This window comes from Rhipicephalus microplus, chromosome 2, assembly GCF_043290135.1.
Source record: "Rhipicephalus microplus isolate Deutch F79 chromosome 2, USDA_Rmic, whole genome shotgun sequence".
NCBI classification, from domain to species: domain Eukaryota; kingdom Metazoa; phylum Arthropoda; class Arachnida; order Ixodida; family Ixodidae; genus Rhipicephalus; species Rhipicephalus microplus.
Genome location: NC_134701.1, coordinates 154,922,876 through 155,178,469, shown reverse-complemented (window position 1 = coordinate 155,178,469; position 255,594 = coordinate 154,922,876). Strand labels below are relative to the sequence as shown.

The 255,594-nt window shown below is 46.5% G+C and overlaps 5 protein-coding genes and 1 non-coding gene across 8 annotated transcripts; 1 reads left to right on the top strand and 5 right to left on the bottom strand.

Annotated features, from left to right (window-relative positions):
• Positions 1-4,662: 4,662 nt before the first annotated feature.
• Positions 4,663-10,761, bottom strand: LOC119170669 (isatin hydrolase). Of its 2 annotated transcripts, none has more exons than XM_037421901.2 (4): positions 10,660-10,761; positions 9,758-9,992; positions 7,490-7,754; positions 4,663-5,153 (listed from the first exon to the last, which is right to left on the bottom strand). In XM_037421901.2, exons 2-4 carry the CDS (start codon positions 9,970-9,972, stop codon positions 4,839-4,841), a joined length of 795 nt encoding a protein of 264 aa, XP_037277798.2. In that variant the 5' UTR covers positions 9,973-9,992; positions 10,660-10,761; the 3' UTR covers positions 4,663-4,838. The 2 variants fall into 2 exon arrangements, with proteins under 2 accessions (XP_037277798.2, XP_075743036.1); XM_075886921.1 differs by having other exon boundaries at positions 10,631-10,714.
• Positions 10,762-19,052: 8,291 nt separating this feature from the next.
• LOC119169707 (isatin hydrolase-like) lies at positions 19,053-22,885 on the bottom strand. The gene is made up of 3 exons (XM_075886920.1): positions 22,569-22,885; positions 21,073-21,337; positions 19,053-19,463 (listed from the first exon to the last, which is right to left on the bottom strand). Exons 1-3 carry the CDS (start codon positions 22,808-22,810, stop codon positions 19,146-19,148), a joined length of 825 nt encoding a protein of 274 aa, XP_075743035.1. The 5' UTR covers positions 22,811-22,885; the 3' UTR covers positions 19,053-19,145.
• A 17,858-nt stretch (positions 22,886-40,743) lies between these two features.
• On the bottom strand, positions 40,744-110,559 carry LOC119170670 (isatin hydrolase). 2 transcript variants are annotated; one of them, XM_037421902.2, is made up of 5 exons: positions 110,478-110,559; positions 101,833-101,924; positions 60,487-60,725; positions 46,925-47,189; positions 40,744-44,702 (listed from the first exon to the last, which is right to left on the bottom strand). In XM_037421902.2, the coding sequence occupies exons 2-5, from the start codon at positions 101,893-101,895 to the stop codon at positions 44,388-44,390; spliced, it is 882 nt and encodes a 293-aa protein (XP_037277799.2). In that variant the 5' UTR covers positions 101,896-101,924; positions 110,478-110,559; the 3' UTR covers positions 40,744-44,387. The 2 variants fall into 2 exon arrangements, with proteins under 2 accessions (XP_037277799.2, XP_075743034.1); XM_075886919.1 differs by having other exon boundaries at positions 110,431-110,531.
• Positions 110,560-133,071: 22,512 nt separating this feature from the next.
• Positions 133,072-155,655, top strand: LOC119170671 (thiol S-methyltransferase TMT1B). Its single transcript, XM_037421903.2, has 3 exons — positions 133,072-134,000; positions 148,548-148,697; positions 155,223-155,655. The coding sequence occupies exons 1-3, from the start codon at positions 133,626-133,628 to the stop codon at positions 155,454-155,456; spliced, it is 759 nt and encodes a 252-aa protein (XP_037277800.2). The 5' UTR covers positions 133,072-133,625; the 3' UTR covers positions 155,457-155,655.
• Positions 155,656-200,238: 44,583 nt separating this feature from the next.
• LOC142796414 (isatin hydrolase-like) lies at positions 200,239-253,789 on the bottom strand. Its single transcript, XM_075886918.1, has 4 exons — positions 253,657-253,789; positions 251,027-251,240; positions 236,935-237,199; positions 200,239-201,245 (listed from the first exon to the last, which is right to left on the bottom strand). The coding sequence occupies exons 2-4, from the start codon at positions 251,236-251,238 to the stop codon at positions 200,931-200,933; spliced, it is 792 nt and encodes a 263-aa protein (XP_075743033.1). The 5' UTR covers positions 251,239-251,240; positions 253,657-253,789; the 3' UTR covers positions 200,239-200,930.
• TRNAT-UGU (transfer RNA threonine (anticodon UGU)) lies at positions 231,738-231,809 on the bottom strand. Its single transcript has one exon. It is a non-coding gene; the product is annotated as a tRNA-Thr (tRNA).
• Positions 253,790-255,594: the final 1,805 nt, after the last annotated feature.

Genomic DNA, 255,594 nt, shown 5'->3' with positions numbered 1-255,594 from the left:
CAGGGAGAGGTGAAAAGTTTCAGAAGGTGTCCTTGAAGAGGCAGGTAATGCATAGAGTGTCCTATATACCAAGAGGGGGCTCGGGGGCTAATGTCACCTAGAGCTGCAACGCACTGCGCTTCAGCCACATGTAATCTAAGGGTATGTGGACAGATTTGTCTACGCTTCGTTCTTTCGTTTCTATTTGGCTTCGTGATGCTGGACATCATTTTGCCGCAAGAAAATGTTCAGCAGAAGTTCAGCAGTTACGCTTGTGGGAACCGAGCGTGCCATCCCCGTTTCGCGCCTCCCTTCCCTGCTAGCGTGAGCGCTGGCCTTGTGCGGCTCGAGCGTTGAGAACATGGCCACGCTAATTAGGGATGAGCTGCTGGATAGTCGCCATACTTGACGGATCGTTGCTGGGACATGGACGAAGCAGAGCGGTGGGCGTGTTAAGAGTGCTGCACTCAGCTTCCTTTGCTCGCGTCTCGTCGGTGTTACCCGCGTGCCGTCTGCATTATCGAGTGCGATAGGACGCATGGACGCATGCACGGACGGGTGGACATACGGACAAAGGGACGGATGTATGCATGCACAGACAGACAGACAGACAGACAGACAGACAGACAGACAGACAGACAGACAGACAGACAGACAGACAGACAGACAGACAGACAGACAGACAGACAGACAGACAGACAGACAGAGAGACAGACAGGCAGACAGACAGACAGACAGACAGACAGACAGACAGACAGACAGACAGACAGACAGACAGACAGACAGATGGATGGATGGATGGACGCACGAACGAACGCATAGAAAGACGCATGGACGAACACGCGGACGGACGAATGTATTGGCGGATGGTCGGGCAGAAGCACGAATTGACGTACGAATGCTTCGCAATACTCATCATTCATTCCGTGGATATGCTGCGATTTCTTTTGTTTGGCGTGAGCCGCGCGGTACGTTTGCTGCACGGGGATGCGTGTCCGAACTTTTTCAGACAATGCTTCCCTTTTAAGCCATGCTAGCACGCATCACAGCGCTCCACCGAACCTCATTGGCCGCCCGTGAGAGTCCCTCTCAGGGTAGCTTGCCTTCGCACTGCGCTCACCCGCCACTGGGCCAAGTCGCATAGACCTGCTCGAGAGCAGATGCGCTGCTTCAGCAGGTGGCTTCCTGTACGCGCGCTCAACGGCTGCCCTTTTGATAGACCTAGTGCCTGCCGGCAAGCGTACACTCTGTCGGTCGTAAAGGGTCCCTGACACGGTATTTTCACACTCCGTTTTTCATCATAGTACTACTGGAGCAAAGCATTCACACCCGAGTTCAATCGAAACACGCATTATAAACGGAGCTACAAGTACTAAAAAAATGTGGCCCCGCATCTGCATGTTACACCGCCAATGTCGTTGAAAGACGACAGTCTTGCGTCTGGAGAGAGTGAACAAAACGTTTATTCGATGTTCTGCGCAAGAAAATTGGTGAATGGTATTCTGGAGGCGTTACGTTAGAGTGCCTCGAGCGTGCAGCGGAGGCGGATGAGCGCATCAAGTCACGTCACACGCCAGACATGAGCGCTATCTGACTGTTATCCTGGAAAACGGGCGCGCGCCCGTCTTTTAGGTGATAAGGTGGAGAACGCAAAGCGACGGGTAGGTGCCACCACCATGTCGTCTTTGCAAACCGTTTGAAACACTTGCCGTTTCGTGCAAGCTTTGCATGGCCAGTGCAGCGTTATAAAGGCTACGATCCTTAAAATTAGTTATGTATGCCTTTTTTAGTAAAAAATACACATATATAGGTATTGACGTGTTGTTGTGGTGCATTAGATATGCGCAATAGTTGCTTTTTAATTGACAATTGCACAAGTATGAACGCTAGATCTTGAGCATCATTGGTGGGCGCTGCGGATGGGTTTGGCTATTTGGAGAATCGTTTGGTGACTTTAGTGCCGTGTAGGGAACTATTAAGGGTGAATGCGCATTCACTTCCTGTATCAATCAGAATTTTTTAGCAAATTTCTGGGGTAGCTTTAAGCTCTACCATAGTAGAGTACCGAGCACTCTAAATCGTTACCCACTTTTTCTAAACACACATGCCGACAAAAATTTAAACGACGATCAGTGCAAGAAATGCCTCAAAAGTCGATGCTAGTTCGTGAAAACCACGGCCATACCCGCTTAATTCGGAGACTTCATTTGGTTGAGAGAATGGCAGGCGTTGCCGACGGCTGACCGCCTTGCGGCGTGGGGTGTGGCACCCTCCACCTCATGTCCGTAGTGCGGCCGGACGGAAACTCTAAATCATGTACTTCACGAATGTCCTAAGGCACGTACTTTCTGGCATTCGGTGACCAGCCTGTTTCAAGATAGCATGCAATGACAGTCGCCGCACAGAGACATTTTTGTTGAGATGACAATGTGTATTGGTGCTTTTGTATTGTGGAAGCGGAGGGGACTGGTGGGCCTGCGGGGACGCCCTCAGAGGGCTATGTTTCCTCTGCAACATCGCTTAAGAACCACGATGTTAACACATCTGAACGAACAGTTGTTCATTCTGGGGGAGGAAGCTTTCCCCCTGTGGTGGTCAACACAATTTATTCTTCTGAGAAAGAACAAAATGTCCATGCCTTGCCTTCATTACTGAGAAGGTAGGCTAGTGTTTGTGATTTCATTGAACCTGCATTTAGTATTGTATAGGTATTTATTTATTCTTATACGCATTTTTGAAAATGTTGTTCTTGTTCTTTTTCATGAATTATACGTATCAGTATAGTTTTCTTTATGCACGTTTGAACTTCTGTGACAAACAATTCCTGTTGCGCATTTGAATGTATATTAAGACACATTAGCAATACCTTGAGAACGAACAATGTAACACATAAATGTGTTCTGTGTACGTATGTTTTTTTCAGAAATAAAATTCTCTTAAACACATACAGACAAATGTACAGACAGACAGAACGAAATGTTTGCGTCGAAGGTCCCCAAGAAAGACTATCGTCTTTCTCCTCCTCCTTCGCTCTCTCCTCCCCCGCTCGACCTTTTACACTCAATTGTCCTCAACTCTTCCTTCGAGTGCTCGGGGCTAAGCTCCACCTTGACTTCGCCTGCGCCACGATGTGGCGTGAGACCGCACACGCGTAAATCCCGCCGCCGATCCGATACCGGTAGTCTGTGCTGCGCCTTCCACAGCCAATCAGATCAGCTGAAAACGATGACGTCAATGGGGCAGAGCTCGCCGCTTGGTGTATGGGCGGTTGAAAACGCGTTTGGCCGAGTCGCAGGGATCTGCAGCTATCTGGAGCAATTTGCAGATTTAAAGCGTTGTAATATAGTATACAGTTTACGCAGAGAGCTCGAATTGGTTTCTAAATTACTCTTGAGACTTGGTCTACTGGCTCAATGTGTTTGTAAAAAGTCGTCAAAGCAATTTCAGGGTCTTTTTAAGGAGTTTTCTGCCGGCCCGCAAGCTCAATGTTTTCACACTGTGCTGTACCTTGGGTAAATAAACCCGTGTTTTGACCAGCTGCCTTGAGTGCCATCTCTTCACCGTGTCAAAGAGTCCATTAACCCTGGCGTAGCGTATTTGTGCGCTACGGCAGTGGAAAGTGTCGCGTCCCTTCTCGGTCGCCTTTTGAAAACCTATCTCCACGCGCTTCACCACTTGTGACCTTTTTTAGGCTGACCAACTATAATCGACTCACGACGATCACAAAGGTTTTTTCTAATGAAACAAAACCAAAACACAACCATAAACAAAGACACACGTGCGTTCTAAGTCCGCTAGCACGAAGAACAGGCACATAAATGTACTAAGTAGCACTACATATTTCTGATGGGTGCTGAATTATTGCAGTGCCAGAGTCGCCTGTATTTACCTTTTGGAAACTTGCAATGTAACGGGTTGTCAACAAAGGAAAGAGAGATGCCCAGCGATGCAGCCAGCACCATTTTATAGAAGAGATGCACTCGAGACAATTCCTATAATTTGTGAACTCTATAGACACAATTGGTGAATATTCAATACTCTAAATGTTCGTAAATAGCTTTTAATGCATGATATAACAATTCTGGAGCGGTCTGTTTTTCGTCGTGCTTTCAAACGTCATCTACGTTATATTGGTAGTTGTATTGTTTTATATATCATCCGAATTTCCTCTGTTTTTCTCTCCTCCCGAAAGAGTGAGCAGGTGTTGTGCCCCTCCAGGTGGCTGTACCAGCTTGCTCTCTTGCTCTTTCTTCTGTGTCCATGTGTATATGCGTATGCAAATCAAATAATAATAATAATTTGCATGTTTGTGAAATACTTGTAGCTTCTAAACGGAGAGCATACTTTGTTTGTATTTTATTAAATAGTCAACTTCGCGCCGAGTGAACAACCGCTGTGAGAGAAAAAAAAACGCACATAGACACCACGGGCGCTCACTTACAACTGTATTATCGACTACGACTCGTGTCTTTAGCCCACAAGCAGCGTTCGCTGGCGCACTAATTAGTCTCTGTTATCGTGGTGCGTTTTGGGGGGCTAATACGTCAGCCCGTGTGGTCTGCACGGCGATTGCCTCGCATTAACGGCATCAGGGGCAAACAGAAACTTTAGCTCACTGTGGAAGCGTTATGACGTAAAAGTCCATGATGCAAAGGCACCCGATCATGCGAAATATTGAAACAGTTTTAATTGTAGACAATGATTCGATTTTATTCAGTCATCGGGAATTTTATGCGGTCCCGAGAAGTAGTATTTGTGCACCCCCTAGTTACTCTTATAAACTGCCACACTGAAATTCCCTCACGGGAGGTTCTTCGATTTTCGAGGGAGCCTCACGTGGAGCGAGTGTGCGGAATGGTTCACGGCAGGATGGCCACCACACGCACAGGGGAACCGCTGGCCATGCAGACTTTGACGGGCAGTGCGATGGCTGTGGCACCGAGGGCCGGGACGCGCGACAGGTCGGCCAGGTTTTCGAGCACGTACACGTTGTGGGAGGAGAGAATCCTGTGCGTCGCGGAGGCGTTGAACAGATCCACGGAAGGTGAGTCCAGTCCGAAGCCGTAGATGTGCCGCTGCTCGACCAGGAACCGCGCTGCCTCCGGTGAAACTGTCGGGAAACGCCTCCATCCCTGGTCGTCGATACCCAAGTAAGCATTGCGGTTCGGCCAGAGCTGCATGAGTGGATAATAATATACAATGATTGCTGGTGTTTTACGCACCAAGATCTTGATGGTATTATGAGGCCCGAAGTAGCGAATCACTCCGAATTCATTTCCGCCTCTTGAATTTCTTTCACGTGCACCTAAATATGGGTTGACGTACGTGTGTTTTTAGCATTTTCCTTCTGTCAAAATGCACGCGTCTTGGACGCGAACTGATTACGCACCCTCGAACTTAGCATTTCTAAAATGCCACGGTACGTTTATGAAGAGTCTTGAAGATAAGTTCTGGTAGCATTATACACTGTACATTTCTTTGTTTTCCTCGTTTGGAAAAGATGATGTGATTTTGAGTTTACGACAACACACCAAACACTTTCTGTGCGTCACATCAGACGCTCATTCACGCATTTGAATTTGTGCAGAAACTTGAAGCACGCTTCATCATGTCAAGCTACTTCTTTGGTAGTGGCGCTACATCCATGACAGAAGCACTTTTAACTCGACTGATCTCTGATTACATCACAATTGTTTCCATTGTAGTCATCAAAAGAGCACACAGTGCGTCGTTACTACCTGGCCTGCTGTAGGAGGAAGGCATACACTAAAGCCTGGAGTAGATGCCTCACTAGAGGTTACGCAACAGGAGGATTGCTCGATGATACTTCTACAGCTCACGTTAGTAGGCACCGTAAAATTTTGTGTAAATGCAGGCTGAGTGTCACCTTTGAACTCCCAAGCTATACTATTTCCTCCATTGTCGTCACCGACAAGCAGTTTGACGTTTGTGAGCTATCTACCTCTTCAACTGTCCACGCTACGCGTGTTGCTCAAAGCCTTCACCGAGGCTCAAGAGTGATCAGCAGCAGCACCGCAAACTCCGACTTCTACGTTTGGCAGTCGTCGTACGAACCCGTCAGCATGCTACTTCAGCATCTGTGAGACGAATTTCAATTATGCGAGTCTAAGCAAATTTTCGCATTAATTGCGTGGACTTGGCTCATCTGTCGTTCTCTAACAATACACGTGTGAAACCTTGGGCAGATTTTGAAACTGCTGGCGTAGACTTGTTCGGCCGGCCTTCGATGCAAAATCTACACGCCGAACTGTGCTTGCGGCCGCGAGCGCAACAGTCTTGACAGGAGTTCACGTGTGACACAGAGAACGTCAATGATTTCTGCAACTATCTCAACCCAACTATGATAGAATAAGAAAAAGTAGAGCAAATTTTCGTCATCAAAAATGGTATGCGTTTGCAATTCTCGTCTCCAGGAATTCCACTAACGTCACATCCATTGCCAATTTCGCCAAGTCATTGATTTACACAAAAAAAAAAAAACGGTCACTGACTTGTCATACAGTCCCTCAAGTCTAATGTTTTTAGGCCGTTGCGGTCTTTTCTGGTCGTAGTGATAAGCAGATGTTGACTACCCTGATTGCGAAGAGTTGATAAACTCTGAATATTTTTCAACAGAACTTCTGCTCTCCATTGTTTATGAAGCCATGCATGAGCAGAAAAGGGTTGTCGAGGTGCTTCACCCTGGTTATAAAAGCAAACTTGGCTGGAGCGTTGTTGACATGTAGGTTGCTGACATGCGATTTGCAAGATATGTTGCACAACTTCCCGGTGTTTAGCGTTTACCCAAAGTTATAAAACTACCGAACTATTCGCAAGTTTCCGCAGTGGATACGAATTACACTGAATAGGTGAACAAGTATTTCGTCACTCCTTTTTGGCCGGTGTGTCGGAACATGGAGTTAAGGTGTCTCAATGATCATACGGTAGGAGGTAGGAGCACGCGCAAGCAATGGCTCAACTCTCATTGAATCTTCTTAGGTTTGCTCAGCATTTTATCTACAAGGAACCTAAGTGGCTACTAAGTGCACTGAAATAAAATTTTAAAGTAACCAAGAAGTAGCCGTGCTGCTAACCTAAAATTTTTGTCCCCGAACGGTTTCGTGAAGCAGCCAGTTTCGCAATAATGTGGCCCTCAACGGCCCCCTGGCTGTTATCAGGGCTCGCCAACGAAGACTATTTTGAAATCTCAGCAGAGAACATGTTTTCACAAAGTATTGCTCTATTTACTTTGTTTTTACACACCCGCCTTTCCGAAACGCCTCGTGGGAATGAAGGCACATCATATCGAAGAAAAATGAATGAATAGGTTGAGAGAGATAATGTATTGACAGGAAAGTAGAGAGGTCAGCCTGAGCTACTGTTTGCTCTGGCCTGCTTTACTTATTCAGACATAAAAGCATTGCAATGCTGGCTACGTTAGCGGAGGCCGTCTGAACGTGACGGTATTGACGTGGAAAAAGTGAACAATAATCTGCTTTTGTCACCTCACCTTATAACGTCCAGTCCTCTCCACAAAAAGGGAGCCGTGAGGAACGTGCCCATGCTCCGCCTCCCAGCGCTCAATGTCCTCGACGGACAACTCGTACGCGGGATTCTCGCTCGACTGTGCCTCAACGTCCACGAGTGCGATGGGCAAGAACATGAGGCGTTCCAGTGGTATCTGGCTCACAGTCCACCTCTCGGGAGCGAAATGAATAGGCGCATCCAGATGGGTGCCACCGTGAGTAGCCAGCTCAACGACATCAGCCTGGTACCTGAAAAAGGAAAGAACAGGAGTAATCAATGTTTTTCATTACTCCTTTGCCACATGGCAAGTGTAGCAAATAAATTATAAAAGGCAGCAAGCCTGGAAGGCTTTTTGTGCGTTTCCACAGCTAAATGTTGGGGAAAATCAAAGTTCATTGTTACTTTTCTTGTGTTTTTAACACTCAGCGGGGATACTTTGTGATTAGCTTTATGAAACATGTTTTCTTCTGGTACAAGTGGAACAAAATAAACCAAGGAATTCAGTACTCATACATTGATGCATCTGTGTTTCTTGCTTGCTCCTTCCACTGTGCCATAAAAAAATGCTGCATATATTCTGTTTAGGTTGTCGTGGCTTAAAGGCATATGCGTATCAGCTGGGGGGAAGTGGCAAGGGGCACGCGAGACCCTTCCCCCCCACTGGGAAAAGTTGGGGGTGGGCTGAGCACTTTTAACAGTGGTAACTGTCGGTTGCACGCGTGGGAAACCAACAAGTATGGCGAAGACTTGCTTCACCACATCAATCACCCAATTATATTGTTACGAGGAAATGAAAATGTTACCAGGAAATGTTTTATTATAGTAAAACGTTTCCAAAACTTCTGCTGTGACGATTGTCCTTGAAGGCTCCTTGCAGTGCGATGCTGAAGCTACAACTGATGTTAACCGGACATGACGTGCACCATTATAGTAGGAGTATATACGGACTGTTTATCTCCTTGTTATCAATTTAGATAGCTAGCATAGTAACCGTAATCACTTGACACCGACTTGATATTTGCAAAGCACCTTTACCAAACAAATTTGATACCTTTCGTGGTTCAGTGGTAGAATACATGACTGACATTCGAAATGTCGAATTTTGATTCCTTTTCGGATCCTAATTTTTAATCTTTGCACTCATTGTATCAACGCTGCCACTGCCAGACTTTTGAAAGATTCTCGCGTTTAAATTGCCGGCATCTGTTATCGCTGCTTCTAAATAGATACAAACTGTGAGGCACAAACTAACATACCGGAGCCCGTGGTATACAGGTACTGGACGCATGACTGAGAGAAAGAGTGTCATGGCGTACACATGATTTTCACGTTATGTCGGCATCATGCTCATGTTCTCATACCGTAATGCCGCCCCCCCCCCCCTGCCGATTTCGGTCTGTACTAACTGATGAGGCAAATACGAGAGTTCCAAGACGTAGCCAACCAGATATGTAGACAAGTAGATAGAAACGCTCAGGACACCTTTGGTTCTGTAGGAATTGCCCTGCATTTGAAATTCAATTTTTATCCGCTGACTTTTGTCATTTAAAATTCATTTGATGATTCAAATAATTATATACTGTTGGGAAGGCCGCCATAAACATGAGTGTATTCATGCGGAAAGTTGCTAGAGGCAGTGCATCAAAAGTGTCTCATGCAGTATGCAATACTGTTATGTGTATATATGACACAAAAAACATGTGTTGTCCTAGACCATGCTGCTGAAATTTTACTAAATGTTCCTTTTTTACGCTAATGAACAAGTCCTGCGTGCATAAAAAATCACAACAAAGTGCAAACGCGTCGACGAAGTTCTTGATCTCTTTATATATATATATATATATATATATATATATATATATATATATATATATATATATATATTCTGGATGATGAGTGAGGTAGGTAGTTTGCCCCCCCCCCCCCCCTCACTCGCAAAAGAGATGGTATGCCACTGCCTAAAGGTATGGCTTTAATGACGTTTAATTAGATATGCTAGACAACATTGTGAACTTCTGCTACAAGATACTATCGCTCAGGTGAAGCTCTCTACCTTCTTATAAATAAAACTCTCTCTGTCTGTTCTGCTACAAGAAAAAGTAGACCATGAAAAAACTGGCTGTTAATACACGCAAATGTCACTGCTTAAGCCTGCTGTCTGACAATATTTTCAATGTGTCGGTATTTAGTAGCGATAACATGCCTGAAAAAGTGTGTGTTCACTATGAGCACACTGAGCCACTTCACGTACCAATCTTCAGGCGTGCTCCCGCGACGTGAGACGTTGAGACGAAATTCGGCGTCGTCAGCCCAGAAGATTGTTCGGTTGTTAAAACTGTATGACAGGTCGACAAGCTTCTCGGGTGGTACAGTGAGACCGCCGCAGCTTGATGGGTTTCGGGCCGTCCCACGACCCGCAGCGAAGGCGCACCAGAGCAAGATGACAGCTGAGCACTTTGACGTCATAATAATGCTTGTGGGAAGAGCTGGAAGAATAGAATTGGAATACCTGGACTATATCGTTTGTAGTATACAGAAAAGGTTCAGCACACAGTTGTTGAAATTAGAATGGCTGAGAGATCGAGAGTCGTATATTGGGCGTTTTCGTAGATGATTACGAAAATAACTCAACAATAACTCGAAGAAAGCGGACAGGACAATATATGCCTTTGGAGGTTTCATAAGTTACACAGAAGGTCATAATTTCGATGTATATTTGCCATGATCAATATGAAGCACTATTTTCTTATTCTGCTTAACACTTATTGGCTGTCCTGTTTTTTGTTTGACCTTGCAGTATAAAAGAAAAAAAATGGGACTCATGAAAGTGCCATGTTCAATAAACTTCGCCTTACAGGCATGTTTTTTGAAGAACATAGAGAAGGCTGGAAGCACGAAGTGAACGTTAGTCATGTCGACTTAATGACCAGATTGACTGAAACGCATTTACATTGTTTTTTCTCGGAGCAGGAGTGAAGAAAACATTTGCCATACGATGTTACCCTGCGTTTTCTTTTTCAGGCTCAATAAGAATTCCTTGTTGTTTAACCTTTTTACGAGTCCTTCTTCCAGCAGTACAACCTATTCAACACAGATAATGACGTACGTGGGCACACTAACATACCTCAAATGTTAAGCAATAAACAGGCTTACGGATTCGCGATGTTCCAACAGAAGGGAGCTGCTTGCGTGGTTCGCGCTATAGCCGAGTCTATATCTTGCGCCACACGAAGCCGAGCGGACGCTTTTAAGATATCTCGTGGACGTAGGGGATCAGATTACAAAGCAAGAAAATCAAAAGGGAATAAGAAGATGCTCTGTGTAAAAATTCGCGCCAGATAGGGGCGTTGTCATTTGAAACCGCGAACGTTGACTGTTTTGTTTATGAGTTCATTGCCATCTCCACCGCACCAGATTTTATCAGTTAGCGAGCATTCAAGTTCAGCTCGTAGCCGGAAGCGCACAAGCAAAGTACAAGCCTTGCCAAAACAACTCTTGTTTATTAGCTACCACTGGTCTGATTTAACGGATTTGAGAGAGAAGATTGTACGGCGAAGAACGAAGATGGCGAAGAACAAGAAACGCCGGACAGGCACTGATTCAAAACTAAAATTTATTGGGATAAACAAGAATACGTATAGGTGATGTGCAACATAAATAATCAACGTTTCCGGCAAAAAACAAATAATATAACAATTTTGCCCTACGACTTTGCCTGCCCTCCGTGTGCTTTGGGGTGGTCCCACTCCTAAATATTACCCGCCTAAAAGGAAGTTGCTTGAGCATATATCACAAAAACAAAGCCTGCCCTCCATGTGCGTTGGGGCGTTCCCACTGCTGCAGCTTGCCCACCTAGGAGAAAGTTGCTTGAACATATACCACAAAAACAAGGGAGCAAACTCTCGTCAGTTTGTTTTATTTCGTCGCAGATTCCGAAGGGGGCAAGACATTCAAAAGTTGACAACCGTATAAGTGTCATTTTTTCGGTGGATGACGGGTATTCTAGCAAGTTCCGTGGTACTCAACTTTGGTCAGAAGAGCAGGTGCTGTGTTGAAACAGTAGTACCTTTATATGCTTGTTAACGTTCACTAAAACCTCGAAACCACTGTGGAAGAGGCCTTGTTGAAGTAAAGTAAATGAGCTCTTCGCATGTCCTGTTAGGTTGACTCCTTGCTTCGTGATTGCATTGATCATAATCTCTCCGCTTCTTGAAATCTCGTTCGTATGCTGTAACGCCAAAATGGACCGAAGTTGATATATGGGCATTGATAGGTGACCGTGCCTTTTGCGTTAACCATGGTGGGGATGATGAAGAGAAGATTGCTCGCCTGTGGCGACAAACGTCCTGACGCCCTTTCTCTCCAATGCCTCCATTCTATTTCTTTTTTTTGCAACAACTTTCGGGTAGGTTGAGGATTAAGGTTCACTGTCAGGTGCAATGAACCAGCCCAATATCAAAGAAAACAGTAAACGGTATCAAGGGCTCTATGCGAGCTTAATTTTACCGGACGCCATATATATAATTTTTTCACATAATAGTGAAAATATGTGCGTTCACATAAAAGTATGGATGTATCTGCACTGTACTACAATGGCTGTTGCAAATCATTGTTTGCTTACGGGGATATTTAGGCGCTCCCATGAAAGTAAGTGTTTCTGTTTTTCTCTATTTCAAGCTTCCAATCGGTACCCACTCTTTCGGACCAATCAAAATCTGCAATGCTCTACAAAAGTACACTGATCTTGGTGATTACCACCGGCTGATGAACAGTTGCCAGGCAGTAGTGCTGAGACTTCTACGAGATCTAGAGATCCGCCCTGAATGACTTGTGACTATTCCAGAGGAACTGCGTAAAAGCTCGGTGGAAGTATCTAAAATGTAGCAATGTGTTGCCGGCGTGAACCGAAGACCATGTTTGTGCCACAGATTATCAATGTTCAAGACGTCACATAGCTGGCTTCGTCCACGCCTGTAGCGCCCGAATTTTCAAGACCAAGCCAAACTTTCACTATCCCGGTTTTGTCGGAGAGATGAAAATTGAAGGCAAATATTACGGGGAAATAGTTTTCGGAAACTTTGGCTTGAGCTGCCTGTATCACTGCCCTTTGGGGCGTCCGCGTAGATCACTGCAACACGGGTTTAGGCGATGACACACTTATTCCATAGCGGTATAAAGCCCGTTTAAAAAAAAAGTTTCCTTGTCAGCGTCAGCGGCAGCATCGTTGCTTGTGAGAAAAAAATTAATGTTGTCCGTGAGTAAAAAATCACAAAAAATCCAAACAAATAATTCAAGGATCCCAATGGAAACCAAACCAATTACGGCCAATAAGTGGTAAGCATTCTGAAAGTACCACTCAACAACGAAAAATTCACATAATTAGAAAAAAAAAACACACGTAGGTGGCTTGTGCAAGTTGTCTCAGAAACGTAAAATTATACGAAGTGTCGCACAATCTGAAATGCACGAGTTGACGCTTAAGCGCTTATTGATATGAACTAAACTATACTACGCTTTTTGACAAGCCCAAATATGTACAAGGATGTACACACGCTAAATATTGGTCTACTCACCGTGCAGAATAAATAACGTTGTCGCGAGCGCTGTGATTAGAACAAAGCACTATATATACTGTCTGTCACCTTCTTTCCAATGTGTAAGATTCTTATCTACGCTGTTCTCCGTCGCGCGTCGTCTGCATCCTTCGGGAATCGATATAGCGATACGTTGCTACCTTTCTACTGTCATGCTACGCACTGCGGCACACACTAATGGCAGAGAGAAATATGTAATAGCATCTAGAAGTGTTTCTCGATGGTAATGGTCTTTAGACATCGCTTTCTGCTTTTTCGGGCTTGCACGTGTGGCATGGCGAAAATAAAAAAACCACGCGGTGGCTCCTCAACGTGCGCAGCGTTACAGCATGTCTCATTTCAAGGTTGGTCCTCTAAGTGTTGTTTACAGGAGTGGCCGCTAGATGGCGAGTGCTCAGCTGGAATCACGAATATTACGAGTGTTTTCCGAGATGTTTTGACAGCGCGCGGGTATATATGTGCATTTAAAACTTGGAGATATTGTGAGCTGAAGTCGTAGAAACGATGGCGAATGTCAACACGATTCTTTTGCCCGCTGACGTCACGTAGCGCGTGGTTAGCTGACCAACAATCCATTTCATACTACCTGAATGCATGAAATCGGCATGTACGACAGTTTCGCAATCAGTGAATTAATGGGGAATCCAGTGCTCACTTTCTTTGTGAGACACGACATTATTGACAGAAAAACAGACAACAAAAGAAAGGGTACTGGCGAGAATGTTAGTTGTTGTAATTACTATGTGTATGGGATGAAAAAAAAACTGCCAGACCTGCACGCATCATGCTGCACAGTCACAACGATTGCTGGAAAAGCGGCCTTTCAGAGCAGTTTTTAAACACTCGGTAACTGCTACAGGCGAACTTGCAGGGTGCCACTACACCATAAATCATCATAATTGTGGTGTAGTGGGAAGGCATTCACTATACCATCCTTCGTCATTTTGCGGGAAAAGTTTGGTAAGAGCTACACAATCGCAATGAATTTTGAGCAATTTTTTTGTTGCTGTGACTGACGGTGATTACGAATGAGACCTGAAGTTTTGGTAATGGGTTGGAGCATTGGATAACCCCCTCGTTACGCAAAGCCTGTTTGTTTCTTGGTTGTTCTAAAACACTTTATTACTTCTACTAACACGATTCTTTTTCCGACATCAAGCCTGCCTGGGTTCAGTTTGCAACACAGTTTTAATCATCGGCGTGGCTCAGCGGTGGAACACTGGCATGGCATGCAGAGCACCCGGGTTCGAATCCGACCACGTTCTTGTCGGTTTGATTCACTTATATTATTTTCTTATTTGACGCAATAGTGGTTACAGACACCGGCAGCGGCGGACAACTATGGTGCACGTGACCCTTGCAGTGATCTCATAATAGCTCTCGCTGTAGTACAGTGCACTAAAACACTGCTTGCAGCCAGCAGACGCCAAAGCAGCAAGCTTTGAATAACGTGTCCCATGCTCTACTATGAGCTTCGATGGAGGTTATCCTCCTCTACAGTTTACCGGTATATGTGTGCATTCAAACTTGAGAGTGTTAGCACCACCCGTAGGAATGGCGGCGTGAATTGAGAACACTTCTTGGGCCTGCTGGCGTCCCCTAGTACTTGTTATTGTTACGAGCGGGAAGCCGACCAATGATCGTTCGCGCACTACCTAGCGTTGTGAAATCTGCGAGCAACGTTGAACTTAAGCTCGGAACTGACATACATTGCTGGCACCTCCATAAATATTTTTGCAGAAATGAAGTGGCTGTCAGGGAATGATTAAGTCGCTATTCGTAATGTCAATATGGTTTCTGTTAAAAGTAAATAAGTGAGGCATGAGCTTAGGGGAAGGCGCGACAGATGTAAAGGAAGAGAAAAAAGGAAGTAGGGAATGTGGAGCTGTTGCCCTGATGATGTATACATTTTCTTAAATAAGTTCCACGACCACGGGTCCTTGTTCTTAACACTGTCTATAGTAGTATTTATGTAGGTTGTGGTAATGTCTCTGATCTCTGAATTTAATGACCACGCACACCTACACAAAGATGGTATATATATTGGTTCTCGTGTCGCCCTGATCGTGCGTGGTACATGTTTGAGCTAGCTTGGCAGAGCTATTGAGAAAAAAACTAAATAGCATGGGTCAAAAGTTTTCCAGAAATTCATGTAGGAGCACGCTTGATACTGTTATTTGTGCCACATGCGCGTGTGGTTATGAGACCGTTTAAATAAACTAAATAAGGCCTTGAGTATAGCATTTAATTGCCACATAAACGTGCTTTGCAGCTTATGAAAAAGTAATTGGTTTTTTTTTTCACGCGTGATGTATGCACCACCCAAGTAGGGTACGCATTTAGGCTGGTTGGCCCAAGTTTACGAGTGAAAAACAGCACTGAAGAGACTGGACAAGAAATGAAACGGGAGCATGACACTGACTAACAACCAAATGTGTTTCTTATTCAACCATCAACGTTGTTTTTAATAAGTAGCTTTGACCATACGCGAACTACCGAAGTGTATCCTAGGTGCACATTTTGACAAGCATCATGACAGAACCATATATCGACTGGCTTTGACATCCCCAAGTACACCAAATCAGTGGACGATGGATCTGTACAGGACTGGTTCAACCTGTTTGAGCTCCACGTTAACACTGCGTCATGGTCAGAACGAGACACAGTCAATGAGTTGAACGAATACGCTGCCGGTATGGCACTCAAACTTTATCTCACCCATATATTACAAAACTATAAATCGGGGCCAAGGATCAACGAGAAAATTATTCTCTAATTTAAAGACTATAATCAACATAAGCTAAACTCAGCCATCGCAGTCTTACGCAGCCTTAAACTATTCGACCACAGAGCATAAATGTACAATTGCGGTCATGCGAAATTAGCCATCGGCTCACAGAAAGACACCCCAGTCATTTTCCTACAAGACCCAACCGTCCAGCTGGTTCACCCTCTGCGCAAATATTGCTAACGTTTACCACTTCACTGCAACACAAAGATCCAACCATTATTCAACAATCCAATGAACTCCAGTCTCCATCTTGCTTACGTGGGCCTCCATTTACTTTTGCCTGAAGAAACTCTTCTAGTACTAATTACTCTTACAGCAGGTCTCACGAGAACGCCACATTCATGGTAGGCCGGCTTAAATATCGGAAAGATACCCTGGCAAGCCACGCCTCTTCCATACGCGTTCATGCATCACCGTCTGTTCCCCACGCACACACGACGGTCGAGGACTCTTCGGGGTGAAAGACATATATGACGCTTCTGAACAGCTCTGAATCAACTCTGGAGCATTACTTCTACTGCTAGAAATGCACCACGACAGCCAACGCACTGACAGTTGCCAAGAAAATCAGTGCCAAGATAAAAAAAATGAGGCTACCTCAGCTTTTTTGGCAGCGACATCAGCAATGACAGCAAAAGCAATGACAGCAAAAGCAAGTCCAAAAACAAGAAAGACTCGAATAGCTACTCCAACAAGGACAACGACGAAGAGAAACTTCGCTGGAAAAAAACCTCTAAGATTAAAGAAAGGCGTTTACAAGTGAATCAACTGAAGTGACAACAAGTTCACGATGTTTCGCTCAAGATAAACAAGACACTAAATTCGAGGCATTTTTCCGAAGAGGAACATTGAGCAAGTTTTTTCTAGTAGACATCAAGACTCAATTTGCGATAAACGCTACTGAAATAGGGTACAAAAAGACATAAAAGGCGTAAACCACCCCCTGTTTTCCAAAAAGAAGCAGACATCGCCCCGTCAGCCAACTAATACGCAAACTGGTACTGTCCTATGTGTATCACTTCCGAGAAAGAACACGATGTCTGCGAAGCTTGACCTACCGGTGTTTCAAGGCATTACAGCCTCGTTTAATCCTCGCAGGAATTGATATGTCATCACCCGTTTCCACGTTCAAGGTTTGCTTGTGTTGTCAAGAATGCAACAGCCAGCCTCACCCCTAAAAGCTCTCGTTTATGTGACCGAACGGCCCACATAAAACATTTTTTTTGCGAGTTTGAACAATATTGAACATTTTTTCTACTAACTAAATTGGGACACGAAACCGTCTGTGCGTTTAGATAGGTGTCTTGTTCACTTGCTGTAATTCTTGTATTCTTTCGGGTTGTGGAGAAATCATGCGACGCATGCCTATAAGGTAGAAGCCAAGAAGGAAGAAGTGCATCGAATTAAATGTATGGCGTTTACACAAACATACTATATATATACCTGCAAGTACAATTTGCCGAAAAACTCGTTCTTGGTTACTTGATGTCTCTTCATTGTATACAAATATTCCTCACGATGATGGTATAGCTGCATTACAAAACATGCACACAGACCATAGACAATCTAACACCCCCGATTTCTCTGCCATCGCAACTTTGACGCGGATAAGTCTTCAAAATAAATTAGTTCAAATTTAACCAAGAGTATTTTTGACAAATCAGAGGGACCACTATGGGCACCAAAATGGCACCCAATTATGTCAACATATTTATGGGAAAGCTAGAATCGGAATTTATTGCACAAAGTTCTTTGAAACCATTGTTATACAGAAGATACATAGACATTTTTTTTATTTGGACCCATAGCGAGGATGAACTTCTCAGCTTGCTTCAGAAAACTTGTTTCAGCTTGGTGGTCATGAGACCTGTCAAGCGCTGCCTTCAAGCACGCTTTTGCAATGGCACGATTAAGAATCTTCGAGAGAAAAAAGGAAAAAGGGAGAAGGTACTTTTGTAACCTGGGCGCATTAGCCCCAACATACTGGCTGTTTGATAATGAAAGTCGCAAGCCTATGACGCGCATATTGTTTTCTGAAAGGTTTCTAGTGAACGATTCAAAACAGCCGATATTTGTCAGGGCACGTCAAAAATTCTAGCATTATCAGTTTGCGCCTCAGGATGGTTACTTCTCTAAAAGTTTTAAAAGTCATTTACGTGTCACATCATCTTTACCGTGCTCGTCTGACTTAGCTTGCTCTTGATATGTGGATTTTAACGTTCTCAATTCATCATATGGTTATTTGAGACGCCGTAGTGGAGGCCTCCGGAAATTTCGACCACCTGAGGTTTTTTAATGGGCACCCTTGCTTTTGATATTACGAATGCAGCTGGCTAATAAAATGCAATGAAGAACATGTAGGGTGATGCGAAAGCCTATGCCTACACATTGCTGCTGCATAAAACTCTCGTTACCTCATAACATTAATATGGATTGCATTTAGAACATTGAATATTCAAAATGTGTCGACAGCGTTCCCGCATGCGCTCAGAAACCTGGCTGAGGAAATAAGCCCATTTGGTTGTTATTAGTCAGCGCCGTGGTCCTGGTGTGCTTTTTCATGCCCGGTCTTTCTAGTACTCATTTTGACTCGTTACCATCGAACCTTGGCTAAACACTTGCGAAGTGTAAATTGGCACATACAAAGATAATAAAGAACGCAAAGTTTGGGCTGGCACGCGAAAAGTGCGTGCCAGCCCGTACTTTGTGACAAAGACATCATTTACAAGCACAGCAACGAACAAAGAATGTAATCGAGGCATTAAGAAAGGAGGAGACACGTGTGTCAGCCAAACGTTCATGCTGTTTTCGGACTCAGCTTGCATTTTTGTGTGTGACATGATTCAGTGCTGTTAATAATATTGAACAGTTTCACAAGCGCATTCTTCTTGTGATATGAAATTGCTAATTTTTTCTATCATTCGTTGGTTCATATTGGTTCTAGATAATAACGATAATTTGCGGTGACATACGCTGTTGTCATATGCATGTAGGACGCTCTTAAAAAAACAAAAAACGTTGTTAGTAAGTGCTCTGTGGCTTTCTCTTTAAGTCTTTGTTCAAGTAGCACTTCTTTTCAGTATGACACAGACGTTTCAGCGAAATCATTCTGCGTGGTGTAACACTGGAACTGATATAGAACAAAAATTTCAAAGCATATCTGAATGTTTAAAATACTTTATATCTGCAGCTGTAGTGGTTGGAGGCTTAGTAGAGTGAAGATCGATTCAGACCGCCAAGAACACAGTAGCACTTTACGGTGGGGTGAGTGCGACCACGCGTACAGGTGAACCGCTCGCCCCATCCATCTTTAGCGGCAGCACGATTGCGCGGGCTCCTTTCGGTGGCAACTTCTCCAAGCCCACAAGGTTCTCGAGGATGAAGATGTTCGCCGCTGAGACTGCCCGGTGTGCTGCATCGTCGTGCGCCGCGTCGATCGAAGGCGTGTCCACACCGACACCGTACACACTCCGATGCGCCGCCAGGAAAGAGGCCGCCTCTGGGTGTATGGCAGGGAAATGCTTCACCCCGTTCTCGTCGATGCCCATGTACGCGGTGCGGTTCGGCCAGTGCTGCACGAGATCAACCACATGCGTACGCAAGGGCTTTGCTTGTGTACTCTTTGTCACCGATAGATTTTATGGCACGTTTTCTCTTTTCGTCTCAGAGAGAGAGAGAGAGAAAAAGCAACAATTGACTGCAGGGAGCTTTTCTTAAATTAACTGCACAAGAAAAATGTTGTGCTCACGAATCGTTGTGCAGGTTTGACTTCTCTTAAGAAAGGGTCGTGCTTCTTGTTTTTTTAAGTGCAACTCTTGTCTTGCAGTTAGCTAATAGCAAGGCGACAGCTGGCTGAGTGGAGCTTTACAGTGGACTGCTCTGGCTTTTTATTTGGTCTTTAGAAGTGCTAGCTAAAATGGTGGCTGTTTGACTGACGCTGATTAACTGTCGGCTAGTGTTCTTTTATATTGGTTATGGTTGATCGTGTAGTCTTCGCCACGCGCGCTTATATTAACGCAATAAGTATGACATAATTATGTCTTCTACGGCACCACCGCCTACGTTCGAGCGCTTCTCGATCCGCTTGAGTGCGTCAACAAACGCAGCCTATATATGTGCTAGGTGCATGAGCTTGCCAAACAAAACCTCTTTTCTCGTCTTGGTGGACGTCTGCGTTATAAAATGAGAGCTCGCCATACGTGCGAGTAAAAAATATAGCTTAATAGAGTGAATTTAGTAGAGTTAGCGCTGTACGTACATCATTATGCAAAAGGTATACTTCAGGCGTCGCTGTGGTCGACGTGCTTGGTGCACCCTCGTATTACACACGACCCCTTCGGCTTGCAGTGCTCGGTTGACAACTCGAAAGTTGAGGATTTGATGTCATACGTGGTGGTCGCATTCTGGTGAATGCGAAAAACGATAGAGGCCCGTGTACTTCGATTAGGTTCACGTTATTGAACCGAAAATGGTCAAAATTTCCAAAGCCCTTCACTATGGCATAGCTCAGTCATCTCGGGGTTTTAGCAAGTAATGCCTATTACCTGCCGAAATGGAGTAATCATTGTTACTAGAATTATACAAGGAGTCAATGGACATCGTAACACTTGCTCGAAGTTAAACATATGCGGCATCGCAAATGCATTGCTGCGTGCTTTACATAGCAAGATTCACACAAGAGCTAAGCTTTCTATTTCATGAAAATAAGAGGGAGGGGACAAGAGGGAGAGAGGTAGGAAAGAGGCTGAAGTCAGGTAACACTAAGTGGTTTTACACCAACTATATATGTTATTGCACAATGTCGTATTTAGAAGTTTTCTTGCTAGGCTCATTTCAGCACATACAACATACCCGAAATAAAATTTTGCCAATTAGGCCAGTTAAGAGACGCCGCCTGGGAACTTTGTGCAAGCGGTTTTACTACCAAAGGGCTGTTTGGGGGGGGCTGGGCTCCCCTAAGTAATAATTTTTCCAACAAAAGAGTTGGTACAAGTTTGCTACACGAGCATTACTTGCAACCGTAAGGTCCTTTTGAGAATGCTGAAAAAGTTGCCGTTGCTTAGCACATGAAAAAAGAAACAGCCACTGGCAAAAATGAATGAAGGCAACCAAGAACTATTTGCTGTACGTTAACTACTTCACGCGAAATGTTTCACGTTAACATTATCTCAGTTACAATACCTTGGAAAGTCCTGTGTGAACCACGAAAAGGCAACCACTGGGAAGCGGTCCATTGCTGTCCTCCCAACGCAGTATATCGTCCACGGAGAGCAGGTAGTCGACATTTTGCAATACTTGGTCCCTCACATCCACAATTGCCATTGGCAGGAACAACAATCTATCCAGAGGAATCTGCGTGGCATCCCAGCCTCCCATATAGAAGTGCACAGGAGAATCAAGATGAGTTCCCCCATGTATAGCTTCTTCCATGACATCCTCTTGGAACCTGGACAATAAAAATGAACTATGTGAACTCGAACTATGTGAAACAGAAAAAAAGAATGCAGACTAGTTAACAAGGGTACCTTTTTTCTTTGTTTAAAGGGGCATGCGAACAAACATAGTAACAGTCCGATTCACTGATCGGCATTGGGGTAAGACCGAAAAAATTAGGAGAAAATAAATAAAGAAAGAAACTGCCCATCGTTACATCTTTTCCATAAGTTCTGTCAGACCCCCCTCCCCCCCCCCCCCAAAAAAAACAAAAAAAAAAAAACACGTCAGCGTTTTCAGCGCAGTTTGGACGTGCCGTGCATATGAACAGGGTCCAATAATTCCGACTTCCATGTGGAGATGGCTGTCAATATTGTAGAACGAGGTGTCAACGATGATAATCCATATACACAGTAGCATGTATGTTCGTAATGAAGGTCCGCATTCGTCGGCCTTGTGCCCCCTTCTCTTTCCCTTTGCCACAACAGAGAAAGCATGAATGGTGAAGTGATGCTCGATTGCACAACAAAATGTGTAGTGAAAGATAGGAAGTTCAGACTTTGGCCAAATGGAAAGTCTACTAAAAATTCCACTCTTCTGCATCGGCCTTTCGTCTCCATTCTTTTTCTGTATCAGGAAACAAAAATAATAAAAAAAGATTTGTGCAGGGAAACCAGTAAAAGACACACCGTGTGGGAGTTTTAAAGTTCCGAAAGAATCTAAAAGTTTTCACGATGAATAATTGACCTCCAGAGGCACGGATTGTCTGATACCGTCCACAGTGACCACACATTAAAAACTGCGAGGACTCATGTGGCACTGATTCCTAAAATGAAGAAAAGTATGGTGAATGGATGTGAAAAAATGAAGCAGCATATATGAATTTAAACAGACTGTTTAGGCAACTTAGTGATAACTAATAATAATACCATAAACAATTTATGTGAATAGCCGCAAACACAATAACTCGACCTCTTTCATACCTATAGTCTCCTACATATTCCTACAATAATGTCAATTAATCATTATAACAATATATTCTCATACATTCGAACACTTAGGTGTGTGTCAACACACATGACATGACCTTCCATTCTCTGTCCTCTTCTGTTAAACGCTCTAGTTTGCCAGTGACACATTCGCCCGAAAATAAAAAGCTCAGGCTATAGATCTCCTATTTTTTCGTTATTTTTCCTGCGTCGCTTGCGTTGCGCGTGGTGTAAGCGAAAATGCGTTTGGCCTACCATCCGGCTCTCGTGTCGTTGTAGATTGTCACGTTGAGCTTGTAATAGGCGTTGTCGTCCCAATATATCGTCCTGTTGTCGAAATTGTGCGACAGGTCCACCACGTTGTATCTCTCGCACAACGGTGCCGGCACGAGTCCACCAAGCACATCTCCGTGGCCTAGGTTCAACAGACCGCAGATAGTGAACAGAACCACCGCCACTTCACTTGCAAGAAACCTTAAAGGTACAGCCCGCGTCATAGCTAAAAAAATTAAAGTATTTAACCTGAGATGAACACGAAATGAAATCGCTTCATGAAACAACCCGCCGCTCACAACGTCGGCACTCCGCTTTTAACGGCTGGTTTCCTTATCGCCTGCTATCTGAGGCAGGTGTTCTTCGATGAGCAGATGCCGGTGCAAAAAATATTTCCAAAGGAAAGGAGAGATGCGGGTCAGGATAAGGAATGTGTGACAACTAAAAGTTCACGATGGGTCTTCAACACCCGCATTCACCTAATAGAATTAAAGAATAAAGTGCAGGGGGAGGGGGTTATAGGCAGTCAGGACATCTGACAGCTGACTGCACTCGCAAGCGATTGGCGAAGATGAAGAGCACCGGGTGTAAGTGATAAAGACTGGCGCGTTTCGAGACTTTTGCGGACGGCACTAATCTCAAGCGTAGTTGAAAACAACAAGCAGTCGTCTTTTGAGGTCAACGTACTCTCCCTGTGGGGTTCCTGCCAGTGAGAGAAGTATATGAAGAGAGTGGCGCATTCGTGAGACGGTCTACCTGAATGGATCAGCAATTTTCAACAACGGAACAACGGAGTTGAGAACAGTACAGTAACTCCATCTAGAAGCATTTTGATTTTACAAACTATAAACACCTTGAAGATGGAGAGTGTTTTAGTGTGGATTTGTTACGCACTGCTAAATTGAGCAGAAAGCTAGCTAGCAAAAAACGTGAAAAACCTATAACAAGAACTGGTTTGTTTGAAGTATGAGTGGATTGACATGTTGCGATTTTGTTAGCGTTTGTGTAAAAACATAAAAAAAACACAGCAAAGAGCTGTGTAAACACCGGTTTTTGGGTGTTTTCTCTAAGGAGAACCACGTCCAGCTTGTTAAAGACGACAAGAAAGCAGTAAAGAGAGTGTCAAAGTAACAGAAATCAGGGACTTCTTGTTGCCGAATAGATTTGCATCTGCTAGACAGGAAGCTTAGAGGTAGTTATGTTATCATGATTCACTGGTCTAGACTTTTAATTGTCTGAAATGTTCGCACTCTGTGTGTGATGGGTTTTGTTGTGGTGCGTCCTGAAGTATACTACTGTGACAGTTTCCAATTCTGCGTACGTAATGAACAATTCTGCGTACAAAACGAGTTCATGCCAAGATTTTTCGGATTTTTGTTTCCTTTTAATCAGGTGTTCTAACCTTGTGCTATCGATTGCTTTTCTTTGTGTCTTTTCAAACATACACGAATTTAGAGTCGGCGCCCGCCCTGTACACAATGCTTCTTCTTTCAAATATGAGCACTGAACGTAGTCTAGCATGAATGCAGGCGAGATGGCTCATTTAGCAAAGTGAAACGCACTGATACAAGTCCACGTTGGCAAAATACGGGCATCGATGTATTTTATTGTTATGTTGAGAATGCTTTCATATAAAATGTTTTATATGTTGTAAAGAGGTAGAAAGTTGAAACTCTTTTCTGAAATAGTAAAAAAAAATCAAGACCTAATATCATTCCTGAGGAAACGTTATTTTACTTCGTTCATACTGAAGTTGAGTCAAAATCTGAAGCACCCATTGCAGCCAGACGTAAACAGCCTGCATTGCACTTACTCTATAACGACTTGATAAAAGATGCACATTTGAATATTCGCATAATAAGTCGCAATTTAGATTGTAGCAAATTTTATGATGTTTGTTATTCACAGATCGAAATTTGAGACATCAGGACGCCTATGGTGTTGAAATAGAGATTCTGGCACCATGCTTGAGACCCGTGTGCCTAGCTTTAGATGCAGGTTTTAAGAATGCCAGATGATGAAACTTTCTGGAGCCCATCACTACGGCGTCTCTTCGTAATCATACTGCTGTTTTGAGTCATTGAAGTCAGGCAATTTTCATAATTAAGATTCCGGAATCGATATCTAACAATGGTAGCTCTAAGTAATTTGCCTATACATCGTAATAAAGGTATGCAAGTACCATGCCCTGTAGTCATCAGTAGCACGCATTTGCCAGCCTGCGTCCTTTGAAGTTCCGCACAATGTAACGTACGAACAAGTCACTTCATATAAGGCAATAAATTATATTTGTGGCACGAGCATAAAACACCTTTTACGTGAATACAACAGCAGTACATCGCACGTGCAAAACACGTACATTAGGGACGATTCGATGTTATCTACTGGCCGCGCATTAACTCTTCTGAAAACATAGCACCAGATCACGTCTCACAAGGATAGTGCCCGTGCATCAAACTGATAAGATGCGCTACCAGACATTTGGTTGCGCCGGACTGTCGTATCGCAGCTACAGTGTCGAAAGGTCGCAGTGCCGATGAACACTTACAAACGCAGCTTGCGGCTTTCCCAGCGCAGCAGCTGGTTCCTTCTAACATTTTCTGATTCAGTTTCCTATTTTTGAAGCTTCACGTGAGCAGACCAGGCCGCGTAAATCTTTCCTTGCCTGGTACATTGCCGCTATAAGTATGAGAGCGACTAGCTAGAAAATGCGATGCGACAGCACTGCATACGTGCAAAAGCGGCTTTTGACTGACGAAAGCAGCAAGGTGGGAATAATGACGAACCGGTAGCACAGCGCCAATGGGGCGACGAATAATACTTCGCTATCTGCCAAAATAACTTCCTGGTGCTGTGTTCGCCGTCAAAGAATAAACTTTACGCTAAGTTTGTTTCTCCTGCATGTTTTCATGCAGAGAAACTGACTTCATGTGAAATAAGGCAATCTAGAATGCTTGACGAAGGAAGCAATAGTGCTCAGAGGCATACATGCTCAGATTACGAACACGGTACATTTTTATTATATTTCAAAGATCCTCTCGAATTGGAAGTAAACGCAAGCTTCACACGCGAATTCGTCTGTAAGCAAATACACAGTGATTGGTGATCTGCTGAAATCATGGTTCATAACTCAGTCATGCAGTTAGCACGTGTGTATTTGGTAGCAACAAAAGCAAAATGTACTTAATATCGTGAAACGTATTAGATTTGATTGATTTGTGGGGTTTAACGTCCCAAAACCACCATATGATTATGAGAGACGCCGTAGAAACGTATTAGATTTCTCATTTTACTTACGAACCTGCAGGAACATCACGAAGTACTTATGTGTCTCTCTATTGTGTTTTGTTTTCAGCTCCACTCTACGATTTCGCGTTACCTATGAACAAACTAGTTAACTGGAACGATTCAGTATTTTATTGAGGTGCACAGGAGTTTATTTTTACGAATTAATTTTTTTTCAAATGATGTGCGAAATTGTTTCTGGATAGCAACAAGTAAACAAGATAAAGAAAGAGACACATGAACAGTAAGCTCAGTGCACATGTCGCACGCAAATTACTACTAAGCGTAAGTGTCCTATGTCCCAGTCTCCCTATTGTAGAGGTGGGTAGGGTACCTATGTTGTGTGTAGAGTGTCTTAAGTCCCATGGGGGGGGGGGGAAGTGGCAAAAAGAATTTAGCGTGTGAAATGGGAAACGAAAGCTATCTTTCTTTTTTAAAATTTTTCAAGTTTTGCCTCTAATCATTTCATGAATTTAGGAGTCCCTTAGGCTGCACTTAAAGATACACAATAAAAATGGAGATGTTCGTTCGCATTTCTGTTGCGAGTGTGCTCAAGTCGATTTCCTTCTTGTAGAGTGCTTCATCCTTAGGGCAGATTATCCGCAAACAGCATTGATTTTGTTCCCATTTACTCACGCTCTCGCACCCTTCTTGGAACTAATGTCTGTGTTGATGTTCAAGTTTAAGGGAACGCTACTCACTGAAAGGTTCGTATATTGTTAAAGTAACAAGTGAGAAAGTGTACCAGCCCTGCAAGACCTAATAAAGTTTCTTCCTTCAGTTACAACGTCAACTACGATAATTACCCGAGTGTAACGGAAGCTAGCGGTTACATTTTATCTTGATAGTATAACCAACTTCTATATTTATCACGCCCGTGTGAGAGTCGTTCATCGCTGGTGCACCATTAGAGACACTTACGTTTCCCTTTCATTCTCTGAGCACGCTTATCAAGTGGCACATACGTTGCACCTGCGAATCAGCTATATTCATTCGCCGACGACCGCACACGTACGGTGTTCGACTGCTTTCTTGGCTGCTGCATTTTGGCGTAGATTAGATGCACTCGTGCAGTCAAAAGAGAATTTTGCGGGCACGAGCATATGTTGCGCCCATTGAGATTGATTGATTGATATGTGGGGTTTAACGTCCTAAAACTACCATTTGATTATGAGAGACGCCGCAGTGAAGGGCTCCGGAGATTTCGACCACCTGGGGTTCTTTAACGTGCACCCAAATCTGAGCACACGGGCCTGCAACATTTTCGCCTCTCCCTGAAATGTAGCCGCCGCAGCCGGGATTTGATCCCGCGACCTGCGGGTCAGCAGCCGAGTACCTTAGCCACTAGACCACCGCGGTGGGGCTCCAATTGAGAGGTTGAGAAACAACCACATCGGTGCCGTCAAAATAAAATTAACATTTTTAGTCCACCTGCCTTACCACACTGCGAAAGTGATCACGTGGGCTGCATGCGTGCATACGTTAACGCACGCGCAAGCTCGTTCACTTTCATCGATGAAGAATCACCTTAAATTTCACGATCATCTCACTTTTCGCGAAGCACGACATCCTGGCCATTAGAAACTTCTGCGTTGTAAAGGCAAGAAAGAACTCTTACAAGGTAAGGGGGCCACATTTAGACATGCATAAGTTTTGGAGACCACAGGAAACTTCTCTGTGGCGTGCAGGTACTTCACTGGTGCAATTGAACATTATATTTTTGGTTCACAATCCATGCGTGCACTTTAGCTGAAATCATCACTGCTTTGGCAGCTATGCGTGGTTGACCCTCGTTGTCTTGCATTGGACCAGATACAGACCACTGGCCCATGCACTTCGGCGTATCTGTTTCGTTGTGTGGTACTAACATTGACTGATAACGTGTGGCTTGTTGATGACCATATCAGTAAGGCAATGACTGGTGTCAGGTGGTTCATGACGAAGTCTTGAGTATGTGCTTTTTTTTAAACAATATCGACAAAGAAGACGCAGAGACGGACACATTACTCATCTACTTTAGTTCGCCTCTTCGTCTTTTTCGTCGATTTGGTTTTTCCCTAAAACTGCGCTTTTTCAAGACTTCGATGAACTATATATAGTAAAAGAGCAGGGCACCTTCTTTCAAAAACTGTGGCAGTGTATTTAGCGTGCAAACAATGACTGGAACAGGGTTGTTCTCACGTGAGATGTCTTGAAATTTAAATTTTGTAAAAAATAATGCCTAAGACATAGAGGTATGGTAAGTGAGTGAGGGCGTGCACCCTGAAAAAATATTAGAAAGGGTTTTCACTTAAGCTTCTTTGTTTTAGAACTTTATCTTGCATTCTATTTCCCCGCCGTGATGCTCTAGGGGCTAAGTTACTCGGTTGCTGACCCACAGGTCGCACGATTGAATCCTAGTTGTGGCGACTGCATTTTCGAGAGAGATGAAAACGCTAGGTACTCGGCTGCTGACCTGCAGGTCGCACAAATGGATCCTAACTGTGACGGCTGCATTTTCGAGAGACGCGAAAACGCTTTAGGTCCATGTGCTCATATTTGGGTGCACGCTGAAGAACCTCAGGTGGTGGAAATTTCCAGATCCGTGCAATACGGTGTCTTTTATAATCATATGGTGGTTTTTGGACGTCCATTCCCACATAACACTCAAATCTTGCATTATAGAGGTGCTCTTTTCTGGACTTAGTCGGTTCTTGTTCATGTAGAAGCCACAAAAGTATCACTGTTTTTGCGCGACGAAATAAAAAGGGGACAAAGGGAGCACAAATTACGAATGTTTATTCATAATATACTACACAAAAATTCATAGTCAGAAATGCGCCGAAAGCTAGGCACACACCGAGCGCGTGCCGCGCTATATCGTTGTGGGCGAAACACCTACAAATAAAACAAGAGTGGCAGGTGCTGTGAGTCATTATTATAAGTCGGCGAACTCAATCATGAGTCAACTAACTCGGGCTCACTCACACTCAGATCGATCCGTGAGTCTGAGTGATTCTGGTTGAGTAACATCTTGGTGAGCTTGAGTCCGAGTGGGTCCAGTTGAAAAAAAATTTATGTGAGTGTGAATCCGAGTGAGCCCGCCACAGGAATATTTTGGTGAGTCCGAGTCCCAGTAAGTCCAAAACACAATATACATTTATTCAGTAAGTCTGGGTGAGTCCCACTTCTTTGTGTCGACTCATCACCATGTCTGCTCATCTTCAATTCACGTTCATACACACTTCTTCTGCCACGTGTTCCAATTCAGCATCGTTCGTTCGCCGTTTCAGTATTTATTGATCATAGGAGTCAATTAGGAATGTAATATCTAAACCCCCCTTCCCCCTACTCGTCTATGTGAGCTCTTGATATACTTTATGTTGTCAATTGCTTCAAGTAAAATTAATTTCTCATTCGCAATCGCTTATCACTAGTTTTTAAAGGTACTACATCAACAGGCGCCAAGAAAAGCAGCGATTACATGAGATATTGGTTTTCAAAAGCATTGACACCGTGGTCCAACAAACTACTTCTATGTCAATGGACTCGCGAGCTAACTCACTCGAACTAACTCAGGCTCAGATCGAGCCGTTAGTCTGAGTGAGTCCGCGTGAAAAATGTTTTGGTGAGTTTTACTCGAAGTGATTCCAGTTGAAGGAAATTGTCTTCAGAGTGAGTCCGAGTAAATGCGGCCCAGGACAATTTTGGTGACTCTGACTCCTAGCGAGTCCAAAGTGTAAAATATACGTCATGGGTGAGTCTGAGTGAGCTCCACAATTTTATCAATCTATGGCGCTGACACATGCTTTGTCTGCGTGTTTACGCCTCTTGCGCTTCTCTTACGTGTGACAATACAAGGTATTGGACATGGTAGTTCAGTGCCGTACAAAGTACAAAAAAGCAACATCGTTTGCTCGCTCCTAGGAAAGGAAAGTTATGGAAGCATAGAGAGAGAGAGCTGCTTTTAAATAGGTTAAAGTAGCATCAATGCTTCAACAACAGTAATGTTATTAAAGTTTTATAAATACGTGACATTTAATTCACAAGTTTCTGTATTTCTCTTACAAATGCAGTTTGATAGCTTTGTGCCGGTCTGCTTTTCACGGTGACAGCGCTGCTGGCCGAGCGGGATAAAAACTATCAACAGAGTGCTGTTTCTTATGAGCTTTGCAAGCATTACAACTTGGTCAACCTCTCGTATACTTTTAACAACGAAACACTGTACTGGAAGGCGGGTGAGATGTTAGGGTTGCGAGCCGCATCACACAGCGCCACGGAAGCAGGATGGTACGCAATCAAAGCTTCAATATTTCTGAAGTTCCATTCAATGCTTCACTGTGTATAGTTCGTTGTGTTAAAAGTGGAACGTTCATTCTGGGAAAAACAATTTGCGATATTGGTGCTTTAGGTGAACTAGAAAAATCAGCACGTTACAGTATGCATTTTATGTTAGCGCCTGAAAAAAGCAATAATAATTCCTGAGGTTTGCCGTCGTAAAACCACGATATGATCATGAGAGGCCGTACTGGAGGGCTCCAAAAATTCCGACCATCTGTATTTGATATTTAACGGGCGCCTAAATGGAAGTGCACAAGACTAAAGCATTTTCATCGCCTTCGAGAACACCGCCACTCTGCCCGAGATTCGATCTCGTGGCCTCTGGTCAACAGTCGAATACCATAACCACCAGACCGCCGTGGCAGCATGCTAGTAATACAAGTGGTAGGAACATTGACACTATACAGTGTGTATTAGTGCCTTGAACGACCGAATATTTTACGATATTCTGTCGATGAGCCTTTTAAAGAGTAGCTGAGCTGTTGTGCCGTCATAATTCTAAGCATGACGTGGCAGACTCGGCCATTAACCACAATTTATTCTGGTGCACAATGTGCACATGTCTTCGTAAGGATACTTTCGAGCCAATCAAAGTTTTTTACGATTCGTTGCGCGTGAAGCTTGTTCGTATGATGCATTCAATGTCACTCATGCACAGCATCCTTCACACACACACGCAGAGAGAGAGAGAAGAAAAATCTTCATAAAGGTAGAGAGGTTAACTAGGCTAACTCCAGTTTACTACCCTACATGAGGGAGAGAGGAATAGGGGAGAGAAAGGAGAAGATAGGCATTGCACATAACACACACACCGCGCACACAGTTCAGGTTTCGCAGGGGGCCACACAGTGATGTTGCCCTCAAGAATTGTAGAAGGGCTCGTGTGGCTTTCTGGGCTGAAGTACTTGAAGGCCACGCTCCCAAGATCTTCTCCAGAGTAAAGGGTCGATCATCCAGCCTCCTTAAGGTGTACTGGAGAGTTCGGCGATCTTCTTCAAAGTCTGGACAATGGCAAAGGACATCGTCGAGAGTTTCTACACAACGGAAGTTATCACAGCTGGGGGAGTCGAGTGAAGCGTCGAGTGAAGTTCAGCGGAAGTTAGTGACCAGGCAGCCATTGAAAGACTACGTCACGTCCTTTGTTAGTGGCGCGATGACAGAAAGACGATGCACTATGGTAAGCACTCTCACACCCCTAACATGAAATTCAGTAACATGTTTATTTTCGGCATCAGGAGTACCTGAGCCCGACCGCAGTCGTATCACTGCACGCGGGCTCCAAATAAGTAAGCTAACTACAAAGAGAAAAAAGAACAGAAAATAAAAGTTTGTTCTTTTCCTCAACAAACTTACGCTTGTAAGTGGGCGGCTTGCCCGGTTAATGTAGCCATGGGATTTAGTTATTAGGCTAACCTTGCCGATAAAAAAAGAAAAAAAAAGTCTTAGTGTGGTATCTGTAGTGAACGCACTTGTGACAGCAAATGTTGCAAGTCGTGTTGTTGATAAGATGGAAGAGTCTACTTGTGCACATGTCACTATACAGATGACAAAGTATCGTAAAGCTCGAAACCTGCAGCTTACTGGTATAAGTTTTTTGTGTAGATATTAAAACCACAGAAGAAACCAGAAAAAACAAGCAGACATACATTGGGATGTGCGTGTCTTTCTGGGCTTCATGCCACTTATGGGGCCCTTACTACATTTTATTGCTTTAAAGGGAAGACCGGTGTTGGGGTCAAGAAGCTTCGGTGCTCCATGGGCTCCTGACCTGACAGTAGTGGTTTTGATCGGCTTTCCTCGCAAATATACTTTGCTTATAGGACGTAAAATACTAGAGAGTAATGTTGAAGAGAAGCAGGCGCACAAAATTGTAGCAGTGAAGTGCTACAGTTTGATAGTACGAATGAATTGAGCCAAACGAAAAATGACGAGAACGCCTATCGTCGTGCGTTTGCATTAGACCAAGTATTGTACTACCAGAGCAGCCTGTTTGTTTTAATTGACGCGCATTTACTACGTTTTCGCGTTCAAGAGCAACTCTGGATTGACTGCCTGAATTATTGACTATATTTGTTATCGCCGACTATGTTGACATCAATGTTTTAAACTATATCGCACACTTGAGAGTTACGAGAACGCGTACTAGACACGACCACGAACGTTTAGCAGTTTGTCTACGCGTTTGTAAATCAAAGCACTATATCAGTATATCAAAGCACGCTCTTCTGAAACACTCTGCAGCTCTCCCTGTCGTTCACTTATTTTCTATGTGCCGAAGCCAACTGTGGTAGCTAAAGTAACATGAAACCTACAGCTTCCCGAATGAATATTTTTCAAGCAGAACTTTATGTAGGGCTAGTTGGCGCTACTTTTACGAAATGAATAATGCTCAAACGACAGAAGGCGTTCGTTCCTGTCTCTTCTTGTGTGCGTCTCGTTTGCCACTCATTCCTTCTATAATTCACGAACGAATACTTTGAATTCGAGAAATCATGGTTGGTGGCCATGTAGCGAAATCAAGCGCAAAAAGATGTCGGCGCGGTCCACGTGGTCACGCCAGAGTCATACGGCAGTGAATAAATGCAAATCAGTTGTACACGTGTGTTCGTCTTTAAGCAGCGCATCTAGTTGATTACGTTCGCAAAACGACGGCGCTGGCAGTGGGTGAGCTGAGTATTTACGTACCAAGTTTCTGGATACTCCTGAAAGATGCTTAACGCCATGAGCTTGACTAGAAAGTTCTAGATTCTACGGTCGTCCTTAAATGGGCTCTGAAGATGCCAACCTTACGTGTTGCTGACCCGTACGTTCATTGCATCGTTCTGATAACGACCGCCGTCTTAATAGGACCAATATATATATCTGTCCCACGAGTCCTTTCACTTTACTACCAAGTTTCTATTTCGTTATAGCATGAAGAAAATAACATTTTCCCGACTGCTCACTGAGGAATTAAAACCATGCTAACGAAGCCACATGCCTTTCCTGGCTGAAAGTGCTAATGCCCCTAGGCCAAAACGTTTTCACTCTTTTCTGTGGTACTTACTTTACGAAGGAAGGATGGATGATTGGAGAGATGGAAAAAAATTATTTGAAAAAAAAAATGGCAACATATCCATGGAGTGAATGATGGAGAGTGGGGCGAAGCATTCGTCCGTCCATTCGTTCTTGCTTTCGTCCGTCCATGCGTATGTCTGTGTGACCGTCCATTCGCCAGTCCCTGTGTGCGTCTGTTCGTGCGTCCGTCCCTGCGTTCGTCAATGCATCCGCCCCTGCGTCTGTTCATGCGTCCATCGATGCATCTGTCTGTGTGTCCGTTTGTCCATCTATTCAGAGTATTCCACCAACACTCCAAGTACTACCATCTCGCATCTTTTCATCATATATTCCCCATATAGAAGCACCGCCATCCAGCGGACATTCCAAGGACTAAACGAGAGGTGGCACACGCACACTTTCTTACAGCTTGCGCTTCGCATCTACTTCCCACCTTTAACCACCTCGAGTTCATGGTATATACTAGTTCATTGTATTCATGGCACTGCGGCTCCACGCTCGCTAAACCTTTTTAAAACTAAGGAGGTTACACCCCGCGAGTATAAAGTAGCGACGCTTTCTTGTCTGATAGTGCTCAATGTACATGCCAATGGCTTCCAATTGGGATCGCAGCGTGCGCCGAATGCTGCGTGGCCAAGGTGTTTATGACGATGGCGATAAAGTGGTAGAATGCATTGCATTGGAGCAACTGTACCACTGCATCGAGGAGGATGTCAAGCTTTGGCTGCAGGACAAACTTGGTGAAGTACAGCTAAACAAGGCAGCAGAGTTAGCTGAGTAGTATTATACTCACCGAAAGTTGCATAGCAGGGCAGTGCGCGTTGAAAAGGATGAAAAGAAAGAGGGTTTTTCAAAGAAACCTGAATATGGGAACCAATTCCGCACCATACTTTCAGGAGGGACCCGTCTATTACGAAGGGAACTGTAGGGGAAGGGCAAAAGGAAGCGGATAAGTTGAGTGAGGTTCCTAAACAACGCACTAATATCACATGGACGTTTGAATAACTGAAGCCGCTAATCTGCTACAACTGCAAAAAGGGAGGGCACATCGCAATAAACTGTAAGCAAAAGTTTGCTTTCGCAACAATACGAGAATCGGAAAAGAACATGCGGTTGTTAGAGCCGTATTTTCAAGAAATTAGTGTGAATGGGAAAACGTGTTGAGCACTTCGAGACTCAGCGGCAACCATGTACGTTGTCCATCCTTCATTAGTGTCTCTGGACAACTTTACAGGAGAATGCGCGTGGATCATACAAGTCGCCGAGGAGCAGAGCGCTTGCTTACCAATCGCTACGGTTGTCATTGAAGGCCCGTTCTGTAAGCTTCGCACCGAAACTGCTGTGTCTGCCGCGCTTCCCGATCATTTTCGTTGTCTTTTTTCTAATGACTTGGAGCAGCTTCTCAAAGAGCAGGGTAAATCGTTCTTCTTCAACTTAGCGTGCATGACCCTCAAGCGATCGCAAGCGTGGAAGCATTCGCAAGACTTGATCTTGTTCCATGTGGTGAAGCACCACCTGCAAAGCTGCTGATCTGTGTGACCTTGGCCGCGAGTCGACGGAACCTCAGACAGGAAATTCTCCTTGTGGGTCATTTGAGCAGTCACTCGAGCGGTCTGTCACCGAAACGACTGGCGCGGTCTCAGTCCAGCCGGTGCGCTACGTGAAAAGTGTAGAGGAAATGACATCTTGGCGGCCATATTGACTGGGCACAATGGCGGCATTGCTAAGGTTACGTGTTGCACAGTGGAGCTTGTCTAGCAGTGAGCGGCCGCGGCTAGCGGCGGCATGTGTGCCTCCGCCAGGTCTCGTGCTGAACCGTGGCGCACAATATTATCCGTACTCTGCCCCGCATTATTAGTTACGCAGTGTTCTTCTGGCAGCTATTGTACTCTTAGCAACGTTTACAAATCCTTTTGTCCATCACGGGGTTTCAATAGTGCGTTGAACGAGTGCATATCCATGCGTCTTGCAGCGGATGACGCGGATGAAGCAAATAGTGTTCAGCGAAATTTCGTTGGGCACCATGACAAAGCGGAACGACGACGAACGCCTTGCAGGTCAGTGACGGTTGTCCTGCTTGTGACAATGGACGACGCTGTTGAGCCCAGCAAGACGCAATGAGGATCCTGTGCACATACGTAAGTTCAGGTTCTGTGTGTACAGTAACAACTTGCATGTGCGTATTGAAACACGTTTTCTGTTTCGCTTCGTATACTCTCCCCCAGCATTGCATGCAATCTCAACGCAACAGCAACCGAGTTCAAGTGTCACTTGCACCGTACTCAAAGTAGTCACGTTCATAAAATGCTGACGCCGGTGAGTTTCACACGAACACAGACACACTGGCCGGAGGCTGCGGCCGCGTGGCGGAATGCAACCATAGAAGGCGCACGACCGATCGTGTTGTCTGTGCCGTCGCTGAATTAACGGTGTGAAAACACTCGCCGTTGTCAGTGCATCTAGCGCGCGTTCTCTTGTACTTGCTTCGTTGTCGGTGAGCTGTTACTCGCTGTCAATACTCGGATGAAATGTTTCCGCCGATGGTGTCGCGCAGGCTCATGGTGTTGAGCCCCGTTCCATAAGTTTCGAATCGTCACGGCACGTGCGCTGTGCAGCTCACGTGCTTTCGGAGCCGGAGAGAGAGTCGTGCCGTCTGCTTTACATTGGGATGTAAACAAAAAAAGGAGAATTTGCCCAATCAATATGGCTGACTTCTGGCTTCATCGCGGCTTCACAATGAGTGACGTCAGGGTCAATCTTACTTTTCCTTCCTCCATGCTGTCGGAGGAGGAGACGACATGGCACCATTGCGTCAGAGCAAGAGGAGTGCAACGCTCTCGCCTGCAGCGGAAAGTTAGAGTGAGCTGTCGAGGGTTTATCGAAAAACGCTCGTTCGAGAGCAGCGTGAGTACCTCTCGATTAAAGCGCTAATGGAAAGCGTAAGTTGGGAACCAAGAAAAAGAATGTTTCTTTTTATTAGAAGTCAGAACTCCTATATTGTAGTTGCACAGATGTGCCACGTCGCAAGTATGAGCAACTCTTGGTACCGCATAGCTATTGTCACCTAAAAGTGGCCGGCTACTGCGGTGGAGCATGATACTCCAACACCACAACTTTGACGTCCGTTACAAAAAGGGAAAGCTAAACGCTAATGCAGACGCATTGAGCCGTGCGTTTTAGCTAGTACTTTCTCCACCTTTCTGTCTTTCGCTGGCGAGTCGGGGCAAAATTTTGTCCTTATCACGGCCTTAGCTGAGCGCTCTCGTCCAGAACGATCCCAAGGGGCCAACGTCATGTTGCATTCTATTTCATTACGTTGTTGCAAGTGTAAAGCTGTTAGTTCTCATTTTAAGAGTCTTGTGTCCCACATGTGGCTCTCGATGTAGAGAGAACGAAATTTCGATAGACACGTACCTAGATATATGTTATACTCTACTTTGTCTGGTGTTCTGTCGGGTAACCGAAGGAACTTGCTTGTGTCATGTGTTGTCTGTTGTCGAATCGTTCATGACAACTTGCTGAACAATCGACAAGTGTTGAGACCACAAATCGTCAGAAGAGACGAACAAAACTGGTCGGCAAGTTGGGGCGACAAGCCAGTGGAGCTGGGATCTGTCCTCAAGAATGGGATGTGTTCACGGGACGGAGTCTAGAGCTGCTTTCACCCCATGGCCCTGGAGGTGAACCTGGAGGGACCTGGCGAACGAGCGCGCCCGACATCCGAGCGACGTGGAAGCAGCTCGTCTTTCCGGTGCATTGTCTGGCGGTGGGGTGCTGTTACGCCTGGGAGTCCAGACCGAGCGTCAATGCCTTTGCAAAAGCAATCTGCGTTCAGGCCAGTGATCGAGCCCACCTGACGCGATCAACTCAACGACGCCATCAAGTGACGGTGCCGGTCTGTGTTACGCAATGCACAGCAAGCTTCTTCAGCCCACGAACCCGATAAAGCAATCGGCGCTTTCCAGTCTGGCGAGTCTTACGCAATGCGTGACAACATCATTCGTCCTTGGGTGCAACCCCGCGCAGCGGCTCCAGATTTGATGATCATGACGCAGCCCAGTGGCGAATCCCCATTGGAGGATTCTGACATCATGGCCAGCGGCACTTCTGGTTGGACGTTGGTGACGCAAAAGACCCACCCGGTGCCTATAAAAAAAGCCAAGCGGCGCGTCGCCAGCAGTTGATCTATGCCTCAGAGAGAAACACACGTATGCGTGAGAAAAGAAAGACATCTCACCTTTTCGAAGCCATAAGCTGTCGGTCCCAGTACAGAATATGTAACGCCTCTATTTCGATGTTGTACATAAACATTACTTTAACTCACCGTCGTCTCGTCCACTCATCTATCAGCTCTGCGCAGAAGCAGTCGCGAGCTGAGTAACACCTTGATAAGAAAGACGGCGACGCCAATACGGTCCCGAAGGCGCCACTGCTCCGATCTCCGCCGACAGCCCCGCCGTGGTGGTCTAGTGGCTAAGGTACTCGGCTGCTGACCCGCAGGTCGCGGGTTCAAATCCCGGCTGCGGCGGCTGCATTTCCGATGGAGGTGGAAATGTTGTAGGCCCGTGTGCTCAGATTTGGGTGCACGTTAAAGAACCCCAGGTGGTCGAAATTTCCGGAGCCCTCCACTACGGCGTCTCTCATAATCATATAGTGGTTTTGGGACGTTAAACCCCAGATATCAATCAGTCTCCGCCGACATGGTCACCAGCCGTTTGGTAGCGTAGGTTTCTCAGCTCGCGACTGCTTCTGCGCAGAGCTAATAGACGAGCGCACGAGACGACGGTGAGTTAAAGGAATGTTTATGTACAGCATAGAAGTAGAGGCGTTACAAATTCGGCACTGGGGCCGACAGTTTAGAGACTCGAAGAGCCGAGCTCTCTTCTCTGGCACATAGGTATACTGCTGGCGACGTGCCGCACGGCTGTTTTTAAGCTACCGGGTGGATCCTTTGAGTAACCAAATGTCCAACCAGAAGCGCCGCTGGCTGTGAGGTCAGAATCCTCCAATGGGGCTCGCCGCTGGGCCGCGTTATTCTCATCTAATCCGGAGCCGCTGTGTGTGGTTGCAGCCAAGGACGAGTGACATCGCCAGCATTGCGTAAGACTCGCCAGACTGGAACGCGCCGATCGCTTCGACGGGCTCGTGGGCTGAGGGGGCTCACTGTGCGTTGCGCGACAGACCGGCGCCGCCACGTGATGACGCCGTTGTGTTGTTCGCGTCAGGCGGGCTCGCGTGCTGGCCTTGACACAGATTGCCTTTTTCAGAGGCATGGATGTTCGGTGTGGACTCACAGGCATAATAACACGCTACCAAACGACTGGTGGCCTTGGCGGCAGAGTTCAGAGCAGTGGCGCCTTCTGGACAATGTTGGAGTCGCGCCTTTGTAACAGGCCACAGGCAGTGGGGCCAATGTCCTGAGAATGTGTTCGTGCCCTACTTTGTCAAAAGCGTTTTGTATGTCTAATACGAGAATAGCTCTGGTTCGGGCTATCTGTCACTTGGTATGAAATAGTGGATCTTTTATATGCGAGAGGACATCCTGCACCGATAAATTGAGGCAGAAGCAAAACTGTGTTACGAACAGTGCCTGCGATGTGTCAAGTTATGGATGTGGATGAGGAAAAATGTGGCGTTCAAAGTAAAAGTGCTTTGCGATGTCATTGCACGTAATGGGTGCATCTCAATTGGTTTGTAACTCAGCGAGATTAGGTTGCCCTGTGGCGGTGCGATCGGTAAGTGCACGCGCTCCAACACGGGTGATTCCGTTGAGGGTAGACTGCATAAAAAATTGTACCAAATTTTTAACAAGTGTCTAGTGGATACCACGCTTCTCCAAAGAATAACAAATGATAGCATAGTAATTGCATAGGAAATGCTGGCCTACCACACAAAAGTTATGATTATTTATGGTAAAATGGGTACCCAACAGTGTGCTTGTAGCAGTTACCCAACGATAAAAGGTTCCGGAAGGCCGCTGTTCTAGGTTTCACTGTCACTGTACTGCGCTTTCCGTGCAGGCCTGGTTAGTTTTTTCCTTCCATACTCTCTTGGTTTACTGTTAATTAATAAGTAGCTTGCAGTCTGAAGTAAAAATTCTAGTTTTATAAGGAAATTTTTCACATTAGTGAAAAACCTCTGTATTTCGTACATCTGGACCCCGCAAAATTCTAAGACATCTTTTCTGCAGGCCACGAAGCGTCCAGTGATACTGTGGATTTGATCATTTTGATCATTGATCACTTCTAAATATATCAGCACATCTCAAGAGACATAGAGCATTTCTTCATTCATTGATATACTCTTGATTACCTTTTAGACATTGCCCTTTACATTGTCTCCCACACAAGCGTTTATAATGCTGCAAAAAAGCCAAGTGATCTATAACTAAAAATGAAAGATAACTTTTAAATTCGAGGGAAACTGTAGAAACGATGTATCAGGGGCATTTGACGCACATAAGACATACGACGCCATTTGGCGATCTGAAGACGTCTGGATCACTGCTAAGAATCGTCGTTGAACAGTCAAGCGAAAAATTGGCCTCGTATCTACATGTTAATCTGCAAATGTCGTCGAAAGACGATAGTCTTGCGTGTGGAGAGAGTGAACAAAACATTTATTTGATGTGCTGCGCAAGAAAATTGGTAAGTGGTATTCTGGAGACACTGCGTTAGAGTGCCTCAAGCGTGCAGCAGGGGTGAACAAGCGCATCAAGTCACGTCACACCAGAGACATGAGCGCCATCTGGATGTTTTATTTGAATACAAAGCGCGTGGCTCTGAGACGTGTGTGCGCACCCATCTCAGAGGTGATAAGTTTTTGAACGCAAGGCGACAGGTAGGGGCCACCACCGTCTCGTTTTAGCAAAGCGTTGGAAACACTCTCCTTTTCGTGCAAGCATTGTATGGTCAGCGAAGCGTGATAAGCGCTATGGTCCTTAAAATTACTTATGTATACCTTTTATAGTAAAAGTCGTACATGCAGAATATATATATATATATATATATATATATATATATATATATATATATATATATATATATATATATATATGTATATATATATTATATATATATATATATATATATATATATATATATATATATATATATATATATATATATGTTGTTATGGTGCCCTAGACAAGTGCATTATTTGCTGTTTAATTGACAATCGCACAAGTATGAACGCTGAATGTTGAGCAACATTGGTTGGCGCTTGAGATTGAGTGGGCCGTTTCAAGGATTCGGTGCTGTTAGGAGGGGACAAGCAGACAAATGTACAGACAGACAAACAGACCAAAATTTTTGCGTCGAAGGTTCCCAAGAAAGACTATCGTCTTTATAATGGTTATTGACAACGCGAGCCTACGGCCAAAACTGTCTTCACGATATTTGCTCCACAATAGCGGCAATCTACAGCAACGCTACGCCAAAGCCGCGTCCATCACCTAATTGATGGCCCGGCTACTTTCCCCTTGGGTGCAAATAAATACCATGTGTGACGATGTTTATTCGAGCAGAGAAGTCGCAACGAGGTTGCGACGGAAAATGGGCGTACGGCAAGTCTGGCAAAGGCGGCACAAACTCTCGCGCAAGCAGAGCACGGGGCTTTTTGTTATCTTCCGAAGACGCATACGTGTTAGTGCGTATGTTACACTACACATGTTTCAATTTATTAACCCAACGCGCACATAGACAACCATAGCTAGGTGTATCTATTTCGAGAGCAGTGAGCTAATCAGGATGAACAATGGAAGTGCCGCAGACTGGCTGGCCGGTGTTTCGATAAGTGGACCTATTTTTGTGGCGTGTTAGTTTTAAGAAGGTTTGTAGTGACGTCATCTCTTGAAGGTAGCGTGTGTCTCTGTTGGTAATCGCTGTTGGAAAAAAATATATATATGTAAACAGAAGAGTGCAGCCCTGGCTTCATTTACAAAGTGTTCCCTGCTCGGAGGTTTGAGGAAAAGACGCAAACAAAGGGCTGAGGGGGGGGGGGGGGTGTTGACCGAAAGCTGGAGCGGTGTGTTACAAAACGGTGGCCACTACAGACACGAACAAAGGAAAGAGCATAAAACACTTTGAAACCACCTGGAGATGACGTCACTACTGACCACTTCAAATCTAACACGCCAAGGATGACAAGGCACTTTCGCCAAAGATAGGTCCTCCTACCGAAATGTCGGCCAGCCTTTCTGAGCCACTTCCGCTGTTTATCCTGAATACCCCACTACGTGTTTCCATCAGTGGGCTCCCATATTGATTTTGTATTCCGATAACAGTCAGTCAGTAAAACTCTCAACTGTCGCTACCTTTCTCACAAAGTTATATTTACCCTACGGCACACGACTCAAAGCACACCGTGAGAGTTTTGATTATATTATCAAAGTATAAATGTGAAGGTCATACCACAGACAAGCACAGTGAGGAAAAATAAAGAATAGACAAAGCCTCGCGCGGATGTTGAGGATTTACACATCAGTGAACAACAATACAGGTATCTGATCCACAGCTCCGTCATTGGTAGATGGCGCCCCGGTGCGTAGCGCGGACATGCAGTTTGCCACCATTCGCGCTTTGCATGCACCTGCGCAGTTCTTATAGCTTTTTTGCTGAAGATAAAAAAATCACCTTTATTTCTTTTCGGAAAGCCGGAAACCATCAAAGGAGACGGGGAAGCTCCTCTATTGCGGCACACAGCCCCATCATATTGTGTACTTTAATAAAGAATTCATTTACTTGTTGAAAGTGGATATTTAAACATCGAACATGGACTTCGCAGTTTAGACCTATTTAACTGCGACCAAAATTTCTGCGCGCGTGGTTGCAAAAGTCCTAACATTAGGACCCCAAATTACAGAAGGACGCTCTCGAGACCTAATGGTCCTCAAATGTTGGTGTCGACTAACCGCAATGTTACACACGTAAAAAATAAATCTGACCAGTGCCAGCCCCATCAGATAACTAATATAAAACTTAAATGATATCCCGCTAAGAAGAATCATGTGTAGTTGCGAAGCAGCTGGCGCTAACGCTTACACTGGCGGCGACAATGACGCTGGCACTCATCGCGACGTGGCGCAGGAGAGAAACCTCCCGAAGCACGCAGTGATGGATCGGTTTTTCTACTTGAGCATGCCAATCGCTGCTAATAAAAAATGAGCGACAGAGGACTCGATTTGACTCAGGGACCAAAAGTCTACTTTTTTTTAGTTAACGCGCAGGCTTGGAATTTTTATTGTTCACATAAAAAAATCTCCCACCGGCCCTACATCGGAGGTCGAGATCCAGTGCCGATATATAAGGGGTGGCCAGCAAACCGTTGTGCAGGGCGAGCAGTTCGTCATCAAGACACTCGCTAATAAACGAGGCAGAGCGAGGTGAGAGAGGGAGAGCGTAGGAGAGAAAAAAATGGGCAGATCCCACGTAGAGTGGGAATCGATAATATGCGAAGCACAAATGAGGAAGGTAGACACGAGGCTTCGAAATCAGCCCAACGTTACGATACGGAGATAAATTATGCCGTACACGACATCGATGTCATAATTATCATGTTTGAGCGTGTCATTTACCTTCGTCGCCTGTTCACGTCAAGTGAAACCAAATTTGGTATATGTTCAGTTATCAAAGCAGGCGCGAGCGCGCTGTCAGCGTTGCATGTAGTGATGTTTTGCATGACACGAATATCATGATTATCATGTTTGGACGTGTTATTTACATTCGTCGTCCGTTCACGTCACGTAGTACCAAATTTCGTATATGTGAAGCTAGCGAAACGGCCGCGAGCACGTCATGAGCATGGTATGTTGTCATGTTGTTACATGACATGCCTGCCATGATTATCGTGTTTGCACCAGTTAAACACTTTCGTAATACATTCACGTCCTGTAATACCAAACTTGTTATGTAAGAAGGTAGTGAAATGGCCGCGTACGCATCATGCGTATGGCATGTAGTCATGTTGTTACATTGCATGGATATCATGATTATCGTGTTTGCACCAGCCACATGCCTTCGTCGTTCGTTCATGTACCGTAATACCAAATTTGGTATATGTGACGCTAGCAAAACGGCTACGAGCGCATCATGAGTGTGGAATGTAGTCATGTTGCTACATGACACACGTGTCATGACTTTCTTGTTAGGGTCTTCCGCTTGTGTTTGGCATGCAGTCATACCATACCATACCAGTCTTCGAACATGTCATGTGAACGAAACCACTGCAAGAGCAGCAAGACCATGAAATGTAAATCATGACATTCATGACATGCGTGTCATGATTTAATGTTATAACTAGTCATGCTCATCATACAGTCATGTTATGCCATACCCATTTTGTTATCAATACCATTATCGAAAGCTAAATGTCATAGGCGGCTAGATAGATAGATAGATAGATAAATAGATAGATAGATAGAAAAATAGATAGATACGCTTAAAGTCGCCATAGTTCGCTGAGAAATGAAAAAGAGAGGGAGAGGGGACGCGGATGTGAAATCGTGGTGTAAAAACAGCGGGGAGGAGTGCCTAGAGGAGAGGGAGGGGGAGCGAGCGTAGGTTAGCAGACGCTTCGTGCGATGGCGCTTTGAGGCGGTAAAGGGTGGAACGTAGGAGAGGAGAGAGAGGGGCGGCGATGTGGAAGCGCTGTTTGGTTCGTCACGCCGCACACCAGATTGAGCTCGACTCTTCGCTGTTTTGCATCTAGTAAGCCAAGTATGGGCCTTCTAAAGCAACGTCCAGCAGCGCCACTGCATTGTCGTAACCGGGAATACCAAGGACGCGCCTCCTTTCACCACCACATTGCCGCACCCGCTTAGGCGACCGCACAGATTGCATCTGCTGTAATTTACAATGTAACTACTTCTGACTAATAATGCTCGGGGCCTGATTAGGAGCGCGTGTGCACAAGTGTCATTGGCACCGGTACTGCCTAACTCTCCTACAAACCACTTTCGTCAAAAGCGCCTATCTCCACTTACGCATAACTTGGCCGCGGGAGCATCGCGCCCAAATTTTAGCTTGGGTTTCCTATATGTGAACTGTACATCTGTATAGGTCTTTTGGTATATTTAGTTTGGCATAGCAAAGGCTCGGCCACTGTGCTCTTCGCCAAGTGTAGAGGTGTCCCGTGGCAGCGTCAGGGTAAGGTAGCGACAACACGGACGGGAGCGCCACTGGCTCCTGGTATTTTCATGGGAAGGACAAATCCCGTTGCCCCCACTGCTGGCACACGTGAAAGGCAGGCCAAGTTCTCCGTGGTATACAAACTAGCAGCGGCGATGATATTGTGAACAGTTAGTTCTGGGTAGTGATCCAGCGATGGCCCGTCTAGACCAAAGCCGTACGGACGCCGCTCGCTCGTGAGAAATGTCGCCGCCTCAGGAGCCAGGGAGGGATAGTGCCGGTCTCCCTTTTCGTCCAGTCCCATGTAAGCCGTCCGATTGGGCCACAACTGTGCACCAGAAGATGGATAAACACGTGCTTAGGCACCCTCTTCCACAGCCACACAATATTAGTCGCATACAATGGAAGTGCGAGTTTTACCCCCGTATTCATAAACGCTCCTCGACTTGAGCTTGACCTTAAACCAACTTCAATGCAGCGCGTCGTTTGAAACGCGTTGGTGCGTTTGTGCTGCCTTGGCACCGCCTAAGGACAGCACGTTCGAAACGCATTTGTGCTGCATTGAAGTCGGCGGCAAGTTACGTTCAAGTCAAGCAGAATTTCTACATACGGGGGTAAGTATAATGAAAAACAGCAAACACAAGTATTTAGCGCCAACGTTCGTGTTATGTGCTCCCTATTGAGCGTGTGCAGAACGCTGACGGACGTAAGATATCTCGTTCTGGTAGCATGCTGCTGCCTGTTCAAGTGAGAGCCGTCCACTTCGAATCTTTCTTGTCGTAAGGCTGCAATATTAAACTCTACCCTTCTCAAATAATTCTCACTTTTGATGTATTTTTGAGTAATTAGGCTTCACCTGCCGTATACTGCCGATAAAATAGATCTGCTTTTGCGACTTGCAGTCGATTTTCAGAGCAGAAGGCTTTAAGACTTCTGCTCTGAAAACTATCTGAGCATGGTCAGAAAATGCGGCCGATTGGTAGAAGAGGCTCCCGAGAACACGAGAGCCGAACATTGTAGTGCAGCACGTGGCCTGGAATTCACATTAAAGTATCAAAGTAAGCTAAAAATATTTTTGCCTTCTCTTCTTTCGAAAATTGGCGGAATAAGCTGTAAAATGACTCGCAAAAAGTCAGACATCAGCCATCCCGTGTACTTGAGTGGCGCTATTAGAAGTAAAGACTCGCTAGTTTTCAAACCATGGCTACAAGAATTTCATGAGCAGTAAGCAGCCTGTAATTAAACGACATCCTTTAATTGTACACACCGAAAGTAACAGAAACTAAAACTATGTAGCTGAGCGAACTCGAATAAGAGCCTTTCAATATGCGCATTTTCCCAACAGGAGCCTGGCTGCCGTCTTCACCAATCAGTCAAACGACATTGCACTCCTGTCAGTCCAATCAGGCTTGCAGAGAACTGAGTTTACTCATATGTACTTATGCGAAATCAATACATGCTCAAATAATGAATCCTAATTTCTGCGGTCAGCCATTTCCTTTAGGAAACGCTGAAAAACCTTCGCGAAACTAGAAATCTCCAGGTTTGCACACCGCAGAGCCGTTCAAAACATGTGTTGCCCAATTAAGCCATTTTCGACGAATACACGGCTGATTTGTTCGGCGCATCTCACGGCGGTTTCCACTCTCTGCCCGCCACAACTTGCTGTCTTTATCTTTCGCGTAGTTGACACGCACACCAAGCGAGATAACTGAGCGTGGTCTCACTGCTGATATCGCTGAGCGAGGAGAGAGGGGGAGCGGAAGAAAGCACTACGAACGCAAGTGAATAACTTCTGGTGCTTTCGCTGATTTCAAATTCACAAAATAAGGAATAGGAAAAGACATAAATAAAAGAGAAGTTTGGTACAGGGTATCGAATTTTTTTATTTGTAAAAACTTGTGAAAGCCAACGAATGCTAACATTTACACCAACCTCACTCCATTTAACCGGACTTTAGGATGACTGGAAACCGCTAAGAGTACGCATGTCCCTCGAAGCCAAAACTAGCGATGAGCTTCGGGGCCCTGCTTCAGGATCCGCCGCTCGCTTCAAGCGTTTGCGTTCAGTGTCGCGTGCTCTTCGCTTTGCAGCTTTGTCTTGAGTGAAAGTAACGTTGTCATTTGTGTTCGAGCTGATGCTGACACGTGCTTGCGTCCGCCCACTCACTGACAGGACTGTTGTTTCAATCACACTTCATCAGAAGCATCAATGAAGTCAAGCGAAGCAAGCACTGCACTGAACGTGTGCATCTCTCTATTTGCATTATATTGCCAGTTGAAGGAAAAGGGACTAGAGGAGGAGAGCGGCTATGCACCGCGAGAGCAAAAGCGAGAACGCAGCAGCGCAAGTGATAGGAGTAAGTGGATAGAGTAAAGCGCAGCTGTTGGAGAGAGGGAAGGAGGAGAGTTGCACATGCGTAGAGTGAGTGCGGACGACGCCGCGGGACATAGACCCGAGAGACAGATGCTTCGCATCTTAAAATGACTAACAACTGAAACTGATGTTTCGTTGAACGAAGCACGTAATCGCCCAATCGTAGGCACTTACCCGGCACCGTCCTGTGTCGACCAGAAAAAGGCAGCCATCGGGAACTCTTCCGTATCGGGTTTCCCAGTCGTGAATGTCAGACAACGTGATGATGTACTCGGGGTCCGCTTGAACCTTCGAGCGGATGTCCAGCTTCACTATCGGTACGTACATAAGTCGTTCAATGGGGATATCCGCCACAGACCATCCACCCTTGGCACAGTGCAACGGCGCATCTAAATGTGTACCACCGTGCGTTTTTTCGGAGATCTGGTCGATCTGTTTCCTAAAAAAGCAAGAAACAAAAAATAAGTTATTCGTGTTTAGCATCCTGAAAACCACGATGCGTTTATGAGGAAGTGCCGTATTGAGGGGCTCGGGAAATTTCGACCTACAGGTGTTTGAAATTCGTATACAGTTTCCTAAGGTTAACTAGAGGCGACTCGGGCGCTGCGATGTTTCAACGACCATGGGAATGATGGGTAGCACATGCATTTGCCTAATCTTCATGCTTGCGGATTTGAACGCACTTGTGGCTTCGTCTATCTTGGGCGCCTTTTTGTTTTGGATTAAGTGAAACTGCTCTATCTTTGCGGATTTTTATCATTCTACAAAGTGAATCCAGGCCACGCAAAGCCAAATGGAGCTGAAAGAGCGAAATACTAACAAATCCATGCACTAGCCATCATCCCCATGCTGGCTCAAGCGCCATGCGTGGCTGCTCCCATAGAAACTGGCACCAGCGTTCCCTCTAGCAAGTATTGAAAAAAAAACTGTATGCCTAAATCTAAGTGCATAAGAATCTAGCATCTTCCCTCCCTCGAATCGCGTCCGCCTCAGGCCACATGGAACCCCGCTACATTTGGTTCAGCGGTCGAGCGCCGTATTCATAAAACTACCATTGGGGGCTGAAAAAGAAAGGAAAGTTGTTGGTAAATATGAGTATGAGTAAACCTGCAGTAGTTATAAGCAATGACTGCGTTTTTATCTGCAGCGTGTTACGTGCAATCATAACACCTTTACTGACGCATATTTAACTGACCCATTAATACCAAATGTACCCGGGAGGACCACTGACACGCAATATTAAAACGCAATATCTTCGCAGATATGCAATGCTTACATTGTGCACAAAATGGCAACAAGGCTTTATTTATTTGGACGCATAACAAGCTCGAGACGTTAGAAATCGGCAGCGGCCTATTTTCAGCATCACCTGCAAAATAAAAAAAGCTTGGAGGAACCTTGAGCTTCACACCAAGACTATAGAACGTGATAAGTGATCCGGCCCCATGCGTTTTTTTTTCAGCTGATAGCCTCGTTCCGGTTGACGGTGCGTATCTCGATTTATTGATCGATGAATCGAATGTAGATTTACCCAGTGATGTGTGTGCCTTTGCCACAGGTCCCGTTAACCCTTTCGGCCCTGGCGGTGTCATTTGACACCACCGCACAACATTTCCCCTAGTATCTCGGAAACGTAACCAATACAACTCATTCTTGGAGGCATAGTTCTTCAATGATCCCCACTGCAATTGACACCAATATTGTGGCACGTTTGTGGAGGTAGCAGCCACAAAAAAGAAAAAGTGCGACCAAGGTCTTCCGTCAAGCCGAGGCGCGTAAGTTGAGGCGGATAAGCGCCATTTTTTCGGGACGACGTACCGCATCTGTGTCAGTGAGTATTAGGCTGAAAAGTAAGACGTTTGTTTCCATTTTGTGTACACCATTGATTGACAGAGAAAAAGAAGCCCTTTTTTGCATTTTCTAATCACTGGGCTCTAATCACCTAATTTGATGCCCCGTTAATTTTTCCAAAAATGCGTGCACCAGCGGCTCAATTTTTTCTTTGTGGTCTTCTGAGGTCCTAATTACGAGAAAAACGTGCACAAAAAGTGTATCCGGCCAAAATAAAAAATCTAGGGCTGAAAGGGTTAATTCGGGAGGCGTTCGCCGGGCTAATTCCAAGGGCCGAAGTATCGGCCCCCCGAACCGCACCACGAAAGCGTGGACAATTTAGAAGTGATCCTATTTGGCGCGCCAGCGGACGCCGGCTGTGGCCCAAAGAACAAGTCAGAGCCGAGAGTTGATAAAAAACAAAATTATATTCTCAGTTATGGCAGATCAAAACGATACACAATTATGCACACTCGACAATAGCTGAATACAATTTGTCGCAAATCAAACAATGTACTACACAGTACAATCAGCCACGCTCGAAACAATGAACACAGACAACAACACGCACTACAATGCAGTCGCATGCATCGAACAACCAAGACACTTAAAGACTAAAGAGTTAGAAAACTTATTCAGTCCAAAGTTCTTGGAACAAAAGTCTGGATGATACTCTTCCGAAAATCATTCACTCAACGTCCAGCGTTGTTGTCGTTCCGCTGCCCCCGAAGTTTCGATTCCAGGAAACCTCGCGTCTTCACTTGGCCGCTCTCTAAGCTTCAAACTTGTTCGCCGGAAACACGTCGGCTTCACACACGCAGCTGTTGCCACGCGTCTTCGCTCGATAGCGGTAGACACACACTCTTGCCTGTAGCTCGAGTCTTCACCCCTCAGGTGGAAATGCTCTTCTTCTCCTCCTTTGTCACGGAAGACAAAAGCTTCGCCCACAAGGCGGAAAACCCTACGCACTCTGGCGCATACTTTCTTCTTCTCCTGCATGGTCACTACGGACAAAACCTTCACCGAGAGACGCGGCGGAATAACCTACGCACTGCAGCGTTAACTTCCTTCTTCTCTTGTTTTGTCACTGAGAACAAAACCTTCGCCGAAACACGGCGGAACACCCTACGCACTCCGGCACGAAATTCCTTCTTCTCCTGATCTCTCCTCTCGGTTGCTCGATTAAATACCTTCCGCGCGAGACTCCAGAAAGTTCTCATGATTTCGTCGGCGCGATACGCAGCGAAGGCTGGGGGAAAGGGCGAGACGATACGGGGGCCGTCCACGGCGGATGACGCAACCCGGCATCACCACGCCCCTTTCCATCGAGAAATTTCCAGGGCTTACTCGGCCACCGACGCGAGGAGGTTCGTTGACGAACCTACGCTTCCGAGGGGAGAGGGATGCGTGCCCGGGGAGTCTTTGGATTCTTGTTTTCTTTTTTCATCGTTGACTTCTCGGCGCTTCGTCGCGAGAATTTGGCGGCGCGCCCTTTTTAGAGCGCTCGGTTTGTGACCCTGCCCCCCACTTTAAGAATATTATCTCATAATATTCAAAACCACACAAACGAGCGCCAACAGTCACCACACACTTAAAGACTGTAACATAGTCCGTTGCCCATGACACGTCACATTCACAATAGATCACTCAATACAAATGTACATTTCAATTCAATCTCACAACACATGAAATATAACCACTGTTACATGAGTTCAAAACTCCATCACACATTCCAAACAAAACAATTGTACAAAGTTCTCTCATTACCACAATTCTGCAATACTCTACATCACATCACCGTAACAAACATTTTGACTCGCTCGACATACAGTTGTGACACAGGATAACAAAACACAACACATTGAGGCTCAACACAGACAAACGCATTCCAATTTGACCTCAGCACCTATTCTGAGTACTTCGAGCTGCGCTTGCGCCCTTTTTTGAGGTCCTCGCTCGATCCCTTCTTATTGTTCTTGTTTCTGTTCCGATGAGCCCTTTCCAACGACGGTATCTGAGGCGGCATCTCAGCCATCGTTGTCTCTTTCGACACCGTTAACGGGTCATAACATTCAACCGATCCTGTCACCCGCTTGTTCATGTCACGACATTGGGCCTGGCTGGCCGACTCCGTCACTTTTACACTGTCGGTCGGTTGAGGTCGAGCCGACGTAAGTCCAGCTGCCCAGCACGTAAACTCATTCAATACGATGATGTTCTCAGTCACTGCCTCTTGCGCCCAGGCTTCACCTTGGGCCCGAGTGAAATCCTTCACGCGATTGTTTTCTGCTGTATCTCGCGGTCCCTGTGTCGGCGGGGGCTCCATCTTCGGGTCTTCCCCCAAACATTCTGGATCATTCGGCCCTCGCGCGCCGTCGATGTTTCCAATGACGAGGTCGTACAGGGGGGTCGTCATGCATAAAGCCGTAACCTTCCCGCTGAAGTACGGGATTTCAACCTCAATTTCTGCTTCGGGAAGCATCCGAACCGTACTGTCAATTAGACAAACCGGTTTAGTTTTGCCTGTTAGCTCACTTTCCCGTACCAAATTTCTCCGCACGATAACAGTAGAGCCGCCGGTATCTCTTAGCACCGTAACGTTCTTGCCCGCAACTTTTCTAGGCAGCGTTGGCATTCCCTTCGTAACACTGGTCGGCTGTTTTGTCATTACAGCATCCACAATAAGAAGTTTCTCCCCATTTTTCAACTCTACGAATTTGTCGGTGACGGCATCACTATCGGATTTCGGTGGTGCTAGCACACAGGATACTTGGTGAGTATGACTCACTCCGTTACGACAAGCGTCTGCTTTGTGCCCAGTCTGACCACATTTGAAACATTTTACAACCGTAGGGCTCGTGAAGTTAGTTCGACAGTTGTTAGCGCGGTGGCCCACTCGGTTACACAAAAAACATCGCAGAATGCTCTCCGGTGCACGCTTCTTTTCTTCGGGAGCCGATTTCTTCGAATCTGCAGGACACTCCTTCTTAACCTTGGCCAAATTAGTGCCACCTTGCGCTTCCAACAATTGATCCGCTAATTCAAGCATGTCTTCAAGTGACTTAGCTCTCCTCTCTTTCAAGTACAGCGACAGGCTTGGGTGGCAACTGGTAAAAAATTGTTCTCTAATTAGGAGCTCTCTAAGTTCATCGTACTCCTGCGCTGTCCCTGAAAGTTCAATCCATCTGTCGAAATAATGGCAAAGTCGAGCGGCATACTGCGTAGCCGTCTCACCATCAGCTGGCTTTCCTGTCCAAAATCTGTCCCGGAATCCTTCCACGGTAAATCTTAATCGCTTCAACAAAGCAGCTTTCACCTTTGCATAGTTGGCTGCATCGGTCGGCGTCAGCCTACCGTACGCACTGAGCGCTTCACCACTCAAGCAAGTACTCAAAGCAGTTTCCCATTGATGTTCCAACCTATTCTGGCTCCTTGCTATCGTCTCAAATCTGTGGAGGTACGCGTCAAGGTCGTCCTTCCTTTCATCAAACGCTGCGAGCAGCTTGCTTGAGTTCAAGCGGAAGCCGTGGTCCTCCCGTTCACTGCTTTCAACTCTAGCTTGAACCGGAGTTTCACTTCGCTGTTGCGAACGGAGCCGCTCGAGTTCCATCTCGTGCTGTCGCTGCCGCTCCCTTTCCTGTTTTTCTTCTTTCAACCTCTCGGCTGCCAGTCTTTCTCTCTCCAGCTCCAACTTCAATTGCTGCTCTCTTTCTTCTTTCGCTCTCTCAGCTGCCAACTTCTCTCTCTCCACCTCAGCTGCTTTTTCTTCCTTGGCTCTCTTAGCTGCCAACCTCTCTCTCTCTCTAACTCAGCTGCTTTTTCTTCCTTGGCTCTCTCAGCTGCCACCCTCTCTCTCTCTCCAACTCAGCTTCTTTTTCCGCTTTGGCTCTTTCGACCACCAACCTTTCTTTTTCCAGCTCAGCTGCCTTTTCTTCTTTGGCCCTCTCTTTTTCCTCTTTTTGCTTTTGGGTGACCCACTTCCGTAGTTTGGCGCCAGAAAGACCCATCTTCTCACCAATAGCGACTAACTTTTTGAGATCCATTGTGTCTCGCAAATAAAGTCTTGCCGCGTGCAAAAAATATCTGCCTAAATCAGTCTATCGGAACACTTTCTTGCACTCGTTAACGAGAACACTGAGCAACACACAAAATTGTTCCCATAGCCCCATGCACAACTCGAGGCTCTTTCTCACTACTTTGGAGACACTGTGCACCAAAAGGTCCTTGTCGCAGATCCCAGATTAATTGCCACAGGTCCCGTTAATTCGGGAGGCGATCGCCGGGCTAATTCCAAGGGCCGAAGTATGGGCCCCCCGAACCGCACCACGAGAACGTGGACAATTTAGAAGTGGTCCTATTTGGCGCACCAGTGGACGCCGGCTGTGGCCCAAAAAACAAGTCAGAGCCGAGAGTTGATAAACAAAACAAAATTATATTCTCAGTTATGGCAGATCAAAACGATACACAAGTATGCACACTCAACAATAGCTGAATACAATATGTCGCCAATCAAACAATGTACTACACAGTACAATCATCCACACTCGAAACAACGGACACAGACAAGAACACGCACTACAATGCAGTCGCATGCATCGAACAACCAAGACACTTAAAGACTAAAGAGTTAGAAAACTTATTCAGTCCAAAGTTCTTGAAACAAAAGTCTGGATGATACTCTTCCAAGAATCACTCACTGAAAGTCCAGCGTTGTTGTCGTTCCGCTGCCACCGAAGTTTCTCTTCCAGGAAACCTCGCGTCTTCACTTGGCCGCTCTCCAAGCTTCAAACTTCTTTGCCGGAAACACGTTGGCTTCACACACACAGCTGTTGCCATGCGTCTTCGCTCGATAGCGGTAGACACACACTCTTGCCTTTAGCTCAAGTCTTCACCCCTCAGGTGGAAATCCTCTTCTTCTCCTCCTTTGTCACGGAAGACAAAAGCTTCGCCCACAAGACGGAACACCCTACGCAATCTGGCGCATACTTTCTTCTTCTCCTGCTTTGTCACTACGGACAAAACCTTCACCGACAGACGCGGCGGAATAACCTACGCACTCCGGCGTTAACTTCCTTCTTCTCCTGTTTTGTCACCGAGGACAAAACCTTCGCCGACGACACGCGGAACACCCTACGCACTCCGGCGCGAAATTCCTTCTCTTGATCTCTCCTCTCGGCTGCTCGATTAAATACCTTCCGCGCGAGATTCCAGAAAGTTTTCATCATTTCGTCGGTGCGATACGCAGCGAAGGCTGGGGGAAGGGCGAGACGATACGGGGGCCGTCCGCGACGGATGACGCAACCCGGCATCACCACGCCTCTTTCCATCGAGAAATTTCCAGGGATTGCTCGGCCGCCGACGCGAGGAGGTTCGTTGGCGAACCTACGCTTCCGAGGGGAGAGGGATGCGCGCCCGGGGAGTGTTTGGATGCTTGTTTTCTTTTTTTATCGTTGACCTCTCGGCGCTTCGTCGCGAGAACTTGGCGGCGCGCCCTTTTTTGAGCGCTCGGTTTGTGACAGGCTTCCCCACCTGCTGTAATGCCTGAAAAGGCGATGCAGGTACTGAATAAATATATAAATAAATAAGTGAGGCTTCACGTCCGAAAACCATTCTATGATTATGAGAGACGCCGTAATAGAGGGCTCTGAAAATTTCGATCACCTGGGGTTCTTTACCTTGCACCCGAATCTGAACACCTGGGCCTACAGCATTTTCGCCTCCATCAAAAATGCAGCCGTGATCATCAACATTTGATCTCTCGAACTGTAGGTAAGCAGCCGAGCACCACGGCCGACACCGAAGCCGACGCTAAGCATCGGCTGCGGTGTCGGCCGTGGTGCTCTAGTGGCTAAGGTACTCGGATGCTGACCCGCAGGTCACGGAATTGAATCCCGGCTGCGGCGGCTGCATTTCCGATGGAGGCGGAAATGTTGCAGGCCCGTGTGCTCAGATTTGGGTGCACGTTAAAGAACCCCAGGTGGTCAAAACCTCCGGAGCCCTTCACTGCGGCGTGTCTCATAATCATATGGTTGTTTTGCGACGTTAAAGCCTACATATCAATCAACCGCAGCCGACCACCGTGGCGAGACTCGGTGCATACCTCAACGACGCCGTGAGGAAACAAACGACGCTGCGCATGACATTGGCTGTTTCAAGCTACCACGTAATGTCTACTGCAGGTATTGTTGCTAAGTGCCCATTCCGCAATAACTCTTCCTTCTGCGACAACGATAGGCCCACAACGCATCCGTAAGACGACATGCAAGCCTACGCACCTGCTCAGTCGCTGTATGCTTTTGCTGCTACTGTTGAATGATTAAATATGTTTGAGCGCTATGTAGTGCATGGGTCTCTGAAACGTGTACTCGTTTAGAAATTCTAATGTTAGACGATCAAAGAAATTCTACGCTTGGGCCTGGCAGTATTACGTGGGTTAATGGGACCGCTTCTACTGCACGACATTGATGTGTTTTTCTTGCTTTTTTCGAATAGTTTCAAGAAATACTGTAGCTTTGTGTTAGAACACCGGCTTGATACGCAGGCGCCCTGGGTTCAATCCTCATTCGTATGCGGCAGAGTGTTGCTATGTGTTTTATTTGAATCTTTGTCAATTTTTTTTTTGTTATGATCCAGATCAGCAATTTTCGCTCACAACCAATCACGCCTTTGTCAGCATTTCTGTGAATCGAGCTTTTTACCACCATCGCGTTAAGATGATAATTTCAAAGGCAAAGCAATTTCTCTCACAACGTGTGGCCAGCATGCTGCATTGACAATCCGAGATAAATATTAAGGCGATAGTTTGCTATATCCAAAGCAGAGCTAATCTGTTCAGTCATCGTAGAAATGAAACCTGCTGCGTCGAATCTACTCAGAAGTGCTTTTATTTACAGCATTGACACCATATAGCCTCCTTAGTGAGCATCTGTTTTGCAAGGACTGATTCTTAGATTTTATTTCCCAAAAGCAGGATATGGTTGTTAGGGACGAAATGGATGGCTCCAGAAATTTCGACCTGGTGTTATGTAACATGCACTCACGTGACACAGTAAACAGGCCTGTACATATAATTCCGCCTTCATAGAAACGCATCTGCCGCGACCGTGATGGAGCCCGTGACCTTCAGACCAGGGCCGAGCACCCTAGGAACTGATCCACCAAGGTGGGCACAGAAGTGCTTCTTAATAGATGGCCGGGATCGCTATGAGTTCACCGCCATGACTCCTAAAGTATTTACCCTAAAATTACTACGAAGCAGCGTGATCTCCCTAGTTCCCTTTCCGGCAAATTGGTATGCGAGAACAGAAAGAATCGTCACACACAGCCGGCGTGCTGTGCCCTTTTTCACACTGTGGTTCCACTTAGGAGATTGTAATAAATGGCAAATCACCAGGTTTTACAATTTTGCGCTGACAATCGCAATTCGTAAGCGTGGCGTTCATGATCACGTCTGCCGAATTTCGCAACGCTACGCGCCACGTAAATGGGTTAAATTTTCAAGATGAACTCTGCTCATCCTAACTTCTGCCAGTGCGCGCCCACAGAATTAGGGCCTGACGTGCGCGTATTGATGGCCATGTACACGTCAACGCAGTGACGTTGGTCCTCTGCGTAGACGACTCTGCTCAGACGTTGCAAATAGTGGCACATGACATGGCAAAATATTTAACACGGCATGCGTAGTTTATGTTCTTGTTGCTTGAGGACAATAATAAATGTCTAGATATATAATGAGACGCAATAAGTGAATGTGAGCGTCTTTATTTCATTTTTCTCCCGTGAATTGCAACAAGATTCGGGGCTAATGTGTCGGCATTTCGCATGCGTTCGGGTCCCCGTGGTCCGCGCATCGTGCAGACGACCACCGTGGAACGCTCCCACGCGTTCGCGCACTCATTGTGCTCATCTATTCTACCGCGTCTAAGCCAGCGCTTCCAAACCATCTCGAAGAAAGCAGAAGACCACAAAAAACGCTGGTCAACAAAGCAACGCCGCTTGCGTGCTCGGGCGTTGGAATTTTTCGGGCACGTCATGTGCACGTGACCTCTTGGTCAAATGCCGTAGAGGGTGGGGAAGAGATTTGCCATGCGAAGGCTACGCGGAGGAGTGGCAAAGGTTTCGAGCCGGCGTCCTCTCATCCCTTCCGGGTCACACTCCTGGAAAAGTCAGCTCATAAAAAATGCGGTCAAGCCAAGTTCACCGATTGGACCCAATTTCGCAATCAGACTATCCCTCCCGTACTATTTTCTGGAGGCTATGCAGAATGGGCTCAACACGTAAACAACATTCAGAAAAGACTTACTACTACCCTCCAAACCAACGAAGAAACCACCGCAGTTGACAATCACCTCCTACACTTGTGGGAGGCGCGCCGAAGCTTAACAAAACGTTGGAAAAAGCAGAAGACTAATCGCAAATTACGTATCCGCATAGCCCAACTCACGGAACAAGCTGCAGCGTATGCTGCCCAACTCTCAGATTCAAATTGGATAGCCCGCTGCGACGCCACAGCTCGTCAGATGAGCTCGAAGGGGACATGGCGTCTCTTTCGCAGTCTCATAGACCACTCTCAAACGAGAGGGGAGGCGCAGAAGCAGGTCCGGCGAGCTCTGCAAGGGTACCAAGGCACTCCGGCACAGCTTGCGGATGCTCTGTGCGATAGGTATCTCTGTCGTACGGAGGACCCGCCTGGGCCGGCGTACACGTACTCTGGTAAGCCTAACCACCAACTCGATGCCCGTTTTGAGTTGCATGACCTTAAAGCGGCTTTAGCTAAAATGCGCAGGGGTACGGCTCCGGGGCTGGACCGCATAACAGTAAAGCTGTTGGCAAACCTCCCTGACACAGCCTGCCCCCATTTATTGGAATACATGAACGAGATCTGGGACGGCCGTGCGCTCCCTTCCGAATGGAAAACGTCACTTGTGACTTTTATCCCCAAAGCAGGCAAGGCCGTGAATACGGAAAATCTGAGGCCCATATCACTGACTTCGTGCGCGGGCAAGCTTATGGAGACGATGGTACGGGATCGCCTCTCCCCATACCTTGAGGGCAAGGGCTTCTTTGCAGACACCATGTTTGGGTTTCGCCCACACATGTCTGCACAGGACGTCCTTCTCCAGCTCCATAGGGCCGTCATACAGCCCATAAGTATGCAACACAATGATAAAGCCATCCTCGCCCTTGATCTGAAGGGGGCTTTCGACAATGTTAAACACAGCAGCATCCTGGCTAACTTGAGCTCCACTGATTGCGGGGCTAAGGCCTTTGCATATGTCAGAGATTTTCTCTCTAAACGCCAGGCACTTCTTCGGATCGAGGACGAGGAATATGGCCCGTACATTATGGGAACACGGGGTACCCCACAGGGAGCAGTGTTATCACCACTCCTTTTCAACATTGCTATGATGCGCCTTCCAAGCGAATTGGCCAGGGTGGAAGGCACACAACACGCAGTATATGCCGACGATATTACAATCTGGACCACTGAAGGGAGCCTTGGTGAAATGCAGGAACGCCTTCGGCAGGCCGCATCCATAGTCGAGGCGTATGCCAACGATTGTGGACTGCAATGTGCTCCAAACAAATCAGAGCTTCTGCACGTTAGAGCGAATCCAAGAGATAAGTCAGCCATACACATCTCCCTGTCTGGGGTTCCCATCAGAGAGGTGGAGGAGCTCCGAATTCTGGGCCTGTTCATCCACCATAGACTCAGACCGGACTCCACTATAGCGAAACTCAAGAGAATAGGAGAACAGGTAGGGCGCATGATCCACCGCGTTTCCAACAAGCGGGGTGGTCTGCGGGGCAGAGACGCGCTTCGGCTCGCGCATGCCTTCGTGACTAGCCGAATCCTCTACGCCGTCCCATACCTTCGCACTAACAAGCAAGAAGACGAAAGAATAGATGCCATCATTCGTAAGGCTACTAAACGAGCTCTGGATCTCCCGGTGGCCACTTCCAACGCCAAACTGAGGGCGTTAGGTGTGCTCAACTCCTACCAGGAGTTGCGGGAGGCCCACCTTATGCATCAATATACGCGGCTCGTGCAGACGGCTCCCGGGCACCGCCTGCTAAACCGCTTACATATACAGCACACTTGCACTGCAGAGGAGGCGGAGCGTATTCCGGAACTGTGGCGGCATATGCTCTTGGTCGCTCCACTCCCCAGTAACATGGATAAGCACACGCACGAAAGCAGAAGACAGGCGCGGGCTCGGACGCTTGAGAAGCAACACGGCTCCCGACCTGGTGTATTCTACGTAGATATAGCAGGGCCTTCGCCCACGGGATTTTACACGGCCTCTGTAGTTCATCGGGAAAAGCATGTCAATGGGCTCTCGTTCCGAGCACAAAATCCAGAGCGCGCTGAGGAAGTCGCGATAGCGCTTGCTGCTGCGGACCCCAACTCGAAAGTTATCATCATAGACTCCAGGAAAGCATGTACTCATTACTTGGTAGGAGAGATATCCCCCCTAGCCAGCCAAATTCTAAAACGGGCTTTCGCTGATCCAGCCCCGAAACGCATCGTATGGGCTCCTGGCCATCAGGGCCTACGAGGTAATGAGGCCGCTGACGCGGCCGCCCGAGCGCTTACCCACCGGGCTCCTCACCTTGGCTCTTATGACTCGGAGGTCAATACACCGCTGCTGCGGTTCAAAGAAATTCTCACCTATTATCGTGACACTCACCGCCTTTACCCGGCTCCTGCAAAGGGGCTGAGTAAGGCGGAAGAGCGAACTCTAAGGCGCCTGCAGACAGGTACTCTACTCTGTCCTGCAATCCTAAAGCATTTCGATGCGAACACAGATGGGCGGTGCCCACACTGTGGGGAGACGTGTGATATCTTCAACATGGTATGGGCATGTCCGAAAAATCCCCACCTACCCCCTTCCCCTACCCCTTCCCGAGAGGCATGGGAGACTGCCCTCCTCGACAGCTCATCACTAGAGTCTCAACGGGCTCTGGTGAGACGGGCGCGAGTAGGGGCCTCGTCATGCGGTGTCCCGGACTAAGGACGCCGACCATGTAGCAGGGTCATGCTTTGGCCCCGTACCTCTCTCTTTTATAATAAATGTTTTTCATCATCATCATCCTCTCATCCTCGTTTCACGGAGCTTCAAAAAAGCTGTTTTCTCCGCTCGTGATGAACCGATTCAAAATATTTTTGTGGCAAAATGTTCCTCGTCGGACATCCAGCAACTTCAACCGTCTATAGAAAATTTCGTATGGGGCCTGGTGAGTGGAAATACAGTGTTCTCACTGAGTTTTATTGAGCTGATCTTAATTGGAAGAACACTTGTCGAGACTACTAAAGCTTTGAATAAAATCAAATCAAATCAAATAATTTTATTTTCAAAGAAAGAAACAGGTTCTGGAGAGGTTCACTGGCTAAAAGCTGTTTATGGACAGCTTGACGAGGCCAGTTAACCCTACACAAGGCAGGTGGGACAATGACAAAGATGTGTATAACAATAATGACCATAAGCAAACATTACAATACCGAATACAGTGTAATAAAAACATATAGATACATTCCTACGAAACATCCAGTACCAGCATAGCACAGAAGATTACATGGACGCGAGTAACAAGAAAAAGGAAAAAAAAACAAAGTAAAAACAAAAACAAAAAAATGATTTTGTTTTAACGAGGGCTTAACTTTTCGGTGCAGTTCGTGGTTGTCTTGAGACTGCAGTGCTCGTTAATACTTCAAACGTTCACAACCCCAGGGCAGGGTGGCATACCGGATCCCAGCATCTGGTTAGCCTGCCTGACGTCCTTTTTTTATCTCTCTCCCTTACGCGGTTACGTTGCATCATCTCAATCTGATACCATTTCTTGCCATCCGCTTGTGAGTTACGAATCTTTATCCCGCTAATATTATCGGATAATGGCAGCCTTACCATTCATCACCAGGGCCCGGATATGCTTCTACATCCAGTTGAAAGGTAGCGCCAGTTTGCCAGTATATCGTCTCATTGGTGAAATTGTAGGTCAAGTCCAGAGTTATCGCATTCCTCGCCATGGAAGGCCAATCACACTCCGTTGCTGCATCGTCCTGGTAAGACGTGACGCGAACTACGCAGTATATACACAACGTGACGCACACCAAGCACAGCAGGCAGCTTCCCCAGTGACGCACCTGAAGCAAACACCGTGAACTTCACTTAACAATCTGAAAATCGGGCAGTGTCGAACTTCACTCCAAAAGATTGGCACTGGATATAAAATACATTGTCACTTCCCTTGAGAAGTCCATGTCTGGTTTATTGAGTAAAAAGGTTTATTGAGGGCGAGATTTCTTTTGAGAGAATAATGACACCCGTAGTATACAGTGGGTTACACCTGGAGGGGTGTACAGCGTTCGTGAGGGCTACCCAGCACCACCATCAATTGTCACGACCCTTGAAAAGTCCAGGCGAGGTTTATTCGTCGTAGGGGTAGAGTAGTACATTCTTGCAAGACGCGTTACATAGGCTTTTGTTCTCAGTTTGCTAACAGAGATGGCTTAGAGCTCTCACATAGTAGAGTACACAGTACTCTAAATCGTTCCTCACTTTTTCTAAACACACTCAAGAGACAGATAGCAGGTGCACTTATTTTGTGTCCTGTGCCTCTGCATAAGCATGTCTTCCACTATATACAACCGGTGGCAATATCAAAATGTACTGACTGCCACCGGAGTAGGTCGTGTTCTACTAGACAGTTTAAAAAAAGTTATCGTTTAGCGCGCTTCACGGGACAGAGGGATTGATATGCGCATGCGTAGTACGCTATACGCCCGTAACTGTGTACCACGTGCACGCCATTTTTCAAACTTAGCATTATCGTGTATGCGTCGTTTACGTAGCGTACGTAAAACATAGCGTTAGTTCTGGACGCCCGCTTCGAACTGAATTTAACATTGGCGGAGACGGGCTCACATCTTTCGTAGACTCTCTATAACTACTGCGCTCATTTCAGGTAGCTTCGACAGCGGAGTTTACGGATAACTTAGGCTAGTTTTTTTAAAGGAATTTCAAGCGCCCTTAGGCCTAACAAGAATATTGATGTAAACGAATTGGTAACGTAAAAAACTATGGAGCATCTCTCTCCCTGAAGGGAACCCTGATGGGATGCGAAGCAGCAGCGGGGCGCACGGCATTGGTGGTGGTAGCGGTTAGAAGATGAGAAAAGGCACCTAATTTTTGCTACCCGGTCGGGAGCACGGCGCAGTGCCTGTGGGGAAGGGAAAAAGGAGAAAAGTGGAAAGAAGAGGAAAGATTAAGTGAGCAATGGAACGGTCGTCATCAACAGAAGCAGCAGTCCAGAAGCAAGGGTACGGGTGGCAAGGGGCCCGTCGTCAGCGGTAGGCCACGATTCCCGTCTCGTCCAGGAACTCTACCAGGCTCCGGAGCGCTGGTAGATGGAGACGAGATGGGAACAGTAGGTGCTCTAGGGTGGTGGCAGGAAGGCCATGTCTCCGGTAGGCTACGGTGACCCTCGAGCGTTCCTAGGCCAAGGCAGGGCAGGCAATGAGGATGTGCTCGATGGTCTCGGGGTCCTCGCTGTGGCTGCAGGCTGGGGAGGCGCAGCATCCCTTGAGGTAGCGGCAGGCCACGGTCCACACGCATCCGGTCCGCAGCTGCAGCAGGTTGCTCGTTCTCTCCTGGTGAGGCCTGCCTCAGGAAGACGCCTGGGTCTCCGCCCATTGGCCACCCTTTGGTCCAGGCGGACCGAGGCGAGGAGCTTCTTGATACGGGTCTGCGAGTAATCTCTCACCGCCACGGCTTGGCATGGCATTGACCCGGCTGAAACGGGTGTCGGCGCGGGTAATAGAAGAACGGTTTGAAGCGAAACTCGGTGTAGCACTTACTAGAGTAAACCTTTGTTTGAAACGCAAAGACGCGTAAGGAGGAACACGGTGAAAACGCCTGCGCTTAGCTTCCTTGGCTCGCGTCTCGTCGGCTACAACGCAAGGTACTAACCACTATACGATCACGGCTATCCCGCAGGACGTCTCGTTGGTGTTACCAGAATGTGGTCTCTATTCTCGAACGTGATCGGCGTTCTTCACTCGCAACTCGTCGGTGTCGTTGGTCTTCGCTGCGGACACTTCCGTTCGGCGTCCCTGGCTTGCGCCTCGTGAGTGTTCCAGGCGCGACGTCGCCATTCGCGAACGCGATCGGCTTCGCTAACCCGCAATGCCGGGGTGACGGCCGAGAAACGTACGCGCACAATAGAGGGAAGTATGCCCCGGCGGCGTTCAGCCTGTCGGCGGGATCGCGCGGCAAGCCGCGGCACGCTGTCCACACGAGGGAGTTTAGGAATAGCACACCGCGAGCCCTTGCGGTGTGGTCACTGCCACTGCGGATGTGTCGTAACGCGAGTCGCCAGCCGCGTTCACGGCCCGCACGCAGAAAATCCGAAATAGCGTGCGGTGATCGCGGCCCGCGAGGTCCGCAAAGTGTTGTGTATAGCTTCCGTGCATCTGAGTTTGTGGTCAGGGCGAAGTAAACGTTTATTTTGAAACAGTGCCCCAAGCAATGCCCGGTGTCACCCTGAGGTGGGAGGGCTCCTTAGTCCAGGAACCCTCTGGCTTCTACTGCCCTCTTGGCCCTGGCGACGAGTTGTTGTTGCTCTTCCAGGTCCTCGAGGGCGAGCTTCGCCTCCCACGTTTCGGTTAGGTCTTCGTTCGTCCGTCCTGCTTCGTTATCAGTCGAGTGTTGTTGCAGATTACGTCTGGCAATACACTGGCATGCAAGAAGCAAGTGCGCCAGGGTGTCCGGTACGTTGCAAAGCGGGCACGTAGAGCTATATCTCGTTGGGTAGAGACGGTGCATTAGGGTCTCATGTGTGTATGTGCTGCTTTGCAGGCGTCTCAGTATTACGCTTTCCTCTTTTGTCAGTTTTGGATGTGGTGGAGGGTATACTCGTCGCTCCAGCCTGTAATGCTGGAGTAACGATGAGTAGGTGTTTTGAACAACTTCCGTCTCATCAACGACGGGTCGAATGTCCTGTGGGCAGGGGGCAGCCCGGCTGACGTGCTCGCGGGCAGCGGCATTGGCCGCTTCATTTCCCTGCAGACCCTCGTGTCCTGGCACCCATAATACACAAGTGTATGGGAGTGGAGTGCTTCGCCGTTTCAAAATATTGATGGCATTGGCTGAGATACGGCCCTTAGCGAAATTCCTGCAGGCGGCTTGTGAGTCGGTGAAAATCACCGCGGCATCTGTACATGGTGTGGTTGCTAGAGCGATTGCCGATTTTTCTGCGGCATCTGAATTGAGTGCGTTGACCGTGGCCGACGCTAATTCTCGGCCTTGAGAATCGACGACGCTGACAGCGTACGCGTTTCTATGCGGATACTTGGCCGCGTCAGTGTAGCGGGCGTCCGGGTCTTGCTTGAACTTTCGTCGAATAGCGTTAGCTCTAGCCTCACGTCTACTTTTGTGGAAAGTAGGATGCATGTTGCGTGGAATATGTGCGATAGACAGCGACTCTCTAATGTACAGCGGGATGCGCTTTTTCCGGTCTGCATCGGCGATGAACGTGTCGCTGTAGTTGAGGTACTGGAGAACGAACCTCCCCGTGGGCGTCAGCTTGAGCCTCTCCAGCTGACTGTTCCTATGCGCTTCGATGAGTTCTTGCCACGTGATGTAAACGCCCATCTTTAGGAGGCGTGTGGTAGAGTGGAAGTCGCAGGGCTACTTTAGTGGCCTTTCTTATTTATCATGATATTAGGTTTTTCAATTTCGGCGGTTTTCAAATTCAGGTACGGCGTTCCATACGTAATGCGGCTGGTGAACAGAACTTGCATTATACGTAGCGTGTCATGCTCTTTGAGTCCGTTTCGTTGATTTGCGATCCTCTTGACGAGGTGCGTGAGTTGTGATAGTGTCCGTTGGAGTCTCGGTATGGTGGCAGCTCCCGATCCATCCTTGTAGATGTGAACTCCAAGCACTCGCAAGGTCTCGACTTTTGGAATTAAAGTCCTTTTTAGCGTTACGCTAGGGTCGGGCTCGTCGTATAGAGGGGGTCTGCCTCTTGTTTTCGCTTTGAGGATGAGGTGCTCGGATTTCTCGGGGGCACAGCAGAGACCACAGTTTCTGAGATACCGTTTGATGGCATCTACGGCGGTTTGTAGGCAGGTCTCTTGTCTCCCAGTGTTCGAAGCCCTGGTATAGAGCGTCATGTCATCAGCGTAGATCGCGTGCCGTAAATCAGGTATTTTGTCGAGAATGTTTGGCAGATTGATCATGGCCACATTGAAAAGTAACGGCGAGATGACTGAACCCTGCGGCGTTTCTTTTTTCGGTAGTTCGAAGCTTTTGCAGCGGATGTTGCATATGCCCATAGTTGCGTACGGTCTGTCAGAAAGTTTCTGACATAGGTGAAGGTTCTAATGCCGCAGCCAACGCCTTCGAGGTTGTTGAGGATCGCCTCGTGGCTGACGTTATCGAAGGCCGCCTTGACGTCATCTCCGAGTATGGAGTACTTTCTTCGATGGGTGAGGTGATCAAGAAGGTCTTCTTTGAGTAGTATGAGCACGTCGTGCGTCAAAAGGTGGTGCCTGAAGCCACACATGGTGTCCGGTAGGTGTCCACTATCTTCCAGGTACTGGGTTGAGCGGTCCTGCACCATGTGTTCGAACAGCTTTCCCACGCACGAGGTGAGAGAAATCGGGCGTAGGTTATCGATACCGACTGGTTTGTTAGGCTTAGGGATCATGGTGATTTCCGAGTGTTTCCATATCGCAGGTAGCTCTCCTTTATCCCAGCAGTCGTTGTAATATCGGAGAAGAGCCGTGGTGGCCTGGTGCGGTAGGTTGCGTAAGTGCTTGTTGACAATGCTGTCTATTCTGGGGCTGGCATTTCTTATCAACTTCGTTAGGGCTGTGTGCAGCTCAGCCAGGCTGAAGGGCCGGTCGAGTTCAGTGTTTGGTGCGCCAGCGTATTCTTTGGTGTAAATTGAAGCCCCGGTGGGTGCATGCCACAGAGATTCTTTTGTAATTCTTCTAGGAGTACAGTCTTCTGCACCGACGTAGCTTCGAATAAGCCTCTGAAGGTGCTGCTTCTGTGCTGCTTTGGAAGGTTGCGTGGCTAGAAGTGTGCGTAGCAGATGCCAGGTCTTCTTGGTTCTCAGAGTCCCCTGCAGCTTGTCACAGAAAGCATGCCAGTTCTACCTGGCCAATCGGTTCGCATACTCTTGAGCTTGCTCGATGAGGAGAGAAATGCGTTTCCGTAACTTTCTGTTTAGTTTTTGCCGCTTCCACCATTTTAGAAGTCCTCTTCTAGCCTGCCAAAGGTGGAGGAGATGTGCCTCGATGGTGGGTGTATTGAGGTCAAGCTGTATGTCCTTAGTGTAGCGTTCGGCTATTTTGAGCACATTTTTGAACCAGTCTTCAATGTCGATTATGGTGGTTACAATGTCGAGGCCATTCCTAAAGGATTGCCATACCATTAGCCGCGCTATTCCAGTCTTGGTCTGTTTACGAGAGAGCGCTACGGAGAGTTGGATGATGTGATGATCACTACTTAAAGTTTTCGGTATCACACTCCACTCTGCCCTAGTGACGTTCGCCGTAAATGTAAGATCTGGATTTGTATCCCTGGAGACGCTGTTCCCGATTCTCGTCTTCTGAAGAGGGTTGTTCCACAGGGTTATTCTGTGATGTTGAGCAGTATCGTGCACCCTAGAACCCTTCCTCGTGGTGATATGATAGCCCCATGCCGTGTGAGAGGCGTTAAAGTCTCCCATTATTATGATTTGGTGGCCATTCGTGCGCTTCCTGATTTCTCGTATGAAGTGATCGAAATCTGGCACTTGGTCTCGTGGAAGGCTGTATATATTGGTTATGAAAAAACTTTGCTGCGTATTTCGTTCCACAGAATCTCTATTAGGGTATGCTCTATCTGAGTGTCCTCGATTTCGTGTTTTTGCGTTGAAAGTGCTTTCTCGACAAGTATGGCAGTGCGTTGGGTTTGTGCGCAGGTCGTGTACCCTTGCAGTCATACGTTCTGCGTGTTGGTTTCCTGAAGTGCAAGGATGTCTGGTTGATTAAGCTTGATGAATTCTTGTAGGCTTGCGTGTCGAGGGCGGTATGACCAACAGCTCCATTGCCATAAGCGTAAAGTTGAATGCTGGTTCTTATACTTATGGTTAGGGACTGCCATCTTCAATCGATTCGATGTCACGCCTGCCATCGCGACTCGGCGAGACTGAGCGAGAGGCATTGTGACTGTTCGCTCGTGCCTTCTTCCGAGTCATTTGGCGTGGGTTGTTGAAGCTGTCGAACTGTGCCATGGTTACGTAAGTTTTCTTCACGTGCGCGATGAAATTGTTGACTTGAGCAGCAATACCATCAATTTCGGCATTACGCGTAGTGATCTTGTGTTCAAACATTGAGGCTATTTTTTCTATTGCAGACTGGACAATCTTTTCCATCGTGGCGTGCATGTTATTCATGAAAGATTCCTCGAATATCATGCACCTTGCGTTCACTAGGGCTTGGACGCCCACCTTGGTCAGCGTCGTTGCCGGCTCTGTGCTTGAGTTTGCTTGTTCTTGATATTGTTGTTCTGCATTGTCCGAATGTCCTTGTTCATGCGTGCACTTTTCAAGTAGTTTGTCAATGAGCTCTTGTTGTCGTTTTTGACTTTGAAACAGTTTATTTATGAGGCTTCGTTTGCTTTGCAGTTGGCTGTGCTGATTCTAGAGCTTTTTTTGCTGGTTTTTCAGTCTATCTTCGAGAACCTGTATGAATGAGGTGTCCGACTTCGTGGAGGTTAAGCTGCTGCTGTCATTAGATCCACTTGCCATGGCAGCGTAGCTCGCACGTTTAATGGAACGCGAGCGCGTGCAAGAGCGGGAACGTGAACTGGAACGCAGTATTGATTTGGATCTACTGCGCGCAGAGACGGAACGCATGCGAGAGTGGGAGCGCGAACTCGAGCGCAGTATTGACTTGGAATTGCTGCGCGTGGAGTCGCGGCCCTCATTGTTACTGTTAGAGGTAGCGGCCGATATGCTAACCTCAGGGAACTCTTTTCCACTGGCGTTCTAGTTTTTGTCTATTTCTTGAAGCCTGTTGAGGCACTGTTGTCTTACGTTGAAGAGTGGTGGACTTGGCTTTAGTATCATTTGCATTCTTTACTTGCTGTTTCGTGTCCTTCCCCGCAGATCTTGCAGATGGGTGCGCATTCATGTCCCTGCGTTCATCCGGCCTTGCCACATTTATAGCAGAAATACGGGATAGATTTCAGACAGACGTCCTGGCGGTGACCCGTATTGCCGCAAGCTCGGCAATACTGCACTGACTTACGATATGGTCTGCAGCGGAAGCCTACGCTCTGGATAATTATGTAGTAGGTAACGGGCGGTCCTTCAAAGAAGACGACTGCCGCGGTCGATTTACCTAGCATTCGGGCGTGAAGAACTGTGTATCTTGCCGGTGCGCGAATTCCAGCTGTGAGTTCTGCGGTGCTCGTACCGGGTATCAAGCCACTGATGACGCCTCTGGAGACATCGTCCGGTGTTCTGAAGTTGCCGTTTACAGTGTAAAAATTTCCTCCAAGCTGTATTTTCTAGATGCTTACCAGCTTCTTGGCGTCTTCTTTGGCGGCAGTGCTTGCGATGATTAGGTTTTCCATTCTCTGGACTTGTACGCGTACCTTGTCGTTAAAGTCTTGCTGTGATAGTCCACTCACTCTGTCGATGGCATGCGTGACAGCAACGGTGTTCCATTTGGCGAGGTCAAGACCTGCTTGTGGGCGGTAGACGATCTTGAAGTCATCAAGCGGCAGAAGTGGCATCTTGGGCCTGCGTTGTTGCTGCGTTGCTGATGACTTTAGCGTCTGCTCATTGATAGGTGGCTGCTCTGTGGGTTGGTTGGCCGGTGACCTTGGATTGGCGACAGCCTTCTTGTCTTTCTTATTTCTCGTGATCCAAGCGCTTTCCGTTGCAATTGTTCTGCCACTGCCAGCGTTATAGGGGGGGGGGGGGGGGCGCTGCGAGCGCTCGATGGTGACGGACGCACTCCACATCGCCTCCGTAGATTTTCTGCTATTTCTGCGGACATCCACCTTGGTACCCCTGAAACTTGGATTTATCGTCACCGCCAAGTTCTCCGCTTCGCCTAGACAACACCTTCGTCCAGGTGGGTCCAGTTTTGACAACTTGAGGGACGTCCTTCACTCCCGGCTACAACGCCGCCTCGCTAAGGGCTCTCAGCCCGGCGATGGCGGCCGCTAACGTGGTTACGGGCTATGATCCTACCTCAAGCCAAATGCTGTCCATGGAGATTTCATCCTCCGAAAACACTATGCCATCAGAAGATGAATACCTCGACGACATGGTTAAACTGTGGCAACGCAAGCAAGCGAAATCGAAGTCTGCGTCTCAACAACAACGAGACGCCATGGCGGGCCACCATTCCCCAGCCTTGCAAGGAACGCCGGCGCGCCATCCCTCCGGCGGTGTGCCTACCTCTGCTCCGTCCTCGCAGCCAGCGAAGCAACGCAAGTGGCGTCCGCGTCAAACTCCTCGCCTCTCTCGCGACGACTACATCGTAGTGCTGAAACCTCGCGTTCCCTGCGAGCTACGCACATTTGTCCCGGCCGATCGCGCTGGCGACGCCATCCGCAGCTACCTCGGCGACCGGACTACCACGCAAATTCAAGTGTGGCCAATCTGGGAACAGAACATCTTGGTCTGTAGCACCACCATTTTGCCTATGGCACAGCGACTTCTCGGGAACTTCCAGCTGCAAGTGGGGGATCAGCAGCTGCCCGTTCGAGGCCACGCCAAGGCACCAGAAATACATGCAAGGGCGTCATCAGTGTAAACCCTGCTGAAAGCCCGGAAAAGATAAAGTCTCAACTGTATTGGCCTCAAGGTACTATCCTTGCGGTCCGCAAACTCGGAGATTCCACGGCGGCGGTGGTGACTTTCGAGGGCACGAAGTTACCCCGCTTCCTCTTCTACCATTGCGTGGCGACGCATATCCGCGCCTATAAGAAAACGGTCCCTGTATGCACCAAGTGCGGTACCATCGGTCATCGACCACCTCAGTGCCCTCACGCCGCTCCAACCCAGTGTACCAAATCTGGAACCCCCGCACCTGCAGGTCTCAATGCCCACGACTGCCACCCCAAGTGCCTCCTCTGCCACGGTGCCCATGAGACTGGGACCAGTGGCTGCACGGCAAAATACGGAAAATATCGGAAACGCAAGCAGCCCTCAACATCTCCTCGAGGGACCACCTCATGTTCGTCACAGCCAGACAACAGCACAAACCTGCATCATTCGGCTCCACCACTCCATGCCAACTCTCAAGCATTCCCACCGCTCGAAGCACCAGCGGCGGTACCTCAGGTGAGCAGTTGGGCAGGGAAAGCTGCTTCTAAGCCTCTCTCACCCCCTTCTGTCGATCCTCCTTCTCCCGAACTTGCGGCCCTTCGCCAGCAAGTTGCGGCACTTCAAAAGTAAAATTCTCTTTTAACTAAACAACTCGAACTCTTAAATAAGCGACTTCAACCCCAACAACAGTGTACTGCAAGGCCATCCGGTATTGCCTCCTCTGTCCAGGCGGCTACGCCAGCTACGTCCAAGCTTAGTCCTCGCGCTAAGTCCACTCCCATTAAACCGCCGGTTCAATCAGCCATGTGTACTCCAGCACTCGGAAACGGTGCCACATCTACTCTAGAAGCTCGTGAGGCTCCTGGGGCACCTCAGGTTCTCTTGCTCGCTAACCAAACTCTCCCCAGCGAAGAGCACACCCCGCGCGTAGAGGAACGCCTCACGCGCGTCGAAGCTTCGATTAATCACCTCCTCACCAGCTTCTCGGTCCAACGCATAGTAGTAGAGGTTACCCAGGCTATTCAAGCCTGGGCAATCACCCAGTTTCAACCCAAGGCATCGCGTTCCCGCTCCTGCTCGGTGAGCAGTGAGGGTACAGCTCCACGGCGTCGTCGTAAGGTGGCTACCACCACCCCGCCGTCGGACAATCCGGCCTCCGTGCCCCTCCCTGCCTCTGAGGATTCCGAGCGGGACATGGAGGACCAAATATAAAACCTAGGACAGTCACGATGGCTACCAATCGTACGTCCCGTTCAAACATTGCGTCTAAATTCGAGATCATACAGTGGAACCCTGGAGGCTTCGGGAACAGGCGAAAGCGTTCACATCTTTCCCTTTTCCTCCGCTCACTTGGCTCTCAGCCGGCCGTCTTGGCGCTCCAAGATTCTGGCCCTGCTCCATCCCTTTCTGGATACTGCTCCTATGTAGGCGGCACCACCACATGCCTCCTCGTGCATAAAGCTTACACGGCGATACAGATCGACCTCGATCTGGATCTTCCTTACGACTACTGCGTGATATCAGTGCTGTCTCAGCGGAGGGGCCAACCATCAATACATATCTTAAACGTGTACTGTCCCCCTCGCCTTGCGAGGGCTTCGTTTGCGCATCTTTTCCATCGGGCACTGCGTATAGCGGCCCGACAACCACTGGTGATTGTCGGGGACTTTAATGCCCCCTGCCCTCACTGGGGTTACCACTACGAGAAGGCCCGGGGCAGAGAGCTCAAGGAGCTCATTTCCTCGCTGAGCCTGACGCTTCTTACCGATCCGGCACAACCCACACGTTCCGGCAACTCGGTCACGCGAGACACATGCCCCGACCTCTCCCTCACCCGTCACATCCGCGATGCTACATGGGAAAATTTAGGCGAAAGCCTAGGCAGCGATCACTTTTTACTCCGCATTTCGTTCACACCGCGGCAGAAAATGCGCCAACACTGGGGCCAAGCCCGTCTCACCAATTGGACTCAGTTCAGAATGCAACCATTCCCCGCCGGCCTCTCCTCGACCGAATATGCAGCGTGGGCATCATACGCTCTTCATATGAAACAAGCGAACACTCGCACCCTTGCAACCTCTAATTTGACTCCTGCAATCGATCCACACCTCCTACATCTTTGGCACGCTCGCCGCGGGCTCATAAGGCGCTGGAAACGCAACAAACTTAATCGAAAACTTCGCGCTCGCATTGAGGCGCTCACTGCAGAGGCGGCCGCATACTCCGCACAACTTTCCGATGCTAACTGGGCAGACACCTGTTCGAAGGCTGCAAACCAGATGAGCTCTAAGAGTGCGTGGCGACTCTTTAGAAGCCTTCTCGATCCCTCCACCACCAGGGGAGAAACGCAACGCCAGCTCCACCGTGTTCTGCATGCATTTCAGGGCACTACGGATGAACTCGCGCGAGAACTTTGTGACCGCTACATCTGCCGCACAATTGATCCCGCAGTCCCAGCATATACGTATTCCGGCGCCCCTAACACCGACCTCGACGCCCCATACACGCTTTCTGATTTACGATTTGCACTCACGAAAATGCGACGGGGCACGGCCCCTGGACGCGACGGAATCACAGTATCGCTCCTGGCAAATCTTCCCGACCAAGCACACCTCTGGCTACTCCAGCTTATAAATTCAATATGGGACGGTTCTCCACTTCCAACGGAATGGACCACATCGGTCGTGACATTCATTCCCAAATCGGCAAAGTCCGTTAGTATTGAGGCACTGAGACCCATCTCACTTACGTCTTGCGCAGGCAAACTCATGGAAACCATGGTTCGCGAACGCCTTTCAGCCTACTTGGAGGCCAGGAGCACCTTTGCCGACACGATGTTTGGCTTTCGCCCGCATCTGTCGGCACAGGACGTCCTGCTCCAGCTTCAACACGATATCATAGAGCCGACTACTATGCGCCATAACGATAAAGCCGTGCTCACTCTCGATCTCCGCGGGGCGTTCGACAACGTCAAACACAGCACTATACTCACTAACCTGTCTACCACAAACTGCGGGCAGAAGACTTTCAACTACATTCGCGCCTTTCTATCACATCGCACCGCCTTCATTCGCCTTAATTCTACCGAACACGGCCCGTACTTATTAGGCACGCGGGGTACACCTCAAGGGGCAGTCCTGTCTTTTCTGCTTTTTAACCTGGCGATGATGAACCTCCCCTCTCTTCTAAGCGAGGTCGAGGGAATACAACACGCACTATATGGGGACGATATCACAATTTGGACCAACACCGGCTCCTTAGCGCAAATCGAAGAACGCCTGCAAAAGGCTGCCCTTCTGGTGGACACCTACGCAGGTTCATGCAGCCTAGAGTGCTCTCCAGCTAAATCGGCTCTTCTTTCAGTCTCTCCGCTACCGCCGCCTCAAATTTTTCTTCCGTCCGGGCCCGTCCCGTCAGTGCAAAATATTCGGGTTCTTGGCCTTCACCTCACATCGTCCTTGGATCCAAAGGGCACAATAGCAGGCCTCAGACGCACCAGCGAACAGGTGAGCCGCATGATACGGCGAGTTTCTACCAAGCGCGGCGGCCTCCGCGGGTCTCAGTCCCTCCGATTGGCCCACGCGTTTGTGACCAGTCGCGTCCTCTACGCCTTGCCTTACCTTCGCCTGCGTCGTCGACACGAGCACCGGCTGGACGTCCTTCTTCGTTCAGTATACAAACGCGCTCTGGACCTACCTATTGCAACTTCCAACAGCCGATTCACGGCTCTGGGGGTACACAACACCTTTGCAGAGATGCGCGAAGCTCATCGCGTTAACCAAATCAATCGACTGTCGCAGACGCCTTCAGGGCGCCGTCTTCTACACAGACTTGGCCTTAACCCGATATCTGACCAAGACCCTCTGCACCTGGTACCAGAGCTCTGGCGTCAAAAGCTATGGGTGGAACCTCTACCCCGTAATATGAACCCTGACCTCCATCCTGGCCGTAGACTAACACGCGCCGCGGCCCTTCATACGCGACACTCCGATCGTCCTGGTGTTTTTTACGTGGACGTCTCGGGTCCCTCCCCCTCGGGTCACTTCACGGCTGCCGTGATTACAGAGGGCAAACACGTAGATGGCCTCTCCTTTCGAGCAGACACAGTAACGCTCGCTGAAGAGGTTGCCATAGCTTCGGCCGCCTCTCACCCTGCCTCACGCACCATCCTGACGGACTCGCGCTCGGCCTGTTCTCAGTACCTTCAGGGTTGCATTGCTCCGCTGGCGGCTAGCCTACTACAGGCAGCCTCTTGGCGCTTTAACCCTCATCCCATTCGTATAGTGTGAACGCAGGCCACTCGGGCCTGCCCGGCAACGAGGCGGCAAATGCCGCTGCCCGCGCTTCTCCTGTCCGGGCCGTTGCCCCTCCATGGCCCGAGAAGGAATCTGGCAATACCAACCTGACGCGCTTTCGCGAAATTTTGGCTTATTACCGGGCTTCGCGCCGCCTCTACCCGGACCCCGCACGTGGTTTGGATAAAGCGGACGAACGACTGCTACGCCGCCTGCAGACGAACACCTTTATCAGTCCGGCGGTCGCCAGGCACTTTTTGCCGGAAATCAATGGCACCTGCTCGACCTGTCATGTGCTCGCCGACACATATCACGTCGTAGCATCGTGCCCAGTTAATCCCGTCCCTTTCTCATCCCCTTTTCCTATCCCAGCTAGAGAGCCTTGGGAGGACCACCTGCTCGGCTGCTCTACCTTGGCTGCACAACGCTCCTTGGTGGAGCGTGCACGGGCAGCTTCCAGCTCCACTGGCGTCCCGGAATAGGGTCTTGCCACTCTAGCACGCCGATGGGCCATGTCGGCACTCTCTAGTAAACTTTTTCTGAAATAAAGGTTTTTTACCACCACTACCACCAGCGTCATAGGTCCACGAATTTTCTGTTGTTTTGTTTGCGTCCACCGGGTCAGTTTGCATTGTATTTTCTTCGTCTTGCTGATTTCTTTGCATTTCGCTTGCTGCGGCTGCGTCTCTGCTCATTCTAAGCTTTTCGCCACGGTGAGCGCTAGCGCTCGCGCCGTGCCATCAGGAACGCTTGAGCGCGTTGTGCACGCGCCGCGCGACATTGCTCAGGAACGAACTTGGCGTTAGGCTTAAAAAACCGAACGCGCGCTTGTCGGGAATTAAGTCTTATATCTTGAGACAGGACGTACTCACCCAAAAGAAGCTGGTGTCCGCCGATTCCTCGTATCTTGGCGGCTGAGGCTGTGAAACTCTTAGGTTCGTCACTGGCCTTGTTTCAGGTTAAAAAACATGAAAAGCAGGAGCCCATGCGAGACGCGTCTGGTCTTTACGACCCCCTAGCGGTCAACCCCCGGTCAGGGCGAAAGTCCCTAGAATTTCCCTTAGGGGGAGCAAACACTATTCTAAAGCTCATATGGCTCCCGCTATGCCCGCAACGCCTGCAGCGCCTGCAAGCGTTGTTCTAAATCTCCCTATTGCCAGCGCCGCGAGACCACGGCCGAGTTAGACGATGGTGTGGGTAGGCGCGCTCCTAGCGGCTTCTTTTCGCTAAAGAATGAAGAGAGGTGGTGCAGGTGAAGAAATGATGACGATAGGGGGAGTGGGCTAGAGCATTGCGAGTGGTGGAGAGAGTCAAGCGAGAAAAGATGACACGTGGCGAGCGGCGACATGATAGGGAGAGAGTGACGTCACGCGCGTGCACTGTGAGGGTAGGCGTGGCCTACTTGGCACCACCCCGGTGCGGAGGAACAGCGTTACACAGGCTAATCAAAGATCTGCCCCGCATCTAAAACATCGCCTTCGGTGTAAGTTCAATATTCATTTGCTTTTATTATTAGGAAACAAGCAGTAACACTCACGCTGTGATACAGTTTTTTTTTTCATTCAAGTACACTTTAGGTGCAAAACATCTTATAGCGGTGTCATGTCCCGCGTTGTCGTCGGCATCCGTACTCATACTGCGCATGCGCAACTCTCCTCCTTCCCTCTCTCCAAAAAATATGTGTTAATCCCTCCACTTCTTTCCTACCACCTGCTTGCACTCGCTCTCCCTCACTCGCCTCGCAACGCCGACGCAGGGAGATTGATTGATTCAGTGAAAACTTTATTGGACTATCTACAATGTGCTCTCGCTTCTCGGCTTCACACCATAAAAAAAAAAAAAACTCTGCTGACCTCAAACTGGTCCGCTTGTTACTGCTGGGCAGGGAATGGCGATCGTGCGCCATGGAGCGTCTGCTAAGCTGTTCGCGGTAAGATCGGGCTATATATAGGTGGCAGCCCCATCCCACGCAAGTGTGGATAGGCGGTGGGCGGCACGTTTACAAATACACACATTGGTGTTTCGTTGCGTCTTGTCTGAGCCGATTGTCGCAGAATAAAACGCGTTGACTACAGTTTACTGCTAATATCTGCGCTGTTCTCTACTGAATCGGTGCACGACGCCTATGCTACGTTAACATTACCCGCGAGTAAAGCTAACTCTGTCTTTCATAGGGATGCTTTCCCTGGGTGCCTCTGTTCACACTTTCGCACTAAATCATACCTTTGCTGTGTTGTTTGTACGTGATTCGGTTGGCTTCTGCCTGCTACGCACTGCTGTAGAATGACTTAACTACTTATTTACATCTTTTCCATCTGCATAACAAAAAAGAGAGAAAGATTGTACAAAGACCTTATATCTGTGCGCTTTGTTCAGTACTACCGTTCGCAACTTGTACGCATACGACTTTTTTCTCTCATTCTGTTCACTAAGAAATGTACGACAGTCATGTCGTCTGATCAGGAAATAGAATGAGTCTGGTCAGGAAAACTTAGTAGCTGACGGCGCTTTGGGCTACACTGCAGTTACTATGTGTACGCACATGTTCTTGCACCAAAAAATATAAAAATCTTATATAGGAGTTCAGCAGAAATCTTTCATCGATGGATTGATTATAAGTGCATGAAGATGCTACAACAAAAGCCTGAGAGGACAGGCATGTTTTTTTTTTAAACAAAAAATTACCACTGCCTTCCGTTGGTCACTAACAATGCTATGCAATCGCTAAAAACAATGTAAAAAAGTCACAATTTTCAGTTAAAATATTCGAAATTATATATAAGGCATGCCGTCTAAAATACATTCAACGTCTGGGCTGTTTAAGGCGTTGTTAGATCTAAGCACATGGTTGCGCACGGTAACGCTGCTTTAAGTGCAGTGTAAGTACCGAAGTCTCACAGTTTACGTTATTGTAATGTTTACATAGAAATATATAAATATATCTATGGAGTGGTGCCACGGCCAGATAAACGCAACTAAGCCTCCTTGCATGTTACCAATACCTGCAGAACCAGTATTCGAACTCTCGAAAGCATCAAGGCTATGGCTCTGTGAGTTTGTCTGGGGCTACCGCAATGTTCATCAACAGCTAAGTCAATCGCGATCGCAAATGACTACCCGCTCAAGACGCATATTGTAATGGAAGTGGTCAGAGCACACGTGAGGCATCTGACTTGCGCCCCTACCTATTATCTAGCCTCACCGCCAGGAGACTTACCTCATGCCTCATTTTTTCAGGCAGTCTAGTCATATCGCACACCCATACTCACGGGATATACAACTCTGTCCATAATAGCGACTGCCCCATGGTGTATGACTCATCCACACGTTGAACTCAAGGTCACAGGCATACGGTCAAAAGCCCGGCTCTCATCTCTAGCGCTAAACCAGCTTTCTCTTCTCGTGCTGTATGAGAAGTACAGTGAGCATAACCATCTATGTACGGACGCTTCAACTAAAATGGATGAATCTGCAGGGTCAGTGACCTTTACTGCAACAGAGTCAACGACTAATATTCGGTTATCCCACCAGACTAGTAGCTTTACAGTTTCCTTTAATCACTGCCGAACGATTCCAACGCCTGTTAATCTTAAAAATCAACGGAACATCGCTCCTACAATCATAAGAATTTCGGAACTTGCAACAATTCACATGGCACACCGCAAAATGACTTTCCCGTCAATGTGAGGTGACCCTCACAAGCTTTCGCTGTAGAGTTCCTCGGTAAAATTTTTATCTCCACAAATCAGGATTTTCATTAACTAACCTATGTGCAGTTTGCAATGAACCGGGAACAATAGATCACTTTCTTCTCACATGCCGCCGCTTCGCCTCACTGCGCTGAATAATTCTTGAGAGACCGATTGGCATGCTCAGATTGCCAGTTAATACATCCAACCTATTATCGTTTGGGGCCAGTCCGTTGGGTGCGGGCCGCAGTGCTATTCTGTCAGCGCTACATAAATTCTTTCGGGCAACCGGAAAGATACGCTACTAGTGGTACTGCCAGATATACCCAATTTTTGTCCCCCGTCTTCATTCTGGTTAATTTGTTTTATATATTCTGGTTTATCAAATTCTTCTGCACTTTTTCGCGTTTTTTTAAGGGAACACTATTATTGTTTTTATCTAATTTCTCTCTTTCTTAAGCAAGCGTTGTACAAAAATTATCTATTATAAGGTACGGTGTGGCCAATCCCCCTTGTGGGTATGAGCCAAGATCTTCTAGGCGACAAGACAAGACAAGACGTCATTCCCGACGGAATCGGTTATAATGAACTTTTGAGGAACAGTCCGACCTTCATAAATTAAGGCATGGTCACTGATTTATAAGGTAGAGCCAGCTCGCCCAAACCCCTACAGTATTTGGAATGTTGGCGATATGGATATAGTGTTAGAGGGTCTGCCCTCAGAGATTCTGCCACTGGCGTAGTTTTGAACGGCTAACTGCGAGTCGCTGTTTACACATGAGAGAGAGAGAGAGATAAATAGAGAGGAAAGGCAGGGAGGTTAACCAAGCTTGGTTCGGTTGGCTAGCCTACACTTGGGGTGGGGGAAAGGGAGAATAATAATAAGGAAAGGGATAGAAAAGAAGAGGAATAAGAAAGAGAAGGATGAATAGTCAGCTCGAGACTAAACAGCGCGGTCTCATACTGTTCTTTCACAAGCGGTCGTGAAGTCTGGTGGTCTATAAGAAGTACAGGAGGGCCTTCGTGGCTTTGCGCGTATGGGAAGGTCAAGGTCCCAGGATCTTCTTTTCTGTAAGCGGCCATGAATCCAGCTGACAGAGCTTGGATTCCATAATACGTCTTTCAGACTGGTATTCTGGGCAATGGCATAGAATGTGCTCAAGCGTTTCCTCGCCGGCGCAGATGTTGCATGCCGAAGTGCTCGCCATTCCAAGGAGACGAGAGTATGCATTCGTAAATGCCACGCCCAACCTCATGCGACACAGTAAAGTTCCAGTGCATCGTGAGAGCCCGGATGGCAAACGAAGTTGCAAGTTTGGGTCGGTCGAATACAGGTGCGTGTTGGAGAAACCCGGCGTATTTCATTGTAGGAAAGTTATACGGCGAGCAAGTGATTGTAGTCGCCTTGCAGCGTCTGTTCTCAAGACAGATAGATTTCGTGCGTCTGTATCGTCTTTCGGCACGTCGGCGGACCGCTCGAAATTGTTCAAACTTTTTGTCGAGTGCCGTGCGTCTCAATTCTTTTGAACATATCTTCGTGGAAGTCTCTATTGCACAACATATCACTTCTTCGATGGATTCCGGTGGTTCGTGCATGCACATGCTGTCCACTTATATCTGATACTGATCCCAGTCAATAAGTCTTGAGTTTCCATGGGAAGGTGAACCGTCGAGACCTCTGACTGTCACGTACGTGGGAATATGGTGGCTGCCGTGGGTTTCAATGTCTGCTAACCATTGGACTTTCATGACAATGCTATGCGACACTAATGTCAAGTCCAGGCAACTGCTATAAGTTACTCCTCGGAGATAAATAGGGCTTCCGTAGTTCAGCACCTCAAGCCCGCGTTCTGATGCGAGATGAACTAAGTTCATGCCTTTTCAATTTGTCCTGATGCTTCCCCGCAGTGAATGATGGACTTTGAAGTCACCCATCAATATCCAATATGCTTCAGTCGTTGCAATTATATCATTTATTATCTGCTGATCCAGTCGACATGACGGCACTATATATGTGCCTATCAGCGTGAATGACAACTTCTCTTTAACATATAGACACACGTAGTGATTTTCATTGTGAGACTCTACTCTTTGGCGTACATAAGCGAGTTCTTTACGGCTATACACAGCAACTTGACTTCGCTCAATGCACAATGAAGAAACGAACGATTCATAGCCTGACAGTCGAAGTATTTTTTTAAATGCAGTTCCCAAACGACGATGACGGGAAACCTATTCTCGAAAATGAACTGTCTAAACTCAGGCATTCTTGATTGTAGACCTCTGGCGTTCCACTGAATTATGGAAGCACGCTTGAAGTTTTCTCGGAAAGGCTGATGTGGTCTATGGTGCGCCATCTTTGTACTGAAGTCCGGCGAGAATTGGTTCTAATGTGTGCAAGACTTGCAGCGCACATTTACTGGCAGGGATCTGTAGACTAGCCAAGAGAGTGCGAATGAAGCGCCTCAACACAGAAAAAACTTGTACTTCTTGGGCGGATAGACTGCCTGCTAGGGGCATATTCGTTGTTGACTGTCAATATTGTGGTTCCGTAGACACGTGTACCCGCGGTAAAGCGGGCCAGTCAGAGCCAGATGTTCTCTGTTGCGACACAGTGTCTTCCGGCACCTCTAGACGTACCCCACCTGATGGCGAGGACGGAGAGGTCACTGTGGTCGTGGCGGCGGTGGTGGTGGTGGTGGCGCCGTAAGTGAAGGCACCTGCGTCACAGGACTGCTTTTTTTTTTCTTCGAGCACCACCGTTGACGGGAACGCCGTCGGTGAACAACCCTTACCGCTTCTTTTCATGAGGCTCCGTCTTTCACCATTTGTCTCAGAATTATCCTCTCTTTCTTGAGTACTGGGCAGTCTTTGGATGAGCTCTCATAGTTCCCGTTGCAGTTGCTGCCTTTTAGCAGAGTAGCTTGGCAAGCCTCTGCTTTGTGGGGTCCGGCGCAACGTGGACATGCTTGCTTGTTGTTACAAACAACACTAACATGCCCAAGTTTTAGACAGTTGTGGCACTGTAGTGGCCTTGAGATGTATGGTCAGACAACGTGACCAAAGTGACCAACCTTTACATGTGATGGGATGCAATCACCTCTGAAGGTCAGCTTGATGCAACGGGATTTGCCAAGCCGGCATACGTGCAATATGTCCGTTGCCTCAGTAGCTGGTTTTATCAGAACAGAAAGGTCTGCGTTCGGTATGGAAACATTGACGTCATAAATGACGCCCGTCGTCATGTCACTATCCTGCAGAATGTAAGCACTGAGATTGATGCATCCAAGCTCCATGACAGTTCGCAAGGTATGTAGCGTAGCCGTGTGCTCAACGGCTATGGCTAAGATATTCTTCCATGGGTTGAGTCTAATATCCTTTATCTCATTAGGCACAATAGCTTTGAGACGCGCTGATATCACTTGCCTGTTCATGTTCTTCATGTTGATCGAAGAGTCGACAGGAACAAAAGGTATAATATGGCGTTCAGAACTGCACTCAGCCTTGACGGTAGAGACGCTAGCTGGCGAAGACGCGCCGACCATTCTACTTTTAGCATTACGCTTCACTGCAGGGATGAAATTGTTGTCGCTGTCTTCACTACTCGCCGTGTACAGTTCAGAGCTGCCACTGGTGCTGTCGTCCTCCCGGTTGTTGCGATTCCTTGAGGATGACGCTGAAGGTGACGCTAAGTCCGGATTGCGTACTGTGGGTTCTGGATCCATCGCTGCCCGCAGAAGAGCGATGATCCTTGCATAAAGCGTAAATTCACAAAAAAGCACCAAACGGAATAGGCAGCGTTCGGGAGAAAAACATTTCTTCGTCGACACCCCGATTACACATGAGGCGTTAGTGTGGGCTATTGCCATCGCAATAGCCACTTCCTCTGCCGTTTATACAATCCGTGTGATGATTGACGAGCTGCTTTTGCGTGTTTGTCTGTGGTCTACGACAGGAGCCACGAAGCGGTGACGTTCCTGGTGGCATGCTGCGTCGACAAAGACTGCTTAATGGTTGCGCCCAAACATCTTTGACATGGCTCAGGCTCTACTGACACGTCTGTCCTTGTTTCGTTTAGGGTGCATGTTTCTTTGTATTGATGGTACTGTGAGCTTGGTACAAATATTATATGGTATGTCGTGTTTGTCTCAGTTTTGAATGTGGTAAGATATACCAAGAGTACGTAAAATCTGGCGGCCTGACTTAGTCTTGGCTAATTGCTCGATTTGGGAGATTTGTTGCGCCTCAATAAGTTCCTAAAGGGTATTGTGTAAACCAAGTTGAAGGAGGAGTTCGGTGCTGGCGTTTTGAGGGAAACCTAGCACTTGTTTTTAAATTCTCCTAATTAGGCTGTGGAGTTTTGACTTTTTTGCAGTGAACCATCGGTGGTACGCTGCAGTATATATGATGTGACTTAGAACGAATGATGGGATGAAACGGATGATGCTAGCGTCTTCCATGCCTTTGTGTTTATTGGTAATGCACCTAATGAGGCGCATCGTGTAAGACACTCCGGATTCAATGTTGCGAACTGTCTCTCCATTGGTACCCTTACTTTCTATGATCAGACCTCGCACTCGAATTTTATTGATGGTTGGCAAGGCGTGACCGTCACTTGTAGTGAATTTTAATCGGCGTGTGCCTGCGCTTGGGAATGTTGTTTGGGTGGCCAACTTCTAAGTGTAAGGTAATATAGCAGTAGCTCAGATTTCTCCGCCGAGCAGAAGAGTCCAGTTCTTTGTAAATACCGTTCCGCTGTGTCGATCCCCTCCTGTAATCTCTGTTCAATAGAAGCATCATTGCCGTCGCACGCCCAGAGGGTGATGTCATCGGCGTAAATTGTGTGATAAAGCCCTTTGATGGTTTGTAGTTTTGAAGGAAGACCAATGAGGGCGAGGTTGAACAACAAGGCAGAGAACACGGAACCCTGGGGGGTGCCCGCGCTTACCATGGTTATTTCGGACGACCTGAGTGCTCCCACAGTGATCGTGGCTGTTCTGCCCGTTAGAAATGCTGTTGTATTTGTACGTGTGAAGCCCCAAGTTTGGGGTATTGACCTGATTAAGAATTGTGCTATGCGGGAAAGAGTCAAAAGCCTTCTTGGGATCTAGACCAAGCATGCCCTCAGTGGAGCGTCCTGTACTGTCTATGATGTGATGATTAAGCTTCAACATGGCATCCTGCATTGAAAGATGCCTGCGGAAGCCAATAATGGTGTGAGGAAACAAATAATTGTCTTCGAGGTATTTTTGTCAGTCTAACCGGAAAAGCGTGTTCTATCCATTTCCTTATGCAAGATGTCAAGGAGATGGGCCTGAGATTGTTAGTATTCAGTTGTTTGCCTGGTTTCGGAATCAGAATCACCTAGGCCTTTTTCCACTGCGGGGGCAAGATTCTGGTGTTCCAGCAGTTATTGATGTAGTCTGTGATATGCGTGATCAACGTATCGTCCAAATTACGTATTATCTTGTTCGTGATGTTGTCCAGACCTGGTGCAGATTTGGTGTTTAGTTTTTGCAGGGCGGCACGGATATCCGCTTCGGTGAATTTTTCGTCTAGAGTGGTGTTGACCTGACTCGGATAATCTGGATGCTGCTCAGTAGGAGCCTGAAAAATGTATTTGAGCTTCACCTCCATAGAAAACTCCTCCTTGGTGCCCTTGTATGCATGGTTTCGTTAGCTGATGGTTTGTCGTTGGGTGGTTTTGTTGTTTTCTAGATCGAGCAGAACCGTAGAAAACGCCATGTTATACTAACATTTAGCCGCCTGTCCATCGCATCGCAGGTTTCGTCCCAGTGTAGCCGGCTTAGCTGTAAATCTCTATCTCTGCATAAATCTCTATCTCTGTGTTGAAGAGTGCTACTTTTTATTTTATTTATTAATACTGTAGGTCTTCTGCAGACCCATACAGGAAGCGGGCATACACCATCACAGGTAAACAATTAGATACAAAGTTGAGCAAATACAATATTTTGAGGGACGATACGCACAACAGCAGAACACTCACAATAGCGAGTACAACAATGCTACATTGGTGCCCTTCCCATACGCGAGAAGAAGACGAAAAAATTTAAAAAAAAAACACGTACTACGCATGAAAAACAATATATATGTACAAAAAAGTACAATGCACCACTGCAAAACACATTTTTCGCTATCGCAACAACAAGAACAACAAAATATAACTATACTGGCTCGGTTACCTGCTCCACAAGAGAACAAAATTGATTAATATTTGTAATATTAACAGCTTCACCTAGTAGCGCGTTCCAAGCGTTGACAGCACGAGGTAAAAAGGAATATTTAAACACATTGGTGTGGGCATTGAAGGGACGTATGCATTTATCATGGTTCGTCCTACTAGAACGGTCGCTAGGTGGATGAATATAGTCGTCTTTACAGATTTTAAGGTGACCGTGAAAAAGGAGATAAAAAGCTTCATGGAAGCAACATGACGTCGGCAAGACAAAGTTGCTAGGTGCGCTTTATGGCGCATGTTCGTTGTACTGTCGCGCCAAGAGTATGTTGAGCATATAAACCTCAGGGCCCTGTTCTGCAATTTTTCAATTTTTTTGCGAAGGTAGCTTTGATGAGGGTCCCACACTATACTTCCGTATTCTAAAATGGGCCTGACCAGGGTTTTGTAGGCGGTTAGTTTAACTGCTGAAGGTGCTTTGTTGAATTTTCTACGCAGAAATCCGAGTTGTTTAAATGTCTTGGCGCATGTATTGGTAATGTGCTGTTCCCATTTTAAGTCTTGCGAGAATGTGACTGTGGTCGCACTGTGGTCTCCATGCGTTTCCTGAGGTTTCTGTTGTGTTGCTGTGCCTTCCGCCTCTTTCGGGGTGATTGCTTTACCTCCCACATGTGGAAGAACCGGCTATTCATCTTCGAGGTGAGCCACGGGAGGTACAATTTGAAATAAAAAAATATCTGTTTAAACAAAAATCTTAGAGAACCTGTCTAAGAAAGACTTTTTGCCTACCGACATTTTGGACCAAGCAGTTTCTGCTATGGTTCTGTCATCAAAATAGGTTCACTAACCATATTACAGTGGAATTGCAGATCAATTGGTTCTGCAGCCACAGACCTACACTCTTACAAAAAAGGTTGGTATATTTGCTAACTAAGTACTAGCCCGTTACTTGTCAAAAATCCACTAACCAGCTAGTAAATTCAGCTAGTAAAAGTTACCCAATGAAGTGCACTACGTCGTTGGGCTTGTAACAAACACTAGCCCAAATACTAACAGGCTGGGTAAAAGAACTATGTCGTTGGGTAGTTAAAATTCCTACCTGGTTAGTAATTGAATAGCGCTGACTCGAATAGTTAGTTCATTACAAAATTGTTAGTAATCCCGCGAATAGTGGTGGTGGTGTACGCCTATTTTGGTAAATGTTCCTTTGCGTGGCCGTATCAATTTGATTATAATACAAAATTATATAATAAAAAGAATTGACATGGGCCTCGTAAGTTATTAATGGCTTTTAATTACGTAATGTAACGATAGTGCGAAGTGTGCATCACAGCAACGTAGTTATAGAGAATTGCCGACATGATCATATGATCAAATCATATTCACACATGTATGATAATAAGTGAATCTCTTATGCTCATATAGACTCATATCAGCACATGATATGCTCATATGAGTCCATATAAGCATATAATTTTCATACTCACATGATTATATGCTCATATGTGTATGAGAATTCAAATGAGCGAAACATGAAAACACGCAATGCATGCATAAGTAAATCTTCAAGACTTGAACATAGCGAAATTCTACTGTGGCAGCAGCTTGAAGACTATATGTACCCCTGCTTTGGGACCACATACCACGTACTGGTTAACAGTCACAGAATTTATAAGATAACTGTTGTTTTCTATGCATCATCATGTCCCCTTCTACATACCTTTGTGTGCCGTTACGTAGCACGAAACTTCTATGTCAAGGTAGTCAATAAAATTAGAGCTTGCCTAAATTTTGCTTGTGATCGCACCATTACGGCAAAATGTACTGCGGCATCTATGACCAATCTGGCAACGAAGGTGGCTTAGTAGTTGCCTAGTTAAAAACACTAAGGAAGGTTCCCTGGTTTGTAGCGGCTAAAGTTACAACCTGTACAAGCTAATGGCTAGTAAAAGTATGCCGCGAAGGTAGCAAAATACTTCGGAAACTAGTAAACACGTGCGTTTACAAACTGATTACTAACTTTTTCTAATAGTGTATCATATTTTTCCTCACAACTTTTTCCGGATAATATATCACTGCAAGAAACCTGGCTTTCAACCTGCCAGAAGTTTTACCTGATTTTGATTGGACCGACCTAGTAGAGGTGGTGGACTTGCTGTCTTGATGGCAACTAAGTTTAGTCAGAGAGCTAAGATCTGTTGTCGGTGTATGGCTCGAGATTGTGAAATTTCGATAGTAGGCATAATATTACCTGACCGTTTTCCTTTCTCGTTTGTAAATGCATATTTCCTGGCCGGGGTGCAAGACACACGAAGTCTATAGACGACATGTTCTCTGTCTGCAGAAAGGATATATTAATTACTGGGGACTCCAATCCACATATTGTGGCTTGGAGTTTCAAAACGAATTCAAGCAGAAAACGCTCGTGAGAATGGGCTATTGACCAGAATTTATGTTGTTTAAATTCACACGCTGCTACTTTTGTCCGAGGTCTCTCTAAATCTGCAATAGACTTGACATTTTCAAGCTAATCTCTGAATACATGTTCGTGGCAAACTTTCTATGGTGTTACTAACAGTGACCACTTGCTTATTAGCTTTGTACTCAACTTTCCGAGAATACTTGTCGCCGAAAAGGTAGGAAACAGGATTTGCCTTAGACATTTTAAGGCCAATATCACTCACGTCTGATCTGGTTAAGCTAATTGAAAGAGTTTTGAATGCCCGGGTAATGAAATATATTGATAATTACGCAATCTTAAACCTCAGTCATATTGGTTTTAGATCTGGTTGCTCAATATGGTGGGCACATGTTAATTTAGAGAGCCGAATACAACTAGCTAGGCGTCAGCGCCAATACTGTGTACTAGTTACTCTGGCTTTGGCTAAAGCGTGCAATAAGGTTGAGCATTCAGTTTTATTAAAACAGATAGAATATCACCACTTTCCCGACTACATCACTGCGTGGGCATCGGAGTATTTAGGAGGGAGGGAATATTACTGCTTTGAAGATGGGTACTCATCGAATAGATATAAGCAGACACGTGGCGTGCCACAGGGGGCCGTCCTGTCGCCAGTTTTATTTAACATCTTCTTAAGGTCCATTCCATCAACTAAAGATATTCAGCTATATGCGTACGCGGACGATATTTCCTTCTTTATCTTCAATTCCTATACCAGAGTCTTCAAAATTATCTCAGTACGATAGAAGGATGGCTCAAAAACATCTATATGACGCTGAGCGTAAAGAAAAGTGCGACTCTTGCATTCTTTTTTCTGCTGCCTATCAACATCTCGTTAATAAATAGTAATGAGCTCATTCCGCAGGCCAATTCTCTTAAATATTTCGGCATCTTATATAAGGATACATTAAATTGGACAAGCCACTTTGATGATGTGTACTCCAAGGCAACACGCACATGGGGTGGCTACGGAAGCTTACAAACCGTAAAGTGAGTTACGATTGCGGCCCAAGATGATGCACTGATCAAATAATGGAGTGCATCCACATGTCTTACAATGCATAGCCAGGAAACAACCACAAGAAAGCTTGTTTTTTACATTGCAAGAGTGCGCGCACAAGCAGTCATTAACACACCTACCAGTCTACCCAATGTAAACCGCGCCACACGACAGCAGGAACATGTACACAACAGCTAGGGCGCATCCAACAAACTTAGTTACATGCTTCTTTCCACAGGTTGGTTGATCCTCCTTCTTGGGGTTGGTAAGCTTACATAGATGGCCTAGTTTGTCTAGAGCAGAGAACACCACGGGAACATTTCCTCTCAGGGCTATCTTTTTCAAATTTTCAAATGGTGTGAAATCTGATGTACGTACGTACGGAATCTCACTGGTTTTCCCGGTATCGGGCTCACCATTGGTTTGCGGTCGTCCTGCTGTCATGTGGCGTGGTTTACATTGGGCAGACTGGCAGGTGTAATGACCACTTGCACGAGCACTCTTGCAATGTAAAACACAAGCTTTCTTCTGGTGGTTTCCTGGTAACGCATTGTAAGACATGTGGATGCACTCCGCTCTTTGATCAGTGTGTCATCTGGGGCCGCATTCTTAACCAGCTGACGAGGGGTATTATTGAGGCAACCGCTATCGCAAAATGTGCGAAGCTGCATGTTAGTACGCCGTCTGTGGCCTTATTACGAAAAGAGCTCCATTTTCTCGAGCGCGTGCTGTGAAGCATTAGTATAGAATCGATAATTTGTAATCAGATCACAACTACGTTTCCTTAAAAGTGTGCTGTGCCACATGTGTGTGGTTTTTTGATGTGTGAAACGTCACGTGGAATGAGCAATATAATGTGTTGTAACGGTACGCAATAAACAAAAGTTGGAAGTTAGTGCTCACACCGTCATCTGTTTTTTCCCTTTCTTGACTGTATAGTACCTTTCCTTAGCGCTCAATCTGAGCTGTGCTAAAGCCATATCGTAAAGCAGGTTTAGAAAGAGATGCGCTAATAATGATATATAAACTTTATGTGTGGCCTATCATGGAATTCGGATGTGTATTGTTTTCTAGCAGTGCAGCTTATAAAATGAGACCTCTAATACTGCTGGAAAGAGAAGCGTTGCGTTTGTGTCTGGGTCTCCCAAAGTTTGTTGCAATTAGACAACGTGTTGTATATGGAAGCTCGCCTACCTTCTCTGCTAAATAGGTTTAAAATTATTACTGTGTAAGCAGTGTTAAAGGTATACAGTTCACATCAAGGACACTCATTTTACGGTTTCATTCAAGAACCAACTTTATTTTTCGAAACACATTGGTCGAGACTACACACCCCGCAAATCATATTTGCACAAGCGATACTACAGCAACTGAAGGTACAAATTAAACATATTGGCCAAATAGACAACCTAAAGTCAATTCTTAGCGTATCAAATTTGATGATATATTTCCTCTCAACGAAAAACAATTGGCACATAGGTACCTGAAGGACCACTTAGCAGATTATCTAGCTCACCTGGAGATGAGCAATATCATTGCGACTGACGCATCTGTGTCAAAAGAAAAGGCTGTGGTTGACATCTTCTCTTCTTTTGAATGGTCCTTTTCTATTCGACTCCCAGAGTATACCCCTGTATTCATTGCAGAATTATTGGATATTCTTCTTGCGCTACGCAGATTACCCTCAAGCGAATCATCAGCAGTGATCATTACAGGTTCATTATCAGTATGCAATGCACTTTCTGTGGCAGCAAATGCAGAACTCTGATGAATACGTTTTGTTATTTATTACCAAAAAAACGCAAAAAAACTTCATTTGCTATGGGTACCGGGCCACCGCGGATCATATTTCCAGTATCCCTGAATGGGCCAACCTTCCCAGTTTTGCCAGATACGACTTCCGTGACAGCGCTAAGTTTTGAAATGCTTGTTTGTAATGGGGATTAGGCAATTTAGATAAATTTAAAAATTTCGAGCATTTAAGGTTCTGCTGGATTAAACAGTGGTCTGTTTTCTTTCTTCAAGCTGTGTGTAAGCCTTGTATTGCCTGCTGCCACAGGTCCCGTTAATTTGGGAGGCGATCGCCGGGCTAATTCCAAGGGCCGAAGTATCGGCCCCCCGAACCGCACCACGAAAGTGTGGACAATTTAGAAGTGGTCCTTTTTGGTGCTCCAGCGGACGCCGGCTGTGGCCCAAAGAACAAGTCAGAGCCAAGAGTTGATAAACAAAACAAAATATATTCTCAATAATGGCACATCAAAACCAATACACAAGTATGCACACTCCACAATAGTTGAATACAATATGTCGCCAATCAAACAACGTACTACTCAATACAATCAGCCACACTCGAAACAACGGACACAGACAACAATACGCACTACAATGCAGTCGCATGCATTGAACAACCATGACAGTTAAAGACTAAAGAGTTAGAAAACTTATTCAGTCCAAAGTTCTTGGAACAAAAGTCTGAATGATACTCTTCCGAGAATCACTCACTCAAAGACCAGCATTGTTGTCGTTCCGATGCCCCCGAAGTTTCTCTTCCAGGAAACCTCGCGTCTTCAAGTGGCCGCTCTCCAGGCTCCAAACTTATTCGTCGGAAACACGTTGGCTTCACACACGCAGCTGTTGTCACGCGTCTTCGCTCGATAGCGGTAGACACACACTCTTGCCTGTAGCTCGAGCCTTCACTCCTCAGGTGGAAATCCTCCTCTTCTCCTCTTTTGTCACGGAAGACAAAAGGCTTCGCCCTCAAGGCGGAACACCCTACGCTCTCTGGTGCACACTTTCTTCTTCTCCTGCTTTGCCACTAAGGACAAAACCTTCACCGACAGAAAATTACCAATTGTGTGTTCCTTGCGAGAAAATTATATTCTGCCAAACATTTCACCATTTTCGTCATATAAAACTCCGTTTCCCGCCGAAAATAGAGTTGGGTGCACGAAAGAGTGAAAACAATAGTACTGTCTACGCACTCTGGCGTTAACTTCCTTCTTCCCCTGATCTCTCATTTCGTCTGCTTGATTAAATTCCTTCCGCGCGAGATTCCAGAAAGTTCTCTTCATTTCGTCGACGCGATGCGCAGCAAAGGCTGGGGGAAAGGGCGAGATGATACGGGGGCCGTGCACGACGGATGACTCAACCTGGCATCACCACGCCCCTTTCCATCGAGAAATTTCGAGGGCTTGCTCGGCCGCCGATGTGAGGTGAGGAGGTTCGTCGGCGAACCCACGCTTCCGAGGGGAGAGGGACGCGTGCCCGGGGAGTCTTTGGATGCTTGTTTTCTTTTTTTTATCGTTGACCTCGCGGCGTCACTCCGGCGTTTCGTCGCGAGAATTTGGCGGCGCGCCCTTTTTTGAGCGCTCGTTTTGTGACACCTGCCAGGCATTGCTGTAAAGCAGGCAGTGTTTGCCGACTTGATGAAGTGTTACACATGCAATCATTGATTGCGCTACCATTTGACATAGATGTATATTGGTTGGTTTGTATTAGGTTGTGCGCTCCCTGTAATAGTAATACTGTCAGCCCTCTCTCTAGGGCAGACAGTAATATGAAATATATAAAAATAAATAAATAAGTAAATAAATTTCATTTATGTATCCTGCCGCCCAGCTCTTGGCCCATCCCCTTCTGTAGGTGAGTGCCATTCATCTGGGGTCATCATCGTCCGCATCAGCATTAACGGCTGTGGAACTTGCAGCTCTACGTAGCGCAGTTAAAGTCATTAACACCAAGAAGCCAAGAAATGAAGCGTGTTCACGGACTCCAAGGTAGCACTACAGTGTTTGGTACTCGCCTTACGCCACAGACTTCATGGACAACTAGTTCCGAAAGTTAAAGAGCTGCTTCACCACCTCTTCGACCAAGGACACGAAAGCACGTTTCAGTGTCTTTCAAGGCACTGCGGCATATTCGGCAACGAGCATGCCGATGCAGCTTCTCGATCAGCACATAAGATGAAGAAGAATCTATTTCATTTTCAAGGACTCATGCGGCAATGAAAATACGAAAAAATCACTAATGAAGAAGTAAAATCTCTGTGGAACGCCGAGCGCTTACGGAACACGTGACTGCATAAGCTGGACACGTCTCGTCGACTTCCGCCTCCGTCTGGACTCTCTCAACTTGAGACAACGGTGCTTTGCCGACAGTGGCCTGGTGTCCCTTTCACCAAAGTTTTCGCCTTCCGAATCGGCATAGAAGGCAGTGCTGCTAGCGGTCATTTTGGCAGCGATGAAACAATAGAGCACGTTCTTTATCACTGCTCTCGTCACAGCGTGCAAAGATGGCGGTTAGCTGCAGCGTTAGGTCGCCTTGACGACAGACCTTTGTCAGAACGATCATTGCTTGACAGGTGACATGGTCAGTCTTCGCACAGAAAATCAGTGAAGGCCTTTTTGAACTTTTTGCGTAGTTGTGGCCTCTTGTATATGCTATAGCACCCCAGCTCACATTTTTTTCTCGCTTGCCTATTTCGCTCTTCGCTTTTTCCCCACCTTTCTTCCCCATTCTCTCTTCCCTTAGTGCAGGGTAGAAAACTGGATGCTCAAATTTCCGTTTAACCTCCGTGCCTTTCCCTCATTTTATTCTCGCGCATGATCGATAAACTACAGTGCCATAGTCGTACACCTACGAACAGCGCACAAGTGCACGACCTAGGCCTTTGTCTTTTTTTAACAACCGTGTCGTCATAAAACGCTGCATTCACACAACATTTAATAATCCTTATGTTTCGGAGGATGCCAAGAGCATTTTGCGATGTGCTTGAAAGAGAAAGCGGCACCTACTGTGAGATTATTCTGGTGAATGGAGGGTACGAAGACAATAAACAACACTCCGGTAAGTTGCACTCGCCAATCTTATTTACAATGCATTAGCAGCCGAGCAAGACCAAATGCTTTCGTACGTCGTTTCAGGCATACGTAAAAATTGTTTCGCTCGAGCTGACATGACCAGACAAACCACACTTGAGAACGTGCATCACGTACGCGCACATAGAAACACGACGTGGCTAGCAGACGACGCAAGGAGCAATCCACACTTCATTGTTTCGGCCAGTTGCCGCCAGGCTGCGACTCTGCTCCTAAAACATCGCGAAGTAGCGACGTATGCAGTTATACATGGGCATACTCTCTTTTCCCCTTCCTTCGACATATTTAAAGCCGGCGCTGCGTTGGTGTTGGCCACATGCCGTCACGTGGGACCGCTCCCAGTGTTCGTTTGTTTAAAGCCGCTCGCGACAGCAATCTTTGCTCTGGAGGCGCGGACGTTTTGACGGATACGAACTAGTTGGCCCTTTGTGCGCGCTGTGCTGTGAAATACTTTTCATCCAGGAATGACGTCGCTGTTCGGTGCAGTGGATGGTTGTTCCGCCTTCTGCTGCCGGAACAGACCTAGTGGCGGCCGAAAGCTCTTTATGATACCGCCCGTCAAGCGCAACGTTTTGCGACAAAATACATGGCTACATAGAATCGGAAGTGAAATCTTCAGGCGAATATTTTCGAAACCACTTTGCGAAGTAAGTTGCGCGGCTCTCATTATGAGTGTGGTTCGATATTTGCTAAATTCAATGCCTGCTCTAACGCCGTAGACCAGTCTCAGTTAATTGTGCAGGACGTCGCAATCTCTCATTCAGGTTTCATTGAAGCTTCTGCGGGGGGCTGTTTTTTTGTCAACAATAAATGCTTACATTTTCTTCTTGTCGTTATGCGCTGACTGGTTTAAGTTGGCGGTACTGGTTTGCGCGCTTAGAAAGTACGCGGAAAGACGCTCGAAATGGTGATAGCGATACTTCAGAGATTTCACATTGCAGTATTGAATAAAAAAAACTGGACTGCAGCCACTAACAATAAGATTGGTACTCTCCGTTGGTTTTTGTTGTGCGCTCATATATATTAGAGCAAATTGCTCTCTGTGGCTTTTTTCTTATTTACGTAGACCAATCATCCGTGGATTCACCATGAGAGGGCAGCTATGCAAAGCGTGCATGCTTTCGAGTCATTGGGTGCATGCATCGTTTCAGGAACCTCACACAAACGTGTAATTTCACGTGATAGTTTGTTTTCTATTTCGTGTCAAAGTTTAAACCCTTGAGTGGAGCGAGCTGTAGCGAAGTAATTGCGTATGGTGGCACGCAGGTTCGTTAATACGCGAGGTCATTGTTTAGGTGATATAGTTTGTATGTGAAATACGTCCGAGTGTTTCCGCGCTTCTCGAAACCAGCTGGACTGAAGCTCATGTATTTCCTGTGTTTGTTTTGTTCTTCATCATATCAAAACGTCTATCCAACGCGTATTTTACCGTAAAAACAGAAAGGTAACCGCAACATATTATATGAATGTCATTTGCACTGACTCGCCAAGTGGTTAGTCATTTCTGCCTACGAAATATCGTGCATCTTAAGTGTACACCAAAAAATATCGTTTTTATTTTACCCCCATGGACATATCTTCGGTCATTCTTGTTCACGTTCTACGACTAAAGCCACCATACTTCACTGTAGCCGTAACGTACGTTAGGCGTACGGCACCATCACCCGTGAGCGATGGTCGTAGCGAAAAACACGAATATTAACACAAGGAGAATGCCATAGCCGTTTGCGCTGAGTTTCAATACTTAGCGATTGAATGAGATAGTATTCACGTATTTCACTACACGGATCCCAATTCGGCAGATTCCACGTACCTGGGAATCGACGTTATGCGGAGCATGCAGGGGAGTTGTGACAGTGTTGCAATTCTTTTATTGAGTGACACGTCACGAAATGACGCTAAATATATGTAGAAATGTTGCACGCACAGACATATGTTGAAGAGTTGCAGATGTTTATATAACCAGTTGTTAGCACTTGCGCAGCGATGTCAACTGGAACATGCGTATTAGTAACACCAGAAGCTATGAAGCGCTGATGCTCGCGAAAATGCTGACCCTTGACACTGCTACATAAATGAACACCACTATCGACGTTAACCCGACGGGACGGCCGTATCAGAGGAGTACATATGTAATGTTTATAAAACTGGGTAGACAGCACTGCAACCACTATTGACGTTTAACGTAGATTAGCGTCTGTCTGAAAACTAGTTCAGAGACCTGGAGTAGCTCTGTGGTAGAATGCTTGACTGCCACGAAGAATGCTTAGGTTTGATTCCAGCTGGACCCTGAAATTTATTATTTGAATTCGTCGAGGTGTCAACGCTGCCTATGGGAGGTTTATTCTGTCTTCATTGGGTTGACGCTGCCGATGTCGGGTATTGCATAACGCTCCGCGTTCAAATATCCCGTGTGTGTTCTCGTCGTTCCTGGGTAGATACTAAGTGTCAATCACCTATGGCACATACCCGCATACCTGCGGCACATACTCGCCCGTGGGTATGTGCATTGTCTGGCGGGAATTGTTTGAAGACGTACGCGACAGGATTGTAAGATTATTCATGCATTGACCAGTGAGTCATATTTGTCAAACCATCTTACCCTCCCACGCTTATTTTGGTTCACGCCAAGCTAAAGAGGTGGCCACGAGAGCACCCAAACGTAAGCGGCTAGATAGATAGATAGATAGACAGATAAATAGGCTCAAAGTCGCCGAAGTTCGCTAAGAAATGCTTCTCATTTAAAATGTGGATATTAAGAGTTCTAAGTGCCTTTCAATGCGCTGAAATCGACTGGCGCGCTGAAAACGCTGTTCTTTTTGTTAAGCATCAATAACGTCTCAACAAACAAATTCTGTACGTATTACTGCATATATGTGCTGTTATTAGGTAGTGCTAATCACTGGCGGTGTGCCGACACATTTAGAAGTAATCAAGAGCAAGAGTATAACCACGTTTTACTCTCTAATGCCTGAAAAGTATATGGGCGATTCACTCTCTCTAAAAGAGGAAGAGTAGAAAGCTGTTTTACTCTCTCGTTTCATAGAGAGTGAAAATAAATTTCACTCTATTTGATGTTTTAGGAGAGTACAAGAACACTCTGAGTAGTAGCTTCGCCTTTTTACTCCTGCGATACCCTCTGCAGTTTTTAGTGTAACAGATTTTGTCTTATTTAGTTTGTCTAACAAACAATGATACTGAGGAAAGTATAAGGGATGTTATGAAAATTAATTTTAACTTGAATGTGAAATCTGAACATTGGACGCTTCACTCCAAGGTCGCAAGTTTAGTACCTGTCCTGGCAAGTTATCTTTTTGTTCATCTTCGTATATACGTTACATTTCCTTCTGATATTATCACGAGCGTGGGACACGTTATCCCAAGGTCTTATTCGTCCCTTCCGGCCGTAAGTTATACTTTTCCAGGCACTTTTGTGTCTTCACGTTTACGAAAAGAAAACTTCTCACAACAGCTATTATACTTTTCATGGCATCACTATTTGTTGACTGATTGATTGATATGTGGGATTTAACGTCCCCAACCCATATGATTATTAGAGACGCCGTAGTGGAGGGCTCCGGAAATTTCGACCACCTGGGGTTCTTTAACCTGCACCGAAATCTGAGCGCAAGGGCCTATAGTTTTTTCGCCTCCATTGAAAATGCAGCCGCCGCAGCCGGGATTCGATCCCGCGACCTGCGGGTCAGCAGCCGAGTACCTTAGCCACTGGACCACCACGGCAGAGCAATCATTATTTGCTAGTTCTCAATAATACTGTGTCTCACCACAGTCGGAGCATCACAGTTTTTACGCTATTGTGTCTCGAACTTTGCTTAATGTTTCATATGGGTCAATCATGCTCATCAATAAATGACAATGTTACCAGCGTGGCTCCTCTGTTATTCGCCAATGACTTCGAAAATCTATTCGCCTCTGATATTTTCTATTGCTATAACCATGAAATCGCGGCATAGTAGCAGTGCTTTTCGGCCGAGTAGCATTATTACAAAGATTTGAAGCTCACTTCCGATACCGGGTAGCAGGCACGAAATTCAATCATGCTTGAGCCGGTACAGTCAAAAATGTTAGAACGCAAGAGGGGATTAAGGAAAACTTCAGCTTACGGAGTCATATGAAAGAAGACGGCCTTTCGCAGTTTCATGTATAGGTCGTTTCTCAAAATATTTGGATCACGAGACTCAAGAAACATTAAGACCTATCTCCAGAATGACTAAAATCTGGACGCCTATTCTCAGATAGGGAGTTTGTGTAGCGCGGTTTTAATGAAACACATGGATCACATAAAGGGCATCAGAAAAAATTTAGCGGGGAATGTGTGGGCCGCACGCTGCAAGCGAAAGGTGCCCGGGCCTTTTGTGGTTCATGTACCACGTCTTTGTCGCTCTGCTTTGCCAGAATAATACAGAAAAAAATGTGGCGCTAAGCCTATTCACTTCGGACGAAACACACACTCACAAGTAAAAAAACACACAAAAGAACATAGAAGTTTAGCCAGTTACCAACTCCTATATTTTTATTAACCAGTTATTACATAACAGGGAGTTTTCGAATGGGGGCCCCAAAAGTTTTAGGCTCCAAAGCCTTTTACGTATTTACGCTTTGGGTCAAGTAGGAGCGAGGAGCTTTCGAAAAGGTCGGCGTTGCTGTGAACACACACGCAATTCTTGGTCACTTTAAAATCTTGGCCGAGAGCCGTCATTTCAGTGAGTGCCGCCACATTTTTCTGGCGCAAAGCTTTTGGCGTAAGCTTTGGGGCTCCTGCTAGATTCGAGACACAGCCCCCCCCCCCCCCCCCCCAACGCAAAACCCAAACGCGGTTTGGGTATTACGCATGCGCAGTGGACTGGTCGCTATTTCTTTTGGGCCCAAAAACTTTTGGGTCCCCTATAAGAAAACTTCCTAATATGTTAATTAACGAGTTGTCTTGGGATACGGGGGCAAGTGTGTTTTAACTCGCCTTTGTCGTTACGTGTTACTTATAGGTGTTTGTGCGAAATTGACAGAACACCGTCTATAGATAGTTTCCATGTGGGTAAATAACAGATAGTTGATTAGTCAATATTGCTCACATAATTACACAGTAAAACCAAGAAACATCGAACCATACTTATAAATACTTGTGCTATTACATATGTGCGTATACCGGCACAAGAACGATCCACGTATAGAACTTGCTACTGTACAAAGAAATGTCTACTGAAATTGGTATACGAATGTCAAACCGAGAGATTCAGGAAAAGTGAAATGCCACATGAGCTGGCCTAAAGCGGCAACACGCTTCATTGCCGCATGTTTTGAGCGAAAATATAGCATATATCTTCCGAACTGATATTTGTGTATCAGGATAAACTTGGTCAGTTTATTTTTCCCTTATTTTATCAGTGATCTGTGACTGTGTCGCAGTGCCATGAGTTACATCTTCTAAAGGAGTCCGTAGTGGATGGCTCCAAAAAATTTCAATAACCCGGAACACCTAAATCTGAGAAAACTGGTTTCAAGCACTCTCGCCTCCATCGAGAATGCGGCAACCACCGCCAGGACTCCATAAGCGGCCTGTGGATCAGCAGCCAAGTGCCTTAGCCACAAGACTAACATGGCGAGTTACAGGGAATTTGAGGCCGCGCACTGCGCTATAATATTGCGCCCGCGTGTTTTGGTGAGCCTCGACTACCAAATGACAGCGTTTACTGACCACGCTCAGTAAGTCTTGCTGAGACCCCTTAAGCTTACTGAAAGGCGGTATATCCTAAAACACCACCAATGCACGCGTAAAGAACCAGCAGCAGTATGATGCTAACATGCAATCTAAAGCAATCCTACCCCATTTCACCCCTAATCCCTCCATTTCACACCTAGTTCCGAGACAGGTTGGTCACATTTTTTGCGTGTTCGTGGAATTGACAGATGGGTAGGGAAGGCACATAGCCTGTGCTCTGTCGATATTGGCAACTGAATAGTTTCGCCAGAATTGCCTGTAATGTCATTGAACAAAGCAGCCATTTTACCCATACGAGAAAGTGGGCGCTGTAACAGCCTGTTAAGGAGTGTCTTGCCATGTGGGGCTCCGTTCAGACGCTCAATATGATGTAGCGCTCTCTGGTCAGTTTGAATCCTTAGAGGCAAATGGTGTGCTTCAGTCAGTAGTGGAATGTATTGTGCTTCATGAGGTAAGCCAAACAATACTCGGATGGCAACAAAATGTTCGCGTTCGAGCTGAGACATTAAAGCTGGTGGTACGTTCAAGACTGGCAAAGCATACATCACGCAAGAAATTAAAGCTGGTTGGTAAACCTGTAGCGCCGTCCTCTGATCAATGCCCTCACCCCTAGCAGTCAAGGCGGCTACATACTTGAACAGGAACAGCGATTTCTTCCTCACAGTTTTAACAGCAGGGCGCCAAGAAAGGCGATCATCGATGATTACACCCAGGTAGCGATGTTGGTGTACCCACTGTATCGGTGTGTCTCCGAGGTAAAGACTGCTAAGGCTTCGACGAGCACGTTGCTTTGGATGATACGTGATTGCAGCTGACTTCGCAGGTGAAACTTGCAGGCCAACTTCCACCAAGCATTCTGAAGTTGCATTCAGAGCTCGCTGCAATATACCATGAAGACGTGGACCATGGTGTGACGGACCACTGACCCACAGTGCGATGTCATCAGCATAAATTGCTATGCCTAAAGGAAAGTCACATTATTGTGGTAATCGGCCTGGAAGTCCAGCAAGTACGCTGTTAAAGAGAAGCGGTGACAAGACGCTGCCTTGCCGGACGCCACATTTAACAGCGTGAAGTTGACTCTGTACTTCTCCAATGTGCACTTTTATTCTGCGCTAAGATAGATAATCACGGAGAAAACGTAATAGACGACCTGAAATTCCTCCATTCATCAGTGCACAAATAATGGCCTTTTGTGGCACCGAGTCAAACGCTTGCTGTAGGTCGAAAAATAGAACATACGCTGAATGTCTGTTTTCTCGAGCAGATTCAAGCGATGATACAAGATCTGCTATGCTGGCGAGGGCTGAACGGTGGCGACGAAATTGGCTCATGACATCAGGGAAGAAAGTGAGCTCCTGTAATCTGGCGTCCAGACGAAACAGCACCATACGCTCCATCAGCTTCATAACATTAGAAGTAAGTGATATTGGCCGGTATGACTTCAGGAGTTGTGCAGGGCAACCAGGCTTTAAAATTGGCTTCACCTAAGACAATTTCCATTCAGAACGAATCAAACTCGTTTGCCACACTTTGTTGTCTTCGTCCAGAATTCTTTATTAAAAGACGTCATCAATGTTTCGCAAGGCTTGGTACCTAACACCATCTTCGCCTGGGGCAGTGCGACGGCAACAGAGAGTAAGTGCATGACGCAGCTCGCCCAGGGTAAGTTCTGCCTCATCCATCTCACATGGAGGTCCATATAAAAGTGTTACGGAACGATGACTGGCGTTGTCTTTTCATATAGGACAGGTAAAAATATTGGCAAAACTTCTGCAAGAATTTTCAGAGGCCGTCCAGTTGTGATGCACCATGCTGTAGTTGGGTTCTTGCAGACTTCAGGTGTTCGGAGAGCCTTCAATATGCGCCATACACTCACAAAACTACTCGCCATATGAACAGAGCTACACAATGCGGCCCAGCTTCTTCAACGAAGTTGTTTTGTGTGCCGCCTATTATTGGCTGTATCTAAGCGACTCTAAAGTGTCAGAGCTTCTTTTGGAACGCTGTGCCCTCCTGTAAGCACGTTGTCGAGAAGCACGTAGTCCCAAGAGCTTTAGGTCAGGGTTTGGCTTGTCTATGCTTCGAAGTCGTCGTACTGTAGCTTGCTGCAGACCTTCCCTCACTAGTTTGAACAGGTTATCGTGTGATGGCGCCCCCGCAATCAGCTGACGGAACTTGTCCCAATTTGTCACTGTGTATGCAGCACTCTGATTGCTAGGAAAATTTTCTGGAACCAGCCACATGGGCAGATGTTCTGAACCACACGGGTCAGCTTCGCTTGACCAAAAAAGACGCACATCTCTCATTTCTATGGCAAGATCAATGGTGAATTGTTCCTTTCCTCAGCCGACAAATGTGGATGAGCCATCATTAAGGGTCTGCAGAACATGTTTAACAATAAACTCATTGATTTACACTCCAAGATTGTCTTGTGGGCGACAACACCAACGAGGATGATGGGCATTGAAATCTCCACACAGCAGAAATGACGAGCTACACCGAGATGGCAGGCACTCCAGCAAAATATATCCTTACCACAGTCGTAGTTGCGTTCCTGGGATTAATAGTAACTGCTACACATGCAAAGTCGGAGTCGCAGAGGTCACTTGCGTCAATTACTGCGAAATAAACATCAGATCTTATGTACAATGTCGCTTTCGAAGCATTTCGTGGATGCGTGGTGTCTGTACACTGGAAAGGTTCACACGCCATTACCGTGCATCGGGTATTGCCGTGAACGCCCACGAAATCCGAAAATCTGAGCTCGTCATTCCTCACATTGGTTTCTTGGAGAGCTATAACATCTGGTGGATTCTTAATTGCAAGAATCCGCCAGATGTTAAAAGCAACTGCTGCAAGCAGGCACGCATGCCACGTACACATAGTTCAAGCGCCAGTTTCTGGACTGGAGCTTCGCGCACAGCTGGAAAGTATGCAGAACGCCTTGCTGGTGGTGTCACGATCTACGTCAAACAACCGCAAACGACAGTAGATCGCGATCTACCCATGACCAGGCAACGCCACCACAAAGAGCACAGCGCCATAACATTCTCAAGAACCGAAACCAGCAATATCATCATAATAATAATGTATCTTGATGCAAACCTCTCCAAACGAAACGAGAAAGGAAGGTACATCGAAAAGGCGATGATGCACTATGACACCCTCGTTCAAGGGCAACACATTTGTATCCACCTGGGACATTAACGTTGACAGAAAGAATGGATATGCGCCGGGCATGTAGCGCGCAGGCAGGATAACCACTGGTCATTAAGGGTAACTGACTGAATTCCTAGAGAAGACAAGCGAGTTAGGGGGAGACAAAAACATAGATGGGCAGATGAGATTAGGAAGTTTGCGAGTATAAAGTGGTAGCAACAAGCACAGAACCAAGTTGACTGGCGGAACATGGGAGAGGCCTTTGTCCTGCAGTGGACGCAGTCAGGCTGACGACAACGACGACGACGACGATGATGATGATGTTGAAAGAATTATGAATGGCAAATCCAGCGCATGGTGTTCAGTAACGCTTTCCGGCGCATTTCGTACAATCAGGAACAGCCTACTGCAATCAGGGGAACGTGCATACGTAGACCTCGTCTTCTCCAGCTCCAAGCTACAACCTCGGCAGCAAGATCAGCAAGACAGCCCTCCATTCGCTGTTCACTTTACAGACCACATGCTTCGCATGCTATTCATGGTTTCCTTTAGGAGATGTGTATAATTCTTTCATGTGAACAAGTTTTCGTTATTTCAACATTGTTCGTTCTTTTCACATGCGTTAGTGGCGATCTAGAATATACCCTTTTTAAATAAAGTTCAGTTGAAATGCCAGCGTTGTCTCGAGCGTCTATATTCTAGTGCTTGCATTGTGCAGTGCTGGAACCCTTCAATCTGTCTTCATGTACCAACTGGCATAAAAGAGCATAAAGCTAAAACTTTGTTATTAGGAAAACGTCCTAGACCTAACAACATTCAATGAAGTGTCATACATAAACCTGCGTTGCAACCATGGTACTTATACCGAGGCGAAAACAGCATGCACTGACGAGAATGGACAAAAAAAGACGCCTTGTACTTTTGTTGCGAGACGGGCAATGCGAAGGTACTGCACTGAATGCACATACAAAAGTTGAAACTCTGAAAGGCTTACCCAAGACATTACAGTCATCTTGGAGCCCACTGAATTCACAGCTTGTGTCGTCAATTCTGGCATCCTCTCGCAAATGTGTGACCGCTATAAACCTGTGCAAAAAAAAATGCGGCACGATCTTTACCGGTATTCACAAAAAAATTATTGCGCTAAGAATCATCGTAACATTTTTTTTTCACTATACCGCTCAAGGGAAATAGCATTAGCGATGTTGGCTGACCAGTGAGAAAAGACACGAAAAAGCGGGTCGGTGAGTAGGAGCTCTGACGTTTCGCCAATAATTTACACCAACCGCAAAACACTGATATCTCTTTTCGTCAACAGCGTGATTCAGCGCAAGCTGTTTCAATAGACATATGCTCTAATGCAATTACGAAGAGTAGGGAATGCGATGAGCTAAACGCAACAAGAAACTCTTAAGTTCCTTAGCGCATTCCCCTAAATGAATGCAAAAGACATCTCTGGTGCTTCCATTCGACCAGACACTTCATATTACGCGGAAAGCGCTTTTTCAGTACTTTTTCTGGCTTCTTCTCACCTAAATAAACCAAATATGAAGTGATAGCGCAGCTGGTACAGTGATCTGGTAAGTTTTGTGTTTCACAACGCGAACATTAGAATAAATATATAAAAGACTTCCCGGAAGCAAGAATACGCCGGAAGTTTGCGCGAAGTCCCGCAGAGCTTCGAATGGTGATGCACGAGCCGTTCACCTTAAGATGGGCGACCTGGTAGTTTATTTCGCTGCATCTCTCTGTAGAGTTGGGTGGCCTTCTTTGTTGCTCTTTAGTTTGCCCTTCTTTCTACGTCTCTGTCCTTTTCTTTTTTCTCTCTCATGTTTGTTGCTTTTGTCTGCGTTTATTTTTTATTTCTGTCTTTCTCTGTCATTTTCTTCCTATTTATTTCTCGTTTGATCTCTTTTTAAGTAGCTTCCGCCTCTCTCTCTCTCGACTTCTCGATCGGTTCCGGTTTTCACGTTCTTGCTCTCTGTCTTCCTTTGATTAGTTATTTTTTCTTTCTCTTCGCACACGCCTTTCTAATTCTCTCGTTCTTCGTACTCTATATCTTGCTCTCTCTCCTCACGAACTTCCCATCTTGGCCGTCCTTTCTCTTAAATTAAACGCTTGCTTAACAAGCTTACACGTGGCTGTACAAGGCTATGCTTTAATTTCTCAACTTGCACCGACAGCCTAAAAAAAAGGGGAGTGCTTCGATACCCGAATGGTTAGAGGGACACTGAACAGAAAAAAAAGGATCTGTTGCGTATTAATTAAGCACAATTCTACAATTCCACAACAGATTTCAGTGGCCTTTGTATGCCCGTTAACTACAATAGAAACGTTCTAGTGAAAGCCCAACGCCAACCAAGACGTACATATGCTAAAAGCGCCGCTGTTCCGCTGCTACTGCGATACTCTTTGAAAACATTACCCTGGCGGCCGCGGGGTGGCGTGACAGTCTATGGAACTTGCGAATTGTGCAAGCCCTACGTAGTTCCTGATTAGGTAAAAATAGACTAGTCATCAGTGGGGTTCACATACCTAACATACGAAGTTTCAGAAATGGTTGAGTCACTGCAGCGAAAAAAATCCGTTCTAAAATTCATGATGTCGCCCGCGAAATTTTCAGCGTTAAATTAAAAATGAAACTGCAACCTTAATTTTATTCTCCAATAAGGAGCGTATGATGGTGAAACTTGCCATGGTATAGAGTTACAAGAGTGCAGTTTATCAGTCTATACCTAGTCGTTGTTTTGTTTTCGTGAAGCTCGCCTTCGTATCATGGGTTTGCGGCTTTAATTGCCGCACACCCATGATATCATGGGTGTGCGGAAGAAGGACAGACTATTGTTTTTGTTCTGAATAATTTATTCATTACGCCAGTTCGATAAGCCAACTTTTCAAGCAGTGAAACTGGGCAAAAATTACAATGAGAAAGGGGCGGATTCGTTTAAAAACTTCCAATTAAACATTTTTTATATATCTATCCAGAATTAGTGTTTTTCTGCTTACTACTGAAGCCCGCGAAATAAAATTTAATATACAATGTGATATGCCCGCTCGCGCACCAGTGCGTGCAATGATTCTATAGCGCCCTCTAACGCTCCGCATGCAAACGACCCTAGCATTAGGCCCATTATCTTGCCTTGGTAAGGCAGCGATGATGGTGACGGCTGTGCAATTACGCCCGTTTAGCTGGCAGTAGTGATAGCATAAGTGATCACTGCTGCGTCTGCTTACCGCTGCCCTGAAGCAGTGCGAGTGAAGCTTACCGTTTGTAGGTGGAACGTTTAGGAGTGGTATAGAATGAGAGCGTGCACAGGCGTGCATGTGTTCATGTCACGTGTTTGATTTTTAGGGGCGAAGCTTTTTAAAGCGGCACCCGTTCGTCCCTCGTCGTAGTGCGTAACCAGTCTTACGTTTCGACCTGCAAGGTGGTGCCGGTGGGAGATTTCTTTTGTGCGTTATTAAACAATAAAAAATTCGCAGCGTGCGCGTTAACTAAAAGGCGAACTCTCCTGTCTGTCATTCCCTATTAGCAGCCATTGAAATGTACAATTAGCACTATCTGACAAGAAAGGGTTGCTGCGTTATACTCGCTGGGCGTAACCTCCATAGTGTTTGAAAGGTTTAGCGAGCGTTGAGACGCAGTGCCATGAATACAGTGAACTAGTACTAGTTCGAAGCGCACCTCCGACGACGTTACGAAGGGCACCACGAAATCTCATCGCTGACTCCACTGCTACGAAAGACGGCGACGCCAACACGGTCCCGAAGGTGCCACTGCTTCGAACTCCGCCGAGAAGGTCACCAGCGGTTTGGTACTGTAGGTTTCTCAGCTCACTACTGCTTCTGCGCAGAGCTGATAGACGAGCAGACGAGATGACGGTGAGTTAAACAAGGTTTATGTACAGCATATATAGAAAGGCGTTACAAATTCGGCACTGGGGCCGACAGCTTAGAGACTCGGACAGCCGAGCTCTCTCCTCTGAGTGTACTACTCGCGACGCGACGCAGGGCTTTTTTTTTTATGTGCACCGGGTGGATTCTTCAAGTAACCAAATGTCCAACCAGAAACGCCGCTGTTCGTGAGGTCAGAATCATGCAATGGGGTCGCCGCTGGGCCGCGTCATTTTCATCGAATCCGGAGCCGCTGCGCTGCACGTGGCTGCACCCAAGGACGAGTGACATCGCCACGCATTGCGTCAGACTTGCCAGACAGGAAGGCGCCGATTGCCTCGATGGGCTCGCTGTGCGAGCGCGACAGAAATGCACCGCCGCGTGATGACGCCGTTGAGTTGTTCGCGTCAGGCGGGCTCGCGTGCTGGCCTTGACCCAGATTGCCTTTTTCAGAGGCACGGACGTTCGGTGTGGACTCGCAGACATAACAATACCATGAACTCGAGGGGTTTAAAGGTGGGGAGCAGACACGAAGCAAAAGCCGAATTCTCCTGTCTCTCATTCCCTATTAGCAGCCATTGGCATGTACATTGAGCACTATCTGACAAGAAAGGGTTGCAACGTTATACTCACTGGGCATAACCTCATCGGTTTTAGAAAGGTTTAGCGAGCGTTGGGCTGTAGTGCCATGAATACAGTGAACTAGTATATACCATGAACTCGAGGGAGGTTAAAGGTGGGAAGTAGACACGAACCAAAGTCATGTTCTCCTGTGTCTCATTCCCCATCAGCAGCCATTCGCATGTACATTGAGCACTATCTGACAATAAAGGGTTGCTACGTTATACTCGCTGAGTGTAACCTCCTTAGCTTTAGAAAGATTTAGCAAGCCTTGAGGCGCAGTGCCATTAATACAATGAACTAGTATATACCATGAATGAACTCGAGGTGGTTAAAGGTGGAAGTAGATACGAAGCGCAAGCCGTAAGAAAGTATAAGCCGATTTCTCCTGTCTCTCATTCCCCAATAGCAACCACTGGAGTGTACATTGAGCTCTATCTGACAGGAAAAGGTTGCTACGTTATAGTCGCTGGGCGTAACCTCCTTGGTTTTCGGAAGACTTAGCGAGCGTTGGGCCGCAGTACCATGAATACAATGAACTAGTATATACCATTAACTCGAGGTGGGGTAGACCCGAAGCGCAAGCCGCAAGAAATTGTGCATGTGCCACCTCTCGTTCAGTCCTTGGAATGTCCGCTGGATGGCGGTGCTTCTATAAGCGGAATATATGATGAAAAGGTAGGTGTAACCTTAAAAGACATGAAGAGAGCAGAGTGGATAAGGGGACATACGGGGGTTAAGGATATCGTAGTTGAAATAAAGAAGAGGAAATGGACATGGGCCGGGAATGTAGCACGTACACAGGATAACCGCTGGTCATTAAGGATAACTAACTGGATTCCCAGAGAAGGGAAACAGATTAGGGGGAGACAGAAGGTTAGGTGGGCAGATGAGATTAAGAAGTTTGCGGGTATAAATTGGCAGCAGCAAGCACAGGACTATATTAACTGGCCGAACATGGGAGAGGCCTTTGACCTGCAGTGGACGTAGTCAGACTGATGATGATGATGATGATGATGATGATGATGATGATGATGATGATGATGATGAAAAGATGCGAGATGGTGGTACTTGGAGTGTTGACTAGATGGACGAACAGACACACAGACAGATGCATGGACGGACGGACAGATGGCTGCCCGGGTGGATGGGTGCATGGATGAACGCAGGGGCGGATGCATGGACGAACGCAGGAATGGACGCATGGATGAACATGTGGACGCACGAACAGACGCACGCACGGACGATCACACAGACAGACGCATGGATGGACGGAAGGAAGAACGAATGGATGGACGTATGCTTCGCCCCACTCTCCTTCATTCACCCCGAGGATATGCTGCCATGCTTTAACACAAAAGTGTTTCATGTCTTGGTTCACCAACACTTCAGTGACGTGCTTCCGTAACGAAAATGACGCCCTATTGCAAAAAACGGCAACCCTGGCGTGATGCTAGTACGTTTTTTTGGCACTGGTACACGCTGCAGACACTGCACGCTGGTATTTATTGGCACTTCACGGGGGGCACTACGAAATAGCTGTGTCGCACTGGTAGGGGCGCTGGCTTAACCGCTATGATGCTGGCGCACGCTGCGAAGCGCTGGAAGTGCTGGAATTTTCATTGGCAAGCACTGGTGAATACTGGACCACGCACTGTTTCTACCAGCGCAGTGTGCACAATATTGTAGCGTGTGCCGTGGTATGTTTCGTTGTCGTTGAATATGAAACGCTTGATCCGATGGCGCGGAGAGTTGCTACCTTAGCAGATACAGAGCGTACGTAATTTTGGCGGCGCAAGTAGTTATCGCAGCAATTAATGCACCTTTTCTACATGCACCCGCGTATACCGAACGTATTCGCATCAGCCGTATATTGTTGTAACGATTCCATGTTGCAGTGTTTATAAGCCTGGAGCTGGACGCCACCCCTAACAGAAACATGAAATTGTTTTTGCCGTCAATTTGACGAAACGTAAGAGAGCTCTCTCGATCGCTTCGCAAGGTTTCCCAGTGGAAACCTTGTCCTTCGATTCTACCGCACCGCGTAAATGGATGTCTGGCCATGGTTATTCTTCTATTTACTTCTGGTAACAATTAGAAATGGTCCGAAGCTCAAATCCATAAACTTCAACCATCCCAACTCACCGCGGCGAAAGCGGTCTTACCCATGTGCCCGGCCCTGCGAGCAATAGGCCTATATCGTGCTGGTCGCTCTGGGTATATATGTTACTGGCACTTCTTGCTTCGTGTACACAAAACTTTAAAGTGTGAAAATAACTGTAAAGTATAGCTTAGACATCCATCAACCTTAATCAACTAATTTGGGTTGTGTAGATGTTCGCACAACAAGCGCTGTCGAATCAAGACGCAATTGTTGTATTCGGAAAAGAATATCGCGTCAATCTTGATTGTGTGACTTGTAAACATGAAGCCGAATGGCAGGTTCTTTGGTTGAATAGTCATTTTAAAACCCAAGAAGCATGTCCTAGTGGCGTGCTCAAATCCCGTTATAACGCATTTTATTTTTTCTCTTTTTCATTTTTAAATGTGAATGCTTGCAATTTTGCTTATACGCTTATTTATTTATGGTGAGTGGGCACCCCATTTTATTTCTTTGAAGCCAGTTTGCGCTGAGTACCCAGCGCTGGGAGGCGCTGGTACCAGCGCAATACTGGCCCATTATCAGGCATGGCGCTGGATGCTGGTACCCAGTGGCACTGGTTTTTGCAATAGGGCGTGGAAAAATACACGCAATCAGAAGACAAAAGCAAACTTCAGTCAACGGGAGTCAAACACTTGACATTTTGGTCGTCGACGACTGATCCTTTACGATGTTCGTTCGTTTAATGTCCATTGGCGCGCTTTATGCAGTGCCGCAAGGAGGCCATATATTAAGATGTCGTCTATACGCTCCCGGAGCTCCTACATATGGACTTCTTTTGTTCCGTGCATGACATGGTCTTTGCTAAATGTACTACGGCTGAAGTCCAGAAGTTACTATTTACGTGAGGAAAAGTTTATTTGACCAAGCTGATCATTGTAGCAATGAGCGCTTAGAACACGATCTTTTGATAAAAAATTTAGCAGGGTTATACGTCTGTTGAAATCAGTGTTACACCGATAAATCTGAATTGTCCAATATCGGAAATTTTACCGGTTAATGTTTACCAGAATTTTTGCGGATATATCCGTAAGCACGAAGCCCTAACGATGAGTACCTATTTCAAGCTACTTGCCTGAAAATTTCGCAATTGTATATTTGGATGCGTTCATCACCAACGACATCTATTACTAGACCACCATCTTATTCTTTTTTTAATGTTTCTCTTCCCACACAATTATGCGGCTTTTCACCTTTTCTCTCTTTTTACTGCCTGCAAATATGCGATGGACGAATCTTCTGCTTGATTAAAATGATTTTTTTTCTTTCAAGCTCTCTCTATAAAGGTAATTTTGTGTAGCCTAACGCTCGAGCAAAGTATTTTAATTTCTACAATATCTATAAGTTATTTCCTTTTACTGCCAACCCTGCTGCTGTCTATGGCTCTAAGTGTAAAATAAATAAATAAATGCATGGTACGATACCAGTGTCATGCACAATTCATTCCAAACTTGGCGCTTAGGCCATTCAAAAATATGGCAGAGATATTTACACCAATACAACAAATCAGCTTCTTTCCACGTTTCACATCGTGGCTTATTTATCTCCACACGAAGATTCCTTACACTTACACTCACCGAATACCAAGTGAACATAAGTAGTGTCGGGTTGTCCTTTGCTCTAACATGCAGGAACAGTACGCATATTGGGGGTTGGTGTCATTTTGTAAGAGCGTACAAATAGTATACGCTTGCAGGAGTTCCGAAACTCCTGTGTCAGAACGCGATTTGTGTAGCTCTAAAACGTTTGATGCCATTTTTGTTGCTATGCTGTATGTAAAGGTCAATAAACGTCGCTTCTGGCGAACCACTTTTCCAGGACGACATCGCTCCTTCTTACAGTTGCATCACCCCGACTACATTCGTCTCCCTGATGTTTAGCCCAAGTCTCTGACAAGCTCTACAAGCAGAACAACATAAACTCGCCATGTGTATGAACTCTTCGTACCTGACAGCGTATAATTGACGACCAAGTTTTAAGAGGCAGGACAGCATGTAAGACACGCTGCCTGACAAAGTGAATACGCGCCATGAATAATGCGAACAAAAATGTGATATCTTCATTTCCGAGAGGCGGGACCTAATATTGGCACTTCGCTCGTGCTTGTGACGAAGCCTAGTTCAGGTTAAAGTGATCGATACGAGTGCACGTAGTTATTCGGCCAAACACTGGCCACGCCATTCGTGGCAGTCCTCCATATTTTGCCACAGGTAGTAACGTGCCATATGTACAAAGCTGTTGTCTTAAACTGCCTGCAACTGGAGGATAAAATCTGAGGCACACTTCTGCACGTAATATCTGTGTTTATAGGAGCATATATATTTATACTGGGAGGTTATACTGTCCGCAGGAGACAAGGGCATTCCTTACGGCAGTTGTCAACATTTTCACAGGAAATCCAAGTGCGTAATTTCAAACTTGAAAAAATATTGCCCATGAGCTTTGTAACTGTCCAGCTGAAGACAGAGAGTGGAGCGTAAAAAATACAATCCGTGAGCCCTGCAGGCCCATTTTCATGCTATAAATATCTTAACTAACACAATTTCTTCGCTGATAGCCGTTAAAGCATAGCTATAAAGACGCACCGATGTTACACTGGGCGTCTCTTTACGAAATAAAGACCATATTCGGCAATGCTCTGAATTTCATGACAGATATTGAATCCCGTAAGCCAAAATTTGTGTTGTTTAAAGAATCTATAGCGAGTGACTATGCCTTGCGAAGTTGCTGGTTCTTGTTTTTGGACCTACGCCAAATACCGTGTGAGGCATGCAGGTAATAGAAAAATCATCCGGTCAACATTATCGATTAGTTTAAAAGTTATCATGCAAATACAGTTTCCATATGGAGTCAGTCATCTCAAAGAGTGAAATTACGTTGAATGCCGAAGTCTATACGTTCGAAAACGTGCCTTACTTGAACGGGATGAAAGCGTGGCCTACAAACTTTCGAAGCACTTTTACCTTGTTTGTCGAGCGAGCTTTTGCGTGCTAAGGCCGCGGCCGTTGGTGCATGCGTGCACACCCAAAATGTAGTGGTTTATTGTTAACCAAGGCGCAAGTAGTGAAAAAATGAGTACGCTAGCGCACAGATGCGATGCCACCCGTTGCACCTGTAAAATTTTAGGCTCGGAGCATGCGTAAGCATGACTGCTGGCTCGTACGTCCAAAGGGTGCATGCGTGCACACCCAAAATGTAGTGATTTATTGTTAATCACGGCGGAAGTAGTGAAAAAATAAGTACGCTAGCGCACAGATGCGATGCCACCCGTTGCACCTGTAAAATTTTAGGCTCAGAGCATGTGTAAGCATGACTGCTGGCTCGTACGTCCAAAGGATGCAGTTCCACTAAACATTTTATGACAACTTTTATTTCGTTTTTATTTGTATAATAAATCTTCAATTCACCCCCAAAGCACTATGCTCTATACATGCAGTGATCCTTTTTTATTGCACTAGCAAATATATGAACACTCTCAGCTGCGTTTTGCCACCAACGTCTGCGTCACTCATCGTATGTGTATACGCATATAAATATATATATATATATATATATATATATATATATATATATATATATATATATATATATATATATATATATATATATATATATATATATATATGCGCGCGCTTATCCTTTGGCGGGAAGAATCGCGCACATGGCGGCTTTGGCCCCGCTACGGTGGTCTAGTGACTAAGGTACTCGGCTGCTGACCCGCAGGTCGCGGGATCAAATCCCGGCTGCGGCGGCTGCATTTCCGATGGAGGCGGAAATGTTGCAGGCCTGTGTACTCAGATTTGGGTGCACGTTAAAGAACCCCAGGTGGTCGAAATTTCCGGAGCCCTCCACTACAGCGTCTCTAATAATCAAATAGTGGTTTTGGGACGTTAAACCCCACAAATCAATCAATCAACCTGGCGGCTTTGAAGGAACGATTGCGTTTAGTTGCCGGACGCACAAAGATCAGTTCGCTCGCTGGAGAGGCCCCATTTGCGAAAAAAGCGTGCTTTTCTACCAAGGCGAAGTAATAGCTGGGACACTTTTTTGAACTCATCGGTACCTGTGATTACGTTTAGTGCGTCGGTTTTTCTCAAACAACGCCTTACGTGTCGAGTGGTAAATGTTCTTAGTTCACTCTCGCCCTGTGTGTGTTGTTTTCCTGCGTCATGTGTGCGTGAACAGTGCGCTGCACGTTTCGATCTGCTAGCCGTCCTCAGCGTTACATTTTAAGTTGTTGCTATCGAATTCATTGCTTCGCCCTTGCGGCGAAACTGGGACTTTTTTTTTCTTTTTGCATCAGAAGTCATTCACTCTGATGCGGAGTCGATATCCGGGATATTGGTTTGTCAGTCAATTTTCATGTGCGCGTGTGTATATGCACGTAAAAGAATGTACAAATCAGAGGGGGGGGGGGGGGGGAGTTTTAACGCGTTCCAAACCTTCGGCCATATACTTTGTTATGACAAAGCTCTTGATATCGGAGCGCCTGTAAAAAGAGGCTGTCCAACAACCCCAATGTTGTTACTCTTCGCATTCGACTGGGCTTGTGCATTGCACTTCCGCAGTGCAACGTGGCAGTGCGTTTATTTGCGACAGCTCGCGACAACTTGCGACTGCAAAACGACGTGTTCAAAAAGAGCTTTATAGCAAAATGCCTTCTTGGACTTTCCCCTAGCATGTACAGTGTCACTAGCCGGAGTCTGCAAACATCTCCATCGTCATAGGTGTTGCAGGCGTGCCACTTGGCCCTCTTTATACACACTGCCTCAGTTGTTTCATGCAGCACTTTGAAAGCTGCAGTTCTGAAACGCAGAGAAGCCTTCAAGTGAAAACCGCAACTCACCCCTTATTCCACCAACGAATGTTAAAGGTTGTAGGAGGTGCAAATCACCCGGCAGAACCTGGGAAGCTAGCGGGCAACTTTGGACTGAGCCAAGCGAGCCGTTCGGGCCAGTAAGTCCTTGGAATAACAACTCCAACCACTGAAACCTCAGTTTGCCATTTAAATAAAAAAATATTCCTCCTCTTCCCGAGACCGCTTATAAAGGTCGCCCCGCCGTGGTGGTCTAGTGGCTAAGGTACTCGTCTGCTGACCCGCAGGTCGCGGGATCAAAACCCGGCTGCGGCGGCTGCATTTTTGACGGAGGCGTAAACGCTGTAGGCCCGTGTGCTCAGATTTGGGTGCACGTTAAGGAACCCCAGGTGACCGAAATTTCCGAAGCCCTCCACTACGGCGTCTCTCATAATCATATGGTGGCTTTGGCACGTCTAACCCCACATATCAATCAATCAATCAATCAATCAATCAATCATAAAAATGGCGCAGCTGTTCTTTCTCTGGAGTGACAAATCGCAGCGCGCATAAGTATGACGCGTACTGCAACCCTTATGTACTTTCTATGTTCGACAAGGTACTAGGCTGTTGGTGGAAGTGTTTGCATATACTAGTGATTACGTCTCGATAAACTTCACCTTTATGTTAAATCAGTTCCCAAATCAATAAAAGGCAGACAATGCATCAATCTTACCCGTCAATGCGTAGCACTGATATTTATCCAAGCAAAGCATCACACAACAAACCATATACTACAGGCGAAACCAGTGCACCATTTCCTGCAATTTCCGGCCATTCCTCAGTAGTTATACGTAAAAGCTGCGCCCTAACTCCGTTGTAGATGATCCTTCATTCGTTGCTGTCACATTGAAAAGAATATTCACATGTATAATTAAAATAAAGGAACGTAACACAATGATTTTGTTTTGTTTAAACACAGCTTTTTCGATATGCAAATGTGACTTTAGGATGGTCGCAGCGAACGTACCCGAGGTAATGTATTTCTCGTGCAATGTGCCACGTGGAATTCACTTTGAACGAGTATCCATATGTAAGTCTGGCGTGCTTGATACAAATATTGTTACACAAGGTAAGGTAACTTAATTGGAGTTTTTAATGGGCCCTCAGTCCGCGATCACAGTATAATGATGATGATCTCCACCGCCATGGCTCGTACTCACTCAGGGGGATCGCAGTAGAGGCAACATCGTCTTCCTTCTCTACCTGTGCTTCCCTTGTATTTCCTGGTAGTGATGCTTCATATCATTCCTCCTGTCTCAGACGAAGCCCTCTGGGCGAGTCATTCTTGCATCCTTCGTGTAAACGGCTTCAGGCGGGCAACATGCGTCACCTCTGTCTTGCATGAACATGGGCCACTAGTGGTGACACGGGCAATTTCATAGTTGACCTCGCTGAGACGATGAAGTATCGCGAAAGGAACGGCGTAGTGTGCCAGTAGCTTTTGGCTCAAGCCACGTCTGCGTATTGGGGTTCACACCCACACTAGATCACCGGGGGCATAGGTTACATGCCTATGTTGACTGTCGTAGCGAGTTTTGGAGGACTCCTGCGCTGCCAGTGTACGTAAGCGGGCAAGTCGGCGTGTCTCTTCCGCACGACACAAAGTTTCCGCAATCGTTAAATTGTCATGGACGACAAAAGGAAAGATAGTGTCCAGCGTATGTCAAGGTCAGCGAGCATAGAGCAGATAGAAAGCGCTGCAGCCTGTCGTTTCGTGTTTAGACGTGTTGAAGGCGTACGTGACGAATGGTAATACTTCATCCCAGTTTTTGTGGTCGGAGGCGGCGTACATTGACAACATGTTGATCAACGTTCGGTTTGTGCGCTCGGTGAGGCCGTTAGTTTGTGAATGATACGCAGTTGAGTGTCGGAACTTGGAGGCACACAAACGAAGTAATGATTTGACAATATCAGCGGTAAATTGTCGTCCACGGTCACTTATTATCACGCGATTAGGTCCGTGTCGGAGGATGACTGAATGCAACAAGAACTCTGAAACATGGACTGCCGTGGCGGAGCATAAGGCAGCCATCTCGCAGTACCGCGTCAGGTAGTCGGCGCATACAATTATCCACCGGTTACCTTTTGAGGAGCGTGGAAATGGTCCCATCAGATCAATGCCGACATTTTCAAAAGGGGAACCGGGAGGCTTTACAGGTTGCAGGTGACGAACTGGACCCGAGGAGGGCTGCTTGTGGCTCTGGCACTGCGTACAGCTGGCCACGTAGTTCTGAATTGTTTTGCTTATTTTTGTCCAATAGAACCGCTCTTTCGTGCGACTAAGTGTTCGTGCGGTGCCTAGATGGCCAGAGGTGGGGTCATCATGTGTGAGACGCACAACAGACGTTTGGAGGGACGCAAGAACAACCAGCAGAAAGTGGGCGCCCGTCGTGGACAAGGTTTTCTGGTAAAAAAGACCGTTTTGGACGCAGAATCGGCCTTCGCCTAATGACTTTCTTGCTCCAAGAAAGAGAGCTTTCAAGCTTGGGTCATCACGCTGCTCAGCGGCGAAAGTCACGGTATCGGGAAAGCCAGATGACAGGGAAGCGATAGGGTGGTCAAAGTTATCGGCTTCACAATCTGTCATTGGTAGCGGCATCCTGGAGGGGCAATCCGCATAAGCGTGTAGACGGCCAGTCTTGTATGAAATGGTGAAGACATATTTTCCCAAATGAATGGCCCATCGTGCGATGTGGCCGGATGGTCACGAAGGTTGACCAGCCAACACAGAGAATGGTGATCTGCGACGATAGTGAACAGGCGACCATAGATGTATCAGCGAAACCGTTGCACGGCAAAGACTACCGCTAGGCATTCCTGTTCGGTCACTGTGTAGTTGCGTTCAGGCTTGCTTAAAGAACGACTTGCGTACGCCACAACGTGTTCCTTCTTGCCAGAACGCTGAACGAGAATGGCACCGATACCGATGCCACTTGCGTCTGTGTGAATTTCCGTGGGTGACGAAGGATTGAAGTGCCGAAGTATTGGCTGCGAAGTTAACAAACACTTCGGCTTGTGAGAAGCGGCATCACACTCGGAGGTTCACTGAAGCGGGCTGTTCTTGCGTAGAAGGCTCGTCAGGGGGTGAACGACATCCGCAAATTTGGGTGCGAACCGGCGGCAATACGAGCAGAGCCCGATGAAGCTACGTAGTTGTTTCACAGATTTAGGACGCTCGAACGATTCAACGGCCGCTATCTTTTGTGGGTCAGGTCTAATGCCATCTTTGTTGACGAGATGTCCTAACAGCAATGTCTGTCGCTCGCCAAAGTGGCACTTTTTTGAATTCAATACAAGGCCAGCTTTTTCAGTGCAGCTGAGCACGAGGTCTAGGCGAGTGTTGTGCTCCTCAAACGTACGTCAAAAAATTACATCATCAAGGTAACACATGCATATATGCCATTTTTAATCACCTAATATAGAATTCATAAATCTTTCGAATGTCGCAGGAGCATTAGATAATCCGAATGCCATAACGTTGAACTCATAAAGCCCTTCGGTCGTAATGCATGCCGTCTTTTCTTTGTCAGCTGCGGGCATTGGAATTTGCCAGTAACCTGATCTCAGGTCGACAGATGAAAAGTAGGACGCGGAAGGCAGGCAGTCTAGAGCGTCATCGATGCACGGCAGTGGATAGACGTCTTCTTTGGTAACAGAATTCAGTCGGTGGTAGTCAACGCAAAATCTCCACGTACCATCCTTCTTCCTCACTAGAATGACGGGAGCAGCCCACGGACTTGCCGATTCCTGTATTATTCCCTTTTCAAGCATTTCTTGGACTCTCTCGTTGATGATCTTGCGCTCCGATGGTGCCACTCGGTAAGGTTTCTGCCTAATGGGATGCGCCAACTTGGTGTGGATCTGACGTCGTATCCGGGACGCTGGTATTAAGGGTCTTTGACTGTTTTTAGAAAAATCGAACACTTTCGAGTGCTTAGATAGAACGTCGAGCAGTGTATGACGTTCGCTTTGGTCAAGTGACTTGCTGACCATTTGTAGCGATTGGGCATCTTGTGAACCTTCTAAGCCTAGATGTTCATTTTTGCTTGTAGCATCAACAAACGCAACCAGTGTCGTACATGATTCGGGTACTGCAAGTTTCATGCCGCCTGGCAGAATTGGAGGCTCCATGGAACTGTTCATTGTCCACACACCTGCCCGTCCATCAACGACTGACATTATACAATGGGGAAGGAGAATGTTCTTTTTCAGGCATGCCAAGGGAATCGGTTCGAGCGTGGCGTCAAACGTGCCACAGTTGTTGCTGGAACATGTCACGGGTACACACACAGCAGAAAATGCAGGAACGACTGTGTACACGGACACGAAAAAGATACATTCTCCCAGACAGGAATTTTCCAAGAGCGCCGTTGGGAAACTACCATGGATAGAAAGATGCCCACTTCTGCAGTCTACAGTTGCCCCGCACTCACGCAAGAAATCAATACCCAAGATAACGTCACGTGTAGACCGCGGAATAACCGCAAACTCGGTGCAAAACACCTTGCCACACAGCGAGACGTCCACAGTACAATATCCCACCGGACACAACACATCACCACTTACACCACAAAATGTCACCCCACGGTTCAGGCAAAACATCACTTTTGGTTCTACCAGGTTCTTAAAATTTAAACTTATCACCGAGACCTTCGCGCCTGTATCCACAATTGCCATAGTAGCCACTCCATTGACAACTACATTAACTTTGTTTTTCAACATAAACGCTGACGGGGGTATATCTGTAGATAGCACCTGTGATCTCGCGGCCTCACCCCCACTGGCCACACCGACTAGTTTTCCGGTGGAGGTGTACGTGCGCGTCGCCGTGGCGACGGTGATCGTGGAGCACGGGGAGCTGGTGGTGGCGTCAAACTTCGATCGGAGGCCGGCGAGGGGTAGCGTGACCGGGTAGGTGCGCGTGGTTTCCGTGACGTGGAGAGCGGATGGTCGAAAGGTTGGTGAGACATGTGCCAAGACTGTTGCTGATATGGGCGGTGGTCACAAAAACGTGCGATGTGACCCGGAACACCACAGTTGTAGCATACCGGAATTGGTCGAGGGGCACGTGGCTGCTCAGAGTAATGACTCCTCTCGGAAGGCATGGGATAGTGGTGCCGCCCTGCAGGGGCACTGCAGGCAGGGGATGTTGGGTAAACAGGCGGGCGAAAACTTCGTTCATAGTTGGGAGGTGGTTCAAGGGGGAATCCAGCCTGCCGTGTGCCTTGATATTTATAAGCGTCTGCTGCGTTGATCGATGTTTGCCATGGTGGAAGAGAAACAGGAGTCCGCAGACGTTCTGGTTTGCTTACGTACACATCCTGAAAATCACTGGGGCGATGATAGGTCTGCTGACATCGAAGCAGCTTATCTCTGACGATCTGCCGTATGGTCATAGCAAGGTCATTAGGCGGCACTGTTTCAACACTAGCCACAGTGGGGACGTTGGACCGGCAGCCGAATTTCGGAGAAATTCGTCGCACCTTGAGGGATTCAAAGGATATGACAGTGCTTCATCACGTCGGACACGGAGTTCAAGCAGTCTTTCCCAATTAAGAAATTGTACACGTCTTCGGCTATACCCTTGAGAACGTGTCCAACCTTGTATTCTTCAGACATCCTCCCATTCACGATCTTGCACAGCTTCAATATTTCTTCAATGTATGTCGTATATGTTTCTCCCGGAAGATGTGCCCTCTGAGACAATGTCTGCTCCGCGCGTTTCTTCTTTGCGTCCGAATCACCGAAGCACTTCTGCACATCTTCAACAAAACTTCCCAAGTCGTGAACATGTCCTCGTTGTTCTTGTACCACATGAGGGCGGTGTCAGTTAACGAGAATACAACATGATTGAGCTGTTAGTTCGAGTCCCATCCATTGCTTCTGCTCACCCGCTTGTAGTTCTTGAGCCACACTTCGACGTCTTCTCCTGAGGTCCCGCCGAAGTTTGGTGGCACTCTGTACTACGGCACGGAACCTATCGTAGTTGGCCTCGAAGCGTTGGATGGCTGCTCTTGGGCCATTACGATCGGCAAAGGTGGAAGTCCGGCGAGGCGGCGGCTGCGACGAAGTCCTGGTAGTGAAGCTCCCGTCTTGGGGTTCGTCCTACCCAGCACCTTCCCCCAAATTGTTACATAAGGTAAGGTAACTTAATGGGGGTTTTAATGGGCCCTGAGTCCGCGATCACAATATAATGATGATGATCTCCACCGCCATGGCTCGTACCCACTCAGGGGGATCGAAGTGGATGCAATGTCGTCTTCCTTCTCTACCTGCGCTTCCCTTGTATTTCCTAATAGTGATACTTCGTATCAATATCATTCTAACCATTGACATGTGCAGAAATACCATAGCTATTTTGCCAGGAGGCACTTTGCCTGCCTTAAGAATTATAGAATGTACCAGCAGCGATACAAAATGCCACAACAGCTAGGAACGTGTTACACAGGAGTCTCGAGTGTCATTCGTAAAGCGTGTCAGCCTAAGGCTGAGCATGATGCACGCGATAGAACAAAGAGAACTCTCATGCGAACGCCACGAGACACAGGCCGCATCAAATGACGTATCTTCTAAATGGTTACGGTTCAGTGCTGAACAATGTCACTGTTAGAAACCACGACTCCTGTAGAAGTGTGACTCTTCGCTTTTACCATGCATACGGCAGAAAGAAGTTCCGATGGTTTTCGTAAAATTACCAGCTGTATCTCCTCACGGAATGAGCGAGTTCATTACTCCGCACGAAATAGGCTTTCTTCTTTGTTTCCGCTCACAGTACGCTAGATGTCAGTTAATAGATAAGCTGTAATAAAAGATGTACAACTGTGTAAAATATGGAAAACAGGAGCACGACGTCAAAAGGAACAGGAAATAAAAAAAAACTGCACCTGTTCCACTTTGAGCGTACCGATGAAACAGCGAGGAGGTGTATTTTGCCTTCGTCACGCTAAAGCATTTCTAAGTTCCACAAGTCTGTCTCATATGCTGTGTCACTTCTCATAAGAAAATGTTATTTGTTAAGCTTTGAGATGGTAGTATAATTTTATCGCAGCTTGACAACACTACTTTTATAGAAAAGTTTACAAAGTAGCCTTCGCTTGAGATGCTACGTCATGTTGTATCACTGCTATTCTCTAAACATTCCTAGTTATGCTTTGAGGAGGTAGTACGGCGACCACCTTCTATAACCGTAGTGTATCGCGTTAGAGTTGTGTGACTACGGAAACGCGCACGCTAATCTGTTGGGCTAACAGTTGCCATCTTCCTTTTCACTGGAAGTTGTGTGCAGTAGGTTTTGCCCAACTTCTGTGGAACATACTCGTTTGTAATGACAGATTTGTGTGAGGCCGCACAGATTTCGGCGGCACATGCCCGTTCGCTGGGCCAACTGTTTATATTTTGTGCACCAAAGCCTGAGTATAGAGGGATATGTCAGGCTCATCCCACTTGAGAAAATGGCCAGGACTGTTTAGAAACGTTTAGTACATGTTGTGGGGATGACGCTTTTCAGTGAAAGAGCGCCTCAAGTACCATTGAGTAGCCTATCTCGAACTACAGAAACTGCGTCCTTTTTTTTCTGTGGAATCACGTACCTCGATGAGCAGTTGAGAAAACGTGGAGAATAAGCTCTTCTGCGACGATGGCGTGCCCGTTTCTTTAAATTATGAAGAGCCGGCTTGAGTTTCCAGTGGCCGTCATGCCAAATTAATGCCAGATCCGTCATGCCAAATTTACGATTATGTATTGCCACAACTCTAGCCGAAGTTATCTTCGTTGTGGATGATGAAAGTAGTTCCTCTGTTCTTCTACACCTGGATATAGAATTAGCTCATATGAATCTTCCGCTTCAGTAGTTTGTTTCGTATTCATTTTTTAACATTATCCCTTATTTTGAAGTCAGGTTTTGAAGGCACAAAACCTGTAATCACTTAATTATGTGGGCTGCTTCACACGAACAATATACCTATCGCCCTTTTTAACCAATACAGCTCGTCACCTTATTAAAACGCATTAACACCTTGCTGTGCTCAAACACACACATTTAGGTTTTTCCCCTTACTACCAAACGGTATTGTATAATTGATTGGACTTTATAACCTTCCTTATGAATGATTTGTTTTCTAGCGTTCTGCCGAACCTGTCGACTCTATGTCTGTTATATTCGTTTCTATTTTTTTTACCTTTTTATCTTTTTTCCAGATCGTTGCAATGTATGTACCATATTTATCGCCATCTCTGCTTGTAGTACATGTCTAAAGTATTCTTTAAGTACGTAAGTCCGCAAACTTACTCTTCATTGTCAAGTCTCGAAAGGAATAAGGCAGCCTTCAGGAGCTCTTCACTAGCGCTTTTACCACTTTTGTATGTCAGGCAATGTGAGAATGTATTACAGGTTAGTTTTAGTCTTTGACCGTGCACCCAACTTTATAACGGTGACGTACATGTGACGCCCAACGGTAATATCTGCCCATCCGTTCCTGGCGAAGGGCAAGGGCACATCTATGTGTGTACCACCGTGTGTTGCTTCCAAAGTTTTGTCAAGCTGTCTCCTGAATATGCACAAACATTCATGTAAGCCAAAAAACAAATAGAGGGTGAAAAGATAGTTCTAAGCCCAACGGCTTCTGTACAGCAAGTTACATCAGCGAGTCGACAGGAGACCTCGAGTGACCATTGCTTCAAAAACAGAAGAAATACTTTTCAATATCTCGGAAATGGAAAAGTCTGCGTCCAAATCTTCGGGGAGGGCGTTTATTGACAGCATTGGCTCGAAGCGGTGCATGAGCTGACATAATTATGTCACCTGCATACTACTCGGCAGCCAGCAAGAAATAATAACAATGCACCGCCTTGACTACTAAGAAAATGAAGCAGTTGAATTACAACTTCCCATATCCGAGAAACTTCAACAAAACCTAATGACACCCACACCACTCCGCTGAGTAAACTGAAAGAATCATCCCGAGCAGTCTTCCTGGTATCCCGCTTGGCACATCGTTATGTCGTAGTGAAGATATTGTGCTATGCGGAGCGTGGTTCTGCTGTCCTTTTTATATACTGTATTGATCTTTAGCGCTCGTGTCTAGACTATGAATAATAATGAATAGTATGATTTCACTACAACGAGAGTTTTATTTTTCATTATAGTACCTATGTGCAGCGCCTACAGCGCTCGTTATATATTCAAACGGGCTGATAGTTACCATGCATTGTCTCACCAGTTGGACAAAGACGAAGTGTTTGGGTACCCGAGTTCTCACGAATAAGATGGCCCAAGTATTTGGAACTGCGGAAAATGTCTGCCTATCACCTCAAACTGATGACCCTGCTGGGAACTCAAGGGAGCCAGAATCAGAGATGTCATCGCGAAGTGCACACAATGCAGGTTTAGAAGATTGCGCCACCCTGACTCAAAGCGAGCTTATCAGGAAAAAATATCAGAGCGCAGATGAGATGGAGACAGATCCCCGAACGCTAAAGCAATTACGATCCCCTTTGTCCAAAAAAGGTGCTTCACCTGCTCATTCAAAATTCCCCAAAAGATACCAAAAGTATGCCCTCTCTAAAAGAGATTTTCTTTAAAAATATATTCTAACTAAGACAGTCACCGAGGTTATATTAACGGAACCACAGGGTCTCTTAAAATTCTTCACTGGAATGACCGATCAATTCACGCAGCAGCAACTGATTTGATATATTTACTATCACGATTCTTTCCATCTTTCCAGGTCTTAATGCACTACGAGAAACTTGGCTTTCAATCCAACAGTATTTTAATTAAATAGCTACAGATCTTCCCACCTAGGTCATACAATGATGGGCGGAGGTTTGGAATTCTTTATTAGTTATAGAATGAGTCACAAGACAAACATTGCATTTCGTCGATCAAAAGAACCTACAAAAAAGCAGAATTTGTTGTTGAAGCTGCAAAAAGCACATTCCGTAGTCCGTGGTGAAATTCTGCTTGTGCACGGGGAGAGAGAGAGAGAGAGATAAATAGAGAGGAAAGGCAGGGAGGTTAACCAAGCTTGGCTCGGTTGGCTACCCTACACTTGGGGTGGGGGAAAAGGGGAATAATAGAACGAAAAGAGACAGAAAAAAAGAGGAGTAAGAAAGAGAAGCATAAATAGTCAGCTCGAAACTACACAGCACGGCCTCGCACAGTTCTTTCACAAGCGACTGTGAAGTTTGGTGTTCCTTAAAAAGTACAAGAGGGCTTTCGTGGCTTTGCGCGTATGGGAAGCTGTTGGCCAAGGTCCCAGGATCTTCTCGTCTGTAAGCGGTCGTTAATCCAGCTGACAGAGCTTGGCTTCCATAATACGTCGTTCGGTCTGGTATGCCGGGCAACGACATAGAATGTGCTCAAGCGTTTCCTCGCAGGCGCAGATGTTGCATGCCGAAGTGCTCGCCATTCCAAGGAGACGAGAGTACGAATTCGTAAATGCCACGCCCAACCTCATACGACACAGTAAAGTTTCAGCGCATCGTGGGAAACCGGATGGCAAACGAAGTTGCAAGTTTGGGTCGATCGAATACAGGTGCGTGTTGGAGAAACCCTGCGTATTCCATTGTAGAAGAGCTATACGGCGAGCAAGTGATTGTAGTAGCCTTGCAGCGTCCGTTCTCAAGAGTGGTATGGGCGTGCGCTGGTCTTGGTCATGAGCCGATCGAGCAGCTTCATCTGCGCGGTCATTGCCAACGATTCCGCAATGACTCGGCAACCACTGAAATACAATATCGTGACCTTCCGCGAGCGCTTCGTGGTAGTCGTGCCTTATCTGATATACTGATTGTTCATGTAGCCCGTGCTGCAGAACAAACCGTAGTGACTGTAAGGCTGACCTGGAGTCGCAAAAGTGCACGGGATTTCCGATGACGGCAAGCAGCCTGTAAAAATTTTAAGTATAACCAGAGCCCCAAAATTGGTCTGATTATAAGTTTTTCGCTGCCAGCTTTAAACGATTAGTTTCTTTAGCTAAAGAGGAATATTATAGAAAACACTATGATTTTTTTCAAAGCCTCAAAACAAAAAGGCGCTCTTTCGTTTCATGAGAACATGTAAAATTTTGCCATGTCCAACTATTATTGATAATGAGAATATATCTTGGGAGAAACAAAAATTATTTATATAATATAGCTGAAGGCCTAGAGGGTTGATTCAAATCCACGATGATGTATAATTTTTTCAAGAGCAGCAGCAAGAATGGAGCTTGCTAAGGGTACATTGGAAGAATTACATCAAGTGATTCAAGAGTTACCTACGTAACCTCCAGGTCCGGAGAGAGAGAGATAAATAGAGAGGAAAGGCAGGGAGGTTAACCAAGCTTGGCTTGGTTGGCTACCTTACATCCAGGTCTGGACAGACTCACAGCTCCTATGATAAGAGTATTATTTAAATTATCACCATATGACCTTCTAAACACTACAAATTATTCTTTGAAATACGCCTCAATTCTTTGCGATTGCAAACTAGCTAAAATAGTCCCGATACAAAAAAGACAAGGATTCGGCTATAACATTGAAGATATTCGACTCATTTTGCTTCAGATATAGTGAAGCTTATTGAGAGGATGCTGCGTTAGAGAATTGCACTCTAGGTGGGTGAAAATTTATTATTAAATCCAAGCCAAATTGGCTTCAGAGTGGATTTCTCAATATGGTGTGCACACGCAGACTTAGAAAGCCGCATTCAACTTGCTCGCAAAGGAAGACAACATGCTGACTTGGTGACATTAGACATAGCAAGAACATATGGCAGTGTGGAACACTCTGTTTTGTTGGAAACTTTACTAATGCAAAATTTTTCACTATACATAACTGCGTGGATCAGAGAATTTCTGAAGGAAAGAGAATTTTATTATTTTTAGGATGACTGTGCATCGTCGAAGTTCGTGCGAACTAGCAGTGTCCCCCAGGGTGCTGTCTTGTCACCGATACTTTTTAACACTCAATCCAATGAGCTCAATCCAATGTTGCCAGGACGTGAAGGTGTATGTATATGCAGATTATATTGCATTTTTTTGTGGCAGATAGAGATATATACTCTTTATATCAACAACTACAGACATATAATAATTTGCCTGAGATTTGGCTAGATACTTTATGCATGACATTAGACGTCGATAAAAGTGCACTTGATATTCCCATTAGCAGATTTTGTTTCAATTTCACTCTGTTATAAGCAAGCGCTCCTTCCATAGGTTGAGTCACTTAATTATTTGGCAGTAATTTAATATGACAAACTCAACTGGACTCCCCACATTGCAACTAAATCACAGCCTGCCTTGGGCATTTTTCGCAGGCTGAGCAGCTGTCGATATGGATTACGCAGGATCACACTGGTGATGATATACAAACTGTGCATGCGACCAATATTCGAATTTGAATGTGTAATGTTCTCAGGCAGCCTTGCTTACAAACTCAAGCCTCTGGTTGTGCTTGAACGAGAAGCCTTGCGGTTGTGTATAGGACTCCCTAGATACGTAAGTAATAACGTTATGTATCACGAAGCTCGATATCCTACATTGCCTACTCGTTTTCGTATCCTGAGGGCTGACATTCTTAAAATGTCATAAATATCCGCAAAGACGATCTGAATATGCTTATATAAATGATCCAGATTTTTTTTCCCCATTGGCCACAGTTTACAACACCTCTTATTATCTTTGTGCAAAATCAACTGGATAGAATAATTGTGTAAGTTCGAGATGTGCCTGCATCAAAGGTTTTAAATCACAATATTAAGATAGGATACGACGACATTTTCGCCTCCAAGCCCAAATTACGATCAAACAAGGACCTAAACAGCCAACTGCAAGATTATCTTGCACACGTAGGAACGACTAATATAATACCCACAGATGCTTTGGTGAGGCAAGAAAAGACAGGTGTAGTGATATACTCCCGTTTGCTTGGTTGGTCTCTTTCAATAAGATTACTGGACTTCACTCCGTTTTCGAAGTACAACTCTTGCTAATTATTCTAGTGCTGTGAAAATTACCAGTGAATGTTCATAATGCAATCATAATCACCAACTCCCTGTCTTTCTGTACACCACTTACAGCGTCATCGAAATCAGCAACCGTAACGACGTTTCTTATGCTAGTTCCCCCCCAGCTGAAGCTCATAAAGTTAGTTTGGGTACCTGGTCACTGTGGATTAGAATTAAAGGCATTGGATGACTCTCTAGCACGAGTGGCATTGAGTTGTCCAGTACTTTTGGTCCTTCCTGAAGTGGTCACAGTAACTGCGATAAGGTAAAGAAAAATTTTTCTTCGTGCAGGTACCATATATATAATTACGTCGTCGGCAGAGATCAGTAATTTAAAGTTTCGTGAAGAATTTGGAGAATTCAGTGGTATCCTGCCAGACAACTGGAAGTAGCATTAAATTGATTACGTTGTGGTGTCCACCCGTTGAAACTGTATTCATACAGGGCTGGCCCGGTGATATCTCCTCTATGCAATATTTGATTAGAATCCGAAACAATAGAACATTATTTTTTCTTATGTCACTGGTACAGACTACTGAGAAAAAGACTACTTGATATTGCGTTCTCTAAGCTGGGGCTCAACTTGTCAAGTGACAGTATACCTAACCTTCGGTGCTGCGAGCTTGGGCTTCATCCACAAGATTGTATTTGATGCCGTTGGTGCTTATCTTTACGAAACAAAAATAATGAGGCTTGAACTGCCCACTTTTGTCTCATTAGTGCAGCAATAGCTTAAAATTTAAAAAACTGTAGTGTTTTTTACTACGATTATTATTAGTATAAGTTAACTTCAAGCACATTCAGTGTTAGTCAAGACAATGATTATTCTGTCTTGTCTCAACAGGAGAACAACATTTATAGGACTCTTTTTGTTTTACGTACATAATTTTTCATAAATATTCAATATTGAAAACGCCTTACTCAAGCAATCAGTACATGGCCAATCCTTATGAGTAGGTATGAGCCATATTTAAAGCATCATCATTATCATCATCATCTTTATCATCATACAAGTGATTCTCTCTGTGCTCTGCGAACTTTCAAATTTTTCTGGTGCCTCGGCTCTGCGTCTTGTGGCCATAGACGTGGGGACTTCCGGAGGGCCACCTGGCCAGCAGTCATCTCGGCCGACCACCGCGAGGAAGAGAGGAACCTCATTCAGTGAAATAGAGGGCACAGAGCTGTATTGAGCCACCTCGGAAGATGACTCATCTGATGATGATTTCATTCCAGCCTGGAGCAAGAGGGCGAAGGGGAAGATCGTCAACGCAGCCTCTCCCACTTCTGCGAGTACAGCGACTATGAAGTCAGGGCATGAACGCTGGCCACACGTCATCATGTTCGTGCCGGAAGAGTCCTCAGAAAACCTGCGACTGCTGAACATGCAAGCACTGTCCACTTTTTTTAAACATGTGGTGCCGAATGAAATCTAGAACATCAGTGTAAATAGGCGAAAAAAATACTCGCCATAGGCGTATTTCACATGAATGCGCTTGGATCACTCAAACAAGTGGCTGAGCTAGGCGACATCAAAGTGCGCCCCTTTATACCGTTGGCAACGCATACATAGCCGGTGTGATATACGACATAGACATTTCGATTCCCGACGCTGACTCTCCTATACCCTAGTTACACCGGCAAATGAGGGTACTAGCATCACTCAGGTGCACCACCTTGGAAAGTCACGTGGTGTGAATCTGGTCTTCAAAGGCGATTGCACACCATCTCATGTGAAAGTCAGACATTCTCGACATTCTATTCGGCTATTTGTGCAGAAGCCACTTCAGTGTCACTAGTGCTTTTGAACTAGGTCACGTCAAGGGCGTGTGCCTTAAGTCGCTACGGTGCCGCCCGTGCGCAGAACCCCATTCGGAACATACGTGTCAAACCACATTTCTTAAAAGCGGCAACTGTGATGCCTCATCGAAAGACTGCCCTCGAATTAGGAAGGAGCGCGCGGAGCTTAAGACAATGGTCAGAGACAATGTGATCCACAGTGATGCTGCCTAAACAGCCCGACGACCTCACATACTGCGCAAGATCGAAACGACAGCGCCGCCTCTACTGCTGCGCCATTAATTCAAGCCGCAGCAGAACCGACAAATTCAAAGAAAACTACGGAGAGAAATATCTCTGCAGAGGAATAGCCGATTCTTCCAAGTCATCCGCTAACCGTAGAACGTCATAAGACCATGCCAACTCAAAGATTTCACCAACCTCTGATGACACACATATTGAAGATCACAAAGTCAATACTATGCTTCGTTCTCTCATAGATGCCGTCCGAGAGATCTTGTTGGACATGGGGAAAACGTCTGCTCGAAGCGCTCTCGAAGTACTGGACGCCTTGAGCCCAGTACCTAAATCGCTCGAGTAGAACTATGGCTAACGATCACCATGAATTCCGACAAGTCAAAGAAGCGTCCATCTTTCAGCGGAATGCCAGTGATTTGATTGACATGTGGGGATTAACGTCCCAGAATTACCATACGATTATGAGAGACGCCGTAGTGGAGGACTCCGGAAATTTCGACCACCTGGGGTTCTTTAACGTGCACCCAAATCTGAGCACACGGGCCTACAACGTTTTCACCTCCATCAAAAATGCAGCTGCCGCAGCCGGCATCCGATCCCCTGACCTGCGGGTCGGCAGCCGAGTACCTTAGGCACTAGACCACCGTGGTGGGGCCGTGGAATGCCAGTGGACTAAAATCGTGTCTTTTCGAACTTTCCTCAGTTAGCGCTCGTCAACATTCCAAGTTATCAGCATTTGTGAGCCCAACGCGAGTGCGTGCCCTCCTCTCTCTTCTTTTTTTCATCTTTCAAACTCCCTCATCCCTATCCCTATTGTAGGGTAGCATACTGGTCGTTCCAGACTGGTTAACCAACCTGCCTTTTCTTTCTCTCCTATCCACCTCTCTCGCCATGATGCTCTTTGTCGCCACTCTAATGGCTAATTCCATTCCGAGAGATGGAGCACTCAAAAGCACGCTGAAAGGGCTCTCTTCGGAGCCAGCGTGTTTCAGTGGTCGAACCGCCGCAGGAGCACTGTCATCCATTGGTAGAGTGAGAGGGCTTTTGCTGCGCCGAGGGCAGACAGAAGCAGTTTGCAGTGCTCTCGCCTGAAAAGCGGATTAGGCGCAGTGTGACGAGCCACGTGGTCCTTGAACGTCCCAGTCTCCAAATTTTTCATCAGTGGCCAGTGCGGCGGCAATGGTAGCAACCGTGTGTAGTTTGATACCGCTGTTTTGTACAGGCTCTGTCTAATGCGTCGTCAGCGTCATTGAACTAACATAATAGGTATTAGAATAATGAAGAGCCCGTGGCTGACTGGTTTAACGTGTATTTTGCTGCTTCCCCACAGAGAATAGAGAATATGCCGGGGCTTGGAATGTTTCGACCACATGGTCTCCCCCACTCATCACCCCTCTTCACCTGCCTTCTGGGAACGCACCGCGTTCCAGTGGAAGGTTGAGCGACCCTTCTCTCAGAGCTCTGCCCCCCACTCCTCAGTGCCCTGCCCCTCTACTCCTGTTCTCTCAATGGAATTCGCCATAATGCTCACATTGATCATTAAGTCTCCAAATGTGGTATAATCACGCTTAACTTACATTCCTTCTGAGGGCCCAAATATACTTTTATATCCTGATGGAAGTTAATGTGATGCCGTGATGGCAGCCTTACTAATAATCCCAAGAGCACGCATACACATCTTCATTTAGAATAATGTCAACGAAAAGGTGTGCATTGTGGCAGAACAGTGAGAAATGCAGTACAATCAGTACTCAGGCTCCAGCCAACGAAGCATGTATCCCACCTAAAAAAAAAAAGCTTGTGCAGTAAATATTTTACCCGTCGGGCCCTTTTCCACTCTTCAACTCTCAACCTCTCCAGAATCTATCAGTGCTAAGTCATGTGTTATGTCCATCCCGTGTACCGCCCTGCTCTGCTGCAATGTCATTGAATCAACTAGCTCACCTAAAGAACAAAGTAACTACAGCCTTACCAGCCGTCCCAATTAGGTGCCCAAATGTATGTTTCTATGCCCATATGTCAGATAATATGACGGAATGGCGGCACCATTACCATTCATCCCCAGGGGGCGCCCGATACATTGCTATGTCCATGTGAAAAGAATAGCCATGTTGCCAGTATACCGGTTTCATTGGTGAAATTTTGTGTTAAGTGAACATTCACGCCATTCCTCAGTTGTGAGGGACAACAGGCTTCGGTTTTGTTTCAGCTTTACAGAACGTTACATGAAGTGCGGAGTACGTTGCGGAGCAACGATGCAACCAGCTCCTGTCCTGTTAGTTGTACCTCAATTTCTATTCGCATTTCTTGTCGGGTTGTAAAATGAAGTGGTATATAAGAAGCCTATTCTGTGCTCCACAATGTATCGTGTACCACTGTCAAGAATGCTTAACTTCGGTCATCTCAGGTGTCTAGAAGCTTCCTTGAGTTATTAAAGGGCAGAAGGCTTTGGTAAACACTAACTGCTACAGATTGAATTATTGTAAATGGGCATACTTTTGCTTGAGACATACAGAAATGCTTAGCACCGGTATTTCGTCTTGAAATAGCTGCATCATCATACTGCGAAGTGGAAGCGGGTGAGGAACCTGCATATTGCAACTTGAGGGGTCTGGATATGGAGACCACCATGCTCTTGGAGTGAACGGACACAGCAGACACGGTCGGAACAAACCAAACAACGTAGCACATTTATTAAACTACATTTAGAATGACGACATTGTCAGTCGAATCATTATAAATCAATTGTGATCCACACGCTAAAAAACCTCACACAATATTACACAACCTCCAAGAACATGACAAACGAGGTGGTGCGGCTAACGCCTGATTCACCACAAGGGACCCAGACAGACAGCTCACTGTGCCGTGCACCAGGGTCCCACTGCGAGAGACAACTGGTCGCGCCAAATGCCACCAGCCAAAGAGACTCGCTTCTCTCTCCTGTGCCGTCATGAAGAATTGCCGCTAGGTGTCACTGCCGGCACCATCGTTCTAACCATAATGACGATGATGGTGGTAATAAACGCTCGCGAACACAACGCCACCTACCTCACGGTAGTTGTGAACCCGAAATACGGCCAATGCGCAAAACACGTGCGCCATGAGACGCAAACGACTTTACAGGGGGTGTTAGCATTCCCACAATCTTGAATGAAGTATACACTACTTCATTGCCATTAGCGTCATGGCCAAGCTGGCGTTAAGTTGCGTATCTACACCTATGCGAAAATTCCTTTCAACCGTTTCTCGCTCCGTTCCGAACAGGGTTGTCCAAAAAACCAGCGTATGACATCATCGTTTTCATGACCACGCCCGTCTCTGTACTATTCATGGTTTTCATACCCCGCCCATCTCAATTCTACTGCGTGGATTCATCACATCGTTCAGCCTTACATATTGGTTTTAATTCCCTTGACAGTGCTGATAGACAAACGGGATGTCGCCTTGCTGGGCAATGATTGAAATACCACCCTCCGATCCACTTCTGCCCTCTCCGCTTCGGTTGACCTTATTCAAACGCGTGCCAGGTTGCGTGCCTGATAAACCGATATAATAATCTGAGCGCCCCATGCCAGCATGTCATATTTATTTGAACAGATTGGTATATAAAAAAAAGTCTGGCCTTGTGGTTTCAAAGATCACCAAGCGTTATCACAAGAACACAAGTGTTTTTGCTTCCGTATTCATGTACCGAGAATGCATAGTAAGGAGTGCAAGATGGATGTGTCTTGAAAACGGGAAGGCTAAAAACTAAATATTTCCAAACAGCTCCCGACCCCTGACGGCGCTGTAAAACTGTTCATTCCTAAAATATTTCCGGGAAGAGCCCTCAGAGCAACTGTTAACTAAATTCAAGCACTTTAAGTGTAGACATACAATATTTTCATCCTGAACATTCGTTATTCCCAACAACGCGCACAGCATTTTTACTAACTTCTTGACAAACTTTCTGAACTAACTACGTAAAAACTTCGCAGCTTGATGTTTTTGGACATAACTCATGTTACCACTTCCAGTAGATTTCGGGATCTTTTTGTTGGAGTGAATAACTTCGAGAGTTTGCTAAAAGATTGGCTTCTATGATTACTTATTCGCAATAAATAACGCTCTTCCATAGAAAACGTGCGTCTTTCTAAGGACAACCGCTAGAATCGCTCTTCGGTGATATTCCTGATTGATGGGCATGACTATAATACAAATATCAAAAGGCACAAAGTGGCATGTAAAACGTTCAGAAAGATTCTTCTTTCCTCTTTTTTTTTTCTGCAAGTCTTCCAACATTATCGCAACAATGACAATGTAAAAAGGACAGGAGAAAAGGTTTCGTTCTCGAATCCGTTGCTTGGTGTGCATGCGTCGATCTTTATTAGACGCATATCATGGTCGAGTGCAATTCGCTATGCCGGCGGTGTGACCACCCTTACAGCGCTTGTGCGTCCCCTCCCCATCTCTCTCCTTCGGCAACCCTCCCCGCGGCGTGTACACCCCCTTCCCTCATGCACGCCCCTTCTCCCCATCCCTTCCTACGCTCCCCCATTTCTCGCATCGCAAACGCCGACAATGGCAGCTCCTGCTTGAAAGTTTTTCGATTGACAAAAGCGACTGCTCGCGCATCAGAACCGTTCACTGGTCACTGAATCTTGACCTGCGAAGTAGTGCTGGTGGGAGATTTCTCCTGTGCGTTGTTGAACAATAATAATTCTCAGCGTCCCGTTACCTAAAAGCGAACTGCGGGTCCCGGTGCCAAATCGGAGACTTCTGTCTCTTATTGCACAATAGCGGCGATTCACATGTTACAGAAGAAAGAACCCGGTCAGTGGCTGCGTACTTTGCGCCTCCCCAGGTTTCCCTTCTACGCAACGCCGCCTCCAGTGCGAGTGCTATAGCGCCCACTGCTTCCCATCTACATGTGGTTCCCTTTAGCGGGAGCAAGGCGGTTTTAAAAAAAAATTAACCTCCTTGACGGGGAGTAGGTGTAATGTTTAAGGGCGAAGCTTCTTAAGGCGTGGGGTTGGTCGTCACCTATATGTATGCATGTATGTAGCAACCACCTCACAGCAAATCCACGGAGTGAATAATGATGAGCTGGGCGAAGCTTCGAGGGGTTTTATCGGCAAACCGCGAATCATCTGCTGGCCGCGTTCGTCCATCATCTGTCTGTGAGAAACAGATGCATGAGTAACAGATGCATGTTCACTCGTATGACTACGAAGGCAGGAAGAATAACCGCATCGATAATACGGGCAATGCAGCCCACCTTTTGTTACACTGTCAAACTCATGCGCGAGAATTCTCAACATGTGCGAATTCCACACGTTCTTGTTTTGTAGCTGAAAGTGTTGGTCATGTATGTTTTTCGGTATATTTTGGGGGATGTAGAATGGTTTACTCGTATTCAGCTACTTGTGGCGGATCGCACAATGGTATTCAGCGATGTTACAATTTTTGCAATAGAATGCGCGCTTTGGGCATACAAAGGACTACAAGGCTTTCTCAGGGGATATGTCGCTAGTTCGTTACTTATCAACCGCCTGTAAAGCGGTGCGCAGAACCAACCGCTTCGACGCGAATTTGAACATTGCGCTGTAACAGATGGCGCTACAGAACGTCGCGACGAGTTACTGTCCTACAACGAGAGATGGCGCGCAGAGCGCACCAGCTGCAAAGCCATCTGTACACCTGCATTTTCGCATCGCGTGTGCATGTGTGACTGTCGCCTGTGTTTATGTTGTTGGTGTAATCCCTCGCTCAGACGTGCGTAAGCCGTGTCATTTCGAATTATTTGGTGCAGAACGCTTTGACCGCTTCGCACAGCTACCGCAGCTTGAGATAGGTCACGCCACATTCCGCCGGCGAATCTTAAGCTAGATCGCTGAAGCGGAGGCGCGGTGCTTTTGCGCTTGTTGTCTCCTTTTATTCCGTATTCGTGACACAAGTGCTTCGCCGCTGGCGACCTTTTCGGATCATAAGCAATACACCGGCCCTACGAGTCGCTCTACGCGTGCGCCCAATCACGCGTGTCATCATCTAGTCGCTGGGTTCACCGCCAGCTCGACCGTGGGGCGTCTGCTTTCTACTCCGCTCCGACAGCGCCGTGGGTGCTGCACGCGTTCAATCGCATTTCCTGACCGCCTTGGCTAATCGTGCATCGGTCGCCTGTCGTGGCTGCGAACATCCGTCGCCGCGGTTATCTTCGACGCGTCCTTGGACAACTTGTGCTGACTAAACATGGAGCTGAGGCTTCGCCGCGTCTTCGACTGCTTCGTGGTGGCCTTCATCTGCGCCGCTGGACTCCTGCTACTGCCGCTGTTGCTGCTGAGTTTTCGCGCACGCCAGTGGTTCTTTGTGCATATCATGGCCGTGGCTGGCCGGCTGTGGCGACACACCTTCGAGGACACTCGACGCAAAACGATTGCCGCGCTGGACGAGCCGGAGTCCAGCGATCCTGAATTGCGCGCGGACGGCGCCATTCGAGTGCTCGAAATTGGCGCCGGTTCGGGAGCCAACTTCGGCTTCTTACGAAGAAAGATCAAGTACTGGAACGTCGATCCCAACACGGAGTTCCAAAATTTCCTTCTGGAAACGATCAAGAAGTACCCGAAGGTTGGTGCATCTCCGAATTATTTCAAAATGTGAAACGTGTCGCGATTTCTACAAAATTAGTTGTGACACTAGCGCAGGGGCGTAGGCAATTTTTTTTTTCGGTGGCGAACCTTCATGTCTTTCCTCTTCCTCCTTTTTTCTGTGGGGGACTGACTCCTCAGAAGTTTCACGAAGGGGGAGGGGCACGGGCCCGGTATGCGGTTCCCTCTAGTCCACGGCCGGACTAGAGGGGCGAGGGGCGCACCCCCTCACCCCTTGCGCGCGTGGCACCACTGTAGTCCGGCCGTAGCCCCACAAGCTGGTTACGGCACTGCGCTAGCGCCATTCGCCTTTTGTATTCGCTAAGCGTCAGGCAAAAACAAGCAAATATTCATTTATTCTCACAAAGCTTGCACGTTGATAGTGCAAACGTGACGTGTTACATATATAGTTCGGTTTGGCTGAAGCGCCATGATGTAACCAGCGCACACTTTGTAACAAGCGTGAAGCCATTCGGTGTGCCAGCATTTGTGCTTTCGCATTTCCTGTTCTGTTCAGCGCCGCGCACGGGTTTAAACTAAGGCAGAATGGCCATTTCTACCCATCTGTTATATTTTTCATTTCACTTACCTTCGACCGTCCTTTCATTTTTTAGGTTTCTTTGACGGCATTGCAAGGGCCATAACTTATCAAACAGCAAAGCATGTTCTGTGAACAGAGCTACAGCCTAGCAGAGGGCAGGAAAAGCACCAGCTTCCCTTTACTCATCACCTCAATCACTTATCGGTCACTTACCGTCTATTTTCTAATCACATAGCTTTATTTTCCCCGAAAAGAACAAATTTCAAAAAAAAAAAGCTCTTATGAACAGCTTGACTAGGCCAAGGAACCCTTTCGAGACAGTTGACAAGACCACACGTTTAATAGAGACAAAGTGATAATCGTAAGGGTTTCACGTTCGAAAACAACGATATGATCACGAGGGTCGCCGTAGCGGAGGGCTCCGGAAATTTCGGCCCTCCGAGGTTTTTTAACACGTACCTACATCCAGGCAGGCAGGCCTCAAGCATTTTTTGCCTCCACCAAAATGCAGGTGGGATTTGATCCCGTGACCTACAGGTTAGAAGTCGGGCGCCTTAACCACTAGACCACTGGGCAGGTGACGAGATGCCTAGTATCAGAGATATGAGAAATATTTTCACTTTCAGAGCACCAACACACACTAAATAAATTAATATTACCCTACTAATGTATATTGTACCCATATTCATTTTTTCAAGAGGAGAATTCGGATGCTACAAGAAAAAATATGCAAACTATACAATCCTCAGAAATAGCCATGATCTTAAAATAGAAAATGTCCGAGAAAACACATCGCCATGTCGGTGAGAAACTACTGTCTTCCATTGTCAGACATCCCATAACGTGTTATAATTTGATAAGTTAACACCCCTCTAAGTGCTGGTAACTAATCCCAATGCTGCTTTATTACAGGCGGACAACATTTGTCATGTAAATTTACAGTAAGCGCTCTTTTTTAGTTATATTCAATTTTTCGCGTTCCTAATACGACAACATATGTGGTATGTCGTAAGTTATGTAGTTGTTGTTTGTGCTGAACACTTGCTTTTCATCCAACGACACTGCCTTGGTTTTGTTTGTTAGTTTGTAGAGGAGGTAAGAACATAGACAAGTGGATTGTTGCTATTTTATGTTATTGCCTATTTCGTCACCATGTGACATTCCAAACGTTCGTTCGCATTGTCTCTTATATCGATTAAGATCGGCTTAAACGCAGCTAACGAGGCGCACGGACTTTATTTTTTCAACTACACTAGTTGAATTATTGAATGAAAGGTGTGTAATTTTGTCCCACAACAATAATCTGGCTTGCGTGTGCTTCCTTCCTTGTCAAATCGGCGCTGCGCACTTTCTTATCAAGAATGTTATACCATGCTGATAACGCTCGGATCGCGGGTTCAAATCCCGGCTGATTCTTCCCTCTTGATCTCTATCCTCGTTTCCCCCTCCCATGCGCAGAGTAGCAAACCGGCTGCCTATAGGCTGGTTAACATCACTGCCGTTCTTTTCCTCCTATTTCCCTTCCTTCCTTCCTTCCTTCCTTCCTTCCTTCCTTTCTTCCTTCCTTCCTTCCTTCCTTCCTTCCTTCCTTCTTTCTTTCTTTCTTTCTTTCTTTCTTCCTCCCTTCCTTCTTTCCTTCCTTCTAAACTTTCACATGCTCATAGACATTGCTTCGTGCGTAAGTCAGACATATATGGCATTGCAACTAAAAGCACACAAATCTTGAAAAACTTGTTTCCTCAGCTCCCATGGCTGCTGACTCGAAAGTCACAGAATTGAATTCCTGCCATAGCGTCCGCACTTTAGGAGGAGGTGAAAATGCTAGAAGCCCTCATGCTTGAATTTAGGTTCAGAATAAATAAAACCAGGTGGCGGAAATTTTCAGACCACACCGCTACAGCGTCTCTTATAATTATATCGGGGTTTTGGGACGTAAATATTCAACAACTGTCAATTTTCCAGCCCTAAAGTTTATCTCAAATGTACGGGTATAATCACACTTTTTTAGAGAAGTGGATCACATATGGCTCATCGACGCTGTTGATTGATTTATTTGTGGGGTTTAACGTCCCCAAACCACCATATCATAATGAGAGACGCCGTAGTGGAGGGCTCCGGAAATTTCGACCACCTGGGGTTCTTTAACGTGCACCCAAATCTGAGCACACGGGCCTACAATATTTCCTCCTCCATCGGAAATGCAGCCGCCGCAGCTGGGATTCGATCCCGCGACCTGCGGGTCAGCAGCCGAGAGGCCTAGCCACTAGACCACCGTGGTGGGGCGCAGCATGCTATGCGTCACCCGTGAAATGGCAATGTTTGATAATGGTTCGTGATCTCTGCTCCGAGTCGCCTTGTCGATGTTACCGTTTTGATGCAAATTCTCGAGCTCTCAGCTCGGGGTTGAACTGGCGGTGTTGCCGCTGAGCCGCTGTAATGACCACTGCACGTTCGCGTCGTTCCATGGAAGCGCTGCATGACTGCGGGGAGCGCGCCTCTGTACTGTGTTTGAATAAGAACGTTTTCGTGGTATGTTGGTGTGCTTGTTGGCGACTCGAGAAAACTGTCGTTTTCTATGTCTGTGAACTGCAGTGTGGTTATGTGGGGCGTTTTGTGCACTGCATATTCGCAATCTGTATGGCTGAAGATCAAAACGGCTGGGTGGGTACTCCCTCGCTGGATTTCGTGCTGACCGGTTGTGCACCCGTGATCTCCGACGACAGCGCAGCTCTGGCCGACTGGGCTCGCCCTACGCCATCACCTGATGCGGACAAGAGCTCTCGCCTAGTGGTGCCCCGTCCTCGGACTCCTGCGACCGTGTCCATCTTTCCTGTCTCCTTCTTACTTCCGTCGTTTTCTGTCGTTCGCTGTCCCAGCGCCTCGCTTTCTCCTTTCTCTCTCTATATATATCTTTACCTTTTAATTATATGCTTTTAATCTCTCCTTTACCCCCGTCCCTCGCGAGCTACTGTTGAGGTGTCCTCCCCCTGAGAGACAGTTACGGGGCTCACTTTTCTCTTCTTTTCATTCAAAAATCACTCACACTCACAAACGGCTGGGTGATGCTGCGTTGCGAATAGTCGTGACAAAGAAACCGAAGTTGCGAGTGTTCTTGTTTACTTATAAGGGCTACTGAAGAACGAAATGGGAGCGTGTCGTTCGTCAAGCTGACGTCGACGTCCGTTTTCTTCGTGACCCGAAGGTACCGGGGTGATCAAAAGTGTGCAGACCACGCTATCGCGTGTCAGAATGCATCGACGCGCCAGCTAGCGACGAGACACGACGAGACACCTGCAGCAGGGCGCATGCGCGTCCCGTCTTATCACTTGGCTTCTCCTGTCGCTCCGTTGGACGCGGTTACGACACTCGCAGCCAAAACGACAACTGGGTGTCGCTTTCTTTGCTCCATCAAATCTGTGCCGTTCTTTTACGTAGCGGCTGTGACGGGGCCGGTTCAAGCGCCGGCTCGCGTTGTTATTGGCACCGGTTGATTAGGAAAAATAAGCATAGCAAGCATCGCACAACCTGATAAAGCCAAACACACAAACTTAATTTTCCTCTGGCCAGCTTGCCTTTGTCGGGCTATCAAAGTTGCATTTAAATGAGCTTAGTCAAGTCAAAGTTAATATAGCCAAAATTGGTGAAGCGTGATTAATTACACTGCATTGAACACCTTTACTCTCAAAAGCGTCTTATGCAGCAACGGATGTCTATATTAGATTGATTGAGGCGTGATTTGCATAATTCTGCGACATTAAACTCGACGATAGTTATAGCGCGAGAACAAAACGACTACACAAAGACAAGGACATTAACTGTCGTCATGCCATACCAACTACCCCAACTGCCACACATGAAACTCGAGTATTTCGGGTGGACTTCGAATCGCGCACAATATTCAGTAATATTTATATATAATGCTAAGGCTAATTAATTATGTTTAGGTAATAGAGACTCGATTCAGTCAGGAGTAATCAGCATCTTGCTGAGCTTGGATTCTCTGAGCTCATGAGAATTCGACTTCGATTACGTTAAATATTTGTGTTTTAGTAAGATGTTGTTTAATGAAATCTTATTATAATTCAATTGGTTTCATGCTATGACGAACCAAACTTAATCAGATGTTCTACAGTTACTTTGGTGCTAGCCTAATTAGCGTAGTTATGCATATTTAGCCTAATCATGCCACGTGAAATTTCCGTATAGAGGGTATATTAGTTGGCTTTTGACTAATATTCATTCATAATTAGTTTTCGTAATAATTGGCACTCATAATACATCGATTATCTTAATTGGTATGGAGTCGCTAAAGTGTAATTAGTATTTTCCTGGCCTTGCCTTCTGTGTGCTTATGGGGAAGTCGACATATATTATTCGACCGCGATAAGGTTTGCCTTCTATAGGCTAATTTTGTATGGCTAGGTTAGGAATGATCATGATCAACTTTGCCTAATTAGATTTGGTCATTCTTTCGACTTATCTGGGCTCATCTAAGCCTAACTTCGCTTAACATGAAAGCACCCAGCTGTACTGGGCTTAAATAAGCCTACTTACGCTTGAATTATTAGAGTAGAAAGTGCTCGACTACATTTGAATAGTTTTGGCTCCATTAACCTTGACTTTACTAAGCTCATTTAAGTGCAACTTGTATGAGCTATACAAAGGCAAGCTGGCCTGATAAAATTTTAGTTTGAGCGTTTGGCTTCGTCAGGTTGTGCGATGCTTGCTATGCTTACTTTTCCTAATCAACCGGTGTCAATAACAACGCGAGCCGGTGCTCGAACCGGCCCCGCCGCAGCCGCTACGTAAAAGAACGGCACAGATTTGATGGAGCAAAGAAAGTGACACCCAGTTGTCGTTTTGGCTGCGAGTGCCGTAACCGCGTCCAACAGAGCGACATGAGCAGCCAAGTGATAAAACTGGACGCGCATGCGCCCTGCAGCAGGTGTCTCGTCGTGTCTCATCGCTAGCTGGCACGTCGATGCATTCTTTCAGGCGATCCCGTGGTCTGCACACTTTTGATCGCACCTGTACTACATATTTCCAAGTCGTTTCAATGGCCCAACTTCACCAAGTTTCGTTCTGGCTCCAAAATGAAGCTGTCATGTGGGCGTCTTACTTGTTGGCGTAAGCCCTGGCATTCAAATAATAAACGCGCGTGGCAGTAAGTTCAGAACAGGCTTTTTTTCTTCTGGGTCGGCCGACATTTTTCCATAGGCTATTAGCGCTGTGGACTTGTATTACTTCTGTTCTGTTGGTTGATCATATTGGAATGAATGCTGTTGCATTGGTTAGAACATTGGTTTTGTGCATAGTATTTCTTGCCGGTGTTCCTGCCACTCTATTACCGTCAGCACCTTAGCTTAATATGTTTCCTTGAAGTTTAGATATAGCAGACAATTCTCTTCAGCAGAGGAGGAAGACAAAGTGATTCGTTTACGGAACACACATTGCTCGTCTTTGTGCTTTTCGGGTTTTTCCCTGCAGTTGTGAGGTCTATCGCCCCATACATCGCGTTGATGGATGTTCAACCTCACGGGGCACCGTCCGAGTTCGCTTCGACCGCGGGGACTGCTTCGAGAAAGCGAGGAAACGCGTCTAGTGAGACTGAAGACACTGAGATGTACTCCGCATCAAGCGACGAGTCCTCGGACGACTGCTTCCAACCCGTCCTGTACCGCAAGGCTAAACGACGGATCGTCAATGCATCTACGGCATCAAGCACGACCACCGTAAAAACTGCCCCTCAGCGATGGCCTCACTCCATCCTGTATGTGCCGCTGAAGGCTACTGACAGTCTACGCGGACTGAACAGGCAAGCGCTCTCTGTGTATCTCGAGAATATTACGCCAAATGAGATCAAAGAAGTACTACTAAACGCAAGAAGGAACATCTTGGCAATCGATGTGCTGAACCCACGTGCGCTGAACGCTCTTCAGAAAGTAACGCAAGTGGGTTACATCAATGTCAAGTCTATAATACCACCTGATAGCACCACTTCAACAGGAGTCATTTATGACATCGCCACTGAAATTCCAACCTCGGATCTCTCAGTGTTGATAAAACCGGCAAATGAAGATAACGCCATTGTGAATGTCGGCTGCCTTGGTAACACATATTGTGTGAGAATTACGTTCAAAGAGGACTGTCTCCCCTCCCATGTGAAGGTTGGCCACTTTCGTCACCAGTTCCGACCGTTTATTTCAAAACCTATGCAATGTCATAAGTTATAGAAGATCGGCCATGTGCACGATGCGTGCAGGAACTCCAAAATGTTCCCCCGATGCTCAGAACCACACTCCGAGGACAAATGCAGCGCAACCATACTAAAGTGCCCTAATTGTCAAGGTGCCCACAGTGCATCTTCCAAAGACTGTCCACGCATAAGGGAGTTTACTATTCTTAGACAAATAGTGCGAGACAGCTCTACCCACAAAGAGGCCGCGGAAAAAGTCCGGCGAAGACGACGACGTCACCGTCGAAGGTCTTCGCGAAGAACACAGTCAACTACAAGAAGTAAGTCAACGCATCTCTGGGAACGGCGCCCACTGCAGGGTACACCGCGGTGAACGCAGACGATGGAAGAGAGAAAACAAGTAGATCTCTCTCCACTGAAGAGTGGCCGCCACTTACGCGCACGCGACTTGTGGAAGAAGCGCATCAGAAGCCGCCTTCATCAGAGCAAGCTGTGACAATAGAGGAGCAGCGGAACTTGGATATCCAAGTGATTGCTCATCTACGACCCATAATTAATGCCATTCGCACGGTGTTGAACAACATGCGCACAACGTCAGACAGAAGCGCACTTCAAGTACTGGACGCTCTGAGTCCAGTACTGGCAGCTCTTGAGTAGATAATGGCCCACCAGCCACTGTCTTTCAGGGAAGAGGTCAAAAAAGCAACGATTTTTCAATGGAATGCATGGGGACTGAAATCACGCATTGCAGATTTCCGTCGGATCGTTTTCACCAATATGTTGTCCATCATCGTCATCTGCGAGCCAAATTTATCGAGCATTATCAGACTCTCCGGATACGAATAATTTATGTCGGCTTGTTATAGTGGAAACAGCAAGGTCCTGCTGTTTATTCGGCGTGACCTGACTTACATTCTTCGGTCTGTACCACCTGACAACGATAACCAATATATATGCTTAACAGTGCAGAAAAAGGGTCTTACTATCACTGTTGTCGGTGCATACCTGTCACCATCAAGTATATTTGACCAAAGAAGACTAGGACATCATATCCTATCATCCACTCCTGGCCCATGGGTCATCATCGGAGACTTTAACGCCCTTCATACGCTATGCGGTAGCCCGAAGATCTGCGCAAAGGGTAGAAGTCTGATAACGTTTGCTTCAAACAACGAGCTGTGCTTGTCAAATGATGGCAGCTCAGCATTTTTACGTGGCCCTGGATACAGCAGCTGCCTTGACTTGGTTTTTGTTTCTCGAAGTCTCGTCAGATGTGCCGTATAGTTCGCGGACATAGAAACACATGGGAGCGACCACATTCCCACATATGTCAAGATCAGAGGATTATCTATCACCTTGCAAGGTACGCGAAACTATCCAAAGAGTGGACTGGACCAAGTTTGAATCTCTCATGGAAGAACGCTGTCAAAAGAACACCTCACTTGACTTAGAAGAGGTGATCAAGTCCACAGTGCAAGACACGGTGGGCACCCTCACATGCTCTTCGAGAGTAACCGAATTTGATGTGGAATCAGAACGACTTCGGGCTGTCGGACGGCGTGTGGAACGAAGGTACCGACGCACGAAAGCAGTCGACGATTTACGAATCGCTAGACGTCTTCAGAAGTAGATACAACGCCCCATAAACAAGCTAGAGTCACAATGTTCGGCAGCTTTCTGCACGTCGTTATATCCCTGCAAGCCTTTATCACACTTGTGGAGGACAAGAGGGCTCCGGACAGCTCCCATTCAGCGGTCTCCATTCAAGGCTCTAGCCCTCTCTCAACAGAGATCAGAGGTCGATGTGGCAGAAGAGTTCTGTGCCAAATTATGTGGTCAGCTCGCAGATCCCAACATCTCCACGCTCTCACGTGGTGGCACGACATCACGCGATCACCACATGGACCAATTTTTTTCGATCCATGGGTTTAAAGCAGCACTGGCTTTGTGTAGACGGACATCAGCACCTAGGCCTGCTGGAATATCCTACAGAGTACTGTGTCACCTTTGTGAGTGTGCGAGGGGTGTCCTCCTCGAGATATGCAATGATTCGTTGCGAGAGGGCACCCTCCCAGTTAACTGGAAAACCAGCCGTTTGGTTCCATTACTGAAGCCTGGCAAGTCACCATTGGCGCTCACATCGTACCGCCCGATTGCACTGGCTAGTTGCTTGGGCAAAGTGATGGAGAGGATGGTACTAGGACGGCTAGAATGGTTCCTGGAGCATCACAACATCTACCCGGACGCTATGACGGGTTTTCGCCATGGCCGGTCATCAATTGATAGCGTCATAGACCTGGTCAGCTACGTGCAACACGAAAAAGGCCGTAAGCGTCTCTGCGCTTCTTTATTTCTTAATATTAAAGGGGCGTACGATAACGTCACACATGAAGCTGTCCTCGCCGCTATCAAGGAGGTAGGAGTGGGTGGTCGGATGTTCCAGCGGCTACGCAGGTATCTCTCTGAGCCATCCTTTTTGGTGAGAACTGAGTATGGTGACACTTCGCTACATTACAGCCACCGTGGTGTTCCCCGAAGGGGCATACTTAGCCCTGTACTATTCAACCTGACGCTAATAGCTCTCAATGAGCATCTGCCAAGTACTGCCAGATTGTCAATGTACGCGGACGACATCTGCGTTTGGACGTCTGCAGTAACACGTCTACAGCTGCGAGCGCAAATTCAGAGAGTTGCCACTCAAGTTGCCATTTACCTCCGTCAACGAGGTCTGGACATTTCCTCTGAGAAATGTGCACTTGTGGCATTTACGCGCAAACCAATGCAGAACTACAGCGTTCTGGTAAACAGCGAAAGGATACGTCACCTTCGATCATACAAGTTCCTAGGTGTTATAATGGACAGAGACCTCTCATGGAGCCCACATGTATCATACATGAAAAGGCGATTGACAGGCATCTGTCCTTTGTTCAAGTTCTTCGCTGGAAAAAACTGGGGAATGTCCACAGCTGCTATGTTGCGACTATACAGGATTATTTTCCTTAGATTCCTTCGGTACAGCCTACCTGTGTTAACCAACGCAAGTAAAACAAGCATACGAATGCTTCAAAGTGTCCAGGCTCAAGCACTCTGGATTTGTTTAGGCTTGCTTCAAAGTCCATCAACAACGGCAACTATCGCCATCACAAGGGACCACCTCATAAAGACGCACATTAATGTTGAAGTGCTAAAAGACACGTATACGACACCTTGCTCGAACTCCGTGACATCACCTAGCCTCTCTACCAGTGGACCGACCATGCACATCTTACTGCAAAACAGTGACCGCACATGGTGAGTCGATCCCAACTTCGTTCTCTCCTGCCGCTAGACCTGTGACTCCGCCATGGTGCCTTGCTCAACCAATGATTAATATTAACATACCTGGCGTCCAGAAAAAGGCCAATTTGTCGTCACCAGCTCTTAAACAGTTCACACTACTTCTCTTGTATGAGACATACCAAGACTCCACACATATATACACTGACGGATCGGTTCAGCCGGACAGCTCTACAGGTGCAGTAGTGATACCAAGGTTGGCCACGACAAATAAAATCAAGACATCTCACACAACAACATCAACGGCAGCATAATTGGCAGCACTTCGTGCCGCGTTACAAGTTGTCGTTGATCAACCTACACGCAAGTGGATTATTTTCTGCGACTCGAAGGCGGCACTGCAGTCTCTACTATCAGCCGTACGCCGCGGACCACGCGAGCAGCTGGTACTAGAGATAGCAGCGGTTATACACCACCTGACTGAGAAAGGACACCAAATTACATTTAAGTGGTTACCCAGTCACTGCGGAATCATCGGCAATGAACAGGCCGATCAAGCTGCCCGCTCAACCCACACAGAAGATCATAAACTACGACTACCACTTTCTCGCACAGATGCTGCACGAAAGCTCCGCAGGCTTGCTCGCCAGCAAACCACATCACAATGGAATCAGCCACATTTCAAGCATGCCCGACTGTACTCGCTTGACCCTGCGCTAAGTCTTCAAGTCCCGTTGAGGCTTTGCCGAGCAGACCAGACCCTGTTATGTAGGCTGTGGTTGGGCGTTGCGTTTACCAACGCCTACACTTTCCACATTGGGATGGCCGACACCGCAGCCTGTAGCCACTGTGGCAAAGAAGAAACGATCCAACATATTCTTTGTGACTGCCTAGAGTATAGTAAACAGCGACTATGCCTTCGTGAGGAACTCAGCAAATTAGATAATCAACCTCTGTCGGAGCAAGGAATTCTACAATATCGACAAGTTGCGACTTCACAGAAGAAGGCCCTGAAAGCGCTACTACACTTTTTGCGATTGACTGGCCTTACTGTACGGTTGTAGCTAGGGTGCCCTTCCTATGTGTGTTTTCGTTTTCACATGAGTGCGCGAGCGTTTTTTTTTCTATCTACCCCCTCTTTCTTGCCCCTATTTTCCCGCCCCCAGCGCTGGGTAGCAAATCAGATGCCAATATCTGGTTAACCTCCCGGCCTTTCCTCTCTCTCTCTCTCTCTAGATATAGCTTGGCCGTGCTTAGGTATACCTGCAAGACCAATGTTCGTGATCTACAGGCAGTACAAGCCTAAGCACTGAGATTGTGCCTTGGTCTGCCCAGATGTACGTCAACAGAGGCAACGATTGCAATTGCTGGTGACTATCCAATACAAACTCACATTGCTGTAGAAGTCCTCAGAACGCACGTCAGACACCTTGCACGTGCTCCCTGTCATCACCGTCCACTGTTGCCGTCAGAGAGGCGCGAATCATCGTTCGCTAAAATGACTGTGAAGTACAACGAGAAACTTCGCTCGGGCTTCACTCCTACATCTAAACCATCGATACCACATTGGTGTCTTATTCGATCCACAGTGCACCTCAGTTTACCAGGGATCCGGAGGAAATCTGAGCTTTCATCGCCCGTGTTGAAACAACTGTCTCTTCTTTTGCACGAGAAATATTCAGACAGTGTACATATATATAACGATGGCTCCACGAACCGCCAGTGTTCGTCAGGTGCAGTAGTTGTCCCAGCAAGAGGTGTTACCGTCAGCTTTAAATTTAACCACTCCACGGCATCTACAGCAGAGGAACTAGCTGCTTTGCGCGCGGCGCTTTGAGTGGTCAATCGGGAACCGCCGCAACAATGGTCGATTTTTAGCGACTCAAGGGCTGCCCTACAATCTGTGCTCTCAGTACTGCGTCGCGGGCCGTACGAACAGCTTGTTTTCGAAATTCGATGCCTTCTCCACACTTCACGCGAGAAAGGGCATCATGTGATGTTTCAGTGGCTGCCAAGTCACTGCGGCGTCATAGGGAACGAACATGCCGATACTGACTGATTGATTGATTTATATGTAGGGTTTAATGTCCCGAAACCACCATATGATTATGAGAGACGCTGTAGTGGAGGGCTCCGGAAATTTTGAACTTGGGGTTCTTTAACGTGCACCCAAATCTGAGCACATAGGCATACAACATTTCCACCTCCATTGGAAATGCAGCCACTGCAGCCGCGATTCGATCCCGCGACCTGCGGGTCAGCAGCCGAGTACCTTAGCCACTAGACCACCGCAGCCGGGCGAACATGCCGATACTGCCGCGTGGGTAGCTCTTGAAAGGAACACAAGAACAAGCCATACCACTTTCGCGGATTGATGCTGCTAGTAATTTTCGGCGACTTGCGCGTGAAATCACATTTTCACTATGGTGCCCACCAAGCAATGAGACGAATTGTCAACACCACCTGTCCTCTTTGATGGCTATTCGAATGTCCGCTGGGCTCAACCGAAGAGAAGCCACCTTTCTTCATCGCTTATGGCTAAGAGTGGCATATACAAAACCTTATTCATTTGTCATAATTGATTGATTTGTGAGGTTTAACGTTCCATAACCATCATATAATTACGAGAGACGCCGTAGTGGAGGGCTCTAGAAATTTCGACCACCTGGGGTTGTTTAACGTGCACCCCAATCTGAGCACACGGGCCTACAATATTTCCGCCTCCATCGGAAATGCGGCCGCCGCAGCCGCGATTCGATCCCGTGACCTGCGGGCCAGTAGACCACCGCGGCGAGTATTCATTTGTCACAAGAATGGCCGACGACGCTCTCTGCGATGCCTGTCGCTGCGAAGAGACGCTACACCACATCCTGTGCGACTGTCCGTTGTATGACATCCTGAGGCAGTCACTGGCGTCCGTTCTTGCGCGCATCGACAACAGCCAAATGTCTGTGGACACTATTCTTTCAAGTGCCCGAGAGAAGACATTGAAGGCGACAAAAGCACTGTTTAAATTCCTACGCGACACGGACTTGAACAAGCGGCTGTAACAGCAATGTCACACACCACGGAAGAGAAGACAGGACTATGACTGAGTGTGTGCGCGTGTGCTGCCTAATGTGCTGTGTTTATCTCTCTTCCCTCTCTTCTCTCTATCTTTCATCTCCCCATCTCCCTCCGATGCGCAGGGTAGCAAACCGGCTGCCTATAGTCTGGTTAACCTCCCTACCGTTCTTTTCCTCCTATTTTTCCTCCTTCCTTCCTTGAAGTTTAGATGCATGTAGACACTTACTGTAAAGTGCTTTCTTAATTGCTTTTCAGGAGTGTTATTTCAACTTCAAGCTAGAATATTTAAAAATTACTGCCAGAAATATACCGTTCCCAAAAGCGGCAGTGCAGTAGAAGCGCCCATGGGGGCTTTATGATTTAATATAGACCCAGTACTAACAGTTTTTTTCTGGACCCTTAAGTTATATGACGGACAACGCACCACTGCGAGAGGGACCAGAGCAAAAGAGGAAACGCCGCTCCTTGTCTCGGTCACAAGAGTGAAACGAAAGATCTTGTTATTTCTTGAAACGATCATCACTCTGATATTGTTCTGAATATCATACTTGTGGCAGCAGGACACACTCTTTTCAATAACTACGTGTCTATGAAGACACATGTTCGAAAGAGTACAAATAAAACTGCTGGAACTTTGTAAAGGAGTAAGGAACAGTTCCTCTGTCTGCTCTAGATAATGTGTGTGTGCGTGCATGTGTGTGTAAATAAACGAAGGATGAATAAAGTTTACCTTAATTATTTCGTCGCTTTGTTGGTCCTGCAAACTTGGCTCTTATACATCGACCACACGTTCGATGGCGCACAGTCTTTGACTGTTTCGTGGAAGAAATGCAGCTGAATTTCCAAATGCTTTTAAGCGCAATACATTACTTAAAACAGCGCCCTTTCTTGCCCAAAAGGCAGAGGAAACCTGTTAGCCAAGTAAAACTCGCCGCGAACGCTTTATCTTTTAACGGTAGACGACGGTGGCAGTGGATTCACAGCCTCCCGTACGCGCGCTTGCTTGCTCGGGCAAAACGAGTGACGTCACAGGGGCAGTGAGCAGGCCTGGTAATTTTCTGCACTACAGCTCTGACGGGTTGCAGACGGACGGACATTGCGAAGTGTTAAGGGTATTGATCGATTGATATGTGGGGTTTAACGTCCCAAAACCACCATATGACTATTAAAGACGCCGTAGTGGAGGGCTCCGGAAATTTAGACCACCTGGGGTTCCTTAGCGTGCACCCGAAGTGTTAAGGTGTTCAACCCCTAAAACGATCTTTAGAAGGAATGAGCTAATACGCGCGTCACATTTAACCTTATCAAAAGAGTCTAGATACCTTGTTGTCGGCTACCAGACTGTTATATAATTACCGACACAAAAGTGTCCGCACCGCGCTGCCGAGCACACGGAGAAAAGGGTGCATGACGACGATTCTTAAAGCGTGCCTGATGCTTTCTCGCAGGTGGAGATGGAGCGCTGGGTTGTCTGCTACGGCGAGGACATGCGCGATGTTCCCGACGCTCATTTCGACGCGGTGATAGTGACGCACCTCCTCTGCTCCGTCCACTGCCCTGAGAAGGTTCTGCAAGAGTGTCGCCGAGTTCTGGTCAAGGTCTGCCAGCAGTTTTTGCCATTTCTCAAATGGGGCAGCGCGCTTGACGTTTCGCACCTGGAGAGGGGCTGCAGCTCTTGAGGGACGCCGCTTTTCGAATTATGGGCCGATTGCCACACCGATGACTGTCGCCATTACTTTTACTACCGACAGTCAACGTTTCTAACCATAGGCGTATCAGCGGGGGGTCGGGACAAGGGGGCCCTACCACTAAGAAAAGTTGGAGGGGGGGGGGGGGGAGTCCCTCGACAGTGGTCACTCGTGGATGCATTTTGGGGAACCAACAAGTAATTCGTAGTTTTCCGTGACAACAGCAATAACTCAATAATATTCTAACGGGAGAACAAACATGTTACGAGGCAATGCTACAACATTGTAAAATTTTGCCAATATTTCTACTGAGGTGTTTTTTCTTGTTGGCTCTTTTCGGTGCGGGTCCCCTATGTGACGCTTTCGCGTCTTGTACTATATTTGCTGAGCCGGCAAGCGCTGAACAGGGGCCCTGTAATATTACATAACTTGTTGATGTTTTTATGCTCCTGTGACTTGTTGATGCAGCTATGGACGTCAACGAGGAAAGTTTTTAAAGATTAGTCAAAGCATTTGCTGCTTCCGGAAAATAATTTTCTTAAAAAAGAATGTCATCACCGCGGCTTTGCAGAAGGTTTTGCGAGCCGATGAGTGTGATGAATCGTTTTCGATATTTAAGTTTTTGCGTACTGAAACGCCAAATTTTGTTTTGGCTTTAGTCTTTGATGAACCTGATCAGCCTTGCGTATGGTAACTTGGAGACATACCGGCAGCTTGCAAAGTGGCCACGAATAAAACAGTGCACTTGAGCTCAGTAGGAAGCTTGACTTTTAATCTTGCCCCACAACTTGACCCACCGGATCAGAGAAAAGGTGAAAGGCCGTGGTTTTTAGCACTATGGAGGCTTAGTCAAGAGTCGGGCTAGTTGGTTCTTACTCAATTTGGATTGTCTTTTACAGCTAAAGATACATCTCGGACAGCAAAGAAGCACAAAGGTGCAGCACTGCTTATTTCTCTTTCTCTCAGCAGGTATATGAGCTTACGCAGATGTATACGCGCACAAACTACTAAGCATCGTTATGCTGCGAGTGCAAATATATTATTATTCTCATAATTCTTCTCGCCAGCTGCTATAAGTACCCGCTGTTTATGTGATTGGCAGCTAGCCTACTTGAAATACATTTATAAGGAGATGCTCTCCGGCTTTATGACGTCATATAACAAAGGCGATTTTGTGGCACACAGGAAGTTTCAAATGCCGAACAACAAAAGGCAAACAATATGCCGTATAGAAAATAGCTTATTCTCGTATTTATCCCGCGGTCGTGCATAAGTGGTCATTAGATGTTGGATCATGTTGTCGTGATTTGTTACCTCACGTAAAAAGCTGGTGCTGTGTGCATTACAAAAACTGTTTGCACCAATAATACACAGCTAACGCATATTGCGAAAAGAAGAAATGAGGGATATAGTTTAACGTTATAATCACCCATATTTTGTTCTTTCAAAGGAAAGTTTAGTTTACACCGTTAGTATTGGCGTATTCATGCGGGTGCCTGGGAGCCCCTTAAAAAAGGTTGAAACAATTACAATGAGTGTAAACAATGTAGCATGCTCCTAACACCACAAATTATAATTTTTAAAGAGAAGTGTTCAGAAGTTGATAATAGGTTAATAACAGTAATATATAGCAGTATAAGTATAGCAATATTACTAATAATTGCACCCTCTAGAAACAGTGTTCAGACTATTAGCAAACAAGGCAAATTGTAATACACACAAGCATGAAATCTGCAAGAAAGTGTACTACGCATTATGAAAAAATATAACAGCAAATATTCGTTGAAAAAACATGGTTGATCTTTCCGTCATAGCAATCTGCATATAGCACGAAAGTAACACGCGCTTCTGCAGGGGTAAATAAATCTTACTGTACATTGATAAACCAGGGTTTGCCGAATGTATGATTTGTTGTTGAGCAGCTATAGCCCTGTTCAACGAGGATGTATCTTCGTTGACGCTTGGTACATCTCCATCTTGACACTAACATCTATGATAAATTTATGATACAAACTATAGTGGTATCTATAGATGCCTACCGCCAAAGCATGATCAGCCAAACAGGCATAATAGCAAGATGAGCGTCGCATATTGGACGCGGAAATTGGGCTAAAGCGCCATTCCTCGGCACTACCTCTGTGTGTTTCCAAATTTATATCAAAGTGTGAACGCGTCGTTGAAGCTTTCTCTGTTGATATATATATATATATATATATATATATATATATATATATATATATATATATATATATATATATATATATATATGCAGGCATGACGGTGGAATGGCCGTAGCGCTGCAAGTAGTCTAATAGATCCTCTGTGAGAAGTAGTCGAGAAGTCACAAAGTAGTTGATTTCTTTCGGCGTTTCAGGCACACTTTGGTCAGATTCGTAAAGGTCAGACTCTGGCTGAAACGTCGAAAGAAATAAACTACGTTGTGATTTCTCGTCGAAGTTCTACTTGAATATTATATATATATATATAATAATAATATATAATATATTATAATATATTATTATTATATTATATAATATATATATATAATATATTGCCACATGGTCTGCTTGGGTGAGATCCATGAGTGAAAGAGGACAAAGAAGATCTATCTAAGCTGCTGTTTGGCTAGTCGACTCAACGCGCCCATAAAGTCAAGTTTGTCGTCAGGAACGTGACAAGACTAGTGGAGGTGCTGGGTACAGCGACTCACGGTCCACCGATGCACAAGACCCCGCCCAGCAGCCGGAACACAAGCACTGCACCCTTGGCCTCTCCTGCTCACAGAGCAAGTTGCCTCCAATCAGGCCCAACTGGCTAACCTCCCTGTCCTTCATCTTTCATTCCTCCTCCTCCTCCTCCATTCAGGCCTACTGCCTGAGACATTGACTACTGACGCAGCGACTATGACTTCGACACTGGCTGCCGTGCTAGCTCCGACGCCTTTTACGCTGATCTACTGCACCGTCCAGTACCCGCTCATGCCTATCCCCTTTCACGGAGAGCAGCATGTAGATGTTCACGACTGGCTGGGTGACTTTGAAAATGTCGCAGCGATCAATTACTGGGATAATGCCGTGAAGTTCCAGAACGGGCCTAAAGGATGGTGCCAATTGGCGTGGTTTATGAACAGAGATGATGTTCTGATATGTTAGCGTGAGTTCCAGCGTCGCCTTCTGGAGACCTACAGGAGTCCCGACTGCCGCGAACGGGCGGAGCGTGCACTACAATCACGCATCCAGATGCCAAACGAGACCGTCTCGATGTACGTCGAGGACATGATACGGCTTTTCAAGTGAGCGGATCCTGATATGGCAGAACAAAAAGGTTGCGCCACCTCATGCCTGGTGTGAAGCGAAAACTTTTTGCTGGTTTGGTGCGTAGTCCCCCAAGAGTGTTGCTGAGTTCCTTACTGAAGCGGCAACAATGGAGCGAGTACTGCACCAACGGTCTGCCCGGTTTGACCGTCAAGTGAATATTGCTTCAACCCCCGAATTTTTCGCCACTTCTGGGAGCAAGAGCCCCGAATCGATTCGCGATGTGATCCGCTGTGTCGTCCACGAAGAAACGGAAAAGATGTACGGGACAAGGGAAATCGATGTCGGTTCCATCACCAGTGTCATCCGTAACGAGATTCAGCAGGTGCAGCACGCCAATCGTTTTCCACCGATGTCGGTTGATCCGGAAACGGCTCCTGTGTCTACTGACAGTCACCGTCGAACGTACGCAGAAGCCTTGTGATCTGCCATGCGTCTTTCAGGTCAAGGAGCCCCGACCTAGACAACGCCACACGTCCCGATCCAGACATTGTTGCCATCAGTCGCATTGCCATGTCGCAAAGGTGCCTTGCATATGTGCTACCCTTAAAGTTGCTCCTGTTTTCTTATTTACGTTCCTGCACCCTGTTCTCGCATGAATGCGAGTGTTCTGCTGTTCAGTGTGCATATATTACGAAACGTACACAAGCATTTAGTGTTTAGTCTGCTATTATCAAAGTAAGCTTTCGTTGATTCTGAAAGCACAACTAATGTGGTAATACTTTTCGGAATTTGAAAACTCTGTTGCAAAGTTTTGTTTTTTTTTTTTGATGAACCTGGCGTTTCAGGGCCTGCTCTGTCGCCTTCTTGTGAGACCGAACAAGACCCGAACTCTGGTGCTCATTTCAAAAACTTTTGCTGAAGCCATCGCAGTGTTTAGTGTTTAGAGGTGTTAACACTGCGGGACAGATCTTTATCGAAATTAGCTCCAGATGGTTTTGAATCAACTTGACCCCAGACCATTTTGTGTGCAGAAGATACTAGGACCTTGGACATCTGCGTCAGTTGCGCAGAAAGCGACTAAAGCACTGCTGCTTTACTTAAAGTCAACAAACCTGAGCGACCGCCTGTAGACTGTGTGTGCTCCCAGAGTGTGCTCGTGATTGTGTGTACCTTCTCATCTCTCTGCAACCTCTTTTCTCCCCTTCATCCCTTCCCCAGTGCAGGGTAGCAAACCGGATGTGCGTCTGGTTAACCTCCCTGTCTTTCCTTGCATCTTTATCTCTCTCTCTCTTTTCATATTTCGACAGCAATTTGTCGTTCTTGTTGTCTTTTCACCAATAGGGTTTTTTTTTCTCTCAGTGGCAAGTGAACGTTAAAGGAGCCCTGCTACACTTTTTGAGCATGGTCAGAAAGCACTGCCGATCAATATTAGAGGCTCTCGACATCGCGGGAGCCAAATTATATAGCGCATCACGCGGCCTGGAGTTCACAATAAAGTATCAAACTCAGCTGAAAATCGCTTCCTTCGACAAATCACGGAATAAGCCCAAAAAGTACTCGCAGTAAACCCATCTATCAGCCATTGGCTGATTTGAACATGACTCGCTCGGTCGTCACAGAGATTGCCGCTGGAGGCTGCGACTTGTCCACGCGTGCGCGCACGAGCACGCTAGTAAAGCCGCGCATACGAAAAAAAAAGTGCTCAAGGTCACGAGGATCGCATGACGTTTTTTTTTTTTTTGTGCATGCCGTTTGCTTAGCTTCCAGTGCTTTCGTCGGGACGAGAGAAGAGAGAAAGCAATCGCAGCATGCGACGAACCTCTGCAACTCCGCTCGCACTGGATGAATTTTTAAAGCTCTTGCGCTGTTTATTTCGTGAGGCAATAAGCTCTTCAGAGGGTTCATTCTGTGGTTACTTAAAAAGTGTTTCAGGGCCCTTTTAAATGTAGAAGGCATCAGACAGGTAAACGAGCTCAGAGCTCAAGTTTAACGAGATAGAACAATCCTCCTGGTAAAAAAGGGGAGAGAGCAAGATTGAACGTCGCCAGGATGAGCATAACGAAAGCTCAAAATTTGAAACGGTGGTCGTTCGCAGAGTCCACTATTTTGTACCATATTCGTATATCCTCGGAATGTTTTTGCACTTTCAGTCAGTGCACGTATACGTGAAATCTGCTTTGAGCATGTATACGTTCATTTGTGTCTATAAAATTGAGTGAATACTAATCAGTAATGACGTCATCATGGTTATACTTTTCCTGCAGTTGCTGCATTATCAACACATGCAGTACGCGTACGACTTAACAGCAGTCTTGCAGTCATGACGTCAGCAGGATAATATCTTGAGGGAGGGGGGCGCAAAACCTTGTTGCACGTGGATGGGGGAGAGGGTATATACTGGCGGGGGTGATGTGCTTGAGGGGGGTGGCAAGTGCCCGTTCTGCACCTCGCTGCTGACACCTATGCTTGAAGCGGAGATCGTGCGCAGTGCGTGGCTTATGTTCTCATATTATCAGAAATAAGGAGATTCATGACCCCGCCTGCATTTTTAGCCTGAAGAAAAATTGTGGACCATCTCCCCGGTGGGAACCCTGATAGGATGCGAAGCAGTAGCATTGCGCACGGATGTGATTGGCGTTTTTTTTTTACTCGTGCCTCGTCGGTGCCGTTGGTCTTTCGCTGCCGACGCTTGGGTTTAGCTTCTCTGGCTCACGCCTCGTTGGTGTTGCAGGCGTGACTTCGCCTTTCGCTAATGCAATCGGCTCTGCTAATTTTCGCAATGCCGGTGACGGCCGGTTTCAGTCAAATCGCTTCGGCGCATGTTTTGGCGGATGAATTCCGGCGTCCTCTCCACCGCAGATAAAGGAGGTGAAAGAGTGTTCACTCGATGTGTGCTCGAACGTTGCGAGTGGTGGATAGGGGAAGCGAGAGGTGACAGACAGCGAGCCCGCGGCAGGCGAAAGAGTGACGTCACCGCGCACCACGAGGAAACGCTTGTCGTATTTGGCACTGCCACAGCACCTGCGGTGAGGGGATCGTGGCGCCGCGCGTTGGCACGGAGACACGGACTGACAGCGTTACACAGGCTAGTCAAAGAGCTGCTTCGCATGTAATAATAGACACTGCTTAGTCCATGAGCTGGACGGCGGCTATTTTTTCCGATTGGTTGTTTTTGCAGGGTGGCCGGTTGGTGTTTATGGAGCACGTGGCACAGCCCAAGGGAAGCGTGGGCCGGATGTTGCAGAGTGTGCTGACGCCTTTGTGGTGTATCATCTGGTGCGGATGCTGCCTGAACCGAGACTCGGGAGAGGTCATCAAGAACGCCGGATTCAGCGAGGTTCACTTGAAAGAGACGAACGTCGACATGCCCATCATCTTGACGCGGCATGTGTACGGCTACGCTGTCGCGTAAAAGCGACTTGGCCCGGCACTACAGGCTTCTTCTGTGGTACAGTGTCACTGTGCACTCACTGCATACCGCTACGGCTTTTCTTGTTCCACGCAGAACATTTACGTAATGAAACTTGAAGATGAAGTAACACCACAAACTGTATATTTTTAAGGAGTTTTTTTCGCTTAGTATAATGCAAATGTAAGGTTTGATACGTATACTTGCAGTATTATGTTTCAATATTTGTACAAAGCATTCTATCAAATCAATTGGTGCATTTCTCCCTCTGAGGAGGTGTTTCAGCAGGGCAGACGAACTGCCGTAATATCTACATTATACGCCGTCTTCAGTGCTGTAGACGCACCTTTTTGGATAGCCTTATCAAGGTGCATGTGTCAAGTGGTTGCATTACAACCTTTAATAACTATATGAACCTTCTTTAATAGCAAGGCGCACGCATTTCTTTATAATATCCCTATGATTTGAGCAGGACTTCTCCATAGCTCTGGCTCGGAACTGGGCAATGATACCCAGAAAGGTATTCCGAACACTGATGTCGAAATACACGTTCTGGCAGCCTGAAATGGAACACCCTAGAAAACACATGCAGGTAGCGACAGACGACGGCATTTGTCATCCGTCCGAGACCGACAACACGTCCTCCGCGATATGGCCATCAGCGGTTTCGGGATGCGTCACCACATGGGCCATTTTGTGCCGGGGGGCGACCCCGCGACCCCCTTGCCGTGTCGTCCACTGGCGTCGCGTTTTTATTTGGCTTAGTACAAGAAATTCTTCTATTTCCCTTAGACACTTGTGAGCTTGTTTCCGGCCAAAAATGTAACCGGATGCCTGTGTCTTGCACGGTATCGTGATGAGGTCGGTACGTCATAAATATATGTTACCTTTGAGATACTTGCCTTTACTGCATAATGGCCTTCGTTGCTAATGCGTCATCAAACGCCACAAACTACTGAGGCGCAGATATATTTTTCAGGTGTATGTCTTCAGAGAAATACGGGTACGCAAACGTATCTGAGGTACTATTACGATACTACCTGGCCCTACGCTTGTTTATGCTCTGCTCTAAAAACATTCCAACAGTCAGCACCTCTCCTATGTTTGTGAAACAACATGCTCGACACACCGTGCATAATTTTGTGTGATGCGTATGCTCGCAGAAATTGTGCCTTTTTTATAATATGTTTTTCTTTGTTGTGGCATAATCAAAGTACTTGAAGTCCAAGTTGTACTGTCTCAATACACTGCACTGAGAAGTACCCTACTTTTTTACTGCTTTAAACAGTATTACTGAAGCGCTGTGCTTAATAGCATGTCCAGGCTTTATTCGTGCTGCAATCGCGGCGTTCATTTCATATTTACTGGGCCGCAGAGGTTACAACACCACGCGTGTTTACACGAAAAGTACCATATGGTAATTTTTCATAATATTCCCACGGTGCTGTTTTGTCTCGCACTTCTTTTTCACTGGCTAACTGCTGGCCAGATTTGTGTCGAAGCACTTGACTGTGGTTACTGCGCCCTTTAACCTGCCTATAACGCTTCAGAGGCGTGCGATGAAACTTGTATTCGCTTACTAGGACATCGGTCTGCGCGACAAACTGGAGCTATACCTTGAACCACGCAACGACAGACTCTATCGAACTCTGCCTGTTTTTTTTGTCTGTATTTTTATTGCATTTTAACTTTTACACCTTATCTTAGTTTTCCCCTCTCCTCCTTCTATCTTCCTACTTTCAGTCAACGCCGACTAAATTTCAATGCCGAAAGGCTGCCGCAGTGACGTCAGAGGGTGGGGGCCCAATTACGCCGCGAACGCGGCGGAAAGCCTGTGTTTCGTTCACGTTTTAGGAGAACCAACGCTCCCGCTCTCGCAGCTGCTGCGGCTAGATTGGGCCGAATAAAAGATGTGAAAGAAAAAAGTCTTACTGAGCATGCTCAGTTGGGCAAATGGGCCCCCAACTTCTGACGTCACTGCGGCAGCCTTTCGGCCTTGAAATTTAATCGGCGTTGTTTCAGTCCCCACTGCCCTTCCCCACGCAGAGCAGCAAGTGAGTGACTTCCACGTGCCGTCTCGAATCTCTGCTTTTCAATTAAGAGTCGCCTCTCTCTTGAAAAGGTGACAACTCTGGGCGCACTATAATACAGCCGTTCGGACGTAAAATGTTTAAAAAAAAATCCCGCTCCAGTGCCTTACTCACGAACAGCTTTCTGAACTTGGCACCTGCTTTGACAACGCTAAAAACCTTGGCTTTGCTCGTTGTATTTGAGTTCATTAGTGTGGGATGCGTCACTTGCACCAGAAAAACACGAGGCAGAACATATGTTAAACAGAATCCTAGGAAGCCTATACAGCTGCTGTTTTTCTTTTCGGACGCCATAGCGCTTTTTTTTCACATGAATCGATTAAAAAAAAAGAAAAAAAAACAGACGTGGCATCAAACTATGAACGCACAACACGGTGGATGCACTCCTTTGCTATATACTCCAATGGCGTATTTTTTTTTAAATTTTGAACTGCGTTCACGCCCTTCTATAAGTATCTTTTTGGCACCCGGTATCACTATGATTAGACTCTCTTCCACTCATGTGTGGAGAGTTTTGATTTTTAAAGAGGGGATGGAATCTGACTAGGTGTGCGACATTTCTCTCTCATTCTGCCCGACCCATTTACACACAGAAAGAGAGACTGCGACTTCACAATTAATCCCTTGAATATATCTTTATTCTCTTAGGTGCTGACACCGCGATATTCATATGAAGACTTCATTTTCAATTCACACAACGACATCAATCCTCCTCATAATGCGCTTGGTCCAAAGAGAAAAAGGCCGCACAGGCTGCTACTGGCTGACTGAATCGCATAAAATTTATCACCACAATGCGTCGGATCTACCGAGTTTATTTTTTCTTGGCTTGTTTGCTTTAATTTCTTATAGACATGCACCATACAAGAGAGAGAGTGGACAAATCCTTGCACAAGAAGCTTTAATCATGCGAGTAAATTCAATATAAGGTACTACGAAATAATTTCCATAAGCTAGCAAATACAATTTGCTGTTTTGTGTGAAACTCGGTTCACGAGTTTTTCTGCGATTGGTTGTTTTATGGACAAGTATTCGAGTGGTTCTTCGGTGATCGCGAACTGGTAGTAAAATCCTTTGCAGATAAATGAAGAATGCGGTCCATCTTTTTTCGTCACATTTATGGCATGTGGAAGGGTACCCATTTGTAGACAACCAAGAAATCACTCGCTTTTTCTTCTATTGGCAAAAAAAAAATTGTGAAAAAGCCTTCACTAACCGACTGTGCCGTGATTTCTATGTACCCTCAGTAGCATTTGTGCAATGTCAGGCAATTCGAAAGCAAAAGACGACTTAAATCCGCAGCAACTAAGTTGATTTTATATGCGAAGCATTTCTTAGCAAACTTTGGAGCTCCTATCTATCTGTCTGCCTAGCCACTTATGTTTAGGTGCTCTCGTGTTCACCCCCTTAACTTCGCGTGTACCGAAATTAGCATGGGAGGGTAAGATGGTTTGACGAACATGACGCGCTCGTCAAGACATGAATAATGTTGCAATTTCGTCGCGTCCGTCGTCAAACATGTCCCGCCGAACAGTGGCAAATACCCACGGGCTAGTATGTGCCGCCGGTGTGCTGGTTTGTGCCACAGCTGATTGACACTTAGTATCTCCCTTGGAACGACGAGAACACATATGGGCAATTTTAACGCATTAGCGTTAAAGAATACCTGACATCAGTAGCGTGGACCCAAAGAAGGCATAGAATAAATATCAAGGTTCCAGGTAAAATCGAACCAAAGAATTCTGCGTGGCAATGAAGCATTCTATCACAGAGCTACGCCAGCTCTCGGAGCTATATACTTTTCAAATAGACGATAATCTTTATGAAACGTCAATAGTGGTTGCAGTGCTGCCAACCCTATCTTAAACAATACATATGTACTCCGTGGATACAGCCGTCACGTCGGGTTGACGTGAATTGTTGTTAAGTGCCATGCGTTGAAATTGATTTATGTAACAGTGACCAGGACCAGCATCTTCGCGAGAATCAGCGCTTCATATCACCTACTGGTGTTGGTAACACACATGGTCCGGTTGGCATAGTTGCGCAAGTGCAAACAGCTGGTTATATTGTTACGGGGAACATTTATTCACCGACAGCGGGTTTTTCTAACGCCTTAAAGAGCGCACAGTCATGCACACCAACGGGGGAAACTCGAGAGTCCAACCCACAACAACAACGTTGTCGTCTTCTTACTTCTGGGTGCCATTTCACTTGTGCCGTAGCGACAGTTCCGTACACGTAGCATCACCCCAGTCAGTAAGGCACCTTCTCGGTGCCTATTAAATTATCGAGACAGCGTTGTAAGGCTTGAGACGAGAAACGTGGACTACTTCCGTTCTGGGTGTAGCAGCCGATGAGTTCGTGGTCGCGGCAATCTCGTAGGTCACAGGTGTGACCGGACGGAGGACTCGGTAGAACCCAGCGTATCGCCATAGTAGTTTCACGCAGAGGCCAACACGTCGAGATGGCAGCCACAGGAAAACAAGAGATCCCGCTTAAAAACGGCATCCCTATGTCGACGGTCGTAAAGAGACTGTAGTGCTGTCTGCGACGACGATAACCGAGCGCGGGCTACCGCGCGTGCCGTGAGTGCACGGGTGATGGCATCCTGAGCGTACGAAGTGGAGGATGGGTGGTCTCATGAAAGCATTGTGTCGAAGCGCAGTAAGGGATGACGCCCAAAGAGTAGATAAAATGGGGAGTAGCCCGCTGTTTCATGACGCGACGAGTTGTAGGTGAAGGTGACAAACTGCAGAACTATGCCCCAATCAGTGTGGTCTTTAGATACGTACATGGAAAGCATGTCTGTTAAAGTGTGGTTTAGGCGCTCTGTAAGGCCGTTAGTCTGAGGGTGGTAAGATGTGGTCAAGTTGCGACGGGTAGCACAAGATCGAAGTAGATCATCAACCACACAAGATAGAAAGTAGCGACCACGGTCTGTGAGCAGGTGAGACGGAGCGCCATGCTAGAGAATAATGTCGTAGAGCAGGAAGGTAGAGCCATTTTGCTATATAACAATTTTTCGTTGTACTGCTAGAAGCTCTAATGAAAGGACTGGGCTCAGCTCTGGAAGGTCATTGGCCTGTGGAAGTACACGCACGATTGCCTTCAAAGCAAGGAAGAGCATCGACATAACCGTATTCACATCACTTGTTTTCGGTGCACGTTGCTCTTGTGCTTTTGGCTTTGGCAAGGTGAAAAGTGTAGACGCTTGGTTATGCTGAGTTGCTGGTGGTCTCGGTGTTCTGCTGTCGCTTGACTGCCTTTGAACGCTTGGTGATCGTCCTCTGCGGTCCGTTTTGGCTGTACTTTCGTTTTTCGGAGCTGAAGCACGCTTGGCTACCGTCGCATACGGCTGTGGTAATGTACTCTTTTGTGCTTTTGAAGTCAAAGGGAGTGGATGTACAGATTCAGGATTTGGACAAGGCGATCTCTTTTTCAGAGCTCTTCCATGCAAAATTCCTTGTCACTTAAGTCGAGTAGCCGCCTGGTCTTTCGGGCAACCAGCATATGACGCTACGTGGTCTCCATAGCAATTGGCACATTGGGGATGATTCCTCGATGTACATTCTTTGTAATCATGTGCTCCTGCACAGATTTTGCAGTGAAGTTGTCCACGGCACAATTTGGCAACGTGCCCATATCGTTGACCGTGACAACTTTGCTGCGAAACCACGTAGCGGGCTGTAGGTACTCTTCCACCGGATGACTTGTGAAGCCTAGGAGAATTCGAGGCGGCAGTGGCTTGTCGGGGAAGAACTCAAGAATTACGCTGCCGAGTAAATGTGGCTCTGCTGAACCGTCTTCACGATGGAGCCAATTAGTTTGTCTCCTGACTGAGATTACACCGGTGTCTCTTAAATATTCAAGCAGTTTATCTTCACTGTATTGAACTGGTACTTGTCTAATCTTTCCTAGGTTCATCACATACGGCTGCGGTATATACGGTGCCACTTCGGGATTAGCAACATGTGTTAACTCAAGAAGTCTGGAGGATGCAGTAACTCTAGAGAATCTTACGGAGAAGTTACCATCTCTGTTGACACGGAAAGACTGCACTTTCTCTTTAGCAGCAGATACTACTTCACTGGCAAGTTTGTTTGGATTGACTTTCCAGAACGAGGCGTTAGGGTCTGTCAGCTTGAAAATTACGGGTATCCCCGCTGGTCGGGCTTTCTTGTACGTGACTGTTGTGAAAGGCCTGTCTTCCTCTTCTATATCACAATTCATTTCCGCGGAGTTGTTGATCGTTGCTTCGCTGTAATCCTCTTGATTATCAGTTCGCACCTTCTTCGGAGTAACACCCTCATCGTTGGCGTTAGGTGTCGTCGAGGGGCCGTCACAGTCCTCCTCGGGTCCGCGGATCACGGGATTATCTTGCTGTTTGGACGCATTCATAACTTCGTCTTCATCTGATGGGCGCCGAGAAAAATGGCCGCCACCAGTAGCAGAAGCTTTCAGACGTCGTGGCAGCCTAACATAAGGCTTCGGCGCCTTGGAGACGTCGCGCCTGCTGCACCGCGAAGGGGTTGGCCGAATCTTGGCAGTAAGATGCAGAAGACGAGTGAGAAAGCTCACAAAATTGGCGAAAAAACAGCAGCGCTAGGAAGCTCACGCCCAGTGATTCTCCACTTCATCAGCTTTTCCTGCAGGCGGCTTCAGTGCCTGAAAGAGCGCACAGTGATGCAGGTCAACGGGGAAAACTCGAGAGTCCAACCCATAACAACCACGTTGTCGTCTTCCTCCTTTTGAACGCCATTTCCTCTGTGCGAGAGCGACAGTTAGTTCCATGCACGTATCAATATCAACATTTGCAACCCTTCAACATATGTCTGTGCGTGCAACATTTGTACATGTATTTAGCGTCATTTCAGGACGTGTCATTGAATAAAATAATTGCAACATGATCACCATCCCTCCGTATACTTCGCATAACGTCGGTTCCCAGGTACGTGGGATCTGCCGAATTTTCTATATATACCACTTATCGCTGGCGACGGGCATCTCGTGGAAGGGGTGGGGGACTATCGTGTTCTCAGCATTACCAGCAAGATAGTGCAAATGAGCGCGCGTGGCCACATTGTCACGACGCGGTGGCGCGCGCTCTTATCTGCCATGCGCAGTTCACCCCGCAGAGAGGAGAAGGTATACGCCCTCTCGTGCACCCTTATCTCGCGCTGGGCAGAATCGTACACCTTGTATAGCCATGGGTTTTGACCGGAACGATTCTGTTGCAGTTACCGGACGCACAAAGGTCATTGCAATCGTTGCACAGTCTCAACTTGCGAAAAAGGCGTGCTTTTCAGACGCAAAGAATTAACAACTGAGATGCTTAATTGGTTTCATCTGTACCTGTGAATACGTTTCGCGCATTTTTTGTGCACTAGAAACGTGGGGCACATATTGATCTGCTTGCCATTCTGCGAGTAACCTTCCAATTTGTTGCTATTGAGTGCATTGCTTCACCTTTGCGTGTGGCTAAGGTACTCGGCTGCTGACCCGCAGGTCGCGGGTTCGATTCCCGGCTGCGGCGGCTGCATTTCCGATGGAGGCGGAAATGTTGTAGGCCCGTGTACTCAGATTTGGGTGCACGTTAAAGAACCCCAGGTGGTCAAAATTTCCGGAGCCCTCCACTACGGCGTCTCTCATAATCAAATGGTGGTTTTGAGACGTTAAACCCCACAAATCAATCAAATCAATCAACGCTTCACCTTTGCGGCTAAGTTGCGACTTTTTATTCAATCGTCTGGTTTTATTTCATTCTTTTTTCTTGTTTTGAAGCTCTCTCGAAACAAATGCGTCCTTGACGTGATAAGCCACTGCAGAGCACGCATAGTCAGCAAGGTTAAGTGCACTGAAACAGTGGTCATGCACCTGCAACGATTCGTGAGCAAATAAAAGACGAGTCTTGTGACAGTCACGTGAGATTCATGTCGTCAGTCAGTTTTACAATAAAATAAAAATACTGTCTAGATATAGACCTTTTCACTGGCGGCTTCCTTAGCGCCGCCATAGTCCTCTCCGGGCTGTTGTTGACATGCGTGAACCACCAGAAATCCAGGGCCGAAGTTGTGACGTCAGTTTCTGTACTCCCCTGCAACAGCCCAGAAAGGAGGGGATTCTCCTCTCCCTGAAGAAGGTCGATAGAAAAGTCATCTTAGCGCATTTTCGTGTTACCTAACGCTAACTAAAATCACGCACGAAAATGATGAGGGCAAAACAGGCGCACTAGCTCTAAAGACAAAAGGTAACTCGAGTAGGTCTAAAAAAAGAATTATTCTACGTTTTTAATCCTACACGCATTGATGCCAGCTTACTTTCTTTGGCACTCACATGAGCTGAACCCCTGTTTTACGGGTATTGAAAATCGTTAAGTGGTGGTGCTCTTGTTCACTGGCCTTAGTATTGCCCACAAAATGCCTATTGCAAAGTCTGCTATTACTTATGCTAGGCTGTCTTATTAACGCTTCACATAAAATAAGAGCAATAATGAAACAATCCTTGCGCGATGTTATTCAAAGTGAAAAAGAAAGTACATTGCCATTTGGAGACAATGATTATTGGGTGTATCGCGATCAAGGCAGGTCTAGAAAATATGTTTCATGCCATGGACGCGTCCCCCACGGAGTAAAAATGACACCCGTCTCCGAATAAAACGACAAAGTCTCATTTGTGACCGTTGGCGTCCTTCCTTTTCCCAGTCAGCCAACAGAAAGCGGCAAAACAGTGTTCCAAACGAATTTAAGTCGGTCTTCTTGCAGGGCACAACACAAAAAACCTTTTGGTTGCTCCATTTAGCCATTGAAGTGTTCACCAGAAAAGAAATGAAGAAACGGTTCACAACTCAACGGGAAAAAGAATGGCAGCATATCCACGGGGTGAATGATGGAGAGTGGGGTGAAGCATCCGTCCGTACATTCGTTCTTGCTTCCGTCCATCCATGCGTCCGTCTGTGGGACCGTCCGTGCGTCCATCCGCCCATCGTGCGTGCGCCTGTTCGTGCGTCCGTCCCTGCTTTCGTCCATGCATCCGCCCCTGCGTCTGTCCATGCGTCCATCCGTCGGTGCAGCCATCCGTGCGTCCGTCCATGCATATCTCTGTGTGTCCGTTCATCCATCTAGTCAACACTCCAAGTACTACCATCTCGCATCTTTTCATCATATATTCCGCATATAAAAGCACCGCCATTTAGCAGACATTCCAAGGACTAAACGAGAGGTGGCACACGCACACTTTCTTACAGCTTGCGCTTCGTATTTACTTCCCACCTTTAACCACATTGAATTCATGGTATATACTATAGGTCACTGTATTCATGGCACTGCGGCCCAACGCTTGCTAAACCTTTCTAAAACCAAAGAGGTAACGCCCAGCGAGTATAACGTAGCAACCCTTTCTTGTCAGATAGTGCTCAATGTACATACCAATGGCTGCTAATGGAAAATGAGAGACAGGAGAATTCGGCTTTTAGTTAACGCGCACGCTGCGAATTATTTATTGTTCAACAACGCAGAGGAAAAATCTCCCACCAGCACCACCTTGCAGGTCAAAACGTAAGACTGGTTACGCACTAAGACTATGACGAGGGACGCACGGGGGCCGCTTTAAGGAGCTTCCCCCACTCGCACAATTGCTTCCACCGGTGGTGGCGTTCGATATTGTATCACCCCATGGACGTGCGCTGCGCCGCTAGACGCGTTCGCGTTTGTGAAGAGTTAGAAGCGCACTGTGCACTAAGGCACTAAGGTCACTAGATAAAGCTTGTTTTATCTATACTCAGTGCCAACATTGCTTGGCATTGGACAACATTTCTTGGCATATAATTGCTATCGCAATAAAATATATGGCATAAGTTGTGAAAACGTCCTCGTAGGGAGATCAAAACGCCTTTATCTTTGCGTGCGTTTGTTTTAACGATTGAATGGCACTTGTTTTTTTTTTCCTTAAACTTTTGCGACTAACCAGCGAACCCCTTAACTCTGAATTCTAAAGTGTTACAAGTGGGCGTGTTTTTACGCAGTCAAGCCCAAACCAGTTACAATTTGTAAGTGGCATCAGGTGTTTCATAAATCAGGCAAATTATAATGTCAGTTATACATCAGTAATTATTTTTTGGCTACCTTTAGCTTTTCGTCCAGGTATAGCCACGCTTATGAAGTAAATCGGCCAAAAGAGTAGACTACAGATTTCTTACAGCCTGCCCTAAAAGTCGTCTGATTACGAACGATACTAAAGCGTGCCTTGTTTTCGATGTACTCTCACCTTGTTTGCCGAGGGAACTTCTCAGTTGGAAGGCACCGACTTTTTATGCACACGCGCGCTCACGCACTGTGCATTTCTGATTATCTTCGACGGAAAGAGCTGGAGCGAAAGTGTACACTAATGCACACATGCGTTTCTACCACCTGTAGCTCTGTTTCGCAATCCGACGCACGCAACGGATGTATAACAACTGTTTTTCTGCCTCTTCTCAATAAAGTGAGAATCTTGTAGCAACGTTTTATTTTAAACTTTTTACACTCTGTACTGTACTGAACAGATTTATGTTTTCCCTAGAGTGAGTGAGGGCAACAACTCTGATACACAATAGGCGCGAGTCTACTCGACGTCGGGTAAGGTCAGATTAAATGTGACCACCCTTGCGCTGGTCCTGTGGACGGTCAAGTTCCGAGAGGTGAGGTCCTGGGCCTTAATTAGCTTTCTCATTCATTTTTGGTGGAAAGAGGGACCGGCAGAGATGGAGCCCTACAGGAACATTACCACCACCCCGTGGGCGATCCGGGCTTTGGAAACGTTCGGGGTATATTTTGTGCAGTACCGTGGGGCTCTGGTAAGTGGTTCTTTGGAGAAGTCTGAGAGTGCCAGCTTGGGCCCCGCACAATGAGAAGTGTGGCAGGTGAAGCACTCTTCCTGAGATATAATGGTGCTTGCATATCTCGTGCACAGAGGGACTCGGGCCGGCCAGGAGATGACGCATTAGCCAGTACACCGTATGTCAGACCTCGTGCAGCGAAGTGCGCGTCCTCGTTCGAATTGATCGCAGCACTCTCAGTGGTCAAATGTGTGCGGGAAGCAAGACCAACGAGTGACTTTTGATGTATTTGGCTCTTTTAAGGATCTGTGGTTCCTGGTCGCAGACCAGTGAGGTGACCGGACATTGCTACGTTTTTTTAAAAGTTGACTGGACTAAGTGACCGCTTGTAAGCGTTCAATGGAGAGGCGCACATGTACAAATGAAAACCGAACAGCGGAGCGCGTGCCACAAGCATTAGAAACAGCATAATGCACGCCGTCCAGTCATCAGCGCAGAGAGGCCCATACATCCGGCTGGGTAGCACGGTGCCACCCCACTGAGGCGGTTTTTTTTTTCGCCTGTGTTACCACTTGAATTTGTTAAAGGACAAAAAAACAGAAGCAAAAATTATGCAACATTCATTCATTTGATCGGCAAACCTGCGCATCGCGCCAACTTTCTCGCCAAAGTTACGGTTGCCGGCATGTGCGTGCCGATGTGGTTGGTTTAGTTGCGGTCCTCCGCTTCATCGTTGCGGCGCTGTCGGCGTCTGATTGTTGATGTGCTGGCGCACAGGTTTAGGTTGCCTTTGATCTCTCGAGCCGTGATGAACGGCGCCTATTTTGCTGCTTGTTTGATAAGCAGGCCACCCACTGCCTGTCCACGGGGAAGGTTGCAGAGGCGTCCTACTTCCCAGTATGCCTGGTAAATTCTATTAACAGTACACAAAGGACAATCTATATTGGCAGCAGTTTGACGCTGGGTCTCGTGGTGCCGGTAAACAGAAACAACGCCAGATTCCTCTTCAAAAGAAATGCTCGGCCTTTTCAGGTTTGTGGCTGGATCTCCAGAATTAAAAACAAAATGGTGCAGGTAAAGGTAGAGCGGGGCTGCTTGAAGGGCCAGTAAACGACCCTGAGGTCTAAATCTTTTTAAAAAAGATATATGTGCAGTTTTGCTTTGCGAACATGCTGCCGCATGAATTTCGTGAATACGTGTTATATTAAGGAAGTTACAGGCGTTAGAACATCGGTCTAAGCTGGTTTTCAATGTGCGCGCGGCCTCGCCCCCCTTCTCCCTTTCATGAATAAAAAGGCGTAGCCCATCGTCGGGATTCTGCCCATTTCGGTAACGTGACACCACGTCAGCGATTGACGTTATCGGCGAACTTTATCAGTCGCAACGCACTTCCGCTTCATTGACGCCGCCAGCCCTGGGTCAACCGTGTAAGCGTCAGGTGCGAAGTGTCGACCGCAAACAATCAGGTTCCCGACGTACGTCACTGGATGGCCGATTCGCTTCAGCCAGGCAGACCGCAGGGCCCCATCGTGAGGCACCCGGTGCCGATTCTTCTCCACTGCCCAGTCGCTCGATTTGCGGCCGATGACAAAGCAACTCTTTTAGAGGAGAAGCTTCCTAAAGCGGCACCCGTTCGTCCCTCGTAGTCGTAGTCGTAGTGTGTAACCAGTGTTACATTTTGACCTGCAAGGTGGTGCCGATGGGTGATTTCTTCAGTGCTTTGTTGAACAATAAAAAGTTCGTGGCGTGCGCGTTGTCTAAAAGCCGAATGCTCCTGTCTCTCATTCCCCATTAGCAGTCATTGGCATGTAAATTGAGCACTATCTTACAAGAAAGCGTTGCTGCGTTATACTCCCTGGGCGTAACCCCCTAGGTTTTAAAAAGGTTTAGCGAGCGTTGGGCCGCAGTGCCATGAATACAGTGAACTAGTATATACCATGAACTCAAGGTGGTTGAAGGTGGGAAGTAGACCCGAAGCGCAAGCCGTAAAAAAGTGTGCGTGTGCCACCTCTGGTTTAGTCCTTGGAATATCCGCTGGATGGCGGTGCTTCTATAAGGGGAATATATGATGAAAAGATGCGAGATGGTGGTACTTGGAGTGTTGAATAAATGGACGAATGGACACACAGACAGATGCATGGATGGACGCATGAACGGACGCAGGGGCAGATGCATGGACGAACGCAGGGACGGACGCACGGACGGGTGGATGGACGCATGGATGGTCACACAGACGGACGCATGGACGGACGGAAGCAAGAACGAATGGATGGACGAATCCTTCGCCCCACTCTCCATTATTCACCCCGTGGATATGCTGCCATTTTTTTTACCCGTATTGTTCATGTCAAGGGCGAAGTACGTTCATACGTGCGCACAGGCGCTGTAGTTGAGCGAAGAGTGTACACGTGCAAGCGACAACTGCGAGGCTGGTTCTTTCACCGCAGTGCCAAGAGACAAGGGGCAGTTTCGTAGCTGTGGGTGGGAACAGGAACTGACGTTGACTTCACTACAGTTTTTCACACCACATTTAGACCAATCGGCGAGCTGCGTTCTATGTCACGTCGCCGATCGGTGAGTTGACGTCACTGCGCGTGCAACGAGGTTGGTCAGGCGCAGGAAAGATGCGCAATAATTCTTTTGCAAAATAGAGGCTCTGCGCTGTGCGCAACGCTGTAATATTCAGAAAACGTGATCACTGCGGTGTAATCTACGAATTGCCGAGCTTGTATGGCGGGTGTAAAAAAAAAAGTCTCAGCCTGTTTACTGGCCCTTTAACAAGCAAAGACAAAAGCTTGAAATAAACAACCAATCAATTGGACGTATATTTTTTTATCGTGCCACAACGCTGATTCAAATGCAGCGCTAGAGAATGGGGAAGAACTGCGCGCCGTACTACAAAAAGCGCTTCGCACTTTCACGCCGGTCATCGCTATCAGCATGCGAAAACTGGCACAGAAGATAACGCACTATATAGGGGGATCGCGCAGTGCTGCCACACCGTATGTCCTGGTCTGTAAGTGTTCATGACAGGACGGCGCACCCTATAACGTTAACAGTACAGATGGCACGTGCTCCGCTGTTCGGCTTTCATCAGACGCTGATAGTACCCTGACCGTGCTCTCTTAACTCTCCTCTCTTTTCTTCGACCACCTCACTCCTTTCCTCAGTGCAGTTAGCAAACCGGACGTCCGTCTGTTCACCTCCATGTCTTTCATTTCTTATACCTCCTCCCCCTTATGTAAGAACTGATATTCCCATCCATTCCCATTCGAAATGTCTTAATAGCAGCCTCGAAGTCATACTGTTTCATGTACATCGTCCATCAACGCAAGAGCCATGGCAACCTCCTTTGTAACGCTGGAACTAGAAGTGCGTATGATAGCGCGGCTGATTACTTCGGAATCGCAGTCGATGGCCACTCAAATGAACGCTTCTTTTAAATGCGAAGCATTTCTTCGAACTTCATCGACATTGAGCATATCTATCTATCTATTTATCTATCTATCTATCTATCTATCTATCTATCTATCTATCTATCTATCTATCTATCTAGCCGCCTACGACGTTTAGCTCTCCTGGCAGTTTCGATAATGGTATCGACACCACACTTGGTATGGCATAACATGACTGTTTGAAGAACATATTTGACTAGTCGTAACATCAAAATCATGACATGAATGTCATGATTTACATTTATAGTTATAGCTCTTGCGGTGGTTTCGTTCACATGGCATGTTGCAAAATCTATATGGTATGACATGATTGCATGCCGAACGCAAGCGACCAACCCTAACATGAAAATCATGACATGCGCGTCATGTTAAAACATGACTTCATGACACGCTCATGATGCGGTCACGGCAGTTTCGCTAGCGTCACATATACCAAATTCGGTTAGGTACGTGAATGAATGACGAAAGTATGTGACTGGTGCGAACATAATTATGAGATGCGTGTCATGTAGAAACTTGACTACATGCCATGCTCATGATGCGCTGGCGGCCGTTTCGCTAGCTTCACTTTTACCAAATTTGGTATTACGGGACATGAATGAATTCGAAGGTATGACACTGGTTCAAACATGATAAACTTGAGATGCGCGTCATGTACCTTTATGACTACAGGCTACGCTCATGATGCGCTCACGGCCGTTTCGCTAGCTTCACATTTAGCAACCTCGGTATTACGTGACGCGAACGGACGACGTAGGTAAATGCCACATCCAAAATGATAATCACAACATGCGTGTCAAATAACAACATGACTACATGCTACATTCATGATGCGCTCGTGGCTTTTTCGCTAGTTTCACACAAGCCAAATTTTGTGTTACGTGACGCCAATGGATGACGAAGGTATGTGACTTTTTCAAACATGATAATCATGAGATGTGTGTCATGTGAGAACATGACTACATGCCACAGTCAAGGTGCCAATACATTTCGCCGTGACGCGCTGCGCGTGATTACCGGCGTTCATTTTGTCGCGTCACGCCGGTGTTGCCACGCCAGGCACCGGTCCGGTCATATACTCGCAGGCACGCGCCGCGCTGCGTTGCTTTGACGCATGCACGTTTCAGCACATCCGGCGTCCCTCCGTCACCGAAAGTGGGAGACGCAGTGTTGTCTGGGTAACGCATCGGCGCAAAATGGAGCATGTCGCATTTCGTGCCGGTTGCCGTCGGGCCACGCCAACAGACGCTGGTCGCGCCTATCGTCAGACAATAGAGTGCTCGCGTTTTGCTAACGTGGCGTCGCTGTGCCCAGCGTGTGCACGCGTCAACGCTTCATTGGAGTATATTGGGCCCTTCGTGATGCGCTCGCGGCCGTTTTGCTAACTCCACATATACCAAATTTGATGTTACGTGACATCAATGGATGACGAAAGTATATGACTGGTGCAAACTGGGTAATGCTGACAATCAAGTCATTTAGGAAAATGACACTTTTCACGCACATAGCGTGCTCGCGGCCCTTCCGCTCCACATATAGAACTTTTGTTATCACGTGACGTGAATAAATTACCAATGTAAACGACACATCCAAACATGATAATCATCACAGGTAAGTCATGTGCGGCATCATTTACTTCTACCTCGTAACATTGTGCTGATTTTAGAGCGGCATATCGACCTTTTTCATTCGTGCTTCGCATATCATCGATTGCCACTGTACGTGGGATCTGCAAATTTTTTTAGCGTACGTAGTGGCATTTAAGAAGGAGGCTCATTCTTTATGCAAGCAGGCACTGGTGAGCAGAGCTTTACCCCTTGCTCGTCATCGTGCTTTATCGTAGGTTTGGTGCATATTGCACGGCATCCTCTGTAAGAAACTCCTGAACCTGGCTTTATTGGGTAGACTCACTGAATTGGGACCGACGACCGCGGGGTCGTGTCCCAGCATGCCTAGTATATGGCTCGACTCGCTGGGGTTCTGGAAAGTCTCACCAACTGGGAGAACTCTAGAGCTTAGGCAGTTTATTCAAACGTATTGTGGATTTCCAGCTTCGGGAGGTCTTCCGTGAGTGTTCGAACCGGGATGCCAAAGGCCAGCTTGAATACTTCTGATAAGAACATTCATCTTTTTGCGCTTCGACACGAGCTAGTCGGGCATAGCCACCGAATAAGCGTGGTGGCATAGTACAAATGCGTGAATAATTTGGATGAGAATGTCCTTCCTGATTATTTGGTGCCTTTTGGCGATTTTTTGCTTTCGGTCTTTCGGTCTTGAACAAAGTGCTTTTGGTCTTGGAACAAATGCGCTTGATGGTGCCTACATGGGCTCCTTAGTACTAGATAAACACTCCAAAGACCCTGATAGTGTCCCCGCGGGGTGCCGACCGGTGAATATTCTGATGTGGCACTCCACTGCTGGCTTCCAAGGCGGAAAAAACCGCCTCTGGTAGAGAGATATTCTGCTAACTACATGCAGCGTTTCCTGCATCGCGAGTAATTGTATCTGGCGTTACATTGACAGCTGGGCGCTGACGGCAGGCGCGAAAGACTCGATTTAAGAGATTCCTCCGGCTCAGCTAATTCATTGCGACACCATCAACTGTTACTAACAGTTGATGGCGTTAACAGTTATGTGTTTTAGAGTTATTAGATGCGAAGCAGCCCTTTGACTAGCCTGTACTGGTGGTAGTGGTTAGAGGAGGAGAAAGGCACCTAATTTCTGCAGCCCGGTAGGGAGCACGGCGCAGTGCCTGCGCGGAAGAGAAATGGGAGGAAAGTGGAAAGAAGAAAAAAGATTAGGTGAGCAGTGGAACACTCGTCTTCAGAACGAACAGCCGTCCGGCAGCAAGAATAGGGGTGGCAAGGGTCCTGTTCTCAGTGGTAGGCCGCGATTCCCGTCTCAACCAGGAACTCCACCAGGCTGCGGATTGCTGGTAGATGGGGACGACATTGGGAGAGCAGGTGCCCCATGGTGAAGGTAGGAAGGCCGTGTCTCTGGTAGGCCGCAGTGACCCTCGAACGTTCCTGCGCCAAGGTAGGGCAGGCACAGAGGAGGTGCTCGGGGGTCTCGGGGTCGCCGCAGCGCCTGTAGGCTGGGGAGATAAAGCGTTCCTTAAGGTAGCGGTGAGCCGCGGTCCACACGCATCCGGTCTACAGCAGCAGAAGGTCGGCTCGTTCACTCCTGGTAAGGCCTACCTCAGGAAGACGCCTGGGTCCCCGCCCGGTGGCCACCCTCTGGTCTGGGTGGACCGAGGCGAGGAGCTTCTTGATACGAGCCTGCGTGTAGTCCCTGGCTGCCACGACCTGGGTGATGGGGGTTCCCGGCTGGTGTGCTGCCTTGGCCAGCATGTGCGCCTTCTCGTTGTCAGCCATGCCCTCGTGAGAGGGCAGCCAGTGGAAGGAGACGGACGTCCTGGCTGCCGCAAGGGCCCTGTACTTGGATGCCAGGAGACTCCTCGTGATCCCGGCATGATGATGGTAGGCCAGCGTCTGCAGGGCTGCCTTGCTCTCGCAGAAAACTGCGACTGGCTCAGCCGGAACGTCCTCGACCAGCAGGTCCGCCACCAGGTGCATTCCTGCCAGCTACGCAGCCGTCGAACTCGCCGGGAAGGGTAGTCGGCACTGCCTGCTGATAGCCCGGGATGGGATGACGCAAGCAGCCACCGCTGTACTGTCTGGCATGACGGATCCGTCAGTGAAAACCTAGAGCCGTCCTGCCCGTTGCTTCTGGAGGTTGGAGACGGTGGCCTGTTGTACTGCTGCAGCAGGCGTTCGGCGCTTGGTCACCCCGTCCAGGGACATGTGGACCTCAGGTGGTGGGTGGTGGTGTAGTGGAAGAGCCACGGGAACTCGTGGATCTGGGACTATCTGGTGGTAGAGTGCACAGAGGCCACCCATCCGTGACCTCGGCTGGCTGCGAAGTCGCTCCAGGAGGGTGCTGCCATCGGTGGCACGGTGAAGGTGGTCTACGTGCCCCAGCGCACGCTGAAGCATGCACAGAGACAGGGGCCACTCTCCAGCCTTTGCCAGGGTCGCTGCCACGGAGGAGTACCTAGGGAGCCCCAGGATGGCCCTCACTGCTCTCCTGTCATGTCTCTCCAGGTCCAGTCTCCTGGCAGGCGTCAATGCCACCAGTGGAAAGGCGTAGAGCAAGACTTAGGACGCTGAAGCCTGGTTGAATTGTAGCGCCAGCTTGGTGTAGCAGACCCGTCCATGCTGCTGCAGCTTGCTGATGGCTCGCAGGGCACATCTGACCTGTGTGCAGGCGACCTTGGCACAGGGGATCCACGTGAGACGGTGGTTGATGGTGATCCCCAGATGCTTCCCGTCAGCGTCCGAGGCAGGTTGTGGTTGCCGACCCTCAGCTGCTTTACTTAGCGTCCTTCTGCCGCCAGCGGGATGAGCAGGGCCTCGATCTTGGTTTCGGAGACCTTGAATCTGATGCCACTCAGGTAGGTGGTCACCGTATCCAGGACCGCCTGAGGGGACCTCCTGATGGCTGAAATGACGACCTCAGTCCCGGGCCCAGAGTGCCACGTCGTCGGCGTAGACGAAGCAGCGGGCCGGGAACCTGGTGCCTGCCGGAAGAGAACGGGGGGCCCTACCATCGCCAGGTTGAAATTGTGCCGCTAATTTCTCCCTAATATCTCCTTCTACGAGATTTCATAAATGGTAAGGACTGTGTAGCCATGGACAATATAGCTTCGTTGAAAGCACCCTGCTCTGACGGCATTAATTGTAGCTAACTGTAATACTGCTACGGAAACAACTCCCAGTCCCGCATTTCTGGAGATTTTGAAAAAAACAGCCATGACGTTCAGACACTCTGGCGGTGTTTTTACGCCGGAGCTGTCGAGCTTTCTGCTATGCCACATCTTGGTTCGTTGGTTGGTTCCTCAACATCTTAGTGCCGCCTATTCGGGCGAATAGGTCATGAATGAGACGGTGCCTTGTACTTAATCTAATTCACTCACTCAGGAAACAGGTGGGAAAGGAATTTTTACTAGCCCTTACAGAGTTATATATTATTTTGGTAAAACTTAAAAACCTTTAGAAAAATGACAATAATAACACTAAAAATGAGATGGAATGTGCCATATTTGTCCTCTCCTTCATCTACCGCTTCACTTCCCAGCGCATGGACCGCTTTGTTCGGCGTGCGATGCCGTAACTTTGATAAATGAGAAAACAAGTACATAGAAAAATAAAGAATGCCATAGAAAAAAAGTAAAGAGAGAAATTCTCAGAGCAAAAGTTTTCTTGACCTGGCGGGACTCAAACCCACACACTCAGGAGTCTAAGGACTGGCATCAGGCGCACTACGAGGGCGTAACGAAGCCTTGTATAGTTTAATATAGCAAGCGGTTGTGAAAGAGAAGTGGTGGTGATTAAGAAGGAAAGAAGGAGAGGGAGTAAGGCTTGTTAATGAGGGAAAGAGTAACAGAGGAGTGGGAATAAAAGCAAGAGAAATAGAAAGAGAAATTGAAGACAAATAGAGAAATATATAGAAAGAAAGATAGACAAAGAAGAAGCGAGAAATATAGTAAGAGAAAGGTGAAGGAAGAGGAAAAAAGAAAGAAGAGTAGTGTATCTGGAGAGAAAGGAATTTAAATAAAGTGATACAAATAAAATAAAAAAATTTTTCAGAAAAGATAAATAAAGAGGTAAATGCAGGGAAACAATGAATGCGGCCCGTGTACGGGCTTCCTTCTTGATTGACACTAGTTGTGCGAAATTGTCTTAATTATCTCTTTTTAAATGCTTGTTGTTTTTACTGCTTCATCTTGCAACAGGAAATAAATTTCACACTGCCAAGCACATCGTTGAACAGTGTTGCAAAACAACTTACTGTAAAATCATTTCGAAGTATTATTTAGTTTGTACGAGATCTTTATGCCCGTTCCCATACGCTATCACAGCAAGGGAAAGTTTAGAGGTCACTCCACGCGTCAATATATCTAAACATAGCCCGCAGACGCCTTTAGCTCTGCTACATGGTTGTCTAAAACCGCCTATATTGCGGCAGATAGACCGCGCGAAATTCTTTGATTGCGTAAAGATTTCTATTTTCCCATCTTAGACATGTCAGTGTTGGCTCCATTGAGCTTATGCTGTATAATATCACCGTTCGAATACGTCAATGTTCTGGATGGTAACTTCTTGGGACGAAAAGATTGTGAAGGGGGATAAATCACTACGCTAGGAATTTGGGCAACCAAAGCATTGATAGTATCGTGATCGAAAATATGAACTTTATTGTTAATAGTTACTTTTAAATAAAATAAACAGTCCAATATAAAGAAGAGCAATCTGATACTTGTTTCTTTATTTTGTCTTTTTTTCTTGTGTGTTATATATGTTGTACCCACCCCCTCTGTAATTCTAATAGGGTATTCTAATAAATAAATAAATAAATAAATAAATAAATCGCATCGTGGCAGAGATGCCAACGGTTATCCCGGCCACTCGTTATCTAGACGCTAAATGCAGAGAATATGCACTTTTTCTTTAATACTGAGACTTGTAAGAGCGTCTTTGCAGCTTCCTCGTTACAGCATTCTGTTTTAGATCGCTCCGGTATTTCGATAGTGCGAACCATTGTCCTGTTTTCGCCGTCGCTCAGTGGGCCCGGAATCTAATCTTAGTTCCTCTTCGTAGTAGCACACTCACCACACGAGGAAAAGCACCTTGCCGGCTATGTTTAGGGCTGCCTAGCGGTGGTTCAAGACGAAAGCCAAGGTGGCAATATAGACTCCGACACGAAAGGGTTATTTGCGAGCGACTCCACGCACTTTTCTCGTTTCCTGAGTGTAAGTGAGGGGGCTCCAGCCACATGCCAGCGAACAGCGGCAGAACGCAGCCGCTCTAGTAGTCCCGAATGTCGTGCAAATCACCTTGAGCCTATAACGAACTCAAAATCATTTCCTGCAAACTTGTCTAAATGCCGAATACAGTGCTTGATTCGTAAAGTTGAAGTGCGCTGAACTGTGCTAGAGTGCTAGAATGTTAGCGTGCCAAATTACGGCAAATTGTTTTGGACGAGCATGGCTACAATACAAAAAATGGTTCAAAATTCTCAACATAACCCTGACATTTGTTTGCAGAAATTTCGGCTTGTGGGGGCGAGGGGGGATATTTTCTTTGTTTGTTTGTGGCCTGCCGATGGCGGCACATAACAACTCTTCAAGATTTGCCAAGAAAACTTTTTCTGGCCTGTAGATGATAGCTGCAATAATGATTGAAAACCTATTATTAAAATTTACAAAGAAAGTTTCAAAAATTATAATGGTAGACTGATGAAGTGAGAGAAAATAAAAAAGTAATATCGAAAATTAAAAAAAAGGAAATAAGTTCTAATGGCGTAACAATAGTCTTGAAATTTTGAGCGTACCAAAAAACTGAGTCTACCTTACCCGATGAAATTCAGAATGTATGTCTTACATTTATTCACGTTTACAATTACATCACTAGTATTTTTCGAGTATATATTACAGTAGACATTATGTTGTAATACGTTTAGTTTTTTGAAAAACAATACATACGGCATCAATTAAGTTTCCGCGGCAATATGCAAATACGGAGGCAGCAAAGCTTAGATGATTTGCGGTAGAACCTGCCATCGAAAGTCAAATAACCAGCAGTCGTTTCCTAATTAATCATTAGTTCCAACATGCTACAAAGTTCGATAGCTACAACATGCTACAATGTTCGATAGCTACTGTTTTTACAAGAAAGGGCACAGAGAAGATGTCGCCGAATTAGTTGAATAGGGGGACACTGCATTAAAATCTGGTCAAAATAACTTCGAACTTTCTAAACCGTGATTGCACTGAGGTTTCCAAAGAAATCTGAAGTGCTGATAGTCTGTCTATTTAGCAATATTTTCTACCATATCTGTACAAATTGCTAACTTTTTATACCTTAATAATGCTATGTGTTTTATATTTGGGAGTACGGATAGTATTAGTCCATCAGGTGAAGCTCGGGCTAACAAATCGGCCAGTTCATTTTACTGTATACTACAGTGACCTGAAATCCATAATAATTTCAGCGGTTTCAGTTGTGGTGGTACTAATGTACGCAAAATCAAATGGGCTCGTGATTGTTCTGAAGCTGAAGGATCTGTACATACCTAAAGAGAATTTTTAATGCTGATTCTGCTGATTTAGTTCGAAGGCAGTTTTTCAACAGTTAAATAGTAGCCATGAGCTCACCTTCAATAGAAGGAGCGACGACTGGCAGCTTCAATTCCTACACGGGTATTTCAATAATTCGCAGAAGCATTGTGTTTATTATGTTATTTATCTATGCATGTACTATGTAATCTTATAATCTGTTGTTCGAAAACCCTAGAGAATAAAATTTACATTAAGGGGGAATCATTTCATAATATTCGAATATCTACCTTTATGCTTTGCAGTTTATTGTAAAAAAAATAACTTGGGGTGTATGAAATTGTCACCAATGAGCAAGAAAAAAAAAGCGCCGGTCTTACTGATGAGGGTATACTGAGACCTTCTAGCCGGTAAGCTGTAATATTTTAAGAAATGTTGTGCCGTTAGGATGCTGAATCAACAAAGAAGTATTGACATGCGTGTATCTTAATATATTGCTTTACTTAGCCACAAACCTGGGGAGTCCAACACACATTCGCAGCACTTCTCGCTCCGACAAAACCAAAGGTTTTGTTTTATAATCAGGGCCGTCCGGAAATAAGGTGCACCCAGGTTGCGCTATTTGGCGCATATAAATTTTGTACAAGATTAATAATGTGTCTCCACGTAAGCCGTATTTTCTGTTGCTCAGCCTGCGCAGTTAGCCTGAAGCCAGTCGTGCATTTGCTGCTATATGTTCTATGTGCAGACTCAAGTTAAGTTTTTCCTTTCATTATAAACCATGCCCATATATTTGATAGAATACGCTTGTGTATTGGCTTTCTGCTTATATAATATTGAGACCAAAATTGAATTTGCCAAGAGAAACACCAGGAGTTCACTTTAATTGATGCTTAGTGACAATTACCTTGACTGCAGCCAAATTCCTAGGATAATAATTTATATTTGCAATTGTATATGTATAGAGTGAATGACACTGTCTGCCGCGAAAAACGGGATACCGTCGGTGTGAATGCCGACAATGACGTCCCCGTCGGTGGTAGCAGAGCTCATCGGTACATTGAATAATACCAGAAATATACGCTCAACGTAAGAATCACCTAGCCGATTAGTCGGAAAGCAGGTGCGCGCATTTCGTCAGTTTACTGGAAACATCAAAATAGGGGTGCGACCACTCGAGCAAAACTACGACATTGCGGACACTCTGAAGCCAATAATATCAATATCAAATGTGACAAGAAGAAGTTAGGAGAGATCAAACGCGTGAGAAGGAGGGCAATTCAAGGCACTAATCCGGCACAAGCTGGTAAGGTCAAAATTTGTAAACCACAGAGGGAGCTTCTTTATTTTTAATATTTTTAAATAGAGAAATACATTTTCAAAAAACTAGCAAAAAAAAGGTAGGGCGAGCTACGAGCCAGGTCAAGTTGGGAGCTTATAGGCAGTCAGGTAGTTTTCTACAATGCTAACAAAGTGCAACAGACCATCTACTTAGTGATAGACAGCAGCCAAGCCTGCCATGACAAAATTCGATTCGAATAGAGGTGTCGAACTATTCCCAATTGTATATCTACTTAAAATGTGTGAGAAAGAAATCGTTAAAAAAAGAAAAAATGGCAGATCCCACGTACAGTGGGAATCGATGATATGCGAAGCACGAGTGAGGAAGATTGATATGTCACTCTAAAATCAGCACAATGTTACGAGGTGGAGGTAAATGATGCTGTACATGACTTACGTGTCATGATTATCAAGTTTGGATGTGTCGTTTACCTTCGACATTTATTCACGACACGTGATACCAATTTTAAAATATGTGGAGCTAGCGAAACGGCCGCGAGCATGCTATGACAGTGGTGTGTTGTCATTTTCTCAAATGGCACCCTTGTGAGCATTATCATGTTTGCACCAGTCATATACTTTCGTCATTCATTGATGTGAAGTAACATCAAATTTGGTATATGTGGAGTTAGCAAAACAGCCGCGAGCGCATCATGAAGGGCCCAATATACTCCAATGTAGCGTTGACGCGCGCGCACGCTTGGCACAGCGACGATACGTTAGAGAGAGAGAGATAAATAAAGAGGAAAGGCAGGGAGGTTAACCAAGCTTGGCTCGGTTGGCTACCCTACACTTGGGGTGGGGGAAAAGGAGAATAATAGAACGGAAAGAGAAATGTTTCCAACGATACGTTAGCAAAACGCGAGAACTCTATAGCCTGACGCAGGGCGCGAACGGTGCGACCAGCGTCCGTCGGCGAGGCCCGACGGCAACCAGCCCGAAATGCGACGTGCTGCATTGCGCACCGATGCGTTACCCAGACAGCACTGCGGCTCCCTCTTTACGTAGCGGAGGGACGCCGGACGCGCTGAAACGCACTTGCGTCAAAACAGCGCAGCGCGGCGTGCGCCTGCGAGTATATTGCGAGACCGGCGCCAGGCGTGGCAACGCCGGCACGACGCGACGAAAGGAACGCCGCCGAGCATGCGCACCGCGTCATGTCGAAATGTATTGGCGCCTTGCATGTGGCATGTAGTCATGTTCTCGCATGACACGCATCTCATGATTATTATGTTTGCACCAGTCACATACCTTCGTCATCGTTTGACGTCACATAATACAAAATTTGGCATATGTGCAGCTAGCGAAACGAGCGTGAGCGCATCATGAGTGTGGCATGTAGTCATGATGTCACATGATACGCATGTCATGATTATCATGTCCGGATGTGTCATTTACCTATGTCGTCCGTTCGCGTCGCGTAATACCGAGTTTGGTACATGTGAAGCTAGTGAAATGGCAACGAGTGCATCATGAACGTAGCATGTAGTAACGTTGTTACATGACAGCATCTCATGTTCACCATGTTTGCACCAGTATCATACTTTCTTCATCCATTCACGTCTCGTAATACCAAATTTCGTATAAGTGAAGCTAGCGAAACAGCCGCGTGTGTATCATGAGCGTTGCATGTAGTCATGTTGTTACATGACACGCATGTCATGATTTTCATGTTAGGTTTGGTCACTTGGGTTTGGCATGCAATCATGTCATATCATACCACTTTTTCAACATACCATGTGAACAAAACCACTGCAAGAGCTACATGACCATGAAATGTAAATCATGAAATTCTTGCCATGCATGGCATGATTTTCATGTTGTGACTAGTCGAATATGTTCATCATACAGTCATGTTATTGCATACCAAGTTTAGTATTGATACCATTATCGAAACAGCCTGGAGAGCGAGAAGTCGTAGGCGGCTAGAAAGATAGATAGATAGATACGCTCAAGGTCGCCAAAGTTCGCTAAGAAATGCTTCACATTTAAAATCTCACATCGCGGACACTTTGAAGCCAACAATCTCAGAATGAAGTGAGACAGTGTAGCGATCAAGCTATGCCTTGACCCAGCGGGTCATTCGCCACGCCGGATTAGTGCCAAAAGGACAGTCTCGCCACGGCTGGACGGAGGAAGCCACAGAGGCCGACTCCACGAGACGGTGCCCACTGATTGACAGCGGCGCCAACAGTGTGGAATGTCGCCAAGGAGGGTTTTGGAGCCGCCGCTCTATCTCCCACCTGGGCCACGCATCGTTAGCGCGTTAACCGGCAGACGACGACGGCGCTGGTCAAAGGGCTCTCCCCAGAAGATTCCACGAACCTAGCACCTCTCGAAAGGGCGCGCTAAGATCTGCTCGTGGGAACGCAGCCCAAGGCCGGCATCAAAGGGGTTGAGGCGCCCGTGCGTCTTCTGCTCTCCCCCTCCCTGTTCTACGGCAGCGCTGCGACTAGTGGCAAGGGTGTATGTGTATGTGCAAGCCTGTGTTGTGCCTCTATGAACAGACATGATGGGCGGTACTTCATTGAGAGGAACTGCTACATCACCATTGGTCCGCATTGTTTCATATAGTGATCCCCAACCTAGGGACCTAGGGAACAGGGGTCAACAAAAAGGGCGTGGAGTGCCTCGCCCAACGTTCTTCTCTTCTCTTCGGTCATCTCAACAACTCACTCTAAAGATGTAAATAAATCCGTTAAGTTTGCTCAAAGCTCTCTCCTAGTCCTTGGCTCGACGGAGCGACGGCGATCGGCCCCGCTACCCGAGACGGCGGTCGCCACGACGCGCAACAACAGTAAGAAGTTAGGAGAGAATAAACGCGTGAGAAGGACGGTCATTTGGGGCACTAAGCAGGCCTGAAGTCGCAATGCCAGAAGTTCAAAACCGCAACACGTGTTGTTTTTTTACGGGGGGGGGGGATGAATTTTTAAAAAGTTAAGAATCTACCAGGCGAGCAGTGTGTTTAGCAAAAGTGGTTAACGATTTGGAGTACTAGGTCCACTACTATGGGGGAGTGTAAAGACGTCCCGGAGGTCTCACACTTGATGAGGTTTAGAGCACAGCGCCAACCGTTCCGTGTGTTTAGGAGAAGTGTTTAACAATTTAGAGTAATTGGTACTCTACTATGGGAGAGCAGAAGCCGTCCCAGTCAGACAATCAGTAAAGAAGCCAAGCGTTCTTGTGTTTAGAAAAAGAAGTGCTTAATGATTTAGAGTACTTAGTACTCCACTATGGGAGAGCATAGTGCCGTCCCGGAAGGTAGATCATGGGAAGTTGAAAGCTAATAGAAGGTCATGTTGCCTTCTACACTGTTAAGAAAGTGCTACAGAACCCCCTACTTAGAGCTAGCGCAGCAGCCTAGCATGCAATGAAAAAATCTGGTTCGAATGCAGATACCAGATCATTCCCGATAGTATAATTACTTAAAAATTGTGAAGAAGAAACACTTAAACCAAAAGAAAAAAAAAGTTTGTAGTGCGGACTCGCAGGCGACGACCTGTTGGTCATTCACTCCCTCACCAGCGCATGATTGGCCGCCCTGGTGCATACTTGGCCACTACCTCCGTTATGAGATTACCAATTAACCCTCGACTGCGAAGAAGCAGTCCAAAGCGATGGTCACACATGCGACGCAGCGGAGGGTGTTAAGAATCTTTGGGTCCGGGCAGGCCGCCATTGGAATTTGAACTTCGCTACGTTCAACGCCAGAACACTATTTTGTGAGGCTAGTGTCGCAGTGCTATTCGAGGAATTAGATAGTGTCGAATGGGATGTAATAGGGCTCAGCGAAGTTAGGAGGACACTTGAGGCTTATAAGTCACTGAAAAACGAACACGTCCTATGCAACCGTGGATTAGTTCACAGAAAAGAACTAGGGGTGGGGTTTCTTATACACAAGAATATCACTGTCAACATAGAGGAATACTATGGCATAAGTGAGAGGGTCGTACCTGTCATCATTAGGTTTAATAAAAGGTGCAAGGTAAATGTGCTACACACCTACGCGCCTGCATCGAGCTGCGATGATCATTTGGTTGAGTGCTTCTACGAAGACGTAGAGTCAGCGATTAATAAAGACACAGCATACTATTCTGATGGGCGATTTAAGCCAAAGTAGGCAAGAAACAGGCCAGAGACCGTGCAGCAGGAAAATATAACATCGGCTCTAGAAATGCCCAAGGCAGTTATCAGTAGAGCTCGCTGTAAGTTATAATTCACGTATCTGGAATACCTTCTTCAGAAAACGGGCTAACCGTAAGTGTAAGTGGTGAAGTGCTATTGGCGAAATTATAACTGAAATAGACTTCATTCCCTGTGCACACACAGGCGTTGTACAGGAGATAGAAGTAGTTGGCAAGATTTGATGCAGTGAGCATGGAATCGTGAGAGCTTGTGTTCACCTAGAATTTAAAAATAAAGCGAGATGATAAACTGATGCGCCATAAACCACTTATTGCGCTAGCAGTGAGAAAGAAAGTTCAGGAGTCCCATGTTTCGCTTCATAAGTGGTTCGCAGTTCTTAACCAGGTAACCGACGTTACAGTTGACACAATGAGCGATAATCTTACTGTAGTTTCATCAAAGAGTGTGCTGTGGAAGTCGGAGGTACAGTCACTAGACAAGAAACGGAAAACTATCTCAGTAGACGAAAAAGAATTGCAGATCCCACGTACAGTGGGAATCGATGATGTGTGAAGCACGAATGAGGAACGTTGATATGTTAATTTAAAATCAGCTCAACGTTATAAGGCTCATAGATGTAGTAACAGTAAACACAAGTAGAAATGTGTATGCGCACTCAGGTATCCAGATAAGATGCAAGTATGTTGTATATAGCCGCGTGACGACGGGACCACTAATGTTTGCAATACCTGCCCCAGCAGTAGTAGGCATGTAAACATGGCCGTACGTGACTACCATATTGCCACGTTCCATTTCCCCAAGTTTTGTTATCGTCCGAAAACACTACACAATTCTCAGCGCAAACCGCGCCTGCATTTTTCGAGAAGCTTCCGGACGGTAGTAGATAATTTCGATAATATCAAGCCTACCCTGCGAACTGTACATACTATTCTGGAACCTACGCCACCGCCAGCGATAACGCTAGAACATTCGACGGCAAGAGTATAAATGCCGACGCGCTTCGCCGCTTGTCAGTAGTTGATCGACGGCCGATGCTCCGTTCACTGCTATCTGTGCAAGACTGCTACTGTAATCGAACTTTCCGTTTACCGGGTACAGGTTCGCCCAAATAAACAGTTATATCCGAACATAAAGACTCCTGTCTTCGGTCACGTCACGACCCCATGACATCTGGTGGAGGTGCTGCTTCATTCATGTACCGGACGCCCCCGTCAAGCCGTGAACCCAGCCCACGTCGCGGAGAAGACACCGACGCCAACCAGGAGCAGCGAACAAGCCGCCGACAGCAAGGGCTACCACCTGAGTACGGGCTTTTACAAGACAAGGCGCGGAAGACCAAGGCCATGACCGCGACTGCAGCGACAATGACAACCGCAGCGTCCCAGCCCACGATGGTCATGCATCAACCCAGGGAACCACCAATTTCGCATGGGCCATCGTTCGAAGACCCGGAGTCCTGGCTAGAAACATACGACCGTGTGGCCACCCTCAACCACTGGGACCATGACGAAAAGCTGCGTCGTGTGTTCTTCTATTTGGAAGACACCGCAAGGACCTGGCTCGAAAATCGGGAGTCCACGCTCCGAACGTAGGATGTTTTTTGCGGCACATTCCTGCAAACGCTCGCGAGCGTCGCTCGCAAAGATAGGGCCGCTGCTTTATTAGAGACCCGGGTTTAGCTACCAAATGAAAATGTCGCCATTTTCACAGAAGAAAAAACCCGACTATTAAATCACGCTGACCCAGACATGCCTGAGGAAAAAAAATTTCGTTTCCTCATGCGAGGGGTCAAACAGGAGCTCTTCGCGGGACTGATGAGAAACCCACCGAACACTGTCCAAGAATTTGTAGCCGAAGCGACCACTATCGAAAAAACCTTGGACATGCGCACCAGACAGTATAATCGTCTGCTGACTGCAGACTGCGCTGCTGCTCAAGTCAGTAACTCTGGAGACCTGTGTGAAACGATCCGAGCGATCGTGCGGGAAGAGCTGCGCAAGCTGTTGCGTTCGGCGCAGCCTCAAGTGGATTCGATCGCCGACATCGTGCGAGATTTGATTGATTTGTGGGGTTTAACGTCCCAAAACCACCATTTGATTATGAGAGACGCCGTAGTGGAGGGCTCCGGAAATTTTGACCACCTGGGGTTCTTTAACGTGCACCCAAATCTGAGCACACGGGCCTACAACATTTCCGCCTCCATCGGAAATGCAGCCGCCGCAGCCGGGAATCGAACCCGCGACCTGCGGGTCAGCAGCCGAGTACCTTAGCCACTAGACCACCGCGGCGGGGCGACATCGTGCGAGAAGAAGTTCGGTAATCACTTCAAATTCCCCAAGCACCGCTGCCCGAGCCGGAAGCTATGAGCTACGCCGCTGCACTGCGCCGCAACGCTCCTCCCCGTGCACACCAAAACACCGCCCCATCGCACTTCCGTCGACACACGCCACCGCCGCCACCGCCCCCACCAACGTCATACCGTTCGCCAGCGGCCCAGAGCAGTGCAGCGAAGAAGACTGACGTCTGGCGCACCCCTGACCATCGCCCGCTCTGCTACCACTGCGGCGAGGCCAGACACACATACCGCCGTTGCCAGTACCGACAGATGGGACTGCGTGGCTTCGCCGTCAATGCACCGCGTCCACAGCCAGGAGAACGACCACGGGACATCGCCGACTACCTGACAGGAACTCGGTGGACACCACGAAGCCCTTCGCGTTCACCGTCGCCCAGCCGCCGCACGTCACCGCACCACTGGCAGTACTCTGGCCCAACGCGGGGCCGGTCTCTTAGCCCGTATCCGGGAAACTAAGGGCCGCAACCGATGGAGGTGCGGTTGCTGTGCGACGAACTACCGAAGATCCTCCGACGATGACGACACCGTGACGGAGCTTTCTAAACACAACGCCAACCAGGCAAAGCCCTGACGGCGAAACGTCACTTACCGAAGGTGACCTGACGACGCAACATGGAAGCAGTGGAACAAGCCGACGCAGCCGTGACCCGACGCCACGTCCTAACTGTAATGAGAGACGGCGAACCAGCGACCTCGACGTTCTTATCGACGGCCACTGTGTCACCGCTCTCGTCGATACTGGAGCCGACTACTCCGTCATCAGTGGGTCGTTCGCCGCGAAGTTAAAGAAAGTTAGGACAGCTTGGGAAGGCCCTGAAATTCGCACAGCCGGAGGTCATCTCGTAACGCCTGCAGAAATCTGCACAGCGAGAGTCACGATTAACGGCCGTATTTATCCTACAGACTTCGTAGTCCTACAGCGTTGCTCGAGAGATGTCATTCTTGGCATGGACTTCTTATGCCTCCATGGTGCTGTCATCAACCTAAAAACAAAGTCGATAACGTTATCCACAGAAGAAGCACTACCGCCGCGCATGCCGTCAGGAAACCATGCCTTGAATGTGCTGGAAGAACAAGTCACCATTCCGCCTTGCTGAAGCGTCATTATTTCAGTCGGCGCTCCTAAATAACCTGACTTGGAAGGCGTCGTTGAAGGCAGTCAGCATCTGTTGGTCACCCGAAATATTTGCGTCGCAAGAGGAATTGCAGAGCTGCGGGGAGGCAAAGCAACGGTTCTGCTCACGAATTTCAGCAATGAGTACAAACGTGTGAACAAAGGAACAACAGCCGCATACATCGAAGAAGTTGTCGAAGCCACCAGTGCTTTCGCCCTTGCCGATTCTGCGGAACCTGCTCAGAGGAACCAAGCCCTCCCATAGCTTTCGATGTCAATCCCAGACTTCTGAACCATAGGCAAGAACAGCTCAAGGCCCTGCTCCTGCAATACGAAGATTGCTTTTCGTCGTCATCAAACATTCGGCAGACCCCAATCACGAAACATCGCATCATAACCGAAGAAAATGCCAGACCACTCCGTCAGAGTCCGTATAGGGTTTCGACGCGAGAACGTGAGGCCATGAAGAGACAAGTTGATGAAATGCTGCGGGATGACATTATCCAGCCGTCCAAGAGTCCATGGGCATCCCCCGTGGTGTTAGTGAAGACAAAGAATGGGACCGTACGTTTCTGCGTCGATTATCGCCGCCTGAACAAAATCACAAGAAAGGACGTGTATCCTCTCCCACGAATAGAAGACGCACTTGATCGGCTCCATAACGCCAAGTACTTTTCGTCAATAGACCTCAAGACTGGTTATTGGCAAATCGAAGTCGACGAAAGAGACCGAGAGAAGACGGCGTTTATAACACCGGACGGCCTCTTCGAGTTTAAGGTGATGCCCTTCGGTCTTTGCTCAGGGCCTGCAACATTTTAACGCGTTATGGATACAGTACTGGCAGGATTGAAGTGGCAGACTTGCCTTGTGTACTTGGACGACGTCGTTGTGTTTTGCTCGAGTTTCGACGAGCATCTTCGGCGCCTTGAAGCTGTACTTCAAGCCATCAAGACGTCCGGACTCACACTGAAGCCACAAAAGTGCAGATTCGCGTACGAGGAGCTCTTGTTTCTGGGGCATGTTATTAGCAAATCTGGAGTTCGTCCCGACCCACGGAAAACAGCCGCCATCACCGACTTCCCGCCAGCCACTGACAAGAAGGCGGTGCGCCGATTTCTGGGCCTGTGCGCCTATTATAGGCGGTTCGTGAAAAACATCGCCCGCATCGCCGATCCTCTCACTAACCTTACCAACGCCGACGTGGAGTTCAAGTGGGAAACGCCGCAGGAACACATTTTCCAGGAGCTTAAACATCGCCTCCAGACACCTCCGTTACTTGCCCATTTCGACGAATTTGCCGAGACAGAAATACACACTGACGCAAGCAGCGTAGGTCTTGGCGCCGTTCTTGTGCAGAGGGCTGACGGACTTGTAAGGGTTATTAGTTACGCCAGCCGATCGCTATCCAAAGCAGAAGCCAATTATTCCACAACAGAAAAGGAGTGCCTCGCCATCATCTGGGCTACGTCGAAATTTCGCCCCTACCTGTACGGCAGGCCCTTCAAAGTTGTGAGCGACCACCACGCCTTGTGTTGGCTAGCCACCTTGAAGGACCCTTCAGGTCGCCTTGCGCGATGGAGCCTGAGACTTCAAGAATATGACATTACTGTCATTTACAAGTCCGGCAAGAAACACTCCGATGCGGACTGTCTCTCTCGTGCGCCTGTCGACTAACCATCACCCGACGACCCGGATGACGACTACTTCTTGGGAACGATAACTACCGACGACTTCGCTGAACGACAGCGGGCCGACCCAGAACTTAAGGCCCTAATAGAATACCTCGAAGGCAGGACCGCTTAAGTCCCGAAGGTATTCAAGCGCGCACTTGCGTTGTTCTTCCTGCGAAACGGTCTTCTACAAAAGAAAAACTTTTCTCCGCTTCGAGCTAAGTACCTCCTTGTGGTGCCTTCAGCTTTGCGACCAGAGCTCCTGCAGGCCCTGCACGACGATCCGACGGCAGGGCACCTCGGTGTTTCTCGCACGCTCGCGAGGATACAAGAAAGGTATTACTGGCCACGTCTTACCAACGACGTTACTCGTTATGTGAGGACATGCCGGGACAGTCAGCGACGCAAGGCACCGCCGACAAGGCCAGCGGGACTTCTGCAGCCAACTGAACCACCTTGCCGACCTTTCCAGCAGATCGGTATGGACCTACTGGGGCCGTTCCTGACTTCGGCTTTCGGAAACAAGTGGATCGTGGTAGCTACCGACTACCGCACCCGATACGCCAAGACAAAAGCCCTTCCCAAAGGCAGTGCATCCGGGGTAGCTAAGTTCTTCGTCGAAAATATCGTCCTGCGTCACGGCGCCCCGGAGGTCCTTATCACCGACAGAGGAACGGTATTTACTGCCGACTTAACTCAAGTGATCTCGGCATACAGCCAGACAAAACAACGCCGGACGACAGCGTACACCCACAGACCAACGGCCTCACCGAGCGGCTTAACAAGACGATCGCCGACATGCTGTCAATGTAGGTCGATGTCGAACACAAGACGTGGGACGCCATTCTTCCGTATGTGACCTTCGCATACAACACGGCGGTGCAGGAGACGACGCAGATATCTCTATACAAATTGGTTTACGGAAGGAGCCCGGCAACGACGCTCGATGCCATGTTACCCAACGTCACCAACGAAGAAAACCTCGATGTGAGTGAGTACCTTCAACGCGCCGAAGAACCCCGACAACTCGCGCGTCTCCGCATCAAGAATCAACAGACGACCGACAGCCGCCGTTACAATCTTCGACGACGCTTCGTGGAATACCAGCCCGGGGAACGTGTTTGGGTGTGAACGCCGATACGCCGACGTGGACTAAGTGAAAAGCTTCTGCGACGGTACTTCGGACCGTACAGGGTGGTTCGACGTCTCGGCCCACTTGATTACGAGGTTTTCCCCGACGGCATCACGAACTCTCAACGACGCCGATCGCGACCTGAAGTCGTCCATGTCGCGCGCCTCAAGCCGTTTCATGCGCGTTAACAAACTGAAAAAGTGTTTTTTGTATTACTATTGTATCGTAATTTATTCATTGTACTTTCTTGCATTATTGTTGTACCTTCATCTTTAGTTAAAGCATCGGGACGATGCCTTTTTCAGAGGCGGGCAATGCCACGTTCTATTTCCCAAGTTTTGTTATCGTCCGAAGACACTACACAATTCTCAGCGCAAACTGCGCCTGCATTTTTCGAGAAGCTTCCGGACGGCAGTAGATCATTTCGATCAGATCAAGCCTACCCTGCGAACTGTACAGACTATTCTGGAACTTACGCCACCACCAGCGATAACGCTAGATCATTCGACGGCAAGAGTATAATTGCTGACGTGCTTCGCCGCTTGTCAGTAGTTGATCGACGGCCAACGCTCCGTTCACTGCTATCTGTGCAAGACTGTTACTGTAATCGAACTTTCCGTTTACCGGGAACAGATTCGCCCAAATAAACAGTTATATCCCAACATAAAGACTCCTGTCTTCGGCCACGTCACGACCCCGTGACAATATCATGAACATCATGTTTGCGCCTGGCATTAGTGTTCTTCATCTATTCGTGTCATGTAATACTAAAGTTTGTATATGTTAAGCTAGCGAAACGGCCGTGAGCGCGCTATGAGCGTGGCGTGTGGCCATGTTCGTACATGACACGCCTGTCATGATTATCATGTTTGCACCTTATACCTTTGTCATCGATTCACGTCACATGATAGCAAACTTAGTATATGTGAAACTAGAGAAACGGCCGCAAGCGCATCAAGAGCGTGGCTTGCTGTCATGTTCTTACGTAACTTACACGTCAAAATTATCGGGTTTGCACCAGCTATATATACCTCGGTCATTCATTCACGTCACGTAATACCCAATTTGGTATTTGTGAAACTAGCGAAACGACCGCTGATGCGCCATGAGTGTATGGCATGTAGTCATGACTTACATGACATGCACCTCATGATTTGCACGTTAGCGCTTGTCGCTTATGGTCGCCATGCAGTTATGCCAAACCATACCAGCTTTGTTATGCCATACCACGTTTAGTAAAGATCCCATCATTGAAACAGCCAGGAGAGCTAAAAGTCGTATGGCTAGATAGATAGATAGATAGATAGATAGATAGATAGATAGATAGATAGATAGATAGATAGATAGACAGACAGACAGACAGACAGACAGACAGACAGACAGACAGACAGACAGACAGACAGACAGATAGATAGATAGATAGATAGATAGATAGATAGATAGATAGATAGATAGATAGATAGATAGATAGATAGATAGATAGATAGACAGACAGACAGACAGACAGACAGACAGACAGACAGACAGACAGACAGACAGATAGATAGATAGATAGATAGATAGATAGATAGATAGATAGATTGACAGATTGATAGATAGATAGATAGATAGATAGATAGATAGATAGATAGATAGATAGATAGATAGATAGATAGATAGATAGATAGATAGATAGATAGATAGATACGCTCAAGGTCGCCGAAGTCCACTATGAAATGCTTCGCGCTTAGAATCTCATTGAGAGACGACGAACCATGAAAGCCCCAAATCCAACGAGAAAATAGAGTCAGTGGAGCTTTCGAAGTTAATCAACAGGCGCAGTGTATCCGACATCAGAAGGTATAACATGGAGAGAATTGCGCAGGCTGTAAAAAACGGCAGAAGGCTAAAAACTGCGAAGGTAATCTTGTGCTTAAGCGACAGAGAACAGCCCCTGCTTCGAGCTCTGTGAGTTTCCTAATTCTTTTGCCAAGATTTTTCAATAATCGACACACCTCGCAGGGACGTTCCCCCTTAGAATGGGGGATCAAAACCTCATCCAGCAACCGGGACCGAGCCGACCACATCATAGTGCGCCTGACGCAAGTTCTCACCCCGGCCCAAGCGTGGTCCACGTTGACAGTTCTGATGACTCCTCCGTTGAAGATATGGTTTCGGACAGCCACTACGTGGTCGTACCAAGCCGACGTCTGAAGAGGAAAATCAGCCGGACATCGCCGACTGGCCGGCAAGCACAGAAAAAGGCGAGTACCATGCGGTCGTACACCATTTCGTATGTGCCGACATCGAAGACAGGCATCTTGAACTCTCTAAATAGGCTGAGCCTGTCGGAGTACTTTGAGCTCATCGCTCCAGGGAAAGTCTTAGAAATTCGCATAAATACTCGAAATAACATACTCTCCATGGAGGTCACTACAAAGGCCTTATTGGACACGCTGAAAGCGATTGTTCAATTAGGAAATATTCCGGTTTGCCCATTCTCCGCGTACGACGAAGAAACGACAACAGGAGTTATATACGATGTGGATGAGGAGATAACAGACTCAAGTCTCGAGAAACTGCTGTCATCGTCGGCTCCCGTGCTTGGTTTCCACCGCTTTGGACGCGCGCGATGTGTTAAAGTAGTGTTTCAGTCGAAGGCGCTACCCACACATTTAAAAGTTGGGTACGTGAGGCACTCGGTACGTCCTTACGTACCGAAACCTCTGCAATGTCATAAATACATGAAATTTGGGCACGTTAGTGCAGTTTGCAAGGGTGCAGTAACCTGCAAGCATTGCGGTGGCCTTCATGATGGTGATAACTGCAATGCTGTGGCGAAATGCCGAAACTGCTCAGGCGCCCACGACGCAACATCAAAAGAATGTTCCACCATCAGGAATGAAATTAGTATCCTGAAGAAGATGGTTCGAGACCACTCCACTCACAGAGAAGCTGCAAGGGCTGTACGGCGACGTAAACACCGTTCGCTACACCGACGCAAACGAAGCAGCAGTGCTCATAGCTTATCGAATTCGACACACAAAACCTGGCCTTCACCACCTCCTAGCTAACTTTTGTCAGCCAGAAAGAAAGATACAGATGCTCAAATGCCAAGACAGTCCACGCAAGTACAATGTAACCGTTCATTGGCTCTCACCACGTCGGAGACTCAGTGGTCTTCACTACCGTCGTGACCTACGGTAGCGCCATCATCACATAGTGCCCCTACACCCAATGAAGAAAACAAGAAGATAGACAGCGTAGATGTCAAGGCTATGCTTAAAAATTTGATGGGTTCGATGCGTAAGATCCTCAGCAGCCTAAACACTCCCGCTGCTAAGGCGGTTGTGCAGCTACTTGAGGTTTTGGAGCCTCTTCTACTGGTTCTTCAGTAAGTGAACATGGCATTGATGTTCGAATAACGCATGCGCCAGTCGCTTGTTATGCAATGGAATGCTCGTGGCCTACGTGGCCGTCTGTCAGACTTCAGACAATGGGTTTTTAAATATCAATTTCCTGTTATCGTTATATGTGAACCGAATATGGTTTAAACTTTTCGTATATCTGGATATATCCAGATTTGGTCCCGCAGTGATCAACGCATGAGGAAAGTTCTCGTTTGTATACGCCGTGATTTGACGTTCTTGAGACATGAAGTCACGTCGCATACCAGCAATAATTACGTGAGCCTGACTATAGCACATAAAAAACGGACATTCTCACTTACAGGAGGATACATACACCCAAGCGCACAGATGGACTGCTTCCACTTGGGGACCATTCTTCAAGCAGCACAAAGGCCACACATTGTGATTGGTGATTTCAATGCACATCATCCTCTCTTGGGTAGCACTATAACAAATTATCGCGGAAGGAATATGGCCAATTTTATATGCAACTATGCAATAAGCGTACTCAACGACGGATCACATACATTTGTTCGTGGCACGTCCTACAGCAGCTGTCTCGACCTCTGTTTCGTTTCCCGAAGCCTTCTGTCTTCCGCATGTTGGTGCACAGATTTGGACACTCGCGGCCGTGACCACCTTCCAACCTATGTTCAGTTCAGGTGGTTTCGCCGCACGCACACACGCTACATCCGTCAAACCGACTGGACACTGTTCAAGGCATCTGTCAAGTCTGGCTGTGAGCACACGACTGATCCATCCAAGGTAAAGAACATCATTGCTTCTTCACTGCGTGACACAACCAAATATGTTAACCTACCGATGCAGAGATCAGCAGTTGACTCCCAGTACGAGGCCCTTCGTGCAATCTGTCGCCGTGCCGAACGCCGATACAGACGAACGAAGTCGCCTTCAGACCTTTCCGCCTGTCGTCGAGCTCAACGACATGTTCTTCGGCACCTTGAGAAGATTGAGAGGCAGCGTTGGAGAAAATTCTGTGGATCTGTGGGCCCCAGGCAACCTCTATCTAAGATCTGGCGGGTGGTACGAACTTTGCAGACAACTACCCAACAACGTCAACCATTTCAAGCTGTTGCTCTACATCAGGGGCGGACAGAAGTTGAGATAACCAGTGACTACTATAGCCTCATCGTGGACACCACTGATGGTCTTGCCACTAATGAGCCTCTTACTACCATTGCACCTCCATCGTCTGACGAGCGCCTTGATGTACGTTTTACAATGCATGAGCTTGACGCTGCGATTTCTGCAACCCACTGATCATCGGCACCAGGACCTGACGAAATCACGTATGCTGCACTCAACCATCTGGACACAGAAGCACGACGTATCCTGTTATCTCATTATAACACCTCATGCGAGTCAGGAGAAGTCCCAGCTAATTGGAAATGCAGTCGCATTATTGCATTGCTTAAGCCGGGGAAGTGTCCTTATGCACTTTCCTCCTACCGACCAATCGCCTTAGCCAGCTGCGTCGCGAAAGTAATGGAAAGAATGGTACTGTGAAGATTAGAGTGGCTTCTAGAGAGCAACAACGCCTTTCCTGCATTTATGAACGGCTTCAGAAGAGGACGATCTGCCATTGATGGTGTGGTCGACTTGATCAGCGTTGAAGAGAAAAGAAGCCGACGCAGACTAGTTGCGGCGGTCTTCCTAGACATTAAGGGTGCCTACGATAATGTGCTGCATTACGCGATTCTTGACGCACTGGAAGATTTGGACATCGGTGGACGACTGTATGCTTGGATTTTTAGCTACCTTAGGGACAGCACCATTTACATGACAACAAATGACGGAGACCCTGATCGATATAAGGTTCATCGTGGTGTTCCCCAAGGAGGAGTTCTCAGCGCGATCCTATTCAATGTCACAATGATCGGCCTAGCAGCAGAACTTCCCAGCATGGTGAAGATCAGTGCATACGCTGATGACATATGCATATGGGCATCCGGAACTACCCGTCCGCAATTGCGAGCTCGACTACAGCGTGCAGAGACGATCACATACAAATATCTACGACGTCAGGGGCTCACTCTTTCAATCGACAAATGCGCAGTGCTTGCGTTCGCGCGCAAGCATATGTCGCAGTACCCGATATTTATTAATGGGACAGCGATACCTGCTGTAACGCACCACAAGTTCCTTGGGGTTGTCGTACACAGAGATCTACCGTGGACGAGGCATCTCGCAGTACTTAAATCTAATTTGAAGAGCTTTGCTCTCGTTCTTCGCCACGTAGCAGGAGCAAGATGGGGCCCATCAGAATCATCGCTACTTCAATTGTATAATGCTCTATTTGTGGGATACATTCGATACAGCATGCCGGTGCTCTCCAATATTAGACCTAGTTGTGTGAAGACGCTAGAAAGTGTTCAAGCTCAATGCTTACGAAGATGCTTGGGTCTACCGCGCTGTACTTCAACAAATGGAACAATCGCAGAGGCTCGGGCTTGTCCCATCAGTGTATAAATGCTCTGTGAGCCACTTAGAGTTCACCTCCGATTGCTGAGCCGACACAGACAGCACCCACTGTCAGTATTACCCACCACTCACCCAGATTGCAGTTTTTCAATAGTAATATCGTGGCGTGAGAGAAATGTAAGATCAAGGTTTTCCCCGCCAAATGCCACTGCAGTGCCTCCATGGGTGCTGCCTAAACCACCTGTTTGTTTTACGATACCTGGAATTACGAAGAAGTCACTCATGTCTTCTGTTGGCGTCAGACAACTGACCCTATATCACATTTATACAACGTACAGTGATTCTCTGCACGTGTACACCGACGGATCCACCACGCTAAACACCTCCGCCGCAGCCTTTGTCATCCCAGACATGGATATCGCTGGACGATTCAAAGTGGACCATAAAACCACACCAACTGCCGCAGAGCTTGTCGCTATCCGAGAGGCAAAAAGATTTATTTCCGGAGAGCGACCTCGAGCCTGGACGATTTTCTGTGATGCCAAACCCGCTTTGCAAACCATTAATTGCATCATGAAGCAAGGTCCGTATTACAGCTTGGCAATAAAAATCACAAAACTTATTCAGGTTACTTCAACAAATGGCCATCTTATCACTTTCCAGTGGATTCCCGCTCATTGCGGCGTGATGGGAAACGAAGAGGCAGACGCTGAAGCTAAAAATGCCTTAAGCAGTGCCCCTGAGGTACGCATTGCGTTTTCACGAGCTGACACGAACGCCCTGCTTCGCTGCATGATGCGCAGCTACACACTTCAGCACTGGACCGAACCGGAACGGCGACACCAGCGACTTCACAAATGGGATCCGGAAATGAGGTTCCGCATGCCCCCTAAATTGAAACGGCAACTGACAAGTATGATCCACCGCATTCGTCTTGGGGTGGCGTACACAAGACGTGCGCACATATCGTCGGTCGCAGTGACACTGGTCCTAATTGTGAACACTGTGATGTGCCAGAAACGCTTGAGCACATATTTTGTGTCTGCCCAGCATACGCACGTGAACGACAAACACTGATTTCTTCTACTGAACTATATCGCAGTAGGTCATTAACTGATGAGACCGTGTTGGGCCCTTGGCCAGACACCAACAGTGCAACTGCGGTCACAAGAGCAGTTATAACCTTTTTGGAAACAACTGGACTATATGCGCGGCTATAAAATGTGTCTCAGCTAGAAAGAACACTACATACTCACTGCTCTATCTCACCATCGTCATCCATTCATCTTTCTTTTTCCCTTTACCTTCCCCCACTGTAGAGTAGCAGGCTAGAGCAAGCTATCGCTCAGGCCGACCTCTCTGCCTTTCTGTAAATAAACTTCTCTCTCTCTCTCTCTCTTGTGCTTAAGCTAAAATTAGATGTGTGCATTAAGAGACGAGTAAGGCAATGTCGTAACTAATATTGATAAACTAGTAGAGTTGGTTAGGAGTTCTACAGGGAGCTGTACAGAAGCTGAAACAACCATGATGATATCGTAAGAAGCAATAAAAGCTCAGAGTAATTCGACATCCTTATTTATTTATGCTCCATTGTAATGGAAGCGAAATGGTAGGTCCTCCATCATAATAGAGTATCGAACTCACGTCCTTCGGTTCACCAGCGGAGCAACAGCCACTGATCCACAGAGGCAGACGTAACTTATACTGACGCTTTATGTAACTATTAGGTTATTAAGCGCCGCAACGCTTACCTGCACTAGTTTAAAAAAATTTTCTTTCTGCGTCATCTTTCTCTCGTTTTCATACTTCCCTTTCCCATTTCCCCAGCATAGGGTAGTAAATCGTCCGTGTGTCTGGTTAACCTTCCTGCCTCCTCTTTTGTCGTTATTCCTTCCTTCCTTCCTTTACCCTTTATTCCTTCTCTCCCTCCTTCCTTCCTTCCTTTTTTTAGATAACTGCAGGTGCCGAAAGCGTTTTGTACCTACGTTCTACTTTTATTCTCTTCGCATTTCTTTTTCCCCTGATGCTGCGCTGGGCCCCCTAATGCGCTGCAAAATCTAGCGTCATTTTCTAAGTAGGCACTACTACTACTACTACTACTACTACTACTACTACTACTACTACTACTACAATCAATCAATAAATCAATCAATATATCTATCTATCAATCCGCCTGCTTCTCTGTACTCTCGTGATTGCCTTCTTACCTGGGGGTAGACCAAAATCAGCATGGGAGTGTAAGTGGACGAATATCTCGAGTGGTCATGACATGAACAAGCTGAAGATCCCGCCGCGTAAAAGTCGTCAAACGTTATCCTCCAGAATTGTGTGGCACATACCCGTATATCACGAGCCATGTTGTGCGGGTGCGCCACAAGTGATTGACACTTTATATCTGTCCAGGAGATGCGGAAACAGACACTATTATTTCAAATGCAAGAGCATTAAAGAAGAAAATCACAGCATATCCACGGAGTGCAGGATGATGAGCGGGGCAAAGCATCCGTCAGTCCGTCCGTGCTTCTGTTCGTCCATGCGTCCGTCTGTGCGTCTGTCCGTTTATTCGTTCGCCCGTCCGTGCGTCCATCCATCCATGATCTGCCTGTGCGTTCATTCATGCGTCCGTGCATCCATCTGTGCGTCTGTACAATTCCGTCCGTCTAGGGAACACTCCAAGTACCGCCATCTCGCATCTTTTTATTATATATTCATAATATGAAAGTATCGTCATCCAGTAGACATTTCGAAGACTAAACGAGAGGCGGCGTGGCCAGACTAAAGCAGCAGCACCAGCGCACTTTCTTACAGCCTGCGCTTCGCGTCTAGTTTGCACCTTTCACTGCCGCTAGTTCATAGTACTGCGGCTCAACTTTCGCTAAACCTTGCTCAAGCCAGGGAGGTTACACCCAGCGAGTTAAACGTGGCAAACTTTTGTCAGATAGTGCTCAAAGTGCGTCCTTCTGTTACTAATTTTTTTAGTAAGCATCAAATTCAAGGCAAATTTTATTAAAGGTTATGTCACCGATACTTATCTCTGGAAGTTTGTTCACCAGAAACATCTATCTTTTTGTTTTATGATTAACGTGCGCGGGTTTCCTCCTCAATTCAAGAGAGTGCGCGTGTGCCGCTCCTATAGCCCTGCCATGGAGTTGTCTACCTACTACTACTACTACTACTACTACTACTACTACTACTACTACTACTACTACTACTACTACTACTACTACTACTACTACTACATACGCCGTGGACGCACGACCTACGGCTTAAGGAGCTTCGCCCGTAAAATGGACATTGGTGGCATTGACCCGACGAATGCAGTGAATAAATATCTGAGTCTCGGCAGAAATTCAACCGGAGAATCCTGCGTGGCACCCAACATTCAGCACTATAAATACAAGGCAAGGGCGGGTGTCCTGCTTGCATGGTGGCTTCGCGGATAACGCTCACGTTCTGTGGGACTGTCCGGGTTGCCGCGCAGCCATGGTCGAGAGTCTCAAGCACATACCTATAAGCCTAAGACCTGCGACCCTGGAGGAGTGGCTGGCGGACGCCTCCCCGGACATCATGAAGACACTGCTAGAAAATTCGAAACTTTCAGGCCTGTCTGATGTAGGGCTTTTTTTTTAGTGGACATGGGCTGGGGTTCATTCATTTTTAAAGTTGTTTTCTCTCTTCTACTACAGAGGTATTCCGGATCTCGAAACTGCTTTGAAAAAAAGCAAAGCTTAATGTTGGTGCAACATTAATTATAGTTGCAATGATGGCTATGTAATTTTATAAACATTACAAATGCACTCCTATGATACAAGCATCACGTCGAGTTGACGTTGATTGCGTACTTAGGCGCCATCTACTGAAGTTCATCTGCGCATAAAGTTTCCTAGGTATACACAAGAAGAAACTCTATAGCAGCTGCAACGCACAGCGCTTCAGCGAGCATTGGAATGATGAGTAGTACACGGGTTTGTCAAATCTTCGTTGTTCTTGCTCCGTGTGTGTTCGCGTGGCTTGGAGCTGTCTTCTTACGATACAGAAATCAGCAAATATCCAGCAGTTTCACTTCACCACCTTATTCTTTCAGGCTTACACCATTTCAAATCGGGTCATGAAGTTCGAGAGAGTTCGTTTTTTGCTTCGAAACAATACCGAAACACAGCAATAAACAAACCCACTCGTGCGATTCGCCGCCCACAAGTACGAAGACTAGGCAAATCCATCTACTACCCATCATTCCGATAATCGCTGAATAATCGCTGCACCAGAGTCCCCTCTAGTTAATTTGAGAAAACTCTATGCATCTGCGTACCACTATTTAGGGCGCACATCATCGCAAGCATAAGCGCTACATATCAGCTTACTACTTGTGAGGTTTGTAATACCATGTTGCTGTTGGCATCGGCACCACAACTGTAAAAAAGTGGTTATATAAAACATATGTGGCTGTTCAACATATATCTGTGCGTAGAACAATTGTAAGTATCTTTAGCGTCATTCATTAACGTCTCGCTCAATGAAAAATCACACCATGGCACAGTCACCCTTCTTCAGCATGCTTCGCATAACGTCGATTCTTACGGTACTTTGGATCTTCCGATTTGTTTTCCCTCCATTCACACCGATGCCATTGCTCCACTGCCACTACAATTGTGCTTCATATTTTTTTTGGTTCGTCAATAGTGGAAAAGTAGAACATTATTGTGCTTTCGAAGGCTTCAATTAACACAAATTTTGTCTTTTATTTTCGTCTTGCGTGCTGGATGCTACGAGAGTAGACGTCAAAAAAGAGCTGGTTTACGGCAGCTTAACTAAGATACTGTATGCGTACGCAGCAGCAGAAATACACAAAGCTTGCGATGAACACATCGCTACATTTAGCATTCGCCTGCTGAGTTTGCGTGTTTAGAAAGAGTGGTTAACGATTTAGAGGACTAGGTACACTATGGGAGAGAACAAAGCCGTCCAGTGGAGCTCACACAAGTCCACGTATACAAACGCAGCATCAAAAGAGCTATGTTTAGAAAAAAAAAAGTTTAACGATTTCGAGTACTTCGTACTCAACTATGGGAGAGCACTAAGCCGTCCCGCTAATACGTCTACACTATGTGATGTCCCTGAATTTTACACTTACAGATAACTGACATTTCGCGTATTTTTCGAGCATCCGTTAAGAGCGAACCTAGTCACCCGTCCTGGTAGTTAGGCGTCTTATTCACAGCGGTGCTAAGCTAAAGGACCGTAGCTCGACAGAAGGCCTTCGCGGTCGCTTTTCAATCTTCGTGGAACACTTCTTTTTTTTTTGTAAGAGGATTCACGCCATCGATGGAACGGCGAGCGTGACTCGTTTTGTTCACCCTGCACGATTCTCTCGACGCGTCGCCGCTAAGCTGCGAAGAACGTTCTCTCCGCATTTAAGGTAGCAGTGCCACGACCCGCGTTGGTGCTCCTCCGGCACCGTCGATCTTCATGGGCATGACAATGGCGTGGGCACCGACCGGAGGCACGAGGCTTAAGTCGGCCAGGTTCTCCAGGATGTACACGTTGGCGGCGGCCAGCAAGTGGTGCGACCTCGTGAAGCCGTAGAAGTCCACCGAAGCCGTCTCGATGCCGACACCCGCCAGGTTGCGCTGCCGAGTGAGGAACTCGACGGCTGCCGGTTCGATAGCCGGGAAATGGCGAAGGCCGTATTGGTCCGTGCCGTAGAAAGCGTTTCGGTTGTTGTAGTACTGCGAAGTGCAAGTTGAAAATGTTAACCAACAAGGTTTTATACGGGAAGCCCTATTTAAGCGAAAGTATACCAAATTCCTATCTACGCATCTTCTGCGTTACTAACAGCCTTACCTGAATCTACGTTTATACCGACGTCTATTCACGCGTATTCCAAAGCGTATCATTCATACGGCATTGCAATTATTATTGATTATAGGTGTGAACACGTGTACAAAGGGTGCCTTGACCTCCTTGCCGCCAACTGTTTCAGCGAAAAACTTTTATAAATATAATTTTATGTTGTCATCTCTCAGAAAAATGTCCATACTGGTTTGCAATCACTCATAACTCATAATCGGAGGTACTGTATCAAAGGACGCCTAAAGAGCATTGATTACGAGATATTGGGGTGAAAAAAATTTACACCATCGTTCAAAAAACTAATTCTGGGCTATGAACTCAATAATTGACTCCCTCGGACTCACTCGTACACAGATGGAGTTGTTAATATGAGTCTAAGAGGGTCCACGTGAGACATATTTTGATTCTCACACCGGTACAGTGGAACTCGACAGAATTCACAACCGCGCGCCTTCATAAATTGGATCCTGATCTCCAGCTTCGTCTTCCCTCACGAATATCTCGAGCTGAGGAGACTCTTTTATACTGCCTGTGGCTTGGAGCGGCCTTCACGAACTTTTATCTTATTGGAATGGCCAGCTCTTCTACATCCACTTACTGCAGCCGCGAAGAAACCATCGCGCACCTTCTATGTGAGTGCACCCATTTCAACGGGCCGAGACAATAAAATACTGTAGCTCTGGATAGACTGGATGATCGGGCTTTGTCGTAACCACGAATTCTGAGCCATTGATCGAGCCCATCATGTGCCCAGAAGGCTTTGAAGCTTTGCTACGCTTTTTGCGGACAACTGGCCTCAGTGACAGACTTTAGTGTCTTATTCTCTATGATGTGGCCTTTTCTCCGCCCCTATTTTTTATTATTATCTCTCTCTCTCTCTTTGCAACACCTCTCTTTTCTATCATCTTTTATTCTCCTCATCCCTTTCTACAGCACAGGGTAGCCAGCTGGTCTAAGAACTGGCTAACCTCCCGGTCCTTCCGCTTAGTCTTTCCTCCTCCTGAGTTTAAGTCCGAGTGAGTTTAGTTAAAGAAACTTTTGAATGAGTGTTAATTGAGGCCGCCTCGTGAAAATTTTGTTGAGTCGGAGTCTGAGTAAGCCCCAAGCGCAAAATATATTCCATGAGGGAGTAGGAGTGAGCTCCACAGTTTTTTCCTACCTGTGATACCAACCAACTAACTGCGTGTATGAGGATGGTACTAACGCTGCCCTAATGCGTCCTGGCTTACTGTAGATGCTCTGAAAATATAAGCACTGTGTGTCACAGAGTATATTCAGCTGAATTGTGGTTATTGACGGCGAATATAAGCAATTCATCGCAAGTCCACAGTCACTTGAAATAAGAAATAAAAGGGCCTGTTCGCCTCGGTACAACTACATCTTGGGCGCCAAAGTGAAGTTCACTGACTGCTTTCGGCCATGGTAGTTCAGACAATCCATTTGATCAACAAGATAATGTCAGGTGCTCATGTACGTTTACTATCTTACAACCTGAAGTGAAACAATAAAAATCATATGGGTCGTATATTTATTGCATTGTCTGCAAAATGAAAATTTCCCGTAAAAGTCAGTGTTTGTCGGTGTCATTTGCCCTAGTCCCGGTGAACAATTCGTGCCATTTTTATTGCGTATTACAACGTCAAAACAATAAGGAAGTTACACCTAAAGACTCGGATATCATGAAATATTAATTATTTGCACCTAGCCATTCGTCGTCATTAGAACGTGATCGAATCTCTGCAACGCGGAAGCACTATGCAGTAAAACAGGTGAAGTCATCAGATATTGCTTCGAAAAATTCTGGAAGCAAATTGGCAGCATCATGGTGCCATCAATTAAAGGAATAAAACAAAACAGCATAATTTGTGATCAGCCAGGTGAATATTCTAGAAGATAGCGAGTATATCTCCAAGCGAAAGAGCGAAGGTGCAGGTAGTTTAAATTGGCTGACAACTTTAGCTCAGTGCGGTATAGTGTGCATGCATGGCGGGCAACGTTTCTGTGCATCCCTGTTTTGAGAAGCATTCAAGAAAGCGTAGAAGGTGTTGCCAGATCCATAAAAAACTGCTTGTCAGCTGTTCGTGAAAACAAAGCTGAGTTCACTACGCCTTAAGGCTAGGACAAAAGTCATTACTGAAGGGTGACACAAGGTTGAAAAAAAAATGGCAGATCCTACGTAGAGTGGGAATCGATTATATGCGAAGCACGAATGAGGAATGTTGATATGTTCTTTTAAAATCAGCACAACGTTTTTAGGTGGAGGTAAATGATGCCGTAAATGACTTCCGTGTCATTATTATCATGTTTGAATGTGTCGGTTCTTTTCCTCATCTATTCGCGTCACGTGATACAAATTTAGTATATGTGGAGCTATACGAGTTCCGGCGTGCTAACGCAGCGGAATACCCGAAAAAATGTGTGTTCGTGAAAAGTTGGTAAGGATTCAGCGAATTAGGTAATATGCTATGGGATATAGCGTAAAGCTGTCCCGTGGGCTTCGCACTTTATAAAGCCATGGCGACAAAAATGATGAAAGACTTCATATACGTGTCTGAATGTTTAGAGACATTCTTACAAAGAGTGAACATCAATTACAACCTAACAGAACATCGTGACGGAACACAACACGCACAGGCCAACCAAAAATTTTGTTTATAAGAAGTTAATAACGATTTAACTTCTAGATACTTTTCTATGGGAGAGCACAAAGCCGTTCCTTGGGCCTCACACAGTTCTGGAGAAGTACGGATCGTTGATGGAACTCGCCTTACGCCTTAATGTGTGTTTAGAAAGAGTTGTTAATGATTTAGAGTACGAAGTACACTACTATGGGAGACGATATCGAACCATGAAACGGTGGAAGGCTGCAGTGTGTTAAAAAATGTTTTACGATTTAGAGCACTAGGTACCCTACTATCGGGGAGCATAAAGCTATCCTTTGTGCAGAACGCGGATCATGACCAGGGTTACCACACACCTGTTTAGAAAAAAATTATTGTCACAAAAGTCGATAACACTCAACAGAACATTTCCTTCTTAGACATACTCTAACGATGATGACAAAACAGACGTGTGTTTAAAAAAATGGAAACATATCCACGGAGTGAATGATGGAGAGTGGAGCGAAGCATTCGTCCGTCCATTCGTTCTTGCTTCCGTCCGTCCATGCGTTCATCTGTGTTACCGTCCATGCATCCATCCGCCCGTCCGTGCGTGCGTCTATTCGTGCGTCCGTCCCTGCGTTCGTCCATGCATTCGCCCCTATCCTTTCATGCGTCCATCCATGCATCTGTCTGTGTGTCCGTTCCTCCATCTGTTCAACACTCCAAGTACTACCATCTCGCATCTTTTCATCATATATTCCCCATATAGAAGAAACCGCCATCCAGCGGACATTCCAAGGACTAAACGAGAGGTGGCACACGCACACTTACTTACAGCTTGTGCTTCGGGCCTACTTCCCACCTTTAACCACCTCGAGTTCATTGTATATACTATTTCACTGTATTCATGGCACTGCGGCCCAACGCTCGCTAAACCTTTCTAAAACCAAGGAGGTTACGCCCAGCGAGCATAACGTAGCTACCTTTTCCTGTAAGATAGTGCTCAATGCACATGCCAATGGCTGTTATTGAGAAATGAGAGACAGGAGAATTCAGCTTTTACTTTCTTACGGCTTGCGCTTCGTATCTACTTCCCACCTTTAACCACCTCGAGTTCATGGTATATACTAGTTCATTCTATTCATGGCACTGCGGCTCAACGCTCGCTAAACCTTTATAAAACAAAGGAAGTTACACCCAGTGAGTATAACGTAGCAACACTTTCTTGTCAGATAGTGCTCAACGCTCATGCCAATGGCTGCTAATAGGGATCGCAGCGTGCGCGTTAACTAAAAGCCGAATGGTCCTGTCTCTCATTCAACATCAGCAGCCTTTGGCGTGTATTGAGCACTATTTTTTATTGTTCAACAACGCACAGAAGAAATCTCTCACCGGCACCACCTTGGAGGTCAAAATGCTATACTTGTTACATACTACAATGGCTATGGGGGAGGAACTGGTGCCGCTATAAGGAGCTTCGCCCCTAAAATGTTTAATAATTTCGAGTACTTCGTACTCAACTATGGGAGAGCACTGAGCCATCCGCTAAGAGCAAAAATGACCTTTAACAGACATCCTAATGCAAAAAACGAAGGTTATAAATGAGTGTTGCGTAGAGCTTGTCTATCGCTTCAGATATCTCACATTCGTCATGATGTAGATCTCTGGTTTTACTAGAGAAACTTGTGCTTTCTGGTTAATTTCGTAGAATAATCTGACACAGCAGATCCGCACTATATATATTGTTAATAGTAACGACGAACCTTTATTTATTAATATGCATGGCGTTTATATTTACTGACAAAGAGCGCATGTGGATTGAGCGGAAACCAGACAGTGCGACTGTCTGTCACAGCGCAAGGGTAGGCGCAGCTTCAAGTAATTCCACGAGGAGACGCTCTAAGTGCCGACCAGTGCGGACGTACGAAGATCGGCTCCTGCTTTCAAGAATACTTTCTCGTGGTATCCATGAACTTGTCGCCAAGTTTTCAGTCAAATCGTGTGCCTAAGTTCTCAAGAAATCAGCAGATACCACCTTTGTGCTGGTGAGTGGATTTTCAAACAATTTTTGGGACATTTTTACTCGGCAACGCCACCGGAGGATTTAAGCCTAACCAAGGAGGCGATTGCCGCCAATGCGCCGTCCCGGCGCCAACGTGACTCAACGCTCTGCGCGTTCCAGAACCTGCAACTGAGAATGGAATACCAAGTAGATGGAGAGGACGTCTCTCCAGAGGATTACATGGAAGACATGGGTTGGAAGAAAGCCGACACGAGACGCTCAAGAAATAAGCTAGCCGCGGTTGGCGTTTCCGCTGCCAAGGGCTCGACCAAGGCTAGAGTTGGGGGAGACGCTAGAGCCAGTCGTAGTAGGCATGACACCAAGCATAAAATCGTGCGAGCTTGACGTATGTCGCCATCACCCAAGGACTTTAGCAAAATTGTGCTACGACCACGTGGAGGACTAGATATCTCGAGAATGGGCGCTGGAGCCGCGGCAGATTCGATAGTACTGGCGGCCGGCGTCAAGGATGAGGAGGCCATGCAGCACATCTTCTCTTCCAACTTGCAGCAAAACAATATGGTGGCAAGCACTCCGGACCAAGACAGAGCTTCAAAATACCTCAAGGACAAGCAAATTGACATCGGAGGCAAAGTTTTCGAGCTTAGCGCGTACGCCACGGCACCCCACGATACTTGTAAAGGAGTGATTTGCGAGATCCCCGTAAGCGATACTCAGGACATTGTGATTCGAAAGATTGTTAACAGGAACAACCCACTCGCGCTGCAGGCCAAGAGAATCAAGGACACCGGGACAATCATCATAGCGTTCAAAGGACACGAAGTGCCGAGATTCGTGAGAAATGGACCTTGACTTTTGCAGGGCTCCCTTTATTGCAAGAACGTCGACATTTGTTACGTGTGTGGAAAGCTGGGACATCTGTCTTACGTCTGCCCGAACCCAGCTGAAATTTATGCAGAGGCTGCGAGATCAAGAACACAGATAAGCTGCACCACTGCAATCTAAGATGCAGGCTGTGCGATGGTCACCATCGCACGGCAGACAAGGAGTGCAAGAACAGGTTCTTAGTGCCATACCTCGTCAGGCGCAGACGTTGGGAAAGATTGCGAGCAGTCGCAGAAGTTCAGCACGCATCAATCACTTCGAGTCCAGGCATCAACGACAAGCAGCTAATTTTAGCCTACAGTACCCAGAGCATCCAGACTGCACAAGAACAGGAAAGGTGGCCCCACACCAGGGGGAGGTCACGTTCTAGTATAGGTTCTAGACCAAAGGCCCGCTCTCAATCACAGGGGCGCTAGAGTTTACAAGGTCACATTCAGGGTCGGGATCAGCCTGGACGGCACCCGAATGGCCAGCTGCCAGGCGTTCAGTTCGAGATCATGGCTTCCAACCCGGGAAGGACGCCTGAAGTTACACCAGACGACAGCTGGGCTGAGCGAGTGTGCAACAGCGCAGCAGAGGTGATGACAGTTAAGCTGCCAGAGCATGATAGAATTGCACAGCTAGAGCAAGAAAACGTCAGGCTTACAAAATCCAATCAGAGGCTATCAGCCGAGTTGAAGGAAATAAAAAATCTTCTCACTAAGCTAACCAGCACGCAGTCTTCACAGCCAAAACCTCAGCCAGTTGATGTCCCTGTGGCGGAAAACGTGGCCGACTCGAGAACCACAAAAAAGAGGGCAGTCATGGCAGAGCACGTTGAAGCCAACCAAACGACCATGTCAGATATGAAAGAGGTCTCTGACACGCTCAGCAAAGTAGTAGCCAATCTTAGCGAGCAGATGGGTAGGCTACAATCAAGCGTGGCGGCACAGGGAGAGCATATGACTTTGCGCATTACAAAGGTCGAAGCATATCTGCACAGCACAGCAAGGGCTCCTCACGCACCAAACTCACCTCTTCGGCCACCAATAATAGTGGTACCAAACCTGTCGACAGGTGCAGCATCAGGCTCTGACAGCCCATGTAATAACCAAGATTGCAGCGCTACGTAAAGAATTCCGTATCTGGCAATGGAACTGTAGAGGTTACCTTAAAAAGAAGGCAACTCTACAGCAGTATATCAGGAGCAACAAAGAAAAGCCTCATATTATAATATTGAAAGAAACACTTTCACCGCAAATAACGCTGCCTTGATTCCGGCCTGTAATAGAGAACACTGAAGGGAGGGGAGTCTTTACCTTCGTATGCAACAAACTAACGCACATATCCCACAACCTCAAGATAAAAGCAGGCCGGTTGGAACACGTCATAGTAGAGATCGTGCCAGGTACCAGCAACCATCAGAGCATTTTTATTCTTAACATAAATGGCAGTCCAAAGGAACAAAAGCAAGGGTTCAAGATGGTTCTAAAGAAACCTGTTTCTATCTCCGGGGAATGTCCACTCGTCATAGCAGGTGATTTCAACGCCCTCATCATACATGGGATTACAAGTACAACACTGGGAAAGGAAATCGTCTTTGGCAAAGTGCCAGTGAACTCTATGTCACCCTATTCATAGGCCCCAGCCTACCAACAAGGCTTGGTTCATCTTGCTACAGGGATTACACTCCGGACCTTACATTTGTAAGGAACATCAAGAAGGCACAGTGGATGAACCTTGCTGTAGACCTAGGGAGTGACCACTGAATTCTTGCCACTACCTTCTCCGTGGTGCGTAAAAAGCAGAGAGAATCCCCATTCACACGCTGAGATAAGTTCAGGAAGTTAAGGATGGAAAGGGAACCAGATGGCCACAGACCAGGCTTGGAGCAGTGGGTCGAACATAATAAAGAGAACATTGAATCTCTCTCCTCCACTATTACCACAGATTTTCCGGTTGAAAGAATGGATAGCTGGCTCGCTCATCTTCTTGGGGCTGTTGATTATTTTTCACGTTCTGGGCTGGGACAAGGAAACGAGAAAAAAGAAGAGCGCGAGCGAGGGACGCGGGGGCGCTCAAGTGACAGCAGAGCGCTTCCGAGCGCAGTTAAATAAACAAGTATTTTTTTGCCTTATACCTTACAGACGGAGTTGAGTCTGATCGCAGTGTCTGGAACGCCATCGTCTTAATATTGGTGCCGAAGAACCGGGATTGAAAACCAGGGCCCTATGGACGGCTACCAGTCAACTGCAGCGGCATGGAGCGACTGAAGTCGAAGCGGATGTCGTGGCGAGCACAGAACACGAGGATTATAAACGAGGCAAATGAGCTCCTCGCTAACGACTCTGCCTCCTATGACCAGCTCAACTCCATAAATGAGAGGTTGAAGGCTAATAACAAAGAGCTTAAAAACCTGAACAACGAGATTGAGCCGCATATACCTGACGAGGAGTTCGAAGTCGAGTATAACGCTGTCTTACAATACGAGGACAGTGCTGCGCACATTCTCGCAGAGATTCTCGGCAAGAAAGATCGCATGCTAAGGACATCGACCGGAGCTCAAGAAAGAGTTGCCCAGACAGTCACAGCGCCATCAGACGGAACTGGAGTTAAATTGCCTAAACTGACAATAGCTCCTTTTTTTGGAGATCTATGTAAGTGGACCGAATTTTGTGAACAATTTTACCAAATTGTTCATAGTACCAATCTCATCACTGCCACAGAGAAGTTTCATTACCTGCGAGTGTCTTAAAGGAGACGCTGCATCAGTAATTGCGGGCCTTCCGACGACAGAAAGTTGCTACAGTGACGCCATCAAAATGCTACAGAAGCGATTTGGGGACAAGACGCACCTGGAGCAAGAATATTTTGCCAAGCTACGGATGTTAAGCCCTGTCCGTTCATCGACTCACACCAAAGCGCTACGCAGCTTGTACGACTTTGGGACGTTGAGCCCCACAAATCAATCAAGCTTGTACGACCAAGTTCTCGTGAATATCTGAGGCTCTTTGGGTGTACACAAGTCGTCATTTTCGTCAATGTTCTGCGACATCCTACTGCGTGCTCTTTCACGGGATATAGTCGTGCAGTATCATCGATCATGTGCCGTCTAGTTGGCATATGACTCGAGAGCTGAAGCTACACCCGTGGGACTGGACCGTGTGCTCAACTTTCTGTGTATCGAGCTGGAAAGCCTGGAGAAGAGTGATTTTAAGGATGCCAAAGGACGAGGAAATAGAACGCCACCCGTGGCCAGTCAGTCGACGTAGTCTCGGCTTGGGAAACTGACGTCATCTGTGCTTCACAGCAACTCGGTACGAGAAAAAAAGGACAACTGCGTATTCTGCTCGTACAGACATCACGGATCGGAAGCCTGCACAGCTGACTTGTCACTGATGCAGAAGAAGGAACTGCTTTCCAACGACAAAAGGTGTTTCCGCTGCACCACCAAAGGACATCGGGCACGGGACTGCAAAAAGAGGATTTCCTGCTCCAGATGCCAAGCTCGACACGCTACAAGCATGTGCGATCCCGATAGGTGTTTGTGCGGAAGTCAGACTATGCTAACAAGAACTACGAAAAAACTACGACAGTCTGCGCATCACTTGGAAGAAGACCCGTCAAGGAAGGCTCTACCACTTGCGTTTTTCTTCAGACTTTCAGAGCATGGGCCATGAATGATGCCACCTGCCACTAACTACGAGGCGTTCTTGATGATGGCAGTCAGAGGACTTTCATAACTGAAGATCTGTCCAAGCACGTCAAGCTGAAAAGCGTGGGAGCAACTCAAATAGTCTTCAATACTTTCGCAAATACATCGGACCAAGAGGCTAAGAGGCGTCGCATAGTAGAACTACGACTGCGAAGCCAGTTTTCAGAAGCGGAAATAGTCTTGACTGCAACAGAGATCCCAAGCATCTGCCAAGATTACGCAGAGATTGCAATGAACGTAGCCTTCGTTGCGTCTTTCAAGAAGCTGGGAAACGATGTTGCTGAAGAGCTCCAACATCCATCTATCATAACTAAGAGTGGCATCAACGTACTTACCGGGTCCGATCAGATGTGGAAAGTGTTGACCGGCGAAGTTTCACGGTGCGAAGGCAACAAATCATTGATCGCACTGAACTCCAAGCGTGGCTGGACCTTCCAGGGAAGCACATCGCAGTTGGTGTCCCGACCAACTACTTCACAAATGATGGTGTGCGTGCTAAAAGCCCAAGCTACCGATTCCGACGAGATTCTGCGCTCCTTTCGGGAACTTGAAAACATAGGAATTACGGACACGATAAACAAGCCACCTGAAATGAGCAACACCATGAGGTATTTTCAGCAAACGATCACTTTTATAAACGGAAGATATGAAGTGACCCTCCCTTGGAAGGATAATGTCGAGCTTGCAAGCAACAAGCAAGTAGCCGTTACACGACTGGACAAGCTTGTCAACCGTCTCGACTCCAGAAAAGGACTGCTCGAAACGTTTGACCGTACCATAAGGGAGTACTTGAGGGCAGGACACGCCGAAGTAGTCAGTGACGTACCTGCAGAGGTGACGAAATTATATTACATGTCGCACAAGAAAGTCATGCGTGAACAAGCACTGACGACGAAAATGAGAGTGGTGTGTGACGTTTCGTCTCATGCCAAAGGATGCAAGTCCCTCAATGACTGCCTTGAAAAGGGTGACAACTTATACCAAGACCTCGTGCAAATTCTGCTACGCTTTAGAACGCACCTGGTGGCAGTTATCGCGAACATAGAAAACATAGAAAAGGCATTCCTTCAGATTGCGCTTCGGGAGGATGACAGAGACGCTTTCCGCTTTCTCTGGTTTGCAGAAAGAGATTTATCCAAGGGCAAGCTGCAAGAGTGGAGGATGACACGAGTACCTTTTGGAGCTACATGTAGCCCATTTTTGCTCACAGCTACTATTCTCTACCACGTGAAAAGAGCACCGGCTGTCATGGCACAAACAGCGCCAACTCTTGCCGAGTAGTTTTACGTGGATGACTTAGTCACTGGCGCCGATGCAGAAGAGGAAGCCGCTAAAATATGCCGAGAAGCGCGCACAATGATGAAATCGGCCGGCATGACATTGCGAAAATGGACAACAAATTCAGCAAATTTGATGCGCACGCTTGAAAATCAAGTGGAATCTACTAGTAATGAGATGGTCGTTCTTCACGAAACGTCGGTCAAGGTGCTGGGTTTGGTTTGGAATCCTGCAAAGGATGAATAAACTTTTCGGTTGAAAATCTACTCTGGTTTTTAACAGCACAGACGAATACAAAACGATTTGTCTTTCAGTCAGCATCAAGAATATTTGACCCGTTGGGATTTGTAGGACCATATACTATTGCCATTCGAATATTGTTTCAGAGACTGTGGATACGAGGAATTGGCTGGGATGAAGTAATACCCAATGACCTGCAAAAAGAATGGAATGATTGGGTCATCCAGCTGCCGCAACTGCAAGACGTCGTCGTTCCTCGCTATCTGGGCGGCGGAGCAAGGAAGCCCAATGTGCTACAAGTACATGTTTTCTGCGATGCCAGTCCAGCGGCATACGGAACAGCGATATACGTCGTATCAAGTCCTGAGGAGCCGATCCTGTTGATTGCGAAGTCCCGTGTAGCACCCATTAAGGAGACAACGCTACCGCGATTGGAGCTGCTGGCTGCCTTAATCGGCTCAAGAATGTTGGCATACGTGAAAAGCGCTTTGAGGAATGTTCAAGTTGACTACACGATGTGGACAGATTCCGCCATTGTGTTGTCATGAATAAAAGGTGACGTTAAAAAGTGGAAACACTTCGTAGCCAACAGAGTCAATGAAATTAGGCGCACTACAGATCCATCAAGGTGGAGATATTGTCCTGGAACGGACAACCCCGCTTATCTACTCACACGTTGCGCGACGCTTGAAAGATTGCTGTGCAGCTCGGAATGGTGGCATGGCCCCGAGTGGCTAAATAAACCGATGTCTGAATGGCCTCTACAGTTCGGTGAACTAGACATAGCGGAAGCCACCCAAGGTGAAGTTACAACAGTCCACGTCGCACTAATGACACGTTTCTCAGTTCCGATAATTGATATTCAACGGTACAACAGGCTTCAGCACCTACTCAGAGTCACTGCGTGGATTTTCAGATTCACTGACCGATGCAGAAAAAGAAGTAGTCATACAGGACATCTCGTGGCAACAGAAGTCCTGAATGCTGAACAGTATTGGATCAGATGTACACAAGAGCAAGGCTTTCTTGAAGAACTCACCACTTTGATCAACGGCCAACCAGTCGTGTCTACATCTCGAATAGCTGAACTACACCCTTACATAGACAAAGACGGAATTCTTTGGGTTGGAGGCCGTTTATCCCTCATGCATTCCACAGAAGATGTCAAGCATCCAATCATAATGCCGTCAAGCCACCACTTTTCGACACTTTTGGCAAACAGAGCCCATCTTCAAGTCTTACATGGAGGAGTTAGAGATACACTTACGCAGCTTCGGGAACGCTACTGGATTTGTCGAGCTCACTTTTTGGTAAAAAGAGTGCTGCATGGCTGCAATATATGCAAGCGTTTCAGTGCGAGCCCCGGAAGTGCTGAGACTACTCCGTTAAGAAGTCATCGAGTGTCACCAACCAACCCGTTCGAAGTTTTAGGAGTCGACTTCGCGGGCCCTCTGTATGCACGCACGGAGGAAGGGGACACCAAGTGCTACGTTGCACTTTTTACGTGCGCCGTATCTAGAGCCGTGCATCTCGAGCTTGTCTCTGAAATGACATCCGAGGCTTTCCTACCGTGCCTACAACGATTCGCAGCTCCGAGAGGATTACCTAGGGTGATCTATTCTGACAATGCACGAAGCTTTCACAAGACATCGGCAGATATAAAGCGGCTACATCGAATGTTCTCTGAAGAGGACGTCGCTGGTCACCCCAGCACCAACGGCATTTCGTGGAAGTTTATAGCACCAAATGCTCCTTGGTGGGGTGAATGGTGGGAGCGCCTTGTAGAATCAGTGAAGCTTCCGCTGCGAAAAATTATCGGCAAAGCTCGTCTGAACTACGAATAAATATGGACAGTGCTGGCGGAGGTCAAAGCAGTCGTAAACTCTAGGCCTCTGACTTTCATCGAGACAGATGCAGGAGAACCTTGCACTTCGACGCCAGCCGAACTTCTCCTTGGACGAAGGTAGACTTGCATACCGTATGCGACCGCTGACGAAGTCAACAGTAATTCCAAACGATCAGACGCCATACGCAGACAAAACTGCAGGAAGCTGCTGGTTGAAAGATTTTGGAAGCGTTGGCAAAAACAATACCTGTTGCAATTACGATCTGCACACTTTGCCGACACGAAATCAAATACAGCATTGAAGCAAAGGGACATCGTTCTCGTGCATGCGGACAACACGCCACGGCAGCTATGGAAGCTTGCAAGGGTCACGGAAGTGTACCGCAGTGCAGACGGTCTCATTCGTTCTTGCAAGATCAAGTTGCAAGGCGGTCACATTGCGATCAGGCCGATACAAAGACTGTACCCACATGAACTATCTGTTAATCCCGGCTGTGGCGGCTGCATTTCCGATGGAGGCGGAAAAGTTGTAGGCCCGTTTACTCACATTTGGGTGCACGTTAAAGAACCCCAGGTGGTCCAAATTTCCGGAGCCCTCAACTACGGCGTCTCTAATAATCATATAGTGGTTTTGGGACGTTAAACCCCACAAATAAATCAATCAACATGAACTATGTGTTTAACTTTGCGCGGCCGGGATTATTGATTATTTTTCACGTTCTTGGCTGGGACAAGGAAACGAGAAAGAAGAAGAGCGCGAGCGAGGGACGCGAAGAAGAAGAGCCTAGCGCAACGAGAGAGGACGTGACTAGCGGTTCTAGAACCGGGCTCGTCCCTTCGGACCCTTTCGGACGGTGGTTTGGCTGAGCTTTGGGTGAATTTGACCTGTTGAAACTAGCTGACGTTGCATATTACTTCTTTAAGCAATCGAATCAGTGCTAATGTCTAATTCATCTCCTGGCCAAAGGCACAGCCTTTGGTCAGCCTCCTTGCCTAATGATGAATTGCCATTGGAATATTTTTTCCGCAGTGGCGTTGGAAGCATCCCTGTTGCGCTGGTGCCCTCGAGTGGTGGATTTATTAGGCTCAACAACCCGAAGGCGATCCAGGTGGAGTTGCAGGCCATGACGCCGCACTTTCAGCTGATAAGTGATGTTCGTCAATTCGGAAGAGGTGGTTTGGTATGCAGATCGTCAGATCCTTCGTGCGTTTCTGACATCCTAGAATGCAAGACATTTGCTTCGGCCCCGGTAAGTGCATTTATCCCGCCTCATTTAGCGTGCACTAAAGGAATTGTACGAGGAGTCGACTCTACATTAACGCCCGCTGAGACACTGGAAAAGCTGTCTGATGCTGGGGTCATAGCTGTGTACCGATGCAATCGATTAGTTAACGGTGAGAAAGTCCCCACTGAGTCGGTTATTGCTACCTTTGCCGGCACTTCCTGTCCATCCGAGTTGAAAATATGGCCGCTCATTTTCAGAGTCGAACGTCTCGCTTCTCGTCCTCTCCAATGTCAAAACTGTTAGCGTTTTGGTCACAGTGCAGGGGGCTGTAAATCAAATTCACGTTGCCGCATCTGTGGCGATACCCACCCATCGAAGGAGTGCAACGCCGAAACCGAAAAGTGCTGCCTCTGTGCAGGAAATCACGCAGCCGATTATCTGAACTGCACCGCAAGGTCTAATGAAACGCAACTTCTAGAAATCATGGACAGACGTCGTTGCTCGCGGCGGAAGGCAATAACAGTTGTGAAGGATAGAGCCTTTGGATATGCCGTAGTCGCATCGAGACCCGAACAACTAAGTGAGACGAAGATTCTTAATCTTATTGAGGCTGCAGTAGAAAAGGCGATGTCGAAAGCGCTGGAACACATAGGTACGAGCGTGAGTGAGTGCATCTCTCAAGTGTTTTGCTCACAGATGACACAGCTGGCTTCTGCAGTAGCAGTACCGATGGCCAAGTCGGCACCTTGTGCAGTGGAAGAGATACCGAATTTAGCCCCACAGCGACAATCCCGAGAGGAGAAAACCCCAATTTTGTGCGTACCTTCTACGTCGACCCACGTGGAGGATCAGAATGAAATGGACGTTTGCCAAGATTTCAGGCGTCAGAAGCGCACTGGATCTCCTTTAAAATCTCCTTGCCCAAACACAAAACCCAAAAAGGGCAGCGAAAATGCCAGTGCACTTATTAAGGAGAGTATTTTAGAGGCTGCCGTTGCTGAAGTGTTTCACTCGTCAACATAGATACCTTGAAAGTACTACAGTGGAATTGTAGGTCTTGTATTTATGCTTCTACTGACTTACTTTGCTTAATTAATCAGATATATCCGGATATAATTCTATTACAAGAAACCTGGCTTAACCCTGTTAAGAATTATCATTTAAACAATTTTAGAGCATTTCGGTTAGACCGTCCATCACTAGGAGGTGGTCTAATTATATACTAGTCTCAAATAAATTTTGCCGCACAGCGAGCATAGCTTTTCAGCTTATGTCCACAGACTGTGAAATTTCGGCAATAGACTTCTGTCTGCCAGGGCACCACCCTTTTTCACTTATAAACGCATATTTTCCAACGGGTTTGCATAATACTCAACAATTAGATACTGCCTTAGCTAATTGCAAGAATGATTTTCTTCTGACTGGTGATTTCAACTCACATCATGTTTCATGGGGATTTCGAACAGACCCTTCTGGTACTCTTCTGTGGGATTGGATGATTAATAAAAACCTTACCTGCCTAAATGATAGACAGCTTACATTTATTCGCGGACGGACACGATCGGTATTAGATCTCACGTTTTGCAGCCCAAGTGTGTCAATAAAATCTTAGAAAACAATTGATTTCTCTTCAAACAGTGACCATCTTCCTGTATACTTTGAAATCTCATGTGCTGTGAAATCTATTGAAAGGACAGAGAAAACATTGATCAATTACAAAAAATTTAAAGACTGCTTGCGTTCCAACATTAGGGCAGTGTCCAGTGGTCAAAATGAAGACCTCGGCAGAAATCTCTGTTCTGCTTTAAAAATCTCCAAGAACACTTCAGAATTTGTAATTGCTTCGTCGTCATCCAAAAGTGCCCAACCTAGTAGATGGTGGAATGATGAGCGCACAAGAGATTATAGAAGAAGAAAAGCTGCATGGAAAAGACTTATATGTAATCAGAGTCCAAAAAATTGGAAGGGTTATTTATTTTATTTATTTATTTATTTGTACAATACTGCGAACCTTGAGAGGTCCAAGCAGGAGAGGGATGTACACATCCAGAAGACATGCGTACGAATGCAAGATCGACACATGAATGTGAGGGTACATAATCAACAGGTAAGTATACAATCATTATACATTGGATGACAGCAAGGGTGAACACTCTGGCAAAACATTCCAATCGGAAACAGTTCTGGGAAAAAATGAATATTTGTATTGGTCTGTACGGGCAAAGAACGGTGTAATACTTCGGCTATGTTTGTGACGAGACGCTCGACTAGGGTTATTAGCTATGTAATCTTGTGCCTGGATTCCCAACTTATTAAAATATAGCTGGTGTAGAAAGTTTAGACGGGCACTTTTACGTTGGTTGGCCAATGGCTCTAGGTGTGCGAGCTCCAACATAGCTGAAGGGGAGTCGCAACGTCTAAAACGTTTATAAATAAAGCAAGCTGCAAATCTCTGAATTTTTTCAAGCTTTTCTTTATTAGTGATAGTATGGGGGTCCCATACAATGCTTCCGTATTCCAGGGTGGGTCTTACAATGGATTTGTATGCAATGAGTCTAAGCGACGAGGGGGCATCACCTAATTTATGCTTCAGAAATCCTAACTTCTTTCTCGCGGAGGAACATATGTTATTTATATGTGTTGACCAGTTAAGTCTGGACGTCAAGGTTAACCCCAGATACTTATGTTCCTCCACTTGTTTAATCTGATAATTGCCAAGACTATTCATGAAGTGAGATTTATTCTTACTGGAGATGCACATGTGAACTGTCTTGTCGAGATTTATAAGCATATCCCATTTATTGCACCATTCCGTTATTGCATGCAAAGCATGGTTAAGAACGTGCTGGTCAGCGGCAGACACTATGTGGCTAAATATGATGCAATCGTCTGCAAACAGCTTAAGGCATAGAGGGGCTTTACAATTTGGCCAAGATCATTAATATAAATGTTAAATAGAACCGGTGCCAAGACCGAACCCTGTGACACGCCAGAGAAAACATCAAGAAAACGAGAACAGGCACCGTCAATTTCAACATACTGTTTGCGGCCAGTTAGGTATGAAATGACCCAATTGACGACTTGTGATGGAATGCCTAAGTTTTTCATTTTTGTTATTAGTTTCGAGTGTGGAACTCTATCGAACGCTTTCGAGAAGTCTATTAGAACTGCGTCAATCTGTCCGCCCTCGTCAAGTACCTGTGCCATCTCATGGACGGTAACTACTGATTGAGTTGCAGTTGAAAAACCTCTTCAAAAACCGTGCTGTACGTTAGTAAGAAGATTATTGTTGTCAAGAAAATCATTTAGGTGTTTAGCATTTACGTGTTCGAGAACTTTACAAACTGTGCAAGTGAGAGATATGGGTCGGTAATTACAATAATCGGTGACAGAGCCTTTTTTTAAAAATTGGTTTCACTCGGGCAACCAACCATTCAAGTGGGAGGCAAGAAGTTTCAAGAGACTTAGAATACAACTGTACCAAGAATCTAGCTAGGAGCTCTGCATATCTTTTGAGAAATGCGGTGGAAATGTTATCAGGTCCTGCGGAGTTTTTAGGGTGTAATCGTAAGAGCAGCTCAGTAACACCTTCGACAGTAATATGGATATATTGGTTGCTATCGTTGACGTAAGGCGTATTACCCAGCGTGGCTGGCCTTGAGAATACGCTCTGGAAGTAGGAATTGAACGTTTCAGCAATTTCTTTTTTATCTGTAACAATGCGAGCACCAACAGCTATTTGATCTACGCTTTTTGAGTCCTTGTTTGATAAAAATTGCCAGAGTTTGTGAGGGGATTCGGTAGCAAAGCGCCCAAGGGTGGTTGAATAGAAGCGCTCTTTAGCTTCTCGTAGTTTAGATTTCAACTTAGAACTTAGCTTAAAAAGGAGGGCGGCATCCCTGTTCTTCCTTTTTCGGTACCGTTTTAGTTTACGTTTTAAATGTATAATTTCTCTGGTTATCCAAGGATTGGCTTTGTTGATTTTTTTCATTTTATCTGGAATAAACTTATTGATGCAATAGTTGCAGCATGACTTAAACTTTGCCCATAAGACGTTAACATCGTCATCGTGAAATGTCAGTAATGCTTCTTCTAAATGGTGGGCAATGTTTGGGTTATCTGCTGCGTTGTAGTCTTTTACTTTTACACATTTAGCGTTGTTTAAATTGATTCGGTTTGGAAGCTTGCAGGAAAAATATACGAGCTTGTGGTCCGAGACTCCTTCGTGAATTTCTGTGGTATGATCAGTAAAGCTGGCTGAACACAAAATTAAATCTAGAATGGAGGAAGCAGTGTTAGTCACCCGTGTTGGATATAGTACTGTCTGTGTAAGGTTGTAAGCTAATAAGGTATCTAGAAGGATTTCGGAGTTCTTTGTATCAGTGCCCCCTGATGACATCGAGTACCAATCTATGTGCGGTAAGTTGAAATCTCCCGCAGCAATAATGTTCTGATCCTTATACACTGCCAAATGATCATACAGTTCAAGTAAAAATTCACAGGGAGCTCCCGGCGGCCTGTAAATTCACGCAATAACAATATGGTTTCCTGAAATAGTTATTTTACAAAAGACACTTTCGTGGTCAGGGTTAACAGCATGCAGTGAAACAGATGAAAGGTCCGCCTTCACAAGAATTGCCACACCACCTCCTCGTGTAAGTCTATCTTTGCGATAGCACGTATATGAAGACGGAATCACGTAATTATCAGGCAAATCTGGGCAAAGCCAGGTTTCGGAGATGACAGCTATGTTCGGGTCATATGTTAACAACACGTGTTCCAGTTCTCCTTGTTTGTTGCATAAGCTTCGCACATTAAGGGAAATGAGCCTCAGTGTTTTCGGTTGTTGTTCGCCTTTTTCGTGTTTTTCGGTTTAGTGCTCAGTTCTCGTTTTTTACCTTTGCGCACGAGCACCCGGCAATCTTTTGCTTCGTCCCACGCATAAATGTCGTTGTTAATATGCAGTTTATCATGAACCAGTTTTATCTTATTGTCGGCCTTGTTATCAGAACTTACAGATTGCCAAAGTTTTTTTCTTATGTGCCGCGTTGCCTGGGAGTAGTCATGTGACACGGAAACTTCGCTGTCTTTTAGTTTCAAACAGTTATTTAGTATGGCTATTTTTTCGTTGTAATTGTACAACTTGAGAATGATTGGCCGGGGTTTATCATTTCGGGGTTTACCAATTCGGTGAATGCGTTCGAGAGAGGTGACAGCGACTTTTAGTTCATCATTGCAAACCCGTCGGACAACTAAGTCTTCAAGGACTTCTCTGGTTTCTTCTGGGCCTTCTGGTATGCCATAGACTACTAAGTTAGTCCGTCGTGACCTATCTTCATAGTCATTAAGCCTCTTGCCTTGAATTGCGACAGTTTTTCTAGTTGTTCAACGGTGTGCTGAAGGGTATGAATATTTTCTTTGTTTGCTTTTGACAGTTCCAGAACTTCATCATGGTTTGAACTAACACGGGTCAGAGTTTCATCGCGCTTGTTCGCGGCAGTCTTTATCTCTTTCAGTTCCTCAAGAATAGCACTTAACACATCTTTATGCTCATTGAGGTCAACAGCGGACCGGGTATGGGGACCGGGATTCGTCTCTACGTCCCCGCATAATACGAGAAGTAGCACAGACCAACAATCAGCAACTATACAGAAACAACGCCGAGGGCACAGCAGCACTACTAATCCATAGTAACTAGTACATTTTCCTAAGGAAGTATCATAAAAACTAACCTGCACGATCAGCCATGCGCAGTCAGACATGCTCGAGGCGATGCCGCCGTGCCCTCTGATGCAGTAAACGATGTCCACTGGCTTTATAGTAGGAAGTGGCGACGTCATTATCAGTTCATTGCGGCAACATTTAAACGCACAGTACCGCGAGCGAAAGAGCAATATGACCAAGAACATTTCGAGTACCCGTCTAAATCAAATAACAAACGTGCTTTATTCAACTTCCTTCGTGGTAGGAAGAAGACCCCTATAACAGGAAACGTTGACTCAGTAGTTTACACCTCACAGGAACTACAGGAATCATTGAATCAGTTGGCTAAAGAATTAGAAAACAGGTTCTCAACGCATCTTCCTAATTCGGCTTACACAACAACCATCTATGACTACACAGAAATATCGACTTCCGAATTAAATCAGGCTATGGAAAGATTGCCAAATGCAGCACCAGGCCCCGATGGAATAACAAATACAATGCTAAAAATATTTCCCAGGGAATATCCAAATGATCTGTTAAGTCTCGTCAATTTTTCCCTTAGAAGAGCATGGATCCCTTCTGAATGGAAGATTGCGAAAATTATACCATTGCTTAAGAAACAGGGGGCAGGCTATAATTTAGACAACATACGACCGATAGCCTTAACATCTAATGTAGTAAAAATTATTGAAAGGGTACTTCATGGTCGTATCATTAGGTTTATTAACGAGAAACAACTGTTGAGTTCTTCCCAAATTGGCTTTAGATCTGGATATTCCATATGGCATGCACATGTAGATCTGGAAAGTCGTATTCATATTGCCCGTCACAAAGAGCACTTTGCGGCTTTAGTGACGTTAGACATATGTAAAGCATATGATAGTGTAGAGTATTCTATCTTGACTAATCAGTTATGGAGTCATGGACTTCCACCTTATATAGTAGCATGGGTGACGGAATTCTTAAGTAGAAGAGAATTCTATTGTTATCAAGGCGGTTTCTCTTCCTGTAAGCACAAGCAAACCCGAGGTGTACCTCAGGGGTCAGTACTTTCCCCGGTTTTATTCAACATATTGCTTAGTACCATCCCCGTTCATCCAGATGTGAAAACCTATGTTTATGCCGATGACATTGCTTTCTTTGCTATGGCACATGACTTCCACTGTCTCTACACTATCTTGCAAGCATATCTTAATAAAATAGAACATTGGCTGGATGGATTGATGTTGAACCTGAATACCGGTAAATGTGCTATTCTTGTTTTTCCAATCAAAGATCCCGTGCACATATCTATTAATTACAAGCTTCAAGATATCCCACATGTACAATCAATGAAATATCTTGGAGTTATGTATAATGAACATCTAAATTGGCGCCCTCACATTGAATACATCGCGACAAAAGCAGTACGCGCGATGGGCGTATTGCGGAGGTTGAGCAATTGTAGATCAGGTATGAGAAGAAAGGCACTTTTGATTATATATAAAATGTATGTCCGACCTGTGTTGGAGTTTGGCTGCATTCTTTTTTCAGGTGCTCCAACCTACAAACTTCGGCCGCTCGTTCTGTTGGAAAGAGAGGCTTTACGGCTCTGCTTAGGCCTTCCAAAGTATACTGCAAATGCAGTGTTATACCTTGAAGCACGAATACCAACCTTATTATGTCGCTTTAACATTCTTACTGTGCAGACCTTTTTACGACTATATGAAGCACCGTTTAACCCTGAAAACATTATTTTTATTTCCAATCCTGACCTATTCTTCTCCGTGCATTGGCCCAGATTTACCAAACCACAAACAGTATTTGTTCAATCGTTACTTGAGCCACTAAATGTACACGTTCGTGACCTGATTCCTTTAACTGAGCAACAAAATTCTCCAGAAATTGTTTACCATGATATCTTCCCAACTCACGCTAAGCTATTACCTACAAGCATTTTAAATGGTTTATTGCAGGATCATTTAAGTACTCTGCCAACAAATGTCATTATAGAAACGGACGCATCTCAATCACATGAAAAATCAGGCGTTGGAATATATTGCCCCGTACTTGATTGGTCATTTTCACTTCGCTTACCGGATTTTCTTCCTGTTTTTCTGGCTGAATTTATGGCAATAATGTTAGCTTTGCGAAAGGTAAATATTTCCATTCCAGTCGTAGCAGTCATAACTGATTCATTATCAGTGTGGTCTTCTCTGTCCGCATCTGGTCACTCACCTATAGTGAAACTTTTTAAATCGTTGATCCCCTGTCATCTCCGAAGTATTCATTTAATCTGGACACCAGGGCACAAAGGTTTGTTGTTAAACGAAATAGCTGATTCTCTTGCGAAGGCATCCCTTTCGACACCAATTATTCCTATTTTCCCTCATACAGTATACATTACGGTGGCGCGATTTCGCACACTTAAAATTAAGCAAAATTTATCTGACCCTGCACTGACGGCTGCTCCAGAGTACAAACACTTGTTATTTCCCTGGCGCAGTGAACTGACTAATTCAAAGATGATGGAAGTTGTCATCACGAACTTTCGTTGCCGCGTTACCTCCCTCAATTTTTACTTGCATAGATCAGGCATATTGAATTCCCCCATATGCATTTACTGTAATCAAGAGGAAACGATCAGTCATTTTTATTACATTGTCGCAGTTTTGATTTATTCAGGCAAAGCATACTAGCACCACCTCTTCAAAGACTGGGCTTGCAACTATCACAACCTGATCTTCTTTCATTCGGAGCCTTTACACTGGGTTTCAGCCACAGGGATGTTTTATTCGCCGTTCAAGAATACATCACTGCAACTAAACGATTTTCTTGCTAAATTGCTGTCTCACTATTTTTCTTCTTTTTTTTCTGCAAACTTGATATCGGTATTTCAAATCAAAATTAAGTTACAAAAAAAAAATTTGTAGGAATGACGCAATGGTGAAAGTTTAGGGCAAATTCACCTTATAATCGGCCAATCCCCTTCTTTGGGTACGAGCCATTTGCACAGGGGAACAACAACAACAACAACGACGCGGGGACGCTCAAGTGACAGCAGAGCGCTTCCGAGTGCAGTTAAATAAACAAGTATTTTTTTGCCTGATACCTTAAAGACGGAGTTGAGTCTGATCGCAGTGTCTGGAACGCCATCGTCATAATAGGGCAAAGCAAGCACTACTGAACCATTGGAAGGGTCAGCGCCTGAAGCGAAGACCGAGAAAGAAGATAGCTAAGGTAAACAGATCAGTCGAGGAACATTGTCGCGCACTATCCAGGCAGCAATGGGGCGAAATCTGCAACTCCGTCATGGTCAGATGCGCAATGGCAAGACATGGAATGTGTTAAAATATCTCCTTAACGAAAACACTACCAAAACAAATCAAAAGCATGTTATCACTCGAATTTTGCATAAAGAGATAGGGCGCTTTACAGAACAGCAAGTTGTGCAGCGGCTCGTGCATATGTACCTCCCACTCAAAAGAGGATTGACACCACCAAGTAGACACTACCAGGGCACGCCCAATCCAGGTCTTGAAGGCGACTTTAACATCGAGGAGATCAGAAGAGTATTGCATGATCTCAACAGCAGGTCGGCCCCTGGCCCGGATGGTATATCAAACAAGGCCCTTCGTAACCTTGATGACGACTCAATTGACACCCTGAAGGATATGATCAATGCAACATGGAGAGAACGCAGGGTGCCAGAGCAGTGGAAACTGGCTAACACGGTCCTTATTCATAAGCCAGGAAAGCCCCCAAACTTGAACAAGTTGAGGCCGATATCCTTGACATCATGTATCGGCAAGTTTGCAGAACATGCCACACTACACAGGATAAACAAGTACTTGGAAGATAATGACATGTATGCACATAATATGGTTGCATTCAAGGCAGGGCTATCCACACAAGACGCAATGAAGCTTATCAAAAACCAGGTCATCGACAATGAAACCACAGACGTGAGAGCCATCCTGTGCCTAGATCTGGAAAAAGCGTTTGAAAACATCTACCACTCATTCATACTCGAAGCCATTTCCAAGCATGGTCTAGGGAAAGCCTTCTATGACTACGTATAGTCCCTTCTTACAGATCAGAAAGCCGTGATGAAGATTGCAGATATCGAAACCGCAGCAATCGAATTAGAAGCAAGGGGCACGCCGCAAGAGGCAGTGATTTCACCAATGCTGTTCAACATTGTCATGATTGGACTGTCAAAGAAATAAATTATCGAGCATCGATGGACTGAAGCAAAGCATCTACGCAGATGACATTACCATCTGGTGCACAGGTGCAAGTGAGGGGCAGATTAAGAGCGCCTTGCAGGAGGCGATTGACAACGTAGAAGAGTACCTTCGTACTTTTGGGCTCAAGTGCTCTTCGAGAAAGTCAGAACTTTTACTGTATCGCACTACACACCGGGGACCGAAACCCAGGGGATGGAAGCCATTAAACCAGATAGACATCCACCTCCGCACAAATAAAGGGGATGCCATCCAGAGGGTCGACTCCATCAAAGTTCTGGGCATGCTGATAGAGTCTACCGTTGCTAACAGCAAATCTATAGCCAAGTTAACTTGAAAAACAGACAGTGTGGTGCTCCTCTTACGCAGAGTGGCCAACAAAAGAAATGGAATCAAGGAAGACAACCTCATCAGGTTGATGCATGCGTTTGTTCTAAGCCACTTCACGTACGAGGCAGCAATGCACAATTGGTCAAGAGCAGAGTCCGAGACAATGCTCCTCAGGAAAGTTATCAATAAGGTCCTGGGCCTACCCATACGTACCAGCACCAAGCATCTACTTGAGCTTGGCATTCACAACACGCTCGAAGAAATAGCAGAAGCCCAAGAGAGAGCACTGTTTGCAAGGTTATCTACAACAAGGTAGGTGAGAATGATCCTGCAGGAGCTGGGCCAACACCCAATGGCAATTAGACGCAATTACAATGTTGTTCCCGACAACATCAGGGAGAATATCACGGTATCTCCTATACCACTAAACATGCATCCAGAACACAACATCGGAAGAAGAGTATCGAGCGCCAGGACTATACTTCGTCAAGTCTCAAACGATAAACGAGGGGTCGTATTTGTTGACGCTGCTTCCTACGCCAACGGGAAAGCTTTTGTGGCAGTGGTGGTCGTTGGGGCTGGCCTAGTCGTCAACTCAGCGACGGTCATGACTAAATACCCAATCATTTCGTAACAGGTCACCATCGCATTAGCACTGACGATGGATAACATTGAAGTCGTCTACAGTAATTCCATGGCAGCACTATGGGCCTTCGCAAAGCGAACGGTCTCAAAACAAACGCTGAGAATACTACATGGCAAGAACATAACGCATCATCTTCGGAGATGGTTCCCAGCTCACCTTGGAAAAATCACCTCTCAATCACCTCTCAATCTCAATGAAGGAGCACACGAGGCGGCGCGAGACCTCTCCAACCGAGCCTCCCCGGGGATGCGTTCTACTGGTGAAGGGGATAAACGGGAAATTCTTACAACACATAACGAGCTTACTAAACATTTCTACCTGTCTAGGAGGATTTTTCCTCCACCTAACAAAAATCTAACTCCGCCCCAAATACTTACATTAAGGCTTTTGCAAACGTGGATGTACCCTACTTTTAAAATGTTACACATCATGTACCCTGACCTATACCCAAGTAATCTTTGCCCACATTGTGGGGAAATAGCTTCATCAGAACATATAATCTGGCAGTGTACCCAATTCGCTCATTTATCGAACATCGCCTCTGCCAGATGGGAGGCGGCAATCCGCAGCTCGTCGTTGGCAGATCATCTCTGGGCTGTTCACGAAGCCCGCGCGGCGGCTGAGGAGCTCGGCATCTCAGTCCCCTTGTGGGAGCTGCCCGCAACACAGTGATCTGTGTTTTGGAGAACCAAATAAAAGTTTCTCCAATCCAATCCAATCCAAGTAATTCCATGGTAAAGGCTCCGGAGAAGCGCTGCAGGAATGTGGATTTCTTACGCTATTGGTCTCGAGCATAGACTTTCCTAATATACACTAGAGGGAACTTTGGCACTAATGTCTACGGTAGCTGCAACGCACGGTGCTTCAGTGAGCATGGGAACGATGGGTAGTACACACATTTGTCTAATATTCGTACTTCTGGCCTGCTCTTGGCTCTGTGTGTGTTCGTGTGGCTTGGAGCTGTTTTCTTTCAAAACAAATATTAGCAAATGTTTAGCGGTTGCGCTTCACCATTTTATTCTTTTAGAATTACCTTTCCAAATCGGGTCACGAAGTTCAAAACGGTTGAATCTTTCTTTCAAAACAAAATCGAAATACAGCAATAAACGAAGCCGTAAGTACGATTCGCCGCCCGCAAGTACGAAGACTAGGCAAGTGTGTGTACTACCCGTCATTCCCATGGTCGCTGAATGATCGCAGCACCAGAATCCTCTCCAGTTAGTTTTAGCAAACTCTATGGTCTCGAGATCTTGGAGTGGTGCCCTCTTGTATGTGACGTCACTATGGAGACCCTTCTCTCAGCAACGCTGCAGCAGCCACTGCTCCTGTATGCGGATCATCTGCTTCATACAAGAACTTAGTCGAACGAACAGCCTCGATAGGGTCAACTACCGCCGGCAACGAATGTTTTCGAGTGTGATAATGAGCTTGTTTTAGTTGTGGCCCAACCAACTGGGCCCAGAAGTCTCCCGGTTGACCGACGGGCACGCTGATGTCACCGACCGCATTGCAGGGAAGATAGTGATACTACGTGTGAGTGTTCTCGCTCGTCATCTGCAGTTTTTGCCATGTGATACGTTCCCGTGTTTTCGTTGTTTGCTTATATTTCAGCTAGCATGCATTTCTCCAGCAACTGCGACTACGTAGATACAGCTTGCGAAACGTCACGGTGTCTCATCGACGGCGCGGTGGTGTATACGACGCAGGCCACGTTGTTGAGTCCGCAGTCGAAGCCCTCAACAGAGATCGTATTACCGTCGCAGCTCTGGTCGTGCAAACGAGTTGACTTGCGAACCCCCTACGCGCACAACCTCTCCGTGAGAATTTACTTCGTAAGGAATAGTTCTCATTCAGCTTCTCTGCCTACAATGTGTACATATATTTTTCTCTGTGCTGATCGAGTGCTACGCAGTAGCTCAGTACTGCTCTGTGCCTTAGTGTGCTTCATTCACCAGTGAAAAGGCCGGTTACTTTCCTGACTATCATAAGGAAAGACACATCTGCCCTTCTCTTTACGATTATTTTTGTTGTGCAACGCTAGTGACAGCACAAACGAGAAAATGTTTGCTAATAGCTGATTGCAGCCACTTTAGCATCCGCAAGCTACCATAAGACAATTACTGGAGGGCCATGGTTGAACCTGCTGCTTTGGCATTCCATCGACCGTCCCTGAAATGTAACGTATACAGAAGCAGATTATCACGTTTGAGATAATCATGGCCGGATTGTGTTCATTTAATTGTGCCGGCAAGGTTTTCTATTGTGGGCGCAAGCCCGTGTTGCATCGCCTTAAGATGAGTCTTGAAGGGCATGTGCTGGTGTTGTTGAGGGAGGTGCCGAATGCCGACCAGTCACACCTCATGGCAGATGCAAATAAATGCCGTTTTTCCAACAATATCCTTTCAGTGAGAGTGATATCACGAAGTAATACCACACAGGCCAGTAACTTGGGTATAATAATATAACAATTAATTATCGCTGAATACAAATACCGCGTCCAGGGGCAAAGGCAAGCTGGTCAGAGTTTCTGTTCACGCACGTGGCTCAAAGAAAAGGGAGCTTCGCTTAAAGCGTCTGCACTGCCCCATATGAAAACCATGAGAGAATGTGCACTAAACAAAAAACAGATGCTTTCACTTGGTAATTTATGAAAAGCAGTGCGCTTGGTGCATTTGTCTTCATTAGTAAACAAATACGTTCACAAACCAAATAAAGCCGTGGACTCAGATATTCTGCATCACTCAGCTGCGCTCACGAGGCGAGCTTACCCGAGGTGATTCGCAGGCTACGTCGTAAGCTCCCTGTCTAGGGGCCTTCGGGGTAGGTTTTGGGACAGCACATCGCGTGGTGTAAGTCACCTACTCCTGTAGCCTGCGTGCAAAAAATGGCTGAAGTACTGTTGAGGCGCTGACACACGGTTGCGAGCATATCGAAAAGTGGCGCGTACGGCGGGTATACCAGAAGTCACTCTCAGCAAAGTGCTTGCTGCACATGGTCAAAGAAGGCGTGGGGCGCTTTTCCTTTCTGAGCTTGAACATTCACTTCTTCCTCAGTTTCGGGTCCTTATGATAGTTGTGAAAGCTAACACCCTTTTCAAGGACGCATGATCGCACAGAGGCACAGAGCACCAATTCACCATTGCGCAGATCTCACAGCGAACAAGCAGCTGCAATTCCAAGAAACAAAAGGCTGTGCTTTGAAATGGACGTTAAAAGCGAAGAATCATGTTCGTTCGAACAGCTTTAGTAGCTACTACATGCAAGACAACCAATTGGATTGCTCCTTTGTCGACCTTTACCGCGACGTTGGTTTCCATACGGCGCTGGACCTCGAAACGAAAGCTCGCGAATCCCCGCACTGACGTCATAGAAGCGTGGTCGGCAGCGCTGCCATCGGTTGCACACCAAGCCAATACACAAAAAAGCAATCGATGACATAGCCAGTCGAACGGCCACAAGCTTTCCCCAAAGGCACTCGAGAGTTTACAAAGTGTATTTCATATTTTAACATGCCAGAAGCACGATGCGTGCATGAGGCACGCCGTATACAGTGGGCGACTACGAACTAGTATTGACCATCAACCCGAGATTCGTGAAACGTTGTGTTCTCGAGTTTCAGCGCCTCGAAATGCACACGCGGAGTCCGGGAACCAAATTTCCGTTTAGAAGCTTTGTAACGAGGAGGGATATGCAGGTTATAGAACACAAGAAACAAACAAAAGGATAGTTTTTAATAAAATAAAAAAAGAAAGTAAAAAATAGGAACAGTAAACATTTTGAGGTTCCGCCCAAACAATAGAGAAGCAGAGAAATAAAAAATAGGAATACCGAGAAGAAATTTTAGTAAAAGATATTTTTTTTAACGAGCAGTGGTTACGCGTGGTAATGCATACTTGCGTGCTATAGTTTGCATGCTTCTTTTGTCTCAAGCTATTCATTGCGAATAATGTACGCATTAACTGACACCAACATAATCTTATGCTATACCAGAGCACGTATTGTGTTTTTTTCAATTTCCGTGCAACGTTTTTGTGACAAAGACTGCGCTCATCATGTTTCTTTCTTGTCCTTGATGTTTTACTATGTCCAATGCCTTGGTAGAATATATACAGTGCACACATACATATACGCTACGTAATCACGCTTGTGATATATATATATATATATATATATATATATATATATATATATATATATATATATATATATATATATATATATATATATATATATATATATATATATATATATATATATATATATTGCAGCGAGGAAGTAACGCTGGCCCCGATAGAATAAGGTAAAGATAAATATAGTACGACGCTTGTGATATATATATATATATATATATATATATATTTGCAGCGAGGAAGTAACGCTGGCCCCGATAGAATAAGGTAAAGATAAATATAGTACGACGCATATTAATTTTGCACGGTATTTTTGCTGACGTCAAAGTCCGACAAAGGCTGGTCTACCAAAAGTTGTCTACAGACGCTTTAAAAATTTACATGACTTAGTCACATACTCTAAAGTGACTAAACCACAACATTCTAGCTGCTATCCATGCAATAAATCATGCTGCAAGATATGCACACACATGACAACATCACTTTCAGCTCAGAGTACCACCTCTGGTTTCAGTCTTAAAACAAAGGGCAACTTTTGCTGCGACACATCGAACGTAGTCTATCTTCTGGAGTTTTCTCTATGTGGCTTGCAATACATAGGACAAACCAAAACCAGCTGTCGTCTACCTTTTAATAAACATGCCCATGCGATTTCCCTTTCTAACTTACCCTTATCGAAACACGTTGCGCTTGTCGTTCATTTCTTCAGCAAGATAAAAGCTAGAATTCTAGAGTGTGACAGAGAAGTTCGCGAATCATATCTCATCCACAAACTCAGCACCATCGCTTTCGGTCTCAATGAAAATTTCGGCACGTTAACGTTCTTGCTCCCGTAATATGTCATGCGCACTGATCACCTTGACTTAATCTTATATGCTTGAGATTTGTTCATAACAGTGTAGTTGCTGTTTTTCACGTGTTTATCTTTTTTTCATCATTTTGCCATATTCCCCCTTTCTTTATTGTTTTTCACCCTTGTCGCCACATGCGCTGTCAATCGCTGTTCACTCTTTTCATTACATGAGCATGTTTCTTATGAAAATTATGACGACACACTTCTTTTTGACTTTTATACACATTTTTTACGTGTATTGATTGTACCTATCTAGAATGCATGTGATAAACTGCCATATAAGTGGTGACCATTGTAGTGCTTCATTTCATTCTGAGGAAGGCCGGGTCCACGGCCGAAACATCAATTAAAAATTCTTTGCACTTGGGAGTCAAACATCTTTTCTTCTTTTATTAATCCCGGATCCGGCGACAAACTTTCCTCCCATATATATATATATATATATATATATATATATATATATATATATATATATATATATATATATATATATATATATATATATATATATATATATATATATAAGGAAAAGAAGTGTATATCATATCTAAGGGCTCGTTTTTCCGTGTTTGGACACAATATCAATGAGATCTAACAGACAATAATGTCAAGGAAAGTATAGAAGTTATTAGACGGAGTTGTAATGTAAATAAAAAGAAAGAAAAGTGGATGAGAAAATAACTTGCCGTGAGCAGGAATCGAACCTACGACCTCCGAATAACACGTTCGATGCTCTACCACTGAGCTATCACGGTGGCTATCCCCAACGCACTTTTTTGGGGTTTATATGTGAATTTAAACGTGGGAGTGTCTGTCAGCGCCACCTGTAGCCATGGTGGCGAGTGAGGTATCCTCTCTTTATGAGCCTGTATGACGTCACGTAGCACGTGAACTTATTACGAGCTGGCAGCTGACCAATAGTACCTCGTATAGAACCTAACGGCACCAAGTCAGCCAGTACAAGACCCTCGTTAATGAATAAAGGAAAGAAGTGTTTACCTAAAGGCTCCCTTTTCCGTGTTTTGACACAATATTAATGAGATCTAACAGACAATACTGCCAAGGAAAGTATAGGAGAAGTTATTAGACGGAATCGTAATGCAAATAAGAAGAAAGAAAAGTGGGTGAAAAGATGACTTGCCGTGAGGAGGAATAGCACCTACGACCGCCGAATAACGCGTTCGATGCTCTACGACTGAGCTATCACGGTAGAGCATCCTGTAGTGGTGGAGCATCGAACGCGTTATTCGAAGTTCGCAGGTTCGGTACCTGCCCACGTCCAGTTATCTTTTACCCACTTTTCTTTCTTCACATTTACATTACAATTCGGTCTAATAACTTTCCCTATTCATTCCTTGGCATTCTTGTCTGGTAGATCTCACTACTATTCTGTCAAGAACACAAAAAGGAGCCCTATATATATATATATATATATATATATATATATATATATATATATATATATATATATATATATTTTTAAATATATACATATATATATATACATATATATATATACACATATATATATATATATATATATATATATATATATATATATATATATATATATATATATATATATATATATATATATATATATATATATATATATATATATATATATATATATATACACCAGGAGCCCCACACCCACCCAACACCACAGATGAGTTCCCGACGATCAACGAAACTGTGACTCCCGCGAGCCTCAAGCACCCCCTCACCATCATCAACAGCGCACCACTACTAGGGGGGAAGTCTGCAGAACAGCCAACACGCGTCCCTTCATTGCGGATGTCGAGACCAGAAGCACTACACGACAGCACCACTACACCACTCCTCAAAGGGAAGCCTGCCGAACTACGGAACCGCGTCCCCCTATTACGGACCCCGGAACTGCCAACGAACACGTTCGCCGGGAGCCCAACGCCGAAATTCTCCCCACAACGACGAAGGCCTGCCGGACATAACTACAACCTGCGCACCTCATCAGTGCCATCCCCGCACCCAAAAGAAGATTCACTTCTGAAATGTAAGTCCAGCTCATCACTTCCCAGTTGCAGTGCCACTTTCCTTAAAGTACGAAAACTTGCTGACAAACGAATTAGACATGAAATGCATAAATCAACATTGCAAGTGTACCTTCGTGCTAGAATAGCCCCCAAGGGTATGACACTCTCCCTCACACCAGCCGCTACAAATCTAGATAAACACGACCAAATAACATGGAAAAACGTCCTCCTTGAGGCATCTCTTAAATTAACAGAAATTGCTCTTAATCACAGTGACAAGCAGGTAAAGAAACTGGTCGCTATGACCAACGCCATTCTCCGCCACAACACTTTATCGAACGAAGAAATCACGCGATTAACAGAATTTGAGCAGAATAAATACCAAGCCATCAGGACCACAAAACTTCATAAACTCGAAAGAGACCATGTGCCCAAACCCGCGTTCCCTGATACAGTGCCTTATCATTACAACACCACCACCCTGGAAAACACTAATGGTACAAACGAGCACCCATCTAGGAACACACCGTGTGACACTGTGGTTGTAAACTTATCGGACACGAGCTTGTCACCTGACGAAGTAAAACTGCTATCTAAGGGACTAAGCTTCTGCCCGACCACAAAATTTTTCGATGAATTCCACTTACTCCGAGACCTCGACAACTTCGCTCGAAGCTTAAGGTTGCGCGAATGTTTCTTAGATAGGCCTTCTAACCACGAAACAATTCACCGTCGTAAATCAAATGATTGGACACCGAACAGTAATCGAGACAAGTGCTTGGACCTTTATATCACCGCAGTACAGAAAGATATAGTACACGAATACCACAGACAGAAAGGAAACCGAGAAAACTTGACCAAATCTGAAAAAATAAGCATGAAAAATTTGGCATCTAGGACAGACATAACAATAAAACCCGCTGACAAAGGAGGAGCAATTGTAGTCCTTAATACAACCAACTACCTACAAGAAGCATACCGCCAACTAGACGACTCAAGATTTTACGAACGCCTCCCAGGTGATCCGACAGACGAATACAAACGTATCGTATCAACAGAACTAAAGAAACTGTTGGACGCAGAAAAGATAACCATCACTGACCACAAACTGATGCAAGCAGCATACCCTCGTCCAGGTCGCTTCTACATCCTCCCAAAAATTCATAAACCCGGTAACCTAGGTCGACCAATCATATCAGGCATCGGTACAATAACTGAACCCATATCAGGGTGCGTGGACAAACTAATAATCCACATTCCATGCACCCTCGCGTCGTACATAAAAGACACCACACATTTTCTTCAAGATATTGCGGGTATCTGTGTGCCGAAAAACTCGTACTTGGTTACTCTTGATGTCTCTTCATTATATACAAATATTCCTCACGATGATGGCGTAGCTGCATTACAAAACATGTACACAAACCATAGACAATCTAACACCCCAGATTTCTCTGCCATTGCAACATTGACGAGGATGGTCCTCTAATTAAATTCATTCGAGTTTAACCAAGAGTATTTTCGACAAATCAGCGGGACCGCTATGGGCACCAAAATGGCACCTAATTATGCCAACATATTTATGGGAAAGCTAGAATCTGAATTTCTTGCACAAAGTTCCTTGAAACCAATGTTATACAGAAGATACATAGACGACATCTTTCTTATTTGGACCCACAGCGAGGACGAACTTCTCAGCTTTATAGACACTTACAATGCTGTACATCCGAACATACACTTCACACACACATACTCGCAAGTTACCGTAAATTTTCTTGATGTTACCATAACGATAGAAGAAGAGAAGCTCTCTACAACCCTATATCGCAAACCAACGGATCGACAACAATACCTTCATTACCAAAGCGATCACCCACGCCACTGCAAAAACAGTATTCCATACAGCCAGGCTCACCGGTTTAAGCGAATCTGCTCTAGAGACGCTGACTTTGACACGAGCTCACAGAGGCTAAAACTTATGCTCGAGCAACAAAAATACCCCCCACATGTAAATTATGAAGCTGTTCAAAAATCGAGAAAACTAAAGCGTGAAGACTTACTTATCAAGCGACCACCACGAGAAGACCCGCAACGAACAAACCTCTGCTTGACTTACAGCACAAACTTCCCCAATGTAAACAAAATCCTTAAACGACATTACAACATTCTGGAACAAAGTGAACGTCTGAAACGCGCATTCCCATCCGCTCCAGGCGTCGTTTACCGACGACCACGTAACCTCAAAAACACCCTTGTCCACTCCCAAATTAACACATCACCCCCCAATAATTCATGCCGCCCTTGCTTAGAGCCATGATGTCTTGTATGTAAGGCGATGCGAGAAACAGACAAAGCAACCAGCACGCAATCCAAGTTTTCGATTAACATACGAGGAAACCTAACATGCGATTCTTCTAATGTGGTGTACCTACTCGAATGCAACGTGTGTGGTATGCAGTACATCGGACAAACAGAAACACCATTTAGGATTCGCTTCAATAATCACAGAGCCCATGCGAAATCAGCCCCAAGTCTACCTCTATCAAAACATCTCAATCTTCCCGACCATGCATTCGACAAACTATCAGTAACGCTCTTAGAGACGGGATTTAAATCAAATCGAGAACGTGAACAACGAGAGTCATACCTTATCCACCGATTTAACACCCTCGATAGAGGAATAAATGAGAATCCTGATACACTTGCAGCAATTAAAGCATTAGAAAACAATAACGGCAACAATGAAAATAGTAACTGAGTTCACGGCACTGCAGCTGCGAAGGGCACTGGACAACCTAAAACAATTCCAAGTGTAACTACTCTTCCTAAGTGCAGCTGTCGTCTGTTTTCTGTTTTATTTTACTACCCAATCAATTGTGCCATGCACGACATGCCCAACAGCAACCATGTGCACAGCCGGGAGGCCCCCACGACACGCGTAATTTAGAAGCGGGCCAGGAATTCGCATTGCACGCGCTTGCACAGCCTACCGCAATACGGGGCACCCCTATTTTTACGACGAAATGTTGACAGGGCGCGGAGTAGTTAATGGCTTAGAACTTCCTAAAATGCCCGCTGAGCAGCCTCTGCCACATTACGCGGCCCCCGTCCTTTTACGACGAATTGTTTACGGGACCCCGAGTAGTTAAAGGCTTAGGACTTCCTGAAAAGCTCTTTTTTGCCCCACACCGAACCGCCAGTGCCAGGAGGGGCCGTCTGATCGGGAGGAATGCGCTAGTGAACGGAAACATACACAGACCGCTGACATCAGAAAGGTGAAGGGGAGAGGGGGAGAGAGATGGGGGGGAGTGGAGGGAAAAGTGGAAGGGGGGCACCCGAGGGGCGTCCACCGTATATTATTTTTCTCTTTTTTCTTTTTTTCTTTCCTTTTCTTTTCTTTTTTTTTCTTTCCTTTTTTCCCTCTCACCTTGCCCTCTGATTTGAGATTGTATAAAGCTGAGCACCGACAAACTGTATCTTTATTCCTGATGAAGGCCAGACTCTTGGCCGAAACGTCGAAATAAACCACGTTGTGACCGCTCACGGAGGATCTACTAGACTACATATATATATATATATATATATATATATATATATATATATATATATATATATATATATATATATATATATATATATATATATATATATATAATGACCTTAGTCAGAGACAAAGGGAGGACCCCGGCCGAAATGTAGGAAATAATAAAGGTAAAAGGGACCTCGGCCGAAACGTAGGAATGATGAGAGTTTTCGTACGTTCGTCCGCTCAAACCATTCTGTATAATGGCTTCAGCGGACGAACGTACGAAAGCTGTCATAATTCCTACATTTCGGCCGGAGCCCCGCCAAATATTGTACGTACTTTGGACCATCCGGAGCGGATCAGAAGCAAGCAGTTGTACGGCAGTGGACCGTTCTGAGCTTCCCAGCGAAGGACCTCAGCGACGGGCATGAGGTAGCTGGCATTGCGCGCCGCCTCGGCTTGCACGTCGATGAGCGCGATGGGCACCATGAGGAGACGGTCGAGAGGGATCTCGGAGGCCGACCAGCCAATCTTACTGAAGTGCCGCGGCGCGTCCATGTGCGTCCCTCCATGAGTGGGCGTCGAGATCTCGTCCACTAGGACCCTGTGAAGTCAAAAAAAATTTCATGGCTGCGAAAGAGAGAAAGATAAGCAAGAAAACATCAGGGGGGGGGGGGGTTAACTTTACGACTCCTCCGGTTACTACCATGACTTGGGAAGGGGAAAGGACATGCAAATGCTAACAACACGTACGCGTTGCCGCGTGCCAGCACGTGCCTTTTTCGACACGGCGCCACACCCTCTCCCCAAAGAAAGAGAGGGCGGTATCGATACGCGATGCTGTAAGTTCTCGCTCTCTCTCTCTCTCCATAGGAAGAGGGCGTGGCGCCTCGTCATGAAAGCCACGCGCTGATGCGCTGCAACGGGTATATGTGGTCAGGCCTTAAACGAAGGAAAAAGAATGCCGGCTAATTTGTGCGATCACAGTAGGGTACATAAAAAATACAGAAGCTAAAAGGGCAGGGAGGTTCACCAGAAGCAAGTCGGGATTACTACCCTGCACTGTGGAATGGATAAAGGGGATGAAAGAGATAGAGAATAAAACAGATATGGACATAATCGTAAGCACACTCTGGGCAACGAGTAAATTCGACCGGTGCTCGCACAGATCTGTCGGCTTCAGGTATTTTAGTAGTGCTTTCAATGCTTTTTTTTCTTGCGGGAAGGGAAGAACAGTTACAAGAGGAAGGGCAAGGATGTTAATCAATCTGGAAAAATTGGTATGTTTCCCTACACTGTGGAGAGAGATGGGTAGGTTTTAAATATAGAGAATGATGATGACGACGACGACGATGATGATGATGATCAAAACTTTATTACTCCCAAAAGAAGGGACCGGCGAGAAAAAAGTTGGAACTCAGTTACACTGCTTAGAGGAGGTCAGCTGGCATCCCTTGGGACACCGTGACGTGAGAATGCCCGGTGGTCCTGTGCGGAACCGGTGGTATGCAGAAGGGCTGCCACGTATCTTTTGTGTGAGAAGCGTCAGCGTACTGTGGGCACGTCCATGCCATGTGTACGAGGGTGCATGATTGTGAGTAGTATTTACACTGTGGTGTCACGAGGTGTGGGTATACCTTGCTCTAAAGCCAAGGATTGGGAAAGAAATCCGTCCTAAGCTTGCGCCACAGGACGGCATCACGTCGAGGGAGGTCTTTATAAGCTGGAGGATAGTGGAGTTGGCCTATGCTGTAGTGCTGTAGAATGTCTGTGTAAGTCACCAAAGTAGTTAGTTTTTCGCAGGCCTGGGAGGCCGAAGAATCAGAAGTGTAAGACGTAAGGAACTCCGCCCGGCAGTTAGGATCTCGGGCGAGAGTGTGTGCCTGCGCATTTCCACTAAGGGATTCATCAGCTGGGGCCCAGACTAGAAAACGAGGTGAAACAGGCGGGGTGTGATTTTTATGATTGTGTATGCCTGTGTAGAGATACGGCCCGCGTCGAAATTTCGGATGGCGAGTTGGGAATCACTAACGATCACCTTGGTTATTGGGTCGGTCATTGCCAAAGCAATGGCAACCTCTTCGGCAACTGTTATATCGGTAGAGTGAATTACACTACATGACGTGCTCCACCCATGATGTGGGGCCAGGGTGACAGCCACCATTCCTGATCGATGTGGGTGTCGCGAGGCGTCTGTGTACGTGACGTCGGCGTAGTTGGCGCGCACGGTCAGCCCTACAATACGCATGATGTTCATGGTTCATGTGCTTGGGGAGTGAAGAAATACGAAGGCTGAGTCGTTCATCTGTTGGTACATCTTGGTAAGTGGTGGCCGCCCGCGTGGGGATGAGTTCAATTTGGTGCTACACAGCACGTCCCGCATGCGTGAGTGAGAGCCGCTGCTACTGAGACGTAAGAATAGCTTCTATAAGCTCATTGACCGTGTTCGACACCCAAGGGCCATAAGTTTGGAGGTATAAGTGGACATCGGGAGTCCTAAGGTGGTCTGGTATGCCTTGCGAAGCGAAGTATCGAGGCGATCAAGATGAGTGCGCGTAAGGCGGAGGTAGGGAGCCACGTACGTAATGCGTGTGCAGACAAATGCATGAACCAATCGAAAAAGGTTGGATTCGAGCATGTCTGCATGCTTGTTGCAACGAGCTTGAGAAGGCGACAAGTTTGGTTGGTGGATCGGTCGATTCGCTGAAGAGTGGTGGAGGTGAGCACGCACACACTAGGTAACACACTTCACAGAAACACATAATTGTTATGGTCCTGTTAGACGTACTCTTTTTACACCACGCGGTCTTTGGTAAAAGGGCTTTCAAGATTAAAGTTTGGCGTTAAGATATGTTTCCTTTAATAGGACCATAAAAATTATGTTATCTCCGTAAACATCCCTTGAGTGGTTGTCTCTGTAGTGCACGCACCTCGATTTATCTCAACATGTGCCAATATGCGATAGTTTTTGCTTTCTTATGTCTTATTGGCACTTTACCTGTTATTCGGAATTCGTGTATTGCGTTGACATCTACAATAACCGAAATAATTTCTCGTAATTTTCCTTTATTTTGTCAACAGGCCAATTAGGTATTGTCTTACACCTTCAAGTGCGTATAAGGTTTATTGCAATAACTGTTGATCCGGATGAATCGAATAGCGCGGAATCATCCTCCATCGTAACACGTCATACAAGCGTTTGAAGAAGGCTGCAGTACGGTTTTTTTGCTTTCGATCAGAAATGGAAATACAGCTTACTCATCATCGGCAATGACACGGCTGCTCCTCTTCGCAAGCTCGAAATAACTAGAAGCCCCCCCTTTCTAAAAAAGTCAGCGTATCCATGGAGTGAATGATGATGAGTGGGGCGAAGCGTCCGTCCATCCATCCGTCCGTGTGTCCGTCCCTCGGTCCGTTTATGCGTTCATGCGTTCAATCGCAATCGAGAATGCAGACGGCGTGCTGGTAACACCGACGTGACGAGAGCCAACAAAGCCGAGCGCAAGCGTCTTCAACACGCCCGCCGCTCTGCTTCTTCTATGCCCCATCAATCCGCCACGTACGCTGACTATCCAGGAGACTAAGAGAGGCACTCGTTCTCCGCATACCCAGGCACAGCCCGTGCAGCAGCCAATTGGAGAGTAGCGGTACCGCGCAGTCTAGAATATCCTCACTTAACTGCTGTTTGCATGTACTTCTATGAGACAGCGCCGTCTATTATACTTTTCGGGAGATACTGCCTTCTTTTTTTTCTCGTCTCTTCTTCTTTCGGTTACGCTTAATGCATGACAAGGTTAGACCAAGAAAAGGTTCACCCCCAAAAAACTGCTATATGAAAAATTATGTTCAAATACCATGAAAATTTGCGAGGTTTGAAGGTGGATAAATATAACTGGGTGTTAACTTCCAAAACATATTAAGAATTTGAGGTACGGCGTTTAATGGAGTGTTCCGGAAATTTCGACTACCTGGAGTTTTTTAAGCTACCCCTGTAAACGTACACGGATTTCGCCTCCATCAGACATGCGACCACCGCAGCCAGGATTCGATCCCGTGACGTTCGAGTGAGCGGTCGAGCTCCATAAGCACTACACCATCGTGGCGGGTTTTCGTTTTAGGCTTCCGATCGGAACGCTTCCAATGCGGTACTGCCACGAGCAGTAGCGAACATTGGATAAAAAAAAATGGCAGCACATCCACGGAGTGAATGATGGATAGTGGGGCGAAGCATCCGTCCAACCGTTCGTTCTTGCTTCCGTCCATCCATGCATGCGTCTGTGGGACCACCCGTGCGTCCATCCGCCCGTCCGTGCGTGCGTCTGTTCGTGCCTCCGGACGTTCATCTGTGCGTCCGTCCCTGCTTTCGTCCATGCATCCGCTCCTGCGTCCATCCATGCGTCTATCCGTCCGTGCAGCCATCCGTGCGTCCGTCCATGCATCTGTCTGTGTGTCCATTCATCTACCTATTCAACACTCCAAGTACCACCATCTCGCATCTTTTCATCATATATTCCCCATTAGGGATCCTTCATGTGCGCGCGCCTCCGTGTTTTAGGGTGGTGTCAGCCTTTGACCTACCACTTGCCACCGCCCGCTAAAACACAATGTTGCCAGTCCCAGTTTCCATGGAAACAAGCGCCATATTGGTTCTCGCGGCCAGGCGTTCCTGCTCCGGCACACTGCACCAGCTGCATGCTGGCGCGGCTGTGCAAGCTACGGTATGAGCTGCCTTTGACTACACCAGAGACCTATAGCTTCCGCTACGACACCATCCTCGCGGTAAGCACACAACAAATTTAGAGTGCAAATTTCAGGGTGCTGCGTGCCACAACGCAAAACCATCTGGAGACTGCCCTGCTTCCCGACTTCCTCTAACCAACAGAAACGCTGGATTACACAAGTGAAGCGAGATTACTTAGGGTCGACTACTTCTTCCCGTGTTTGTGAGGTGAGTACCCGTCGTATTGCGAGTGGATTGAGTATATCGCCGCATATTTCGTAGAAAAACTGGCTTAGTCATTCGATTAAAAGCAGTTTGAGCAAAGTAAACACGACCACTTCCACCGTAAAAAATGGATCTGGCTTCGTTCGGCTTGGCCGGAATATACGAGCTAAGTATGCTTGTTGATCCTCGTTGTCGAAGCGCAGTTTACCAATCGAATGATATGACTCGTCGAACGTGTGGTCCTGCATGCATTCATCGGTTTCCAGAGCCATCGCCGCGTTCGTCGCTGGAAACGCCAGGCCCAAAACCACCAACAGACGCTCGCGTTCGCGTTTTCTTTGCGGGCAGATATTCGCGTTCCTGCACATTCACCTCGGTAGCTGAGGAAGGGCATTTGGAGAGGTACACAGACGAGCCGACAAACGCGTTCCCCGCTTGTACGGGGAAGTGCCCGCATTGTGGGGAAAATTCCTCTGACATTTTCCACATGGTGTGGGCATGCCAAAAAACCCCAAACCTTACCCCACTACCCAACCCTTCGCGGGAGGACTGGGAGGCAGCCCTGCTCGGCTGCTCTGACCTGACGGCCCAACGGGCCCTGGTCGAGCGTGCCCGGGCCGTGGCCAACGCCAATGAGCTCCTGTAAGAGGGAGCTCACCTAGTGTTTGTACGGGGCGGCCCTTTAAGGACCGTTCCCACCCTCCCTGTAAATAACATCTGTGAATAAATGTTTTTCAGCAGCAGCAGCCCTGTAGACTCTTGTAGTCTTGCGCAGTTGCAACACAACTAAATTTCGTGCGGCTTGCCATGGGGTATTCCTTCTTTCCTTCAATGACACGGGGAACCACAACGAAACTCTCTCAACAATGGCAAAAAGCATTCTGCTTTAATTATATAGAATGCTATGCAGATTTACTGTTCGTGTCCGCCCATCCTTCTGTCTGTCTACAGGCCTGAACTATGTGCACTAAGCAAGTCGGTTGTTGGGCCATAACTCAAATAGGCCCTATGTGAGATTGGTGCTGCGTCGTCAACTTTGTCATAACCAGCCACAGAGTGGATTTTATAACGTGAACTCAGTTTTGATTTAGTGCTTGTAGAGAAAATGTGTATGGACGGCATATATGTGGTCGGCGCCGTGTATGCCGTTTCGCCCTATTACTTTATTATAGGCCCACTGCGAGGACACAAGCTTCCGGCAAAGGAGGCAGAGCGGTTTGAATAAATTTAGGCCAGATGCTGGTTGGATGTTGTTTGCAATAAAGTCTGAACTAAAAACGTGTTTTCTCCCTTGTTGCTCCCTTTGCTTCTCTTCTATAGCTTAATATACAAGCTTTGGGGGGGGGGGGGGAGGGGGTTGGTGTAATATGATTGTGTGTCCTACTATTTCCCGGCATACTTACAGCTCGTAAGGTATTTAAGATGTCCATTGTACAGATTCGTTCGCAGGAACTAAACTTGCTGCAAGAAATTATATTATGGACAAATTACGTTCACAGTGTCATATGAAGTTCACAGTGACATCGAGATTCTCCCCATCGCAGACATAGGCACCTTGAATATTCTCACTCCGCCAATGCGGTGGGTCTACCAGGTGGGTGAAACGAACTGTTTTAACAGTATTTTATACAAACAACAGTCACGAAACACGTTTATCCTGCTCTACAAAACGACGGCTAACTTCAGAATACAACCCTTCAGCTTTCATAAATTGCTTTATATATGTATGTATGAAAAACACTCCTTTCTTGTTGAAACTCACGCTGCCTTCAATGTAAATGAGCAACCGCTCAGAACCAACATGGCGACCCGTCAGGTATGGCAGCCGTTTTTGCCAGTTGTAAGCAACCATGATCGAAGTTGTCACCACCCTAAAACGCGGAGACGTGCGCACATGAAGGCTCCCTATTCCTCAAATAGAAGAACCGCCATCCAGCGGACATTACAAGGACTGAACGAGAGGAGGCACACGCACACTTTCTTACGGCTTGCGCTTCGTGTCTACTTCCCACCTTTAACCACCTCGAGTTCATGGTATATACTAGTTCACTGTGTTCATGACACTGCGGCTCAACGCTCGCTAATCCTTTCTAAAACTAAGGAGGTTACACCCAGCGAGTATAACGTAGCAACCCTTTCTTGTCAGATAGTGCTCAATGTCAATGGCTGCTAATGGGGATCGCAGCGTGCGCGTTAACTCTCATTCTGTGTCTCTCGTTACCCATTAGCAGCCATTGGCTTGTACATTGAGCACTATTGTTATTGTTCAACAACGCACAGAAGAAATATCTCACCGGCACCATCTTGGAAGTCGAAATGTTATACTTGTTATATACTACAACGGCTACGAGGGACGAACGGGTGCCGCTATAAGAGGCTTCGCCCCTAAAGCTGACAGGGTATCTGTGTGCGTCTCGGCAAATGTCATCGAAACACGATGGTCTCTTTCCAGCCGCACTACACGAGCCCTGGTTTCATCCGCAGCCACCCGTGATGCTGTTCTCGTACCACTTTCATCCTGGCATGATAAGTGCGATTGAGGTTTGTTGGAACATATTTCATTTCGCGCCTTCATCACTGCTGGCATGTCATGTGTTCGTACCTCCCCGACATGTCAGCAGTGTTTCGGTCGCGTGCGGTACTGCATAGCAATATATGTGGACCTGTTTTACGGAGAGGAGGATTTACTTTTTTTGGGCTGTTGCACGAAAGTGCAGAAGCCAACGTCAAAGCCTGGGTAGTGCATTTGGGGGGGGGGGGGAGGGGTCATGCGCTTCAAGAACAGCCCAGAGGGGAGTATGGCGGCTCCCAGCGATCTTTGGACGAAAAGGTGTATAGTTGGCTGATTCAATGGGCAGAGAAGATGGCAAGGGCAAGCGGAGCCCTTGAATAGGCATGACGATAGTTATAGCGCGAGAACAAAACGATGACACAGAGACAAGAAGGACACGAAGGACACGAGCGCTAACTTCCAACTGAGTTTATTGCGCAGAGCGCAAAAATATATAGAGGAGACAGTAACCATGTGACAAAAAAATATGCCGCAAAGAGCAGAACATGAGTAAGAGAAAAACGAAAAAAAGCTCAGAAAAAAGGCAAAGAAAGATCTATAAGGAAACGAAACAGAGAAGTAAAGATAATATAACAACTTGTGCGCACCGACACCTTCGAGGAACCTTAGTTCCTTCTCGGACAGAGACACGGAGGGCTTGCTAATGCAAGGCACCTGTTCGCGTGCCACCTGCGCGGCCTCGACAATGACTCGGGTGCGCTCATCTTTGTGCTTGTACAGCGTCGCTGTGTCTTTGAAAAGAGGCACACAATTGCACTCAGTGCAGTGCTGAGCAAGAAAACCATCTTTCCTGTTTCTAACATTGTTAGCGTGTTCTCTCAGCCGATCGTTCAGACAACTTCCGGTCGTTACGACATGAGGTGCTTGTTATGTCGGAAACGCATGTACTGAACGCATGCGGTGCTTGTTATGCATGTGCTGGTGCGCCGCAGCAGACGCCTGCAAAAGTGGGCAGCGCCATTTTGTCGGCAGAAGGCTTTTCATGCATAGCGTCCAATTTTCAGCGCAGCCTAAAAATGAATTTTGTATTTATGTATTTTCAAGTAAAGGAACACACCACAAAATAATTACATATTGATTTTACACAGTCAGGGATGACTGTCTTTTTGATCGACTATGTTCACCAGTGTGAACACAGCCATCAGTTCAAGACGGTTAGGCGTTCAGCAAGTACTTAAACTGTGGCCTGGTGGCTAAATCATGTGACAAACAGACAGACCAAAATTTCTGCATTTAACGAGGGGGAACAGAGATGAAAGCCTACAAAGTGAAAGAGATGGCGGAACAACTACATGCCGAAAGTCGATGACAATTTGGTTGGCTGCGGCGATGGGACGCGTCGCCCACTCGTCAGACTGCCACAGTGGGGCGTGTTCCTAATTATCATTGCCCCGACTGTGGCAACAAAGAAACAAAAGAGTTTGGCACTTTGCGTGGCGTATAATGATAACAATAAGAATAATAATAATCATAATAATCATAATAACACGCTCTTGTTGAGAGAATGTACAACGGGGCTTCCTGCTCGAAACGACTTCTAATCGCGCAATCTATTTCGTCGACTATTTGGTCATTGAAATTTTCTGGCACCCTTATTAGTCCAACGTTTGCACCGAGAACATCTTGTGGAGACAATAGTTTCGCCACCCTTCTGCACTACAGATGTTTTGTCTCAAGAATTACGCAAGAAAGCCTGGAGGCTAAAGATAGGTGTTCTTCATGGCGTCGTGCACTACAGACGGGAGAGCGCTGCGTGCCGGCTATGTTTAGTAAGCCGCAAAGGTGTCTTCGGGGAAGCAAGACACAAAGTAGGCGCAGCCGAAAGGGTTGTTTGCGAAGCGCGAGTCAAACTTTGCTTTGCCTCCAGGCGTGCTCCAAGATCATTCGAAAGCACAGTTTACTGAGCCCTGCAAGATTCTGTAATAGGTTTCTTCTTAGTTTTCATTTGTTTTCTCCCTTTTCATCACTTTTTTCTCTCTCTTTGACTCTCTCTCTCTCTCTCTGTCTTTTCAAGAGAGGGGGGAGTGATTCTTAAAAGAGAGAAAAGAAGAAAAAAGTGAGCCCCGTAGCCATTTCTCAGGTGGGGGGGGGGGGGGACACCTCCACAGTAGCTCACGAGGGATGGGGGTAAGGAGAGTATAAAAGGATAGGGAAGAATTAAAGGTATAGAGGTAGAGAGAGGTGCAAGGACAGACAGACCACATACGAAAATAAGGAGAACATAGGAAAGATGGACACGGTCGCAGGAGTTCGAGGACGGGGCGCCACTCAGCGAGATCTCTTGTCGGCGTCAGGAGATGGCGTAGGGTGAGCCAGTCGGTCAGAGCTGCGCTGTCGTCGGAGATCGCGGGGGCACAACCGATCGGCTAGAAATCTAGCGAGCGAGTCTTTTGAAGAGGTTTAGTTTGCGTTGAATATTATCAAAAATGTTTTCTGTATATTAAAGTTGCACATCACACATTGGTTGCTGGTGCCGCGATTGACTCTGTAACAGGAATAATGACGAAGCTTGTTACTTTGTAAACATATTTAGGCGTACCCAATAGAGGTGCCAGTTGCGCTTATTATAAGTGGATTTGGGCTTCTATTTTCGCCTACTGGCTTGTCACGCTTTTTTTTTTGAAGGAGGAGGGGGGGGGGTACTTGTTGGTATTTCCCAACAAATTAGCCATTTTAGTATTTAGCACATTTCCCGATTCAGGCTTGTCGTTCACCCTTAGCGTCTTTGTTGATGACCGGGTAGTTGAGCGCGTACACGTGCGCATGGTTACTAATCAATGGGGATGAAGGTTCTTCGCGATGCCCGTCCCCATCTTACTAAGTCAATGTAAGGGGTAGGTTTGCACACAACACCCCCCATTTTAGGTGACATGGCCGCCCACCCCCTTCTGACGCACCCCCCGAAACGCCGCCTATGGTTGACGGTTCAAACATACGTTGAGGGAAATTAAAAGTAACGTTAATCACGCGCTGGCAGACGTCCTTTCAATCGAATGGATAATGAAAGAGGAAAAAAAACATCAGAAAGGTAGAGAGGTTAACTAGACTAAGTCTAGTTTGCCAGCGTACAGGGGGAGAAGGTGATGAGGGAGAGAGAAGAGAAGATAGGCATTGCACATAACACACACACCGCACACACAGTTCGAGTTTCACAGGCGGTCACACAGTCATGTGACCCTCAGGAATCGTGAAAGGGCTCTTGTGGCTTTCTGGGCTGAAGTACTTGAAGGCCACGCTTTCAAGATCTTCAGAGTAAAGGGTCGATCATCCAGCCTCCTTAAGGCACACTGGAGAGTCCGGCGATCTTCAAAGTCTGGACAATGGCACAAGACATGGTCGAGAGTTTCTACACACAGGCAGTTATCAAAGTTGGGGGAGTCAGCCATACCAATGCGATAACTAAATCAATTGGTGAAGGCAACGCCGACCCACAACAGACACAGCATTGAGCGTCCCGTCACGAAGTCTTTGGTGGTAGCTGTAATTGGAGTAACCAAGCGAGGTTCTGTAGGCGTCGAGTGGAGTTCAGTAAAAGATTCCAATGCATAAGTCTGCTATTATGTGCGATGCGGCGAAGTTCTTTTGCGGCATCAACGCTTGACAGGTGTATGAGCAGTGTGGGTCCTCCGTTGTGGGCACAACGGGCAGCGTTGTCGGTGAGGGGGTCACCACCTATCCCACAGTGACCAGGCAGCCATTGAAAGATTGTCATGTCCTTTGTTAGTGGTGAGGTACCATCTGATGGTAGTTCCCACGTCCTATAGACTTCGCATACATTGAAGGGCCGCCTTGGAGTCACAGAACATAGTCCACTTAGCAGGGGATTCTCCCATAACAGATCTAACGACGGCTAGAAGGGCGGTGAGCTCAGAACCCGTAGATGTTGTGACGTGTGAAGTCTTGAACTTGACGGTGATTGACCGAGTGCTCGGAAGTAGCTATGTGCTCTCGTTCATAGTTGCGCATATGTTCGCTGTACAAAACAATCTGGACATTTTTATATTTCTCTTTGTATTTTAGTGACTTCACTTTCATCACAGTTGAAAACATTCCCAACGATGAAAAAAAAAATTAGCACCGGTTCACTTTCTTTATTCCTATTTGTATTGATTATTTGCTTGTTTTCTCGGTAAAATATGACAACACTGGTACCCAATATCAGGGTAAGCACACTTGGCAGATAACTCTGTGTTAAATTTTACTGCAGTGGCGCAAAAATACTCTTCGACGCGATGGCCTCATCAAGTGTAAGGCCTACGGGATGGCTTCATGATCCTATACTAAACTGTTACTTACTTTTTCTAAACGCAGTTAAGATTCGTGGAACCTCCATTATGCAACCTGTTTAAAAAAAGTTTGACTTAGAGTACTTGGTACTCAACTATGGGAGAGCAGTAAGTCGTCCCTAAATAAAACGTGAGATGTTCCTTTATGTAACGGGTGGGGGACGGCTTTATGTTCTCCTAGAGTACCAGGTACTCTGAATTGTTAAACACTTTTTACTGCGGCTACGAGCCTTACTTATTCATCATTTTCATATTGAGACAGCTCAAAGCTCTCCAACAGTAGAGTAAATCGTACTCTAAATTGTCGGACATTTCTTCTAAACACTAGAAAAGGCTTCTCACTCGTTGAACATACCTATATATTTATTGAACCTCTTACAAGCATTCGGGTTTCCTTACAAGTTACTCCGCACCATTCACGCCAGATACGCTAACTCCGAGAGTACCCTTATAGATGCAAAGTTGCCTACGGCGAACATCAATCTCGCGTGCGTAACCACACTTACTGCTCATGCGCTTAACCCAAGCACTGCCAGGCTTGGGCCAAACTGTTGGCGCGTTTTAGCCATTGCAATGTGCTTGGTAAGACACTGTGGCATCTTCCCCTTTACACGGTCTGAGTAATTAAGTGACGGCGTCAAGAAACGAGATTATGCAGACGTGCGATGAGCCCACGTGCTTCCGTGGCGATAAACTGACGTGGCGGGCTCAAGCAAGAGTTCGGGACGAGTAACACCAACAGAAACTACACACAACTACAGTGCTACACGTGCAAGAACGCGTCCATATCGGGCAAGACGCCCGTAATGAACAAACTTTAAGTCGGCCCATGCGCTTCTTCGCATGCTACTCGTGGTTCCCTTTAGTGGGAGATGAATTTTTCCAAATTTGCGTGAAAGTCGCCCATTCCAAGTTACAGGAGAAGCCCACCAAGTTTGTCTTCTCGGCCATATCCTATTCGTCCTAGAATTCTTTGTAAGGGCTATAGAACGAGTTCCACAGATTCGTGGCTTACCCCTCTCTGGTCGCTCTGAAGTTAAAGTAATTGCTTGTGCCGGTGATATTTCCATAAACATACACGATGAAAAGCCACTGCAGCACGTCCTGAATACCTTTTCGCAGTTTGGAGTGATTTCCTGTGTTCGTTTAAATTTGCCGAACGTATTAACATCACGTGTCCTTTGCAATGATCCTCCACCATTAAGATAATAGGTGTCACATTGCTTTCATCATTGAGGAAAATATACGGGCATCTGTTATAAAAGCTCTAACACAAAAGATAAATGCGGCTAAGCGCTTTGATTTTTACTTTTAGAACGTTGGTATTTGTCGCAATCAGTCTACCTCGGCTAATTTTTGTACTTGTGTCCCACTATCGAAACCCACCATTTCATAGAAAGTTCATCGTTTAATTAGTTCGTTTTTTTTCGTCTGTTGGTTCACAATTATGATCGTGCCGCAAAATTTTTAAGAATCTGTCCAGTACGAGCGGAGTCGCAAAGATTTGTTACACGTTGCAATCTGATTCTCTCTTTTCTAGTCGCGACAAAAGCGCTGGATGCTAATCAAAAAGAGATGGGAGGGGCAAACAAAAAACGTCACACGCGCTTCCTGACCTTGAGCACCTTTTCTTTTTCTTCTTCGAATGCGCCAGTTTTTCAGTGCGATCGCGCGCGCACACGTAAGAAGCAGCCTCCCACGGCGATCTCTGTAATGGACCAAGCGCGCCATGTTCAAATCAGCCAATGGCTGATAGATCGACTTACTACGAGTGATCTTTGGGCTTATTCCGTGATTTGTCGAGAGAAGAGAAAGCAATTTTGAGCCGACTTTGATAATTATTGTGAATTGCAGGCCGCGTGCTGCGCTGTAATATTTAGCTCGCGTGCTGTCGACAGCCTCTACTATACCGATCGGCAGCGTTTTCTGAGCATGCTCAAAAAGTGTTTCAGGGCCCCTTTGACTATATTGTTCGTATCAGACATGGGAAAAATGTACTTAATCTCTTTTAACTTGAGAGGTCTTATCTATACTATTCCTTGGTATTTACAAATCGTTTTCCTTCAAACGTGCAAGTTGCCATATGTAACTCACATCAATACCACGGCCGCTGGATAAAAACTTTTTCATCCAGCGGCCGTGTCAATACACTTTCGCCGCTCGCAGAAAACTTCGCAGTACGCGACCTGTCTAGCATCGGTCGTATCGATAATTATAAATGGGTGTACTTCATTTCCGAAAGTGCAACCTCTCATCAATTTTAGTAATCGGTTACACCTACCGTGGTGGCATAGCACGTTAGTCGTAGGGCAGTTAAGCTCGTGGACGTGGGCACGAGGCTTTAGGTGACAAACCTTGTGCAGCTGAGTGCATGTGCCAATGAAATCATGCATTATGTTCCTTCCGCTTCATGATGCACTTTTAGGAAGCATCATAAGAAAGAGCGCGGGCATATGGTACAAGAAAGATAGACAGGACTTTGCGCTGTCCCGTGCACCCGTTCTGTTTCTTATGTAAAACCATTGCAACAAGCTGAAGCTCATGGCCTTCTGCGGGATGGTATAATGTATACCAATAATGTGCTCGGATATAGCCGATTGATGAGCCGGCTTACGCAGCTGTACGCACCAGTCCTCGACGTCGTTTGACTGCACGGTGGCGTTGATGCGGAAGCGTCCGTCCTCGTCCCAGTAGACGGTGCGATCGTTGTAACCGAACGACAGGTCCACCACTCGGCGTCCTGACCATGACGTGGACGGCGGAGCGCAGGGCTGTTGGCCGAAAGTGACCACTCCCATCAGGCCGGCGAATACGACGGCTAGCAATATGGTGCCGGCCATATCTGCGCACAGAAGAAATATTGCGTTTTGTGTAAACATGTATTTCGTCCTTTCTCTCACGTCGGGACTCAACAAGCCACAGGCAGTGGTCTGGCGCCTTGTCGAAACGAACATTTAACCGAATCTGGTGGCCGATACAGCCGTTATTAACAGACCAATACGATAGCGAGGGCTAGTAATTCACAGAGGGGTAATATCTGAGACACATTCTATGTGCTTTCCCTGAGGTGTTCCGACAGGGCCGCAACATAGTTAATGGCGGGCAGTGGGAGGCCGTACCTAAAGTCGGATTCGGAATAGCAACTTTGGACCGTCCTGCTAGACGAAAACGCTGCCAGGGCCAAAGGGCTACTGGCCGCTGTTTAGGCAGGGATCTGATCCCCAAACCACTGGACCTAATAAAAGAAATTTAAAACTTTAAGGGCTCGTTCTTCTGCGTTAGACACAAAAATAAGAAATTATATATATTGTCTGTAATACCATTTATTATTATAGGACCCAATGAAGTTATTTTTCTCCCTCTCTCTCGCAGTGGTGACTCTTATTATTCATACAATATTGCGTGTTTGACCAGTGAGCGCGTCTGCAATCCCCGAAATCATCGGTGACATTGCTTCAATGCGTCGACAATCAAGCAGAGTCGCCACTTGGTGGCCAATGGCTGAGGCATTTCTACTGCGTACTTCTCCTTTCGTCGTTTTTTGTTCCAAACGTTTTTGTTCCCTGATGGGTGCAGTACGACTTCCTTCAAGTTTCACGCTTATCTTAATTGGAGCTAGGCTTATTTATTAGTCGGAATATCAATATTGATTTGTTTTTCACATTCAAGTGTAGCTTCTCTTGTCTTAACAAATTCAGGTGTCCCAGAAATTTATTGACACTAGTATCAAGTGATATTGAATTGTCGATGAAAAAAAGAACGTTGATATTATCAGCGTACTTAAGTTCACTAGTATCAGGTTTCTCAACAACATCGTTTTCACAGGTGACCGACTAGTGGCCGCATTAAAAACTCTTGGTGGGCTTCTTGATGTTGTTTTATCTTTGTTGGCATTGAGCTAGTAATTTGTATCGACAGATAACGATCTTCAATGTACCTTTGAAGAGTGGAAATGTGGGTTCACGCACTCCACATCTCTACAATTTAGGAATTATAATTTGCATCATATGGAGCAAACTTTTTTTTTCAAGATTAAGAAATTGTCCAAGTGTATCTTTTTTTCAATCTTTCATAATCTTGTCTTTGATGTCCTGCCGAGCTTGTTCCGTTGATTTACTTTGGAACTAATAGCCACTTGTTTCTTACCATTTGATGTTTAGAAGAAAATAATGCAAGTTATATTGCAAATTGCTCCTCCAAAATTTTTGATAGTCATGAAAGCATAAATGGCAGATGATACTCAACTAAAGTACTGGTGTTACCATTTTCGTTGTACCGACGACACTTTGCGGCATTTAGCTGTTACGGAAACACACTAGTAGTGGGGCTGAGGTTAACAAATTAAGATAACACGTCACGTATCAATTGCAATGTCCCTTTTAACTCAACAGAACATGCTTCATCAGCCCTGATGCAACAGTATTTTAAAGCTTTCTGAGTTTAATACTTCACCATATATCTGTGGGTACGACAAAAAATAAAGAAAAGTGCACTAATCAGAAATGTGAGCATTTGCCGCATATTTATTGGTTAAGACATAATGCATGAATACGAGCCTAACGCCTCCCCCCCCTTATCGACTTGAACACACACACACACACACACACACACACACACACACACACACACACACACACACACACACACACACACACACGCACACGCACACGCACACGCACACACACACACACACACACACACACACACACACACACACACACAATTATTAATCATAGCACTGACTTTCTTGGAGGAGGAACAAACATCCCAGGTTAGTTGTGTGTCCCATATCCTAGGTCATAATAATGAACGACTATTCTCCTTTCTCAAAACACACTACCATTCGCCGGGTTCCTAAATGTTTCACGAGATTTAGTGAACCTATCAACCTGCCCTCCGCTCATTATATCTGTTTAGTACTCCAGTGCACTGAAAAGTACAGTGTGCGAGCAAGTGTCATAAGGAAATAAATTTCTCCTTCCAATAATAACAAGACGGTAATCTATAAGATCGGTTGCAAGACTCTCATCGTCTCTCAAAACTATGGCTCTAGCAGGCTACAGCCATTGAATTTATAAACGCATTTAACGAAAAAGAACAGTTCTCACGGAGTCCGCCCTTCGTTTACGATCACCTGCACAGTAAAACACGTCTACAGGTGACAAAGCTTTGTTTAGAAGCATGCACCAGATTATCACGCTGAAGTAAAATTTTCAGATACCTATCTCGCTTAAGCAAAACAATTGAATCATGCTTACTTTTTTTCTTTCTTTCTCGGCAGCGGCGCAACTTCGACGTCGAGCTTGTTCCTTTCGCCTTGCCTGCCTCGCTTGCCTCTGCGTTTATAGTTTTACTCTTTTATCAGAATCGAGCCTACTCGTGTGTGAGGAGGATTTCGTGGAAAGTGCAGTTCCGGTATACTGCGTGGCATCGAAAGGTAATGTCTCCAGTCAGAAATCGACAACCACGCTGGCCTTGGATGGAACTGGTTTCGAGGCCAGTGGAGCAGATGCCAATGTGCGCGTCTGGACGCTTCTTCGTTCTGCATGTTTGCTATTTGTCGCTGCCCACTGTATAACGGAACGATATGATAAAGAGAAATCGCCACCCAAACGTTACGCACAGATGGTTAACCTTAAATGTGTTGTTGGTTAGAGCTTGCTGACACACGGCTTCATCTTCGCGAAACAGCACAAAAAAACGAGAACATATATAAAGAAACACACAGGAACTGAACTACCGAAAAATTTGTTTGTTTGTGCAGGCACCAATAAACACGCCTCTACACATTCCAGGAGGGAATCGAAAATACACATGCGTCCTACCCATTCAAAAACACCTATTTAATGATGCAGATAGCTAATCTCCTTGACTGCTAATGCTATCGAGGGTGCCTTCGAGGATGCTGACCCCATGCATCTCGTATAGACCACGTAGATATTTCGAGCTCTGAAATCTCGATAGCTGCGAACTGCTGGAAAAGGGTTTTGCAGCCTCACGTTCTACCGGTTCTGGCAGAAGTCATGGGCGAACACCGGTCTTCAAAAAAAGAAAAAAAGAAAAAAAGAAACCCCACCGCAAGTTGACAAGACGAAACTTTCCGTCATCTCCTATCCTTGCGGTGTCTCCCACAGAATGAAAAAAGTGGTGGCACGAGTGACAGTAAGAAGGATCTACTCGGCTCCCATTAAAATGATACCTCTGCAAGCGAGTGAATGCAGCAAGTTCTGGAAAAGTCGTGTGACAGAAGAAGCATGCAAGTCCCTTCGCCACCTGCAAAACAGGAGTGGTCTACGAGATCCTGACGTCATGTGGAAGCTTGTACATTGGTGGAACGGGTCAGTGTGTCAATGATCGGTGACGAGAACATGCCACCAATCTTGGAACGAAGACAGGCGGCGATTTGGCTATTTATTGCGCAACGTGCGGGTGCAAACCCTTTTTCCAGCAGGCGCGCATTGTTCGCCGCTATCGAGATTCCCGAGCTCGAGAAATCTACGAGGCCTACGAGATACATAAAGTGGGTTCAGCATGTGTCAGTGCACCATCGATAGCATTAGCAGACAAGGAATTTGGATATCTGCGCCATTGAATAGAGGCGATGTATAGTGTAGGGAGAATGCGCCTTTTTAATCCCACTCCTCTTCCTGGCATGTGTGGAGGCGTATTTATTCGTGCCTGCACAAATAAGCATATTTATTGGTAATTAGGCGCTTTTTCTTGTGTGTATGTTTCTCTCTGTCTCCTCTTTTTCTGCGCTCTTTTTGTGATGATGAGGGTGATTGGAGAAATAAGCTGGAACGTGCGGAGCTTGTTTTTGCCATGGGGCATCACACAGACAGGGAGACATATATGAAACAGAAAAGCAGGGAGGTAAACCTTGTAGTAGTAGCCGATTTGCTACTCTGCATGAAGGTGAGGTTATAAAGGTCGGAGAGAGAAAATAGAGAAGTATACAATAAATAAAACGAACAAAATACACACATGCACAGTACGTTTACATGCAGAGCCGTTCTGAGAGACCAGTTAAACGCAGAAAATTCAATAGCGCTTGCACAGCCTTGAAGTCCAATCACATGAATTTTTTCTTCCAAAAGAGGGTTTGTATTTCTAACGAGGTTGCACGCAAGTCTTGTTTTGGTTAAAGTCCTGCTCTTAACTTCTAGTAGGTATAGCGCAAAAGATAGGGATAAAAA

Bases quoted from the DNA above. Each gene is read 5' to 3' on its own strand.
- LOC119170669 (XM_037421901.2), bottom strand. From the start codon at position 9,972: ATGACGTCAAAGTGCTCAGCTGTCATCTTGCTCTGGTGCGCCTTCGCT. The intron at 7,755-9,757 runs GTACGTGAAGTG...TTCCTTTTTCAG, and splicing joins GGGAGCACGCCTGAAGATTG to GTACCAGGCTGATGTCGTTG. The intron at 5,154-7,489 runs GTGAGGTGACAA...CCACTCATGCAG, and splicing joins AGAGGACTGGACGTTATAAG to CTCTGGCCGAACCGCAATGC.
- LOC119169707 (XM_075886920.1), bottom strand. From the start codon at position 22,810: ATGACGCGGGCTGTACCTTTAAGGTTTCTTGCAAGTGAAGTGGCGGTG. The intron at 21,338-22,568 runs GTAGGCCAAACG...TTTATTGTCCAG, and splicing joins AACGACACGAGAGCCGGATG to GTTCCAAGAGGATGTCATGG. The intron at 19,464-21,072 runs GTATTGTAACTG...GATCTCGTGCAG, and splicing joins TTCACACAGGACTTTCCAAG to CACTGGCCGAACCGCACCGC.
- LOC119170670 (XM_037421902.2), bottom strand. From the start codon at position 101,895: ATGCCAGAATTGACGACACAAGCTGTGAATTCAGTGGGCTCCAAGATG. The intron at 47,190-60,486 runs GTAAGGCTGCCA...TTGCTTTTTTAG, and splicing joins CCGGGCCCTGGTGATGAATG to GAAACAGATCGACCAGATCT. The intron at 44,703-46,924 runs GTAAGTGCCTAC...TCTGGTGCACAG, and splicing joins TCGACACAGGACGGTGCCGG to TTGTGGCCCAATCGGACGGC.
- LOC119170671 (XM_037421903.2), top strand. From the start codon at position 133,626: ATGGAGCTGAGGCTTCGCCGCGTCTTCGACTGCTTCGTGGTGGCCTTC. The intron at 134,001-148,547 runs GTTGGTGCATCT...GCTTTCTCGCAG, and splicing joins CGATCAAGAAGTACCCGAAG to GTGGAGATGGAGCGCTGGGT. The intron at 148,698-155,222 runs GTCTGCCAGCAG...TTGTTTTTGCAG, and splicing joins GTCGCCGAGTTCTGGTCAAG to GGTGGCCGGTTGGTGTTTAT.
- LOC142796414 (XM_075886918.1), bottom strand. From the start codon at position 251,238: ATGGCCGGCACCATATTGCTAGCCGTCGTATTCGCCGGCCTGATGGGA. The intron at 237,200-251,026 runs GTGCGTACAGCT...TTGACTTCACAG, and splicing joins TCAAACGACGTCGAGGACTG to GGTCCTAGTGGACGAGATCT. The intron at 201,246-236,934 runs GTACGTACAATA...TGCACTTCGCAG, and splicing joins TCCGCTCCGGATGGTCCAAA to TACTACAACAACCGAAACGC.